Source organism: Urocitellus parryii, chromosome 12, assembly GCF_045843805.1.
Source record: "Urocitellus parryii isolate mUroPar1 chromosome 12, mUroPar1.hap1, whole genome shotgun sequence".
Lineage (NCBI taxonomy): Eukaryota > Metazoa > Chordata > Mammalia > Rodentia > Sciuridae > Urocitellus > Urocitellus parryii.
The window spans coordinates 74,917,701-75,206,058 of NC_135542.1; the positions used below are offsets into that span (position 1 = coordinate 74,917,701).

Sequence of the window (288,358 nt, forward strand, 5' to 3'; positions counted from 1 at the left end):
ATAAAGGTAAAAAAAAAAAAAAAAGAACGATTAAAAAAAATTATTCTTGTTGGGTGCAGTGTGGCACACCTGTAATCCCAGAGACTTGGGAGGCTGAGGTGGGAAGATTGCAAGTTCAAAGCCAGCCTCATCAACCTAGCAAGGCCCTAAGCAACTTAGCTAGACCCTGTTTCAAGATAAAAAATAGAAGGGCTGGGGATGTGACTCAATGGTTATGTGTCCCTAAGTTCAATCCCCAGCAACCCCCCACCTCCAAGTTATTCTTTATTTGACAAATTCAACACCCTTTCATGATAATAATATGCCCAACCTAATGAAAGGCATCTATAAAAAGCCCACAGATAACATCATATTTAATGGTGAAAGACTGAAAGTTCTCCCCCTAAGATTAGGAACAAGACAGGGATGTCTGCTTTCATCCCTTTAGCTCAACATTGTACTAGTGGTTCAAGTTCTAGGCAGAAAAAGAAATGAGGCATCTAGTTGGAAAGAAAGAAGTAAAATTATCTCTTTTAAAAGTGGCATAATCTTGTATGTAGAAAATTCAAAAGAATCTACAAAAACTCTTAAAGCTAATAAACAAGTTCATCTAGTGACTATGGGGGAAAACGGAAATGAAAGTTGTCATAGAAATACATGACAGGGGCTGGGGATGTGGCTGAAGTGGTAGTGTGCTCGCCTGGCATGCGTGCGGCCCGGGTTCGATCCTCAGCACCACATACAAAGATGTTGGGTCCGCTGAAAACTAAAAAATAAATATTAAAAAAAAAGGTGAATTAAAAAAAAAAGAAATACATGACAGGATAAAAAAATAAAATACACCAAGAATTGAGAACAAAAATCAAAATAAACAAAAAAACAAAAACTAACCCCCCCCCAGAATAAATAAAAAATAAACAAGTTTAGCAAGGTTGCAGCATACTAAATCAATATTCAAAAATATATTGTATTTCTGAACACTAGCAGCCCAAAATTGATGTTAAAAAAACAATTCCATACTCAATAGAATCAAAAGGAATCAAATACTTAGGAATGAACTTCACAAAGAAAGTGCAACCTTATGTTCCAAAAACATTGTTGAAAGCGATAAAAAAAAAAAGCATAAACAAATGGAAAAACATCTATGTTCATGGATTGGAAGAAATATTGCTAAAATGGCAAATTTATTTGCAGACTCTGTGTAATCCCTATAAAAATTCCAGCTGTCCTTATAAAAAATTGGAAATTAAAGCTGATCCTAAAATTCATATGAATATAAAAGGGACTCAAACAATCCCTTCTTTTTGTTTTTATTTTGTTTTTATTTTATGTGGTGCTGGGGATTGAACTCAAGACCTCACACATGCCCAATCTTGAGAAAGAACCAAACTTAAAGACTTTAAAAACTCATACTTCCTGACTTTAAGATTCATTATAGAGCCACACTGCTCAACACAGCAAGGTACTGGCAAAAGTCCATACATATAAATCAATACAATAGAATGAAAACACAAAAGTAATTTCTTAATTTATAGTTAGTTGATTTTTTGGGGTGGTTAGGGACCAGAGATTGAACTCAAGGGCACTTGACCACTGAGTCACATCCCCTGCCTGCTTAGTTGATTTTTTTTACAAGGTTTCCAAGATGTGGAAACAGTTGTTCAAACAAATAGTGTTGGGACAAGTAGATATCTATTCACAAGAGAATGAAATTGAACTTCTACCTCATACCATATTAAAAAATTAATTTATAATGAATCAGAGACCTAGCAGAGTGAAAAGTTCAAAACTTTTAGGAAAAAACAGATGTATGTTAATTGTGACCTTGGAATAGGCAATAGTTTCTTAGGCATGACACCAACAGCACAAGCAACCAAAGAAAAAGAAAATAAATTAGATGTCATCAAAATTAAGAACTTTTTGCTTCTTTTCAGTTCACCTTGTGGGCAGTCATTTGCATCAAGATGAAGTGAAGGCCAGTCACAGAGACCCCACAGGTATGATGGTTGCCATGCTCCTCTCTACGGTCTCTGGAATAAAAAAGTCCTCTTTGTGGAACAGAAAGAAATATGATTCCTCTAAACAGTGTATTGAAAATTAATTTTATTTATAAGTGAGAAGACTGAGAATGAGGATACTGATTCAGAAATCCCACAGCTTGTAATAAAAGAGGAAATGGCTCAACACCACTGTCTCCTGTGATGTGAAATCCACTGTGAAGGGAAACAGTGCAGTGAAAGGAAGTTCTTCATGTCAGGACAGATCTCATTGCATCATGTTTATTTATTTTTCTGGATATTTTTATAGCCCTTCATAGAAATATTAAAATAGAAAAAAATGATGAAGGTAAATATCTCCTTCCCAGCCAGAAACTCAAAGTGGATGATGAAAGCAAACTTGCTACTTTCTATGAGAAGTATATGATCACAGAAGTTGCTGCTGATGCTCTGGGTGAGAATGGAAGAGCTATGTGGTCCTATTCAGTGCAGGGAACAATAAACAAGGTTTCCCTAGGCAGGGTGTCCTCACCCATGGTTATATTGGCCTGCTACTGAAGAAAGGTTATTCCTGTTATAGACCAAGGAGAACTGGAGAGAGAAGGCTCAAATCTGTTTGGGTTTGCATGTGGATGCCAATTTGAGTGTTCTCAACTTGTTTATTTGTTTTAAAAAGGAGAATATTCCTGGGCTTAAGGAATATTCTGCCTTATTGTCTGGGATCCATTACAGCTAGCAGAATCCACAAATTTTCACTCTCCAAAGATGATGTCTGTCAATATGTTGTTAGAAAACCTTTAAACAGTCAGGCATGGTGGTATATGCACGCCTATAATCCCAGCAACTCAGGAGGCTGCGGCAGGAGGATCACAAGTTTGAGGCCAGCCTCAGCAACTTAGCAAGGCTACAAGCAACTTAGTGAGACCCTGTTTCAAAATAAAAAAGGGCTGGGGATGTTGCTCAGTGGTTAAGCACTCCTGAGTTCAAGCCCAGTACCAACCCACCAACCCCCTCCAAAACCAACCAACCAACCAACCAAACAAACAAACAAAAAAGCCCAGTACAGAAACAAAAATAAAAAACCTTAAATAAGAAAGAAACCCCAAACCAAAGCACTGAAGATCCCATATCTTGTTATTCCATGTCCTGCAACACAAACGCTGGCATGTTGCTCTGAAGAAACAGCTACTCAGAAAAATAAGGAAGAGGTTGCACAATATGCTAAACTTTTGGCCAAGAAAATGAAAAAAGCCAAAGAAAAATGCCAGGGATGGATTGTCAAGAGATGCAGGCTGTCCTCTTTTAGAACTGCTACTTCTGAGGCCAGTCAAAAATAGGAATTTTTAAGAGGAGCAAATAAATAAGAGCAGACCTCCTCCCCAAAAATAAATATACAAAAACTTCTGTCTTTCAAAGGCCATCATCAAGACAATGAAGAGAACCCATAGAATGGAAGGACATTTTGGCAAAACATATCTGATAAAGACAGTGTATCTAGAATATGACAACTCAGTAATAAAGACAATCCAATTAAAAAATAGCAAAAGGCCTTAATAGATGTGTTTTCCAAAGAAGATTTACAAATGACCAGTAAGCACATGAAAAGATGTTTGCCAGGCAGGTGGCACACACCTGTAATTCCAGTGGCTAGGTACACTGGGGCAGGAGGATTTCGAGTTCAAAGCCAGCCTCAGCAAAAAGAATGCGCTAAGCAAGTCAGTGACCCTGTTCCTAAATAAAATACAAAATAGGGCTGGGAATGTGCACCAGTGGTGAAGTGCCTCTGGGTTCACTCCCTAGTATTGAGAAAAAAAAAAAAAAAAAAAAAAAGATGTTTGAAGTCATTAGTCATCAGAAGAATGATAATTAAAACTACAAAGAGTTAACATTTCACACTCACTGAAATGATTATGATAACAATGATGTACAATAAGTTTTGGTGGGGATGTGGAGAAAATGGAACCCTCATATACTTTTGGTAGAAATATAAAATGATGTTGCTCTCCTGGAAATGGCATTTCCTCAAGAGGTTAAACAGGGAGGTGCTGTATGACTCAGCAATTTCATTCTGTGGCATATACCCTGAAGAAATGAAGACATATGTCCCCACAAAATTCATATATGAATGTTCACAGCAGCATAATAAAAAGTTATTGTATAGTAAGACATCAGTAACATGGTTGTTTATCATCAAGTATTTGTGTATGTAATGTAAAAACCATACTTTTGTATGAACTGCAACATGGGAAGTTTGTTTATACAGCATCATCACAAACACAGGAGTAATGCATTATGCTGCAAAGTTATGATGGCTACAATGTCGTTAGGAAATAGGAATTTTTCAGTTCCATTCAGGGCCAGCAGGCTGAATACCCAGGGATGGGTTAATACCATAGATGAAGTCTGAAGGTGGTCTGCTGTTGAATTCACTCTTGCTCAGGAGAGTTTAGACTTATGGTTGTATCCAGTCCTTAGCTGGTTAGATGACGCCCACCCACGTTATGAAGGGCAATCTACTTAAAACCTACTGATTTAAATCTTAATATTATCCAAAATACAGAAATATCCAGAATAATGTTTGTCCATATATGTGAACTCTGTGGCCTAGCCAAACTGACACAGAGTTAGTCATGACAGTAGCCTATTCTTTTTAATCTCTCATTTTTCCAAGTGATTGGACGACTTTAAGAAGTAGCATTGTTAATTTGCCTAAAAAGCAGTCCTAAGTACAGCTTGCTATTCACAGTGAAACTTCAATGGACAGTGTGTGCCTGACAAGCTAATCTGGCTATTAATAGAGTTAGTAATGGGCGTGATAAAAATAATTCCCAATAATTAAGTGACATAATACCTACCTCTAAAAGTTTTCCTTTTCATAAACTTTTTATATAACTAAAGATTTAAAAATGTTACTCATGTTGACATTTCTCCTTTTATTAACATTTATATGTTGTGAGTTCTTTGTAGCAGACGTGGTGAATTTTGCATTTTAAAAAGTGTTATGTTCCCATCTGGAAAAACAGACATTTAAACACAAGTTAAATTCTTTCTCTTTGCACAAAGACTGCTTAGTTATTTATGTGTAAAATTGTAAATCTGGTGGGGATTTACATAGATGTAAGGCAAGCACTCTGGACGAAGGCATACCAGGATGGCAACAGTGGGGACATGGTCCTAGAATGGTTGGAAAATGGTGGAGGAAGTCCTAAAGGGACTCTGTTTCCTCATTATTTTAAAAATTTTTTTACAGAGAATATATGCATGTATTACTTGTGTAATTAGCAGTTATACATAATATATCTGGTCTAATTTCCTTATTTTGCAGATTGCAGAGTGGTGGCTTAGAGAAGTTAAAAGGCTCATATTTTATATTTTAGTTAGTGGTAGAGAGGACGAGAAGCCAGGTGTCCTGTTGCTCAGTCTCATACCATTAGTACCCAGGCAGTAATGTATCAAAAAGATCAAAAAATGCTTCAAATATATATATATATATATATATTGGTCGGGCATGGTGGTGCATACTTGTAATCCCAGTGGCCTGGGAGGGAGGCTAAGGCAGGAGGATGGAGAGTTTAAAGCAAGCTTCAGAAAAAACAAGGCCCTAAGCAACTCAGTGACACCCTGTCTCTAAATAAAATATAAAATAAGGCTAGGGATGTGGCTCAGTGATTGAGTGCATATATATAGAGAGAGGGTGGGGTATAGGGTGGGGAGGGAGGATAGAAAACATTAACCAGCATGAAAGTTTTGTTTATTTTTATATATAGGAACTCATTTGGAAGATTTCAGTTGAATTTTCCAGACCAGCTGGGTCAGGGGATGGGGAAGACTGTGATGTCTTAGAGAAGGGACTTTGAACTGTGGGCCTGGAGATGGATCATGAAGGGAGAAAGAAGGCACAGCAGCCCGTTAACTAGGCCTGGAATAGAGGTAGTGGACAGATCAGGATCCCTCTGGAGTTGTCCAGTACAGTTCCTTGCAATGTGAGGGCAATAACACCTACAAGTTGTGTATACTGAGTCCCAAAAGTTGTCTTAGTAATTCACCTCTCTGAGCATGAAGATTAAACTATTTCTATAAACTATTTCTACTTAACTCTAAACCAGAACCTGAGTTTTCAGGGTCTTCTGCATGGTATTATTTGAAAATAAACATCTAGAAGTACTCAGTTTTAACAACCTACACATACACATGTATAAACTAGATTTTTAACAATGTATTTTTCTTTGTGCACAAAGTAAATACAACCTATGTTCAATTTGAATTACTTTCTGTTTTTTTTCAGGATATCATAATTGTTCCCAAATTTAAAACAACAATATTTTGATTGTTTTACTATCTGCCTGACACATCTCCCTGGTACTTTTTTTCCTACTTGCTGGGATACAGTTTCTTTGATGTCTTCTTCATAAAACAATAATTTTATATTAGCACTACAGAGATTTTGTAATCTTAGTACTGAAAGGGTAAAGTTTCTAAGCTGGAAAGCTTGAATGTAAAAGATTAGGTATTATTAAGTTCCTCTGTTACACCCAGAACTTGGAATTCCTGAGATAGTTAAAACAACGCCCTACTGGCCATTTAGCCTAGGGCCCTGTGCAGTTCCTCACAGGGCCTGAACCAATCAGTTTGAATGTGTAACCCGCTTACGAATGACCAATCACCCTCGCCCGCCAATGAATGTGCCAATCACGTCTCAGAGTTGTTGTTCAATTTCCCTGCGCCTCATGATGATTTGTTCTGATGTATGCAAAGCCCACCGCCCTCTCCAAAAAGTGTACTTAAGCCCCACCTGACTTCCGTTCTGGGCTCTGGGCTGCTCTCCCTTCTTGAGTAAGCACGGAGCCCCAGCGCGCTGGAATGGATCCCCAATAAATCCCCTTTTGCCAATTGCATGGAGTAAGTCTCTTGTGTGGTCTCTCCCTCCGACGCTCCGCGGGACCCCTCTTACAGTACCAATGTTTTCAATGTTTTCTCTTCCATGTGGTCCAAATTTGTTTTTTGTTTTTGGTACTGGGGATTGAACCCAGGGGCGCTTTACCTCTTAGTTACATCCTCAGTCTTTTTTTTTTTAATTCTGAGGCAGGATCTTGCTGAACTGCTGAGCCTGGCCTTGAACTCGTGGTCCTCCTGCCTTGAGCCTTTTGCGCTGGTAGGATTATAGGCCTGTGCCACCATGCCTGAACAAATTTGTTTTGATTTGATAAAAGCTTAAAAGTGTCTTTCAGTTTTACAGCATTTTACTATATTGTCATGCAAATTGTATAGGTTTGTCAAATTTGAGAAAACCTCTAATGCATTTCATATGTAGCTCATAAAATTTTAGAACATTTCAGATTTTCTTGAAATGATAATCTTAAATACACTTTGAGTTAATCACATATAGTTACAAGTTGTCCTCAATGCCCTCTGTGAATTTCATGTTATCCTAATTGGTATAAATTTGGGGGACTACATACATTTGACTTCTCAGTTGTTTTGTAGGACTACTATAATTTATGCTCTGTAAATACTGGAATTTTGATAAATTCTATTTCAAATTATCCCTATCAAAAAAGAAAAAGAGTATGATGTATTTATAATTGCCAATATTGCATTTTCAAGCATATCACTGGCAGGAGAAATTTTCCATTTTTGACTAAGTATCTGCTTAGGATTTTATAGATCTGTTGATGTTAACAGATGGGTGGGTCCCTGTTCTAAGTCAGCTCACTTGATTCCACTCACCCATTTGTGGTTAAATGGTGGGTTGACCGGTCACTGGATGATCTGGGATGGCCTACCCCACTGTCATGACTCTTGGTTGTTTGGCTATCAGCTGAGGCAACAGGGATGCTTAGGCCAAATGTCCTTCATCTTCCAGGAAGCTCTCTTGGGCTTCCTCATAGGGCAGTCACCAGTCCTGAGGCCTAATTCCCAAGCACTTTTCAAGTTTCTACTTATTCATCTATGGCTTCATTTAAGGCTTCACAAGAGCCCTAAAAATAAACTCTGCTCTACCCCTGCCTGAAGCTGCTTTCCCTGAATCCTTCCCTGATCCAACAGGTGCATTATAGTAATTAGGTGCAAGGTTATGACATTAAAGGATCTCTAATGATGGAGCTGGATTTTAAAACATAAGTCACTTTTCATTATTCCTTTTAAAGGTAAGAATACATAATTTGTACACATTTTTAATAGTAAAAGTCCTTTTTAATTAAAATAGGATGACTTTCTCCCAGTGATCAAGTTTTAAGCTTAATGTTCTGTATTCTTGTGGCTTTCATGTCTTTAAACTTGTTTTCCCATAGTTTGCAACCTAAATCTCCACCAAATTTTCTGGTACTGACAAACTTGTAGTGATTGAGTTATGGGTTGATGTTCATGGTCTTGTAGGCAAAACCCAAGTTCATAGGTAGGACTGAGAAGTAATCATTATCTTCTCAGAGAAAACACAGAGAGAACCTAAAGACTTACATGTTGTGTTGTCATGGTAACAGCGACCCATGTCTTCCCAGTAAGAGGATCTATTCCTGAGGTCAACACAAATGCTAGCCTGCAACCACGAGCCAGGGGTCAGCTTGTGAATGATATCTTTCATGGGGGCTAATTAATAAATCTGAGACAGAGACGATGGCAATGGCATCGTCTCTGTGAAGTTGACACATTATCTTCATTTCCCATTCTAGTTGGAGTTCTAGGAGCAGCACACCTGTCTTTCTTTGTTCAATTACATTTTATCTGTGAGCAGCAAAGATTTAATTCCCACAGCTGGCTCAGAATGCTTGACTGGAACAAGTCCCAGTGGGTTGTTATTTTCAAAAGAAATCCGTCTTGAGTTTACAGAGAACAGCCATTATTGGAGTGGTCAGCAAGTAAACAGTGACAGGAAAGAACAGTGAATCCAGGAGGATTAAAAAAGTCAAACAGATCATGGAAAACAACTCTCTACACAAACATGTTAGGAGGCTGGCCAGCCATCCAAAAACTCACATAATGTTCTAAGAGTCCTGTTGATAAATGTAGTTTCCACACCCCTCCACCTCTATCCACACAGGCACAATCTAGACAGAATGTTCTCTCATACTCTCCCAGATCCCAGAGCACAAACACCTTTAAAACCAAAACCAACTTCTATATTCTAGGTGAAAGGTGAACCGATGAGTAAGGTTCCCTTATTCCCCAAAATACAAGAATAATTTATATAATAATTTATATGCTAGCATCTTTCAGTGCCTGGAAAATATATATGTATCTTATAAGGTCCATATTTCCAAGGAATAAATGCAAATCTTGGTATTTGGTTTATCTCTTACTATTAATAATACAGATTTGATTTTTCTCTTGTGGGATTGTTGAAAGTACAAGTAACAATCATACCATTTAGGCAAGAAGTCTTATTACTCTCAACCATTTAACTGTATTACTTATTAGGAAAGGAATATTATAAGAGTTAGCAAAAACTGGTCCCCGTTTATGGTGGGCTTTGTCATACACTCAGTAACTTGTCTTGCACTGCCCTCTTCCTGCCATCCAGGTCCAGCCAGAGCAAGAAAGGACTATGGAGGCTGGTGCTTAGGGATTCCATCATTGAGAAAATTAAACATAGACTATAGTAGATAATCCTATTTATGTCAATTTTCTTAACTGTAATAATGAATTCAGAAGTTTCTTGAGAAAACTAGAAATGACCTGGAATAATGCAAAATATAGTTAAGAAAGTTCATGATATCATTGGACTAACCCCTTGCAGCATAGAACTAGTTCATATTAATCTTTACTTCCCAGTATTTAGCTCAATTACTAGAATGCAGAGCTCATAAACTACTCTATAAATAAACCTTGAGTAACAATTAACTAGTTAAATCAGTAGACTGATTTAACAATTTACATTTAATGTTGATGTTTTTGTTATTGAGTTTATTACTATTTTCCCAGAAATTCTACTAATGTTCTCAAAAAGCAACTCCTTTTCTGAGTGTTGGTGGTGCATGTCTGTAATTCCACCTACTGGGGAGGCTGAGGCAGGAGGATCTAAGTTCAATGCCAACTTGGGCAGTTGAACTTAGATCCTCCTGCCTCAAAATAAAATAAAAAGGGTTGGGAATCCAGTTCAGTCGTAGAACATCCTGGGTTTAATCCCCAGTACCACAGAGTGGTGGGGTAAATGGCAATACCCACAAGGGTCTAAGGAGTGTTATTATGTGTACTCTGGAAAATTTCAAAGCAACTCAAAGAAATATTTATTGAATAAAAAAAGAAGGCTCTGAATATTACCTTGGTACATTTGTAAAAGGACTATGCAGGAGGATGGGGGAAAGAATGTGTTATTTTGGTGTGGGAAACACGGGAAGAATGGTAAATCCTCATTTTCCATAGTAGTAGAAAGTCAATATTTAATTTCTAAAGTGGAAAAAATAAAATTGACAAATAAGGTTAGGGACGTAGCTCAGTGGTAGAGTGCTTGTCCAGAGTGCATGAAACCCTGGGTTCAATTACCAGCCCCCGCCCCCCATGTACACACACACAAAGCACGTTTCTTTTTTCTTTTTTCTTATATTATTTTTTAGTTGTAGTTGACACAATATCTTCATTTTATTTTATTTTATGTGGTGCTAAGGATTGAACCCAGGGCCTCTCATGTGCTAGGCGAGCATTCTACCACTGAGCCACAATCCCAGGCCCAAAGCACGTTTCTTAAAATTGCAGAATAACCATAATATATTTAGACCCATGGAGGTAAATAACAGAAGAGTTAAGAAAAGAGAAAAAAGGATTTTGTTTTATTTTTTAAAGGCCTCTGAGAGTCCTTATCTCTTTTCTCTTTCAGTTTAGTAGCAAATGTCACACATTTCATCCTATTATTTATTAATTTATTTTGGTGGTACTGGGGATTGAAACAAGGGTCTTGCACATACTAGGCAACGGCGCTGCCACTGAGCTTCATCACTAACTTTCTCTCTTGATTTTAAGTGGCCCTAATTAATACACTTCCAAGGCTAGATCTCATACCCTCTACTTCTAAGTCTCAGAGTCATTAGTGGGGGGAGTGTGGGTAAGACTAGGAAAGGGGAGAATTTTTACTAGTCCACGTTAGAAAGAATGAGTCCTGGACAAGGATACCACCTGTGGGACAGGAGAATGAGGGTGACTTTAAACGTTATCTAGATGTCACAACTGACAGAACCTTCAGTTCTCTCTAGTGAGGGAGTTGAGGGACCCAAATATAAAGCAGGGTTCCCAGAAGAGTTGCTGGATGGATGAAGGACAAAGAGCAGGTTTATGGATGAAGACATAGTCAGTTTAGTTTTGAAGATGTTGAACTTGCAGTGTCAAGTGACAATGGAACAGAGCTGTCCTACAGGTACTTGCAAGTGTGTGGAAGGCAAAAGAGGGAAGACCAGAAAAGGAGCCACATCCTACCATGAATAATAGACCCCATACCAGGAGAAGAAAAGGTTACTGCTTCACATGGGGCCGAGAAGGACCTGGTTTGGCACCCAGCTGATGCATAGGAGCATCTCTTTCTTCCCTGCCCCATTTGATAGTAAGTGAACAATGTAACTAACCTACTATGAGAAGGCCTTGATGATCAGGGGCTGCAATTCCTCAGAGGTGAATATCAGCACCCCCTCCGCACCCCCTACACCAATTAAAGCACTTCTACTAGCAGAGGAACTGGATAAGGTGAGGGGAATCTAAAATTGGTGGTAGTAGAGGTGAGAAATGGTGAGTCTCAGGGGTAGATTTGAGAACAGGTGCAGAGGCAAGGTCTGTAATTTAGTCACCCAGCATTCTTTCAAGGTCCTCCAAAGTGCCAAAAAGAAACCCACATCCCAGAGATGTGGGAGTGGACTACGGTAGATGCCATAATGCTTTGCTCGGATCCCTACTTCAGGGCTATATTAGTTAGCTTTTTTTGTTGCTGTAACCAAAAGACGGAACAAGAACAATTAGAGGAGGAAAAGTTTATTTGGGGGCTCACAGTTCAGAGGTCTCAGTTCATATGTGGCTGACTCCATTCCTCGGGGTTTGAGATGAGGCAGAACATTATGGCAGAACATGGAAGCAGAGAGAGCTAAATTCAACTCACAAAATATAAACCCCAAACACATGCCCCCAGAGACCAACCTCCTCCAGTCACATCCTACCTGCCTACAGTTACTGCCAAGTTAATCTCTATTAGGGGATTAATGTACTAATTAGACTCAGGTCTCATAACCCAATCATCTCACCTCTAAACTTTCTTCATTGTCTCACACACAAGCTTTTTGGAAGGCACCTCATATTGAAACCATAACAAGGGCCAAGACACTTATTTTTCAGTTGCCAGAAATACTGGCTACTGACAATTTACCTCTGAGATCTTTTAGAATTGTTCTCAAAGAGAGGTGCCTTGCTGAAGTTTATGTCCCCCAACTGCATCTAATGACTGGTCAAATGTGGGGTGCAAGAGCTTGGCCTACGCATCCCAATTCAGGACTGCTCTGAAGGGCCCTCTCCACTCTGAAGCTCCCATGCTATGGGCTGAAGATTCTATTTCAACTGCACAGCAGGTCAGCTCCTCCTGCAGCCCAGTCCTGCCACCATCACTGCTCCAGAGTTGTCCCCGGAAACCTCCAGCACACAAATCTCTGCCTCAGACTTAATGAGGAGCCTACCCTAGGGCTTTCAGGCGATGCAAATGAATTCAGTCCTTCCCTTCACAGATAAAGTCTGTAGATGAAATCTGTAGGTGATAAGATCAGAATATAAAGGTGTAAGTATATTATCTAGAGCTACACAGACAACCACTGGAACTAAAAATGATGATGGATACATATTGTCCCTGTGAAATGTGTTTGGACATTGATTAGGTGGGAGACTTTCTTTTCCTCCTCAGATTTTCTGAACTACCTGATTAACTAGGTGTAGCTTTTTTAGTGCTTTGACTAAATCTAATTTTTATATTAAAAAAGACTCTTGGAAACAATTAACTATGGAAAGGTAGTAGAGTTAGAAAAGCAGTCATGTTTTTTAATTTTTTAATTAAAATTTTAAAAAATTTAATAGATTTTTCTACAAGAATTTGAATGATGGTAACTATTGGCAGGTGATCAGTAGGTCATTGGGGTTGTGCTCTTGGGGACTGTATATTGTCTCTTGCTTCTCCTCTCTCTGCTTTTTGGCTGGCATGAGCGGAGACACTTCCCTCCACCACACTCTGCCACCATGATGTTCTGCCTCACCCCAGGCCCAAAGCAATTGAAGTGGCCAACCAAGGACAGAAATCTGAAGCCATGAGCCAAAATAAACCTTTCTTCCTCTAAGTTGTTGTTGTCAGGTAGTCTGGTCACAGTGATGGAAAGCTGACTAACACAGTAGTCAACAGATAAAAGTAATAATGTGGAGTAATAATAGTAATATAGTAATAGTAATACTACTCTCTGCTTCCATGCTGGACATGGTGCCACATGCCTGTAATAAAAGTAATAATCAGAGGATGTGACTTCAAATTCAGATGCTGTCTCTGGGTCTGGGTGTAGGTCATTTACTTTTTCAGAGTTTTAGTTTTCTGTCAAGTGGGAATAATAATGATTTTAAATAAAAATGACTTGGATTATGTAGGGTATAAATTTAAAAAAAAGAAAGTGAAAATGCTTGATAAAGGTATAAAGAGCTTTATGAAGCTGGGTGCCATGGCTGTGGCTAATGCCTGTAATTTCAGTTACTTGAAAAATTTGAGGATAGCCGGGGCAACTAAGCAGGACCCTGTCTGAAAATAAAAAGTTAAAAGAACTGGGATATAACATATTATATTATACTTACTATGTCTGTGGCTGGTTGTCTCTTTCCCCTAACTGGAATGTGAACCCCAGGAGAATAGTGGTTTTGATCTGTCTGTTCTTGTTCCAAGATTCTTAACAGTGCCTCACACATTGCAGGGAGTCAAGAAATATTTACTGAAGGAAATAAAATAATCTTGCTGGTACCACTGTTCCCAAATCCCATTCCACTCCTCAGAGGCCCCTGCTTTGAAAAACAAAAACAATAAAACACAAGTGTTTTATTTTGGAAAAATTAAAACTCTGTATAAAAGCAGAGAGAATGGCATTGTGTACCCCATGAAACCCACCATCCAGCTTCCACAGTTAACATGTTACCACAATTAACATGTTTTCTCTGCTTCCCTCTATTTCAGGGGGAGGATGAGTTAGTGCTATACTATTTTACAAGTCCCAGCATATTATTTTATCTAGAAATATTTTACGACATGTCTAACTACAAAAGATATTATAAAATCTAACCACTGTGTCATTATTAGATCTCAGAAAATTAACAGTTTAACATCATCTTATATCCAGTTCATAATAAAATTTTTCTGATTGTCAAAAATTTGTTCAAATAAAGGATCCTGAGTGATGTATCCATGTTGAATTTGATTGTTTTGTCTCCTAAATGTCATTTGTTCTCTCATTTTCTCCCATGCCATTGATTTGTTAGAGAAATGAGGTCAATTGTCCTACGAAATGTCCTATACTATGGATTTGACGGATCTCATTGTGTTCTTTAATTTGTTCTCCAGAGGCAACTTCTTTTAACAGTGTATACTTTTAGTTCTTTTTGTGATTACCTTGACATCTCCAAATGTGTTTCATCTTGATTTAGATATCAGATAGATGCAAATTTAGCTTGCATGTCCCGCCTCCCTCCTCCCAGTGAGATTTTGCCATAATTTTGCTCCTCCACTGGAGGATTATCTCTTTTTTTCTTTTCTTTCCCTTTCATTCCTTCCTTCTTTCTTTTCTTTTTGGCAGTGCTAAGGATGGAACCCATGGCGTTATACATGCTAGGCAAGAGCTGTACTGCTGAGGTATAGCTACAGCACAAGAGCATCTCTTGTTGAGGATATTTATTCTTGGGTGGTCTCCTCCATTGCCACCTCCTCTTCCTCCTTCTTATTTATTTATTTTTGGTACTAGGGATTGAACCCAGGGATGCTTAACCACTGAGCCACATTCCCAGCCCTTTTAATATTTTATTTAGAGACAGAGTCTTGCTAGATTGCTTAGGACCTTGCTAAGTTGTTGAGGCTGACTTTAAACTTGCTATCCTCCTGCTTTACCCTTCCAAGCTTCTGGAATAGGTATATGACACTGTGTCTGGCTACCTTCTTATTTTTAAAAATTGACAAAAATTATTTATGTTTATAGTGTACGAAATGATGTTTTGAAAAATGTATGCATTGTAGAAAGTCTAAAACAAGTTAATGAACATATATATTACTATACAATTATCTTTCTTTCTTTTTTCTTTTCTCTCTCTTCCTTCCCTCCCTCCCTTATTCCCTTCCTTTTTTTCTTCCTGTAGAGTACATACTTAGAATCTACTCTCTTAGTAATTTCCCCAGTATACGGTACATTTTTATTAACTATAATCACCATATTGTACAATTTTTTTTGGTGTGTGGAGGGGTACTGGGAGTTGAACCCAGGGCTTCTTGCATGCTCAAATACTCTGCCACTGAGCTGCATCTCTCATTTTAAAATGTTTATTTTGAAACAGGGTCTTACTAAATTGCCAGGCTGGTCTTGAATTTACAATCCTCCTTCCTCAGCCTCCCAAGAAACTGATATTACAGGCATGTGTCACCATGCTCAGCATGTACAATATATTTCTTGAATTTATTCCTGTGTCTAACTGAAATTTTATATTCTTTAATCAACATTCTTCCAATACCCACCTCCAGCCCCTGGTAATCACTATTGTAGCCTCTGCTTTTACAGGTTCAATTTTTTTTAGATTCTACTTATGGGAGAACATGCACTCTTGTCTCAACAAGAGATGCTCTTGTGCTATGTCTGGCTTATTTCACTTAACATAATGTTTTCCAGGTTTACCCATGTTGTCAAAATGATAAAATTTCATCCTTTTTAAAGGCTGAATAACATTTCATTGAATATATGTACCATCTTTTTTTTTAACTCATTTCTCCACAGATGGACACTTAAGTTAATTCCATATTCTAGCTATAATGAATAAAGCAGCAGTAAAAATGAGAATATAGATAGTTCTTTGACCTACTGATTTCATTTCCTTAGGACATGTGCCTGGTAGTGGGATTGCTAGATCATATAGTAGTTTGCAATGACAATTATTTTATTTTATGTTTTTTTGGGGGTAGGGGGTACTGGAGATTAAACCCAGAGGCACACTTACCACTGAGCCACATTCCCAGTCCTTTTTATTTTTTACTTTGAGATACGGTCTTGCTAAGTTGCTTAGGCCCTCCCTAAGTTGCTGATCTCCGACTTGTGATCTTCCTGTCTCAGCCTCTCAAGTCACACCTGGTGGCAATTATTTTATTTACATCTTTGCATTCTTGCTCATTTATTTTTCTTTTAGAAGCTTATAACTTAAGAATTGTAGGTAAAACATGTGAAGTTTCTCTTTCAACTTTATTTCTTAGAACAGTTTTAGCTTAATAGAAAAATTGAGTAGAAAGTACAGAGTTCTTGTATACACCCTTCTTCCAGCTAATAGTTTCCCCTATTATTAACATCTTGCATTAGCATGATATGTTTGTGGTTACAACAGATGATTGATACACTACTAACTAGTGTTTATGTTAAGGGTTATTCTTTGTATTATACAATTCTTTGAGTTTTGACTAATGTTAAGTGTCATATATTCACCATAAGTATCATGCAGAATACTTCCACTGTCCTAAAAATTCCCTGTGCTCCATCTATTCAACTCCCACAACATGTGTAATTTTTAAGGCTTTTGAGGCCTATAGCCAAATTAATTTACAAAATGTTCCAAATACCAGCAGGGTGTGGGAGTCTATATTTTAGCATATCATCAACACAGGGATTATCATTTTTATTTTTAATTTGAGGGAAATTGACATCTCATATGTATTAGAATAATATCAATAGGATATCAAATGACCAGACTTTACACAACAAGTAAATGACATTGATTACAATGACAGAGACTTTTTAGCAACTGGCATAAGCCAAAAAAAAAAAAAAGCCAGGGGGCGGGTGGTGGGATTTATTGCCTCCTGCATCTGGATGCTGACCTCAGGGTAATTTGATTCAAGAACTCAACTGACATCAGAGAATGTGCTGTATGTCCCTTATTTTTCTTCTATTGCAGACAGGCTGTTTTATTTTTACCCCCTAAGGAGGGAGATACGGTTGTAGATAACTCTAGGCCTGTATCATTTCAGCCAAGGAGGTCTAGAAAAAAAAGAAATCTTTGCTGTTGATTTAATCCTACATTCATCAGAGCTCATTTTAATACCACTCTAGAAACCCAAATTGTTTGTTTAAGAAAAAAAAAGTGAGTATATTGGCTCTTGCAATCACACAACTGACAAGTTTATGGGGGGCAGTCCTTCTTTCAGGAATAGCTAGGTCTAGGGGCACAAACAGTGCCATAAGTACTTTCTTTTATCTTTTGCGCTGCCCTCCTCTTGATTGGCTTCGCTCTCAGGCAAGCTTTCTCTGCCTGTTGGCAGATGGTTCCTGGCAGCTCCAGGCTTAAATGACTCAGCAGCAGTCAGTCTCATGAGTCTCAAAGGGAGTGTCTCAATTCTGACAGCTTCAGCAAAAGTTCTGAGGAAAACTTTGGTTGGCCTGTCTTCCTGTTTATCCCTGAAATACCCCTTGCACCAGAGGGATGAAATAATCTGATTAGTTTAGACTGGATTGTGTGTTACCCAGGCACAGAGGTGGGAATTAGCCTTACCAAAATCACAAGGACTAACAGGGAGAAAGACAGTAAAAAACGAAAAAGGAGAGTGGATATTGTGGCAACAGAAGGAATAGATAACTATTACAAATATCTATTCTTGTAATGCCAGTATCAGCCCTCCCACAACCACATGTTTGGAGTGTGGGAGAAAGATCTTTCCTAGCAAATTAAGAGAAGGAATAATGCATAGATAAAAAAAACAAAACAAAAAACAACAAATGTCTACTAAATCATTGTTTTAATTTGCATTCACTTATAAAAATTAATTCATATATTTCTTGTCCAATGTATTTGTTCTTTGATAAGTTACCTATCTATTTGGCATTAGGGCAGTTTTTTTTCTTTCTTTTTTCTTTTTTCTTTTTTTTTTTTTTTTTTGAGAGAGAGAGAGAGAGAGAGAGAGAGAGAGAGAGAGAGAATTTTAATATTTATTTTTTAGTTTTCGGCCCACACAACATCTTTGTTTGTATGTGGTGCTGAGGATGGAACGCAGGCCGCACCCACTCCAAGTGAGCGAGCTACCGCTTGAGCCACATCCCCAGCCCAGGGCAGTTCTTTTATTTAAATTATTCACAAAGTTCCTATGATCTTTATTATTTTCAATGATACATACAGGGAATATTTTTTCCAGTTTGTAAAGTCTTTTTTTGTCTTTTGTTTTTGGTACTGGGGATTTAACCCAGGGGAGCTTTACAGTTGAGCTACATCCCCAGGCTTTTTAATTTTTTTAATTTTGAGACAGGGTTGCTGAGATTGGCCTTAAACTTGCAAACTCAAACTCAAACTCAGCCTGTGAGTTTCTGGGCATACAGGTGAGCACCATCAAGCCCAGTCATCAATTGTTTCTTAACTTTTTAATGTATCTTTTTACACAATAATACAGTTTAAAATTGCACACAGATCCGTGCAATCTTTATGCTTTTATCATCCCATTATAACATGAAATAGTTTTATGTCTTTTTTACTCTGATTTAAATTCTGAGATCCAAATTCCTCATCTGTAAAATGGGCCATAACTTTTTCCCTATTTTTATTACATGTTTATGACTATCAAACAAGATCAATTTATTTCTAAGTATAGGAGTCAAGTTAGTGGGTAGGAAATATTAGAGTACTGCTCTGAGCACATGCTGTCAGAAACTATTTAATGGTGTTTCATAGAGAATACCATGAATGATCCACTTGCAGCTTGAAGTTACTCTTAATGCCAAATAGAGCAGAATAAACCCCTTCTCTCTTGCCCTAGCCAAGCAGGCTATGCAGCTGGCAAAGGAGATTCCTGAGGCTAACAGAACACAGAGGCCAGTCAGAGTCTGCCAGAGAGGACAAACCAAAGCCTGCCCCAGGTTGAACAAGAAAGCAGAAAGTCAGTATTTTTTTTTTTTTTTTTTTTTAGTGTAATATTGGTGGTAAAAACTTAACACTTTAACTTTGAAAAAAAAATGAAAATAAACAAATGAACTTGGAGCAGTTCCAGAGTTACAGATTAACAACTTCCTGTGTGTGGAATTAGAATTCTGACACAAGATGTATCCTCACACAATCTGGGTATGATACATGGATGAAGATCATTATCCTTGGAGAACAGAATCAAGATAGAATGAGAAAAGAAACAATTTCTTTGTTTAAATGGCCAAGGGATTCATAAATTCCTTCATGAAGAAAAACTGGAAATTGGCATAAGACCTCTCCACCCCCACTATGTACCATTGGTATGTTGTCACATATCTTTTGTGTGTGTGTGTGTGTGTGTGTGTGTGTGTGTGTGTGTGTGTTGTTGCTGGGGATTGTGCATACTAGACAAGCACTCTACCACTGAACTACACCCTCAGCCCTGCATACATCTATTTTTAAACACACACACATCCCACAAAAGAATGAGCTTGGCTATGTCCACAAGTCTTTTTGTCACTTTCACAAAGAACTTTTATAGGTTTTGTACAATTCAACTATCACCTTGCATCATTTTTTTTGACAAATTATCTAGTTTTTTTATGGAAAAAAAAATTGGGATGGGTATTCAGATATTTTTTGAATACTGTTTTGTTGAAAACTATTCAGAGTTGTTTTTTTTTTTTTAACTACTTAGTTATTTTGCAGGTATGGAAGTGATTTAACTTAGCCATGAAAGTGGAGAGAGGGACATTTTATAAATGGGATATAGTAGTGTGGGAGCTGGAATCTCCATTTTATACATTTTATCCTTTTTTCTTCTTTCCCAATAGTTTGGCATAGTTAAATTTATAATAATGCTTCTCCCACTCCTGGTTATATTTAATTGGCAAACTTGACACATTTCTCCTTGCCCATACCTGTATAACTTTGTATCTAAGTGTTGATTTCCTTCAAAAAACAGACTTTGCAGGCAACCCTATGGGGTTCCCTCTGGCCCTGTGGGAGCTCTGTCTCTTTTTTCCTCATTCTTCTGGGGATTGAACTCAGGGGCACTCAACACTGATCCACATCCCCAGACCTATTTTGTATTTTATTTAGAGACAGGGTCTCACTGAGTTGCTTAGTGCCTCACCCAGGCTGAGGCTGGCTTTGGACTTGAGATCCTCCCATCTCAGCCTCCCGTGCTGCTGGGATTACAGGCGTGCACCACCACACCCAGTTTATGCTCACCCTTTGGGAAAAAAAAAAAAAAAAGCAGACTTTGCATAAAAATAGTTCATTTAAGAGATACAGCTTACACTGCTAGGGAAATAGGGAAGTAATAAAGAGAAAAGAATTCATCCCCTAGAGAATGTACTTCTAAGCCAGCTACCACACTCAATTTCCATGGGACAACTCTGGGAAACAGTGCCAAACATACACCTCAAAATTGTCTTACCTTTGGGGCTAGGATGGGGCTAGGATGTAGCTTGGTGGCAGAGCACTTGTATACATGTACAGGCCCTAGGTTCAAACCCTAGCATCACAAAATAATAATAATAATAATAATAATTGTCCTATCTTGGTCTTTATATATCATCTTTTGGGAATCATTATTTGAAACACTGTTGGTCTTTGTGAGCTGAGGGAGTCTGGTTTTTCATAGTTCTGGGATAAAGAGCTCTAAAGCATAGAGCTTGAGGTTCAGATTTTGAGAAGTAGTCTAAGCTTGGAAGAAATAGAAGAACATTACTAGAAAAAAAAAAAACCCACAACTGAACAGATTGATTTTGATACCAATGCATAATTTTCAGTCCCAAATGAATAGTTGGTAATCTCACAATGCTTTTCTCATAAACTCGTACCTACCCTTTAAAAACTCCATGTCTGATGACTACAATGTCTATATTACACGTATGTCTATTTCTATTGTCTGTTTTTTGTGTTTTGATCCCACGCACACACACAAAAAATGATCACATCTAGCATGACTCATCTTACTTTTAATTCCAGAATAAAACATTTAAAGGATATCGATCCTCTATAAGGATTTAATTTTCTTGTCAACACAGTAGCATCATTCATCTTAATGCTATCAGGAATTGAGATCATTCTAGGCTTTTTTAGGCTTTGTGAGAGTTGATTTATCTCTAGTTTGCCCTCATTTCTAGATTGTTTTCAGGAATATCAATAGGAAGTGTAGGAGCATATCAATGTCTCTCTTCCTTGGTAGGTCATGGACTATAATTTTTTCCTACCCAATACCATGAAACTACCCAAAGTTTATCTTTTTAGTTTCTTAGAAGATGATACTGCTTGGTTTCTTGCTTTTTTACCATTGCACTTTTTAAGATTTTTTAAAATAAAAGCCTAACTTTTTTAAACATACAAATTCAAGAAAGATTACTGAATAAAACAGCAGATCAAAAGCAATGGCATATATATAATGGTACACACATACAGACACACACATACTACATTTACTAAATAGATCAATAGATATACCAACTCATCAAAGTTTAAAATAACAAAGCAAATATTTGTCCCTAAGCTGTTTCTATAATTTGTGACTATGAAATGGAAACTTCTCATCATATCTATCCATCAAAACTTATTTATGATAGGAAATTTGACACACTGTCATTGATATATATAATTTTGGAATGTAAAACATATATAAACCTATATTTTAGGTCCTTTTCTGTTTTTCCTACTTTATTATCTCTTTTCCCAACCCACCTAAGACTCTAGTAGTCAGTCTTCTCTAAGGTCAACTTAGTCAAAATAGGATGTAGAAATCTGGACAACTCTAAGTAGAGAAAAAAATCTCCAGTTAATAGTCTCAATTCTGTATTTACTCTTCCTTTTGACAACTACCTAATAATACCTTGAAAGGGTAAAGTTTCCATATATACCTTGAAAGGGTAAAGTTTCCATAAAGGGTATGTCCATATATCCTGCAGTGATATGACAAATGACAGATGAGGAGCGCTCATGAAAAATTAAAAATGGATCCAAATATCTTTAATTCACATGATTCAAATGGTTCAATTTAAATTGGGTAAACAGATAAAAATAAAGATGTCTTTAAAATTAAGCTTATAAGTTTTTCTAGGTGTTCAAAAAGGCCCTAATAAAATGTTGATGTCTATGAAATAATCTGCTTAGATTCAAAGGTTTGCAGGTATTGTTTCAAAATGTGAACAGAAGGAGGTTAACAGATAAAAAAAAAAGAGAGAAACTAGAAGGTTTTAGGTATGGACTTAATAGAGGGAAAGTGTGTTTCTGGATAAGAGTTTAAGTAATTAAGAGGGTTTAAGTGATAAAGGTCTGTGTACGTTGGTTATAAGTGTAAGTTTTTGAACAAGTAATCTTAAAGAAATTAAACAGCTGGTTAAACGAGTGCTGTTGTTTTAGAGAATTGTGCTATGTTATTTCTTTAAAAGCCCAAACTTGGTTAGCATAAAATCATCAATGCAATTGTGATGTTACTAATGTGTTCATATCTTCCAGGTATACAAGTCTGTAAGGTAGAAGCTTTACAAGCTGGTGTTCTAAAGTTGTATGGTAATTTTAGGCTCAAAGAGAAAAACATGCTGGAAATTTATTTATCATGTGTGTTCTGTAACTGGACTTGTTATCAGTGAGATATGTAAAGTTCTATGTTGCTTTCTACACTGAGACACAATTTAAATGTATTTTTAAGTTAATGAGAGCCTAATCTGGGTAAAGGTTTTATTGTAAAACACAAAAGTACTTTGCTACTTTCCTACAAGAGGTTAAAAGTTTTCAGCCTTTCTTTATGTTTTAGATGTGATATTATATTGTGTTAGCTAATATTCATGTAAGATTGAGCAACAATTTATGTAGACTTTATAAAATGATGTATAAAAAGCAAAGATCAGCTTCAGAACTATAGTATTTAAGACTTATGATGAGCCCCGCCTTACTTGAGATAAGGCTCTATGTCCCATCTCATGTGAAAGTGACTATGAAAGAAGTAGGCCAGATTTCAGTGCATTTAAGGTTGTGTCCAAAAGTTGGTTTTTGTCACGATTGCCAGGACCTCAAACAGGGGATTATAATGTATAACTCTGCCAGAATTCAAGGTAGCTATTACATAAACTAAATATGTTTTTATCCTAGTTAGTTTTGTTTTGTAGTTTGCTTTTAGATGGTCTAAAGATTGCCTGTTAATGTTTTAAAGAGGTACTGCTTTAAGAACTCACAACCTGGGTTAACTTAAGATAAGGAGTTATCACATACAGGATAGAGAGATAGGTACTAAAGCCCAGTACTTAGTATAAGGCTGTTGAAGTTTATTTGCTAGATGTTTAAGATTAAGTTTTAAAATTAAAGTTAAAGGGCCGAGAAAACCAATATTTGGCTCTTGCCCTCTGAGTCAGTCTGAATCAGGGATAGGGGACTTCTCCAAAAGGCTTTGCAACTCTAGGCCACATAACCTCCTGATTAGGGAGATTAATGAGACCAGTGGAGGACAGAAAGCCAATCAGTGCATTTGCTGTGAAGAGGAGGGTCATCAGAAAAGGGAGACATCCCTGATGCTTCTGAGAGAAGCCACGTGGTCAAGCAAGGCCTGGACCCATCCTTGCGCAAATGGCACTAGCAGAACTGAGAAGCTGCTGTGAAGTTCCCGAGGACTCCCAGGAGGCTCAGCTGACTGTTATCAATAGGTAGAAACAGAAGTCAGTTTGACTTGCTTCATCTTAAACACTTAGCAAAGACAGTCAAAGCCAAAGCACAGATGTTCCTGGACATCTTAAATGATAATAATAAATAGACTGGAGGCTACAAAAGAGATTCTTAGACAGAAATGCCTGATAACTGTCAAAGGGACTGTTAGAGTAGTTTTAGTCTAAGGCCTTTATTTCTAACCAACGCAGGTAGGCTTGATGTTTGCCAGTATGGTTATCCAGCCCTGAGTAGCAGAATTAAAGATTTCTTTATTAGACACAAAGGTCAGTAAAAGGATTTTGCAGGATCAGATGGCATTAAATTATTAGACTATATCTTAAGGGAAAAGACATCTGTAAACCTAAATGTTAGTTGTTGTGTTGACATCCCTGACATTTTTGACAATGTGACAAATTCCTTAAAGAATTACATGCTCAGAAGCCATGTCCTCAGCAACATTGTCGTGGAAACAGTATCTTAACTCCTAGTTCCTGGTACTGCCTGATAGAAAACATTGTTAGTCTTTGTCTTGGCCATTATACTCATTGGCATATTCCTGTGCTGTGGCATTTCTTGCTGCCTCGATCTGGTTCCAGTACTAATGAATTCTTGTTTTTCTTATAGACCACCTATCACTCGAATGGCCCTCCAGCCTATTACTTCTCAATTGGACTTTTAGCATGGACCACTCGATAGACCCGATATTTTTAAGGGGGACTCCAAACTGCTTGCCCCACACCGTCCCTTTTCAGCCTGAAGAAGCCAGAGAGATCCTCTTCGTCCCCCTTCCTCACAGCAGTAAGGAGTTCCCTAATTAGAGGGGGGAATGAAGCCAGATTCAAAGTTAGGTAGTCAGTGTAGTTAGATAAATCGGGGTCTAATACCGAGTGAAATCTAAAATGGAGGCCATGCTAAAAATGATTCCAGGAAACACAGGACAACTCGTGGTAATCGGAAGGCAGTATGCTCCACTGACAGAGATGAAAAATGAGACTCCCCAATAATTATGATTCATTACTTTTAAGATTAAAAGTAGTCAGAATAAAGGAGTGGGGAATGAAAGGGTAAAGTTTCTAAGCTGGAAAGCTTGAATATAAAAGATTAGGTATTATTAAGTTCCTCTGTTACACCCAGATTCCTGAGATAGTTAAGACAACACCCTACTGGCCATTTAGCCTAGGGCCCTGTGCAGTTCGTCACAGGGCCTGGACCAATCAGTTTGAATGTGTAACCCGCTTACGAATGACCAATCAACCCCCGCCCAATCTGTTCCCACCAATGAATGTGCCAATCACGTTTCAGAGTTGTTGTTCAATTTCCCCGCGCCTCATGATGATTTGTTCTGATGTATGCAAAGCCTCCCGCCCTCCCCAAAAAGTGTACTTAAGCTCTGTTTGAACCTCTGCTCGGGGCTCTGAGCTGCGCTCCCTTCTTGAGTGGGCACAGAGTCCCAGCGCACTGGAATGGATCCCCAATAAATCCCCTTTTGCCAATTGCATGGAGTAAGTCTCTTGTGTATGGTCTCTCCCTCTGACGCTCCGCTGGACCCGTCTTACAACCTAAGATGTTATAAAACAAAACAAAACAAAATATACACACTCAAAAGAGACAAGGAAAAGCATTTTGGCTGTCAATATTCATGTTAGTCCTAAAAGTTTCCCTTTCTCAACCAGTGTGTGCATTATAACTTTTAAGTTTCTGACTATAAATACATAAACATTTACTAAAGCACCCAGAAACCTTATGGTAATCACCATATAATTTCCAAAGTGAATATGTTAGGTGGAGGCAGAGAAGGAAGAAAAATCAAGAAAATATGACAACTTACACAAAAATGTGTCCATGAAATACTTTTAAAAAATGCATAATTAAATTAAATCTTAAATGATATTTTGCACCATGACCAACATTTCCTCATTGTTTTAGTGTTCATAAAAGGCATAATGTATACCTCTAGGAAAGGAAATTATCTTCTTTTTTTTTAATTTTTAACTTTTATTTTTTGGCAGACACAACATCTTTGTTTGTATGTGCGGCTGAGGATCGAACCTGGGCCGCACGCATGCCAGGCGAGCGCACTACCGCTTGAGCCACATCCCCAGCCCCGGAAATTATCTTCTTTATGTATAAATTTTTAACAGCACCAGTGCCAGGTTGAAATTTCCAAAAGGACACATAGTTCATGCTTTCAGGAATCAGGAAACTAAGTCTTTTGACTCATTTAATTCCTATCACATCCATTAATTTTAAGATTTTGATCTTGAACCCATGTGCTTTGCTAAAACTGCATCTTTTTCTTTATGTGGCAGTGAAAAGTAATTAGAGAAACTAAAGCTTTGATACAACTTGGGTGGGTTTAAATGCAAAGATCATGTTGTTAGTCCAAACAACTCTTCCAGGCATTTTAGGTAATCTTAATCTATATTTTAAAATCAACCACTAGATCAGATAATATTTAAAAAAAAATTTTATCCTGCTCTGGTCTGTAAACAAGAACTCATGACTATTAGAAAAACTATTTTTCCCACATCGCAGTACACAATAGTAACATTAATGAAGAACTACCACTGCAAGCTCATATCTTTAAAAAATGGATGCAACAAGCTTCTTGTTTGTTATTATTTTTTTTCCACATTTTTATTAGTGTCTTTTTTTTTTAAAGAGAGCGAGAGGAGAGAGAGAATTTTAATATTTATTTTTCAGTTTTTGGCGGACACAACATCGTTGATTTTGTATGTGGTGCTGAGGATCGAACCTGGGCCGCATGCATGCCAGGAGAGCGCGCTACCGCTTGAGCCACATCCCCAGCCCCAATTTATTAGTGTCTTATAGTTGTACATAATGATGGAATTTGTTGTTACATATTTATACTTCCACACAATATAAGAATATAATGTGGCCAATATCTTCTCTCTTATTCTGTTTTTTTTTTTTGTACCTGGGATTGAACTCAAGGGTACTTAAACACTGAGCCACATCCCTAGCCCTTCTTTATATTTTATTTAGAGACAGGGTATCACTGAGTTGCTTAGGGCCTCGCTAAGTTGTTGAGGGTGATTTGAACTCAGGATTCTCCTGCCTCAGTCTCTGGGATTATAGATTGTGCCACTGTGCCCTGCTTCTCTTATTTTTGAAGATGGATTTAAATCTAGAAATTTATTAAGCAGGTTGTAAGCTCATTAGCTATCTAATCCCAGTCTTCTAAATCAGTATACTTATCAAAATGACTTCATTACTGTCCCCTTTATATAATGAATTCCCTGAGTGATGTGCCTGAGCATTTGTATGATAGAAGAAGCTTTCTGGTCAGTCTTCTCTAAAAAGTCTGGGTCATAAGTACATCCTTGTATATGACTTATTATTTTGGGAGTGTTATAATCTAGACCCCTGAGTCTTTCATAGTTTCCTCAAGTCTTGTGCTGAGACTTCTTTGCTACATAATACTGATTTGTCAAAAGTTTTGGTAGCCTGGGTGATTTCACTGGATCCCCAAATTGTCATATAATTTGAGTCAAAGCAGTTAAATCATCACTTACTTTAAAAAATGGATATCAATCTGTATACGGGGTAAAAATGGGAGTTCATAACCCACTTGAATCAAATGTATGAAATATGATATGTCAAGAGCTATGTAATGGGGCTCAGTGGTAGAGCGATCGCCTCGCATTTGTGAGATCCTGGGTTAGATCCTCGGCACCACATAAACATAAATAAGTGAAATAAAGGTATTGTGTCCATCTACAACTAAAAAAAAAAAAAAGAAGAAGAAGAAGAGCTATGTAATGTTTTGAACAACTAATAATAATAATAAAATGGGTATCATCCACTAAACAAAGAAAGTAATGTGACATCTGTAGACCACAATCAATTACAGTATTCTGGATGCTTTATCGTACCTCTGGTGCTCTGAATCCTGGTATACCTGTCCTAGGCCAACCTGCTGACCCCTTGAAAGGCAAATACTGCAAATTTTATCCATTGGATAGCAATCACAGGTTAGGTTATCTGGGCAAGAACTGGTAGTTTTCTTTATCACACCACTATTCATAACTTTTTTGGGTAGTAATAGCCTTCTTTTTGTTGTTAACTTTCTCACTATTACATTCACAGTCTTTGCTTTATAAATTTTAATGCAGGTCTCTCATGTGAAGTAGAGTTATATATATTGAAATTTCTTTTTCCAAAAACAGAGTTCTGGACAGAAAGACTTTACAGATCCTTCCTTCCCATCCTTTCCTTGTTTAATCTGAATTTGTACATCTGTGTAGTTTTTTTGACAGACTTTTTTTTTTTTTGTGGGGAGGACTACTGATTCAATTTTCTGAGGTGCTGGGCCATTCTTTGAAATCCTATTTGCTGTGATTACATAAGATCTGTTTTGTGAACCATTCTCCCGCTGAGTTTTAGACTGGACAAATTTGAGAAGCTCTTTTTGTATCATGAATTCTTAGGGCTAAATCAAAGTCTATTAAAGCGTATTATTTCAAGCACTTATTATATAACAATTGCTGGACTTAACATCATGGTGAACAATACTAAACTGATGGATATATTTCAAAGCTTTGAACAGATTAAACATATATTCCCATCCTTCTTAAAAGAACGAGAATTCAAAATGTTCAAAAAGAACTCATGCTCCAGATATGGCACAGCAACAACTACATGATCATTTTTTCTAAAGCACTATTTAACTCCCATGATATTGTCTTCCCCCAGCCACAGTTAGACACTGCAGTTCAGCTTCAGTTCTTTTTTAAAATTCTAGTTTGTTATATATGATAGCAGAATGTATAACAGTTCATATTACACACACAGAGCACAATTTTTCATATTTCTGGTTGTATACAAAGTATGTTCATGCCTTTTGTGTTTTCATATATGTACTTAGGGTAATGATGCCCATCTCTTAACTTCAAATCTTATAGGATGACTTGTTGGAATTAAGTTTGTTTTAGAGCAATTTTCTCTTCAGATCCTACTGGTAACCGTGCTTTGGCCAAATAAGCAGAGCTGATAGTGTCTTCTCCACATCCTAGGCTGTGGTACAGCTTTATACAGCTTCTCAACATCTTTTTGAACAGTTTCAAATGAAACTGTTGGCCAGCTCCCATGCTTTGGGCCTGAGGTGAGGCAGAACATCCTGGTGGAAGTGCATGGCAGGGGTAATCTGCTTAGCTTATGGTAGTTTGAAGAAGAGAGAGCACAGTTGAAGATTTTGTAAACGTCCTAAAGGCAAAAGCCACATCAACTGTAGGGCTCACTTCTCAAGTCCTGGCTGTGTGTGTTTTCTAGTATTCCAAGTTTTTTCCCCCTTAACTGTAGGGGATACTTGGGGGCTCTCTATCATCATGTATGCTAGAAATTAGCAGGTTTTTTGGATTTTATTTTTTTCCTTGAAGGATCAGGCAAGATCCTTAGCTGAGACTAAAGGACAATTCAGGAGGCAAGAGAGTTGAGGTGACATAAGTAGTGAAATACAGAGGAAGCAAGAGAAGACTTCTGCTTCAGGTTAGCTAGTATCAAACCAACCACCAGCTGAGGACAACTAGCAAAATTGGGTAAGAAAAAAAATAAAATTCCAGATGTTTGAAGTCATTGGAAATGGACCAAAGTAGCCAGAACTTTGTGTGCTGAGACCTGAGAGAAGGGAAATGTCCAGCTCAGCTGCTGGACAGTTTATGTTAACTTTTTCCCCCTGGCTCAGGAAATGTTCTGACTTAAATCATAGAACAGTAGAGCCTGATCAGTCTTCACTGAGTGCCCACTGTATTCAGGACAGAAACCAGACTCTTTATAGTGGCCTACAAAGCTTGGCATGTAAAGGTTTCTCCTTGCCTGGATTGATAGCCACATTTATGCCATCTACCCTCATGTTGTGTGTGTGTGTGGAGGGGTACTCAGGATTGAATTCAAGGGTTTGAAGTCAGGGACATTTGACCACGGAGCCACATTCCCAGCGCTATTTATTTTAATTTTTTTTTTAATATTTATTTTTTAGTATTTGGCAGACACAACATCTTTGTCTGTATGTGGTGCTGAGGATCGAACCCGGGCCACACGCATGCCAGGCGAGCATGCTACCGCTTGAGCCACATCCCCAGCCCATCCCAGGGCTATTTAGAGACAGGGTCTCGCTGAGTTGCTTAGCACCTTGCCATTGTTGAGGCTGGCTTTGAACTTGTGATCCTCCTGTGTCAACCTCCAGAGCCACCAGGATTACAGGCGTGCACCACCACGCCTGGCACCTTCCCTCATTTTTATAATGCTTCAGTCACAGTGGCCTTCTTTCAACTCCTTCTACTTGAAAAACTCAGGCGTTCTCTATGTTATTCCCTCTGCCTGGGTCGAGTTTCCCACCTTTTCTCTTGTCTTATTTCTATCCATCTTTCAGAGACCACCTTCCCAGAGACTTTCTTGACAATATCTTCATGCCCTAATGCAGCCCTAGTTTTAAAACTGGACACCACCTTCTCCCTAGCAGCTACATACACATGTAGGTCACTCTGCAAATATTTATTGAGTGAATGAAAGAATACTCTCAGTTGGTGTGGCAGACTGGAAAGAACTTTTGGCCAGGTATGGTGGCACATGCCTGTAATTCCAGTCTCTTCGTAGGCTGAGGCAGGAGGTTTGGGAGTTCAAAGCCAGCCTCAGCAAATTAGCGAGGCTCAAGAAACTCAGGGAGACCCTGTTTCTAAATAAAATACAAAAAGAGCTGGGGATGTGGCTCAGTGGTTAAATGCCCCTCAGTTCAATCCTTGATACCAAAAAAAACAGAACAACAACAACAAAAACAGCTAAACAAACAAAAAACTTAGAATTTTATCACAAGAAATAAATAAATAAATAAATAAATAAATAAATAAATAAATAAATCAGGTTCTAGATAAGGTTCTGTGCCTGGGTGTCCAAGATCTTGGACAATCCTTCAAATGTCCTCAGACTATTTCTTTGTGCCTAAAATAGAGATAGTACCTGCTGTACAGTCTACAGTGTTTCTGTAAAAATCAAATGGTAGATGGTCTATTATAAGTGTCTTAACAATTATAAAATGCTTCTACAAGCCTAAGTTTGTGCACTATTCACTGACTGAAAAGGAAATTGTGCATAATCCAACAGCAAAATATGTTTTTAAATGCTGAATTATCAACACTGTGCTACATTCATCTTAATTACCAATGTTTTGCTTTTTTTTTTTTTTCCAGAAAAGTAAGGGAAAGGTAAGTAATTCTATATGACATCTTTCCATATTGCAAAAACTATTGTTCTGGTCAGGTCTTTAAGTCACAGCAGAAAAAAAAACTGACTAAAACAGTAGATAAGTGTACTTGGAGCATAATGCCTAGCATATGATCAGAGTTCAAACACTAATTACTGAATGAATTTCCCTAAGTTTGCTTTTCCTATAACATCCATATCTAATAGTCAGTCATGGTCAAGATTCTCTCATGTTTAAGTCTTCTATTGAGTAAGGAGCCCTCACAGCATTTAAACTTGGGGTTGGCGAGCATGAAGGTATTTTGAAGATGTGGCACTGAAATGAGAGACAATTTAGGAGGCACTAACATTCCTGAAAGAATAAACTATTCACACGACCTGCTTTGCCTTGGATAGTTGGTAGGTGGCAGCAACAGACCAGAAATTATGGTTCGTTTAAATCATCAGAGCACTGGAAGAGTGCTTTTCAAAGTAATTATTTCATTAATTTTTAACAAAATAAAACAGCATAACTGCAAGTAGATAATAAAAATAAATAAGCAAGATATAACTAATGTGCAGAATATAGATCACTTAAGCTTTTATCTTATAGACTTTCAACAACAACTTATTTTTCAAAAGCTCCAGGCTTAATTTCATTACCATTTTTAGTATTTCTCCTGTTTATAAGTATTGAAAATTTTAATGCTCCTTTATTGACAGGGGGTGTGTGTGAGTGGCATATTTGAACTTTTGTTCTGCCTTATTTTGATCTACTCCAATTGTGAACATTTTGCCCCCATGCATTGCATTGGTCAAGGTTTAGTTATTGTATATTCATTTAGATAGTTTAAACGGAAAAGGATTTAACATTGGGTATAAATGGCTTATGAAATTGTTGGCAGGACTAAGGAGAGAGATTCTGAGATCATTTACTCTCAACCTTAGCTTCATATCACAAGAATCTGGGCTGCTTTTTTGGGGGGGAGGGTCCCGGGGATTAAACCACTGAGCCACATCCCCAGCCCTATTTTGTATTTTATTTAGAGACAAGGTCTCTCTAAGTTGCTTTGCACCTTGCTATTGCTGAGGCTGACTTTGAACTAGCAATCCTCCTGTCTCAGCTTCCTGAGTCGCTGGGATTACAGGTGTGCGCCATCATGCCCGGCTGGGCTGCTTTTTAAGACATCAATTCTAGAATCCAGTGAAGGTATACTGAATCAAAACCTTTGGACACATGTATGAATATTATTGATAAGCTCCCCTCATGATTAGAATGTGCAGCCAGGGCTGAGAACCCTTTGAGCCTGAGGTTTCAGGATTGACTCTCAATGTAAATTGGGCCATCAAGGAAGATTCTGATATCTCTGTAATCAGAAAACATGTGCTTGATTTGGAAGCTGCTGCACCAGCTGCTGCTGCATTCAAAACTGCCTTGTGGCTGAGGATGTAGTTTAGTGGTAGAGTTCTTGCTTAGCATGTGCAAGGCCTAGAGTTTGATCCCAAGCAAAACACACACACACACACACACAAACATACACACACACACACACACACACACACACACAGAGAGAGAGAGAGAGAGAGAGAGAGAGAGAGAGAGAGAATAAATAAATAATAAAAGACTGCATTCCCTGAAATCATTGAAAACTGCAACCTTTTGGAAACTGTCATATCCAGAAAGTTGCCACTCCATAACTTGCTACTTGCTGTAATATCAGCTAGTAAAATAGAAGTCCTGCATCATGCCTCTTGGTGCTCTAGAAGCCACAGAAAAACTAGATTCTTCCACTACTACGCTTATCAGAACCACCATGCCCTCCCTCACTCATGCCCTCCCTCAACATCTATCATGTTAATTTTGCTGGTGGAAACTATCACATGTGGGATCTTAATTGTAAGAATAGAGGTTGTAGCTTTAAACTTTTCAGCCCTAGGGAAATGAATGGCAAACTAGAAAGAGATTGGAATGGATGTGTGCACCAATCCACTGCTATACCGAGGACTTCAAGAAGTAGGTGAGTTATCCTAGAGGATTTTTTCTTCTCTTTTCACATTTTTTTTAATTGGTGCACTATAGTTGTACATAATGATGGGATTTTGTTACATATTTATATATGCCATAACATAATCATATAATTTGGCCATTATCACTCCCAATACTTCTTCACTCCTCCCACCCCCTGGCCCTTTTCTCTAATAATCTTCCTTTGATTTTCATGAGATCCTTGTCCCCTGACCTTTCTTTTCCTTTTTCCTCTTTAGCTTCCACATGGATAAAACATTCAACCCCTGGCCTTCTGAATTTGGCTTCTTTCATTTAACATAATGGTCTCAAGTTCCAACCATTTCCTGAAAATGACATAATTTCATTTTTCTTTATGGCTGAATAAAATTCCATTGTGTATGTATACATTTCCTTTATCCTTCATTTGTTGATGGACACCTAGGCTGGTTCCTTAGTTTGGCTATTGTGAACTGCACTGCTATTAGCATGAGTATACATGTATCTCTGTAGTATGATAACTTTAATTCTTTAGGATAAATACCAATGAGTGGTATAGCTGGATCATATGGTGTTTTCATGCCTACTCTTTTGAGGAACCTACACTCTGATTTCCATAATAGTTGTGTAATTATGATCCCAACAGTGTAAAAAGCATTTATTATTTTTATATTCTTGACTGCTATTCTGACTGGTATGAGATGAAATCTCACTGTAGTTTTGATTTCCATTTCCTTAATTGCTAATGGTTTTGAATATTTTACCATATATTTGTTGGCCATTTGTATTTCTTCTTTTGAGAAGTGTCTGCTTAATTCATTTGCCCGTTTACTAATTGGGTTATTTGAGTTTTGGTGTAAAGTCTTTTGAGTTCTTTATATATTCTGAATATTAATCCTCTGTCAGATGAGTAGCTAGAAAAGATTTTCTCCCATTCTGTGGGTTCTCTCTTCACATTCTTAATTGTTTCCTTTGCTGTGCACTTTTTAAAAGTTTGATGTCATCCTATTTATTAACTCTTAGACATTATTTCCTAAGCTTTAGGGGTCCTACTGAGAAAGTTGTTGCATGTGCCTGTATGTTACGAGTATTGGCCCTATGTTTTCTTCTAGGAGCTGCATAGTTTCTGGTCTAATTCCTAGATCTTTGATCCAATTTGAGTTGATGCAAGGGTAAGGGAAAAATGTCTAGTTTCATTCTTCTACATATGCATAATCAGTTTTTCCAGTACCATTTATTAAAGGGGCTGTCTTTTCTCCTGTGTATGTTTTTGGCACCTTTGTAAAGGATCAGATGACTGTAAATGAGTAGGTTTGTCTCTGTTTATTCAAATCTGTACCATTGGTCTATGTCTGTTTTTATGCCAGTACCATGTAGTTTTTGTTATGATGGCCTTGTAGTAATTTTTTTTTCTCTGCAGTAATTTGAAGTCATGTATTATGATGCCTTCAACATTGTTCTTTTGGCTTAGGATTGCTTTGGCTATTGTGGGTCTCTATTCCTCCAAATGGATTTTAGGATTTTGGGGTTTTTTTTCTAGTTATGTGAAGAATGTCATTGGTATTTTGATGGAGATTACATTTGAATCTGTATATTGATTTTGGTAGTATGGCCACTTTAACAATATTAGTTCTGCCTATCCATGAACATGGGAGGTCTTCTTCAATGTTCTATAGTTTTCACTAGATTGGAGGACCCTCAATGTTACATTAGCCCAGACCTGAAGGTAAAGCTGATTTACATCTTGTAGGGAGTGTGTGTGTATTTCATGTGAGAAAGTATGTCCTTCTCCAGACAAAAGCTCCTTTCATAGGAACAGCAAATCTGAGACTGGCTGAAGTCCATGAATGGGGGTTATTAGAAAAAGAAGTGTTACCTACTTGTTTGTCATTTAAAGGTGTGGCCCTTCCCTGTCTTTGTGCTATATAGCTCAGAGTCTGGCTTTCCTGTTTGTTGCTACCTTGATATGTCCAAGCATTGTTATCTGTAGTTAGTCTTAACTTTACCCTTCCCATAATACCTACAGATGCATATTTCATGTTTTCTAAACCACCCAGTGCTAATCATAATCATATTTTCCACAGTTTCCTCACTTCCAGATATGTGCTTAAGTGTTTTATATTATTTCTTCTTCTGGAAATGTTTCTGTAACACATTCTCTTCATTAATGGAAATATTAGCAAATTTGATTATTTGCTTGTGTTTCTTTATGTCAGTTAAGATTTGCTTTTCTGCTTTGAAAGTCAACTATTTGACCTGTCTTTGCCTGAGCATGACTTAACAGTTGATTAAAAATTTAAATTATGTGTCCATAATTCTGAAACAGTGATTCTGATAATGAACTACAGTGAGAAATTATTTTGGAATGCTATTTTAAAAATAAGTAACTGGATATTAAAAAGTACTTTTTAAAAGCAAACTTTTAATTTTAGAAATTTTAGATTTATAAAATTGTGAAGATAGCACAGAGCTTCCATGTACCCCTCAGTCTTCCCAACTATTCACATATTATTATAATAAATGGTACATTTGTGCCACTATTAGTAATACATAGTACATTTTTCACTATTAATGAACCAATATTGATATCTTTTAAAACTAATTAATTTTATTAGTGCATGGTAAGTATAGTGGGATTCATTATATTGGATATGCAATATATGCTATATTTGGATATGCACAAAACTTGATGTCTAATTATTAACTAAAGTCCATACTTTATGTTCAGATTTCCTCAGTTTTTACCTTAAGTTCTTTTTCTATTCCCAAACATCATCTTCCTAGGCACCTTTTAGACGTTTCTCAGGATTTGTTTTGATGACTTTTACAGTTTTGAGGATTACCAGTCAGGTCTATTTTGTAGAATGAAAATGAATTTTTTATAATTTTAAAATTTATTTTCAAATTTTACAAAAATTTCAAATATATGCAAAATTACAGAATACTAAAATGAACCTATATACATGACCCAGCCTCAATAATCACCAATTTGCTAAGTTTATTCTAATAAACTGTCCTAATTCCTATTCTTGAGGATTTAAAAGCAAGTCCCAAATATTATATCATAGCACCTTCATGTATTTCAGTACACCTTTAAGAGATAAGGGCTTAAAAAATATGCACACAATGCCATTGTCACATGTAAAAAGTTAATGAGGATTCTATTAATATTTAATAGCATGGGTTTAAAAAAAAGTCCTTTTCTGTTAATATACTCAGATCAGGATCCAAACAAGGTTTATTTATTAAAGTCTGTTGATTTGAATAGGGGCTTTTTGTCTCACTTTTAGCCTAGAACAGACACTGAAAAAATGCCCTGTGTTATGCAAAAGGGGCATTTCAATGGGTTTTAATCTCTTAGACTAACACTCATCTTAGGTTGTAGAGGATTGCTTTGGGAAAAGTCACTGATAAGCTGTGGCATTTTCCTTTTACAGTGAAAGAGAAGTAGGGTGTTTTCTTTTCACCCCCAGCTCAGTAAGAAGGGGCTTTAAGTGAACCTCTGAGAGCTTGGCATTTACTCCTTGGAGCTAGAAGGGACTGGTAGTTGAGCCTTACCTAAGTAAAGTCAGGAAGAAAGGCTGGCACCTACCAAGCAGAGCAAAGAGAGGCAGTGCAATTCAGAGCACTCTATGACTTCTATTAATGGTACAGCAGAGATAGGAGTTCCAGCAATTAGATGTGTTTGGGGGGAGAGATCTGTTCTTATGGTCAGTTTAAAGTGGATCCGCCCAGATGGCCTTCTTGTTGGGGGTTAGTCTCAGCAGAAAGAATCTGGAGGTGTCATTTAATACAAAGCTGGGATGGAACAAGTACAGAGTAAAGGGATTCTCTATCAAGGGAACAGCAACCAGGAATTTCTAGTGGGGTAAAGACATATTTTCCTTCAAAAAAGGATTCTGCAAAAGAATTAGTCAACCTTCAATATTTGCCAATCCCAGAGAGCCCATATGATATACCCATTTCGTCTAATTCTCAGCTAACTAGGGGAAAACTGAGGCAAGGGAAGGATCAATCATGCCTTTTCCCTCACTTAGCCTAAGCAGTACTGGGCTGGGAGAGGGAAGAAGCTTTAATATTTCATGTCCTCTTGAGTTGTAAAAATTAAAGTGGATTGTGATAAAGAAAAATTGGTCCAAACTTGAGATACTTGGAAAGGAAACATGCCTTCCTGATAAAATGCTTAAGCAATTTTCTGATAAATTGTAATAAGATGTAAGCTATTTCTGAGAAATACTAAGTCAGCTAAACACATTAAGAGTTTGGTGGCTAATGATTTTGAATCCAGTTTAGTAATAATTATTTAACCACATCTTTAGCTTATGAAGTATTCCTTCTATAAGGGAATCATTGAATTAGCTTATTTAGGTCTTTTCCCTTGTGGAAGTTAACAATTTGTATCCTTTTGAGAACTGTTCTTTCCACATGATCACAAAAATATATCAGGAATAGAAATGTTGATGGATGAAGTAATTTTGGTTGTCTTTGAAATCAATTATATCCCAATTTCAACTTTCTGAGAAATCACTGCAGGAATCACTTTCAACTGACCCTTTGTGGTGATAAATTAGAAATTTACAGGTTGCACCTCCTCAATTTAAATGTCACTTGGACCCAGAGACTGTTGCCTGTCCTTCCTTACTTCACAGGTTCTAGTGCCTTGTCATTTTTTCTATCTACATTGTATATGTAGGATTTTCCTTTTATATGCATTCCTTAAATATTATCCTACAACATAAACAATTTGTCTTAAAATGTTCAAGGAAGAGACTTACATGATGTAAGGGTTTAATTTTGACCAATAGCAATAACAGAGCCGAGTTATGCCAAAATTGTTGCTATAGATAACTAGGATGAAATTTGGTAAGAACTTGCAGAGGTAACTGAGCAGGAGAGAGAAAGATCTGGGAATAGCAGGAGTATTCCATATAAAGTGGATCCAAGAGCAAAGGCTTTTTAAAATAAATCTCTCTTTTTGGATTGTAGAATAATTCAGTGTTTTGACTATGTTATATATAATCTAATATATATATTTGACAATGTTATATATATTATATATAATATATATTTGACAATGTTATATATAATCTAATCATGTATTATATCTGAAGAGCCTGTGTATATATGCATAGAAAGCCAACTAAGTGAGGGTTCCTGTACTTGGGAACTTGTGCTTGCTCCTGCGGATATATCACTTTCTGGTTAAAGCTTATGGTGGTGACTGTGGCCTCTAGGCTAGGATGAACGGTGCTCCTGGTGAAAGCAGGGGAGCTGAGACTGAGACATGGCCAGTACAGTGGTAGCAGTTGGACTGACCATTGCTGCTGCAGGATTTGCAGAGTGTTATTTTACAAGCCATGAAACATATGGAGCCTCAAGTAAAATACAAATTTCAGAGTCTACCAAAATCTGCCGTTAGTGGTAGCTATTATAGAGGGGGGTTTGAAATCAAAATGACAAAATAGGAAGCAACATTAATACTGTTTAAGCCATATAGTCAATAAAAGAAAATAAGAGATGCTTGACAAATTATGCTTTTAAATTGCCCAAAGGAAGATCTCCTTCTATAGTAGCCCAAAACAGTGAAGCTAAAGATTACTAGAAAGAAAGTCAAGCCAAAAAAAATGAAGTAAATGTATGATGAATTTTAAGCTCATATTAAAATTACCAGACCTTTTTTTTTTTTTTTTTTTTAATAAAATGCCTCTGAGCTCAAAAAAAAAGGCAGAGCCTGGGGACGTAGCTTAGTGGTTGAGACTTTGTCTATTGTTCATTCCCAGCACCATATAAATAAATAAATAAATGGCAAATAATCATACATGGTGTTGACAGTAGTATATCTAAATTGGTACAGCCCTTTGAAAAGTGATTTGGCAATACATGTCAAGAACAATACATGCCTATATTCTAAGTTAAAAGTATTCTAACTTCTAATATAAAAATATGGGAAGGAAGCTGTTGAGGGCCATAGCCGAATCGGGATGGCGCATGGCATTTTGCCAGAAGGAGTGGTTAAGAGATGATGCCAGCGAGCCATTAAGATGATGATAATTAAGTTATAATTGCTGTGACTGGATGATGCTGGATTGAAACAGGCTGTGTATTGAGTTGTATATGGACCCTGCAATAGGGTGGCTCTGGGAATAGGGGGCTCCTGCTGCCTCCGACTGCCCCCCCCTACTTTGGAGTTTCTGTTGAGTTCTCGTGGGGGGGGGTTCCCGTTGAGAGGTGGAGGGTGAGAGAGTTCCCGGGAAGCGTGTGTGGAATTCGGGTGAGAGTTCAGGAAATAAAGTAGTTGCTGTTTGAACCTACAAGGAACTTGTGGCGGCTCGGTTATTTTGTGCCCAGCAAGACTGCGGCATTAGCTACATGCAAGAATAGTTCCTTCACAATATTTTTTATAGTAGTGAAAAATGAAAAGTAGCCTGAATGTGTAATCACAGGACTAGTAGGTAAATTTATGATCATAACTCACTTAACATCCATTGGAAAGACTACAATATAGAAAAGAATAAAAACTGAATTCATGCTGTAACTACTAAAAAAACACACAAACACACACGTATACAGAGAGAATATACAAAAATGGTAACAGTTGTGCTAGGATGATTTTTTTCCTTTTATTTAAAATTTTTTCTGTTGTTTAAAAATTAGTTTAAATATTAGAAACATTTACTTAAAATTTCTAAAGTCTTACCATTTTTATTGGCAATCCATGCTGAAGTGGTACATAAAATTTCCATTTGCTAATGTTCTGCTGTTGGCAGACATAGTAAATTTTTTAGCTAAGCAAATGTCAATTGTTGCTATAGCACTTCTTAAGTTAAAAATAAAGCTACATAATAATTGGCAGGGGCAATCTTAGGTAAATGTGGAAAAAAAGTCAAGGACTGATTAAGAATAGGAAACCATCAACTTCCCCAGTCAGTGACTTGGAACACTTAGCATTAGTGGGGGGAAGAAACACTGAATAATTAGGATGAAATCTGGTAAGAACTTGCAAAGGCAACTGAACAAGATAGGGTAAGAGTCTAGAGTAGCAGGTGAATTCCAGATAAAGTAGATCCAAGAGAAAAGGTCATTTTTTTGTTTTGTTTAACCTCTCTGTTCAGATTGCAGAATAACTGTCTTGAATACATCACTTATAGGATTTTGGTAAGCACTTAATAAGGGCTTAGTTGAGGTGGAAGACCTTAGTTTTGATTCTGACAGCAGTGAAGGGTGAGAAGAATTAGTTAATACTTATATTGACTCCATACTCTGTATGAAATGAACAAGGAGATGAGAGGAAGAGATAATTGTGAGGTATCTTGCAAGGAAGACCTTCATTATATAAAATCAATCAGAAAGCACTCCAGAATAAATTTTAAAACATGATCTAACCACATTCTAACCAAGTTTTAGATAATTTTTGGTATTCTCTGACAGAATTGGCACATGACATTGAATCAGGTTGCAGTGAATTTTTTAACTATGAGGCCAGATGCAAAAAAAAATTATATATATATATATGCGCAAGGGTGTTGAAGCCAACAAATAAATTAAATATGCAAATTCTTACATGTTATAGGATTTGGAATCTAGAAGGCATATTATCAAAAACTGTATCTAGTTTCTTTGGAGTTGATGGGTTGTTACAAATTAGAGTTTATGGACTGGGAGTGGTGGCCCATACCTGTAGTTTCAGCACTCAGGAGGCTAAGGCAGGAGGATTACTTGAGCCCAGGAATCCAGAAGTTCAAGGCCACGTCTGGGCAAGGGATATACCATATCCAAAGGGGAGAGGGGGGGGAGGGGGAGGGAGAGAGACACACACAAACTTAGATCACCAGGAAATATATAAACTGCCTTAACTTTCTAGGTAATTGAGATATTGCTGAACAATAATCAAGACCTTAACCCCCCCCCCAAAAAAAAAAAAAACCAAAAACAAACAAACAAAAGAAAAAACCAACCTATATAACAGAACAATAAACAAGAGGACATTTTCAAAAGTTCAGACTTAAAAAAAAAAAAGGTTCTTGTTTCAGAAAATATCAGTCTACTTAGGATAAGGGATACAGGTCCAAAGCCTTTCTAACTCAGTGGAAGAGGTGAAAAGGTTACAGACCTCATCTTATGAGTTGGCTTGAAATTGCCAGATAGATTTGGCAGTCACCAGAACATTTCGTAATCAATTTATGTACCAAATACCCTTAACCATTGCCCCAGAAAGCCCTTAGTTTCAAAAGCAAATCTTGGTGGAAGAGAGTGAAGGGAGGTTGGAAAGGGAAAGACAACGGTCAAAGGATGCATTGCTTGTTACTGTGAATACTGTAGATCTATTGTCTAATATGGTGACTATGGTTAAGAATAACGTATACTTGAAAATTCAGATCTTAAAAGTTCTCTACGTAAAAAAGAGGTGATGACTGTTAATTATCTTGATCTAATCTGCTCACAAAGCATGCTCATATCAAAGCCTCACCTTATATATACACTTTTTGGTTAATAAAGTTGGGGGGAGTGAAGCAACCCCATTTTGAGCCCAGCACCCGGCTTTAATTCACGAACACTGAGCATCAAGTGCCATGGCGAATTAAATCCCAGGGAGCACACAGGGGCGCTCATTCTTGGGAGCGCGGGCTCCTCTGGGCGGGGGGGGGGCAAGAAGAGGCCACGGACGCCCCGCGTCCCCGTCTGCCCTCACTCCCGGGCTCGGCGGTCTCATTTACAGCGTTTGACGCGTGACCCCAGCGCGCTTGCGACTCGGGCCGGGGACAGGCGCGGAGGGCACCCAGCGGTCCCATGTGCTTCCTCCCTCTCGCGGCCGCCGCAGTCGCCGCGCCCCGAATCCCGCTCCGACTCCTCGGCAGAGGGCTCGCCGCCGCCATGTCTACCAGCGAGCCACTCAAATCCGTGGACTACGAGGTGTTCGGGAGAGTACAGGGTAGGGGCCCCCCTACAATGAGAGAATGAAAGGTGTTATGGGAGGAGGGGGAGAAAGCTGCGAGAAGCCCTTTCGATCTTAAGGACGCCCTTTCCCGCGGGGGCTGGAACTTCCGCTCGGCCATGACACAGCAGTAGCGGGTGGAAAGGAAGTGAAGCGCGCATGCGCCGGAGGGCTGGGGCGGGCACAGGGTGGGTTAAAGGAGCCCACAAAGGGGCGAGGGTGGAGCGAGGGACGACTGGGGACTAAGAAGGGGGCGACTGAGCGGGAGAAATGGGGAGGAAAGGAAGAGAATGACTTTGAATTAATGGTGTCTTTATTTGTCACTGAAACTAATTGGGCTTGACTTGAGTTTTAGAAAGGACACCTAAATGATATTTGAGGGCTCGCTTTATCAGGTTATTAGTACCCCTCCAAGCTGATAGTAGCTCTTCAGTTTATTATCTGATTTTTGTTTCATCATGAGTTTAATAGTTGCAAAGGATGTGATATCTGGCTTATTGTAAATGTTGATTTTTGTAAATTAAAACGTTAAATCACTCTGAAATTTACCCAATGGACGATAAATACTGTGGTGATTTACTATCCACCATCATTCATTTAAAATAAAGTTGTTTAACACTGGGACATGATACATTATTCCTTTTCTTTTTTTGAACTTGATTTCTATATCACTTCCCCCACAGAATTTTATCCCATTGTTATGCCTGAGAGTTTCTTATTGCTTATTACACTTTCTGCTTTGTGTATGTGTGCATATATACCCATAGTATGTACAAATGGAGTATTTTTCCTAATTTCCTTTGACAATAAGTCTCCAAAATATTAATTTTTCTTTTCTGGAGTGTGTTATTATTGCAATTATTATTGCAACATAATTGGTGAAAATAATATAAATATATTAAAAACATGATAACCTTTAGTTATTAAAAGTTAAATTGCATTAGAAATTTCTATTTTTCATTCTTTCTCTCTTTCTTTCTTTTGGTTCTGGGGATGGAATCCAGGGGAGCTTTACTATTGAGCTACATGCTACATTCTGAACTTTTTTTTTCCTCTGATAATATGTTTTTTGAAAAAAAATTATTTGTTCTTATTAGTTATACTTGACAGTAGAATGTATTTTGACTACATATATGGAGTATAACTTCTCATTCTCTGGCTTCTGAACCCTTTATTTTTTATTTTGAGACAAAGACAAATTTGCTAAGTAGCTTAGGGCCCTGCTAAATTGCTGAGGCTGGCCTGGAACTGGTGATCCTCCTGCCTTAGCATCCTGAATGCTGGGATTACAGATGTATGTCAAAAATTTATTTCTTAAAGAGAGAACTGGGGTGTTTATGGGACACCTGGGACAGCTGAAGAAGCAAAATTTTAAAAAGTATCCTCATGGGGACAAAAGCCTTGACGTTCAGATGTTTAAGGAAATGACTGCAGAAAGGGCAAATATATTTTGATTCTGGGGATTACAACATGCAAAAACAAAGATGAACAACAAGCAACTTCCTAACACAGCCCTGGATAACAAAGAGGTCACTGGTGGCTACGTTCCCACGCCACAGGACCTTCCTGAATGGAAACCATCCCTTGTTGCTGGCAAGCTGGCTGACTGATTTAAAAAAGCTGCCTTGCACAAATTTTTCTAATTCCCTTAATTTCTCCTTATTATGCCACTTATTCACTTTTTGTTTCCTTTTATTCACTAAATCATTTGAGATTGACAACTTTGCAGGTAGTGATAGCATGTGCTGCTATTGTAAGAGAATATATATATGCAGAGGTTTTTTTTTTTTTTTTTTTTTTTGTGTGTGTGTGTGTGGTGGGGGCGTCTGGGGATTGAATTCTGGGGCACACAACCACTAACCACATCCCTATCCCTATTTTTGTATTTTATTTAGAGACAGGGTCTCATTGAGTTGCTGAGGCTGGCTTTGAACTGATCTCCTGCCTCAGCCCTGGGATTACAAGCATGTGCTACCACACCCAGCTATGTGTTTTTATTAGTTTAACAGTGCACTGATGAAAAGGATGAGTTAGAGAAACATAAGTAATCTACTTGAAAATATTTGTATATATTAACTAATTCTAGTGTAGGACTGGTTCCAACAAGTAACAATCAAATTTTACTATTTCAATGTTTCGGCCTTCCTTGCTTCATCTTAATTATCGCTTTGTATAATACTCTTATTTGATATAAACTCTGATGTATTGTTTTTTTTTTTCTGTATTTTTCTTTTGAATTTTGTAGAACAGAAGTTTAAGACCACAAGTTGCAAGAAAGATCACATGATTCAAACACAAATAGATGGGGTTCCGAAAGATTTGTCTAACTGTGCTTGCACTTGAATGGCTTTAAACCTGTTTCTGCTTTAACAATAGAATTTTACTTGGGCAATATTTGCCCATTCTGGTATATCTTACATGACTTCAGAGCTTAACAGCTGCAGTTGAAGCTAGCATTCTTATTTGTTCTGCAGTGTTGAAGATCTTTCATTGTTGAAGATGTGAATGAAGTATGCATGTGCATTGACTGTTGAGTTCACATTTGTGCCATTTTTTGTAAATATAGTAGTTTTGCACAACCTTTCCAAAGGGGAGAAAAAAAAAGAAAGTCAGGTTTAGGATGATAACTCCTACAATTTTTAGTATGTTAAATGGAAGAGAGTACATGGACACTATTGTTTTCTCAAGGTAGAATATATGGTACAAATTCACAGCAACATATTTGCACCCATATATACCAACATTCTTTGACAGCTTAGGATGGGCCAAATTCTATATTCAGTATTTTACATGCATTTTCCATTTAATTTTCCTTCTTTTGATCTCAATCATTTCCTTGTCTAACAGAGAAATTGAGGCATAGAGAGGTAACTTTCCCAGGTAACACAGATTTAAGTTGTGGAGCTGGGATTTGAACCTTGACAGACTATACTAGAACCCAGGCTCTTCACGACTATTTCCTGTTGATTTTCCCCTCAATACCCTTTCCATCCTTACTGCCTTCTTCCTGATCTGTGCACTGAACACATGGATTGAAGCAGGACACGTGGATCTGATCATTTGTATCATTCCAGATGCCCCTCAGGATGTTTGGACTGTCATTTTGACTGTAGGGAAGTTTGACCTGGTCAGTAAGCACAGCACACCCAGAAACACTGCAGCCTCCCCTTTTCTCTTTCTCACTTGCTGGCATTCTCTGTCATTGTTTCCATATATAGTTCTTTGTTTCTTAAAATTGCTTACAATGTTTCTTGTGATTGCATAAGAAATAAACAAATATAAACCATTGGCCTTTTATTCAAGTCATGATTATGAAGAAGTGATTGTGTCTATAAATCATCAAAAATGAAATTTTTGTTTTAATAATATAAAACATAATGAAGGGCTGGGGCTGTAGCTTAGTGGCAGATTTCTTGCCTAGCATGTGTGAGGCACTGGGTTCAATCCTTAGCACCACATGAAAGTAAACTAAGGTATTCTGTCCATTTACAACAGTAAATAAATAAATAGATAAACCAACATAATAAATATAAACAATGAAAAGAACATTATAAAATTAACTTTTAGTTTAAAACCATAGGATAATAAAATCTTGGTGAAAATTGGTTTGATGGAAATAATGACTATGAAAGTGAATTCACAGCTGGGGATATAGCTCAGTTGGTAGAGTGCTTGCCTCCCATGCACAAGGCCCCAGGTTCAATCCCCAGCACCACAAAAAAAAAAAAAAAAAAAAAGAAAGTAAATTCACAGTGGAAGAAGATATACTTGGGAACATTTAATATGGACAAAATATGGTTGACAAATTGTCATTAAAATATTTACATGGAGGGCTGGAGTTGAAGCTCAGTGGTAGAGTGCTTGCTTAGCATGTGTGAGGCAATGGGTTCAATCCTCAACGCCACATTAAAAAAAAAATAATAATAATAACAGGAACATGTCCATCTACAACTAAAAATATATTTAAAAAATATTTACATGGAAAGCATTCCCAGTGAAAATAGATTCAATGACATGGAAATTCAATGAAATGGAAAATGATTGAACTTTTTTATATGGAAAAGTGACCACTGAGTTAAATTGGCTTACTGGAGTTCAACACAGAAAGTATTTCACAACTAAAACAATGTGTGTTGATATATTTCTATTTGGAATGTTTGAATTTAAAATACCCTTGGTGACAGAATATTCTAGAGTGCAAACACACTGCACTCTCCCTTTCAAATACACAGCCCCTTATTTTCAAATGTATTGAATTTCAATATGTAGTTTATAAGATGGCTGTTTAAAATTCAGGAAAACACATTTACACATTACAAATTACAAATAGTTAGCTTCTTAGGCTTATCCTCAAAGTCTGCATATGAATCCTTTTGACTATTGCTGCTTTCCATTGCTTCTTCCTTTACTTTTTTTAAAATAAACTTTTTGTTTAGAAAAATTGAGAAGATAGTATGGAGACAACATAACTGATATGAGGCAATATTGATACATCATTATTTTTTTGGTTTGGGGGGGGGACCAGGGGCGCTTAATCTCTGAGCCATATCCCCAGCCCTTTTTTGTATTTTATTTAGAGACAGGGTCTCCCTGAGTTGCTTAGGGCCTCACTAAATTGCTGAGGCTGGCTTTGAACTCAAGATCTACCTACCTCAGCCTCCAGAGTAACTGGGATTATAGCCATGTGCCACCACACCTAGCTTGATACATTATTTTTAAGGCAAGTCCATACTTGATTTGGATTTTCTTAATTTATGTAATGTCCTTTTTCTGTTCCAGGATCCCATCTAGGATACCCTGTTACATTTAATTGTCTCGCCTCCCTAGACTCTTCTAGGCTATGATATTTTCAGACTTGTCTTTTTTTTTAATTTCTGGGGATTGAACCCAGGGGAGCTTTATCTCTGAGCTACGGTCCCCAGTCTTTTTTTTTTTTTTTTTTTTTTAATACAAGTTCTCACTAAGTTGGTAAGGCTGGCCCTGAATTTGCAATCCTCCTGAGTTGCTGGGATTACAGTATATGCCACAAAGCCTAGCACTTAACCTTGTTTTTGATGACCTTAGCAGTTTAAAGAGTACTTTGAAGTCAAGTACTTTGTAGATTGCTCTCCAATTAGAATTGGTCTGATATTTTGACATGCTAAGACTTGGGTTTATGGGTTATTGGGAAGAAGACCATTATCATCACACCATGTCAAGGGTACATAACAACTTACAGCTGTTATGTTGACTTTGATCACCTGGCTGAGATAGCATTTGTCAGGTTTCTCCACTGTATAGCTATTTTCTCCCCTTCCTTTTCCATTCTCTACTTTCTCTTTCTTTTCCTTCCTTCCTTTTTTTCTTAGTACTAAAGATTCAGCCCAACCTTACTACTGAGTTATGTTCCCAGCTTTTTTATTTTTTGAGACAGGGTCTTGCTAAATTGCTGAGACTGGCCCTGAACTTGCAATTCTCCTGCCTCAGCCTCCTGAGTAGCTGGGATTATGACATACACCATGATGCCTGGCTCTATCCTACACTTTAAAAAAAATCTCATTTTTTTAAAATGTGAACATAAAGGGAATTTATTGTAAGACTGCAGAAAGTTATGTCTTATTTAACATTTATTGAAAGTATTAAGTACATACCTCTGGCTAATGGATAAAGGAGAGCAAAGGAGGTTTTTGTGTTTTTTTTGTTTTTTTTTTGTAAAATCTCCATATTCTTGAGAAGCTCTTCCCCAAGACCCCCACCAACTTCTGTTGCATTGGGAGCTTTGGGAACAGGGAACAGGGTTAGTGGAATAGGGGACTGAACCTATGTTCTTAGAGTATTTGTAGCTATGGCCTGGCTTATCATATTTCTCTGGATGTGTAGTTATATTCACATCTAGAATAATACAGTCTGAAAATTTGAAAGGGAAATTGATTTAACTGTCTACAGATACTTTGATGCTTTACCAGCTCTCAGGTCAATATTAATGACACTCCAAGAATAGCATTGTGGCAATCTGTTGGTTGACATGTGCCTTAGAAATTCAAGTTTGTTTTTGATACTATTAATTCAGTTTTAGAATGCAAGTAGCTTATTGAAGTCCTGATGTAAATAGAAATTTTATTAAAGATTGCTTAAAATACAAACTGCAATGAGTAAATGGATTCAGCACATAATTTGAATGTACATATTTTTCTTTATGTGCACAGGAAAATAGAAAAGCTGTTTTTTTAGAGGTTGAAAATTTAAGTACATTAAAGTAAAAAAACATAAGCCTGGTTGACTCCAATTCCCTCTTGGCTTCTTTGTTCCTACAGCATTTCATTAATAGTTCCATTGTACTTCTTCGTTTTACTTCTCTTCCACCCATTCTGTTTTCTGCTGCAGTTATTTGTGTACATGGCTATGTCTCTCACTAGACAATAAGGATACGATTTTGAAGGTCAAGCTTGTGGCTTGTTTTTATATCTCCTAGAGGGCTGTGCCTCTAGTGGAGACTTCAAAAGTGTCTTGAATTAAACTGAAGTGCTTGGGGACAGTTAGCTCTTAGAGAAAACAGTAGCATGATGGCTCTTTCAATTATTGCAAAGATGTCATCGTGTGTGGCTCTAGGGAACAGACCCTAGACCACGAGGAAAGGTCAAATGAGGCAGAATTTTATTACATATGAGGAAAGATTTTAAACAATTATGGATGTTTAAAAATCATTAAGGGCTGCTTTGTAGCAGCTAGATCACTTCCTGAATTCAAAATTGAGTCAGAGCCCAGGATGGAGGGGTACATTGCAATATGAAAATCTGATTTTACATAAAAGTCAGAGCCCAGGATGGAGGGGTACATTGCAATATGAAAATCTGATTTTACATGAAAGACTGCTGACATTTAAAATTCATCATATGGTTTCTTTAAATATCAATGCTTCTTTGTAGATTTAAAGTGTATTTGCTTTGCAAATATTCATGTCAGGTTTCCCACTGATCCGTCCTTCCACAAAGTGAGGAACAGTTGCTGCTGACTGAGTCTTGACTGAGCAACATACTGTGCTTGAGTCTTTTATGACTGAAAGGGCTAATATCTGTCCCAGTTTCCAGAGCTGTGTGTCATATCAGCTTCCCTTCTCTTTAGCAAGTGAGGTGGAAGCGGCGCGGGAGGCCCTGAAAACTCACAGAAGCATCTTTTTCAGCAGAGGCCTTGACCTAAGAGTGTCTGTTTCAGCTTGCTCTGATAAACTGCAGAAAATATGTCTCCATGTCCACCTTTTCTTTCTATGTAGATGTCTCTGGGTTGCACAGTATGCATCAAACTAGGGGTCAGGACTTTCAGAAAGATTCTGGAAAATTCCAAGCGTGCTCTGGTGCTTTGAATGGTTGATTCCCACATGATTTGCTGATTTGCAAAGTTAATGGTCTGGAGTCTTAAGACCCCTTAACACACATTCCTTGTAAGAATTTAAAATAAGGGGTGTTGTTTAAAGGGCCCAGTAAATAGCACCCATCTTCATTATGTGAGTTATTGACAGGGAAGACAAAAAGTAAAGCAGAGTTTGGAGGGTGTGGCCTATATCTACAGGTAAGTGAACTTTATAATAACCTGTACTGCAGAATTAAATACACCCAACTGGGCATAGGCAGGGCTACTCTAGGACAGAAAAGAGTATGATCCCTGTGGATATTTTGCTCCCAGCAGGAGGAAGAAGAGGAAGCATGCTTCTCCTGCTAAACTTACCCAATGGATGAGTCACTACATGTCCCTGGGAATGAATCAGGGGCAGGGAAGAAGGTGGGCCAGAAATGTCACACTAATCGATAATCCTCCTCCTGGAAGGAACTAATGCTAGGGAGCAAAAGGCTTTTTCTACAGAAATAAATCTTAAAGTGTGTGAAAATTCGGTTCTGTTTAAAGTACTTCAAGATGATCTGCGCTGTGGAGTTTTTTGTTTTATTTTGATTTGTTTTTTGGTGTGGAACAGTAGTAAAAATAAGGGAGATTTTGTGGTGAGCAAAATTGAATAATGATCCTGTTCTACAGATAGAGAGAGGAATGACTACATCACAATCCTGTTTTCTGCTGCGTGTATGTGATTTTAAAAAAATTGAAATATGGTTCATATAACACTAAATACAAAGCACGTTTTGATATATTCACAGTACTTCACAACTATTACCACTATCTATTTCCAGAGCAGATCTATCACCCCCAAAAGAATACCTCCTCCTCTTTTTTTTTTTGAGGTACTGGAGATTGAACCCAGGGGAATTCTGCCACTGAGCTACATCCCTAACCCTTTTTATTTTTTTAATTTTGAGACAGGGTCTTTCAAAGTTGCCCAGGCTCTGCCTTGAACTTGGATCCTCCTCCCTTGGTCACTCATCCCCACAGTACTTGGGATTAGTTGTGTACCCCTAGGCTTGTTCTCTCCAGTCTCTTGAATTCTCCATTTCCCACCCCTACTCACTTCTTCCTCCATCTTCTGACACTTACAGTCTTTTAGGAAGTTAGGGCCAGAGCCTTTCCCTCATGGTTTCAAGGTGGCTGCGATAACTCTAATCATTATATTCACATCACAGTCAGCAAAGAGAGGCAAATGAAATACCCCTGGCTGGGTCAGTCCCTGCAGAAGAGCTTTTCTGAAAGCCTCAACCAGTGACTTGGCTTACCTCTCACAAGGCCACCCCTGCCATAAGGATGACTAGGAAACAGAAGGTCACTTTCTGCCTCCAGGTAAAACAGAATTCTTTTAGGAAGAAGGGAAAATAATCTGTATGTGCCATAGGCATTTTTATATTAAGTAATGTTAAAAGATAGTTATTACATTTGGTATTATTTCTCAAATAGTGACCCAAAAGAACATATTACAGAAAGACTGTGATCTCCAGGGTTTCAACCTGAAAACATTAAATCTATAACCAAGGCAACCGAAATCTCTATTAAATACATGTTGAATCTTTCATATATGATTTATCTCAGTCTTTTTTTCCATCTGTCACTGCCTAAAATAATAACATTTTGTATTTCAGTCAGTATAGTTATGTGCATATTTGCAATGTTAATAATGAATTATTATGGGTTAGTTAAATATGTCACTTAAATCCTGCAGTTCTACCATTTTAAGATTTTTTTTTCTTTTTTTTTCTATAGGCGATTGTACTTGGGCACTTAACCACTGAGCCATATCCTCAGCCCTTTTTGTATTTTATTTAGAGACTGGCTTTGAAGTTAAGATCCTTCTGCCTCAGCCTCCTGAGCTACTGGGATTACAGGCGTGTGCCACCATACCCTGCCATTTTAAGATTTTTAAAGTAACTACATATGTGTGTATCCTTACCATTCATAGTTACAAACACTTTAAAATTTAAAACTTCAAAAACTTAAATCAAATTAGCATACACACATGAATTTATAACATGTAAAACAGTATAAGAGGATTGATGATGAAAACCACATCCTGCTCTAGTTTCCCACCCCAAATCCTAAAGGTTCTTTAAGACAACCAACTTAAGCATTTCTCTTTTTTTAGTTATCATGGTTATATCTGTTATATATATATATATATATATATATATATATATGCACTGTGTATAAGCCTAATGTTATGTACATGCCTAATGTCAACTGAGGCACTATCAAGTAACTTCTTGCTGTCTTTTATAGTTGTGTGTGCATATATGTATATATGTATATATATATATATATATATGTATATATGTATATATACATATATATATATATATATATATATATATAATAGTCAATCAATATGTATTATGACTTATGTAGAGTTCTACTTGTAAAATTGAGATTCTTTCCAGAACTAGTTTTATTTATTATTCAACAACTGTGAACTTAGCTTTTGTCTAGGTGCTAGGTGAACAAGACAGGAAAAATCCTGCCCTCATGGAACTTAATAGTTTATTGTGAAGACAGGAATTTGAAAATATATAAATAAATACATAATAATATCATATGGTAATCGATAGTATGCATGTGTGTATGTGTGTGCAGGAAACGGGAGCATTGCTGTTTTAGACAAATTAGTCAGGAAATATTTCTCTAAGGAAGTGACATTTGTGTGGAGAGGAGTAATGAGAAGGAACCAGTCATTAAGACCCAGACAAGGAGCATCTCAGGCAGAAGGAATAATTAGTGCAGAGGTCATGAGGGAGGAATGTGCTTGGCATGTGTAAGGAGTCCCCAGGAGCAGTCTGACTGGAATAAAGAGAGAGGGAGTGCTAGAGATAAAGGTAGAGGCATTAGGAAGGGGCCTAGTGACTCTGGTAATCCAATACATTTCATTTTGAATATCATGGGGAACCACTGGAGAATTTTAAGCAGGGGATGGAAGTTATTTGATTTTACATAAGAAAAGCCAACCACCTTGGCTGCTTTATGAAGAATACATTCTAGGAGGCAGAACTAGAAGCAGGGGGACTATTAAGGAGGTTCTTGCAGTAGATTAGTTGGATTATGTAAACTTTAGGTATAAAAACATTTATACCAATTCCTCTATAAAAGTGAGAGCAGAACTGAACTACTTTTCAATAAGTCTCCAGTAAAGTTTGGGGCCTAGAAATAATTTTGAAAATAAGGGAATGTATGGTTGTGAGTATTTAACTATGTGTGGTATCCAAATGTGCCAAAATTCCAACTTGGGGCCTTTACACAGCTCTTCCATTTGTAATGTTATTCTACTTTCATCATACCAATATTTGCTCAAGATTGAAGTCTCAACTCTTAAGATCCAATCTTTAACTTTTAAAACTTACGAAGATTGGATCATGTATCTGGTAAACTCTCACTTGCATCCAGGTTTATGCATTCTACAGAAATTTTAATTGCCTGTTTACTTTTCTTTTTATTATTAATTAATTTTTAAAAATTTATATATGACAGCAGAATACATTGCAATTCTTATTACACATATAAAGCACAATTTTTCATATCTCTGGTTGTATACAAAGTATATTCACACCAATTCGGGTCTTCATACATGTACTTTGGATAATAATGTCCATCACATTCCACCATAATTTCTAACCCCATGCTCCCTGTCTTTCCCTCCAACCCTTCTGCCCTATCTAGAGTTCATCTATTCCTCTCATGCTCCCCTACCCTACCCCACTATGAATCAGTCTCCTTATATCAGAGAAAACATTTGGCATTTGTTTTTTTGGGGAGATTGGCTAACTTCACTTACTATTATCTTCTCTAACTCCATCCATTTACCTGCAAAAACTACTGTAAGATTTCATCTCACTCCAGTCAGAATGGCAGCTATTATGAATACAAACAACAATAAGTGTTGGTGAGGATGCAGGGAAAAAGGTACACTCATACACTGCTGGTGGGACTGCAAATTCGTACAGCTGATATGGAAAACAATATGGAGATTTCTTGGAAAATTGGGACTGGAATCACCATTTGACTCAACTATCCCTCTCCTCCGTCTATACCCAAAGGACTTAAAAATAGCATACTACAGGGACACAGCCACATCAATGTTTATAGCAGCACAATTCACAATAGCTAAACTGTGGAACCAACCAAATGCCCTTCAATAGATGAATGGATAAAAAAAATGGGCATATATATACACAATGGAATCATACTCAGCCTGTTTACTTTTTTACCTCTCCTATTTGACTAGATTAAGTTCCTAGATGCAGGAACTATGTCTTATATACCCATCTTATTACTTGCATTTAGAATTTGACAATTAATATGATTTTTGTCAAGTGAATAATCAATGTCTAACTGTATGCTTATTAAATATATTTGAGTTGCCTGAATCCTAGCTTATGTCTGTGTAAAAAAAAATTCTGTCAATAGACTGATTTAGGTAATTTCCTTAATCTGACAATACATAATTTGTAGAATATCTGTGTTTGATACCTGTTATAAAAATTCTTACAACTCCTTCACAAAAAGCGAATGTCCTTTGTTTTTCTTTCACCAGTGAATAGATGGTGGAAGGGTGTTTGGGATTCATATGCTGAAAGGACGTTGCTCTTTGCTGTGTTGTGTGTTGTCATCTTCCCTCTCTGGGCAGCTCCAGTATTTCTAGCAATAGGTTGTAAGGATGGAAGGAGCAATCTAAGAGACAGGCTGCCTAGGCAGCTACAACTCCAGGTCCAAGTAGGGTGCTGGAGAGGGGGTTTTGCCTTTTCATCATCTATTGTTTCTTTCATGTAGTGTTGCTGACTTGTAAAACAGGTGAGGCAAAACTAGTATGCATGTACATGACTTATCATCAATACAACTTGGACCAGAGTCAGTAGGAGATTTATCCCATGTGCAGTACCCTATAAGATTTTGGTTTTCATTTTTGTGATGCTGTCCTTGTCCTGGAAAACAAACCCTTTCCAGATCTCTTCTATATCTCCTGAAAGTTGGGGCCACTTACTAGTTCTAAATTTCAGTGTGCATAAGAATCATTTGGAAATTATGTTAAAACCAGATTTCTGGATATTACCTACAAAGTTCTGTTTCTGTAGGTCTGAGAAGGAGTCCAAGATTTGATTTTCTATAACAACTCTCAGGTGTTGCTATTTGAATACACAGAGCTTTTACTGCTGAGGAATGGGGAGAGGAACATGATCCAAACTGTCAATCTACTTATTGGTCAGCATCTTACTGAGTTTCAGAACCCCTCACTCATATAGTGAAAATATTTCAGACTGTTGCCTGTAGAATTTCCCTCCTGTTGTGTCTTTCTTTTTTATATGGTCTGGGTTGACATGAAGTTTCTTGAATTTTCTGCTGATTCCTTTTATATCATCTATTAGCTAATGTCTTTCCTTCCATCTATACAGCAGATTGCCTTTCTGATTATCCTTTAGATCAATACTTCCCACTCATCCTTCCTCCAAGTTTTACATGTATCTTTAAAAATATTTTTATAGCCCTATAAAAATTCCATTTGTGATACTCTCCTGTCTTTATTGCTTGGCTGCTCTATTTTCTTCATATTCATTTGGCACTACAATATACGACCATCAGGAAAAGTTGTTATAAATCTGCTTACAAAACTATAAAAATATCTAAACTACTAGTCTTCTATATGCTCCTAACCAGGCTCAGTTGCTGTGTGTAGCAGCAATATCTTTTGGCCTCTTTGGAGACCAGCTTTTCTATCTCCTGTGACTACATAATGTTTTTTTTTTTCTTAATTTTTTTCAACCAAGGTATAATTTACATTCAGTGACACTCACCCTTTTTGCTGTACATTCAATGAGTTTTAACCGATGCATACAGTAATGTAACAAACACCATAGTTGAGATAAAGAACAGTTCCATCCCCCCAAAAGTTCCCTCATGCTTCCTTGTAGCACTGTCCCCCCATGCCTAGGTGTTGGCAACCACTAATTTGTTTTCTGTCTATAGTTTTGCCCGTTTCAGAATGTGGGATTACACATTATGTGTGAGTCTGGCTTCCTTTGCTTAGCACAATGCATTTGATTCAACATGTAATTCATAAAATTGTTGCTTGTATCCATAGGTCTTTCTTTTTGATTCCTGAGTAGTCCATTGTGTGGATCTTCCATAGTTGTTTATACGTTCTAAAAATATTTTTAATTGCTATGCTGTCTTCTATCCTCTAAATTTAAACTCCTTTTTTTTTTTTCAATTTGGAAAAAGATTTCCAAATTTCTCATGTGCTCTAGGTGGGAATAAAAACTAAATAGTACTCAACAAGCTCTGTATTTCTGCACCTGCCATATTCCTGATGCTTCTTAAACCCATTTTGACTAATTCTCAGGTAGGATCTCAACTGTGGGGCAAATCTATTCCTGAGAAGCCAGTTCTATGCATCCTTTTGGATTGAATGTCTTCCAAGTTGCAATTTGCAAGAATGACCTGAGCTCTGTTGTTTAGGATCATTGCTGCAATTCCCAGGAGAGATGTAAGAAGGACTTCCCTTTCTCCTACCAGGTCTCAAATTATAAACATACATCCTTGGTAATTTGGAACCAGCTTGCCTCTTGTTTTACCCCTGTATTAGGGCCCTGTTCTCCTTGTATGAATGTTTGGTTCCAAACAACCTAGTATAGGAAATCCCATAGCTTACTTGACTTGTGTCTAAGATGGCACTCACACAGTTTTGTAGGATGGATAATGTAAGTATAAGATACTATGGTAATTATCAATATGGAACAGCCCCATCTAACACAGTTTATATGGAGAAAACATAACCAGCACCAGCAACTTTACCTAACCTATATGATTTGAAATATGAACATAATGTAATCTACACTGTAAAGATTCTAAGGCTTATTTCCATTTTAGTTAATTTAATTAGTACTGAAGCTTCTGAAGCCCAGTCATGATCAGGAATATCATTTCTTGATATTGCTTCATTGGTTCTAGTTACTAACAGAAATAAAATGAAAATATAAATGTTTATTTAAACTTGAATTTAGTTATTGTATTTAAATAAAAAAATCCTAAAACCTAAGGATGGGTAAATTTTAAGCTAAGTATCCTCAACTGTCCTTATAATAAGCATTTTGTTCTATTTAGCATTTTACAACAGATTCAGAATGTAGTTCAGAATTTCATTATATTTTGGTCTTAAAGAGTGTTACTATATTATATTTCTCCAAAAACTTCCCTTTCTCTTTTTATTTAAAAAAATATATATACATATATACCTATATATCTATATACCTACACTATATATATATATCTGTATGTATATGTGTGTCTGTGTGTGTGTGTGTGTGTGTGTGTGTGTGTGTGTGTGTGTATATATATATATTTTTTTTTTTTTGGTATTGGGAATTGAACCTAGGGTGTTTTACTACTGAGCTACATCCCCAGCTCCTTTTATTTTCTATTTTAAGTCATGGTCTCACTAAGTTACTCAGGCTGTCCTGGAACTTGTGATCCTCCTGCCTCCCTAGTTGTTGAAATTACAAGCATTGGCCACTGTGTTTGGCTAAAGAGAATACTTTTGAACAATGCCCTTTGAATACATTCAGATATTGAATGTTTTATTTATCTTTTACTTACCCTCTAATAAATAGATGAACATTAAGTTAGGAAATATAGTTTTTTCTTAAAAGGTAGACATGCTGACATTTCTTTTTATCTTTCTTTTATACAGGTGTTTGCTTCAGAATGGTAAGTCAATACACTTTATTATTTTTTCACTTGCTTCCTGTTATTTTTAATCAGAGACAGTGCAATTTTCTGCATAGTGCTAGCCTACTCCTTATTTACTACTCTTGACAGCAAATGAAGATGTATATGAATTTCATTGAAATTACTGTTTTATTAAAGCTGTCCTTTAAAAATAGTCAGAAACATTACAGCCTTCTTATTTATTAGTTAATATTTTCTATGAATTTCAAAATTCTCTTGGTTGATTTGAATTAAACATTTTGATCAGATATATTGAGTACAAAGTAGGGGCTCTTTCACGTGTTCTGTTTAGAAAAATGCTCCAGGCAAGAGAGCATATCTAGCACTGCAAAATGAAAAATGCTAATGTTGAATATGAAAGCAGTTCCCAGATTTTCAGCAGTTATATTTCCTTTTCCCTTTTAAAATTTTTATTTGTTAAAATACTCTTTTCCTAAAAGTTAACTGTGGCTCGTATTTTCACCTACTGTTGCTGCTGGGAGTCACTTGATTAGGTCTCTGGTCCCCCACCCCTGAGAGTTAGTTTCAACACTTTCCTTAACAGTAAAGCCTCTCTCTCTCTCTATTTTTTTTTTATTTTTTTATTGGTTGTTCAAAACATTACAAAGCTCTTGACATATCATGTTTCATACATTAGATTCAAGTTGGTTATGAAACTCCCATTTTTACCCCAAATACAGATTGCAGAATCACATCTGTTACACGTCCACATTTTTACATAATGCCCTATTAGTAACTGTTGTATTCTGCTACCTTTCCTATCCCCTACTATCCCCCCTCCCCTCCCCTCCCATCTTCTCTCTCTACCCCATCTACTGTATTTCATTTCTCTCCTTATTTATTTTCCCGTTCCCCTCACAACCTCTTATGTGTAATTTTGTATAACAATGAGGGTCTCCCTCCATTACCATGCAATTTCCCTTTTCTCTCCCTTTCCCTCCCACCTAGTGTATCTGTTTAATGTTGATCTTTTCTTCTTGCTCTTCCTCCCTGCTCTGTTCTTAGTTGTCCTCCACAACTCAGATTGTCTCCATTTTCATAATTATCTTGAATTATATTCTGAGCCAATTCCTATATCCATCTGAGCAAAAATTGGTAGAAAATAGTAAAAAGTAAAATAAAAATAATTAAAAATTAATAAAATGATTTTGGTTTGTGTTGCTTCATCTCGCTGAGTCTGTGGAGTATAGATCGCCTAGCCTCCAAGCAGGTGAAGAGCATAGTTTTGAAAACTTCAGGTTGACTGGATCCACAAGAATTTTTAGAATAATGTGGTTAAAATAATTCAAAATCAAAATGTTTCTTTTTTTTCATTTTTAGTAGAATAACTGAATTTGAAACTGGGAAAAGAATTTAAAGAAACTATTAAGAATCACGGGGGCTGGGGGTGCTAGGGTTGTGGCTGAGTGGTAGAGCACTTCTCTAGCACGTGTGAGGCACTGGGTTCGATTCTCAGCATCGCATACAAATAAATAAAACTAAAGGTCCATTCACCACTATATATATATGAATCATAGGAAAGAGAAATTTATCTATAAACAATTATAACATTTCTGTGGTAAATCCAGAGCCATCAAAACCCATCAGAATCTTTTAATCTACGATAATTCTGCAGTCCAACTTGTGTAGGCTAGTGTTTTTGATAGTTTAATTTTCTTGTTAAAATTATTTTCCCTCATTTTTGTAGGAAATTTCGAAGTGTTTTAGTTTTTGTTCCTGCCCTTGAATGCTTAATGTTGATCATAACAGGATGTTTCTTGTCAGTGATTGAGAATCTTGGATTGATGACAATGCATCAGATTGACAATGCAATTTTAGTGTCCACAGGCCTTCGGGCAATGTGGCTGAATTTTATAGATCCCAAAACACATCACAGAAACTGGTTCTGAAATAATTTCCACTATTAGTTTCTATTTTTGCAATGTGTTGTTCTGAAACAGGAATTTAATAGAAGATACCATTCAAGTGAAAGTTCTTGCTATTAAATAGAGGTGTGACTGGTTCAGCTCTGCCAGTGTTGGCATAGACTATATTTTAGAATAAAAATATTATCAGGTTAACATTTTGAATATTGGAATAAAATATGTTATGAATTCAGACTTTTCATGATTGACTTCATCTCTTTTGTTTTCTCCTGAAACCAGTACACAGAAGGTGAAGCTAAGAAAATAGGAGTGGTTGGCTGGGTGAAGAATACCAGCAAAGGCACCGTGACAGGCCAAGTACAAGGTCCTGAAGACAAGGTCAATTCCATGTGAGTAATAAGACTAATAACATGTGTGTGAATTTCACTGGACAATAAGAATAGTACTGATGGGCCAGATTTAGTTTGTAGATTATAAACAAACTCAGATTTCTAGGTGGGCTAGCAAAGAAATCCAGAGGTAGGGTGAAATTTCTTGTTTAGGAATTTCCCTTGGGTAGGCCTCAGGAGAGGCAACTGCCTGACTCCCCATTCTGTATGAATTTGTCCTGGTGAGTCTCCCCTGTTGTCCAGGGCCCACATATTTCTCATTTGAAGTTTTGGGATAGAAGCATATAGCCTTGGAATGGTGGTTAACGTAATCTTCAAGGCAAAAAGATCACCATCTCCTTTTAATGTAAGTGCTTTATATATCTACTTGCAACTTTATTTTTACTGTCAATGAGAGTGTGTTCAGGTTACCATCATATGAATCCTTGCAGTCAATGGAGACAAGATTCAGTAATATGGGGAATAGTGTCCTGTGGACACAATGTCATTTTCAAAGGCTTTGTCTCTTCAGCTTCATCATTTCTAATGTTCTTTGTAATCTTTTTTTTTTTAAATAAAAAATAGCTATCATTTTTTTCAGCATTTACATATTGGGGTATATGCTAAGCACTTTATATAAATTATCTCATTTAATCTTTACAGCAGATCCTATGAGGTAGACAGTATTACCTACTTTATTTTATTTTATTGGTTATGAATTGTCTCTGTTTTCATTACTTAATATATTCAGATTTCAAAAGCATTACTTTTTGGCTTATTATACAATGAAGTAATATAAGGCAGAGAGTTATAAAGGCAGTGATAGTACTCTGCCCCTTTATGTAACACGTGCCAGTGGCTTTGTGAATAGTTTTAACAGTTTTCTGTTTCACTTCAAGTTATTTAAGTGTGCATTTATGGTTAAGGTTTTGCTCGTTATTATTGAAATGGTATACTTCATGCATATTTTCTGTAACTTTTATTTCATTTTATGGGACATTCTAATAATAAGTAAACATATAATTACTAACTCCTTACATTTTCTAATTTATTTATATATGGGTACATACTTAAATTTATGTGTAAAATCACATCCTGGCTTAAAAAGCCCAAAAATTCAATTACATAAAATTTGGGTTAAGAGTTAATGAACAGGGCTGCGGCTGTAGCTCGTTCATTGGTAGAGCGTCTGCCTAGCATAGGTGAGGCACTGGGTTTGATCCTCAGCATCACATAAAAATAAATAAGGATATTGTGTCCAACTACAACTAAAAAATAAATGTTTTTTAAAAAAAGAGTTAATGAGCAATAATATTTTTCAAGAGAATTACCAGAAAATGCACAAAAGATTGTGAGATTTACATTGTACAGAATGGATAAGTTCAATGGATGAGAAAATGTCAAATGGTTATGAAGTAGTTTAAGGATGGAGACCATGTGGAGGATATTTTATTTTTGATTTTTTTTTGTGTGTGTGTGTATGTGTGGCACTAGGGATTGAACCCATGTTTGCTTAACTACTGAGCCACATCCCCAGCCCTTTTTAATTTTTTATTTTGAGGTCGTCTCACAAGATGCTTAGGCCTTGCTAAGGTCCTGAGGCTGGCCTTGAATCCTTCTGACTCAGCCTTCTGAGTTGCTGGGATTACACGCACGTGCCACCATGCCTGGCGGGATGGAAGCCCATTCCAATCGTGTTGTATTCCTAATCCACATTATAGCAGACATTTGAGTAATTGGCATAACATGAATGAAATCATATCACATGTTCCCCTTTTCTCTTTTCAACTTCTGCATTCTTTACCCCCCTGTATAAGAAATGTGTGTTGGCAAGCTGGTATCCTTCTGTGTTTGTCTTCATGGTCACTTTCTCTCTCTCAGTCTCTCTCTGTCCCCCCCCACACACACACACATGTAGGCACACATATGTTTATAATAGGATCATAGTATATGCCCTTCTCTTGACGTCACTTTTTTCCCCCCTCCTTACTCGGAATTGAACCCAGGGGTGCTCTACCACTGAGCTACATCCTCAACCCTTTGTATTTTTTGAGACAGGGTCTTACTAAGTTACCTCTCTCTTTTATCACTCAAAGATATATCCAGAAAATCCTTCTGAGCCAAATTGTGTAACTCGAATTCATTCTTTTTAATGGCTGCTTAATTTACACAGTTAGGTAAACCATTATTTATTACCTATTGCTAGGAACCCTTTTTGTGTTTGTTTCTTGTTTTTTACAATGAGACCAATACTACAATCAACGTTTTATTATTGAATTTTAAAAAAACTTTTTAGTTGTTGATGGACCTGTATTTTATTCATTTATTCATATGCAATGCTGAGAATCAAACCCAATATCCCACACATGCTCCACCACTAAGCCACAACCCCAGCCCTATTGAATTTATTTTTATGGGATTGATTCCCAAGGGCATGATTTGTTGGTTGAAGTGTCTGTGTATTTTTAATGTAAAAAATTCATCAAAGTGCTTTTAGAGCAGCCGTAAACAGTTTATGTTATTTCCTCCTCATCTTGTTGGCAATGGGTATGATTGCTCTCTATTCTTTTTATCTGATTGGCTATTGGGTGATTGTTATTTCACTGTAATTTGCAATTCTCTAATTATTAGTTAGCTTGAGCATCTTCAAGGTTATTATTGAGATATGATTTATCTTCCCAGTCATTTTTGTTTATTTCTAGTTTTTAATTTGAATTAGTTTCTTCTTTGAGTATTTTTTTAAGTGTAGTTCCTTTCTTTCCTGGTTTTTACTTTTTTTTTTTTTAATTTAATCTTCATGGAATATTTTGTTGAGAATATTTTAAAGTGCAGGTTTTCTGGTTGCGAATTCCTTTGATTTTTGTTTATCATGGAAGGTTTTTATTTCATATTCAAATCTGAAGCTTAATTTTGCTGGATATAGGATTGTTGGTTGGCATCCATTTTCTTTCAGAGCTTGGTATATATTATTCCAGGAACTCCTACTTTTGAGGTTCTGGGTTGAGAAATCAGCTGAGACCCAAATTGATTTCCCCCTATACATCTGATTTTTTTTTTCTCTTGCAGCCTTTAAAATCTGTTTGCTAGGCATTTTTATTATAACGTGCCTTGATGTGGGTTTGTTGTAATTTTGCACATTTGGGGTCCTATAAGCCTCTTGTATTTAATTTTCCTTTTCATTCTTTAGCTTTGGAAAATTTTCTGGTATTATTAAATTGAAAAGATTGTGCATTCCTTTAGTTTGTATCTTCATGCCTTCATCTATCCTGATAAATCTTAAATTTGGTCTTTTTAGTTATCCCATAATTCTTGGAAGTACTTTTCATGGTTTCTTAACATCTTCTCTCCATGGTCAACTCTATTTGCAAGATTATATATTTTGTCTTCTTTGCCACTTCTTCCAAGTGAACTTGTATATTGGTGATGCTTTCTATTGAATTTTTAATTTTTATTATTTCCTTCATTTCAAGAATTTCTGTTTTTTTTTTCAAAATCTCTATCTTTTTATTGAGATCTCTTTATCTCCCTATCTCTTTATTTTGCTACCTGTATTTGCTCTCTTACATCATCCTTTACTTCACAGATCAATTTAATGATGTACATTCTAAACTCCTTCTCTGACATTTCTTCCACCGTGGTATTGATGGATTCTGTTATCAGAGTATCTTGGTTTGCTTGGGGTGATTTGTTCTCTTGCTTTTTCATGTTGTTTGTGTGTCTACCCATCTAACAGTAGAGTTTCTAAGGCAGTAGAGTTTCTTCTATTCTGTGGACTTATGGTGTCTGTGAAGGTTTCTAGTACCTCACTGTTTAGGGGGAGACAAGTAATAACAACAACCAATGCAAATAATTTACAGCATTAAACCAAATAGTTCCTACTATGATGTCTACAATGTTAATTATAATAATAAACAGAAATTATATGATCAGGTATAGCCTATAATAACAGCAAGTTTGCAAAAGGGTTTACATTTTCAAATGGTGGACAGAGAGAGAACAGAAGTGATATAGGGTGTGATGATTATGAAGGAGGAGGAGAGAAGACAGAAGTAAAAGGTTAAAAGAAGGGTGATGGAGAGAATAATAGGGATTGGCTGTTAGCAGAAGAGAAGAGAGAATCAAGGGAACCAGGTAGGAGAAAAAATATACATAAAGCAAAAATTTAAATTAAAAAATAAAAGAATATAAAACAAAACTAAAATATATTAATCAAACATTCTAGTTAAAAAAAAAAAACTAATCCAAGTAGAATAATTGGCTTCAAAAATGCTAGACATGAGGGGCTGGGGTTGTGGCTCAGCGGCAGGCACTTGCCGAGCATGTGTGAGGCACTGGGTTCGATCCCCAGCACCACATAAACAAACTAAATAAACAAAATAAAGGTATTGTGTCCATCAACAACTAAAAAAATATTTTTTAAAAATGCTAGACATGAGAAGAAAAAAAATAGGAAACTATATAAATGTCCATGTATTTAAAGGTCACAATTAAACAGTGAAAAAGAATAAAAAAAAATTTTTGATGAAAAGTTGAAGAATTCTTTCTGTTGTAGTTCAAAGTATTCTCAGCTTCTCAGAGGTTTTAGGAGTGTGATGCTCCACCCTCTGGATTGCTGGAGTGAGAGAGGTAATCTGGTAGGTGGAATTCCTGGAGGCAGGGTTTAGTCTTCTGCAGGCTCCAGGCTCTTTGCTGAATGCCAGTTGGTCTAGAGATTTTAAGTCAGTGCATCTGCAGCGCCCAGTACTTGCTGGTCCACGCTCAAAGACTGTACCCCAGGGATCTTCTCTGAGTTCAACTCATATGGTGGGGGAGCCAATTCTTAGTCTCCTATATCACCTGCAGACCCCACGTTTTCTGGTTCAGTCTCCAATTTCTCCCACCTCTGCCCTTCCAAGTTCCTGACCAGAAGCATTTCTCCCAACTGGTCCCGCAAGTAGTGGAATTGAAGGGGCAATTGAAGAGCTTAATTGATTTAAGCTCTGGTTGGTGGGTTTCCATGCCAGTTGTCCCTTGTGTTAACCTCTCTCCACATTTGATTTTCTTCTGGTAACTTAAACATACTCTATGTCGTGCAGCATGTGTTTACTGGGCCTGTATTTTGGACCAAATTTCTAGTTGGACATTTTTATGATGTCAAGAGAATTGACATTTTTATGCTATTATATCTTCCCATATAAGAATATGAATGTCTTTCCATTTGGTTAGATTTTAAAATTATCCTTTAATATGATTTTCTTCATATAAGTTTTGTACTTTTCTATATAAGTTTACTCCTTTGTATTTTACTGATAGCTTCATTATTGTATATGGAATATTTTTTCCTAATTCTGTTTCTAGGTATTTGTGCTTGAATATGGAAAGCCCAATGACTTTTTTGTGTATTTATTTTACATCATAGTGTTACTTTATCAACTATTATTATCAATTCTACTAGTTTTTAAAAATTATATTTCATTGTGTTTTCTAAATATATATAATTAGGCAATTTGTAAAAAATAATGTATTTTTTTTCTCAGTGTTTATTTCATTTGTAGTACTGGCATAACAATGTTGATTAATAATAGTAATAGCAGGCATCTTTGTCTGTTTTTTATTTTATTTGAAATAGTTTTACTGTTTCACCAAGTGGAAAGATGTTTGCTGTTGGTTTTTCATAAACACACTTTATCACATTGAATTTCACTTGTATTCCTGGAATTAAGCTCTGGTTGATTCCAGTGTGTTATTATTTTTTCTTAATTTTCAGTTGTAGATGGACACAATACCTTTGTTTTATTTATTTATGTGGTGCTGAGGACTGAACCCAGTGCCTCACACATATGAGGCAAGTGATGTACCACTAAACTACAATCCCAGCCCCCAGTGCATTATTTTTTTGAGTTATTACCTAATATTGCTTGGCCAATATTTTCTTTACAACTTGTGCATCTATATTTATAAATGAGACTATGGTTTTCTTTTTGGTACTCTATCAAGTTTTAATGTTAAAATTTTGGCTTCATAAAACATGTTAGGAAGTTTTCCATCTTTTCATTTATTCTGGGATAATTCAAATATTGTTGGAATAATTGTTCTTAGTTATATTAGCTGAAACAAATTATGAAATCATGTGGTCCTAATACCATCTCAATGTAGACCTTCAAACACATTTCTAACTTAGTCTGTGGTGATTAGTGTATTTGGGTTTTCCACTGGTGGTGCTTAGATTCTTTTATATTTTGCTAAGAAATTACCCAAATTTTTCTAGGTTTTCAAATTTGTTGCCATAGATTTTTTTATAATTTTTGCACTTATGTATTATTGAAATGCTAGATATTGAACCCAGGACCTTAGACATGACATACCTGGTGTTGTTTTATAGTTCACTTTTTTTTTCACTACTAGGGATTGAACCCAGGGGTGCTCTACTACTGTGCTATATCCCCCAGCCCTTTATATTTCTTATTTTGGACAGGTTCTTGTTGTTATTCAGGCTGGCCTGAACTTGAGATCCTCCTGCCTCAGCCTCTGAGTTTCTGGAATTTCGGGTGTGCATCACTGTACGGGGGAATTAACATTTTTTATTAGTAGAAGGAGTATGCTCTAAAGTAACAATAAAACTATTGTATAGTAAATACATATGAGTACCAGTCATTTATCATCAAGTATTATGTGCTGTACATAATTGTGTATATACTAGACTTTTATACAAGTGGCAGTACAGAAGATTTATTTACATCAGCATCACCACAAATATGTTATGCATTGGGCTACGAAGTTATTATGGCATGATGTCACTAGGTGATAGGACTCTCCAGGTCCATTGTAATCTTCTGGGACCACCGTCATATGTATGTTCTGTTGTTGATTGAACATCATTATGCAGCACATGACTGTAATGTTTGCTTTTATTTTGTTTAATCCTTTTCAGTTCAATTGCTCCCTGCCATTTCATCTTTCTTTTTTATACTTCCTACGAGTTTTATGTTATTCTCTGTATTTTTGTCCTTTTTGGATTGTTTTAACACAACGAGAACGTTTCTCTTTTTAATGGCAGAACTTGGTCTCTTCACCTAATATAATTGATTTGTGTGCCACATTAGTTTCTTTATGTTCATTGTACCAGTGGTTTGTAACAACTGACTTCATTATTCAGAAGCACTTTACAATTTTTATTTTTAGTTTGAATCAATACATTTATGTGTTCTTTGAAGTTTTTGTAGTGAACTAGAACACATAATAAATATGTGTGAGGTATGAACCCACAGGTTGATGAATTAGATTAAAGCAAAGTTCTTTCCCTTGCCGTAGCACCTTGGATCAACTAGGTCGTAGGCATGAGTCTACTTTTGGATTCTCTATCCTGTTTCACTGGTCTGTTTTTCTATCCTTGTATTAATACCACACAATATTAATTATTGTATTTTTATTATAAGTCTTGACAACTGGTAAACAAGTTATTCTAATTTATTCTTTTTCAAGATTGCCTTGGCTATTCTAGTACTTTGCATTGTAAGTTTTATGTATCTAGTTGTCAAGGTCCACAATCTGTTGGAATTTTGCTGGAATTGCATTGAGTATATAGATAAATTTGGGAAGAATTTATGTACCAAATGTAAGAAGCCTCTTCTTTATTTTGTTCTTCTTCAGTTCTTTAAATAGTATGATATAATTTTCTGCATAAAGGCCTCGCATATCTCCCTGCTTGTATCTGATAGTTTTCATGTATTATAAATACTATCTATTTAAGCATTTAATTTTTTCTTTATTGCTAATGTATAAAATACAATTGAATTTTTCATATTGCCTTATTTCCAGCAACTTTACTAAACTCACTTATTGCTGCTAATAATTTGTATATAGATTATTTTGAATTTTCTATGTAGCTGATCTTATGTATCATCTGAGAATAGGAGAACTTTATTTCTCCTTTTTCCAATCCTTTTACTTTTTATTTCTTTTTCTCATCATGCTGCTGGTTAGGTCTTCAAGTGCAATATTGAGTAAGAGGAGTAGTGATAATAGACATCTGTGCCTTATATTCCTGATCTCAAACTTTCAACAGTGATGTCAACAACTAAACTATTATATAGCATATTTTACTGTCAAATAGAAAATATTTACTACTAAATTGGTATTTACTACTTACAAGTAAGTAATAGTCTTATTTTAACTGTACTTTACTTTAAAAAACTGCCAGTTACAAAGAGCAGAACTGAGAGAGCAAGGACAGGGTATTTACAAAAGTATGCGTATAATTACGAATCTTGGAATCTAGATTGGACAAGAAAATAATAAACTGGAATAGAATTGATGGGCAGAGAAAAGTGTTTCTTTCATTGGGTTTTGGATGTTAGGAATTGTGACAACTTGGATAAACTCTTTCTAGTGTAGTCTAGAGTCAGTGGAGTCAATTTAGAAAGGATGGGGTAGAGTGGGGATGTGAAATTGTCTATGTCTCCTTCCCCACTTTTGTATACGTGAGTTCTTTAACTGATCCTTGTTTTTTCTGTGTTCATTAGTTCTATAACTGGATTTTTTAAAAATATTTTTTTTAGTTGTTGATGGACTTTATTGTCTTTATTTTTATGTGGTGCTGAAGATTGAACCCAGTGCCTCATGCATGCTAGGCACGCTACCACTGAGCCACAACCCAGCCCCTATAACTGGATTTTTTATGACTATTGCTAAGTGGAGATTCCTCCTGCTGTCTGAAAAAATTGAAATGTTATATATTTTTGTGTTGTCATGCTTTTCTCCTATTACAATTTTTTATTAAGAGATGTTTAGCATCTACACAAGTTGAGTGAACAGGACTGTGAAACCTCTGTGCTAGTTACCCAGTTTCAATAACAGTTAACTTTCTGATATTCTTGTTTCATATATCCCTCCAACTTTTCTTTTGTTTTTGTTATCTTTAGAGCATGTAAAGCAAATTTCCACCATCATTTAATGACCTGTAAATCCAGGTAACTGATATGGAATTACCAATATTTGACAATGAAACCTACAAAACCTGTAAAACAGCAATTTCATGCTGTTTCATCTAATATTTTACTATGTTTCTTAAACTGAAATTCTATGTACCTGTCTATATATATTTTAAGCCCCACAACAAATTTACCTTCAAGCATCAAAGTGCATCACATAACCTGTCAATCATGCGATTCCCGCTAGGCCTGTCTCCTCCCAGTCTGGGTCTAGATATGCCGCACAGCTGCCACTCTGGAGCTTCCCTTTGCCCTTTTTCTGTGGGGCAGGCGCCTGTTTCCTTAATCTTGTGTTTACATCTTTCTTGGTTTATTCTCTTATTTTTCAGAAACATGATTTTCCATAAGAGAAAGGAATTCTTTCAAGGAAAGTGCATGAAAGAAAATTTGCATCATTTACTTTCCTGCTTGACTGATTTGAGTCATAAAAAATTCTATGGTAAAAATAATCTGCTCAGAATTTTGGAGGCATAGTACCAAAAATTCTAGTGTTGATGTTAAAAGAGGTTTGATGTCACTCGAATGCAAAGGATTGTGTGTTACAACTGTTTATTCCTCTCAGAAAACTCATTAGATGCTCAGTTTATCCCTCTTTTTCTGCATTTTTTATAATCACCTGATTTTGTACATATTTTAATTTAACTTTAAATACTGGTGTCTTGGAGGAGGAGAGTGATGTATGTGTGTGTGTGTATGTGTACACACATATAGTAGTTTATATATTAGTATTTAATATATATTAACATATATTTAATATATATTAAAATATATTTTTAAACTTGACACATAATACTTGTACATATTTATGGGATAGAGTATGATATTTCAATACATATACAATGTATAATGGTCAGATCAGGATTGGTATATTCATGATGTAAACATTTCTTGTTCATCTGTAACGAGAACATCCAAAATCCTCTCTATTAGCTACTTTGAAATATACAGCTAATTGTTGTCACCATAGTTATTGTATTGTGTTATAGAACATTAGAAGTTTATTTCTCCTATCCATGTAATTCCTAGGCTCTGGTAACCACTATTCTTTTCTCTACTTTTGTGAGATCAACATTTTCACTTCCACATAAAAGTGAGATACTGTGGTGTTTTGTACCTGACTTATTTCACTTAACATACCATCTTCCACTTCCATCCATGTTGCAGTAGATGACAGAACTTCATTCTTTTTATGGCTAAATAGTATTCCATACTGTATATGTCCTACATTTTCTTGATCTATTCATTACCTGATGGACGTTTAGTTGTTCCATTTCTTGTCTATTGTGAGGAGTGCTGCAGTGATTATGGGGGTGCAGATGTCTCTTTGACATAATTGATTTTCTTTCCTTTGGATATACACCCGGTAGTAGACTTGCTGGATGATGTGGTAGTTCCAATGCTAGTTTTGTTTTGTTTTGTTTTTTGAGGAAACTCCATGCTGTTTTTCATAATGGTTGTCCTAATTGACATTCTTACCAAGAGGGTCTGAGACTTCCCCTTTCTCTGAGAGACTGTTCTTTGACCTCCACTTCCCCCGCTCTCGAGTCTCTTTTTCAGAACTTCTATGTGGACCTGATCCTCTGATTTTCAACATTTTTGTACCTTGTTTCTTAACATCATTCTCTGGGAAGTTGCCTTAACTTTGTCTTTCAACCTTTCTATTATTTTTGTTTATTTCTGTTACTGTATATTAGCCAGCTCCATTTCATAGCATATCATTCTTTTTTTTTTCAAATATCTTTGAGGATATTACTTGTGTTTTTCTTTTTGAAAATTTCTTCTGCTTTTTGCATTATTTATGTGTCCTCTAGGCTCATTTTCTTTTCTCTCTCCTCTCCTTGCATTTTTAAAAATGTTTTGCTTTTTTTAAAAAGTGTTTTCTTTTTTATGTCATATTGCAGACTTTCCTTAAATCATATTGTCAGTAATTTAGTCACAAATAAAAACAGACAGCCAGGAATAAATAGGAGTTGAAGGAAACCTTCCAACATGTAATTGTAGACTTGTGAACTTGAGGAACAGTAGGGAGCGGGTCTTTGTTGGGGTCCTCCAGATGTCAAATCTGAAGGTGCTATCCTCTGCAGTTCCTGGTATCTCCAAATCCCGAGTCTTCTGGGCTTCCATGGGGTGAGCTGATTTGCTTCTAATTATTTTTCCAGGCCTTTAGGCTGAAGCATTCTTTGTTTTACTGCTTTCCATCTGCTTTTCTTCATATAAATATTTGTCAAAATCTTGTTAAGTTTATAGTTTTGTATCAGGAATGTTTTCAGCTGCAAATTAACAGAAAGTTGGACTTAAAATGGTTAAAACAAATAAGAATTCATTTTTTTTTCAGTCAAGAAATCTGGAGGTACTTGGTTACTGGCCTTGGTTCAGTAGCTCAGTTATCTCAGGACCAACATCTTGGTGATTATCTTGGCCTTTCCTTTTTGGTCAAAAAGGGGAAAGTACAGCTGCATATAATACTCACAAATAAGTCAAGAAGAAGGACAGAAGGAAAGGGTAAGGTTTGTGCTGCATTCCCTAGCCCACCCCAAAACAGACATCTATTTGTGCTTCATTGCTTTGCGCAGCATCATATGGTTACTCCTTGCTCTGTGACAGGGAGACTGGGAAACTGGTTGGCATATTGATACACTGAACAAGATTGATGTTCTTCTGGCCAGGAAGAAGGGAAGGGAAAGGGTACCGAGTGCTCAATAAACAATGTCTGCTGTATCTTTCATATTTTGATGCTGTAATTTTCATGGGATTGCAGATAAAAGAAGATAAATGTGCCATTTTGTAATTGCACTGTGAAAATTAAATGAGAAAATGCATGTAAAGCACTTAGGATGGTACCTGGCATATAGTAAGCACTCAGTAACCATTCTCACCACTATAAGACACATGGTGCTCCACTTTGTGCTTGTTTAGTGGCTGTTGGACTATTTGGGTAGAAATGCCACAAGGCTCCTAGCTATGTCCTTGCAGAAAAATTGGGCTAGAGCAATAAATTTGGTTGCCATGATTATGTGGATAGATTTGAGGCCACACACGTGAATGGGATTATCCAGGGAGGGCCTGTGTAATGACAAGCAGGAAGAAGACACTGGAGAATGTAAATTAAGTTTAGCCAACATTGTGAGATGTGATGTCATTACAAATAAACATATTTAGGTTGTAAAGAATGAATTTATTTCTGTGGTACAACATACTATTTAAGGAATTGAGTTATCAGAAAATTGAACTACATAAGAGATATTACAGAAATAGTTATAAGATCAGGCAAAATGTGGCACATTTTAAAATATATATCCTTATTTTCTTCTAGTTATTAAAAAAAGAAAACCTTAAACAATGCCATGATGCTGAAGTACAGAAAGTAGAGTTAAAATGTCTTTAAAAATATGAATTTGGTTTGTTCCCAGATTTTAGAAATGTGGAATACCACAGGGACTGTTACTTAGAGACAGCCTGGCTGTGATTATAGCAGCCCCGTTCTGTCTTACTAACAAGCCAGAAGCGTCCAAGGACTCACTGCAGATGTGTGTGTGTTTGTTTTCCTCTTTTGTGTTTTATTTCCTCAGAAAGAATAACTGATAACTTTCTTTTGCAAATTGCACTATATGATTCCAATTGTAGAGGTGGGTTCTGTCAACATTTTTTGATGCATAGGAACTATTTGAAATCTATTGTTCTTTTAAACCTACTTTTTTGGGGGCAAGATTAAAAATGTTTTCTATTTCTTAGTAATCATTTTAAATTAATGTATAGAATTATGACGCTGGGCATAAGCCTTTAAATCCTCACATAATATATTTTTCTTAAAGACCGCATGGTAATTTTGCACAGCAAAAACCAATTGTATTTGGAGACAGTGAGCCAAATTCTAAAATTAAAATTACATCTTGATTGCTACAGATTTTTAAAACCATATGTCATGTATCTGTCTCCTGTACTTCAAAGGATTGTTAGGGACTGGAGTATGTATACAAGGAGATGATCAAATGGTTCCATGTCTGGAAAACCATTCATAATAGAAGGAATGCTTGAAAGCATGGGGGATATTTGGCTGGGGGAAAAAATACTTCAGGGAATCACTATAGTTTACATCAAGTATTTGAAGGGCTGATACATGAAAATGGATAGATGTTCTACAACCCAGAAGGCAGGGATTGTGGTTGTAGTAATGGGTGCATTTGCTTGTTTCTGCTAGCCCTGATAAAAGAATTTTTTTTTCTATAGACCATCTAATGTACTTAATGGTGGAATTTATCATTAACTCGAAGCAGTCTAGATCAGGGATTGGCAACACACAGCATGTTGGCCAGAGCTGGCCTACTGCTTGTTCTATAGATAAAGTTTTACTGAAGCACAGCCACTCCCATTTATTTATGTTTTACCTGTGGTTGCTTTTGTGGTTCAACAACCAAGTTGAGTTGTGGTAACAGAGACTAAATGGCCACAAAGCCTAAAGCATTTACTATCTGACCCTTCACAGAAATGTTTGCTGGCTTCTGTGTAGGTTTCTAACAAGTTAAGGGTGTTGTAAAAGTCTGACTCGTTGAATGGTGTGTTAGACTGGGTGACCTCCCAGGTCCAGTCCCCCTAAGATTCTGCGGTTCTATAGAGCTGACCGTGTGCAGTGTTCCCAGTTCAAGAGTTAGAATAGACCTGTTCACCGGTGGAGTTGTTTTTACCTTTTCCAGAGATATGTGGCATTTGTATAAAACATGAAATTTGAACCAGATTCTGCTTTGTGAAATGACATTGTTTTGAATGTTGTAGCTGTTATTGCAGTTGATTGGAATGAAGCAGTAGATTTATGAACAACTGGGGGGGAGTCAGATTCAAAATTATTTAATTTTTAAAACAGTACTAGGGATTGAACCCAAGACCTCACACATGCTAGGCAAGTGCTCTGCCACTGAGCTATATCCCCAGCCCTTTTTAAATTTTACTTTGAGACAGTCTCACTAAGTTGCTGAGGCTGGTGTTGAACTTGCAATCCTCCTTTCTCAGTTTCCCTAGCAGCTGGGCTCACAAGTGTGGGCCATTATGCCTGGTAGTTATTTAATATTTTTAAAATAGTTTTTCTCTGGAAGATCATTAATGGTATGAATTTCTGTGTAACGAGAATTACTACTTTTTCCTAGATTTTTCATCCAATAAACTCAAGCATTTTGCTAATATCTTTATGCATTATTCACCAAGATCCTTTTCACACAAATAGGTGGGGCTATTAAGAGGGTTCCATTGGATGTTATATGGTTTTATAGAAGACTTGGATATTTTTCAGGGAAAAAAATTCATTGAGTAGCTGTAATTTTGGAAAATATGTTGTGTAATCTATCTGATACACATTAATAGGATACTAGAAACTATCTTGGTAAGGTTGGAGTTCTAACACCACGTTTTAGACCTCAAATACCATCATTTATTTTTCCTTTGTAATAGTACAGATTTATATTAACAAGACTTAAATGTGTGAATTGTGCTTTAAAATTCACATTTTATATATGTGAATTTATTAAGGTAACCATATTTAATGAAAAAAATGCATAACAGGACTAATTACTTTTTACTTTTTGCAGTGCTGGGGATCAACCTAGGGCTTGACACATGCTAGGCAAGCACTGTACCACTGAGCTATATCCCCAGCACTAGCATTAATTTCTTTAAAAAAAATCAATAAGCTTTAGTTTTTAGGGCAGTTTTGGGTTTACAGAAAAATTGAGTGGCAAATACAGTGTTTTCCCATGTATCTCCTTAAATCCCTCAACACCCCAGATCCCCTATTATTAACAACTTGCCTTAGTGCAGCACATTTGTGAAAATTGATGAGCCAATATTAATATGTGATCATTGGTTAAAATCCATAGTTTACATTAAGGTTCATTCTTTTTTATTTTTTTGCTACTGGGGATTGAACCCAGGGACGTTTAATCACTGGGCCACATCCCCAGCCCTTTTTTGTATTTTATTTAGAGACAGGGTCTCACTGAATTGCTAAGCCTCGCCAGGTTGCTGAGGCTGGCTTTGAACTCGAAATCCTCCTGCTTCAGTCTCCTGAGCTGCTGGGATTACAGGTATGTGCCACTGCACCAGCTATCCTATTTTTTAAATACCTTAGTCCTATACATTTTTCCTTGTGTATAAACATACACGCGCGTACACACTCACACACACACACACACACACACACACACACACACACACATACATTAAGAATACACATAATCTGGGCTGGGACTGGGGCCCAGTGCTAGCGCACTTGCCTGGCATGTGTGAAGCACTGCATATAAATAAATAAAATAAATGTCTCTCAACAACTAAATTCTTTTTTTTAAATCTTAAAAAAATACATATAATACTATTGTAAAAAGGATCCAACTATCACTTGTAAACATGGGGTCATGCCGTACATATTGTTCTGCAACTTAAAAAAAATTAATTCCACAATATGGTATACTGTGGTTCTTTTTTCATGGCAGTAAATGTTCTTTTAAGTCACCACAGAATATTCTGCTTTATGGATAAATCATGGATTATTTATTATTCATCTGTTACTAGAATTCAGGTTTTTGCAGTTTTTTTTTGCTATTATGAATCTTGTTATAGAGAGTGTCCTTATACACAGATATATGCATATATTTTTCATTTATTTAGCCATTATTATTTAGTACCTATTATGTGTACCAGGCACTGTTCCAGAAAGTGAGATTCAGCAGTGACCAAGAGATAAGGTTAAGTTTCTTGTGGGGAGGCCTAGACTAGATGTTTTCAGATAAAGAAGTGCCAGGAAGGAAATGAATAGTGATGGTTTTCCTTCTTTTGGGGAGATGGTCAAGAAAGGGCTTTTCCATGGAGGTGACCTCTGAGGTGAGAGCTGCATAGTGAAAAGGAGGCTGCCCTAGCAGAGCCCTGGTGGAGCATTCTGGGCAGAGGGATCAAACAGCTGTGTGCATGGGCAGGTGGTGGGGCCCCATGCCCTGTGCAGGGAGTAAGGATGCAGTATGTATAGAGGACCTGAAAACAACAGGAAAATCAACAACAAAATGTTCTGCTTTTATTACTATATGCCGATAATTCTAGCCAATAAAATACTGCTTCCTAATGCCTTCTCTTACATGCCACTGACATTTAGTGTGTGTCTTTTTCCAAATTTTTGAAGTATTAATTCTTGGATATGGGTTAAAGGCTGTGTGCAATTTAGATTTAAACTTGGGATTAGAAATTGGGAATTAAAAAAAAATGAATACTGAATAAACTAAGGCCACATGACTGAGGAAATTTTGTCATGTATTCTTATAAATAAAATATTGCATTGATTTAGGTGTTTAAATGAATTAAACCAGTTATCAAAATTTAAAAAATAAATTAAATAACCCATAAACCTGTTTGAAAATAAATATGGATAATATTTTGATGCATCATGTAACTTTCTGCTTCTTTCTGGGAGATAAGGCTCAGATAACTAAAGGCTTGGTTTGATATTCTCCCAGAGTCATGTTGCGATTTTTAAAAAACCACTCCTGATTAGACCTTCATTGGTAACAGGTGCTTTTTGCTAGGCTCCTGAAGTCACACACTCCCTGTGATTTAAAAAGTTTCTCAAAATCAGGGACTTACAAAACTGAAAGTCATCAGACTTCTTTAATCCAGTAAGGGTCTGTGGGAAGAGGATCTCTTGTTTCATGTGAAGATGGCACACCTGGGTGGTGGTGGGTCTCAGCTTCAGAACTGGACCTCAGAAAGTCATGAATCGGCCCCTTTTTGGATCATGACTTACTAGGAAGCCATTCATTTTGTTATAATATTTTTTTTTATTTAGCAGATATTTGTGGCTTTTCCGTGATTCTCTTCCAGGTGTTGGGGTGGGATCTAGCTGTGGTCAAAAAAGGTCAACTTAGCATAGGCTGTGAATTACAAGGGTGGAATTTGGGGTGAAGCTGGGGGAGCACATTTGAAAAAATGCTCCTCTCACCTTGAAAGCAGGTCAGGCTAGGCTTCTTCTTCCAACTTTTTCTGCCTCTCTTCCTCTAACTGGGTTTTTGTGCTCCCTCTTCCTCCCTTAAGATTTTTGCAAAGCTTTTTCTCCTTTCCTGGAATGGATGCTTCATTCCGATCTCCCAGCCTTGTTGATTATTCCCCCTGCACCCTAGTGCAGCCTCTCCCTGCGAGTTCTGCTTCTTCACTTAGCACAGCAATTATGGAAGAATTACTTACCCACTATCCTCCAGCTCCACCCCAGGAGAATGTTTTCAATAGCTCCATAAGTAATAGGAAACCTGATAAACAGCTGGCTCCAACAGATGGGGGTTTATTCACTCAAACATAACACTAGAAGTCAGTGGTCTTGGAATTTATTCAGCTCATCATCAGCACCAGGACCTGTGTCTGTAGGAATCTGCCCTTCCCATGATGGCTGTAAGATGGCTGCTCTGGCTGGAAGCATCACACCCTCATTCAAGGCTGGAGGAAGGTGGTTCTGGGTCAGTTCCTTCTTATCTGGAACACACACTCTTTCCCAGAAGCCTACAGTATACATCCAGCTGGGGCATGTTTCCATGTGGGTGCCATGGGCCTTTCCCAGTTATGATTATTAGCATTTCTAACCACTGGTAAGGAAGGGAGAAGAGGGGAGTGGTATAAAGATGATGTTGGGTTCCCCATTCAACAATATCTACCACGCCTCTCAAGACTCAAAGCTCCTTAAAGGCAGGGATTGCCGTGTTCTTTCTTGAGTTCCCAATACCTCGCATAGTACCTGCCACACGGAATGAGTGGTGACAAGTATGTTAGAAAGAGAAGGTAGAGGTACAAGGACAGAATGTGAGATACAAGGGCACTGAGCTGTGACATTAGGGACAAGTGCCAGGAACATAGGTGGATAACATGAGCTACTGGAAATTGAGGCTGGAAAGGTAGATTGGTGTCACACTGTGAAAAGCCTCACATGCCATGTTAATTTGTGCTTTCTTATGTCAGTAATGAGGAGTCATTGAAAAGCTTCAGGCCAGAGAGTGATGCAGCGAGACCTGTGAGTTAGGATATTGACGCGTTGATAACTGGGCTCACAACAAGAGGAAGAGAGATTGGGTTCAGGAGACTGGTCAACCATATTATACTGTAGTTTGATAAAGGAGAATAAGAATGACTTGGGGGAATTTGGCAAATGTAAATTTGTAATCATCTAGAGTAATGATTCTCTAAATGTGACCCCAGATCAGTAGCATCAGCTTTACCTGGCTTTAACTTAGGAATTCTTAGGCTCCACTTGAACCTATTGACTCGGCAGTTTTGGGGGTAGGGTCTAGCAATTTGTCTTTTAACGAACCCTCCAGGTGACCAATATACACTAAAGCTTGAAGACCACTGAATTAGACCATGGATGCTTAACTATGGAAGAGAGCTTAGAGACAGACTTCCAATATAGCGTACCCAGTTTGCTTATTATGGATCCCTTGAGAGCTTTTACAAGGCCATTAACTTGCCACCGTCCTCTACTCCCACCCTCAACAGAGCAACCAAATCAGAATCTCTGGGACTGAGGCATCAGTTTGTAGTCAATGCTCCCAGGTGGTGCCTGTGTGCAGCCAGGTCTCAGAACTACTTGTCTTATCTAAGCTCCATTGATATGAAAACTCAAGGTTAGATGAGGAGTTGCTCAAGGTCATTACAGCAAGTTCAAGTAAGAACTGTGTCTCTTGAATCAATTTTAAGTTGTCTTTCTATGATGCTTTACACACTATCCCAACAATTTTATAATTTGCCTTAAGATAATCATTCACTGTGACAAATATAACTGCCAGATTTTTAGAAGAAAAATAGCTTATAGATAGCATCATAAAAAATTCATTTCTCCTTTATGTTAATAGGATTTGACCCTCTAGAAAGTTATCTTATTTTTGTAAAAATTGTGAAAATACATATTTTGAACATTAATGGAAAGAATATAGATGAGATGAATAAATGGTGCTTTGTGTGTTAAGTAATAAGAACTCTTTTTCAAACTCTAGGTGGAGCTCTTTGGTTTTTATACATATTGTTTTATTTAGAATTTTGAGAGTCTTTGTTTTTTAAAAAAGAGCTATTTGGAATTTTTTTTAAAACTTAAACATTTATAATAAATATTTCCAACATTCCTCAGCTCACTTTTTCTATTTGTTTCAGAGCCATATAGTTAAAAACATTTTCATTTCATTTCTGGGACAAATCCAAATCTAAGTCTCAAGAGAGTTGTTTTCCAATCACGTTAAATTTCTGTTGTTACCTCATAGTATGTAATGAACTGGACATGTTTCCCATGTTTGTTGTTTCTGATAAACCTCAATATTTAAATAGAATTCCTACAAGATGGGTCTCCCTTTATAAACGATGCCAGTAGAGAAAATCCCTGTGGATAATACAGCTGTTGCTATAGTAATTCCTTCAGCTATTTTTACCCTTCGTGTACAAAGGAGTTTTAACGGCTATCTTCTTGTCACATGAATGAAACATTTTCAGCCACTTCCTTTTCCCGACCCCTTTTACTAGTTCTCTCTTCTCTCTTTTATTGGGAGTACTCTGGAACAAAACTCCCAAAATATGAGGTATGTTATTTTTAGATGGTTCAAGCTAGTGATGTGTTTCCTGGACCAGCAGTATCACCACTGGCATCACCTGGAAGTTGATTAGAAATTAGGGTTCCTGTGCCCCACCCCAGATCTACTGAATCAGAACCCCTGGGGTTAGGGCCCAGCAATGTGTTCAACCACTGGCATAGGCTGTTTTGAAAGCATAAAAATATTCCTTCTGTGCAGTCAGTTGTGCCCTGCCCCCACCGGGCTCTGTGTTTTTCAGAAAACCCAGCAATTTTGTTAAAGGGCAAGATTCTCATTCAATAAGTTGGAGATGGAGCCCTGGTATCCTGTATTTTCTAACAAGTGGCCAAGAAGTATGGAGTTGGCTTGTCCATGGACCATGTTTTGCATAGTGAGAATAGTGACCAGCCAAATAGCACATGGTAAAACTTATACCCATGCCCACACAGAAGAGTTATCTACAATTTGTGAGCATATACTTTGATTTAGAATGCCTAAAGTCAGTGAGTTTTCCTTTTCAATCATAGTATAAAAACACAAGTTATGGAATATAATGCTTTCTAGTTTAAAGTGACAAATCTTATAAAATGCTGTAATAGATTATTGTTTGCCAGGATCTATGTCTGGGACTCTGTTATAATTAGCAGTGGGCAAACCTGAGGGATTGCATTTAAAAAAAATGAGAATCCGAATCATTCATAGCGTTATGAAGCTCGAGAGAAAATCCTGAAGTCTGTGAGGAGACTTCACACTGTTCAAACAAAGAGAAGTGGTTTGTAAATGTTTGGAATCATTCATTGTTTTTTCATTATTTATTGAGCACCTGCCACATGAAACATTGTTCTAGGCACTTTAGGAAACAATGATAACAAAAAAGGATAAAGTGCTTTATCTTGAGGAGAGTACAGTCTACTTTAGAAAATAAAACATATGCCAGTGAAAGGTAATTATCAATATAGGGAATATTAAAGAAGTGCGGTAGAACCTCACACTCAGACTAGCTAATGATACAGGAGGCTGAAAGTATGGAGTCTGGCTTGGGCTTCAGGAAGTGGGCAAAATTTGGATCTTCAGAAGAGAAGGAAGACAGGAACAGGAAGCATGTTCCAAGAAAGAGAAGATAGTTTGGGCTAAGGTATGGCTTCCATCCTGAACCACAGGAACTGCACACAAGAACTGGGTGTTGGAGGATACTTCATGCATACCCAGCAACTCAGAAAGCTGAGGCGGGAGGATCACAAGTTCAATGACTCCTAGGCATCTTAGTGAGACCCTGTCTAAAAATTAAAAAAATAAAAATAAAATGAAATGGGGTGGTAATGTAGCTCGGAGGTAAAGTGCCATGGGTTCAATCCCCAGTGGGGTGTGAGGGGAAAAGAAAAACAATCAACAACAACAATAACAAAAACCAGCTCAATTTCTTGTCTGGGGGAGATTATAAAAATGAACCAGAGCCAGATTAGTGAGGATTTAACTGCTAGGCTTATGAGTTTTGACTTAGTTCTTTGTGTACTTCAAAGTACTTAAATAGTACTTTGCACTGGGGGAAGGCTGACCCAATCATTATGATGATTCAGGAAGAATTGTTAATGAAATGCGCAAGATGAGGTGGAATAACAGAATGGAGGCAGACACGGTTGTTAAGCCACTGTATTGGATGTGAAGGGATGAATGAAGAAAATATGAGAGACAGGAAAAGGGACAATATAAATAGGTTAAAGAGACGTCAAGGAAAATTAGTTCAGGTTGGGGATGTGGTTCAATAGTAGAGCATGTACTTAGCATGTGTGAAGCCCCAGGTTTGATTCCTAGGAAAAATAAAAAAAAAAAAAAAGAAAAATTAATTAATATGAATGACAGCCATACGTATTTGGGATCATATGTCGGTCTTTTGAGGTACCTCTTGTAATCAGCCTAACTTTCCAGTTGTCTTAGAGACACTATATAGACTAGGTGGCCTAAGTATAATTGCTTTCTAATGATTTGAAGCTTTATATGTTATTTCACTTATATTTACCTTTTTGATTTTGTGTCTTCCTTTAGGGTCTGCCTTATTTTCTACAATCATGACTTTAGAGACAGGGTCTCACTGAGTTGCTTAGTGCCTTGCTTTTGCTGAGGTTGGCTTTGAACTCACAATCCTCCTGCGTCAGCCTCCCCAACTGCTGGGATTATAGGTGTGCGCCTCCATGCCTGGCATGAATATGTTTTGAATACTGACAGTCACAAATTCCAAAGACACCCTCACCATAAACGCACTTTAGAAACAATAAAAATTCTTTAGGGCTTTGAGCAGAAGGAAACTACATAAAAAGGCGATGCCAAGTGTCACCATGCCCCATCCATAGTAAGATGATTGCCTCAGGCTGGGCGGTAGCAGGAAAGCACTCTGAACTAGTCTTCCTGAGAGTCTCCCTCCCTACCCCTACCCCTAGGGAAAGCCAGTGCACCTTGGGCTGCATATGTAGGAATCTTCTGGAAAGAAATCCAAGTAAATCTTTATCAGCAATTACTGGTTATTTTGCAGATTCTCTCTATAAAAGTCCTTGGAGTTCACGAGGATACTGACTTAGAGCCATCCAGCATGACTGTTGTAGAAAACATAACACCTTACTACACCAAAACATACTCATGTGACAGTTTGAAGTTCCAATTTAGATAATCATCCAGGGATAGTAAAGCCTCACCCAGTGGTGTCTCCCTGGTATTGTTCTTACCTGAGTGCAGCCTTAATTATTGACATCTTGCTGTCTATCTGGTCAGTCAGCCAAGGAGACCAAAGTGTGGGTGTTCCACTTGGCCATGGTGGTGCCATGAAAAGTCTCTTCTACAGCATGAGCTGATACATTTATTTATTAAGCTGACAGATGCAGTTCGTAGGTTGGGAAGGCAGCAGCCCCCCTCAGTAAGGGACCCTACTTTTGTTTTTGGTTTTAATGCTTCAGACAATTCCATTTGATCCAACTATCACAAAAGCTAGATAGGAATCCTTAGCACCCTTCCTCATTACTGTATCTGTTGGCCTGTGACCTTTGGCCTCCGGCTCTCCCTGAACATAGAAGTACCCACATTTATCACCGCTGGCTTCCTCACCAATCCCTGCTGCATTTTGTTTGTCAAAACATTTTTGGGTGTTGATTTATTTATCTGACACATTCCTTATTCCTTCCAGCTCATCAACTAAGAAAATTGGCAAACGTCATTTCTATATCATTGTCAAATAATTCCAACACTGAACAGGACAGGACCCACTAGCATACCCTGGAAACTTCCTCCTCTTAAACACATATAGATAGGTTTATAAAGATGCAATGACACAAATCTTTTGGACAATACATTATTACAAATACATAGAAAAATGTGGGAATAGCATGATGAACATCTACATCTAGATTTCACAGTTGTAGTATTTTTCTACATTTATCTCACAAATATAGACACTGATATTTTTCTCTGTTTTGAATAAAACAGTTGTAAAAAACATTTGGAAAAAGGGTCTGTTGGAGGTATTTGAACATGGCTGAGTATTAAAGACCATAGGACTTAGTGTTAAGTTTGCTAGGTGTGATAGTAATTATTATATGGAAAAAATATCTCATTTTTTTACAGCTATCTACTAAAGTTTTTGGGTGAAATGGGATATCCATAATTTTATTTAAAATATTTCAGAGTGTCATAAAGATCAATCCAAAGTAAAGGAAGTTGGGTAGCACATATCTGAAGGGAGTCAGATGTAGTGGCCAAATGATCTTTTTGTCAGTCTATACTGATGCAATTTTTGAGTCTGGAATATTTTGAGAAGTCCTAAATAGCAAACTACCTGCTAAAAACTACTACATAATGTATAAAAGGGAAATCTTCATCCTGTTCTTGAGCTCCATGCCACCCAGAGCTTCCCTCCATCTCAGTTCCCTACCTCAAGTGTTATTATAATTTATAATGAAAAAGTTGTTTCTATATTTGGAGGTAGACTTCTGGAAAATGTTTTACTAAAACGTCTACTTTGCTTATTGGCTCCTTCAAAACATCTCCCAGATAAAATCACCCTGTCTGGCTGCAGGTGTAGCTCAGTGGTTGAGTTCTTGCCTAGCATGTGTAAGGCCCTGGATTTAGTTCCTAGCACTGCCCCCCCCCCGCCCCCCCAACACCACTGTTTCAAATCTGCTACATCAGAGTAGCCAATAAAGGAAAAGAGCACCATGAATGTTGAATTAGGAGCCATAAAAAGTAGCTAGACATCACCAAGGGAAGTGTTATTAATATAATTTTAGATACATTACTAAGATACTATTTAGACAGGTATAGTAGAGTGAATTATTGTTATATATCTGCTGAGTTATTTAAAAAAATACAAATGATGGTAAACCTTGAATTAAACCAAGAAACTCACTGAATTTAATAAAAAGGAAGAGCTGTGAAAATGAATATAAAGTATCTCTTGGGAAAATGTAAAATGGATGATAAAACACTAGTATTGTAGGGGATGTATTATATGGAGAGCAGACTCATTGTAGTGTGGCTGTGTCTATAACTGTTAGAAATAAAATTTAAAGTGCTGCCCTTTTCTAGATAGCTGAGGATGGGAAAAGCAAGATTGTCAGAGCATGCTTTCACTTAAGTGGCATATAAAAATGGGCAACCAAAATGAAGCACTACTGAGATGAATCAAAACTTTGGTTTTGGCACCAGTTTCCATTCCTTTAAACTCAAAATTTGTGAAGTTTTTCTGCCCAAAGAATGAATTAGAAATATTTCAGACACATTTTTCTACCTAAACTTTTTTTTTTTTTTTTAGAAAAAGGAAAAGGAAGTTTTATTGCTTTGCTAGCAAAGGAAAAATACAGGGAACTCCTGTCCCAGAGGCTATGATTCTCCTCATGAGCAGGAACAGGGGGGTGGCTTTTAAAGAGGTGACATATGTAGCAAAGGTTATATTCTACGTGTTTTCTCTTGGAGTTGTAATTCACTTGTTAATTTGGGAGATAGCCATTTCTGAGATCTTTTGGTACCATCCCCAAAGTCTGGATTACTTTGTTCCTATGGTGGGTGTGTACTCAGGGACAGATAAATATGCTTAACATGGGGAAGAAACATAATCCTATATTTCCTGAGATTAGGGACGGGAGAGATTCAGGAGGAGCAGGGAGATTCTACCCCAGGCAAACTCACCCATCTCTAAACTCTGGCAGTTGGCTTTCAACAAGTTTACCAACCATCTTGCGTGGAAGTGGTTTCTTGGAGAGCCAGGCCTGTCCAAGAAAGCTGAAGCAGGGGCTGCTCTTGAGTCCCATCTGGGTGCCAAATTTGTTGCCTTCTATCTAAACATTTAGATAGTACTTTTATATTTTTATAAATTATAATCATCCCATACCTCACCTCAACCCAAGAAAGTTATTTAGCAGAGGTTAATTTTTTTTTTGACAACTCCAGCTATGATTTTACCAGCCACTCATCTAGGACCAACGGACATGTGTAGTCCCATCTTTGTGCTAATAACGAGTGGCCACTGCATTCTTGAGCTCTTGTGTTCCCATGTGTTATTCTTGGTTAGATCTGTGTGGTTGTTATCTGTTTCTGTTACATTTGAAGCATACCCATGAGAGCCATGCCCCACCCCTCCTTGAATTCAACTTCTAAGCTATGAGCATTGCTGAAATAAATACACATATACTCACATTTACTTGGCTACCTCTTCAGAATACTTAATAAACAATCCTCAACCTGTAGGAATTTAAGATTAGCTCTGACCTACCAGTTCTATCCATGTTACTCTAGTCAGCATTTAAACAGCACACAGGAAAGGTCACAAAAATTTTTCAAATGTTTTTGCTAAAGAAAAATGTTGCCTTCTATTTCTATAAATTAATTTTATTTTTTATTAAAATAAAACATGGCTATGTTTAAAAAGTTAAATAGTGCTAAAAATATCAAGCAACAACAAAATATCAACCACCCCTCTCCATTTGTCTCATAACTGGTAGCTCTTAAATCACTGCCTTTTTAGGTATATTATTTTATTTTGGTACTAGGGATTGAACTCAGGGGTACTAGACCACTGAGCCACATCCCCAGCCTTATTTTGTATTTTATTTAGACACTGAGTTGCTTAGCACCTTGCTTTTGCTGAAGTTGGCTTTGAACTCATGATCCTCCTGCCTTAGCCTCGCAAGCTGCTGGGATTACAGGCATGCGCCACCACACCCAACAAAGTTTTTAGATATTTTCTAATGACTTCTTATCATATAGATGAAGATGTAAGTCTCCTATGTTACTTATACTACTCTTTCTTTTCCTCATTTCCCAGGTATGATTATAGATGACATTTGTATAAATTTTTTCGTACTGGGGATAGAACTCAGGGGCACTCTACCACTGAGCCCAGCCCTTTTTAGTTTTTGAGACACGGCCTGGCTAAGTTTCCAATGTTGGCCTGGAGCATGTGATCCTCCTGCCTAAGGTTCCAGAGTTGCTGGGATCATAGACAAGCACCACCTTGCTTGGCTCTCCTATTCCTTTAAAGCCTGAAAAGAGGTGTAGCTGCTGATTGTCCTAAAATGATGGGGAGGAAGAATCTGCCTCCATTAATTTCTACTTTTAGAATTTGGTAATACTTAATGATATTTAGTTGCTAATTCTAGGCAATAGGAAACTTTATGCCTGTTACAAAGGTGCTTATTAAAACAGTGTTTATCCTAGAATAAACACAATCTCTTTGGTGGTTGGAAGCATGTTCATATCTCCAGCTGGACTGTGAAGTCTTGGGGCAGGGATTGTGACATGGTTTCATTAAGAATAGGGAGAAGGAAAGGTTAGGATTTGGACAGGAAGGAGGATTTCTTTTTCCCCATTAACCTTTATTCCATCTCTATGTGATAACAATGATCTTATTGTATATTTTCAGAAATACTGACATATAGCTATAGTTTTGAGTCATTACTTTTATGTTTCTTAAAAGAAAAGTAATTGGTTCTCTATGTGTTCTGTTTGGTGTGTTTATTGAAGGTGACTGACTGCAAGACAGAAACGCTGTATTTGTTCTGAAAGGTGGTAAGAGTGGAATAGTTAGGAGATGACTTTGGATTCAGAAAAACCTGGGTTCGTATATTCTCTGCTATTTAGAGCTACATGATCATAAAATTTTTGCTTAATCAGAGTAAATTTGTGCTGGTAGGTTTGATAGAAACATTAAAGGAGGAAACAAACATGTAAAGCAACTAGCTCAATTCTCAGTTCGTAGAAGCCAAGCTAAATGCTTTACAAGAACAGAGCTTGCTTATGACTCTGTATCCACCAGCATGTAACCGTGCTTTGCTGTAATACCTAGTATAGGCACACTTACGCATTTTTCAAGTCTTTATCTGTCAATAGCAATTTACTTTTTAATCTTTAGTCATCCTATTTAAAACTGTAAAAAACTAATGGAGCCTCTAATCTGTGGATATTGATCTTTATTTATCTTAGTTTAAATTTTTTTTTGTAGTTGTAGATGGATAGAATGCCTTTATTTTATTTGTATATGGTGCTAAGGATCAAACCCAGTGCCTCCCACATGCTAGGCAAGCACTCTGCCACTGAGCTACAGCCCCAGCCCTAGATATTGATTTTTAGTAAACTTAAAAATAGATAATCACATTTACACAAAGAGTACTTTAAATAAGAGTTAATACTATACTGACAATGAGCTTGGGATTTATTGAGGGTGGAGACATCAGGGTGCTCAAAAATGCTTTCCATGTAAATCAGATTTTTTATCTTTTTTAAAGCAGCTATATATTTTTAACAAGTATAATTATACAAAAAGCTGCGAAGCATTTTTTTTTTTTTGGTACCAAGGATTGAACCCAGGGGCACTTAACCACTCCTTATATCCCCAGCCTTTTTGAATTTTTGTTTTAAGACAGGACGTCCTAAATTGTTTAGAGCCTCACTTAATTTTGCTGAGGCTGGCCTTGAACTTGAGATCCTCCTGCCTCAGCCTACCAAATTTCTGGGATCACAGGCTCATGCCCAAGGATCTGTTTTATACTCTTGGTCTCTTGACTTTATCATTTTAAGTTCTGGAAATTCTGGAATGGAGCATTTGCAGTCAAAGGTCAGGGGAGGGTCTATTCAATGCCCTGCAGACCCTTCTGCAAATTTCAGTCATTCTTCCTTGCCTGACACAGCCGCCTCCTTGCACAGCTGTGAGAAGCAGCCTCCTCCATCAGTCACAAAGGGAAAACACCAGGGTTCACCTTAGTCATTTACTGGAGCAGCTGGTTCTGTGAGAGGCTAGCCAGACGATTTGGAGACCTATGCACTTGAGACTCCTTGCACTTCCTCCAGTGTGTATGCCTAACAGGGGAAATGCCTTCTGAGTAGATGCCCTGAGTCCTGCCCCAGTGAGAGGCTCTAAGTGGAAGTCTCTACCACAGTTAGCCTCATATTACCTCTCTTTGTATATAACCTGTTGGTGGGGAATGGTGGGAGTACTTGAGGCTGAGCATGAGGCTTGTGGGTTGATTGCATATTCCAAAGGTTCACTCAGGCCCTTCACGTTTGGTCTGACAAGCCCCCAATACAAACCCTTTCAATCTCATGATCATGAAAGGGCTTTACGAATAATGAAGTATATGGGCTGGGTTTGCAGTCACACATTTCCTCTTAGTGCTGAATACATTGAATGAAATATGGAAATGTTATTTTAAAAAAAGTTAGCTGTTACTTATCTACTGAGAATTTTAATTCCTGATAACCAAATATTTACCTCCTTTATTAAGCAAATTTAGCCTACTAAAGAATAGTTATGTCCACAAATTTATTATTTATTTCTATTCTGCCACCTATCTGGGTGTCAAAAATCACAGGGTGGCATTGGTTGCTAAGTATCTTATTGACCTACTTAAGAGCAACATGGCATTTTCTCTGTTCATGAAGGTCAATTTTCACTAGCATTATAAACCAAATTAACTGAAAGGACTTAATTTCTTTTCAAATAAGTGCTTTTTCTTTTTTTTTCACCCTGTAAATTAGTGACTTTAAAAATTTTGAACTGGAAATTTTAATAATAGAGTAAGGAGATCTAAGCTGCTTTGGAAGTTGTACTTGTCAATTCTATTTTTGGTTTCTTAGGAAACGAGTTAAAAACAGCTTTTAAGTCCTTGCTACATTTCTAATTACATTTCTCTTCCTTCTTTTGAAAGGCTTGTTTTTCTTTAAAAAGGGGTGGGGTTCTTTGTCTCTAGTAATTGGAATATTGGTTTTAAAAATTCATGTTCCCTCCAACCATGGTCATTAAAAATCTATATATAAATGCTTGCAAAGGGCTAACACAAAAGTCAGTGCGTTAGGCAGAACTTTTAAAATTGAGGTTGTTTAGTGTGATCATGAGCTTTTTTGTTAACATATTAGCAACTAAATTCATGGCCTGGGTTGAATTTCCTTCTCCCCAAATCATCAACCACGCTGACAATTCTTTCACAGTGTAACCCCTGACAGGGAATGACAGAGACAAACTTGGCCTCACACCTGGAGGAGGGGCTGTGTTCAGTTGAGTAGAAGGAGAAGAGGAGGTAGGGAAATTAAACTTCAGCAATCTCTTGCTGCCTTGGCCCTACAGTGTGTATGTAGCTCATGGACCTTGAGTGTTACAAGGTATACATGTTACCTAACTGATTTCCATTCAGTTACATCTTTCCTCAGATGCTTTAGAGATGAAAAGTAGAAGGAAATAGGAATTTTTCAGATTAGTTGCTGCACTTTCTGGGGAGTGTGAACCAAGGGAAATATCTCAGTCCCTCAGCCTGTTTTTCCTTTTGATGCTTTTACATTGACCAAGTGGTTATTTATTTATTTATTTATTTAGGGTACCAGGGATTGAACTCAGGGGCACTTGACCACTAAGCCACATCCCCAGCCCCATTTTGTATTTTATTTTAGAGACAGGGTCTCACTGAGTTGCTTAGCGTTTCCCTTTTGCTGAGGCTGACTTTGAACTCACGATCCTCCTGTGTCAGCCTCGGGATTATTACAGGTGTGCACCACTGTGTCCGGCAGACCAAGTGGTAATGAATGACTCTTCAGTTGCTGTTTCCAAGTTCCAGAAAGATTCTTATTGTGCCTAGCAAACTGTAGGGGCATGGGAAAAGTGCTCCCCATGACTGTCTTTTTGTGCCACTAACACTCCAAGTGTAGGGTGTTCTGGGGGACTTTACCTGGAACATTCTTACCCATCTTCACATGACTGTCTCCTTCTTGTCCCATATCACTTCCCTAAGAGAGGACCTTGCTGGTGTTACTCCCTGTCACTTCACTTTTATTTTCACCATAGTAATTGTTGTCATTAAATATTTTTGTATTTATTTGTTTATTGTTTATTTCCTCCCAGAATCTAAGCTCTGTAAGAATTGGGCCTATACCCTGACTTGCTTAAGGTTGATCCCCATCATCAAGAGAAAGATTAAACCTTTTTCTTTAAGGGGCCAGATGGCAAATGGTTTAGGCTTCATGGGCCAAAGAGTTTCTGTTGCAACTACTCGACTCTGTCCTTGTCATCTCAGTGCAGCCACAGGCAGTATGTAAACCCATGAATCAAGCTGTGTTCCTTTCTTTGTGGATTCTAACATCTGAATTTCCTATAATCTTCAGGTCATGAATATTGTTCTTTTGATTTTTGTCTAACCATTTAAATATGTAAAAACTGCTCTTAGCTCACAGGGTATGCAAAAAGAGGTGGCAAGCTAGATTTGCTGACCCCTGAGGAAGAACATTGGCTAACACTTATTGCAATTATTATTATAATGAATGAATTGATCAAAAAGGGAAAGGAAGGAATTTTCACATGAAGAAATTAATACATTTAATCCTGAAAGTAGAGTGAGAGAATATTCCTCTAAATTAATCCTAAATAAATAGAATGTTCTGGAAAGATAAGAATCATATCCCCTCTTTTGATATTCTCTATCAAAGAGTATGTGTGGCAAATTGAGCCTAAGCTGAGTCAGATATGCATAACTTTTAGATTCTTTTGTGATAATAATAGCTGTCAATGGAATTTGTGGTGGCATGGTTAGCTGCTCTCTCACAAAGTAGCTACCAGATAATAATAAAAGCAGGATTCAGGCAAAATTCAGGCACAAAGACAGGGTATTCATTAATCAAACATTGATTATCAAGTGACCCAAAGCAATTCATTCAGAATTTCTGAAAATCCAGTGAGGTCCCAGTACTGTGTTCTTGTATGTGCTTTGAGTCATTGTTATAGTCTACTTGTGCTGCTGTAACAAAATATCTGAGACAGAGAAATTTATGAAGGATAGAAATTTGTTTTCTCACAGTTCTGCATGTTGGAAGGTCAAGATCCAGAGGCTGGCCTAGCAGATTCTGTTGTTTCATGAGGCTTGCTCTCTACTTCCAAGATGACTCCTTGTTGCTGTGTCTTCTGGAGGAGGGGAGCACTGTATCCTCACATATGAGAAAGTGGACGGGCAAGAGCAAGTTTCTTCTATAAGACTTAATCCCACTAATGGGGGAGAAGTCCTTATGGTCTAATTGCCTTTTAAAGGCCCCACCTCTTAATGCCATCACATTAGCTATTAGGTTTCAACACCTGAATTTTGGAGGAGATACATGATACATGCTATGAATTGAATGCATACAAAATACATTGAAAGCAGACATGACATTCTAGAGGCAGGATCCTGTAGTCAGAACTCCTGTGAAACCAAGAGCTGGCTATGGGAATAATTAGAGACTAAAATCTCTGATGTTGTATCTAATGGTGCTGCATAAGCATCATTGGATTCTCATGTAATGTTCATGCAAGGACTGGGGAGTGTTTAAATCATTTGAGCCAATCTACATATCTCAAAGACCTTTAATTCCACCAACAATAATTTGTTTTGAACATTTGTCATGCCAATTAAAAAGTCACTAATTGACCAATTAAAACCCACTTTTGACAAGGAAGTATGCTAATTAGCAATGAATTATTGATCTGGGTGGCAGAAGGATTTGTTGCTGCTCTTTTTGAATGTGGCTAAAAAAATATAACGTTAGCTGACCCCTCTGGTTGATGTTTCTTGATAGAAAGTTACCTGACAATCCCTGATCATACTGATTAAACTGAAGTATTAATGGACATCATAATAATGGCCCGTGATCTGACTTCATTTCTTATACTCTTCTCTGGACACCAACCTTTGGTCATTTACATCTACATTCCAGTGGGAATCACAAGGGAAGAGAATGATTTGTTCTAAGTCTACCAGGAATGTGAAGATTACCAAAAAAGAACAACTCTAATCCCTCCTTTTTAATATACATTTACTGATTATCAAATGCATGGGTAGAAGACACTGCCAGAAGTTCCCCAGTTTCCAGCTGTTTCCTCCTTTCTTTACTAATAGAAGCCCTGAATTTAAATTGTACACATGGCTCCTATGTCCTGAATATTTGTGTCCCTTCTAAATTCATGTGCTGAAGTCTAATCCCTAATGTGATGGTCTTCAGAGGTGGGGCCTGTGGGAAGTGATCAGGTCATGAGGACAAACCCATTATGGATTTAGTGCCCTTATGGTTCAGGAGGTACCTTTTACCATTCTGCCATGTAAGGACACAGAGAAGGCACCATTTAGGAGAAACAGGCTCCTACTAGACTCTGAATCAACTGACACCTTGATCTTAGAATTCCTAACCTCCAGAACTATGAGCAATACATTTCTGTTGTTTATAAACCACCAGTCTCAAATATTTTGTTATATTAGCCTCAATTGACTAAGACATCCCTCTAGCATAAAGACTATATTTTTTCAGTGTCTTTGAAATTTGCATGGCTACATAAATAATTCTGGCCAATGGAACATGAATGAGTGAATTAATGGGTATACTGTTTGGACTGTGCCCTTGAAAGCAAAGGGCATGCTCTCTACCATTGTTTTCCCTACTTCCTGCTGAAATTTGGATATGAAGACAAGATTTGCAACCGCCATCTTGAACCAATAGATGGAAGTTGTACATTGAGGGTGGCAGAAGAACCAGATGTAAAGGGCCAAGTCCCTAATAGTAGGTGAGCTATCACGCTGGGGGAAGACTGCTAGTTTGAACTTTTGCAGGACAGAGAAATAAACTCCAATTTATTTAAGCCATCATTTAAGTCTCTCTGTTACAACATCTTAATTGCTCCGTATCCTAATATAATATTTGTTCTACAACATTTGGAACAGAGAAGTATAAATAAAGAAACAAAAGCTGGAAAAGACTTTTCCACAATTCTGTCTCCCAGAGTCAACCATTGTTAACTGCCATCCTAGTGGATATTGTGGTGTGTCCCCCAGACACTCCTTCAGAATGACACGCTCAGTCCCCAGTGCCAGCAGTGTTGGCTGATAATGGCTCTATCTAGGCATTACTTTTGGTCTCATGGAGGAAGCCTGCATCCAATAACCCATTGTTGAGGGGGTACAAAGCCCCACCTCCTTGCTTCCATTGGTATGACTCTGAAAGGCCATCCCCTCTTGAATGGTATTTAAGGCCCAAGCTTGAATGGTATTTAAGGCCTCTGTTGCAACCACATTACACTTTACCCTCTCCCTCTGGCAATCCTGCTTCTCTCTCCACCCACCACACTGTTCCCAGGGGCATTCCATAACAAGTCTCCCATATTGAAATCTCTGGCTCTGAGATGAGTCATGAGACTTACCTATGTCCTATGTATATTAACAGATTATATTATAGTACATCACTGTGTTTTTCACTGAATGTTGTACTGGGTATTCTCCAGGTATCCCTCCAGATCCACACTCCACCCATCTCTACCCAGCTCGGTTGGGGTGGCTCACCTCTGTGAACTACATCAGTGAGTTTCCTGGTTGGATGCCACCTATAGAAGGGACTGACAGGAGATCATAGAAAGACTGAGGTGTTTGTTTCCCATCATGTTTGCCAGGCCGTGGGTTGAAAGAGGTATCTTTCTTCTAAGTCCACAGCTCCTGCCATGAGCCCGCTGTACAGCCAGGCGTGCTGTGTTTTGCTCAGGGAATTGTTTCCTCCCTCCCCTTTCAGGCCTAGGAGTGACTCCCCAGTGTGACTAGCCCTGGGATGCTTCACCGTCTCTCCTTGTTTTCCTTTATCCAATTGCCTGCACCTTTGCAAACAGTCACTCTTCTCAATCACCTTGTGTGAATGTGCCATCTATGTCCTGACAGAACCATGTGACAGATGAACTGAAAACATTTCCCTACTTCCCAAGAATTCTTTGAAAACATGATTTTCATTGGCCATATACAATTCTGTCATGTAGACTTAACCAGTATTTCTAGAGCTAATTCCCCATTATTGAAGTGTATATAAAATTTTACACTGATTTTTATCATAACATATCAAAACATTTATTATGCCATTAAAAACTACCAATAAACACATTTTTTAAATGACTGTTGTATTATGAGTAAACCATGTACCTTGAATTGTTTATTTAATAGCGACAAGAGATTTGCTCTATTTCATCGGATTTCTTTTGTGTAGTGTTTACAATGACTAAGGAAATATGTTTTCAAGAGAGTTGGATGGCTGCACTCGGGAGCTTCTGCAGAATAAAGCAAGGTTGTGCCCAAAGCCCACCACTTTAAGGTCTGAAGTTCTAGGCTCTTAAAACAACGGAACTAACTGGTATAAACACACTTTCACTTGAATCCAAGGTCTTTTTTATTTTCTGGGTGAGGCTGTGTTTGGATGCTGCATAACGTACTTGGTGACCCTTTCATATTTCTGTGTGCTTGTAATTCTAGGAAAAATACAAAGCATTTATTAGAGAGGATTTAAGAGAGAATATAGTTTGATCACCATGCAGCTTGTGTAAGAATAGCACCATAATCAAAAACACATGAGAATTGTAGGTTTTTGAGGAAAGAGAATTGAGAATGGAAATAGCTCCCTTTTTCAACGACCCTTGGTAAGGTCTTATATTTGTTTGGCTGCTGTAATAAAGTGCTATGGGCTGGGTGGCTGTAAACAACAGAAATGTAATTCTCACAATTCTGGAGGCTGGGAAGCCCAAAATCAAGGTGCTAGTAGTTGCATAGTCTGGTGAAACCTGCTTCTTCTCTTTTTATGGACAGCTGTCTTCTTGCTGTGTCTTCCCGTTAAAAGAGGAAATGAAGCTCTCCAGGGCTTATTTTCAAAGGGCACCGATCCCATTCACTAGTGCTCTACCATCTTTTCTTAACACCTCCAAATATCCCACCTACAAATACTTCACATTGGGGATTGGGTTTCAACATATGAATTTTGGGGGGACACAAACAGATAAGTACAGATCTCCTTTCTTAGATTAATCTCCTTCTAGTATTAGAGGAAGGACTTGAATCAATTTGTTCATCCATTCAATAACTATTTATTGAGAACTACCACGTTCAAAGCACCAGGATATGGCTATTAAAAATAACTGGAAAAATCACCTTCTCATAGCACTTATCTGTCAGAGGACTCACATAATTAATAAGTAAACAAACAAGATAATTATAAATTGTGTCAAGTCCTAGAAGGAAATAAATGGTATCATGAAAGACAGTATATGGGGCAGAGACTTCAGATGGCATGGTCAGGGATAAATATTCATTTTATTGGGGCTGGGTTGGTAACATGTTTGAGGGGTAGGAGATAACTAGTAGTTCAGCTTCATGACTTTGTGGAAGTTTCTTTTTTTCTTTGGTATTGGGATTGAACTGAGGGGCACTTGACCACTGAGGCACATCCCCAGCTCTTTTTTGTATTTTTATTTAGAGACAGGTTCTCACTGAGTTGCTTAGTGCCTCTCTGTTACTGAGGCTGGCTTTGAATTCGTGATCCTCCTGACTTAGCCTCCCAAGACACTGGGATTACAGGTGTGTGCCACCATACCCAGCCTTGTGCAAGTTTCTTAACCTTTCTGAATATAGTGACAGGTTGAAAATAATATAATAAAAACATTAAGAACATAATAATCTCTATTACTTACACTAGTTGTGGAATTCAGTCAGAGAAAACCCTAACATTTTAAGCATTATTTTATTGATAGGTTCTAAATAATATTAATTTCCTGTTAATCTCTTTTAAAATCATATATGATCTGAATTTGGTAAAACTCATTCTCCATTCACCTAATTTCAGGAAACTGTTCTGTCTGTACATCTTTGAATCAATTTAATTCATTAAGTATTTATTGAGCACTTACCATGTGCCTTTCTCTGGTGCTATAACAGTGAATAAAATAGATACTGTCTCTGCCTTGCCAGAGTTTCCTTATTGATCTTATTTAGCTGTGACACTCAAAGCCATTTTTTTTTTTTTTATATTTTATTTTTTAGTTCTCGGCAGACACAACATCTTTGTTGGTATGTGGTGCTGAGGATCGAACCCGGGCCGCACGCATGCCAGGCGAGCGCACTACCGCTGAGCCACATCTCCAGCCCCTCAAAGCCATTTTTTACCACTGTTCCTCCTAACGGCAGTATTGCCTTTTCACCCCACTGGAATGCACATTTTGTGTTGAACGTTTTTAAAATTGTGAAATAAAATCAACACGCAAAAAGCATTTAAAACATAGGTCATGAATCTTAAAATCTGATGGACCCTCTCTTATAAAACCTTAAGTGCTAATTTATGTGCTTCCCATAAACTTCTATAATTCCTCCCTAAAAGTAACAAGGGAAACAAACAAACAAAAAAATAGAAGTTAAAATTTCTGACCATTTGTTGCCAAGACAGTCTCATTTCTAGATTGTTTCAGACTGGAAGGAGCAGAGCAGGGTTTTTTGTTTGTTTGTACCAGGGATTGAACTCAGGGATGCTTAACCATTAAGCCACATCCCCAGTCCTTTTTATATTGTATTTTGAGACAGGGTCTCACTGAGTTGCTTAGGGCCTTGCTAGGTTGCTGAGGCTGGTTTTGAACTTTTAATCTTCCTGCCTCAGCCTCCTGAGCCGCTGGGATTACAGGATGTGCCAATATGCCTGGCAAAGCAGGGATTTAATCATGCAAAGATACAACTTGAAGTGACTAAATTTAGAACAGTTGGTTTAACAAGGTGTAAGTCACCCCTCCCCCTGGCTTACTGTTTTTTTGAGTGGTAGTGCCCATGTTGGTGTGGACTCAGCTTCTCCAAAACTTGCCTAGGGAGATCTGGCTACCTAGCTCTGGAAAGACCTCATGTGGAAAATAATAAGGAATATCAGTATTAAGCCAATATGAAGCCACAATATTTAATAATGCACTGCTAAAGGCAAATCCAACTCAGGCTAGGAATAAAATGAATATCTGCCATCACCACCACTGTTTGGAGAGTTCAAGACAGTACAATAAAAAAGCCAAGGAAGGAATAAACATTATAAAGTAGGAGAAAGGATTATCCCTCTTGGCATTTTATATCATTAGGAGTCCCCTAATTAGGAGTCCCCCCTCTACCCACACACAAAAAATCAACAGAAAAACAAGTAGGACTAATAGGAGTTCAACAAATAAGATAAATTTGCACAATTCAGTAGCTGCTTTGTGTTCCAATGAGATGGATTTGACTTTACTGGCCACTGTACCAACTCCCAGACACAGGAGTAGATATGATATGGTGTTCATCTGGTCATGGCCCCAGAGTCCCTGGGTGCCATGATGATCTGATGAGCATGTACTCTAGGCAGAATGAATAAGAAACACTAGGAGAATGAAGCCTGCTTCCTACAAGAGTTGCTGGACTGGGATATGATTGGATGGTCAACAGCCACCTTACACTGACATCTCTTGTTCTGTAGATCAGCCACGAATAAAGCCACATATAACCCCAGACCTGGTACATTCCTAACAACTATAGAGTCTGGTTGAGTTCATAAGTGGAGGCCCACTAACCTTATATTTAAATATTGACTTTTTTAAAAATTAACTTTTAAGTTAAGCTGATAGGCTATTAAATGAAATATGTCCTATATCCCTGCCTTGATAAATAACCCTTCCATGGCAACAAAGCTGAAAATGCAGAAAGCTGTGGTTTCTATGATTGTAAGTTAGTAACATATATGGTTTTGTAAAAATATTTTTTAGTTTCTTTAGGTGGACACAATATCTTTATTTTTATATGGTAGTGAGGATCGAACCCAGTGCCTCATGCATGCCAGGCAAGCGCGCTACCACTTGAGCCACATCCCCAACCCAATATATATGTTTTAGTCAGTGTTTTTGCTTCTGTGACTAAAAGACCTGAGAAAAACAATTTTGAAGGAGGAAAAGTTTATTTGAGGTGTCATGGTTTCAGAGGTCACAGTCCATAGACAGCTGGCTCCATTCTTTGGAGCTCAAGGTGAGGCAGGACATCATGGTGGAAGAGTGTGGTAGAGGGAAATGGCTCACATGGTGATCAGAAAACAGAGCTCCTTTCAACAAGGACAAAATATATATCCCAAAAGCATACTGTCAGGGACCCCCTCTTCCAGTGTAACCTACTTGCTTATAGTTACCACCCAGTTAATCCCTATCAGGAGATTAATTCACTGATTGGGTTAAGGCTCTCATACTCTAATCATTGCACCTCTAAACCTTCTTGCATTGTCTCACACATGATCTTTTGGGGGATAACACATATCTAAACCGTAACAATATAACATGATTAATTTTAATAACTATGCACGTTGGTGTGTTCTGATGACTTGTCAGCATTTTGGAATGAGTGGTATTATAAAATAATGTGTGAATCATAATTTATAAAATTTATTTTCCTTTAATTTTGGCAAAATGACTAATTTTATTATTTTAATCAATGTATTTACTTAATTTTGTTGTGTTCACAGTAATGACATAAAATATTAAAAAATGTAATTCTATTAAAATTGAATGCAATTTGAATACATTTTTATAAAAATATAAATAGCCGAAATTTGATAGAGAGATGTTTATCCTTGAAAATATTTGAAATAATCTATTACTATTCAAAGACATTACAAATTATGGTTAAGGAATAGCAAAAATCTAAATAAAATTATTTAAATAAACTTGAACATTTAAAATTTCATCCTTTGAAAATTTAATTTTGTAGTTTAGTCTTATTATAGTGAAATAATAAGTTTATATGAATAGTTTTATATGAAAAAAATATATATATAGTTTTATATGAACTGTTATATGAATATAAAACTGTTCTTAATTTTAATGCTAAATGATCCTCATTAAACCATGTAAAGATTTGTTATTACATTTTAAATTTGTAAATTTGTTATTACAAATTTACAAATTTAAAAGTAATGAGTTATTTCTTAGAACCACAAATTGGGAACCACGGAGAAACAAGATGGTAGATGCTCAACACTTCTAGAAAGATATCTCCTTATGCGAGGACCTACTGCATTCATTCTTAGTGGAAAGACTTGGTAAAGTGATTGATTTGACATTTCTTTCTCCAAAGCATTTCTACCACTTAGACCCTTCCGGTAGTTGGAAGCGAGGTCTGTCTCCAAGGTCACAGGAGTATAACATTTTCTTTTGGGAACACTGTGTAATTGGTTTTTGTCAATTCTACAAAAAGTAGGACATCAATAATTGGAAAAGAAAAGTTAACTGCACACTTTTATCAAGTTAAAGCTTTTGCTTGATCCTGTTTTTTTCAAATATGAGGCATGCTATTCCAATTGTGAATGTGCTTACCAACTTTTTCTTTCATCAGGAAGTCCAAATTATTATGATACTAAATGAGCAGACTGTGTATTATATCTATTGAGCAGCAAGTACCAGCATCTTCATAGACTGTTCTTAGCATTTAATTTTGTTCTTTTTTTCAATTTAGTTTATTGGGAAAATCTGCTAACTTTTCTTTTTCTGTTGCTTTGCAATTTGTAATTAATTTCCTTGTAAATGTAATGTTTGATAAGCCTAATTAGATATGAAAACTGTTTAGATTAGGAATGAATCATCTTCTTTTGTAAACCTTTGTAACTTATAAAAATGCTACCCAATAGATGATCTGCTGTGATTGTGATATTACTAAAAGTGTGTATATTCAGAGTTGGCATCAGTAGTGAAAACTTGTGAGCTGTTTTAGGCTGTTTTATTTTCTGATAATGAATATTCAAGTGGAAATAGAAATAGGGTGAGAACTATGTCAGGTGCCTTGGCTTGTTTTGGGGGCTACCTCCATCTAGGTCTGAATAGGGACTCCCCAAACAAAGAGGCTGAACTGCTTAACTCTTTTCTTTTTAGTATAAATTTTAGTGACAGTGTTTTAACTTCACAGAACATGGTGTGCATCTGCCTACAAGTTGGTTTTTCTCTTCTGTTAGCCTTATTAGCTCCTTTAACTAAAGATGCTGCTTTTGTAAGGGAGGCTGAGTGTTAGAGTCCTGTAGTACACAGTACAGCACCAGCCACAGACCAATTTAGTCAGGTTCAGACCAATCCACAGATCTCAGGTTCTTAGACTTCTTTGTTTGCCATAATTAACTGAGAGATTATATTTTATATATCTCCTTTGACATATAGTCATCTTTTATGACTGTGGTTTGTAAATGCAAGCAAGTGTTAGAAAAAGATTTAACTTAATGTCACAGAAAACCAAAGTAATTACTAACTGAACCCACCAAGGTTTGTTTTGCTCTTGAGACGTCTGGAGATAGGCAGTTCATGGATTGTATGGCAGTCTGTACTCACCCCTCCCAGACTCTGTTCTCCAGCTCACCTTACAGTTGCAATATGGCTGGTATGGCTTGCTATTTATCCTACCTTTAAGATTTTTCCTTTTTTCAAAATGAACCATGGAGATATGATTTATATGGCTCCATTCTGGCATTCAGTATGAACAGACATTCAGCCAAAACTGAATTTTCTTCTTCTGGTGTGATTTAAAAAAATTTTTTTAAAGGTTTAATGAATTACATTAAATAAATATTTATGAAGCTCCTATCATAATCAGGATATTGTTCTACACAGAGTTTCTCAACCTTGGTACTGTTGACATTTAAGGTTGGATAATATGTGTCATCAGGCTTATTCTGAGCAATGTAGGATGTTTATAAAGCAACATCTCTCTCTCTTTTTTTTCTTTTCTTTTCTCCTCCTCCTCCTCTTCCTCCTCCTCCTCCTCCTCCTCCTCCTCCTCCTCCTCCTCCTCCTCCTCTTCTTCTTCTTTTTCTTCTTCTTCTTACTGGGGATTGAACCCAGGGGTGCTTTGCCACTGAGCCACAACTCCAGCTGTTTTTTTTTTTTTAATTTTTTATTTTGAGATAGGGTCTTGCTAAATTGTTGAGGTTGCCCTCTAACTTGTAATCTTCCTGCTTTAGCCTGCTGAGTTGCTGGGATTACAGGTGTGTGTGTGCCACCACACCCAGTTTAGCAACATCTCTTACTTCCACCAGTGTGGTCACGAAAATTATCTCCACACATCGCCACATGTTTTCAGGGGAACAAAATTATTCCTAGTTGAGAGCCACTATGCTAGACCATAGCCTGATATTCATTGGAATTGTCTGTTGTTTTCTGGTAAAAGTATACCAACATAGTTTAACTGAGTGTCAACTGGACCTTGGGGTTATTAACAAAGTAGCATTGGTTGAATTTTTACAGTGTGCTGGACACCATAGTGAGAACTTACATCTGACAGATGAGGAAAGTGAGGCTTAGAGGTTTAGTCTTGGGAATGGGCAGTTTGGGTGGTGATCCCGGGAAGCAGAATGAGGGAGGAGAATGAAACAGGAAGGAAGAAAAGCCAATATAGTTGACATTGAACTAGGAGCTGGTTACCACAGAGGCCCCAGGGCTACTGTCTCTGAGGAACCATGAAAAATACATCTCAGTATGATTTCCCTCCCGCACTTGCTAGGTCAGGAAGAAGCTGGGGAACTTATCCATGGACTCCCAGTCCCCATTAGATACCCACAAGGGCATTGGCTTCCCCCTGCCATTTATTGATAAAAGTGGTGAGCCATATACACAGATTCAATTTTTGAAGAGCTTGTAGTCTTGGGAACCAATTAATTAATCAGGAGATAATAAATTATTATCTGATAGCAGTGACAGTTCTGAGAAGGTAAGGCAAAGGCTGTATGACAGAGGGGCTTAGGACACCCCCTGCTTTAGATGAGGTGGTCATGGAAGGCCTTCCTACATGGTTATCTGTGAGCTGAGACCCAAATGGAAAGAAGGAGCCAGCAGAACAAAGATCTGGGGTAAAATAATTCTAGGCAGAGGGTTTAGCTGAGCAAAGACCCTGGGTCAGGAACACATTTCTTTAGGAACCATTAGAAGGCCGGTAGAGTGGAGGGTTGTGAGAAAGAGGAGGTCCAGGTAGGGGTTTGGATGGCAAGGTTCAGGCCTGGGGCCAGAAGTTCACATTTTGTTCTGGGTTCTGTTGTCTGTTCATTGAAGGGTTTTAAGCAGGGTTCACAGGATCTACTGAGGATTTAAAAAGAGCACCGTGGCTGCCTTAGAGAAAGGAGGTGGGTTGGGGGACAGTTAGGAAGGAGCCTGTCCTACTGGTTCTGGCAGGGCCAGCGACATCATGTGTGGGGCTCAGTGCAGATGGAAATGGAGGACCTCTGTTCAAAAGGCAGGGGTTGGGGGAGAGTGCCATTAAAGATACTAAAATAGAAAGCTTTTCCTTTTCGTCCTTTCATCTTGTCACAATCTTCCTATCAACTTGTCATTGTTTGTTTTAATTTGCTGTCTAATGCCATTTTAAGAAAAGATAATTAAAGTTTAAAATTATCAGTGTGACTTTTCCAATTCATCTGTATAGTATACAATCCCAAATTTAAATGCAAATAGGAGAACATTTAGTTTTTTTAAGTACACTTTTCCTCCTGTCTTCAAGCTATCCTTCACCATGGTATGTCAAGAAGCTGTCTCTCCCCGGCCCCCACTCCTGACCCCCCATTACAACTGCCTGACATTTTTTGTGGTCCTTTGATCTGAAAACTCAATTTTTTCCCTTCACTTCAGAGTTTGCTGTTTGATCATTGCCTCTACTGTGTTCTCTTTCTGGAAATCCTGGTATTTGCATATCGAATCTGTCCTCCACACCTCTTATATTTTCACCAGTGCTTTATATTTCTTTGTAATTCTTGTTTTGTGATATGATAGTTTATTTCCTTCATCTCTCAGTTTACTTGTTTGGTTTACAATGCTAACCACTTATTTCACTTCCTCTGTTGAAACTTAAACTACAGGGCTGAGAATGTGGCTCAAGTGGTAGCGCGCTCCCCTAGCATGCGTGCGGCCCACGTTCGATCCTCAGCACCACATACAAACAAAGATGTTGTGTCTGCCAAAAACTAAAAAATAAATATTAAAAAAAATAAAAAAAAAAAAAGAAACTTAAGCTACAGATTTTGGTTTCTTTTAGGCACCTCTACCTTCCCCCACGAGTTTTTGTAGCTATTCTTTGTATGTATTCCCTTAAACATTTTTATTTTTGTTTGTTCTTTTGTCCCATTGTGTATATATGCCACATTTTTTTTATCCATCATCTATTGAAGGGCATCTAGGTTGGTTCCACAGTTTATTGTGAATTGTGCTGCTATAAACATTGTTGTGGCTGTAGTATGCTGTCTTTAAGTCCTTTGGGTATAGACCAAGGAGAGGGAGAGCTGGGTTAAACGGTGGTCCCGTTTCCAGTTTTCAAAGGAATCTCCATACTGCTTTCCATATTGGCTGCACCAGTTTGCAGTCCCACCAGCAACTTATGAGTGTGCCTTTTCCCTCCCAACACTTATTGTTGTTTGTCTTCATAATAGCTGCCATTCTGATTGGAGTGAGATGAAATCTTACAGTAGTTTTGATTTGCATTTCTCTAATTGCTAGTGATGATGAACTTTTTTTTATATATTTGTTGATTGATTGTGTATCATCTTCTGAGAAGTGTCTCTTCAGGTCCTGGGCCCATTTATTGATTGGGTTATTTGTTTTTTCAGTACTTAGCTTTTTGAGTTCTTTATATACCCTAGATATTAGTGCTCTATCTGATATGTGAGGGGTAAAAATTTGATCCCAGGATGTAAGGTCTCTGTTCACCTCACAGATTGTTTGTTTTGCTGAGAAGAAACTTTTTAGTTTGAGTCCATCCCATTTATTGATTCTTGGTTTTAATTCTTACTCTATAGGAGTCTTATTAAGGAAGTTGGGGTCTAATCCCACATGATGAAGATTAGGGCCTACTTTTTCTTTTATTAGATGCAGAGTCTCTGGTTTAATTCCTAGGTCCTTGATCCATTTTGAGTTAAGTTTTGTGCATGGTGAGAGATAAGGGTTTAATTTCATTTTGTTGCATATGGATTTCCAGTTTTCCCAGCACCATTTGTTGAAGATGCTCTTTTCTCCAGTGCATGTTTTTGGCAACTCTGTCTAATATAAGATAATTATAATTTTGTGGGTTAGTCTCTGTGTCCTCTCTTCTGTACCATTGGTCTACCAGTCTTTTTGGTGCCAATACCATGCTGTTTTTGTTACTATTTCCCTATAGTATAGTTTAAGGTCTGGTATAATGATGCCACCTGCTTCACTCTTCCTGCTAAGGATTGCTTTAGCTATTCTGGGTCTCTTCTTTTTATAGATGAATTTCATGATTGCTTTTTATATTTCTAGGAGGAATGTCATTGGGATTTTGATTAGAACTGCATTAAATCTGTATAGTGCTTTTGGTAGTATGGTCATTTTGGTAATATTAATTCTGTCTGTCCAAGAGCAAGGTAGATCTTTCCATCTTCTAAGGTTTTCTTTGATTTCTCTCTTTAGGGTTCTGTAGTTTTCATTGTATAGATCTTTCACCTCTTTCATTAAGTTGATTCCCAGGTATCTTTTTTTTTTTTTTGAAGTTATTGTGAATGGGGTAGTTTTCCTCATTTCCTTCTCAGAGGATTTGTCACTGATATACAGAAATGCCTTTGATTTGTGGGTGTTGATTTTATATCCTGCTACTTTGCTGAATTTATTTATTAGTTCTAGAAGTTTTCTGGTGGAGTTTTTTGGGTCTTCTAGGTATAGAATCATATCGTCAGCAATTAGTGCTAAATTAAGTTCTTCTTTTCCTATACATATCCCTTTAATTTCTGTCTAATTGCTCTGGCCAGTGTTTCAAGAATTATATTGAATAGAAATGGTGAAAGAGGGCATCCCTGTTTTGTTCCAGTTTTTAGAGGGAATGCCTTCAAATTTTCTCCATTTAGAATGATGTTGGCCTGAGGCTTATTGTTGGTGGCCTTTACAATGTTGAGATATATTCCTTTTGTCCCTAGTTTTTCTAATGTTTTGAACATAAAGGGGTGCTGTATTTTGTCAAATGCTTTTTCTGCATCTATTAGATGATCATATGATTCTTATCTTTAAGTCTATCTATTATGTGATGAATTACATTTATTGATTTCCATATGTTGAACCAACCTTGCATCCCTGGGATAAATCCCACTTGATCATCGTCCATGATCTTTTTGATATGTTTTTGTATTTGATTTGCCAGAATTTTATTGAGAATTTTTGCATCTATGTTCATTAGAGATATTGGTCTAAAGTTTTCTTTCTTTGATGTGTCTTTGCTTGGTTTTGGAATCAGGGTGATATTGGCCTCATAGAATGAGTTTGGAAGTGCCCCCTCTTTTTCTATTTCCTGAAATAAATTGGAGAGTATTGGAATTATTTCTTCTTTAAAGGTCTTATAGAACTCAGCCGTGTACCCATCCAGTTCTGGGCTTTTCTTGGTTGGTAGACTTTTGATGGCATCGTCTATTCCATCACTTGAAATTGATTTGTTTAAATTGTGTATATCATTCTGATTCAATTTGGGCAAATTATATGACTCTAGAAATTAGTCGATGCCATTGATTTTTTTTTCTATTTTATTGGAGTACAAGTTTTCAAAATAATTTCTAATTATATTCTGTGTTTCTGTAGTGTCTGTCATGATATTTCCTTTTTTATCACATATGTTAGTAATTTGAGTTTTCTCTCTCCTTTTCTTTGTTAGCATGGCTGAGGGTCTATCAATTTTATTTATTTTTTCCAAGAATCAACTTTTTGTTCTGTCAATTTTTTCAATTGTTTCTTTTGTTTCAATTTTATTGATTTCAGCTCTGATTTTAATTATTTCCTGTCTTCTACTGCTTTTGATGTAGATTTGTTCTTCTTTTTTCTAGGGCTTTGAGAGGTAATGTTAAGTCATTTATTTGTTGACTTTTTCTTCTTTTAAGGAATGAATTCCATGCAATGAACTTTCCTCTTAGAACTGCCTTCATAGTGTCCCAGAGATTTCAATGTGTTGTATCTATGTTTTCATTCACCTCTAAAATTTTTTAAATCTCCTCTTAGATGCAACCCATTGTTCATTCAGTAGCATATTATTTAGTTTCCAGGTGATGGAGTAGCTTTTATTTCTTATTTTATCATTGATTTCTAATTTCATTCCATTATGTTCTGATGGAATGCAGGGTAGTATCTCTACTTTTTTATATTGGCTAAGAGTTACTTTGTGGTATAATATATGATCTAATTTAGGGAAGAATCCATGTGCTGCTGAGAAGAAAGGTTTATTCTCTAGTTGAAGGATGAAATATTCTACATATGTCAGTTAAGTCTAAGTTATTGATTTTATTATTGAGTTCTATAGATTCTTTGTTCAGCTTTTGTTTGGAAGATCCATCTAGTGATGAAAGAGGTCTGTTAAAGTCACCCAAAATTATTGTGTTGTGATGTATTTGACTTTTGAACCTGGGTTGTTTGATGAACATAGATGCTCCATTGTTTGAGGCATATATATTTATAATTGTTAAGTCTTGTTGGTGTATGGTTCCCTTGAGTAGTATGTAGTGTCCTTCTTTATCCCTTTTGATTGACTTTAGCTTAAAGTCTACTTGATTTGATATGAGGATGGGAACCCGTATAGCAAATGATATTTCTATTACACTCAATTCAAATCTAATGAATTTCAAAAGGCACTTTGAAAACAAGCCGGTCACTGTAGTGCATTCCTGCAATCCTAGCAGCTTGGGAGACTGAGGCAGGAGGATCACAAGCTCGAAGTCAGCCTCAGTAACTTAGTGAAGCCCTAAGCAACTCAGTGAGACCCTGTCTCTTAATAAAATAAAATTTTTAAAAAAGGGCTGGGTATGTGGCTTAGTGGTTGACCACTGAGTTCAATCTCCAGTACCTCTCCACCCCCCCCCCCCCAAAAAAAAGAAAACAAATAATTTGTCCTCCATGCTTTGACAGACTTTAAGATTCAGTTTTCACAAGTGATAGCCTTTATTTATACCCAGGGACTAGTACCATTTTATAAACTCTACATGGCATTGGTGTCTCTTTTTGTTTCCCTGGAGCCCATGTGTCAACCAATTTCATTTTAGTTCCATCTAATCCTCTTTGTGGTGGTTTCAATTATTGTAGCACAAATAAAATTCACTTGCTCCAATAATTTAAAAATGCAGACTGAATGTTCCCCTGTAGGGGGTGCAATCTGTTTTAAACTCTTAGTATATGTAATGAAACCTATAAATCGTATAGGGAACATACATAGGTTCTATCCATATTGTTTCACACAGGTTCTTTAAGTGGTTTGAAAATTGGTAAAATTTGACAGCAGCCATTTTTTTTCTGAAGTTATAAAATTTTTACAGTGTTCGGATAAATGCAATAAGTTTAATTTTTGTTGTGAGCTTAGACATTGTATTAATCAGTTCTCTTTTAAAATATTTTTAAAATTTTATTTTTTTTCCATTTTTATTGGCACATTATAATTATACATGATAGTGGGTTTTATTATTACATATTTGTACATGCACACAACTTAACAAATATAATTTGTTCAATATCATTCTTAATCAGGATTCTCCAGGGAAGCAGAACCAATAGTAGCATGTGTGTGTATGCATGTGTATGAGTGTGTATACATACATATTTTATGCATACTCACTCACACATGTGTGTATGAATAGAGATTTTAAATTGTTTGTGTGATTGTGGGGATTGGCAAATTGAAAGTCAAAGAGCAGGTTGGCAACCTAGAATGTCAGATAAAATTTTATGTTACTTTCTTGAGTCTAAAGACAGAAAACTCAGGTGAAATTTCTGTGTTGCCATCCAGAGGCAGAATTCCTTCTTCTCTCAAAAGCTTCAGTCTTTGCCCCTATGGTCTTCGATTGATTGGCTGATTCCTTACTATTATGAAGACTATTTACTTTTCTTCATACCAACTGATTATATATGTTAATCACATCTAAAAAAATGCCTTTATAGAAATATCTAGACTACAGTAAGACCAAACAGTTGAGTGTCAAGTCTAACCAAATTGACATATAAAATTTATCATTACTTGCATATATTTTGTCAGTGTAGTCATGAATCAAATGAAAGCTAATGGTAGCTAGGTTTTGGTTAACTTGAACTCAGTGATTTCTACAACTCCTCAGTAATAAAGATGCCAAGTTATATCTGAGTACTCCAAAGTTGAGTGAATGGAACATAAACCATGAACCATAATTCTTATGGGTTGGATTTTTTTCATAACATTTTAAATTGATTTTTGGTAACGGTATTGTTCTAGTTTGTTCTTTGAAACTTAGCTTTCAGGTTCAATATTGGGCAATTTCAAATGCATACTTAGAATAGTGGCTGAAATGCAGGCAAGAGAGACTAATCAGCTGGCTCTTCTGTGTAGTTTCTGCAGTCTTAAAATTGTTACAACACAGAATGTTCCAGGACCTCACACAGATCCGTAAAGGGTATCTCTGGTTATGGTCCTCATGTGGTTTGTGCATGCCTCCAGCTCAAGGAAATGTTAAGCTTGCTTTTCCTCTGACCCACACAATCCAGTTGGGAATCTTCTAGATACTCACCCGTTAATTTTTTTTCTTTTGTCTCAAAAACTTGGTTCTCCTACAGTTCAATTAATCTTTTTAGTTGTTTTTCTTTCTATAATCCTAATGGGGTTTTCTCTTTCCCTTTCTCTTTCTTTTTCTCTCTGGTTTGTTCAGTTCTGATCCTGATGTTAATAACATATTATCATGCATTTCTTTTTTTCAGTTTACGACTTCAGCTATATATTTCTTTTCTAGGGTTATTATTGTATGCTGAAGCAAACTTCCTTCAAATGGTAAATGGAAGTTTATTATGTGTGTTTCTTTTCATCTTCGGGAATTTGATCTCTCCATGACTTTCCATTAACATGGCATCATGTGACCCCCATGGTTGGGCAGGAAATTAGTTTTTGTTCAGAATAGCAGGATACAACAGAAATGATTTTCTTAATTCCAATGACTCTTTGCTGCAGGAGCACAAATTGAAATAGTGGCTTAGTGATTGACTTAACTCATTAGACAGCCTGCTGATAAGAAATTGTGTTTAGACTTTGGAAGAAAGGGGAGTGTTTTTTTTTTTGTTGTTTTTTTTTTTTCAGGGCTCAGCATAGATCCCAGTTACAGAGAAAAGTAAGAAGGAAAATTCTTATTTACATGTAATATTGAGCAATATTCTATGTCTCAAATCAAATTTCATGGGATTAGTCATTTGTCAAATTATGTCCTCACACCCTATTCTGGAATTGTGTGTGTGTCTATGTGCAGTTTTGTTCACTGGGGTAATTCCTCATATATATATATATATATATATTTTAATTTTACTGTTTCTCTTTTATTAAAGAAAAGTAATGAGAAATGATAAAAATGCTTTTTTGCCCTTACCTTTTTTTTTTTTTTTTTTGGCATGCTCAGCTTTTTCAAACTGTTTATTTTTGCAGATGTATTTCATCAGTTCTTAAGAATGAAGCTTGGAATGTTTGCTGGCTTTTAGGTTAGTACCACCCAGAAACTGAAAAAAAAAAAAAGTGTTTTCTTAAAATATGATATTGGGAGGGGGAGGAAGTACGGAATGTTTTCATTTTTTTGAACTATTAGATTTAAAAAAAAACATTTGCCATGCATTTTTTAATATTTAAGTATTTTAAGCAAAGTAACACTGCTTTTTTTCAATGTGGTGCTTATTTCAATTTCATATTGGCCCTTTGACTCTTGTTTTGGGTTGGTATATCCATTGTTTTATAGTTAATGATTTTTATGGAAAGGGAACAAAAAATTCCTCATTTTATTTTCCCTAGAAAATTTGAATATACTATTCATACCATCCTAGAACTATTTGTTATCATTCAGAGTTTCCTCTAAAGGTTTAGCCTCCAAGGATATAGATTCTTAACAATAGATTGTGTACATTTCTTATAGAGTATTTTTATACAGTTAAAATAATATTAAGATATTGTTCCAATGCCTTTTCTTTGAACTGAACTAGAATAACATGAGTTGAGAAAATGACCTGGCAAGGTTCATTCCTTCGTTTGACAAACATTTATATTAAGCCTCCCAGTGGTGACAGGCATTGACGCCATTCTGTCTCTTCAGAAACAGTTTGGTTTGAGACAAAAATGAAAGCAAGTACATTTGAGTATAATGCTTCAAAAAGGATCCTTTTTCCTGATGATGTCCTTCCACTCTGGCCATCTCCACCCTGTACCTGCTACTTTGGTCTGTGAATCTGGCGAGTAAAGCAAGGACACAGAGAAACTTACTGTGAAATCAAGAAATACAGTTTAAGCCAACAGAGAACCATGGTTCTGTGCTCCATTTCTCTTAAATCCTTGATAAAACTAATGCAGGCAACATAGCAGGGCTTCCTGAGTTAGGGAATGTATCACATGCTCTTGAAGAAAAATAAAATTCCTATGGAATTCTAGTGTTGACTGAAGTTATTTTTATTTTAATTTACTTACACTGCTTATTATGTTACTTCATATGCACAAACATCAAACTACATATAATTTTATGATTAGATATGTTAATCTAAACAACATAAAACTAAAGCAAATTTTCAAATTAAATATAAATAAAACTACAAAGCCATCACAATTCAAATGAACAGCACTGTAATTCAGCTCAATCCACATTGATTTACTAGCATGGGTACTTGGCTAAAAGAGTTGTTGATTTGCAGGGGTTATAGTAGAAAGATGTCCATTCTAAGTCTTGTTCTTTGGATCATCTGTTTCTGTTTTTGAGTTTTGATAATATTTATCCAACAAATGCCCACTCGCATGTTATTCAAGACAATATTAATGCCTTTAAGTCTCTGATTGGAAGTTAGGTTAATTAGGCCTCATCTTTAACCAAATTCCACTGGAGTACTCCCGGAACAGCACATTAAAGAGGTATTCCACCGTAACTCTCTAAAGCATCACCACTTGAAGGGAAAGCCAGTCTAATCAACAGCTTTGTTAAACAGGTGTCATTAAACAAACACAGTTGCTGCTAGGATCAGGAATAGAAAATTCTTTTTTGTGTGCTTTTTTGCTTATTTCCAATACATTGTAGAACTCAGGTAGACAAAGATGACACTGGTTCTTCCACTTTCTGCTTATTTGGAATTTGGGGCTTTTAAATCATACACCTTTTCATGATGTCAATTGACATAAACTCAATGGTATATACAAACTTCTGCACAAAAATATCATGGGATCCATCCAAAGATGTAAACTGACTTTAAAGTTTTTATATTATCACAAAAATTAAAACAAAAGTAATTTTAAAAAAATATCATTAAGAATTTGAAGAGTTTTTGTTTTTTTTTGTTTTTTTGTTTTTTTGGTATGGGGGATTGAACTCAGGGGCACTCGACCACTGAGCCACATCCTCAGCCCTTTTTTGTATCTTATTTAGAGACAGGGTCTCACTGAGTTGCTTAGTGCCTTGGCATTGCTGAAGCTGGCTTTGAACTCATGACCCTCCTGTCTCAGCGTGCCGAGATGCTGGGATTACAGGCATTGTGCTACTGCGCAGGGCTTGAAAAGCTTTATAACTGATTTATAAACCTTAGTTTGAGAAATGCTGCCATAGACTAAAAACCCAACGTAGAAACCCAACAGTTTCCTGATGGTGAAAAAAAGACTCAGTCTCCAAATCCAAATTTCTGTCTCTCTAAATAATCTTGTAGATAGTTTTACAATTCTAAATTCTATTAAAGTATAAGAACTATAAAGATATTAGCTCTGCTATGAGCCTGACATATGAAATACATATAATTTTGATATGTCCTTGGCTTTAGGAGAGAAACTTTAATGCAGTGCTGTAAATTTTTGATTTATTGATCTGGTCTGCTCATCACTCTGATCTAACCTACTTAGCTTGGCTGAAAGAATAATTGGGAAGCTCAATTCAGATTTGGTGTCTTTTCTATCCTGGTTATGTTCAGTATTGTTAGTTTTATGTTTGAGTATATAATTTCTATTTTATTTTACTTTGAGAGTTATGTTGTTCAAAGTTTCATGTATTACTGATTACATGTTATTGGAACACAAAGAATAGCAATGGACTCACCAAAGTTTTCCTGATTGATCTGTGTTTTAAATACCTCGATGTATTGCATTACTGTCCCTGCTTTATTATGCAACTTTAAGATTCATTATTTCTATCCTAATTGACAATCAGTATAGGACACAATCAGTGCTTGAAAATTCACATAGAGCAAACCTATACTTTTCGTGATGTCTGGAACTCTGCTTTTTTTTTTTTTTTCTCTTCCCCCAGTTTATTCCTAGCAGAATAAATTATTAGGGGCAGAATTTCAATCAGATCAGGAGCATAACGTGTTTGCATTAGATCAGAGATGATTGCAATTTCCAGCTATTGCTTGCTGCAGTGTTTTGCACATAAAAGTGTTTATTGTAGCTAAATAAAAGAATAAACAGATGAAGAATGAATGAATGTAGGTTACTTATAGTATAATGGTATTAGTTTTTGTTTTGTTTTTTACAGAGGCAAATTTGGATTGTTTCCCATTTGAAGCTGGAGACTTTGTTCTATAGATCTCATTGCCTCAGGTTTTATTTACTTTTGGAGATGCAAAAAAAAAATCTTTTGGAAAATTTGTTTTTCCTTTGCCTAATGTACTAATGATGAGCGTGATCTTTGGATAACCAGTGTGCCTGTTACATTGCAGGAAACAGTCATCATAGATCCCATATCAAATTGTGTATGGATTTGTACTTTGTTTTGCTTTTCAATTTTAGTTGAGGTTTACCTGTCATCCTAGGACCTCAGACTTTCCTTTGTCCTGCACAACAGACTGAGATTTCCCTATACTTTACTGGGGCTGGAAGAACCATGAAATGATCATTTGTAGTGGTCTGTCTTGCAATCTTCCCTATCTGTTCCCCAGCTCTCAGCATCAAAATAGGGGTGATAGCACTAAAGAATAAAAGCAAATGACTTTATTTCTGAATTTTCACACGTAGCTTATTCCATGTGACCCAGGCAGCAAGGATGTGAAACAGAGGCGCTACTGTGAACTCCCCATTAGTCAATTCTGCGTTGGGTCAACAAATTTCTTTTTACAAAGTAGTTGTGTAATCTGCAGCTGCACAGTAGCCAAACACATTTTGGTAGGTTTATTTCATTTTGACAAAAAGAATATATTCCTGTACAAAATTATTCTAAAAGTTTATGCAGAGAAGAAAATTTCAATTGTCTATCATCATAAATAAAAAGAAAAATGCCCATTATAATACCATCTCTAGATCGCTGCTAATCATGTTTTGGCATATATTCATTCACACTTTTAATTGAACAATGTTATGTAAATATTTAAGTAGGAATATAATGTCTTAGAAAACTGGAAGCACCCCATAATAACTTAGGTATACATTTTATATGTGAAAATAACTATTTTAGTTATATATACCGTTGGGGTTCATTTTGACATAATTAGACAAGCATGGAATATAATTTGCTCTAACTCAGTCTCCAGTACTTCTCCTTTCCTTCCTCCTCCCTCTCTCTGTTCCCTGACATCTGCTGTGCTGATTTCTCACTTATAGGTTTTTTTTTTAATTAATGCCTTGCGAATATACATGAGGGTGAAATCTACTGTGGTGGATTCATATATGTCCATGGGAAACTTAGGTCTTATGCATTACACAGATCTTCCCTTTTCCTGTCCCTCATCCTTCCCTGTCATCCCCTTTCCCTACTCTACTGATCTCCCTTCTATTTTCATGGAATTTCCCTACATCCCTTTTCTTTTTCTTTCTCTTCTTCTCCCCTTATTTTGGTCTAGCTTCTTCATATCAGAGAATATATTCAATCTTTGACTTCCTGGGTCTGGCTTATTTCACTTAGCATGATGGTCTTCAGTTCCTTCCATTTACCAGCAAAAGCCCTAATTTCATTCTTCTTTATTGCTGAGTAATACTCCATTGTGTATATCTACAGTATTTTCTTTATCTATTTATCCATTGACGGGCACCTATAATGGTTCCAGGGCTTGGCTATTGTGAAATGTGCTGTTATACATCTTGATGTGGCTATATCCCTATAGTATGCTAATTTTAGATCTTTTGGATGTATACCAAAGACTAGGATATCTGGATCAGATGGTGATTCCATTCCTAATTTTTTGAGGAATTTCCATACTGCTTTACAGAGTTGATATATGCAGTCTTACCAACTATATATATATATATATATATATATATTTTGTATACATACATATACATACATACATACACATACACATATATATATACACACACACCTTTCCCCCACATCCTCATCAGCATTTATTATTATTTGTATTCTTGGTAATTGCCATTCTGACTGGAGTGAGATGAAATCTCAATGTAGTTTTTATTTGCATTTTCCAGATTTCTAGGGATGTTGAACATTTTTTCACTATTTATTGGCCGTTTGTATTTCTTCTTTTGAGAAATATCTGTTTAGTTCTTTTACCCATTTACTAATTGGGTTATTTGTTGTGTGTGTGTTAAGTTTTTTGAGTTCTTTGCATATTCTGGATATTGATCCCCTGAGGAGCAGGTGGCAGAGATCTTCTCCCATTCTCTAGGGTCCTCTTTGATACCATCCCACTTAGTCTCATTTTTATTTCTTGCATGTTAAGAGTTTTGTTAAGAAAGTTGGTGCCTGTGCCAATATGTTGGAGTGTTGAGCCTACATTTTCTTCTAGCAGTTACAGAGTTTGTGGTGTAATTCCTAGGTCTTTGATCCACTTTGAGTTGACTTCGGTGCATTGTGAGAGATAGAGATAAAATTTTATTCTTCTATATGTGGATATCCAGTTTCCCCAGCACCACTTGTTAAAAAGGCTGTCCTTTTTTCAGTATATGTTTTGGCACCTTTGTCGAATATCAGATGCCTGTATCTATGTGGATTTGTCTTTGTGTCTTCTATTCTATTGGTCTTCATGTCTGTTTTGGTGCCAATACTGTGCTGTTTTTGTTATTATAGCTCTGTAGCATAATTTGAGGTCTGGTATTGTGAAGTCTCCAGCATTGCTCTTTTTGCTCAGGATTGCTTTGCTATTCTGTGTCTCTTATTCTTCTAATGAATTTTAGAACTGTTTTTTTTTTTTCTAGGTTTTCTTTTCTTTCCTTTTTTTTTTTTTTTTTTGTACTGGGGATTGAACCTAGGGATGCTTAACACCTGACCCATATACCCAGCCCTTTTTAATAGTTTATTTAGAGACAAGGTCTTGCTTAGTTGCTTAGGGCCTTGCTAAGTTGCTGAAGCTGAATTTGAACTCTTGATCCTCCTGCCTCAGCCTCCTGAGCTTCTGGGATTACAGGCATGCACCACTGGGCTTGGCTTGTTTTTTTTCTAGTCCTGTGAAGAATGTCACTGGTATTTCAATGGGGATTGCATTAATGCTGTATAACACTTTTGGTGGTGTGGCCATTTGACATTGTTAATTCTGCCTATTCAAGAACATGGGAGGTCTTTCTATCTTCTAAAGTCTTCAGTTTCTTTCTTCAGTGTTTTAATAGTTTTTATTGTAGACATATTTCACCTTCTTTGTTAGATTGATTCCAAAGTATTTTTTTTTTTTTAGGTTATTGGGATTGGGATAGTTTTCCTGATCATTTTTAGCAAATTTGTTATTGGAGTATAAGAAAGTAATTGATTTATGTATTTTGATCTTGTATTCTGCTACTTCACTAAATTTGTTTATCAGCTCTAAAAGTCTTCTGGTAGCATTTTGGGTCTTTTAAATATAAGATCATGTCATCAGCAAACAGATAATTTGACTTCTTCTTTTCCTATTTACATCCCTTTTATTTCTTTCTCTTACTTGATGACTCTGGCTAGAGTTTCAAGTTTCAAGGATTATGTTGAATAGGAGTGGTGAGAGTGGACATCTTTGCCTTGTTCTTGTTTTTAGAGGAAACACTTTGTTTTTCTCCATTCAGTATGATGTTGGCCTTGGGTTTGTTTTATGTACTCTTTACAACGTTGAGGTAAGTTCCTTTTATCCCTGATTTCTTTAGTGTTTTAAACATGAATGGGTGCTGGCAAATGCTTTTTCTGCATCTATTGAGATAACCATGTGATTCTTGTCCTTAATTCTATGTGATGAATTCCATCTGTTGATTTGCATGTGTTAAACCAACCTTGCATTCCTAGGATGAAACCCACTTGATCATGCAGTATCTTCTTAATGTGTTTTTAATTCAATTTGCCAATATTTTATTAAGAAGTTTTGCATTTATTTTCGTCAAGGATATTGACCTGAAATTTTTTTCCTTGATATGGCTTTGTCTGATTTTGGTATCAGGGTGATACTGGCTTCACAGAGTGAATTTGGAAACGTTCTCTTTGTTTCTCTTTCTTGGAATAATTTGACAAGGATTGGCATTAGCTCTTCTTTAAAGGTCTGTTGGAATTCACCTGAGAATCTGTCTGGTCCTCACTTTTCTTTGTTAGAAAACATTTAATATCTTTTTCACTTTCATTACTTGATAATAATCTGTTTAAGTTTTCTATATCGTCATGGTTCAATTTGGATAGGTCATATGTCAATATTTTATAGATTTTCCAGTTTATTGGGGTATAAATTTTCAAAATAGTTTCTAATAATCTTCTGGATTTCAGTAGTATCTCCCGTAACATTTCCTTTTTCCTTTTTAATTTTTTATTTGGGTTTTCTCTCTTTCTTTGATTAGTTTGGCTAAGGGTTTATCAATCTTGTTTATCCTCTCAAAGAATGAACTCTTTGTTTTATTGATCCTTTGTATTGTTCTTTTATGCTAAAATTCATTAAGCTTAGCTCTGATTTTGATTATTTCTGTCTTTTATGGATTTTGGTGTTAGTTTGTTCTTTTTCTAGGGCCTAGTGGTATAATGTTGGATTATTTATTTGATATCTTTTCATTTTATGTAAGAACCCAGTACTATAAACTTTCCTGTTAGAACTCTGTCCTAGAGATTTTTATATGTTATATCACTATTCTTATTGGTTTCTAGGATTTTTAAAAAATTTTCTCCTGATTTCTTCTGCTATCCATTTATCATTCAAAAGAGTATTATTTAATCTCCAGGTGTTAGAGTGGTTTCTGTTTTTTATCTTGTCATTGATTTCTAATTTCATTCCATTATGATCTGCTGGTGTGTTGCATGTATAGACATATGTTCAGTGAATTCTTATTAAATAAATTACAATTCAACTTGCATTAATAATTTTGCATATTTTTCCTCAGTTGATAACTTTTGGAGAGCGCAGATCATGTGTATTGCTTTTGTTATCTTCTGTGTATAAGAATAGAACATGGAACAGTTGGTGATTAAAATTTTTATTCCGGGCCGGGCTTGTAGCTCTGTGGTAGAGCGCTTGCCTCCATGGTGGACCCCCTGTGTTCAATCCTCAGCACCACATACAAATAAATAAGTAAAATAGAGGTATTGTGTCCATCTACAATGAAAAAACAATTTTTAAAATTTCATAAAAATAATATTAAGATGTATCATTTAGGATAACATTTTGCTGTGTATAAAATGGAAATCCAATCCAGGTATCTTAACCAAACAGGAGGCTCTTTGTTTTTTTTCTTATTCCCATATCAAAACAAGTAGAAGGTAGGGGCTGGTACAGTGGTATAATGCTGTCATCAGTGTCCTAAGGTTTCTTTCTTTCCTGTGCTTAACATGTAATTTTTGTCCTTGAGATCATATACCACCATCAGGCACCACATTTACATTTCTGTCCCTCTTTATTACCAAAACAGTAGCTTTTCTGGAGGTCTCTACAGATAAACTTACGTTCATATCTCTATAAAGAAGTTTAGAAGATGACTATTTTTAACTGGGCGCTTTCCGTCCAAGCAAAATTGGGATTTTTTTTCCTTAGGAAAGAGAGAAATTGAATTTTGGATAGGCAACCTGGAATGTGTATCTCAGATATGGAATTTATACTTAAAGTCATTGGGGTCTGCAAGCAGATGATAAGACACATGAAAAGTTCAATGATTCAAGACAATTATGTGAGAAATTCCATATACAGAGACAGAAAATAAATGTTATCATATTAACACCCAAGCATAATCTTTTTTAATTAAAATAATTTCTCAATGCTGAAAAGCTTTATAAAAAAAATGATTGAAAACAGACATGTGTTCTTTTGGCTAAGTGTGTGTTTATTGTTTTTTTTCCCAACCTAAAATTTTAAATTTATTAAAAATGCTTAGACTTCAAGCACTTATGTTGACAATGTTTTATTTTCCTTTAAAAATCAATCTTGGTATATTTTGTAGTTCCTTTTAATTAAGTGAGGTGTATAAGAGCTTTCCCCAATATACTTATGAATTTTTTTCAATGACACATGTGTATTCAACTACAAGACTCATAAAATAATAATGATTTGTTGTTTTCTATTTTTAATAATGGCATCAATTATTTTTGATGGTTTGACAGCAGTTTGAATAAAGAGACAGACTGAAAACACATAAAACATGTTTGAAATTGTTTCCTATATAATTATAAATGAACTTCTGAAGCTTGACTTACTTCATTTCATAAGTGATTGGAACATTAGAAATTTTCATTTCAGAGTATCAGAATTAGTACTTCATCTCCCTAACATCTCCTCCTTAATTACCATAAGATTTTTCTTTACAGAGACTCATTTTTATGAATTTAATTCCCTGTTAAAATATAAGAGATTCATATAGTTTACTGTAATTACTGCCAACTAGTTAAAATTTGAGTATCCATTTTTAGATACTTTTTGGATTATTGTTCAGCCCCATTCCACTGAGAGCTACTATTCATGAACGAAATGTTCCCGGATGTAACCTGAAGTCTGAAATATGCTTGCATTGTTTGGCTTGGGTTTTGTACACTGGTACTTTGTAATGAGAAGAGCTTCTGCTGGGCAGCTGCTGTCCCATCAGTTTGGGTCCCAGAATGAACACAGGTGGAGCAAACCTGATCCCAGCCTGCAACCTGACCAAGAGCCCCTCATTCAGTCCAGCCTAGATCAGCCAAACCACAGTCAACATACAGACCAGTGAACATGAGATTAAATGTTTGTTATGGAAGTCACTGGATTTGGGAAGCTTTGTTGTCATTATTATTATGACTGCATTAGTCAGCTATTGTCTGAACCACATCCCCAGCCCTATTTTCTATTATTTAGAGACAAGGTTTCACTGAGTTGCTTAGTGCCTCATTTTTGCTGAGGCTGGCTTTGAACTCGATCCTCCTGCTGCAGCCTCCCGAACGGCTGGGATTACAGGGTTTGGGCTAGCATGCCTGGCACAGTCATTATGATTCTCAAAAACACATGCATATATATTCTTTAAGAAAAAGCATAGTTTATATGGCTAAACTATCAGCATTCTATTAAGTTAATTGAAAAGTAATAGCACATAATAGTAACTGAGAAGTGTCTCTTGGCTAATTGCCATTGCAAATTTCATTGAGTAAAATGCCTGAAATGAGGAATATGTTTTTTTAAGTATTTAAAAAAATCTATCTGTAAGTGCAAGTAATCACAAAATAAAACAACATAGGAGCCATGGCTGATATTTTTTAAAAACCTGGTCACACATGTGCTTGGCATTTGACAGATATTTATTAAGTACTTTTTATATACCAGGTGTTGCAAGGTAGGTATTATCCCATTATTGTTGAATGAAGAAACCGAGGCTCAGAAAAGTTAAGTGACTAGCTCAAGCCTCACTGCTAGGAAAGAGCAGGGTTAGGATTTGACCCCAAATATGTCTGACTTCAAAGATCATGCCATTGGGCTGGGGAGTGGCTCAAGCGGTAGCGCGCTCGCCTGGCATGCGTGCGGCCCGGGTTCGATCCTCAGCACCACATACCAACAAAGATGTTGTGTCCGCCGAGAACTAAAAAATAAATATTAAAAATTCTCTCTCTCCTCTCTCCCTCTCTCTTTAAAAAAAAAAAAAAGATCATGCCATTGTTATAATTGTTATCTTCATGCTTGGAAGGGTGGAACTAGGAGAAAAGTAGAACTTAAAAACTGATTTATCCTAACATTTGTTGTGCTATCTCTAATCATTTGCTGTGTAACCTAGATGTCATCAGGAATTTCCTCCACATTTAGAAAAAAAATGCATATATTTAGTTTGGACTCCAATCCATTATTACTATTATTATTATTATTTTGGATTTGTTTTTGGTACAAGAGATTGAGCCGGGGGGCAATTAACCACTGAGCCACATCCCCAGCCCTTTTTAAATTTTATTTAGAGACGGTCTCCCTGAGTTGCTTAGGGCCCATTAAGTTGCTGAGGCTGACTTTGAACTCACAAAAAACTCATAAAGTGTTTGGTGGAGGTGTGCCCAATAGAAACCAGAAAAGGTGGAGCTTTATACTTGTACTGACATAGCAATTCAAGGTGACCTTGATTGGAAGAGGATAAGTCCTGGGAGTTGGTACTCACAATCCTGCCTCAGCCTCCTGAGCCACTGGGATTACAGGTGTGTACCACTGCACCTGGCCTCCCAATCCATTTTTTTAGCCCACGACAGCCTGAAGCTCTTTCCACAATTTCTACCAACTTCCAGGCCTTATCCTCTTCCAATCAAGGTCACCTTGAATTGCTATGTCAGTACAAGTGTAAAGCTCCACCTTTTCTGGTTTCTATCGGACACACCTCCACCAAACGCTTTATGAATTTTTTTCAGGTTTTGTTTACAAACACAAGATAAGGACTGGAGAAGTAGCTAAGTGGTGAAGCACTTGCCTAGGGTGCATGAGGCCCTGAGTTCAGTCCCCAGCATGGCAAAACAAAACAAAACACCCCCCAAAATCGTCCACCAATCTCCTCTTTCACATTTGCACCCTGACTGCAATAACCTGCCTTCCCTCAAATTCTTCTCCCTCTATTTGGCAGAGTAGCTTTCTCCTTCGTTTGAATGTTTGATAGCCCAAACACAGACTTTGGGAGTAATATCTCTGCCCACAGCTGGAGCATCAGTCCTTACCCATCTTTATCTCATTAAAAGCAAAAATAGTGAGATTCTTTTGGGAAACAGTACAAGTTGGAATTAGTCCCATCAGTCTGACAGCCCCCATTTAGCTCAATTTTGATTTTTTTTTAATTTTGATTTTTTCAAATTGAATTTCATTGACTTCTCAACATTGACTATTTTGTTCAGCTAACCTTAAATGGTGAGAACTGAAAGTATCTAATATAAGAAAAAGCTACTCTTTTCTTCTTAAATTAGAAATTAGACACTTGACTTTACATAAGAAAAAGCCTATCTTTAGAATTTACTTGCTTCCCACCTCTTTCCAAAAATGTGACTTACAAAAATTACAGAGTAAATCTGGATGCAAGCTTTTTCTGTAGTTTTTTCTAGACCACTTTTCCTGTTAGCTCTTCAGAGTGAATTTCAGCAGTTTTGAGAACTTTGTTTATCAGCCTAGAATTTAGATACTGGTATCAATTTAAAGCACTGGATTCTGCAATGCTATGTTAGAAATGGTTGAAGAAGTACTCTTTGCTTTTAGATAAGCCCAAATCCAGTCTTGTCTTGCATGGTTTGCCACCAAAAATTTTAATTCCTGTTAGAATTGTTTTATTGTGAAAAAGTCAAATATCAATTGACCAAAGGAATTTCAATTGTCTCTCCTTTCTAATATAATTTTAATTAGTTTTTCTTTAATTTAAGGAAGCAATTTTCCTAGTAATTTGGCAGGCATTAGTTTCCTACCAAAGATACTGCCTTGATGTTTTTTCGAGAATCCATGTTTTCTTCTATTTCATGATTATAGCAGCACTGTTTTATAAAAATTTAACAAATATTATTTATTAAGCAAATCATTGCATTGGGGTAGAGGCAAACATACTAGCAATAATAAAAGAGAGAGTGAAAAATCAGGTAGATCCTGAATATGAGATACATTTGGAAGTGGAGTGTTTCAAGATTCCACACCGGAGCATGTCCAGACCCAATGCTAAGATTGTACAGAAAGCATTTTATCTTTGTGTGAAACTTGGTCACATTCTTTAACCATACTGAACCTCTCATTCCTTATCTGTTAATGAGTAGTATGTCTGCCTTACCTCTTTAAGAGGTGTTGTAAGGACCAGATGAAAACAGAATATGAGAAGGTACTTTGTCCTGCACAGTACCTACAGACATTAGTAATTGGGGGCAAAAGGAGGCAGGATGGAGGAGAGGAGGGTTGCTCTCACGTTCATTCCTACAGTGTGGCTGGAAGTGGGTAGTCCTCACATCCTACCTGGTTTAACAATGGCTGGGCAGGGGCTATCAACCTATTGTGGGGCAATGATAGGGCCCTTAAACTGGCCCTAGTGAATGCCAATTCCAGTCATGTCAGGTGATATTGGAGTGTCTGAATGTGCTGAGCACCATGTTAGGTCTAGAGATACACACAGGCAACATACAGAACTTGCCTCCAGACAGTTCTCAGGGTGGCGATGGACAGCAGGGCTGGCGGTGCACTCCTGTGCCTCATCAACAGGAGTGAGCTGGCATTTGACAGGACAGGCTGGGCAGGGTGTGGTTGGAGCAGAAAAGAAGCTAGTCTTGTGTATTTTTCCATCATTAAATAGAGTGACTTAAAAATAATCCACTATAGTCTTAGCTACTTAAGACACATAGAAAAGAAAAATAATGAGTGTTTTAAAATGTTCATTAACAAAATTCTGTAATAACACTTTTAAAAAACAAAATAAATAGACGAGGAATGACAGGATCAGCATCATCTTCTTTATAGTTTTGTTATGTAAAGAAAAATTATTTATATGATATTTTTAGGTTTTAAGGACATTATTGTCACAATGAGGTTCTAGTCTATTGCTTGTTTGTGGTCTAGTGGTATGATATTAACTTTGGGGTATTATTTTAAAACTTCATCTTTTTCTTTAAAAGTTAACTTGCTTGTGATCTTTGATAGATCATAAAGGAAATCAGTGGATAATATATTCTTCATACTAATGAGAGAATTGACAAAACCTTTAAAAATATATATTTATTTATTTTAGTTGTGGATGGACACGATACCTTTACTTTATTTATTTTTATGTGGTGCTGAGGATCGAACCCAGGGTCTCGCACATGCTAGGTGAGCATTCTACCCTTGAGCCACAACCCCATCCCGACAAAACTTTTTTATTTTTTTTAAATTTTGAGACAGGGTCTCACTAAGTTGCTCAGGCTGACTTTGAACTTGTGATCCTCCTGCCTCAGCCTCCCAAATCCCAGGGATTACAGAGGTGCATCACCATGGCCGGCTCCTTGATTGACAAAATTACTCCCAATTGGTGGTAGTCATTGTTGGCTCTGGAATGCCTTAAGGATTTTTTCCCACTTACTTCTTTCTTACACAAATAATAAAATACACTTTCACTTGCCAAGTATACAACGACAGGGAGGGAATGAGGGGAGACATTTGAAAAGGTGTCAAGTAATGTAAGCTGCTAACATAGGATTAAGAACTCATTGCAGAAAATCAGGGGTGGTGGGCTAATCCAGTGGCAGTTCAGATCTCCTGCAACATCTAACTAATACTGTCATGGAGTTGCTACTTTGGTACCTACTTTAAGTTAAATATTTAGAGAAAACGTGGACAAGTTTGTGAGAAAAAGAAGTCTTGTGTAAACATCCTGGGCTTAATTGTTTGTCTTTTCTACAGAGATCCTGGAGTAACACCTGTGTGGCCCAAGTCCTCATCATGTTACTATAAATTCACAGGATGGACTGAATGCTTTGTAAGGTGGTAGCCAGCCCCACATTTAAGATTAAACACACACACACACACACACACACACACACACACACACACACCTGAGTTGTAAACACTCATTCTCCTGGACTCATCTTTCAAACATGTTGAGTACTGGGAATTTTTGTGTGTACTGTGAAGTCAGTTTCCTCAGACAAAAAAATCTGTTGTTATCCCTGACCTTAAGCAAGCCTGAAAGGGCAGAGTCAGGAAGGACAAAGAATTTACAGTACAGAACTTTCCATAATGTGTTGATGTCAGGAAAAGAGTTGAGCCGTTTCTGATAAGAAAAGAAGTGTTAATTTTAAACAGCTGTGACAGTACTCTCTGTGATTTACTCCTGCGAAGTAACAGCAGGGTAATTGATAGGCTGTGGGTCACAAGATGAGTTTGAGTAATCAATCCCTGAGTGAAACCAAAGAGAGGAGAAGCAAATACTGGAAGAAGTGACAGAGGTCGGCCCTGGGAATGGAACACAGAGTCTTTTATGATTTGGTGTTCCTGCACCAGGGTTAGATCTGGCAGGGGCTGCTGCCTTCCTTCAAGCCCTCACCTGCCACTCCCTTACAGTGAATCAACACTTACTAGGAATTGTGAGAGCACAGGATCAAAATTACTTCTAAATTTGAGTTTGAGAAATGTTATTGAAAATCATATCACATTCCCAGAACCCCACCTAACTCATAGTAGGCCCATCCCTTTTGAAGCTTAAAGAAACATGATGACTTTTCCTAACCTGATTTAGAATTTTTGTCGATGCATTGGGCTGGTATAATGAAAAACTGCCCAAATCTGTGGAATTGGGTGAGAATTTGTTGTTTGTTTGAAGGTGAATATATTCTAAAGATCCATCTGCAAATAAAAATGTGAGTTGAATTTGGAAGTAGACTGCTTCAGTGTTCCAAGTTGGACCATCAGTGTTAGGATGTTCACAGTTTCAAAACTAGCCTTAATAACTGTGTGTTTAAAATATCTTTTCTCAAGAATGAATAACAAGTGTTTGTTTTTCCAAAGGCAGTTTAGCTAAGCATTAGGTGTTTAGGAACCAGATTCTTGCTCAACTGAATTTGGAGTAAATCACTTTCTCTATTTCTCCTTTTTTTCCCACTCAGGAAGTGCACATTAGTTCTGGCCCTGTTGATTCTGAAAGTGTCACATGTGAAATTCTCTTTGTTAATAAAGCCTTAAAATATCAGAAATAAGTAGTGATATTTTAAGGCTTTATCAATCCAAGGTATTGTTATATGTATGAATAGTGGTACAAATATTGTATAAGAACAGAATCATGTAAATGAATGCTATTATCATTATTTATTCTTATTTAATGAACTTATTTTATAACTATTTCATTAAGTATTTTGTACTATGCCATGAGATGCAAATGTCCATACATGTCTTTCTTCAGATTCTACTTCTTGGGTCACAGTTTAACAATCCAGAGTCAAGCCAGGCACGGTGGTGCATGCCTGTAATCCCAGCAACTTGGGAGGCTGAGACAGGAGGACTGCGAGTTCAAAGCCAGTCTCAGCAATTTAGCGAGGCCCTAAGCAACTCCGTGAGTCCCTGTCTCTAAATAAAATATTAAAAAGGACTGGGGATGTGGCTCAGTGGTTAAGTGCCCCAGGGTTCAATTCTCAAGGGGCACTTAAAAAATAAAATAAAATAAAATAAAAAATCCAGAGTTGAAGATCTAAGTGACCTTGTAGGAATGGACCAAGCCAGTTCTCAAAGCTCCTTCTCTATTTTGGCTTGATTTTGCATAACTTTCAAATCATCTGCTCTGAAAGCTAAACCCCAGCTGTTCTTCTAGATAAGCCATGATGACAGAGTAGTTATAAAAGTAGCATCTCATAAATAGAGAGAAGTATGAACAGGTTCAGGCTGAATGAATGATAGTCCTCTTTCTGTTTAAAAGGAAAAGAAAATAGCTGCAAGCAAAGAATTTTCAATCCTCTTATTACTTTCTTTGTTTGGGAAAGCGATCACATTTACTGTAAATTCATTAGGAAAAAAGAATTGACATCCAAGGATAAAAGCAGATCAGAAAAGAATAGACATATGGGATCAGGTGGTCTTCAGCATTGTGCATAGGTCTAATGATAGTAATGTAACCTATAATTCTATAGATGGGTAATTGGGAACTATAAAAATAGCAACAGCTAACATTTATTGAGTTCTCATTATCTGTTAGATATAGTAGTATGTTTTACCTACGTATTATTCACATGTGAGCAGTGAATGTCTTTGTCCTCATTTTGGAGATGAAGAAATCAAGGTATATGAGAAACTTATCTGAGTTCTTATATAGCTATGCTAGCTCTCAGACAGGGAAACTGATTGTAACAATCACTCTCAACCAGTATGCTGTACTTCCTCCCATTAACCTGAAAAGGAGATTCTTAATTTGCAAATAGGTTAACAACAGAGATGGTATGGCAGTGGTGTAGAGCTGGTGGAATTTAACCCTGAGTTAAAGTTCTAAATTGTTTGGGAAGTGGTCCAAATACCAAAGTAATTTTAAAAAAAAGAAGGAAGGAAGAGAAGAAAGATCTGTCTAGTCCATTTCAACAGGCATTGAGTAGTCAATATTGTGGGAGTCTCCCATGAAGTCTTAGGGGCCCCTAACAAGGCAATAGAGACTTCATAGTTAAAAACCCAGTCAGTGGAAGTTGAGGTATAAGGCAAGGAAACCTGTCATAGTGGACTGGGATAAAATCAAAGCTAACTCAGACGACCATTAATTCAGGGCAGGGGCAGGAAGATCTTTACAAGGGATTTCTTATGTTATCTTCCCTGCTGAGGGCTGAAGTTGCGAGTCATATGCATAGCTGAAAGTCAGAGTTAATTTAATAGATTCTGCTCAGACAGAGAAACAAGGGCACCGAGCCAGGTAGGCCATTACAGATTGGCCCAACTGGGTTAGAGTTCCAGGCAAGAGGCTAATTTTACTAATTTTACTAACATTATTTCTCTACTGTGACAGCTCCTGCTTCTGTGGGACATGGCATCATGTAGCACTGACATTAGATAGCCAAAAATTGGAATAGGGAGATGAATTTCATACCATAGTTACAAAATTTAATAGCACCCTTTCATGTATATTTTATGGTCCAATCTAAGTTGTTATTCTCTTTAAAAATAATATGCTATACAATAATTAATTACAGAATTCTATAAGCAATTTGGGAGAATATTAGGAAGAATAATTAAATATGAATTGTTACATAATTATTCATATCATTTATTTTGTCATGACTTTGGTAAAATGCATATGATTTGGGGAGCTCTTATTTTGTATTTTAAAATAAACATTCAAGATAGCAGCACTCCAGAAGAGTCATTTAAGTAATTTTATTTTGCTAGTCCCATCTTTTATTCTGTGGAAAAAAAAAACAACAATTGTGTCTTCTTTCATGCAGTGTTTATCCAATTGCCTCCATATTTTATAACAGCTTCAAAGACAGTATAATTATTCGTTCATGGTTTCCTGGATCTAATTGTTAAAAGTCTCCCAAACTTTGCTTTAAGAAACCAGTTTAATCTGGTGAGATGGTGCACACCTGCATTCCCAGCTACTCAGGAGGCTGAGGCAGGAAGATCCTAAGTTCAAGGCCAACCTGAGCTACTTAGTGAGATCCTGTATCAAAATAGAAAATATAAAGGGCTGGGGATGTAACAGTGGTAGAGCAATTGCCTAGCATATGCAAGCCTCTGGGTTTAACCCCCAGTATCTTTAAAAAAGAAAGAAAGAAAAGAACCTAGTTTAGTGTTATTTGTGCTAATAAACTATTTTCCAGATAACTGACATCAGGCAGGGTTGTTTCTATCAAAAATATTTTTGTTGTTTAATCTGTGCATTAGTCATGTGCTTCCACTCTTTGCCATTATGAAATGGGTCTAAAATGTGCAAAAGGAAAAAAAATGCTAAGATATAGAATGCATCTAAGAAATTCAGCATCTTTCTGTTACATAAATTATCTAAATTGATACAGTTCGTGTGCATCTTTGAATCTCTTCTCTGGTTTAGAAGCAGAGAATGCACATGGGTTTAGCTCCCAACCTCTGATAAAAGCAGGCATCCCCATTTAATGAGCTAAAACTTCAGCTAAATCAGTTCACCTTTCCGAATTTGCTTTCAGAGTTTGTCAGTTGGAAATAATACCTTATGAAGAAACAAATGTATGTAAAGTTGCAAACGCAGGTTTTCAATGGGAGCCGTTATTGCTCATTGGCATCTAAAATGTAAGACTATTTCACTCCAGAGAGCTGCATCATTTTAAATGATAAGAGAATGCTTTTGATGTAGCAGTCTGTTTCCTGTCTCCCCAGCACTCCACCTCAGCCTGCTGCTGCTCCATTAGCTGTTGCTATCTGCAGTTAGTGCTGAGAGCCTGGGGTGCTTCCAGTTGTAGGAAGTGATTTATGTACATTATTTCATTTAAAAACAGGAGTCCTTTCAGGAAATTATAGGGTTTTTTTTTTTCTTTTTTGCTTTCCACCATGACTTTAAACTATTTACCTTTTCTTTTAGACCATATAGTCTTTTGACTTCTGTATCTCACTCAATTCACTGCTTTGTACTAATTACAACTATGTTAATTATGTGACTTTGGGAAGCAAAGACTTATTCTGTCTCAAAATATAAAGGGATTTTTTAAAACAATCACTGAATAATTCCTCATTAGGCTCTCTTTTTATTTCTACTCCTCCTCTGTGGTTCCCCTTTTGTATTGTAAATGACAGCAACAGTTTGAGAAATGACATCCTCACTACACTCACTCTATGTAACAGTGGAGAGTTTCTGTTCTTCTAGATAAAATCTTTTGGCTGGACCTTTGATGGGATGGGCTTTTATGTCTTGTGCTGCCTCTGACAAGCTTACTGTGACCAGGGGGCTGAAATGCATTGACTGGCTTATCCCTGATTTTCCTTGAATCAATCACTGAGCAAGAGGAACTGGCTTAGTTCAGACCTACACCTGAGGTTGTGGTCAGTGTCACCTGAATGACCCTAGTCACAAAGAAGCAGGAAGTGAAATAGGTGCAGGAAAGGCTTTCTTCTTCCCAGTCTCAAAAGGAAAGCATACACCTTTTCACTTTTATTTATGAAATTTTGCTGTCAGGCTTAAAAATATAGACATTATTTGTCAGTTTCAGGAAACCATCTTCACATTTAGCTAAGAGTTCCTTTTTTTTTTTTTTAAATAGTGGATGCAAGTTGATTTTATCAAAATTTTTTCCTAATTCTGTTGAGATGATTCTTTATTTTTAATGTAATAAATCACACCGATTCTTAAAACAACTTTAAGCATAAAGTCATACAATAAATTGCACATATTTTAAGTATACAGTTTGATAGCTTTTGGTATATGCACAGACCTTAACCCTCATTGCAATCAAAATAATAGCCTGTTTATCACTGCTCTCCAAAGATTTGCTCAGCTCTCCAGTCTCTTCCCTCCCACCCCCTCTACACCAACCCCCAGGCAATGCTTTACTTCCTGTCACTACCTATTAGTTGTATTACTGGTTGAAGTTTTGAATGGTAAATTAAACAACCCAATTTAATCATTATGTATTAGCTCTCTTTTTTGCATATTTCTGTGTTCATCTAACATTACATGTCTATGTATATAAGTGAGATTGGGCTGTGATTTTTCTTTCTACTGATGTCCTTGTCCTGCTTTGGTACCAAGGTTATGCTGGCCTTATACAATGAGCTGGTGGGGTGTCCTATTCTCTTTTCCATTCTGTGAGATAGGTGTGATTTTTTTTCCCTTTAAAAATTTGGTTTGAATTAACTACTGCACCTAGAATTTTCTTTGTGGAAACTTTTAAATTATTGATTCAATTCTCAAACAGATAGGGGACTGTTCACATTTTATTTCCTGTGCTGTCAGTTTTTATAAAATGTATGCTTTCTTGAATTTTTTGTAGAAGTATGATCCAGTAATGTGCATAATATTAAACATAAAGCTTGATATTTTTCAAATGTACAACTTATTAACATAAAGTTGTTCATAATATTGTCTTTTCTTTTTTTAATACTAATTTTAGTTGTAGTTGGACACAATACCTTTATTTTATTGATTTACATGTGGTGCTGAGGATCAAACCCAGTGCTAGCTAGGTGAGAGCTCTATCATTGAGACACAACCCCAGCCCCTGTTCATAATATTTTCTTATAATTATTGCTTATTATTGTTTTAATGTCTATGAGCTCTATAGTGATGTTCCCTCTTTTATTCCTGATATGGGTTATTTAATCTTATTTTCTGTATTTCTTCCTTTTTCTTTTTCTGGTGGTACTGAGATACATTCTTAGCCTTTTTTATTTTTTTCCCTAGCCCTTTTTGTTTTTGTAGATCTCACTATGTTGCTTAGGGACTTACTAAATTGCTGAGGCTGGCCTCTTTCCTCCATGTCTTAAGTTACTAGGATTACAGGTGTGTACCACTGAGCCCATCTCTTCCTTAGAAGATGGAAAAATATACCCTGTTCATGGATAGGCAGAACTAACATCATCAAAATGGCGATATTACCAAAAGCTCTCTATAGGTTTAATGCAATGCCAATCAAAATCCCAACGGCATTTCTTGTAGAAATAGAGAAAGCAATCATGAAATTCATATGGAAAAATAAAAGACCCAGAATAGCAAAAGCAATTCTAAGCAGGAAGTGTGAATCAGGTGGTATAGCGATACCAGATTTCAAACTATATTACAGAGCAATAGTAACAAAAACAGCATGGTACTGGTACCAAAACAGGCGGGTGGACCAATGGTACAGAATAGAGGACACAGTAACCAATCCACAAAACTACAACTATCTTATATTTGATAAAGGAGCTAAAAGCATGCAATGGAGGAAGGACGGCATCTTCAACAAATGGTGTTGGGAAAACTGGAAATCCGTATGCAACAAAATGAAACTGAATCCCCTCCTCTCACCATGCACAAAAGTTAACTCAAAGTGGATCAAGGAGCTTGATATCAAATCAGAGACTCTGCGTCTGATAGAAGAAAAAGTTGGCTCCGATCTACATATTGTGGGGTCGGGCTCCAAATTCCTTAATAGGACACCCATAGCACAAGAGTTAATAACAAGAATAATTAAATGGGACTTACTTAAACTGAAAAGTTTTTTCTCAGCAAGAGAAACAATAAGAGAGGTAACAAATTTTTACTCCTCACACTTCAGATAGAGCCCTAATATCCAGAGTATACAAAGAACTCAAAAAATTAGACAATAAGACAACAAATAATCCAATCAACAAATGGGCCAAGGACCTGAACAGACACTTCTCAGAGGAGGACATACAATTAATCAACAAGTACATGAAAAAATGCTCACCATCTCTAGCAGTCAGAGAAATGCAAATCAAAACCACCCTAAGATACCATCTCACTCCAGTAAGATTGGCAGCCATTATGAAGTCAAACAACCACAAGTGCTGGCGAGGATGTGGGGAAAAGGGTACACTTGTACATTGATGGTGGGACTGCAAACTGGTGCGGCCAATTTGGAAAGCAGTATGGAGATTCCTGGGAAAGCTGGGAATGGAACCACCATTTGACCCAGCTATTGCCCTTCTCAGACTATTCCCTAAAGACCTTAAAAGAGCATACTATAGGGATACTGCCACATCGATGTTCATAGCAGCACAATTCACAATTGCTAGACTGTGGAACCAACCCAGATGCCCTTCAATAGATGAATGGATAAAAAAAAGTGGCATTTATACACCATGGAGTATTACGCAGCACTAAAAAATGACAAATCATAGAATTTGCAGGGAAATGGATGGCACTAGAGCAGATTATGCTTAGTGAAGCTAGCCAATCCGTAAAAAACAAATACCAAATGTCTTCTTTGATATAATGAGAGCAACTAAGAACAGAGCAGGGAGTAAGAGCAGGAAGAAAAGATTAACATTAAACAGAGACATGAGGTGGGAGGGAAAGGGAGAGAAAAGGGAAATTGCATGGAAATGGAGGGAGACCCTCATTGTTATACAAAATTACATATAAGAGGTTGTGAGGGGAATGGGAAAATAAACAAGGAGAGAAATGAATTACAGTAGATGGGGTAGAGAGAGAAGATGGGAGGGGAGGGGAGGGGGGATAGTAGGGGATAGGAAAGGTAGCAGAATACAACAGTTACTAATAGGGCACTATGTGAAATTGTGGATGTGTAACCGACGTGATTCTGCAATCTGTATTTGGGGTAAAAATGGGAGTTCATAACCCACTTGAATCTAATGTATGAAATATGATATGTCAAGAGCTTTGTAATGTTTTGAACAACCAATAAAAAAAAGAAAAAAAATAAACTTGTCATTTCAAAGAGCCAACATTTGTCTTTGTTACTTTTCTCTATTGCATGTGTATTTTCTATTTTACTTTCTTTCTTTTGTTTAAGTTGTTCTCTTTTTAACTTTTTGTTTAACTCAATGCTTTACTTTATCATATTTTTTTATTAACATTTATTGTAGATATTAATGGGGTTCATTGTGATATTTCAACACATGTATACTGCAGGCAATGTTCAAATCAGGGAAATGAACATTCTCTCTCCTTACCATTTCTTTATATTTAGAGTTTCCAGCTCCTTTCTTCTTAGCCTTCATAAAATATATATAATAGGATATTATGATTTATGGTCATTCCTCTATGCTGCAGAACACCAGAACTTACTCCTTCTCTCTGTTTTGGTATGCATGATACATTCTCCTTTACCCACCCTCTCCTCACCTTCCCAACCTCTGGTACTCACCATTCTATATTCAGGTGGACTAAATTTTTAGTTTCCACATATAGGACAGAAAATGCAGTATTTACCTTTCTGTGTCTGGCTTATTTCACTTAATATATTGTCCTCCAGTTCCATCCAAATGGATGCAAATGACAGAATTTCATTCTTCCTGGCTGAATAATATTTCATTTTGTATATACCACATTTTCTTTATCCATTCAACACCTTTTATCTGTTTTTCTTTTCTGATATATATATATATATATATATATATATATATATATATATATATATATACCATACATACCATACATCATTTTCCTCTTATGATGAGTTTAAGATATCTAATTAATTTTTATTAATACTTAGTTGAAAATCTGTTTAAATTTCCATTGTGACTTTTTTATTTGACCCAGAAGTTATTACTTAAAAGTATATTTCTTAATTTACAGGAATTACAAGTTTTCTAGTTATATTTTTGTCACTGATCTCTAGTACCTTTGCAGTCAAATAATTAATTTTGTAAGAACTCAAATTTTTGGAATTTGTGGCAATTTACTTTCACATATAGTTGATTTTTTGAAAACATAATGATCCATGCATATTTGAAAGCAATGTATACATTATGCAGTTTGGGGATAGTGCTGTATGTGTGACTATTAGGTCCAACGTGTAAATTGTATTGTCCAAATCCTATGTTATCTTTACAAATTATTTGGTCTGATGTACCTGAGAAAGGTATGTTCACATTTCTTACTATGATTTTTTCCCCTATATTGTTTTGTCAATACTGTTTAATGTGTAATTGTGGGTGACATTATTAGGTAAATAACATGTACAATTATTATTTGATACTATACACCTTAGACTTTGATAAATTTTGAAATATGCCTCTTTTTAGTAATGATCTTTTTCCTTACAGTTCCCTTTGTCTGATATAAATTGAGCTTTTAAGCTATTGTTACATATTTGAATCTTATGTATACTTAACGTCTACTAACATATTATTATAGCCTTTGCTATATTCTGTTAAAATTCATTTAAATTCATCCACATTGACCTTTTCATTTTTCTATTTTCCTTCCTGCATCTGGGAGCTGAATATACTCTTTAATAGTCTCTTTAGAGTAGATGGTTAATGAAAAATTCTCTACACAAAAAACATCTTTTCTTCATCCATCATTGAAGAGTAATTCCATCAGCAAAGAATTTTAGGTTCACACTTATATCTTCAGCACTTTGAAGATACTTCATTTTCTTCTGATTTCTCTTAATTCTTTGGAGAAATCAGCTGTCAGTCTAATATTTGCCCCTTTGAAGTTGATCAGCCCCCCACCAGGTTTCCTTTAGTATTTTCTCTTTAACTTGGATTTTCAGAATTTTTTTTCTGAAAGGTGTGCTTTTCTCTTTCTTGCTTTAGGTGCAGAGATCTACTTGAACCTGTAGCTTTTGCCAGTTTTTAGAAAGCTTCAGCCATTATCTTCTTAAACATTGCCTCTTTCTCCTCCTCTCTTCTCACCATCCTCTGGCTTTCTGGACAGACATGGATGGACTCCTGGAGCCTGCCTGACCCCATTCCCTGCCACACTTTGTCTTGCTACTCAGTTGTCTCTAAATACTTTGCTGTTTTTCTAACAAGTCAGGCATGCTTCTGCCTCCAGGTTTTGGAAAATCCTGCTTCCCTAGCCTGGAAGGCTGCTTTCAAGGTATGTCCAGACTTACTCTCTTACATGCTCAGCCCAAACGTGTCCTTATCACAGAGGCTGTCCTTGGTCACTTTTTCAAAAGCATCACCTAGACCCCTCCCCTCCACATCATTCTCTCACTCTTTACCTGGTTTCATGCTTCTTCACAGCCCTTGTTACAATTTGGACACATTATATATTTCATGTTTATTTGCTTATTCTTTATTTCTCTCCATGAGAATATAAACTCCATGAGAGAAGAGACTTTTCTATTTTTATTTTTTCTCACAACTGCATCTCAACCTCTAATATAGGGCCTGGAGCTGAGTAGTCACTCAGTAAGTATATGTGGGAGGATGAATAAATAAAAGACTATTGGGCTGGGGATGTGGCTCAAGCGGTAGTGCGCTCGCCTGGCATGCATGCGGCCCAGGTTCGATCCTCAGCACCACATACCAACAAAGATGTTGTGTCCGCCGAGAACTAAAAAATTAATATTAAAAAATTCTCTCTCTCTCTCTCTCTCTCCTCTCTCACTCTCTCTCTCTAAAAAAAAAAATATTTTAAAAATAAATAAATAAATAAAAGACTATTAAATAATAAATATAGGAAGATAGAGATCTCTATTGATGAAGAACCAAACAAGGAGAAGTAAACTAAGCAAGATTTTTAATTCTTATTATCTATATTTTTTCTGTATGTAAAATTATTATTGATCATATTTCTAGCCATCAGAATTAACCAGAATAGCAAAATTAAACCTTAGTATGTTTGGAAATATTGCTTTGATTAGCTTAACTGGCATCCCATTTAGCTTAGGCTTGTGCTTCACAAGTTTTTAAGGACATTTTAGTTTTTTTAATTAAACCTACCAGCTGGGCATGGTGGTGCACACCTGTAATCCCAGTGGCTCAGGAGGCTGAGGCAGGAAACTCACAGGGTTGAAGCCAGTCTCAGCAACTTAGTGAGACTGTAAACAACCTAGTGAGGCCCTGTCTCAAAATAAAAAATAAAAGGGCTGGGGATGTGTCTCAGTGGTTAAGCTCCTTTGGGTTCAATCCCTGGTACCAAAGTAAAACAAAACAAAGCGAAACAAACAAACAAACAAACAACAACAACAAAAATTAAAAAAAAAATAACCTCTACCAAATTAATGTATTATTTTCCAGCAAATTAATGAATAAATAGACTCAAGAATCTGTCAGTGTTTTCTATAATGTGAAATTGTTGTGATTTCACATAAAATTTATTAAATTATTTTGGCAAAATATTTTGAGTGCTTTGAAGTCCAAAGGCTAAAACTGGCCAGCACCTGGTACTATCTGACCTATTTCATTTGTGGCTTGTTGTGCTATCTGCTGTGTAGATATTTAGGGATTCATAGGACTGCATCATTTTTATGGGCAAGAAAACCTAACTCTGATCTTCTAAATGTTTCTTGTAAGTTTATTTCCCTATATAAATCATAAATCCACCTATAATGCCTAGACCTAGACGCAATACGCAGTCATCCTGCCTACTCAGAGGGAATCTATGGTGTGGATCAAAGCTGTTTGACTGAAGAGTCTTGACTGCTAATAAGGTCTTTACCTCACTGCGGTCCACAGTATTTTGCCAGATTGCCTGAGGTCAGCATGCCTTCCTGGTGTTCATGGGCTGTGCTGCTTTTCCAGGAATGTCTCAAAGGGATCCTGCTTGAAAGAAAAGGTGCCACACTGTGATATTTTGCTGCTTATAAAGAGAACAAGAATGGCCTCTGTCTTGTTCTTTCAGCCAGCTTCAAATAAACCTATCCTGTTTAAAAACAGAAATGGAACTGATGAAGTCATCAACCCAGAGTCTCCCCGCACCGCCCATGTACATTTCAGTCAGAAGGAATCTGAAGATATAAAGAAATGCTTCCTCAAAAGGTCAAGGAGGAAAAAATACCCACCACCCCATGGCTCCTCCCATTCTCTACCCGTGAAATAGGATTGTTAGTATCCAATATGAGCTCGAGTGTCTGATTCTGCGCCCTATGTCCTTGTTAGAAACACTGAGCTCAGAATGACTAAAACCCTCCAGGGGGGTGTCAGAGCCACCAAGGTTATAAAGGGCACAGCATTATCACAGCTGAACTAAAATTTAATATGATTTTTACTTTACCACCCATGGAGACCTAAGCAGGCGGTATGACAGACAAACTCTAAATAGCCAAACATGGTGTTTTTATGGCGGAATAGAAAAGAAACTGATAAATGTTTCTGAAATGTCATGCATTTACATGTGAATTTATTCATTTCTTTATTTTAAAAATTATTTTCTTATGAGAAATTGTTATTTAAAAACAATCCCTGAATTTAAAGTATTTACGACAAAAAGTTGTACATACACTCACCAGTTAAAAATTAACTGGTCATCCCCAGAAGGAATGGTGAATCAAGTGGTTCAGAGACTTAGAACTCTGTCATCAGGGGTGGGAATTCCTTCTCAGAGCAAAGTTAGAGGTGTTCCTCCCTATGTGACCTGGTAGGTGTTGGAGAAGGATCTGGGGCTACCATATTGGAGGTGAGAGTAGGAATGCAAATGCCCATAGGGTCAGTGGCTTGGGAGGGAGGGAGCCACCATGATCTTAGTGTTGCATTTTTAGAAACTAATTTTAGGTCACAAACACCAAAGAAGAGAATGAGGAATACATGAATACATTCTCGTGGCAAGCAGAGAATCTAATAAGAAAATTGGCTTTTCCCAAAAAGTAGCACTTCAGACTTTTTTCACTTGGCAAACTCTCTCTTCTTCTCCATTCTAAAGATGTTCCTTTTCCTAACAACTTGGAAAGGTCTCTTCAGACCTCCTGACCACACTTAGAGACATCTGTACTCTCTCCATCCTCCATCTAGTTTTCCCATTTGCATTGGTCCTCAGAACACATCCCTTGCCTCATCATACTTAAGACAAGTTAAAACTTCTAAAATGAGGCTTCTAGTACAAAGGGTGCCATTTAGATGAGCAGTTCTGTGGTGAGATGAGCAACCCTCCCGCAGAGAGGATGAGGAAAATAGCAACTTCAGAGTCAGAAACTTGCGGCTAGACAAGGGTTTCTTTTGCCTAAGAGTAGGACCTTGACTACCTTTCCTAGTTTACTGGCTTAAGCTTTAAAATAAGATCCCTTTCACCTTTGACATGTGATCTATGTAGGACTTTATTTTACTTTAGCAATTTTAGGAAGATCTTTAGGCTGAGGGGATGAATCTCTGTTTTCATTCAGGCATAGAGGTTTTGTACCATTTAATTTTTCTTGTCAAAGTCTTCACTTTTAATTTGAAAGTCTTTATTTGTGGGGGTTTTTCCTTCTTCTTCTCCTTCCTCCTTTGGCTAGCTAGAGTGCAGGTGCCAATCAGATGGTCCAAAGAGAGTAAGGCATGCTAAAGTAGAGCCACCCTGCCCCTCTCAAAAGCTTATGAATAACAAGTCATGAAAAATGTTTTTAATGAAGTCCATTATAAGTTGAATTAATATCTAATTCAGGCATAACTTGGGAAACTGGAATATATGCCAGCTGACCCTTATCCAAATTTCCATGGAAATAGCAATCTTACAACACAGTATGTTCTTGGACTCTTCCAAAATTATCAGTCGCTTTAAGTGAGATTGACCTTCAAAAGGAAACCTTTTACTAACAAAATGTATTGAAGTATGTACTCAGGTGCTCAGGAAATAGGCTTAAGATGAAAACCATTTACTCAAAAAGATTCAAAGTCGGGCATGTTGAAATGTGCCTATGATCCCAGCTACTCAGGAAGCTGAGGCAGAAGAATCATGAGTTTGAGGCCAGCATTTATAATAAGACCCTGGTATGGAGGGGAAAAAAAAAAAAAGGTTCAAGACATAATGCCTTTGGGCTTTTCTGTAAGACTTCTTTGAAACTTTTGATTTTTTTGTTGTTTCCATTTGAAGTCAAACAGTGGAAGGGTTTGCAGAAAAAAAAAAAAAGTTTTGTTTTTTCCTGCAAGAGGTAAAGATTCATCTATGTTAGGAGAAGTGAAATAGTCTTATTCTTTGAATGATCAAATAAAGTTCTAGTTCAAGGGATAAGCCATATTTCAATAAGACCAGATTTATTCATCAAATGTATTGCTGTTAAGAGTATGAAAACATTTCAGATGAAATAATAGCATATGGGAGAAATTAGCCATGTATTTATAAAAATGCCTAATAAAAGTGCAGACACCATGACTATATGGCGTGCTTGGCGAAAGTAAGGGCAGGTTTGCTGTATTCATAACAGTTGAGCTAATCTGTTCAAACCCATGCATACCCCTGCAGAAATGACTCTAGCAGCTAGGCATCAACCTGCAGCAGCTACAGTTTTACTTTCTACACAACATCAAACAAGACAGAAATAACCAGGCTTCATAAATAGAATATCCTTTTAGAACTCAGTAATCCTAAAGTGACTTGCCCATCACTGATGTCTGTCCTGTGAGATCAAAGGTTTGTCTTACTCATTTGGTCCTCTTTGTGGTTGCTGGTTTTCTTTGTTAATATGGAAAATGAGAATTTATTTGACAGGATGAACATATCCTATGTCTTAGGTCAAATGTGCATATTTAATCTGAAGTTAGCACCTTGTGAAGTCCCTGGATCATTAATCTGCATCCCTTTGGTATTCATGCTTTCTCACCATTTTAAGAATTTGCTTAATATGAATTTATGTATTAAAGTGATTAAAGTGCTCTGTAGTAGAGAGATTAACCCCTTGTCTATAATATGACTATATTTTCCCCCAGTTAGTCATTTTTATCTTTTTAATGGATTTTTTGCTTTGTAGATTTAAAATTTTTTTTCACATCATTTTATTTATTAAACTTTTTCTTTCCAGATTTTAAATAGAAAGGCTTCCCCATGCTAAGATAATAAGAAGATAGCTTCCCTTGTTTTCTTCTAGTATTTTTATTATTTCATGTTTAATTTAAAGCCTTGCTCATTTGGGTTTTTCTGGTGTAAGGCATAAAGCATGAATACAATTACTTTTTAAAATGTCTCTCCAGTTTTTTCGAGACAATTTTTGGAGTTGTCCATCATTTCCTAACTGACTTGAGATAACATGTTTATCATATACAATTTCTATATGCCTTGGGTTCTATGTCTAGACTCCCTGTTCTGTTCCATTGATTCATGTGTCTGTTCTTATGTCAGGACAATGCTTTTAATTATTATAACTTTATATTACTTTAATAAGTGCCAGAAATAGTCTCACATTCTTCTTATTAATTTGTGTTGGTTTTCTTGAAATTCTTTTTTTTCTGATATGTACTTTAAATTTTACTTGTCTAATTTTTCTCCCTCCCTCTATTTTTTACCTTTTTATAATTATAATAAATTTGTAAATTAGGTTAGAAGTAACTGACATGATTCAGTTTTGAGGTTGAGTCTTCCTATCTAAGAACTTAATATATCTTTCCTTTTGTACAAGTCTGAGTGTTTGAGGAATACTTAAAACTTTATTCATAAATCTGATACATTTATAAGTTGTTTTCTTAGATATTTCATCTTTACTCTTGCTATTCTATACAGTCTTTCCCTGTTTTAGCTTCTAACTCACTGTGTTTGTATGTCTGACATCTATGTAGTAATTCTATATCCTGCTACCCCCTTACTAAATTTTCATGTAGTACCTTTTCAATTGAATATCTTAGATTTTCCAAATCAGCCACAAAGTGTAAATGTTTTATTTCCTTCCCTAAATTTTTATACCGCTAAATAGGTTTTTATACTTCTTGATTGTATTGTATAATATCCAGTATAGTTAAGTAATGGTGGCAATAAGTGAGCATCCTTTGTTACTGATTTGGTGGATATTTTCTGGTAAGGTCCCAGTAAACATAATGTTCAGAAAAGCCCCAGTATATCTGTGACCTCCCTACCATGCTATAATCAAAGCTCTAAAATATTAATGAAGAAACTAGGACCCTCTAGTTCACTTTCGTCCCATCATAATTAATAAATTCCAAACACAGGGAGATTGCAATTACTGCCCAAATTCCCAAAATTAAATTAGAAGACAAACTGGAACATTGTCTCACACCAACTTTTTTTTGGGTATATGAGACTAACATTGAAAATTTCTTTATGACTATTTTTCTCTTCTATTTTTCTGTCTTCTTGAGCTTTTCCCATTTTATCCTTCTCTTTCCATCACATTTCCGGGCCCTCACATGTGCTGCTTGGCAGTGCATGCTTCCTCTAGCCTGCCATTGCTGAGGAGCCAAGTTTATCAAAGATTTCTAGACAGTGACATAATCTCTCCCCCACCCAAGAAGACCTCTTTGCTGTTCGCTCTTCCTGGGTAAAGTGCATTGTCTTCTAAATGTTGCTGGTTCATCTGGCTTTAAAGTAGAAGGCTCAACTGAGCCACTGAACACTTCAAAATATGCTCCAGCTTTGATGGTTTCTTTTGCAAGATGATTTTAATCAACAGAACATGTGTCATTAATGCCATTGTATTTTTCATTCATTTGTGAGTGGTATCCAGATCGTGAAAGAAGTTAATTATGTTATAATATTTAAATTAAAAACACAAATGATTACATATTACTTTCATTCTGCATTCATCCTGTGTTGTAAGATTCATTAATATCAAAATTAGTAAATGTTTTATATGCTAAGAAAAATTGTATACAGATGGGGAAAATATAAGCCAAATATTATTTTGATTAATAATTTTCTACTATAAAACAAAAGATAACATATCTGTCCATATGTAATTATCAGACTCTGGAATCAGAGAGACTTAGGTTTGAATTTGGACTTTGCAAGTGTTTGCCTAAATGACTGTTTTGTAACAAGTAACATAATATCAACTGAGTCTTTTTTTAAGTTTTTTTAAATTTATATATGACAGTGGAATGCATTGCAATTCTTATTACACATATAGAGCACAATTTTTCGTATCTCTGGTTGTATACAAAGTATATTCACACCAATTCGTGTCTTCATACATGTACTTTGGATAATAATGATCATTACGATTCCACCACCATTTCTAACCCCATGCTTCCTTCCTTCCCCTCCCACCCCTCTGCCCAATTTCGAGTCGTCTATTCCTCCCATGCTCCTGCTCTCTATCCCGCTATGAATCAGCCTCCTTATATCAAAGAAAACATTCTATTAAAGCCTATTACTAAGAGCTCTACTAAAGCCTGTTGTTTTCCTTTAACTTATAGTTAATTTAGAGATCTAAGAGTAAATGTGGCATCTTGGCTTAATTTGGGTCTGCGATTGCAAAATAACTCGTTTATCCACATAGCCTCCTTTCTGAGAGGTAGAACTAACATTTGCAAGGATTTGATAGAAATCTCTGTTCTAGTTCTTTTTTAGGAATTATTTGGGAAAGTATGTCAATTAACATTTACCTAAATCCTCAAGGCTAAAAGTATGTTCTTAATTTTTTTATTAGGTTTTCATTAGCCAATTAATGATTATTGACTATATGATAAGTGGAATATAAAATGTTTATTGACCATATAATAAGTGGGATATAAAAGACTAATATATCTCTTTTGCACTTTTAGAGCTAAGAGACTTGGGCAACTTTTAGTTATACACTTAGTTTGAGAGTAAATGTTTTGTGCTGGTCACAATACTGCACCCGAGGGGTACTTAAATAAAATGATAGCTCCCTACCTACTCAGAAGAAGCTTATAGTCTAGTTTGGTGTCTAGAATGGAACTTAAGCCATCTTGACACCCCTAATCCTCAGGTGGAGGAAATGTCTCTTTTATGTGTGGTCCTACTGCATTCTATGTGAGTGCTTATTTTAGCATTTCTCACATCAGTTATGCCTGGGAGGCTGTTGGTGGTCTGAAGATAGGAATCAAGTCTTAAGAAGGTAACTAAAACAACATCTTGGTCCTGAAAGTACTTGAAATTGAATGAAATTGAAATGACAAAAATACAAACTACTAGCATATGTAAATAATTGAGTTTTGCTATAAATTTACTTGGAACAAATGCTACAAAGCATATACTAAAAGAGGTTGGTGGTTTTGGAGAAAGTTATTTAGAGGAGATGGACTTCAAGTAGAATTTAGAAGGAATGGTAGGATTTCCATAGGTAAGGAAGAGGGCAAGAGAATTCAGGGTGAAGGAATGTCATGAGCAAAGGCACAGAGGCAGAAGAGTATGTGTGAATGTACTCTGGTGAGAATGTTAGGCAGGGCTTGGTTGTAGCTGCTGGCATTGCTGCCTTGATAAGGACATTTGAACAGAAGATACCTGATCACTTTGATAGTAGTGCAAATGATGGGAAAAGAGAAGAAATTCAGGAAGGGCAGTCTGGAGATTTCCAGTAATGTAGATAAAAGATATTAAGGTAAAAGTAGATATGGAAAGAAAGGGAGCGATTCTGGAAATACTGTTTAAATGGACATGTCAGGAAACATGTGGAGTAAGGGTCAGAGATTCTAATTTAAGAATCCTTATCTCAGAGGCGATGGCAGAAGCTCTGGCTGTGGCAATGCCAATTGGGAACAATACAGAGAAAGAAAGCCAGAGGAGGCAATCGAAACATGTAAAAAAAACCTTATATTTAAAATTTTTTTTAGTTGTGAATGGACCTTTATTTTTATTTATTTGTATGTGGTACTGAGAATTGAACCCAGTGCCTCACACATGCTAGGCAAGTGATCTACCACTGAGCCACATCCCCAACCCCCAAAAAACTTATATTTAAAGGTAGGTAAAAGTTCAGATTTAGAAAAAATTGTGTTTCAGACCTTTTATTGAAAAGATGACTAAAACTGTGTCCTTGGGATTAAGTAGTTTGTTCAAGTGAAAATTTTGTCATTGGGAATTAGGTGAAAAAGCCATCCATATGGATGCCATTTAAAATTAAAATATGTGACATGAATTGGTAGAAGGAATTATAAAAAAAAAAGAAAGAAAAGGAAAGAAAAGTCAAGAAAACAAAACAAAAAAACAACAAAAATACTCTATTGCATTTTCAACACTGAATTACCCTTATTATCTCCCAGGCAACTTGCTATATACAAAACTGGGAAATATTTTGTTCAAATAAGCCAAACCAAATGATTTCATTGCAGTTCTACACAAGATTTTTTTTAATAGGTGAAGGAGGCTACTAGGGTGTGAACCCAGAGGCACCCCATTTAATCATATCCCCAGCCCTTTTTATTTTTTATTTTGGGACAAGGTCTCACTAAGTTGCTTAAGTCCTCACTAAGTTGCTGAGGCTGGTCTTGAACTTGTGATCCTCTTTCCTCAGTCTCCCAAATTGCTGGTATTACAGGTATGCACCATCATCCCTGGGTTATACAGATTTGTTGCTATTAATGCTATAGTCTTCTCTGAATGTGTCAAAGATGCAGTTTGAAATGTTTTTAACTCTTATCAAGTAAAATATTTGTACCTCAAAGAGGGAAGCCTGAAAACAGCAAACATAAACTTTAAAATAGAGACCATCTTAAAAAATAAGTATATGTTAGAGCCAGTCTTTAGGGTGGCATTATCTTTGCTAAACAAGAGAACTAAGTAATATGTGGATTTTATTATTTATTTCATTGGAAGAACTGAGCTTTGAAAATGAAGCATCACAAGCCATTATTAGTGAACTGTTTACAACTAAATGAGCAAAGCACTGTAAATACTAAAAATTGATGATCCATGCCTAGAAAATTGAGCATTTTCATTCTTAGGAAATGGAATTTGGCCATTTGAATGTGGCACAGCAAATGATCCTATTAGCATTTTCATCCGTGGATTCTTGGCCTACCCAAAGAGATCTGAAACACAATTTTAAGTAGACTATTTTCTAGCACAGAGGTTCAACAAAAATAATTGGGTTCTTTTGGTTTTCTTTTGACCTTTTTTTTTTTTTGCTTACTTTGCTTATTAAAGTATAATATACATACAGAAAAGTGTTTACCAAATGTATAACTCAATGAAGTTTCACAAATTGAAATATATTCGCCCATATATCCAGCACCTCAATAAAGACACAAAACATTACCAGCCCTTTAGAATCCACTATCCCCATATATTACCTTCCAGTCAATAGTTACTTACACCCCAAAGTAAACATTGGGAGACAGGTCTCCATGTGTCTCCCATGTTTTTGCCAATCTTGTAAACAGAGGCACTGACTGACAGTGTTCAGAATATCTTTTCAAAGATATCTGTGAACAGCTTAGAAGATAGTGTCTTCCTCAGAGCAAAAAGCAGCCTTGCTTATAAGCTCAAAAAGTAGATTGTCTCTCTTACAAAGGAAAAAGTGACAGGTTTATTTACTATTCAGAATAATAAAGATAATGTCTGTCTTGAAAACAAACATTCATGTTCCCTAAACTCAGGATTCCTTTCCTATTATATAATTCTGTATGTGCACCAGTATCACCTGGCTTTCTTCGTGTTCCCTCATGGGAATTAGAGCTCAGGAAGTTGGTGTAAATACTGATACAATACTGAGTTACAAGGTCTTTTCATCTGATCTAGCATCCATTAACTAAGAAGCTTAACTTGTTGGCTTACGTGTAGGGTAGTTTGAGACCCTTCATTGTTCTTGGTAGTAGTCACTATTCTGACTTCTACTACCATGTTGGTTTTATCTGTTCCTAAACTTCATATATAAATGGAATTATGTAGCATGTACTTTCATGTTTATCTTCTGAGATCCAACATCATATTTGTTAGATTTATTAATATTATTTCATTTAAGCATGATTATTTCTCATATCCTTCCATTGTGTGAATATTTAAAAACTTATTTTGCTAGCATGCACAAAGCCCTGAGTTTGATCCTTTATCCTGAAAAAAAAAAAAGCAAGGAAAAAATTTTTTTTCTACTATTTATGAACATTGGGGCAATTCCCAGTGTCTGGTATTACAATTGTGCTAATTCTGCTAATAAAAACTTTTATCCATGTCTTTGGGTGAATATATGTATTCATTTCTGTTGAGTATTTTCCCAGAGCTAGATTAGAGGGTGTGCATAGATATTGCCAAACAATTTTCTAAAGTATTTGCACTAGACTACTCTCTCCCTAACAGAAAATGAGTCTTCTGGCTTCTCTGTGTACTTTGTATCCAGCTTATTTTCTATCCTTTTTTTTTTTTCTTAAGAGTAGAATGTTTTTATTTTATTATCAAGCATATAAAGAAAGGCAAATATGGCAATATTACAAGCATTTATGCTGTTTAGGAAAGAGACACATCAATTACTGTGCTGTTATCAGGACAAAAAATCAAATAAGACACTCAATTAGAGCCACAAACTTTTTGTAGGTTATTTTTCCACAAAGACAATAATTTCCAGTTTTCTGGTTCTGACAAGACCAAGTTATTCAAATTAAATTTTGGGGGGATACAGTTTCAACAGAAACCAAAACAAGATGAAAATTGTTATGAATATTCACATAATTCCTTATATTGTACGGAAAAGATATTCTTCCAACTATTCCTAATTACAAGCAAAATAAATTGGTATAGCTCAACCTTCCCAATAAGCAGAATAGAGAAACAGGAGTTTACTAAGCATAGTAAAATTAAGGGGCACAGTATTAATCTTCTACATAATTTAAGGCCACAGAAAAACACCCAAAGACAATTGTGTTTCTTTAAAGAATGCCTCTCTTGCTAACATATTTAACACTCCAATCACCTTCAGTTTTTCTATCCCAATCCTGAGAGAAATATTTCTCCTCCCATTACCACTAACAGAGTAAATACCTCTTCCTCACAGGCTCTCATTCAAACTAGTCTTATTTTTAGTCCCAGTTTTCCCCTGGCTAATTAATTTCTGCTTTACCTCTGACCTTTTTGTTCAGTTTTCTCTGCTTAGAACACCCACTAGTCTCTTTAGCCTTACAAACCTCTCTGAACTTGAAATCACCTTTTATTCTCTCTAGATCTGTATCTTTTTTAACCTTCTAAGCATTACTGAATCTGGGAAGAAAGCAGAGTAGGCAGTAGGGCCTCTGGCAGTCGATTTTACAGGACAACCTCTCAGCCTCTGGAAATGACAGAGCTAAGTTACACTATAAAGCCTACTTTTGCCAGTGTTTTTGAACCACCACTTTTTCAAAAAAGAGACATGAGAAAAAGAGGTTAAAGATAAGTGTGTATGTACCCTGGCACATCTGGCACCTAATCATTTTCAGACTAAGGAAGAGGGACAAATAAAGATAACCTAAATTTGTATGAATTCACTGGTTGGAGCTGAGAAAATCTGGAACTCGACCAAGACACCATTAACTGCCTTTGACATGAAAATAGGGGGTTCTAAATTGTCACCCCAGCCACTTGTCTAACAGTAGGGTTTCTGGATGATGAAGGTGGTTGGTGGTAGTCGTAAAGAATTGGAAAGATCTTTTGGAAAAGGAACGGAAAAGTCTTTTGTATTCTGGCAGAAAAATCTTGGCCCATCACCAGTTCTAGAAATTCTTGTTTACCAGAAACCAGAAAGCAGAGCTGAGAACAATCTGGAATTTATTTATTCAGTAGCCCAAAGGGGTAAGGATAGCCAGCAGCAGGCAGCAATAGGTGATCAGAGAAACAGGAAGAACAGTGAAGTCACATAAATCACACAGACCACTGTTTTTCTCACTGGACTTAATGCCCAGTAATTGTCCACAGGCCATGAGCCTATGCTGCCAAATCCAGAGAAGAGTGCATAGAGTAGGCGCCTACACATAGCTAGAAATCCAGATGGTAATATAGAGAACAGAAACCCTGCAAACAAGTAGAGTCCAAACAGTGCAATCTATAGCATCATCTGCTTGGTTAAAAAAGGTGTGAACCATATATGGCCAGACATCATGTGATGTTAATGCAAAATAGCATGAAGAACATGTGCAAATTCAGCAGCACAGCTAAGAAGTTGTCAATCTTGAGGCTGAGAGAAAACAAAGTTTTCTGTGGCTGTGGCTCAGTGGTAGAACCCTTGCCTAAAAAAACTAAACAAACAAAATGAAGGTATTGTGTCCATCTACAGCTAAAAAACATTTAAAAAATGGTATAGAAAGGTCAGCATACACATACACACATATACAAAAGTAAAAGGCACATCAATAATCATAGGTCTAGCAGGAGGTGGTGGTACAGGATCTTGTGGGGAGTAATCCCAAGTGCAAAGATTCCAGATTAGAACCCAAAGGACCTGGGTATCTCTACTGGCTTCCTTGTCTGGTGACTTCTGATTCTCTATGCAACAGGTAGTATTCTAGGGAATCTGGCCAGAAGTTCTCTTTGATCATCTCAAAAGTTCTGTCGAACTCTGGATGACTGTGGTCTGAAAACCAGGTGAAGAAGTTGATGAGGACATCTGGGTTCCCAACCTATGGTTCATGGCCCTTGAGCCATATGATCAGAGCACAATGAGAGACACTTGGCCAGAGGATTCGACCTCATACTCTTTGATTATCAGTTTGTTTCTGAAGAAGGGATTTCTTTGAAAGAACTTGAACTTGCAACTTGTCCTATGGTGTGTGAGCTCCTTCACCTCCAGATTGGTCATATTGGTTAACATCTCTTCATCTTGGGTCCTAATACCTGGATACAGCTGCGGTGGTTCTGAAGAGTGGTGTTCTGAATGATGTAGTTTCTCATCTCCAGGTCTTATTGACGCATCCACCCAAGCTTGAGCTCCAGCTGTTGGAAGGCTTAGTTAGCTTGAGCATTGGCAGTGTCCAGTTCCAGCCCGATGGCCTCCAGAGGGTTCATATTGGGCTCCACATTCAGGAGACGGGACCCTGCCTCCTCTTTCACCTCTTTTATTCCTCCATTTTCCTCCTGCATTTGCGTTTCTTGACTTGCAGTTTTCTCAATCTGCTTCTCATACCCTGTTACTAAGAGAGCACACTTTTTAGTCTTCACGTCTTTGGACCTGGCCATCATTTCAGAGGCTGCCCTCTCTGTGCCATAAGTTTCTAGGGCCTTCTTCCCACTTGGGCTAAGTGTCTCTTAACCATGAAAGTTAGGCTTCCATCAGTTGCAACAGAGGTCGAGGCTGTTTCCAGGCTCTCGGTGGGTGACCGTGCCACTTCCTGCCCCATTGTGGTGACTCCATGACCATGACCCCCATAGATTAGGATCTAAGGAGTATTGCCACTGCCTGCAGTGTCCCAGATGCGCCCTCCCTCCAGTTTGGAAGTCCCAGTGGTGTGAATATGTTGGCCTCCAATCTGCTGTCACCCATCTCTGCCACTACTAGGTGTCTCACTGTCCTCATAGGGTCCCTGACACTGATGTGGGTGAAGCCCACATCGGGAGTGGCACAGCTGTGGACTTGGAGGAGTGGGGTCTTCTTGATCCCATCCACGGTGCTCATGTTGATAGCAGCCAGACCCCAGGCCAGTAAGGGTTCCTTCCAGATGAAGCATTCCTGAAACCCACCAACCCACTGACAGTTGCACGGCCCACCGCTCAGTCTCAGGACACCCACTCCATAGTCTTGCAACTGTGTCTCTTAAGTCTCTCGAGAGTCGCCTCCAGGACCATCTGTGTTTATTTTAGCCTTTCTATGGGTAATGGTGTCACTTGGTTTTAATTTGCATTTACCTGATGTTTGTTGAATTGAAAACGTTTCTTATGTTTTCTGGTTGGTTGGATAACTTCTTTTGGGCAATGCCTGTGTCTTCTCCCCATATTTCTATTGGATATTCTGTTTCACATTATTTCTAAGAATCCTTCGTATAGGTTTGATAGCCCCTTTTCAGCCATGTGTATTGCAGATATTCCCATTTTGTGGGTTGTTTTTTTCACTATCTTAATGGTACTTTTTGAAGAGTAAACATTTTTAACCCTAATATGTTCCAATTTATCATTTCCCTCTTTAAGTTAGTACTTTCTTTGCCCTATTTAAGAATTCTAACCTCTCCAAGATCTTTCACATGTCTGCCATCCATCTGGAACTGATCTTTGTAAATGGTGTGATAAGGATCATAATTTTCCCCCATAGGAATATGTAATTGACTTAGCACTGTTTATTGAAAAGACAATGCTTTACATATGCATAGGTTTTTAAATCTGTCCATCAGATGTGGTATATACCATTAGCCAGAATCAGCGATATGCCTTTGCCTGACTCCAAGGTGGGGTGGCGGGCAGGGATGTTAATAATTCTCCCCTGAGCCTGTAAGAAGAAGGAAACTGGAAATTTTGGTGAGCACTGTAAAAGACCAACAGAGTTTGGCTGAAGAGAGAAAGGTAATGGTAATTGGAGAAATTTATGAAACAATCAAAGATTGATAATAGAAGGAACAAGAGAAAACAAATAAGCAAGTTTTGGAATGAAAACTACAGTCACAGTAGTGCTTTAAAGAAATTTAAGAAAACATGCCATTGTGTTTTCAAACTTACATGAAATATATGACTTCATAGACATTTATAACTCACGAACACTGACTGAAGTGCAATAGAAAAACTGAATAGACCTAGAGACTGTAAATAAATTGAATCAGAAGTGTGGGGGGAAAGTCTACAGAAATAGCATGAGGTTAAAATGATTCTGAAAAAAAAATGATAAGATGTGACTTAAAAAATATATATATATACCCCAAAGCCACACCCCAATTCCCACCTCCTCCAACCAAACCCTACCATTTCAATTACCACTCAATTAATCCCTTTGGAGATTAAAAAAAAAAAAAAGATTCTGAGAAATATTACCAACCCTTCAAGGAGCACATAAAGTCTTTTTAAATTTTAAACTGCTCTACCAATATTTATTGTGTATCTACTGTGTGCCTGGCACTCCTAGCCCCTTCATATATGTCAATGAACAGAACAAAGAATTTTTCCCTTTTAAGAGTTTACATTTTAGCAGGGAGAAATATAATAAACAAAAATAGCAGGTAAGCAATATAACATGTTAGAAAATTTAAATATTACAGAAAAAACACAATAGAATAAGGAAATTGAGAGTTCTTGGAATAGGGAGTGAAGGGCAGATTGTAGTATTTAATTAGATGGTCAGAGGAAGTCTCATTAAAAAGATGAGATTTTTAGCAGAAAGCCAAGAAGTTGAGGAAGTGAGCTAAGTGGAAGTCTGGAGAAAAGCATTCAGGAAGAAAGAAGAGCTAAGCAGAGACCCTAAGATAGGAACATGCCTAGGGTGATCCAGGAACAAGGCAGCCACTGTGCTGGGGTGAGTAAATGATGAAGGCTAACATCAAGGAGGGGGGTGGATACTGTTGCAAGAAATGTGGGTTTATTCTTAGTGAAATGGTAAACCACTGCAGGACTTTGAGCAGAGAACTCAAAACCTGACTTATGTTTTGCATGGATCACTCTCGTTCCTGAGTGAAAATTAGTGTGGAAGCAGAGGTAGATTTAAGGACACCTGTGAGAAGGCTATCATAGTAATACAGGTAAAAGATGTTCCTCAGACTGCGTGATGGCAATGGAGGTGAATGGTCTGTATAGTATGATGATACAGTCAGAATGGTTTCATGATGAATTGAATTGGGGTCTACGAGAAGGAGAGAAATCAAAGATGATTCTCAAGATTTTCGACCTGAGCAACTGGTAGGATGGGGTTGCTAAAAACAGAGATGTGGAAGGTGGTGATGGAACAGATCTTTGCAGGAAAATCCCTTGCTTTTGGACATATTAAATTTGAGGAGTTGTTAGGCAACAGAACTGAATACCGAGTGGACATTATGAGTTGGAGCTCAGGAGAGGTATAGGATGGGGATAATCAGCATACATGCTGTTTGAAGCCAGGGGGATGGAGGAGGTTACCAAGGATGTGAGTGTGGATAAACAGAGGCCTGTATCCTCTTAATTTACAAGGTCAGGAAGAAGAAACACCAGCAAAAGAGACTGAAGAGAATCCCTGAAGGTGGGAGGAAAGCCCAGAGTGTGCTGTGAGCTGGAATCTAAATGTGGAAAGGAAGGTGTTTAACTGTGTCATGTAGTGCTGATAGGTCAGAGAGGATGAAGTCTGAGACTTGACCATCAGATTTTACAACAAAAGAATTGCTGATGACTGATGGAGAGCACTTGCAGTGGCATGGTAGGAGTTGGAACATCAGTTTTGTTTTAAAATGGAATCTCGCCATGTTGCCTACATTGGTCTCAAACTTGTGAACCCAAGTGGTCCTCCTACCTCAACCTCCCAAGTAGCTTAGACTCCTGATTTGTGGAATGGGTTTTAAAGGGAATGGAAGGAAAGAAATTTGAGACTGTAGATATCCATAATTCTTGCAAGGAATTTGCTCCAAACAAAAACAAAGAAATGGAGTGATGACAAGAACTCTCTTAGTGCAGTGTTCAGGTTAACAGCTCAACTCTAATGGATTTAAAAGAAAATGAAAGAAGGAGAACGTATACATAATTCTTTTAAGAGATTTTGCTTCAAAGAAATGGGACGATAGCTGGTGGGGAAACTTGAGTCAAAGAAAAAATTTTTTAAATGAAAGACAAAGAAGTATGTGTATATGCTGATGTGAGTACTCTAGTAGGGAGTAAAAAGTAATGTTGTAGGAGATACAAAGCAGGATTATTGGAGGGATATTCTTGAATAGATAAGAGGAGACAAAATCTAGGGCCTAAGTGGAGGAGGAGGAGTCATCGTTAGATAGAAACATGGCATGTTTACTTCTGGAATCAGCAGGAAGGCAAAGTGTGAGGGTGTGTATGCTAGTAGGTGGGTGGGAGTGATAGTGAGATCTGTGAAATTCTCTTCTGATGGCTTCAGTGTTCTCAGTAAAGGAGAAAGCAAGACTGTCAGTGAGCATGAGGATAGAGCAAGAAGCAGTAGAAGGCTGAGGAGAGAGAAGAAAGTATGAAATTCTAGAGATTACAAGAATGGCTGGACTGAGGTATGACCATCAGACCACATTAAGGTCATGAATTTGAAATTAGGCCCATCAGTTTGGTTGTGAATTTCCTTTTAGCCACATTCCACTTTTAGTGTGAGGAGAACAGAAATGTGTTTAGTCAGAGCAAAGCAAGAAGGGCAAGAGCATAATTACAATCATTGATCTTAGAATTTAATACAGGATGAAGGTCATTAAAAGGTAGTCTGGTCAATGGATTGGAAGACCCAGGTATTGAAGAGTTGTTGAGATCAAATATCAGGGAGAGTAGGCTGTAAGGATGAAAGAGGTAGTGACCTAAGAGAAGACTGCAGGGGGTTAATCAGAATCCTACTCCTCCATCGATATTGAGCTCCAATGAGGAAAATTGAGGACAAGGTCATTACAGACAGAGGAGGAGGTCAATGCACCAAGAGGCCTGGGTGGGAAGAATCTGTTGTGTATATTGAAATCACTGAAAGAGAAGAGAGAAGTAAGAATGAGCCAGGAGCTAAAACCTGTGATAAATGGGGGGATGATAGGGGTGAAGCTACAAGGCAACTGTTGATCTAATTCATTGGTAGAGATTTGAACCGGGTCTGTATTCCAGAGTCAAGGTTGAGTGCCAAGACCCTTGGATAAAATCAGAATAGTGGGAAGGCAGACACTTGGAGAATTTCTTATTTCTTAACATTACAGATCCTGTGATATAATATTTTCTCTTCATCAAAGTGCCTAGAAGAAGGCTACACACATATAAGGTTATTAAAAGTAGGGAACCTTTATGCCTTTAAAATTGGAAAGTGAGTAGTGATAATATTCTTTGAGTGTGAAATCATTTGGAAAGTGTTTCCATTCTGCACGTGTCCTAGGGTATGGACTAGAAACTGTTGAAAAGAGTAAGATACAGTTTCAACACTGGGGACTGAAACATCCTGATTCTGTTATTTTTTTAAGGGAAGAATAAAGAAAACTAATAGAAAATCTCTGAAATACGTGGCCCACTAGAGAAGAAAAATGAGCAAGGGTGGGGGAAGGAAGGCTTCTTGGGAAGAGTGTGGTTTAGCTACGCATCTGCACATCATGAAATACTGAAATGTTTAAAATCTCTGGGAAACAGAAAAAGCGTGACTTTTTGAAAAGATAAACTCTCTGTAAGATGAATGAAGAGAGTCTGTGAATTGTATAGTCTTGTTTTCTTTCGACTCCTCAAATATTGTTAATCAGTTCTTGTTTTGAAAGGGATCTTTCACACTTGACTTAACTTCTTTAAACAAACTTGTTTGTACAGAATTATTGTTCTTTGGGCTAGGCCACCCAGTTTAGAAAGCCGAGGACCTCAAAACAATATGGCCCTTTCTTAAGACTCAAAAGAATGTTGGTAGACAAGAGTGGCAGAAGTACACTTGGTTAATTTCCTCTGTTTCCCATAGAATATCCATTAAACTGTGTAAAGGGAATGGTCAAAAAGAGGTTTGGAGTGATTAACCAAGTAGCTTTGTCCATTGCCTCTTAGAAAGACCATATAAATAAAGATAAGAGGGAAGAAAATATTTGAGTTGCTAGGATGTGGGTAATGATTTACCCTAGGAAAGTTAGTAATTATGATTTAATAATTTTCTACTTATTAGTACTCATAGACAATAAATATAAGTAACTGTGCTTGGTGAAACTGTAAGAAGCTACAGGTCGGTGTAAAGTCCTGGCTTGACAGACTGGTTCCAGGGTCATAGAGCCTAATGGCAGTGTAACCCAAATCAGCCAGGGGTAGGCAGAACATTATCCCTATAATATATGACTTATGACTGGACCTGTGTCCTGGCTAGTGGGAGGGTCCCCACATGGGATGCAATAGAGTAGCAGAATGACACAGCCACTGTTGTGTGTTTATGTTACACAGTGCAAACGCCTGTATTTATACCAGCTTTTAAAATACAAAAAGAAAAGTAAGTATAAATTTAGATGATGAGTTGTTTTAAAGAAGATATATGATCCTGGTTCAGATAGGGGGCAGAGAAGCTATAAAAGACACTTTTGGAACACTGGAGGAAATTTGAATATGGACTGTATATTATATTTCTTATAGAATTATATGAATACTAAGGGGGAGAAAAAGACGGTGAGGGAGAGATTGAAAAGGATGGAAGAAAGGAAATAAATATCATAAATGTTAATTGGTGATATATAAATGTGTGTGTGTGTGTGTATAAATAGACACACACGTATAGACACACACATATATATTTAATCTTACTATTTCCTGTTCCTATGTATGTATGAAAATTTGTATAATCAAAACTGGGATTGAAAGAAAAGCATGTTCTTCTTTTGACAATGGTTGGATGAGGCAGATGAAAAGGAATAGCAAGGAGAAGGGGAAGAATACAATGACCTGCTGTGTCTTCCGGCAAATGCTTAACCTACTTGAGCCTAAGTTTTCATCTGTTTTACATCACATATCATTACACAAAGGGTAATGTGAGAATTGAATCAATAAAATGTATCATAGGGATAATGTTAGCTGGATATATTTTTTTCCTTGGATGGATGCCTCTCAGGAAAACAGAAAGGATGAAGTAGTGGCTTACCAACTCAAAGTGTGGTCCATGGACTACCATCACTGGCCTGCCTCTCAGGCCTCACCCAACACTTCCTGAATTACCTGTCCTTGAAAGCTAAAGAAGCAGAGGTGGAGAGAAGAATCAATGAAGTAGGGAGCATCCTCCTTCCTTCTAGCCCTAGAGGACTATGTGAACAGATGAATTCAGAGGTGAGACATGTGTCTTCTGACCTCTGTTCTCCGAGTCAGAGTCCATAGAAGGAACCCAAAAAGGATTGAAAGAAAGCCAAGAACACAGACTTTTGCCCCATTTCTCACAGGAGAGGCACACCATGAACTATGCTTCCATACATCAGAGGTGGCAGAGCAGTGAGAGAGCAACGGTGCGGTCTGATAAATGAAGAGAGAACTCGAGTTGGTGCTCTGAACTGACCTCGATTCTCACAGAGATCGAGGAACATAGAAGTCCCAACCATAACTGAGTGACTGGCTAGGAAGCTGATTAGAGAAGGAGATCCTAGAGTTATAAAGCATTTCCAGGCTGTTAATGAATGAGAGTCATAACCAGAACTTGGGAATTTCCCTGAGGGGGCAAGAATCAGTGGGGAAGAACCTCCTCCTCTTTTAGCCTCAAGGCCAGCAAGGTACCCAGGATCTAAACAAAGAGCCTTGGCATGGAGCCCCAAGAAGCCAAGAACCATACAGGTCTTTACTTTCCCACAGTCACAAGACTACAAAACTATTCTCTTTCCATGCAATCAGACACCATCATGGAGAGGAGCAGGAGAACATGGGGAGGAGAACTAAAATTCTGACCAAGAATAGATCCTTAAAGAGATGGTTTACTGAATCAGAATGAATTTTTTTTTATGAAAGGTAAATCACTTTATTTATGCTTTGCAGAATATAGTTCTTTTTTCAACTACTGTTTTTTTATTCTAATTTGTTATATATGACAGTAGAACACATTTCAATTCATATTACACATATAGAGCACAAATTTTCATGTCTTTGGTTGTACACAAAGTAGAATCACACCATTCGTGTCTTCATACGTGTACTTAGGGTAATGATGTCCATCTCATTCCACCATCTTTCCTACCCTTCATCCCACCTCCCTTCCCCTTCATCCCCTTTGCCCTATCTAAAGTTCTTCCATTCCTCCAATGCTCCCCCCACCCCATCCCCATTATGGATCATCATCCTCATGTCAGAGAAAATATTTGGCATTTGTGTTTTGGGGATTGACTTACATAATATTCTACAACTCCATCCAGTTACCTGCAAATGCCATGATTTTATTCTCTTTTAATGATGAGTAATATTCCACTGCATAAATATACCATAGTTTCTTTATCCATTCATCTACTGAAGGGCATCTAGGTTGGTTCCACAATTTTGCTATTGTGAATTGTGCTGCTATAAACATTGATGTGGCTGCGTCCCTGTAGTATGCTGTTTTTAAGTCCTTTGGGTATAAACCAAGGAGTGGGCTGGCTGGGTCAAATAGTGGTTCCATTGCAAGTTTTCTAAGGAATCTCCTTACTGCTTTCCATATTTGCTGCACCAACTTGCAGTCCCACCAGCAATATATGAGTGTGCCTTTTCCCCCACATCCTCACCAACACATATTGTTGTTTTTATTCTTAATAGCTACCATTCTGACTGGTGTGAGATGAAATCTTAGAGTAGTTTTGATTTGCATTTCTCTGATTGCTAGAGGTGTTGAACATTTTTTCATATATTTGTTGATTGATTGTATATCATCTTCTGCAAAGTGTCTGTTCAGTTCCTTGGCCAATTTGTTGATTGGATTACTTGTTTTTTTGCCATTAAGATTTTTAAATTCTTTATATATCCTGGAGATTAGTGCTTTATCTGTTGTGCGTGTGATAAAAATTTGCTCCCACAGAATGATTTTTTTTTGCAAAAGGCAATGTAAAAAAACACAGACACAAAACTTGTAGAAAATACAAGGAGAGAAACTCAATAGTTAAAGGTGACTTTATATCTTTTAGTGCATGATAGAATATAAAAAATAAAGTAAGAATACTGAACACCTAAAAGATGTTAATAAGGTTGATCTTTATATGTACCAATGAACTATAGGAATTTGTAGTGATTAAGACTGGTGAGTTCAGAGCCAGACTGTAGGGTCCAAATTCCAAATTAAATGATCTTGGACCATTAAATGATCTTACTTATTTGCTTGTTTTATTATCTGTAAAATAGGCATAATAATAGTGCCCATAAATGGAACTAATTTTACCAGGAGGTACCATTAATAATAGTACCACACAGAATTGTTGTAAAACACAGAATTATTGTAAAGAACAAAGTTTTTACATGTAGAAAGAATTTTTATGTATAAAATATTTAAGGAATGTCAACACTCATCATTTGTGCTATGTGAGACTTGACATCCTGAAAATAGAGAATACCTCTACTTATGTGCCCATTGGACATTTGCAAAAATTGAGGCTACATAAAAATCCTCAATATACTGAAAAAATTAGAAACAATTTGGGCAATGTGTTCTGACAATGGTTGTATAACAGCAGATATAAATAAAGAACTCTCTTAAATCAACCCTGGATCAAAAAGGAAATTAAAGGGGTTGGGGATATGGCTCAGTGGTACAGCTCTTGCCTAACATTCACAAGGCCCTGGGTTCAATCCTGGGTTCAAAAAAAAAGAAAAAAGAAAAAAGATACAAGTAAACAAGATGTGCCAATACACTCTAGTCATTTACCACAACCATGTAAGGTTTATTCTAACAATTTCACATTTGGGCATATGACATCCTCACCACTACCCCTATGAACTAAGTACTATCATTAGTCCTGTTTAACAGAAAAAGGAAAAAAAAAATAACCCTGCAGAAGTATTAAGTAATGTGCCCATGAACAAATAGTAAATGACAAAGCCAAGAAGTGAATCCAGGCAATCTGACCCTAATGTTCTTTTTTTGAACTCCACAGGATGTTCTCTGAGCCTTTCTCAGTTTAAGTTTTTTTTTTTCCATCCATAAAATAGAGTTAATATTCTTTTATCTTTGTTGGATGCAACAAATAAGAGATGGAACTGCATAGAGGGAGACCTTGATGCTGTCTTTATCTCTGTATTGTTGACTTGTTATAATGAACATGGATTATTCATGCATTTTTTTTAAGCAAGAAAAGGGTGTGGTTTGTTTTAAGTTGCAGAAGAGTGCTTGCCACCTAGGCTCCTAATAGAGTCATGATTACTGTGTCTGAAAGCTAAGTCAGAATTTCCATTTGACTTAATAGAAATTCGTGAGCTCCCAAAGCCTGGGTATGAAGAAGAGAAATAAGGGCGATAGCTGGAGGAGAATTTGATAAGAAGCTTTTACTTTCAAATGAGAAAACTTTGTACATCTAAAGGTGTGGGAACCAGAAGGGAGAGGGAACTGGTGCAGTAGTGAGTTGGGAATTATGACTAATGGAGCAAGGTGTCGAGGAATTGAGGGTTGGGAGGGAGGTACCTCCCTGGATGAATTAAGTTTGGGGGGAAGGTCATTAGTGACTAATTACTGGTAGATGAGCCCCATTTTATAAGCTGTACGTACACTGGGCCTCCCTGAGGTAACAAAAATATCAAGATCATTTTGGAAAATAGGAAAGGGATGAAAGGAACTCTATGGCTTTATTTATCTACCTGTTTCTGGGGATGTGAGCATGAGTTTTCTGAAGAGGAGCCAACAGTTTGTTTTTCCGTTTGTGGGCTACAGTGGTAAAAGGATTGTAGGCAAAAGAACATCTTTTTCAAGCAGCTTCCCCTGGTGTAGGTCAGAGGGGTAACAAGAGGAGTTATTTCTGCAGCTGGGAAAAAGGTTCTGAGCTGTCTTCCTGGAATCGGCTCTCATTTCAGAGTCTAAAATAGGTTTGAAATACTGTGCTATTTGGGAATTGGGGCCTGTTCATTCTAAGCACATCTGTCAGTAGCTGTTAAAATTCAAATAAATTCAAATAAAGTCCAAGAAATGCTCATATTACACTTATTGATTTCAAGTTTAAAAAACATATATTCATGAAACCTGTACCCCATTGCTGTCACTGCCTAGGACTCAGTATGGAAAACCTTGATTTTCTGCCAGCCATGATTACTTTGAAACCGAGCCACAGTTTTGAATTCCTTTAAAAATGCTCCTTTCTCCTTACCTGAACTTTTCAACTGAGACTTATTTTCATTTTCAAAAGTTTAAATATGAACTATACTAAATACTCAGATATTTGGGGTTTTATTATTCTACTACCTTTAGTAGTTAAGATGAGGTTATTGGACTGTTAAAAATCATAAATCCAGGATTGAATAAATGTGTTTTCCTCTTCATCTTCATTCCAATATTAGTAAATAAAAATTTTCATTAGGTGCTGTGATTAGGAAACTTGGTTGGTTTGTTTATTTATTCCATAAAGGATCTTTGATATCTTTAGAAAGTCTAACACAAAATAGCAAAATAAGGGAATTTACCCCTTTTTTAATTAAGGAGGAAAGCAGTGACAATGACATCTCAAAAAAGGACTCCATAAACCAAGGTGTGGCAATAATTGCGCATTCTTGGTATGATTGCCTTCTCCAACATCTTTGGGAACCATAAACGCTCTGTAAGGTCCTGGCATGGTGAAAGATCTCAACTCTAAGAAACCTAATAATGTACCAGTTGACTCTAATATTACTGATATCTTTTAACTTGTTGCTTTCATATATGTGTTGAAGAAAATAGGCATTCAAGTCTGTAACGTTCAGCAACTAGTATAGCTGTCCATTAGTCAACTATTCTATGTCAACAGTGATTTTCATTTTTGTCTTTTTCTGTGTGCACAATAAGTGAAATTATTTTGTTGGACTCTCCTCCACCATTAAATAGTTTCTTCCAGTTTTCATAATTATAATTTAATGACTATCTAATAGTCTGTCGAATTGATATGACTCAGACTGGAAAGTTTGTCTCCAGTTTGTTACTATTATAAATATCTTTCCAAGAACTTATTTATACATGTATTTTACTTGAATTTCTTCTTATGTGCATAGTATATTTATATCCTTTGATCATTTATCTCTTGAGGTTTTAATACTTTTGGATATTTGAGTAAATTCTGTATTTGCTATATATATTATCTTATTAAAGGTGGTTCCCAGTTGTGTTTCTCTTTTGTAATTTAGTTTTTTATATTATAATAATTTTTCTTGATGTTTTTGAGCTATTTGTTTTTTTTTCCTTTGTGATTTACATTGTTACCATTAGCTATGTAAAAGTATCCGTCCCTGTAAAGACTGCACAAATATTTGATTTTTTTCCTCCTAACTTTGCTAAGAATTAAAGGAAATATTTTAACTCGTTAATCCTCTAGGGTTTTCTTCTGGTATATAATATAAGTGTTGGTCTGAAACATTTCTTTTTTTGTCTTGTATTTAGATGTTAACCAGTCAATTCTGTTAATTATCAAGGTACAATAGGCAATTATTAAGTAATTATTATTTTTCCTAATTTTATGATATAGTATACATTAAATTTCTTTCTGTATGTCCCACACTGCTTTTATACATACACACACACACATACACACAAATGCACACACTTTTTTTTGTGTGGTGCTAGAGATTGAACCCAAGACCTTATATATACTATACATCTGCAGCCCTGCTTTAATCATTTTATTGTTGTTAATTTATTAATTTAATTACTCTACTTTATGTCTTAGGATATCCTAGGGACTAGATTAGCATTATAACTCCTGGGCTCTTTGTTAGTAAGGACTTTTAATTTTACCTAGTGAAAACTGTTTTTCTGTATAATAATATAGAATATATGCCAGTTTGTTCATCTTATTTTATATATTCCAATATAGTTTTTTATATATGGCACATATAGTTTTTTATAATTTTCTTTATAAATGTATGCACACACATCCCACCCTTCCTTTTTGTTCTATTCTAAATGAAATTTCTTCCTTTTTATTGCTTTATTTAATTGCTGGTTACCTTCATGAAGAAAGTTCCTAATTATGTTAAATTAATTATAAACTCATTTTAAGTTCATTATAAATTTTGATAAACTCATATAGGCTAATGAATTTAAACAGATTTCTAGATATAATACTTTCTGAAAATTAACAGTCTTTTATTTCGTCTTTTCAATTTACCATTCTATTGGCACAAAGTGAATGCTCAGTAAATGGCAGTTGCTATTTAGAAAGAGCATTAGGTTGTAGAGTCAGGAGACTTGCATCTCACTTTAAGTTCCTCAACTGAGAAAGCCTTCCCTTGCTTTATGAGTCTGGTACCATGCTGGACTCTTCATATAAGCCATCTGCTCAAGGTTTTGGATGAGCCTACAAAGTATACAGCTATACCTTGTTCTATTGTACTTGCAGGTATTGTTTTTTTTTTTTTTTTTTTTTACAAATTGAAGGCTGCTTGAAGCAACCCTTTATCAAGCAAGTCTATCAGCATGAACTCATTTCATAGTTCTGTACCACATTTTGGTAATTCTCACAATAGTCTAATTTTTTTTTTATTATTTTTATATCTGTTATAGTGATCTGTGATCAGTGATTTTTTTTTTGTACCAGGTCTTGAACTCAGGGGCATTCAACCACTGAGCCATATCTCCAGCCCTATTTTGTATTTTATTAGAGACAGGGTCTCACTGAGTTCCTTAGCGCCTCACTGTTACTGAGGCTGGCTTTGAACTTGTAATCCTCCTGCTTCAGCCTCCCAAGCCGCTAGGATTACAGGCATGAACCACAGCACCAGGCAGATCAGTGATCTTTGATGTTACCATTTTACTATAATTATTAAATATCAGATTTGAGGAAATCAAAGCTTAACAAATACAGGCCACCTGTGTTAGGCCTGAAGGATCAGTTAAGAAACAGAATACTAAAATGTCTAACTAGGTTGGCCTGTGAATGAAAGGCTGTGGATCTGTGGGTCTGTGGCTCTGGGCTTCCAGGACCTATTAGGCTTATTACTCTCTAAGGAGCTGCATTAACCTTAAACTTTGGTGGAGGGTCTACTAAGAACTAGGGAAATCAGCTCAAATATATTCTCCTTTTGTGTCTGTTTCTCACTTGCTGCTTCTGGTCGTAGTGAATCCAAGGGAAACAGTCCTTAAGGTGGTCTCTGTTCTCATTTCATTGCCTTCTAACAAGGATCAGTTCTTTGAAGTCTCAACAGATTTAAGTATTTTTGTCCAAGGTCATATAAGTAGTGGAGGAAGTGGCTTGCTCAGCAACCAGTGGTCTTTCCATTCTACTAGTGATGTCTATGGTAGCAACGTGACTTGGCCAGGTCATGTCACCTCTGTATTTGTCAGCTTGTCATCACTGACCAAAACACCTGACAAGAATAACTTGGAGTAAGAAAAGTTTATTTTGGGCTCCTAGTTTCAGAGGTCCCAGTTCACAGTTAGCTACCTCTAAGGCAGATATATGATGATCAAAAGGCATGCAGAGGAAAACTTCTCAGCTCATGGTAGATGGGAAGCCAAAAGAGAGGAGAGGAGTCAGGGACAAGATATAGTCCCCAAGGGTATGTACCCAGTGACCTACTTCCTCTACCTGTCTGCAGCTACCACCCAATAATCCATTTAAATTACTAAAACCATTGAATGGATTAATCCACTGATATGGTTATGATTCTTATAATCTAATCTTTTCCTCTCTGAGCATTTCTATATTGCCTAACTAGTGGGGAACATTCTAGGTACAAACCATAAAAACCTAAGTTGTAATTTCCTCATCAGGATATAATAAACAAGATGGTCCAATTTTGACAGGCTGATTCTGTTGTTAAATATGCATTATAAACATCTTTTCTTGAAGATTGTAAGTTCTCACAGACAGAGGCTATACTTTCCACATCCTCAAGTTGCTCATAATGCTCTGCATTTAACAAATGCTCAATAAATATTTGTTACAGAATGAATCAACCCATCCAAGAAAATGCTAATCTTTCTGCTCTTCTCACAGCAAGATTTTCTTTTTTTAATGTCAAAAAATTGAAAGCTACTTTTAATTTTAATTTTTTTTCACTTAGCATTTTTTCTTTTTTTATTAATTTATGACAGCAGAATGCATTACAATTCATATTACACATATAGAGTACAAATTTCTCATATCTCTGGTTGTATAAAAGTATATTATTGTTAGTTTTTTGACTGTATTGCAAAGAGAACTTAAATACAACTGTAGACTTACATAAATAAAAACTCCAATCACACTTTGACTTGAAAATAAGCAATCATGTATCATTATGATTCACTAATTTGAGGAGTGCATATGTATGTTTATGTGTGTGTGTGAAAGTGTGAACAAGATTGAAGATATCCATGATATTGAGTTATAGAGCCTGTTTATAAAAATACCTTTGATTTTTTTTTTTTTTTACAGGGAGATTTTTAATGCTAGGACACAAGCTCCTGTGTGGTCTCCTAAAATCTTATCATTTCACTTTTCAACTGTAGAATCTTTTTTTTAAAAATGCATTTGTCATGAGTCTTTCACAAGAAGATTCTTAGCACAGAGTCAGCTTGTATTCATTCCTCTGAAAACAAAGAATTGGGGTCAGGAAAGCAGGATTCTTGGAAGGACCAATGTGGACCCTGATGGGGAGATTCTTCTCTAACAATGCTGTTTGGGTTATTTTTTATTTTTTATTTTTTATTTTTTTTTATTGTTGGTCGTTCAAAACATTACATAGTTTTTAATACATCATATTTCACAATTTGATTCAAGTGAGTTATGAACTCCCAATTATACCCCATATACAGATTGCTGAATCACATCAGTTACCCTTCCATTGATTGACAAATTGCCTTTCTAGTGTCTGATGTATTCTGCTGTCTGTCCTATTCTCTACTATCCCCCCTCCCCTCCCCTCCCCTCCCCTCCCCTTTTCTCTCTCTACCCCTTCTACTGTAAATCATTTCTTAGATTTGTATTATCTTGTCTTACCCCTCCTTTCCTCTTATATGTCCTTATGTATAACCCTGAGGATCGCCTTCCATTTCCATGCGATTTCCCTGGGTTATTTTTGACTTTGTTCTGCTGTTGGAGCAACAATATGACAAAACTGTGTCTATTTAAATTTAATGAATTAGAGCCTGCTCAAACCTTTTTTTTTTTTTTTTTAGTTTAGTCAAACCCAATTTTTAATAAATGAACAACTATGGTGTAACATCTCTGTTTGGGCATGCAATAGGGAACTTATGTTCTGATGTTCTTAGCTTTAATTTAAACATACAATGTTTGAAATGCACTCTTAGAAAACCCAGTTCAATACTAGTGCATTATTTAATAGAGTGTTGTTTTTATGCCAAAAGAAATCCAAATGACAATATACAGCCCCTAGGAGGCATAGAATTTTGTAATTACTGTTTTAAAATTTTTAAGTCTCATCAGAGTCGTTAGCTAACATTTCTAAACCTTGATGCCTGAATAATTCTGAGCAGATATCTGACCTCTGTTTCATCCCCAGCCAAAGCCAGGTGGGAGGGAAGATCTATACAACCAAGAGTTATAGCAGTTATTTTTGGAATTAAAAGCAGGAATTTGCAGCATGCACAAGTGTCTGGTTTTGTCTCTTGAGCTTCACAAAGACTAGCATCATATTGAGACTATTATATATTGTTCTTTGAAACTAAAATAAAAATCTGGAGAAATTAAATATTTCTTATTGAAAATCACTTAGCCTTAGGATACCAACATTTTTTACTGAGTTTCTATATAAATGGATGCATGGTCAGGCAGCAATAGGGAATCAAGCTATTTCTTATGAGCTATGGTATATGCAGGAAGAAAAGCATTACATAAGCCAGGAACAGCTTCTCCAACACAGACACAAAAGAGAATGATGTAATCGCAACTGCAGGTTTGTGCTTCCACATTAATGGTGCTTTAAATATCATTTAGCCAAACTGAAATATTCAATTCAACCTGAAGAGTTACAAAGAAATGACTTTCAAAAATTTGTTTACCACATTCTAATAAGGTTAAGCACTCTTGCCAAGAACAGGAAAACATCATGTTAATTAAATTTGAGTAATAACATTCATAATGTGGATCATTTTCAATGCTATCTAAAATAACTGCCGAAGAAGGTACAGGGCTCAGCTATATTAAAAAAATGCTATGGCAACCTGAACTGAGATGGTCCTGAATCCTGTAGACCACATTTTAAGTTTCCTAATATTATTTTAAGGTTTTGTATAAGGAAGGATGATATGAAAGAAGAAAAAAGAACCTCCTTACCTAAATTATCTTGGTCTTTTTTTAGTTTTTTTTTTTTTTTTTTTTTTGTGTGTGTGTGTGTGTGTGTGGTACTGGGGTTGAACCCAGGGCCTTGTGCATGTGAGGTAAGCACTCTACCAACTGAGCTATATCACCAGCCCCCTAAATTACCTTAGTCTTAATCAATTATCTAAAAATTTCATTTTCACCTTTGAGTGAATGATTCAGCTCTATATGGTAATTATAACGAGGCTGTTCTTCTGTATGTACTCATGTTGGGTTTTATGTAAACCTAAACTTGTATGAATTTGGTTATATTCTCTAAAAGAGCAGACTAATGTTGAACCTAAATCCAAATATATTTACCAGTAAAAACTCACTGTTTGGCTTCCATATCTGTCCTGTCTCTCACTATCTATGAGGATTGGCTGTTGGACTGTTTTACAGAGGTTAAACATCTCATATATATGTTTAAAACAGTTTTTAGTTTTGAAAGGAGAATATGATGCTTGGTTATTTCTAGCTTCTAGAGTTAGGTCAGGAGAGAAAATACTTTTAAAATCTTTTTTCTAAAATCATGGAATAATTTAGAAATGAAGAAATCTGTGCTGTTTCAGCACCCCCAGGGATGTACTTCCTGAGAATCACAGGAAAGAAACACAGCTATCAGTGTGTGTATGGGTTTTGTAACTAATAGTCCCTTTTCTAAGGAATACTAAGCACAGACAAATGATTAAGCAGATTCATAGAATCTAACATATTAAGTGAAATCCATTCAGGCAAATTTGGAATATTAGCAAATATTATTTTATAATGAACATCCAAGCCTTGCTTGATTTGCCCAATAGAGTATTTGATAAAGGCAAATAAGTTCCATTTTAGCACAATATCTTATTGGTTAATAGTCAAACAATAAAATGCAACAGTAAGCATATCCTTAACTATATGTATTATAGTAGTTCACAAAGAAATTGCTATGGGTTTAGGTTACATTTATACATCTTTTCTGGGAAAAAAAATGAAGTTGAAACTTCAATAGTGTATAATTCTCTTTTCTATCCTCATTTGGAGAAATTCCTTTAAAAAAGACATAATCCCAGCTGCTCAGGAGGCTGAGGCAGGAGGATTGCGAGTTCAAAGCCAGTCTTAGCAAAAGCAAGGCACTAAGCAACTCAATGAGACTCTGTCTCTAAATAAAATACAAAATAGGGCTGGGGAGGTGACTCAGTGGTCGAATGCCCCTGAGTTCAATCCCCAGTATCCCCAGCCCCCCGTACTCTCTATCTTTAATCTCCCCCCCCCCTCTAACTTATCCTCTATGGGTACTTTGAATTTTCACTCAAAAACACAATTGTGTTCACGTCCTTGCTCATTGAAGTAAGGACAGAATGAGTGTGTGGGTGAACACCTCTCTCCTGTACTCACATAATACTTCATACATTTCTTCATCATTGTATTGGTCATGCTGAATTATAATCATTTGCTTTTCCCACTAGACTATGAGCTCATAGGAGATAGGCACCCTGTCCTGTCTTTGTAGCCTAGATGCCTAGCACAGAGTACAGAATAGTTATTTAGTAAGTATTCGTTAAATAGTTTGTATTTGCCACCTCATCTTCTGTGGCTATGTTAGGATAAACTTCAAGTCTCCTGAAAGAAGATGCAAGTTGTGGTTTGTAATTTTTGATTATTCCTAAGAACCTACCTCACTCCACTGAGTCTCAACACTAAGAGGTGTCTGGAGCCAAACACTGATAGCCAAACACAAATTTCAATTTCACTGTACTTGCTAAGAGTTGTCCCAAGCCTCAGGGGGTATCTGAACTTGTCTTCCTGGAAAATAGATAAGAGCCTGATGTAAGCCAGAGGTAATAAGGATGGAGAAGAAGAAAGAGAAATGAAAATATATTAAAATCAAGAGGACATCATGACTGATTGTTCAGGGCTGAGAGTCAATGACTGCCCAAATTCTCTCATTTCAGAATGCAGGAGAAGAGCACTTGGGTAAGGGAGGTGAGGGTGAGCAGGAGGTGAGGAAGTGACTGGAGATAGTTATGGTACATTTAGTGAGAAATCTCAGTAGAATATTCAGATATATGTATCTGGAACTTTTAGGCTAAATTTGGGTTTAAATGAAATCATTCAGAGAATAAATAGAGATTAAGAGAAAGCAGATTAAGCTTAGAGATCATCAAAAGGATTGAGCAAAATAAAAGGAACTCTCACTAAAAAGGATTGCCCTGAGACAAAGAATCCAGTTACAATTAAGCTTGTCATGGTGGCTCAGAAGTAAAGACTCAACTTCCTTTTCCTTCAGTGGAATATATTCTCATGCTTTGGATGCTAGATAACTTCTTATCTGTTTAATTAAGTCCATCAAAGTAAGTACCATGTATAAAATAATTCAATGGTGCCATGTGCAGTTGCATTGTCATGGATATTATGGGGGAGACAGACTTCTGAATGAACAGGCTGAGAGGTGGACATGGCTAGCCTGCATGATGCCCAGAACAGGCAAGGATGGGCTCATGTTGGGGGCCAGGCAAAACTGAGTTGGGTAAGACTCCCCATCTTCATGGAACTAGAATAGCAAACACATTTTGTGACAGGAATCATCAGAGCTAGTATAATGAAACCCTTGTGCTTAATTTTTTAATGATGTGTAAGTTAATTCTAGACTGAGGTATTATGAAGTAAAATTTAAAAGTCAAAATCAAAACCTTATTATTGAAGATGAGAGTGCTGCAACTCCTGGTGAGAGAACCAGGGAGGAGATTTTGATTGTAGGACTGTTTTCTAAGGAGTTAAATATAGATTGTAGCAACATAAAACCTATATGATTATGGAAAATGTTTTACCAAGTCCCACTTTTTTCCCATTACACGAATTCAATTAAATCTGCTCGAACAAGAAAGAATTATAAAAAATAGTAATTATACCCTACCAGCTAATTATTTTCCTCTTTAGGATGAATGAGTGATAACAGAGGCAAGCAACACAATTAGCAAACTTCCTTACTGTTTGTTTTCATTCACATGTTTATTTATTTGTCCTATGTCCTTCCACAAAGCAGCTGCAGTGATATTATTATTCATTTTTAGTGGTTTTATTCATAATTTATTACCCAGGAGACCCCAGTTCTCTTGGAAACAAAATGTATGTTAACTTGTGGATTTTTGCCTTAAAAAATTTGAGGCTTAACTATCAAATTAAACTCTCTTATGAAAGACCAACCACAGAAAAATGGAAGTTTCTCCAAATCCTTCAAAAAATGCAATCCTAAATCCCAAGACACTCTTTTGTGTCTATTGGGGTTAGTGATTGGGGACTTTAAATAAAGTAAAAAGAACAGTAAATGACCAATAATTTCTATCCTCAAGGATGATGGGAAACCAAAAAAACAGTTTTAACATTTTCAGACAATTCCCAGCCTCTCGAAGGTTTCCTTTGTGTCCTCACCCTGCTCCACCCTTTATTTGGCTTTGCCGTGAGCTCTTAGGGTTAAATTTCAAGATCCTGGAGTAAGTACATTTCTGCCTGTTTTGATCTTTGTTCAGGTCACATGTTTTCCCCCCAACTATTCCTGTGAATGTTTATGAAAAAGCACTAAATAAATACTTGCTTATTAACTGAACAAAAACATTTGACCTGCTTTTAAGTGACTAACCCACTACAATGAGCCACTCGCTCCTCTTGAAATCACCTGAAGTACATATTCAGTGAATAAGAACACCAGTCTGGTGTTTTGATCACTTAGAAAGTTTGTTTTTTAAAAAAATGTTAAAGTAGAGCAGTGTGACTTATAATTTAATGATTATTCTCTGGATGGGTACATGTGGTGTGACTATGCGTATGTTTGCATATGCACCCGAAAGGTATGAAAGGATGCACCCCAGGGAGTGGCAGCATCTGAGTGGAGATGGGAAGGTCCCCTTTCCCGTTTTCTGCTTCCTATACTTATATCCTATTTGAATTTTTACAATGATCAGGCATTGCTATTTTAATTAATAATTTATGAACTGCAAAAGTGATTATTTCTAACATTCCAAATTTAAGATAACATGGTGAAATAATGGCACCACCATTGACTCAAAATTTTTAAAAAATATTTTTCACAGTAATATTTTCAATGTATTGACACATTTGGGGCTCTTCTACTAAATGAATGATTAAAAACAAAAAAAGTAAAATTTCTCCAAATTATTATTACATAAAATGATTACTACATTAGTTTTGTGTATGTTGGCTTGGGGTTCTGATTATAGACTTCCAGTTTAGTTCTATGACTGTGACTAGGATTATAACCTTTTAATATTGTTACTGATGATCTATACAAATCAGTCAGTCAATCAACTAGTAATTCATTGAACCCCTTGCCCTTGTCAGCCCCGAGGCTGGGCACTGAGGTTAGAGGTGGGTAAATGTAAGTCTCTCTCTCAGTAACATGAGCTAACATTTATTCCGTGCTTTCCATGCCTCTAGCACTGTGTTTAATTATTTATATATTAACATATATTAACATATATTAACTCCTTTTACCTTCAAACATTTCTGTAATGTGGAAACATTATTAACCTCGTTTTACAAATGAAGACACTGAGACACATAGATTACATAACACCTAGGGCTGCACACTTAGGAACTAGGGTGGCAGCCATTTGAATTCCAGAAGTCTAGCTCTGACTCAATAGTCCATCTCCTTAAACCATGACCTCAGAGTACCTTCCAGATCATAAAGTAGGTATAATCTAGTAGGAGGAGTTTTACAAGTACATATTTAATCATATTTTAACAATTGGAACAACTTGCATTTCCAATGATGGGAAATTAAGTATCAAAGATAAGGTCTACTCATATAATGCAAGCCCTGAGAGGCATTTAAAATGATATAGATGTTGTTCTGTTAACATAAAAACAAATAATCTTCATATTATATGTGGAAGATATTGTAACAGTATTTATAATATGATTTGAACATTTAAAAAATAACTTTATAATTAAAGGTCAAAGCTGGACTTATAGAAAGCATCCATATACTTGTGGGTCAAAGGCGGCTACATGAGTGATTCAGGTCAGAATATTGGGAAGCAGTTCACTGATCATTGCACTTTCTCCGACTGAGCTTGGTAGGACTTCACCCATCTCCTCAACAGAGCCCCAGGTAGCCACCACCAATCAGTCCCAGGTGATTCTTGAGATGAACTCTCTTGGTTTTTTGAGTATTCACTACCCTCCATCTATTCACCTCATATTTTTAGTCTCTCTTATATCTAATGAATCTGATTTTCTTGTCCAAACTCCATGTGTCTCTGTGTCCCTTTTTTCTGTATACTGTTTGACACTGCTTCCTCTGGAGGGAACCAATGCTATTTCCTCACATGGTGGAAGGGGCAGAAGAGATGGAAGGAACAGACTCACCCTACTTGTACACTGGATCCTGATTTGCTACTGCTATTATTGCTGTCTTCCATATCATCACCTTTTCCTTTTTTATTAGCTCATTCCCCTAAGCATACAAATATGCTCAATATCTATAATTGTTTTTATAAGGTTTTCTATAGACCCACATTCTCCTCTAGCTATTGCTCTCACAACACACCTCTTTGGTAGAGCTGTCTATATCGACTCTTTCTGCTTCCTCACCCTCCTATTTTGCCCTCTGCAGCTCTTTTATCAAGTGAGAATCCCATCCATGAAGGTTCTGTTTAATCGTCTCCTAAAAGTCCCACCTCTTAATACTGTCACTGTGTGAGCTTTTTCATTGCTGTGACCAAAACACCTGGCAAAAAGTTTACTTGGGGCTCATGGTTTCGGAGGTCTCAGTCCATACCACTCCATTGCTCTGGGCCCAAGTAGAGGCAGCGCGTTGTGGAGGAAGGGCCAGGGGAGGAAAGCTGCTCAATTCCTGGTGGGGTCAAGAAGCAAAGAGAGAGAGGGAGGGGAAAGTGTGACAGGAAGATGCACTCTTCCAGGGCATGTCCCCAGTGACCCACCTGCCCATAGTTACCACCCAATCAATTCATTCAAAATAGGATGGCTGATTAGGTCACAGCTCTTATAATCCAGTCTTTTTACCTCTGAATATCCCAGCTGTATAGCCTCGTTAATTGTCTGAGGTAATTAAAATGAAAAGCAGTGGGTGGTGCCACTTTTAAAAAGGTGATCCATATTTACCGTTTCTGCTATGCTTCCTAGGAAGAAAGTACTATCATTATATAATCTCTATGCCTGATTTCACTTGGACTAGAGAAAGAGCAATCTGATGTAATTCCATTTCATTAGTGCATTTCCTCAATAGGAAAATTCTTGTATAAATGGTTGAGATATAAATGTACATACACACACACCAAACACAGTGCCCATTATAAATAAATACATGGCCATGCATGGTGGCGCATACCTGTAATCCCAGCAACTCCAGAGGCTGAGGCAGGAGGATCGCAAGTTCAAAGCCAGCCTCAGCAACTTAGAGAGGCCCTCAGCAATTTAGGGAGATCCTATCTTGCCAGGTTTCTGTTTTCGAGACTAAAAGGCTCAGGGGTTACTGGGCTGTGCAAAATAACCACACAAGAGACACAAATACCTTTTTCTTTGGGGTAGCTGTGGCGGCTCCTCTGACCTTAAGGGTCCGCAGGAAGAGAGAGAGAGCAAGAGCTCAATAAAAGGGGAGAAGCTATTCAAATGAGGCAAGGAGTCAGGTCTCAGGGGGCTGAGTGTATCTTCATGATGTCCACTATCAGCAGGTTGACTGACACCTGGGTAGGCCACACCCAAGGGCACAGTAAGAGGAGGGGACACACACTAGGCACTTCCATGGAAGATTGTATCCTAAACAGGGCAAGGGGTTATATTACAGAGGAACAGGTGAGCATAGCTTCACCCATGGGGCTGTAGCAAGACACACCCATGCACGAGACACGGACCCTTAAACCCAAGAAGAGTGGGGAAAGCTCTGCCACATTTCTGTCGCTGAGCACCTCAGCACCCAGCCGGGGAGTGTGACTTGACTCAGTCACTTGCAAGGTTGGTCTCCCACACTGTCTCAAAATGAGAAAGAAAAAAAAAAAGGCCTGGGGATATTGCTCCGTGGTTAAGTACCCCTGGGTTTAGGTGACTGTCTCAAAATGAAAAAAAAAAAAAAAAAAAGCCTGGGGATTTGGCTCAGTGGTTAAGCACCCCTGGGCTTAGTCCTCGATACCCCAAATAATAATAATAAATTTTAAAAAATTAAATGAATACATGGTATTCTGTGTTGTACACTGATTTCCTGTGATTTGATGGGCATGGCTTTGTTCCCCAAACTTTGTCATTTTTGAGACTGCTTTTAAGGTCACTTCCCTAGAGAATTTTGATGACTCTGCCACCAATGTATTGATGCCTCATAAGATTCTACCAGAAGCTGCTAACTAGCTTCTTTCCACCTTCCTTCCTTTCTCCCCCGCCCCATAGAAGCTTAACATCTGGATATAGTGTATAGTTAGAAGAGGCTCCCAAATATGGCATGATTCTCAGGTCCAAATAGCCCTTTCTAGACCTGACACATGGAATACCATTTTTCCACAGCAGGACCCACCTTCTAGCTTTAGCTTTGTGGTCATAACTTCTGAGACCCCAGACTTTGAATTCTGTTTAATGCAAAGATGTCACCCTGGTGCATTGGGGTTTATAATGCCTCATCTCAAAGTCATTGGGAAGCTAAATTATGATAATCATCTACTATGTAAGTAATTAAAAAGAAAGAGATGGAATATAGTTAAAATTACATTTTGATTCTGGTTACTAAGTTTTCTTTGATCATTTTATTAATGATATCAGAGAAATTGAGCACACCTTATAATACAATATTAAAATTAGTAGAATTTTCCCTTGTGGGGTATCATTACACGTCTCTCAGCCTCTTCCGTTAAATCCTTTTTATCTTCTCTCTTTCCACTTCTAGACCTTCCTTCCTCCACTTTGCTACCTCCCTCTAGATGGGCAACTTGGTTATATGATGATGTCCTTTTATTTGAGATTCACCAAGCTGTTAACAGACTGAAATTGGTGAGCATTTAACTTATCAGTGCTGAAAAATATTGAGAGCATTATAATATAGAAGCCCCAGTCACAGGTGAGCACTTGGGAATGGAAGCCGGACCATGGAATTATTCTATCATGAGCCTCCAGTGAGCTGAGTCACAGACGTGGGATTAAAGTTAAAACACTCTTCTATGGGAAAATGATGATTTAAAAAGAATAATGTGTGTGTGTGTGTGTGTGTGTGTGTGTGTGTGTTTAATCCTGGAAGTTACAAAAGATAAGCCATTTTCCTATCTATGAGACATATAAAAAACAGTTTCACTATTTTGATTTTTTTTTTTGTTAAATATCTAAAGGCATTTTGAAAACTCCCATTTTTCAGGGTGAACAACATACAACACAATACACTCTGTCATAGATGTTCCCTTTGAAACACAGTCTTCTTTTCATTAAAATTTAAATTTTTATTTTGATTTGCCATGTACCAAATCTCCTGTTCTTCCAGGGATTCTTGTGTCATTGGCTGCCTCTCCATTCTGCCTTTGAACTGTTCTTTTGATTCCAAGTGACTGTCAGGGAGATGCTTCTTGAATTTCTCTTTAGAACTGTGCATGCAACTCTCTGAGAGGAGGCCTGAGGGCTGGTGGGTACTTGCAGCTTGGGTCCCACCCCTCAGCTAGTTGCTGCAGCTCCAGACTACCCTTGCCTGCTATGAACTCTTGATCCAGGAATTCCTGGATGACAGTGGCTTGGGACTGCTGTCTTGTTGATATGTGTTTTTATGACCATAGAACATTGCATGCCTTGCTTTAACAGAAAAGGTCTCTAGTAAAGTTGGTTGTAAAGTAAAACTCCATAAATAAATACCCTCCCAGCCATAGTATTAGCAAGGGGAAAAGAACTTCACAGTTCTTTTATATGTGTACACCCCACTTTGTTCCCTGCAGCATTTGAAGTGATTTGTAAGAATATGCAAACCTCTAACGAGAAGAGTACACATTTAAGAGTGAAAAGGGATGAAAACAAGGGTGGGGACATAAGACAGAGCCAGGAACAAGCTTTAAAAAAATGCTTAAAAAAAAAAAAAAGGACTTCTGCTCTGGGTGGGTCCCATTTTGGCTCTACACTATCTAATAGTGCTCCATCATCTAGTGGCATCTCCCCCAAAACTCCATTTGCTTATGAATATTTTTGAGGGAGGTAGAAAGGTCAGGATGGGGGGGGAATAGGGGCGTCTAGTCAACTCATTTTTCATTTGGCTTCACGTAGGAGTAAATTTTAACTTATCTGGAATAGAGAACACCCTGGACTCTGTGTCCTTCGCATAATCTTCCCCAAATATTGTACTTTGGAGACAAGACACTTGTAAATATTGGAAGTCATTGAATTCAAAACCGAGGCTGGCTTGACCGGCCAAGAACAGAACCTTCAAGATGTATGAAGCTGCTCTGTGTCTCTCTTTCCAGAGTCTGACAGCTCAGAAGAATTATCTATTCTTGCTTTCTCCATTTCTTGGCTTCCCCCTCACTCCTGAAACTATTCTAATCAGGTTTCCACCCCCACCAGCTCGCTAAAGCTAATCTTGCTAAAGCTAATCTTGCTAAGGTCCTCAAAGAACTTTTCACTTCACATTTTACTTGGATTCCAGCAACATTTGGAAATGGACTCCTCTCTCCCTCTTAAGGGCCCTCTGTGCTCTTAATTTTCCAAACACCACACTTTAAAGGTGATCTGCCTCTTCTCCAATAAATCCTCTTACATACTTCTCTGCCTCTACTTCTTCTTCACTTGACCCTTCCCTTCTAAAGCTGAGAACTCCAGGTCCAAGAAAATTGGACCACCAAAATCATAGACCAAAATTGTACAGCAGCAAAAATCATAGACCAGCAAAGAATCTTTCTAATGCTTCTGAATCCCATAGCATAGAATTTCACACAGGTCTCCTTAACTGAGTAATAGCAGCAGAAGACATGGGTTACTGACTTGGTCAACTTCTGTTCCAAACTCCTGCCATCTTTTACTTCAGACCCAGGAAAATCAGGAGCTATGATTCCTGACTGTCTTGCAGCCAGAATTTCAAATGTGATTTAAGCTTCATCAGTGAGAGGTAGTCATGTGAAATTTGAAATTGAACCCGAGTTAGGTGAAAAGAGAGGCAGTGGTGCTGAAGCAATCTAGTTAGTGATTGGAGATCTTAGTGGACATTCCAAGGCTCTGGAGCCAACAAGTTTGGTGGTGGCTTCCTGTTGCCTGCAGTTCTCTATAGTAGTATGTTCCTAGGTGCAGTGATTTTAGTGACAGCCTCCTGGTTCCTGGAAGTTGCCCTAATAAGCCCATCAGGAAAAAAAAATTACCCAAGGCTTGGAGTTGGATCATAGAGTTTGGGGGTATCTTTTAGGGAAGTTCCAGGTATTGTTTCTTAGAATTTTCAGGAATTTTCTCATTCTATAGGAATATGTGCCCTTGATTGATTTCTTGTTATCTGGGATACTTTACAACTTTGTATCATAGAAATTCTTTTGCAGCAAACTATAGAAATGCAAATAATTCTTATCCATAACAAACATTAATTTTTTTTCTGATAGATATACAATGAATTTTTGTTCTGAAGAAACAATAACCCCAAACATTATTTTTTTTAATTTTCCTAAAGCTACACTGTCTAATAAAGGAATTGCTAGCCACATGTAGTTATTGAGTACTTGTAGCAAAAGTCTGAACTGATATGTATTGTAAGTATAAAATACATATTGGATTTCAAAGACTCAATATGAAAAAGTATGTAAAATAATTTTGTTGTTGATTGTATCTTGAAATAACATTGTGGATATATTGGATTAAGTAAAATATGTTTAAAAGTTAATTTTACCTATTGTTTTTACTTTTTAAATGTAAGTCCTAGAAAGTTTTAAATTATGCATGAGACTTGCATTATAGCTCTCCTGAATAATGCTACCCTATAAAATTTTAACCAGTTTTACATCTATTAGCAAGTTTATTCCAACATTCCTAATTATATCTAAGTATATATACATACAGAGATCTGTATACACATATGCACAAATGTATGCACACAAGTGTGGTGTGTGTGTGTGTGTGTGTCTAAATTCTCCTTTGAACTAGACTTAACATCTTACAGGGATCAGAGATATAGCTCAGTAGTAGAACACTTGCATAGCAAGCACAAGGCCCTGGGTTTGATCCCCAGCATCACAATAAATAAATAAACAAATAGATAGATTTTAAAACCTCAGGTTTCCTTATTAATTAAATTATTGAATAATATCTTTGATACATGTCATTTTATATTTGCATAAGAATGGCCATTTTAACATTTTATACTTTTAGCAAAGTTGTTCAAACAGGCCCAATCTAAGTCTGTTCTTCTAACCTTCCTAGGGATATTTAAGGACTTAATTTCCTTTATTAAATTCCATTCTAAAATAGCTAAGGTGATTTTCACTACCTGCACCCTGGCTGATACAATAACTAAAATTGTAGCTAAAAAGTGTTTACTCCTTTCTAGATGTTGTGTTAATCACAACTCTTTGAGATAGGCAATATACACTCCGTTTTACAGACAGGCACTGAGAATTTAAAAAACTTGCTCAATATGACCAAATAAAAAGTGGTAGCTGAATTCATAATCAAGCATAATGATTCCAGAATTCTACTACTAATAAGTTGTACCAACATTCCTGATTATATCTAAGTGTGTATATATATATATATATATATATATACACACACACACACACACACAGGTATGTATACACATGCACACATATTTACAGACATGTATGTATATATACACACACATTCTACAAGCACCTATTTTCTTTCCACTAAATAAAAGAGAAATGGGAGCATATATCTCATTTTATGGACCTGGAAGCTGTGGTGTGTCAAGGGAACTAGAGGTTATAGTCATGAACCCCCTTGTTCTACCTTCTTTGCTCCCAGGCCGTTCCATTCAAACTGATTCTCAGAATCTTAGAGCCTGGGTAATTCTTCCAGGCTCTCACCCAACTGAGGAGCTTGAATGGCGTCTCATTTCCCACGGCCAAGAAGCACCTCTGCCTAGACCAAGAGGGCTTGCCAATGGAATTGCACCGGAAGTGTGTGACTCTGAGGGTCAGAGTTTTATGTTTGGCAAAGGCAGAGAACAATTACAAATTTAATAATGGTGATTAAGGGCCCATTGTGTGACAGATTGCATTAGGTCACAAGCAATAGTCTGACTATAATGGCAATTATCAAGAAATACAAGTGACAATAAATTTTGGAGAGGATGTTGGGGAAAAGGTACACTCATACATTGCTGGTGGGATTGCAAGTTGGTGCAAACACTCTGGAAAACAGTGGAGATTCATCAGAAAACTTGGAATGAAACCACCACTTAACCCAGCTATCCCACTCCTCAGTATATACCCAAAGAATTTAAAATCCTCAGACTATAGTGACGTGGTCACATCAATGTTTATAACAGCTAATTTCACAATAGCTAAGCTATGGAACCATTCTAAGTGCCTTTCAACAGATGAATGGATAAAGAAAATGTAGTATATATACACAATGGACTATTACTCAGCCATAAAGAAGAATGAAATTGTGGTATTTGCTGGTAAACTGGAGACTATCATGCTAAGTGAGATAAGCCAATCCCCCAAAAACCCAAAGGTTGAATGTTCTCTCTGATATGCAGATGCTAACACACAATAAGGGTGATGAGGGAGGGAGCAACAGAAGTTCATTGTCTTAGAGAAAGGGGGAGGAAAAGAAAGGAAGGGGAATGGGAATAGGAAAGACAGTAGAATGAATTGAACATAACTTTCCTATGTTCATATATTAATACACAAGCAGTGTAACTCCACATCATGTTCGACCATAAGAATGGGATCCTATTTAGAATGTTATACTCCATGTATGTAATTTCCTCAGATTCATCTAACTCTGTCTCATCTTCATGCTGTGAGCAGCCCCTGTTAGTTTATCATCTTGCCAGAAACCATGAGTGGCAATGAGTGGAGACTTTGAGAACAGCCTCTTAATAACTATGACCTTGTAAATATGTCAAAATACATTCTACTGTCACATATATCTAAAAAGAACACATTATTTTTAAAAAGAAATGGTCTGACCACTTCCTATGACCTACAAATTTTCCCTTTAATCCTTTCAATAGCTCAGTGGGATCAGCAATAATACCCTCTTTTTAAAGATGAGGAATCTGGTCTCAGGTTAATTATGGATGTCCTGGAGTTCCCGGATAATCACTGATCCCTTCACTCATCATGGGCTACTGTCTGACAAATATTTTAGACATTGTATCAAAATACCATTGAAACACTTGTTTTGATAAAAGTCTCCCGTATTATTTTTCCATATGTAACTGAATAAAGAAACTTGTTTAAGAAAGGAAAATAGCACAATGTTACATACTGTCTTTCCATTATTAATGCAAGTTTAAAAGCTGGTAATGGACAGGCAACTCAATATTTTCCAACATGCACCACATTGGCTTTTAATTCATTAGCTGTCTTATCCTCTGTCTGCTTTCTTACTATGGTCTAGGTTTTATACTGGTGCTACAGAGAGATCTGAAAGGATTATGATGCCCCACTTTAGTCCCAGGAAATAGAACTGCTATGAATTATTGATAGTGTTGGCTTTCTAGTGCTTTAGTTTCACCTCTTTGTTTCAGACAAGGATATTGGTTAAATGGATTTTTTTTATATCACCCCAGGAGCTTTACTACATTCTTCAGGAAATATTGACTTGAATTATAGAAAAGACAGTCCTATGTTGATTTCTATTTCTATATTTGATAAATTCCCCATACATTCGACTCTCCCACATCCTTGTTCAATGGTAGGTTAATAGGACAGTTTTCAATCTGAGCTTCTCAGGGCCCATGGGACTCCTCAAAGGTGCTCGGATTGTAGCTGAAAGAGAAAGAAATCTGTGCTAGAAGGGGTGTCTGCATGCACGCACACATACACACACACATGCACATACACACAAATATTCCCTGGCTTCAGAGAATATCACTTACCCCACTATAAACATTAAGCTTTTGTGCAAGATTGTGTTGTAAGGGGGGAAAAAAAGATATTCTTTTTAGAAAGCTTGAAAATCCTGGATTAATATAATACATGCAATAGTAAGTATTTGTACATATTTGAGAAAATTAGAAAAAAAAAAGTCCAAGAATTTTTACCCAATATATCTGAGCATGTCCAACAGTGTGCTGGATTTGACAGAAGATGGTGGCATGTCATGTGACAGGCGTGCAGGATGGACTTGGTCCTCCTGTGCTGTTATAACAATCACTCTAAACACTGAGTGAAGCCAGTTGCCAAGTTTATTTATATCATGAGTAAAATCAAAACCACAAGACATACACTAAAACTGGGGTTAGGGGCTGGCAAAAATATATGGACCAATTCCATGAATCAGCTTAGTTCACATGTTTATATTCGGTTCATTCATCAAATCCATAGTTCTCCAGCATCCTCTGAGAGAATGAATATGCATATTACTTCTGTTATTTCATAGGGGACTACCATAAGTAAAATATTTTATTATTTTCTGGAATAAGAGCAACTATTTTTCTTTGAATTTTATTGTTTAATTTCTTTTTATTGGTGCATTATAATTATACACAGTACTGGGATTCAGTGTTATATATTTGTACACACACATAATATAATTTGGTCAGTTTCATTCCCCAGTACCTCCCATTGCCCTTCTCTACTCCCTCCCTGACCCCCTTTCCTCAACTCTACAGTATTCCCTTCTAATTTCATGAGATCATCCCTTTTTTCCCCTTTTCTCTCTTTATCTTCCACAGATGAGAGAAAACATATGATCCTCAAGTTTCTGAATTGGCCTATTCACTCAACACACTACTCTCATGTTCCGTTTATTTTCCTGCAAATGACCTAATTTTATTCTTCTTTCTGGCTGAATAAATCTCCATTGTGTATCTATATCACATTTTCTTTATCCATTCATCTGCTGAGAGACATAATTTGGCTATTGTGAATTATGCTGTTATAAACATGGTTAGGCAGGTATCACTATAGTATGCGGACTTAAATTCTTTTGGAAAAGTATTGGGACTCATAGTTGGGTCATACGGTGATTCCATTCCTTGTCATTTGAGGAACTTCCATACTAATTTCCATCGTGGTTATGCTAATTTATAACCCCACCAACAGTGTGTAAGTTTTCCCCCACCCCATGTACATGTCTTCTCCAGCATTTATTAATATTTGTATTCTTGATGACTGCCATTGTAACTGGAGTGAATTAAAATCTCAGTGTGGTTTTGATATGCATTTCCTTAATTTTTAAAGATGTTGAACTTTTTTATAATTCTTCTTGTAATTCTTCTTTTGAGATGTGTCTATTGAGATCATTTGCCCATGTATTGGTTGGGTTATTTGGGTTTTGGGCATTAAGTTTTTTAAAGCTCTTTATATATTCTGGATATTAATCTTTTGTTGGAAGAGTAGCTGGAAAAGATTTTCTCCCATTCATTGGGTTCTCTTTTCATGTCCTTAATTGTTTCCTTTGCTGTGCAGAAGCTTTACAATTTTTTTTTAATTTTTTAGTTATCAATGGACGTTTGTTTTGTTTATTTATATGTGGTGCTGAGAATTGAACCCAGTGCCTCACACATGGTAGGCAAGCACTCTACCACAGAGCCACATTCCCAGCCCCATCTTTAAAAATTTGACGTCATCCATTTATTAACTCTTGGCATTATTTTCAGAGCTTTAGGGGTCCTACTGAGAAAGTATATTGATTGCTCCTTTGTATTGGAGAGTTGACCCTGTTTTCTTTTAGCACTTGCAAAGTTTTCTGGTCTAATAAGAGTGATTTTTTTTTTAACTTGCAGAGAGTGTTTTAAAAGTAAGAGCTTTGTTTTGTGTCAGATAAAATCAAGGAAAGCAGTATGAAGATTCCTTGGAAAACTGGGAATGGAACCACCATTTGACCCAGCTATTCCTCTTCTCGGACTATACCCAAAGGACCTAAAAACAGCATACTACAGGGACACAGCCACATCAATGTTTATAGCAGCACAATTCACAATAGCTAAACTGTGGAGCCAACCTAGATGTCCTTCAGTGGATGAGTGGATGAATTGATGAAAAAAATGTGGCATTATACACAATGGAATATTACTCAGCAATAAAAAAGAGTAAGATCATGGCATTTGCGTGGAAATTGATGGCATTAGAGAAGATTATGCTAAGTGAAGTTAGCCAATCCCAAAAAAACAAATGCTGAATGTCTTCTCTGATATAAGGGGGGGTGACTCAAAATGGGGTTGGGAGGGACAGCAAGGGAGGAAGATTACCTCTAAATAGGGAATAGTGGTGGGAGAGAAAGGGAGGAAGAAGGGGAATAGCATGGAAGGTGAAAGGAGACCCTCATCATTCTACAGATACATGTATGAAGATGTGGAAAAAATGACACTGATAAATTTTTTTTAAAAATCTGGAAAAAAAAAAAAAAAAACAAGCCAGGCATGGTGGTGCCTGTCAGTAATCCCAGCTGAGGGGATTGCAAGTTCAAGACCAGCCTTGGCATTTTAGCAAAACTCTGTAACAAAATAAAAAATGAAAAACATGAGGGTTGAGGATGTAGCTTAATGGTAGAGCATCGCTGGATTCAATCCTAGTACAAGAAGAAGAAGAAGAAGAAGGAGAAGGAGAAGGAGAAGGAGAAGGAGAAGGAGAAGGAGAAGGAGAAGAAGAAGAAGAAATTGAACTCTCTGTATGTACTGAGATACTCACATGATTTTTCTCTTAATTCCAATAATTAATTAAGTAATTTAGTGAAAAAAAAAAAGATAAACAACCATGCTCAGGATTCCTTTTCGTATGTGGATGATGTGGGGCCCTAGAAATGCCCTTCCACCCATGCATGGAAACTGTAGACCTGAAGAAGTCACACAGGTGACAGAGGATCATTCATTCAGCACGTATTTGTTGACTAGCCCCTCTCACTAGGCATTGCGTTAGATATTAGGGATCTAATAGTGAGGGTTTTTCTGGGGGGTGGGGTGGGAGTGGAGGTGATGCTGGCATCAAATCCAGGGCTCTCACACACTAGGCAAGTGCTCTTCCCCTGATGGAAGTAAAAGACTCTGGCCCTGCCTTCCTAGAATTTGCATCCTAATGTGGGGGAGGTGCATAATGAACACAGAAGCAATTACATAAACAGCAATTTACAGAATGTGATAATTGCTATGATGCTATAACCATGTGGAGGTAGGGCCCTTTGAACATAGAGGCAGTCAAGAAGGGCCCCTGGGAGGGCAGCAACCTCAGTGCATTTTAGAAGGCCACAGCTGGCCTCTCTGCTGCCTGCCAAGACCACACATGTGTGGCACTTACTGTATTTGATGGCTAAATATGTCCCATCTGCCCCAAAGAATTAGAATTTGTAGAAACCCTGAGGAGACCAATAGTTGGTGACTGCTTAAATAGGTACAAAAAAAAAAAAAAAACTACACAGTTAATTTATTAAATAAATTGATTTCTCCTTAGGCATTTAACATTAATCAGCAAGCATTGTTTTTTTTTTAATTTGTAATGCAAAGATAGCCCAAAGGATACTTAAAAGTAAAATGTGCAAGATTGTCGTCCTTGCCCATTCCATACAAAATTCTTTTTCCAACTGTGTATAATCCTCATTAGACCTATAAGAAATGCATCCATCATGAAATACTTTCTTATATTGTTACTTTATAATTGTTAAAAGACAACATGATTTTGGTAAAGTAATAAAATAGACTTTGCAAAATTTAGTTTCATTTTTAAAATGTCTATGCAAGAGCTTACATAAAGGGAGAGATACATGGCTACCAAGTAACACGACTTCTGTCAACAGACTTTTCTAATTTAAACTTTTATTCTTTGGATTTTACTAGCTAAACCTTCTTTGAAAAAAAAAAAGAGTTGATCAGTGGATTATGTGTCTTAAATAGAATTACCTGCAAGATATATGATCACAAACAGATTCAGATTAATAGCAGAAATGTGAGACTTCAGCCTCTTTCAAGCACCTATAATTCATCCATCCATCCAACCATCCATTCAATATTTATCAACTCTACTAAACTAATAGGTCAAATACGCAGGAGCCAGAGCGGCACATCATGCTTGTGCTTGCCTTATGGCTGGGGTGAGCCCTCTCCATGTTCCTTCTCTCTATGGAATTATTGTAGCAATTCCCTGCTAGACAGGTAAGTTGGAAAACATGGCTAAACAGCCTAGTAACATAAAGGAGCAATTTGAAATTATTCAGTTGATGTGATAAAAGTGACTAACAGAATTAACTCAGGAAAAATACATGGGATGGTTCCTAGGTGAAATTATAAGAACCCCCAAGAAAACTATTGTACTACTGATGAAGTTCAGTGAGACAATTGATTATAACAATATAATTACTTTACTTGTATAGTAGTTTTAAAACATAATGACTAAGAAAAGACTTGTTCAAAACAGCAAGAAAAAGAGAACATAACTAAGCAAAATTTTGTCAAGAAATGTACAGGACCTGAATTATGAAAGACCACAAAATTTTAGAAATGAACTTAAAGATGTAAAAAACATAGAGAAAATTTTTGTTGTTGATGACAAGATTAAATGTTATTAGTATGTCAGTTCTCTCTGAATTACTTTTAGATTTAAAAGAGGACGTGAAGGGATTGGATAAAACTGTGCTAAGATCTAGTAGACTATATGAGATAAACAAGGACTTTTAAAAACTGAAGAATAATGAGGTAGAAACGTAGGAACTGATGGAAATTTAAAATTTATTTAAAGCCCTAATAATTAAATAGCTTGGTACTGGCTCAAAGATCAACCAAAGATCAATGGAGCCAAGTAGAATGTCTAGAAAAAGGTCGAGGCATATACACAAATTTAGAATATGAAAAGAGCTGCATTTGAAAAATCTAGGAAAATATAAGTTATTAAGTGAAGATGCTAGGCCAGACATCTCACCATTCAGGATTAAGGCATCTTTTTAATACAACGCAATCCCATAATTCCAGATGGACTAAAGATATTATGATAAAATCAAGATGTAATATTTTGAACATGTGCATTTACCTCTGCCTCCCTCAAAACTCTACTTACCAATTAAAAAGATTTTTAAGAGGCTTGAACACTTAACAAGGACAAAGAATGGGAGAGAAAGTTACAGCAACAAAACTCTGGGAACTAGAAAGCAGCTGAGCAGGAGGTAGTGCAGACCAGAGTTGTAAGCCTGTAGTGAGGAAGGCTAAGAAATAGCCCAGGTAACATAGAGGAAACCCTCTAAGGCTCAGGACATTGAGCACAAAGTTGGGGCTAAAAGAGGGCTGATTCCAAATCTATTTAATAGCAGCAAAGCAACCCAGGCAGAAATCAGAGTTTCATTCTCCAGAGTGGGTTTTATGGGCATATCTGAGAAAGACGTACTGCTGAAAACAGGAAGTCAGTGAAAAGGAGTCACTGAATATTAAGATCTTATATTAGTCAGCATTGTAATGAAATACCTGAGATAATCAATTTATAAAGAGAATTTATTAACGTAATTCATGGTTTTGGATGTTTTACTCTATGATTGATTCACCCAGTTATTTTGGGGCCTGTTGGGAGGCAGCACATTATGGCAGGAGTATGTATTGGATCATTCATTTCATAGTTAGGAAGCAAAAGAGAGGAAGTGACAGGAGTCTCAGAATACTTTCAAGGGCACACTCTCAATGGCCTAAAGACATCACACTAGGCCCCGCCTCCTAAAAGTTCTACTTCCTCCCATAGTGCCACCCCCGGGCCAAGCTTTAGATGCATGGACCTTTGGGGACAATTAAGATCCAAACTATAGCAGGCCTTAACATTTCCAGATTCCCAGAAAATACATTGCCAGATTTTTATCCTTCAGGCAGGAAATCTGATGTGAATTCCCTCAAGAATCTGACCAGTCAAAGAAAAAATGTTAAGATACCAAACTCAGAGGCTTCCCAGTGAAATGGGTTATTCAGCTCACCCTTGTAAGCCTAGAACCACAACTCAGAAGAAAGCCAAGATAAAGGTCCATTGCAGAATGGGGATGGGGGGAGTCTCATATTCCATCATTCAGTCCAGGAAACATCTAACTGAATTGTTAAATCTACTCTCAGAGGGATTGTCCTTATTGAGAAACCTCTGGCCCAGGCATTGGCCCCTGGCTCCCCTGGTTTTGACCAGCCTTGCAGAACTGAGGTCTAAGGAGACACAAGTCTAACATAAAAGGGCCCTCATTGCTCTTTAGTGTTGCTTTCCTTTCAGTTAACATTTGTTAACTCCCATAGCAATTATTACATCTTTTTCACTTATTTAAACCCTGAACTCTACCTCCACCTCCCTTATTCTCAGTAAATTACCTTGCCTCCTACATTACTGAGAAAATGAATGCTATCTCATATAGATGTTTGTTCATATACAAATTGCCCTTCAAATTTTTCTACCCATTGTCTTCTCTTCTAGATAGAGGAGACTTTTCCTCTTTGTTGTCTAAATATAATGAGTGTAACTATCTCTTGATCCTGTTTCATCCAACTTGTCCTGGACCTTGTCCCACCAATTGTCACTCCCTTGTCTGGCATGCTTAATTCACTCCCTTTGCCCACACATGAGAGTATGTGTAGTGAATACCATGGGCCACTCAGATTCCCCTTCAGGACTGAAAGACTCATTCACCCAGATGCCCTCAGCCAGCAGCCCTCACCAGCAATGGCAGCAACAGAAGACAGTCATCTTGCTGTTGGTCACACCTCCTTCTCTGGGCAGCACTCCTCTAATGAGTGGTTCATTTAGGAGATAAAGATCCAGCCCTTGAATCTTTATTTGGGACAATTCTAAAGCCTCAGAGCTTCTCACAAATTGACCAAGGTCTTCATTGAGACTGTATCACTGCCTGGTGACTCCCTCAGCCCAATCCTGTCTCCTTTCCTTACCTCTTGCAAATTGTTAAACTCTACAGCCTTTCCTAATTATCTTCCTCTATGCTAATCTCTATCTCAGAGTCTGCATCCCAGGGTCCTTTCCAGTGTGTCTGTGTAATAGGGGCATTTAATAGTTTGTTAGGTGGTACCAAGCTGGGCTTTAAAAAACTGCACAAATTTGTATTTCCATCAACAATGAGAAGTGCCTCTTTTCCTATACCTCGCTCTGGTAGATACCATCGTACTTTTAAATCTTTACCATTTCAAAGTAACAGATAGTGTCTCATTTTTGCTTTATATGTATTTTTTAAATTGAGAAAGAGTGAGAATATTTTCAAACATATATTGGCTATTTATATTTCTTTCCCTTTCATCTGCCAATGTTCTTTGCCCATTTTATATTGTATAACCATCTTGTAAATTGATTTGTATGTGTGTGTATATCAATTTTTAATTACTCTTTGTATAATAAGAAAATGGTAATACGTTTTCCAGTTTGCTGCTGATTTTGGCTTTGTGGGTTTCTTTTGGTCATTCAACAATTTTGTTTGTCATTAGTTAATGGCATTGATATTTTCCCTATGCCTCTTTGTTTCTGTCATGCATAAATTGGCATTCCTTGTTCTAGGGCTTGCAAAATTCACTAATATTTTCTTCAGAACTTAGTTCAAATTCCATTGCTATCACAAAGATGTATTTTAATGCCTTTGACTAATGCCAAACCCTCTAATTCTTCTCTTCCTTTATATAAAGCACATTGCACAACATATTCTTCCTTACATTCTAGTTATTTTTATTTTCTAAACCCATCTATTAGACTGAAACTTATTGAGGGAAGGAATTCCACTTTAAATATTCATGTAAGCCCTTCAGTACCTGGAATGGCCCTTGCATAAAGTGATACATAAATGTTTAGTTAATTGATTAACTGGTACGGATTGATTATGTGGTTCTCTTTCCCAATCAGTTCTCATTAATAAGACATACATTTGTGGGATTTTTTTTCCCAACTAGTTATTTTCTTTTACTAGATAAACTTAGTTCCTCTATCTCCAGACCTGAGCCATTCTTGTCAAGGGCTGACTGTAAGAGCAGCACATGAAGAGTGAGGTCTCAGGTTATGAGACAGGTAACCAGAATATTCCCAGATGAGTAGGCAAGTCCAGGAAGGTGGTCCCTAGTAGCAGGAGTGGAAAGTGTGGAGCCATGATACTAAGTGGCCATCCTCCCCACAATGAAAATGGAACTAAACCTCCCAGTGCCACAACTATTCTGTTCCTAAGTGTAACGCAGATTCCTCCTTGGCCATACAGTTAGCCAGTGAAGAAGTTCTTGGTGTTGAGGACCAGATACAGGTAGATAGTTAAGTCTCTCATTAATTCAGTACACTGAGTTACCAGCTCAGATGGATTAGTCATTGAAGTTCTCAGTCCTAGTCTTGGATTTGCTGGCTCCAATTCCTCTCTTTTCATTCTCTCTTGAGCCTATTTAAATATGGCTTTCATTCCACCAAAACTGCTTTTATCAAGGTCACCAGTGAGCTCCACTTTGCTAAATGTAATGGTTGATTCTGAGTTCTCATCTCATTTATCTGCCAGCAGCATTGGCCTGATTGATTTCTCTTTGCTCCCTGGGGGCTCCATTTGGCTCCCAGGATACTGCACTCCCCCAGTTCTTCTCAGACCTCACTGAATGATGTTCCTCCTCCTGTGCTGGTTTTTCCTCAGTTTCTTGCCTTCTTAACATTAGAGGACCCAAAGTGTGGTCATGGGACCTCTTCTCTTTTCTATCTGTATTCATTTTCTTGATGATCCTAGCCATTCTCTTGGTTTCTAATACAAATCTCTTTGCTGACAAATTCTAAATTTCCTCTAACCAGATTCACAGATCCAACTGCCGACTCAATATTTCATTTGGATTTTTAATAGACATCTCAAGCTTAATGTCCCCAAACTGGATTTCTGATCTTATCCCAGAGTCTGCTCCTCTCACAGTCTCTCCACTTCAGTAAATGACAACTCTATCCAACTAGTTACTCAAACCAAAAACTCTAGTGTCATCCTTCACGCCTCTCCCTTTCCCACACCCACATCCAATCTGTCAGCAAATCTACTCACTATACCTTCAAAGTACATTCAAAATCTGACCACTTCTTACCACCACTGCTCACCCTAAGCGATTATTTCTTATGTTCTTTCTTTCCTCCTCGTTCACCTGAGCGATAGATTGTGACTTTTGTGGAATAGAAGAAATAACACACATAAAGCACTTAACATAGTGCTGAGCAAACAGTTAGTGCTCATTAAATGTTAGCTCTCCTTATTATTTCTGCCTTTTGTTTTCTGCAAGCTTTCAAGATTTGACTAGTAAAATTGAAGCCATAAGCTCTTTTTCATAACAACTGAATGTTATTGTTCAACAAATGAAATTTCCATTTTTAAGTTTTCGACTAAATGAGTTAAAGAATGAAATGTGTTACTGTGTTGATGGTTCCCAAAGAGAAGAAAAGTCAAAATTAACTTCACTCTAGAACAATCACAAATAAGAGCCAAAAAAGGATCAAAGAAGCACAATGACAATTTTTATCATTTGAATTCTTCTCTAGCCTGATTAAGAGTAATTTTCAACAGATCAGAAAGCTTTGGCCCAGAATATATTTCTAATCCAAGGTCATAAGAGATTATTGCATAGAAGGCTACAGCACTGGCTTCACAGTCTGAAATAATTTGGGGGATAGGAGGAAACTCACAGAATGTTTCTACAACAGCAGCTAGCCTAATAGCCATCACTTTGATAAAACAAACAGCCTCCTTTTATTAACCCAAAGTACCCACTAAATCTATCATCCCAAGTCATTATTAATAGGTAAAAGGATTCTGGAAAATCCACAACAGTATTGCCTGAGGTGTTAGCAATATATGATAGGTATGAATTATATATAAAACATCTCAGGTGAGTACTCAAACGCATAAATTAAACACATGGATACACTAATAAATTAGGATTAATCCATTGCTCTGAAAAAGCAAAAAAATGTTTTCAGAAGATTTAGCTTGTTCTTTAATGCAGTCACTTTACTAAGATACACAGGAAATACAGTATTTGAAAATAGGTAAGAAAAATAATCTAATTTAATTTTAATGATTTTGGAAAATCATATTTATTATTTATTTGTTCAGTAATTGTCTCAACATACATACACATACATATGCATACATATACATACACACATACACACACAGAGACACACACATACGTACATGTACATGTATATATACGTATAATGCTAGGTAATGGTGAATTGCTTTATTACTTAACCTCTTTGTAAAAATATTTTGATCTTTTTGTGTATAAGAGCTAGATAATAGTGACTTTAGAGTGTTTTAAGAGAGGGAAAATAATTTTAATATGAAATAATCAGGAATTAATCTTGATAATACATTATTAGCTTTTCTTCATCTATGTTTAATTATATATTATGCTCTGTGGTATTCTTAGAATAATAAACAAAATGTAAACAAATTTATATATTACATTATATGCAAAAGTTACTTAGTAAGTGTGAACTCCCATTAATACCTAATGTGGGATCATTTTAATTGATCCACATATATTTTATATGCTAATTACTCTTGTTTTTGTTTTTGTTTTTTTTTTGTAGGAAGTCCTGGCTGAGCAAAATTGGGAGTCCTAGTTCTCGCATTGACCGCACGGAATTTTCTAATGAGAAAGCCATCTCTAAACTTGAATACTCTAATTTTAGTATTCGCTACTAATGGAAGAGAAATAAAATTGTAATGCTTACTTTGCACAAGATACCATATATTCTTAAGTCCATATTCTAGAACAATAGTACCAGAGTCAGATATAAAAACAGGAACTTTCTGTTCTGAAAGCTGTACAACTGTAGGTAACTAAAAATGTCTGACGCTGAAATAATTTTGCTCAAGAATGTTTTTAGCATTCAAAAATATAATATTCTAGTTATAAAATACTTAATATGAACACTCAATTCAAGCTTGTCTCATGGAATTTTTAATTTCAGTGAACATTAGCATACATGTTATTTAGCTAGACTTAAGAGTTAACCATCTAAAATTATTTTTAGGTATTATTGCCTGAGAAAATTCCAATGCCTTCTAAATATAATTTATTAAAGCTGAGCAATCTGTTATTGGAGCCTTTAAAAGAACCACTGGTTAAAATAAATGTATGTGATGATCAATATAAGATCTATCAATAAAGAATTAATTTTTAAAATTCTGATTAAACATAAACATGTTTCAGTACTTAAGTGGGAGCTACTTATTGTCTTCTTTGAACTACATTTTTCTGTATCCTGAAGAATCAGCCTTGGTGATGGCACCAGTAAGCGCTCACAATTGCAGCATAGTAAGTAGCAAGATTCTTATCTACTGCCCTCAGTGGATATCCTAGTAACCAGAAAATGAACTGAAATTCTGAACAAATCATACAATATTATCCCCTAAAGTTGGGCTATCATTTGGGGGGTCTTCAAATGTAAGTGATTATTAACAACAGAGTATTTTAACAGGGAAGTTTATTTCTGTATCATAGAATTATAATATTGAAAAAGGAAGACCTATCATGGAAAACACTAAGGAAAATTCAAATGTTGTAGGTGTGTAGCAGTGCATATTCTTCAATGATTTCCAATTTTTTAATAACAATGGAATCTTTCATTAAAATAAAAATTGGTGTGGAATTGAATATATAAAAGAAGAAATAGCATAACTGGTGTAATTGAAATGGGGATGAGGGAGCAAACCCTTGGGCCCTGCACATTGGTCTCCCCCTCCTTCTCTCTTTTCTATTTCCCTTGGGAGTGCAGGTTGTAAATTATCATTTTATCTATGAAACAAACGTCCACTACTATACTCTTAAGTCATGGAGAAAAAAATTCAGGCCTCTCCCCTGTACCTGCTGCAAGGTAAGAATTAAGAGGTGAACAGTGGGCTGGATTTGTTCACTGCAAACTCCATGGAAAATAATAAAACAGACACCAAATACATATAAGACAATACAACATAGGGAATGGCATTCCAAATATACTTAAATGGACAGAGAACATTGCTGTTGTTCAGTACATGTGTTAAACATAATGCAGGAGACTCTATTGAGATATTTATCTGAATTTTGCTTTCCTTCTACTTGCTCACTCCAGGTTCCAGAAAGGTAAACAAGTCTTTGTGTTCCCTTACTTCAGAGGTTTTGGTGTCAAATGCTCCTGAAGACAATTTTTCTTCCAAGGTTTTATTTCAAAGAGTGACTTTTGTTGTGTGTTGAGAAGAAAGATAAACATTGGGCCTCTAAGCAAGTAAAAGAGAAGCAGAAATGGTGAGAGCCAAGGGCACAAGGAAATTGTTCAGGACTTTAGAAAAAGAGCAAAGGCTGTACCTTTTCCAACCCATGGAGAACTGCACCTTTCTTTCTTGCAACACCTCTAGGGGTGGCTAAGCTGAGAAGGGAGCAGCTGTGGCACCCAGAGAAGCAGGATCCCAGGCTTAGGGACTATCAGTCCTACCAAGGTTCTGTCACCAAAAGTGCCGGAAAGCATTCTACAAACACCACAGTGGCTACAAGGGACCACAGTAATAGTTCCTTGGATAGTAGTTGGCATATAGTGGATATCAGATAGGTCCTTCCCGAATGTTTTCTCTGTATAAGACTCTCTGTGTGGTCTTTCTGAGAGGGTCCAAAGCACCAGAGAGAACTAAGATTTCTCTTTTTTTTTTATTGGTTGTTCAAAACATTACAAAGCTCTTGACATATCATATTTCATACATTAGATTCAAGTGGGTTATGAACTCCCATTTTTACCCCAAATACAGATTGCAGAATCACATCGGTTACACATCCACATTTTTACATAATGCCATATTAGTAACTGTTGTATTCTGATACCTTTCCTATCCTCTACTATCCCCCCTCCCCTCCCCTCCCATCTTCTCTCTCTACCCCATCTACTGTAATTCATTTCTCTCCTTGTTTATTTTCCCATTCCCCTCAAAACCTCTTATATGTAATTTTGTATAACAATGAGGGTCTCCTTCCATTTCCATGCAATTTCCCCTTCTCTCCCTTTCCCTCCCACCTCATGTCTCTGTTTAATGTTAATCTTTTCCTCCAGCTCTTCCTCCCTGTTCTGTTCTTAGTTGCTCTCATTATATCAAAGAAGACATTTGGCATTTGTTTTTTCACTTCCCAATTCCAAGTCAGAGGGGGCTTGAAGGCTCGGTTTGATTTTGGGAAAATGAAACAGACATTTTTTCACACTGAAGTTTGGATACAGTCTTATTGTCTACATATAAAAAGGCTAAATGATTTTTTAAAAGAAATATGATCTCAGAATTAACACTGATATATTCACTTTCTATTGTCCTGATGGCCTTTTGTAATTTCCTTCTCAACTTTCTTTATAGAAAAATCATGCTTTTTGGAACGCTCTTCTAACTACACAAAATGAATCACACTAACCAAGACTATTTAATAATTAATAGATCATTCTATTGCTGGGTGGAAAATATTGTTTAAGATGATTGAAAAATAGGTGTTGTGAAAGGTAGAAAGCAAGAGAAGTAAATATAAAGCAATATAAAAATGTGTTAGGCCAGATGCAGTGGCCCACACCTGTAATCTCAGCTGAGGCAGGAGGATCCTGAGTTGAAAGTCAGCCTCAGCAACTGTGAGGCACTAAGCAACTCTGTGAGACCCTGTCTCTAAATTAAAAAAAAAAAAAATGTGTTAGGTAGACCAGATAACATAGCTTAATAGTAAACTTGGTATTTCAAATTTCATATTGAATTTACATAAGAAATTTTTAATTTACATATTATATTATATATAATTGAAAGGATAAAAGAAATTGAAGTTAAAATGTAAAGGACCAGGTATTGTTAAGTTTCTATGCTACACTCAAAGCCTGAAATTCCTGTAGCTGTTAGGACAATTCCCGGGACTGCCCATTAGATAGTCCCCCCTGACCACTTAGTTGTTTAATAACCTGGACCCTGTGCAGCTAGGCACCTCAGGGCCCAAACCAATCAGTTTGAATGTACCCCCCTGCTTGGGACTGACCTATCACTCCCGCCCGACCTGTTCCCGCCAATGAATGTACTAATCATGTTTGAGAGTTGTTGTTTGATTTTCCCTCGCCTCATGATGATTTGCTCTGATGTATGCAAAGCCCCCGCCCTCCCCAAAAAGTGTACTTAAGCACTGCTTAACCCCTGCTCGGGGCTCGGGGCTGCTCTCCCTTCTTGAGTGAGCATGGAGCCCCAGCATGCTGGATCTGCAATAAACCCCCTTTTGCTCTTCCATGAGTCGGTCTCTTGGTGGTCTCTTCCTCCGACGTTTGCGGACCCTTACATAATAAAATGTCTTGATAGGCTTATTTTTGTCAGAATTTTTTTTTAAAAAACAAGAAAAAAATTAAGCAAAAGATTGATACCAGCTGGGGATATAGCTCAGTTGGTAGAGTGCCTGCCTCACATGCACAACGCCTGGGTTCAATCCCCAGCACCACAAGGAGAGAGAAAAAAAAAGATTGATACCCAATTCAGTAACTATCAATGAGGGGTCTCAACATTCCACATACCAGTACACATCACCCCTCAAGAAACTACCAGAATCCCAAGGGGCATGATTTGTAAATGTATATTATTTTTTTCATATTTGTATAAAAGTGCCTATCTTTTTTAAAAAGCTAGCTCAAGAAGTGAAGCTCAGTAGAATCTTCTTGGCTAGAGAGTATGTGCAAAAGACAGATTCTTACCCAGCTGGGCACACAGAAGGGACAGAGGTGTGGGAAAGATATGGGATTTTTCTTTGGGGAAGGGTACAGACTTCTAAGCCAGAGAAGAAGCAATCCAAGTTTCATCTGAGACTGGAAATCTCTAAGTACAGGGGAACACCCTATGACTAGAAGAATTCACAGTAGATCTTTGTGTTGCCAAAGGGCAGATAAGACCCAAAGGAAGGGATGAACAGATGGCTGGTGAATGTGGGCAACAATATCCATTAGTTTAACTTTGCTGGAAGTGGTTCACCATTTTTATGACTTAAAAAAAGTTTTTGAAACGGGATCTCAGTATAGTTGCTCAGATTGATCTCAAACTCCTGGACTCAAGTGAACCTCTTGCCTCACCTCCCAATAGCTAGGACCACAGGTGTGTACCACTGCACCTGGCAATGATTAAATATTTTTTCAATTTTGTCTAGTGAAGGAATTTTTCAGAAACATGTATCTTTAAACTCATAGAAAAACAATTCACTTCTAAAAACTAGCTTGTTTTTGGAGATATATTGGCCACAAATATATTTTATATACTCTATATACTCTACATACTCTATAGTCTCTGTTAATATAGATATCAGAGAATGTTCTCTCTCTAGTAACTAATTTCAGGAACTAAAAGCAAGTAGCATGGTATAGAAGACTGCTTGAAGACTCTGGAGACTCACACTCTGGGTCAGCCCACCACTGATTAGCAATGTGCAAAATCAAGAAGTTAGACTAATAAGGAAGGACTTCTTACAAGGTTCCAGTGAGCCAGAGGACTTCAGGGGTTGATGCCAGGAGAGTTACAGAAGGCCAAAGAGAGAGACAGGCAGTTTGATCTTGGCCCAGGTCTGTGATCTTCACTCCAATCATCTGTAAGACATCTTTTAAGAATTCTAGGGCTGGGACATAGCTCAGTGGTAAAGCATTTGCCTAGAATGCATGAGGCCCAGGGTTCTACCCCAGCACTGAAAAAAGAAAAATTCTGCCTCAAAGAAACAAAATCAAAAATAACAACAGGGCTGGGGGTGTGGCTCAGCGCCTAGCACGTGCAAGGCAGTGGGTTCAATCCTCAGCACCACATAAAAATAAATAAATAAAATATAAGTATTGTGTCCAACTACAACTAAAAAAAAATAAGTTAAAAAAACAACAAAGACACCAAGTTTAATATATGGGGTGTTCTTTTCTAAATTTCCAAAAATGATAAACTTAAATATATTCTCCATTCTCATGATTACTTCTTTCAAGCCAGCATGGCAAGTATACTAACCTCAATTCATTTCCATCAAAAATATATAGTGAGAATTACTATTGGAAATAAGTTCTTATTCTTCATGGTGGCCTCCGTAAAGGTGCATGGTGGCTAACATATTTCTGAAACTGATGTTCTGTTGTCCTTTGTTTCTATTTTTATCTTACCCAGATAAAAAATATAAAGGAGAAAATGTAAATATATAATTAGTGATTCATTAACATATACTTTATAAGCAATTTTGGAGATTTTAAACTAATGTTTAAAATCATGTGTAAGGGCTGGGGTTGTGGCTCAGTGGTAGAGCACTCACCTAGCACATGTGAAACCCTGGGTTCCATCCTTAGCACCACATAAAAATAAATAAATAAATAAAGATATTGTGTCCAACTACACCTAAAAATATTTTTTTTAAAATTAAAAAAATAGGGGCTGGGGATGTGGCTCAAGTGGTAGCGTGCTCACCTGGCATGTGTGAGGCACTGGGTTCCATCCTCAGCACCACATAAAAATAAATAAGTGAAATAAAGGTATTGTGTTCAACTACAACTAAAAAGTAAATACTTTTTTAAAAAAATTTTAAAAATAAGATCATGTTTAAGAGATAATTTTCCTTTCCTTTTTTTCTTTATTTAAAAAATATTTTTAGTTGTTAATGGACCTTTATTTTATTTATTTATATGGTTCATGGTTTTGTATAAAACTGAAGTCTGATAAAAAAATTAATTTAGAATTTAAAAGACTAGGTAATGTATTTTTTCTTTTTAAGTTTAGGCTCTCAGTTAACACACTAATATAAGTGTGGACCAAATGTAGAGGAAATAAAATAGAAGAGCTAAATTAAACTGATAAAACTCCAGTGTTTATTTTACACTAATATCAAAAGACATTCATATTTATTTTGAAATGCCAATTACAATTATCTTATTATCAGGTTTTTTCCTTTTAGACTATTGGGTTTTTCTAAAGAAAATGGGTTATTTTTTCCCTTACTAGAAAACCTGACTTATGATTTCTCCTCTCTTGGAAATATCAACGTACATTCTTTGTTGAATGCTCAAGCTACTTCTTTCTTTTGATACTAGGGATTGAACTCAACCACTGAGCCACATCCCCAGCCCTATTTTGTATTTTATTTAGAGACAGGGACTCACTGAGTTGTTTAGCATCTCACTTTTGCTGAGGCTGGCTTTGAACTCAAGATCCTCCTGCCTCAGCACCCCCAACCCAGCTGCTGGGATTACAGGCATCTGCCACCAAGCCCAGCCAAGATACTTCTTTATCCTCAAACTACATTTTTCTTTCCTTTTCCAATTGCTGCTGGGCAAGTAGCAGCTGATAAAATCCTCTAATATGGCTTCTCTCCCTCTTTCTCTCTCTCATTTTTTACAAATATTAGAAGACATATAGAGAAATAGAAGATGCAAGAGATTGTTTTGGAAATTGAGTTTCTATTTAAAAACAATTCTAAAAATCAAGGATCATAGTATTTGGCATTTACAAATGTCAAAGCAGAATTTCCACCAAATTTAGTGCAGATTAATCTGGATTAAGAACATGCTTGCAAGACCCACCCAGGAAATTGGCATAAAGTGAGCAGACACCGTGTACTATTATTTTTGAGATGTAGTATCTACACCAATCAGGAAAAAAAGGAATGAGAATCTTTCTGCGCTCAGAGACAATTTTCTGAGGGAACAAAAGAAGAATCAACCTTTCTCTCTCTTCCCTGATCCCAGCTACCACTCTTTCTCCATTGACTAGGATAACTCCCAAGTCACCACACACAAGGAAGAGGTCACAGGCAGTGGCCTAGTGGGTAGTCCCTGTACTTAAAGCTTGGGAGCAGAGGCAAGGAAAGAGCCTCAGTGGCAGAGCATAGTAGAAATCGTGTTGAGGGAGGCCAGCAGCAATAGCGAGACTATAAACACGAGCAAGGCAGTGATTGTTACAAAACAAGGTCAGTGGTCACATCCAAGTGAGAGGAAATGACCTGCGGTCCAAGACAGGCACAATGAAGGTCTCCTTACCAGCTGGTGATCTTATGTTTGTTTATGAGCAGTAGCTTCTTAATTGTTCACTTTACAATTATTTAAGCTCTACAAGAAAAGTTACATATTTTTATATATATTTCAGGCTCTTCCACTCACCTATACCCTCAACCCCTCTACCTCTTTATTTTGTTGTTGTTGTTGTTGTTTTGTACAACATTTACACATTTATTCGAATTGACTGTGTACACAGATGAACAAAATGACTAATAGGTTATTTAGAGGGCAGAAGATAGGGGAAAATTATTCAAAAAAGGAAAATTTTGTACATGAATCTCTCAATATTTATATACTATTCATCTGATATTGATACAAATGAAAATTAAAATATAGGTATATTGGGTGAATGGGAGATTGGAAACATATATTAGTGAAGAAATAAAAGTGGTAGGAGTGAAGTATATGAAGGAGAAAGAAAGAATATAAAATTCTTATCCTCCAGTTCCTCTCCCTCTTGAGTACAGATGGAAGGAATATCAAAGAGGAAGAAGAGTATCAAAGAATTTTGTGGACATAGCTTTTAGTCCACACAGCATTACTTAGATAAGAAATTCAGTCTTAGACATATATGTTGGAGAAAAAATAGTGAAATTAAACTATGTCTAGATCAGTAAGTTAAAAACAATAAAGCCTAAAAAAAGTGAAATGAGTGAAATAAAGAAGATAATCAAAACATTCAACAACAATGAAAACTTGGTTTTTTAAAAGATTACCAATATAGCAAATCTTCAGCAAAATTGACCAAGATACAGTAAAAGTATAAAAAAAATAGAAATTAAAAAAAAAAAACAGGACCAAATACACTGTTAAGAACCTTATATTGGGCTGGGGATATGGCTCAAGTGGTAGCGCGCTCGCCTGGCATGTGCGGGGCTCTGGGTTCAATCCTCAGCACCACATACAAATAAAATAAAGATGTTGTGTCCACCGAAAACTAAAAAATAAATGTTAAAAAAATTTTAAAAAGAACCTTATATTTCGCTGGGGATATAACTCACCTTGTAGGCACAAAGTCCTGGGTTCAATCCCCAGCTCCACCAAAAAACAAAAAACAGAAACTTATATTTTAAAAAAAATGTAATGCTCCTAGAAATTTTATGACAAAACACTGGCTTAGGGTAGATCAGCCATTCTCAGGCTTTAGACTTGAGAGAAATATACTTGTCTGTTGGCAAATACCAGTATTTAAACAAACATTCCTTTTTTAAAAAAATGAATATACAGGAAACAAAAACAAGCCTTACAATTCACAGAAAGCACTGCAGCTCAAGGTAAAGTGTGCATTATACTTTAGAACCAAGGAAGTACATACTTCTAAAAATTATTTTTTATAGGAAGAAAATAAACTTTCAGGAAACATCTGCTGATGTCCTCAATAACATACAATGAAAATTGACCTTTGTGGAAGGGAAGCAGGAGGCTTGGCAGAGAACCTGTGCAGATTAAACTACAGCATATAGATTAAGAAAAACTAGCTGAGAGGTAAAGATTACATCTGAAGAGCAGGAAAACACACACACACACACACTTAAAATATATTTAGTGCAGATTGATCTGAATTAAGAACATGCCTGCAATGCCTAACTAGAAAATTGGCATACTGTGTACTACTATTTTTGAAATGTGGTATCTATATGAACAAACTGTGGGAAACCCAAAAGGAAACAGAATTACAATCCGTTCTGGAATTAGTAACCAGAAAATTGCATTACTGACATAGAACTGTGGCTGCCAAACCCAGCTGTTTATCAGTATTACCTGAGGGATTTTTTAAAAAAATATATTTTTAGTTACCAATGGATTTTTCACTTTATTTGTTTATTGATATGTGGTGCTGAGGATCAAACCCAGGGCCTCACCCATGCCAGGCAAGTGCTCTATCGCTGAGCCACAACCTCAGTCCCCCATGAGGGATGTTTTAAATAGACTCCTCATTAGACCCCACCCAAGATCTAATGAATCAGGATCTACCATGGTTTTTGTTTTTAAGCTGCACATTCAAAAAATTTCCAGGGAGGTTTGACAATCAGGAGGCGTAGGAAACACTGATGTAGAGAATACACTTGAAAGTTTCTCTTCGATGAGAGTTGAAGAGAGAACAAGGAAATGAAAATGAGAGAAAATGGTTCATAGGAAGAAAAGAGAGCATGTGTATAATCCACCAGTACATCAGTAACAGTGATTCATGGGGAAAAGTCAGGATGATTGAAACGGAAGGGAAAATCAGTTACAATAGAAAATTTGAGTGGAAACAGATAGCTATAAAGTAGATGGTATAAATTATACAGCATAGAGGTCTACAAGCAAAACTGACTGGACAGAGGCCCATACAGAAAGCTTTCTAATAAAGAAATTGTTAAATCATAACACCCTGAAGAACCCAATTGATCCCAGCAACTATTTTGTGTCCCCACCTTCTGGACCGCCACTTCAGGGTTCTCCTCACTTCTCATTCCTCTTCCTGACTCTCACCATAACTCTCTTTCCACTTTCCATCAGAACTTCCACAGCTCCTACCTTGCCTCTACCCACCCACCTGCATCTGTGCCCAAATGCTTGCTCTAGCTTCCTGCCTATTACCAAAGCTGAACTATTTCTGATCCCAGTAAAGGCAATGCCCGGATCCCCCACCCTCAAGGACTCCACTCCCACCCTTCTCCCGCATCACTCCTCTACCATCAATTTTAGTTTCTTTTGAATGAATCTTTCCTTTCAGTCTACAAACATAAGATTATTTCTCCCCCACTTAGCCTCACCAGCCTTGGATTCATCTCTCTCCCTTTTACACACAAATTTTCGAAGCAGCCATCTATATTTGCTGTGCCCTCCATGCTTCTTGAACCTGTCTGCATCATGCCATCGCCCCCAGCCCCAGTCTACAGCATTCCTCTTACTATGGCTAGACTTTCTCCTGCATTTCTGTCTCCCCTGTTGTCTCTATTTCAAAGGTTCAGAATTTGCTGAAAAATAAAGGGGCGGGGGGCCTGGGGTTGTGGCTCAGTGGTAGAGCACTTGCTTAGCACATGTGAGGCACTGGGTTAGATCCTCAGCACCACATAAAAAAATAAATGAATAAAATAAAAAGAGTAGAAATATTTTTAAAATAAATAAGTGGGGGGCAGTTATGGAGGAGAGCAAGGGGAAGGAGCCAGAGGATAAACAGACAGGAAGCAGATGAAACAAGACTGAATATGAGTACACAGCTGTTAAAGGGAGTACATCAAGGTACAGTAGGCTATTCCCTATTCTTTTATATTTTTCATAGTAAGTTTTGGGGGCACAGTGGCACACACCTGTAATCCTAGCTAATCTGGAAGTTCAGGCAAGAAGATCACAAGTTCAAAAGCAGCCTGGCAATTTAAGGAGACCCTGTCTCAAAATAAATATATATTTTTTAAAGGCTGGGGATGTCACTCAGAGACAGAATGCTCCTGGGATCAATCCCTAATGTCACACAGAATAAAGGGGGAAAAAAAAGTAAAATATACGTGCTTGAATCCAACCACTTCTACTGCTAAGGTGTCAGCCCTGACCCCAGATACTCCCATCATTATAGAGCTTCCTGCCAGGACTCTCCGCCTCTGCCTTTGCCCTTCTTCAGTCTGTTCTTTACACTGCATTGAGTGACACTGTTAAAAAAAAAAAAAAAAAGGATTAAATCATGCCATGCCTCCGTTTAAAACCTCCTCATTACCATCTTTTCTCAGTAAATGCCAAAACCATGGCAAAGGCTGATGAGGCCTCTCTTTCCTCTTAAATCTCTCTCCCTGTTTCTGTCCCCCTGTTCAAGCTGCTCCAGTCACATGGAACCCCTCCTTTACCTCGAATATCCCAGGCAAGCGCTGCCCCGCCTTTCCACTTTTCTACTTTCTCTCACCTGAGTGCTCTTCTCCTGGATATCCACAGGTATCTCCACTTTCATCTGACCTTGGGATGCATGTCACTTTATCAATGAGCCCTACCCTGATGACTTTAAATTGTCACACACTCACTCACTCCTCAACCCCCCTATCTATTTCTTTTACTTTCTCTCTGGTATTTACCACCATCTAAACTAATGGTCACCTACATTTTATTTATTTATTTTATTGCTTTTCACCCCAATACAAGTTGCAGTGGAGCACGAATTTATGTGTGTCCCCTGATGTCTGTGACACTCAAAACCGTGCATGGCCACAGTGCTCAGCAGTATGTGTGTTGAATTAAATATAAGAAAAGAAACACCATATTCCTCCACGGGCCTGAGCTAAGATGACAGAAGTCAGTTCATATATTCATGATAATAAATAAAAAATGGCTAAAATTCCTCTATAATTCTTCACACAAGCCAAGCATGTAAAGATTACAAGAGACATAAAATAAATAAAGTGACAAAAAGAAAACAAAAACTTCCAGTATATCATTGATAACAAAACCCCTGACTTAACTTGGTAAGTTCCATGGTAAACAATGGAACGTAGAACAAAATATATGGAACCATTGTTTTCAGAAACTGGGTAACAGCCAGTACAGGACTATGATCCCTGAGGGAAAGGGAAGCTAAAGAGCCCTTGGTTGCCCTAGTTTTCTACCTAGAGGCAATTTCCAGACTGTAGGAGCAGAAAGAGAACTGGTGGTTCCCGGAGGTCCCCCTAAAGGGAAGAGACAGAGATTGGAGTTTAGGGAGGTTAAAGCAGCTGGCAATTGCAGGACAGAGTTACGGAAAGAAACAAAGTACATAGAAAAAAAAATTTTCAGATGTGGGCACAGAGGTTCCCTCCAGTTTTTCCTGATTACTAAGCCATGCATATGTAGAGCGAAATGTCACAAAGTTGTGCAAAGAATGCCCAGGGAATTGTAAAAAGAAAATCTTTTTTTTTTTTTTTTTTTTTTTTTTAGAGAGAGAGAGAGAGAGAGAGAAATAGAGAGAGAGAGAGAGAGAGAGAGAGAGAGAGAGAGAGAGAGAGAGAGAGAATCTTAATATTTATATTTTAGTTTTCGGCAGACACAACATCTTTGTTTGTATGTGGTGCTGAGGATCGAAACCGGGCCGCACCCATGCCAGGCGAGCGCGCTACAGCTTGAGCCACATCCCCAGCCCAAAACAGAAGTCTTAACAGGGCTAAAAGAGGTTCAAGCCAGAGCAGACAGTTCTCACTGATTATTCTAGGTCCACACTAGGAAAGCTTAAAAATAGCACTCAGAGGGATCAACCCGATCAGCAAGTAACTTATTTGCTGGCCAAAACTAAGTACAGCAATCCTTAAAGAAAAAAGAATTTAAATTCTAAAACCTTAAACTTTTAGAACATTGAGTATTAAAATCTGGGGGGGGGGGTAGAAAAAATGTGTCAACTTAGAATTCTAGATCCAGTGAGATTCAAAAATGAAGGCAAGAAGGAAGAAAAAAAACCCAGCTTTTTTAAAAAAAAAACAAATCTGAAAAAAATTTATCACCGACGGATCTGAACTACAAGAAATACCAACTTCTTCCAGCAGAAGGAAAATGATACCAGATGAAAATTCAGATCTATATAAAGGAATAAAGAATGCTAGAAGTGGTAAATATGGGAGTAAATTAATAAGAGATTTTTCTCATTAAAGAAAAAATTTAAAGACTGTGCACTACTCACAACAAAAATTACAGCAATATGAACTGCTGGGTCTATATATAGAAACAATGGGTATGACAGTAATATGTAAAAACAGGAGGGAGAAACATCTTCTGTGAAGGTTTAGCATTTTGCATCAAGTAGTATAAAATAATTTGAAGATAGATTTTGACAAGTTAAATTTGCACACTGTAAATTTATCAATCTCTTTAAAAAAATTTTTAGTTGTAGATGGACACTATCCCTTTATTTATTTATTTATTTTTATGCATTGCCAAGGATCCAACCCAAGTGCTCTACCACTGAGTTACAATCCCAGCCTAAATTTAACAATCTTTTAAAAAGTTTTCAAACCTTAAAGAATAAAAGGCAGAATTCTCTGTCCTATATCTTGATTGAGTGGAAAATTACAGAAGTGGTATGTATATCTGTCAAAATTCATTAAATTATAATCATAAAATAGGTGCATTTTATTGTATACAAATTAGACCTCAGTAATGCTGAATTTTTTACAATGTGGACAGGCAGGATTTTAAAAAGACCCAATAAAACTTTTTTTTTTTTTATATTTGTTTTAGTTGTAGATGGACACAATAACCGTTATTTTTTTTTTTTTATTTTTATGTTGTGCTGAGGATCGAACCCAGTGCCTCACACGTGCTAGGCAAGCGCTCTACCACTGAGCCACAACCCCAGCCCGCAATAAAACTTTTAAAAACAAAGAAACATAATTGCTTAAGTTACAAATATACACCTTTTATTAAAGATTAGATATGGCTGATAGGGCTGAAGAGAACATTAATGAGCTGCAAGTAAGTTTGAGAAAATTGCTGAAATATGGAAAATTGCTGAAAATTGAAAAAATTGCTGGAATATTGAAAGACATTGAAAATATGAAAGACAGTAGAAACACAGTAGATAGAATGCAAAATCTTTAAAATGTCACCACATTCCCAGGAAAAAAAGAGTTGAAGAAAGAAAGCAGTAGTAATCATGGTGATAGTTAACAGATAATTTTGCAAAATTGACCGGAAAAAAAAAAACAAACACCAAACTTTACACAGAATGCATAGCATACTCCATGAAGAATAACAGTTTAAAAATTCACACATAAACATGGTGTAAAGTTATCATAAAGCTTAAATAGCAAAGAGAAGATATTTAAAAGCAGCCAGAGAGAAAAGATAGAAATCCAAACAGCTATTAGTTTTATAGCTGATTGCTCAACAGCAACAATGGAAGCCCCAAAAAAGTACAATTATGTCAAGACCTAACAAAGAGTAACTATCAACTAGATCTTTTTAAAATGCTAAAGAAGAAAGAATGAAGACATTTTCAGAAAACTGAATTTAATATACATATATGTGTACATATATAAACACAATTAAGTTTCATATGGATTTATACATATGAAATACGTATACCTCTAACAGCTCTATCAATAGAACTTTCTGTGATGATAAAAATGTTTTATATTTAGGCTAACACTATCATTAGTTACATGTGGCTATTAAAATAGCCATTAAACTAAATTTTTAGTTTAATTTAATTTTAATTCATTTAAATTTAAATAGTTACATGTGGTTGGTAGACAGCACATTGGCCAAAACTGTTATAGATTGATGGAAGCAAAATAGAGAAAAATTCATTGAAATTGAGCAGTGGTCTAGCTGATAAAATTTTGCTTTATTTATAACAATATTTACCAAATTTTCTACAATAAGCCTGCATTCCTTTTATAAAGTCAAAATTATTGATAAAATATATATTTCCTAATATCTAATTTGAAAGAAGTAGTTTATTTCATAGAAAATATTTTTGAATTAAACTCTTGTAATATAGGAAACTGAAATAAGACAATACTTCAAAGTACTTGAAAAAAGTTTTACAATGGAAACCTTATTTTAATTTAAGTAAATCAGTTTTATTTTTCATGTAATAAAATCAGTAGTTTATTCCAAAAATAAACAGTAAAGATGCTGTTCTAATATTATGAATAATTCAGAAAAATTCTGTTAGTTACATTTTAAGTCTTTATAAAACATATTTCCACTAAGGCAAATCTAAATAGTACTATCTTCATGTATTCTGTTATTAAGTATTTTTGGTCAGTGAATCTAAAAATGGAATAAAACTCAAATAATGGAAAAAAGTAGTTTCTCTATACCAATACTTCATACTGCAATGGATTTAGGTAGGATTATTTGTAAGAAATGTAAGAAAAGACATTCCATCTCAGAGATATAATGAATTACTCTGAAAAGGTAACAATAAGTTAAATGTTGAAACTTTCACTCATTTGTCTATTGTATATTATAATTTTAAAAGGAAAAGAACTTTATATTTGTGGTTGCAGACAATTTTACAAATATTTTAATAAAGTAAAAAATAAAATAATCTAATGGACATAAATTGAAATAAAAAAAAGATTAACATCATATTTTTAGAAAACTGGGAGGATATATTATAAATTCTTCCAATTTGTCTATGACCTCCTTATCATCCCTCCCCCATATCAAATTGCTTGAATTAGCAACAGTAAGAATTCTCTTAATGGGCCCCATTAGTGCTTACAATATGTAGTGTGAATAATACATTTGAGACATCAGCATTCTGGTATCTAGGCTGTAGCTTAACTCTGATTTTAGAAAGAATGGCAACCCCATTCATTTTATTGTTTCAACAGCTTTTTGAAAACAGAGTAGGGGAAAAATTAGCTATTTTCAAATGTCAGCAAACCTGGGTAACTCTAAATGTTTAGAGCTGTCAGTACCCGTCGCATCACAGAGGTTTAATTCAGCAGTATGGGAATTCATGGGCATCATTGCCAGTCAACAGTTCAGACTTTACTAATACAAATTGAATTCTACTTAGTGCATCCGTTAGTACTAAAATATCACTACTAATTAACCATGTGCAAAGACAAATCTTGGGTATATTAGATACTCTTCATATGATTAAATTAGCAAGTTTTGGTTTAAGATATAACAGAATAGATCATTTTAATGCTAATCATGTTTTTTCAAATCATAATGTACATTATTTTTAAAGTGGAGAACTTAGATGCTCTCTATCCCTAAGTAGTCCACAATTTGACAAGAAAGTAAGACATTATTAACATGTCTAAAGTGAAATTTTAAGGTAATAAACAAATGATGTTATGGTAGTATGAACTGTGTAGTATAAATCCTAAAATTAAAGCCCAGTATTATGTGTTACCTTGACATCTGGGCTTCAAATGGCTTAAATACAAATTCTCCTCCCCTCCAACTCTGCTGCCATGATAAATGTCCCCTAACCAAAGAGACCTCCTTTTTGAGGGACTTAGATGTGCTTCCTCCTTATCACTGAGTAGCAGGTTTCAGTTCCCTGCCAACCTGCAGAATCATTCAAACAAGCTAGTCACATCCTCTGATGGAAACCAGGGTTCAAACCATCTTGATACTACAAAGCCTGTTTTCCACAGCCTCTGGCTGTTCATTCGTTGTCAAGGGTAACCCTCATGTGGCCTTGTGTGTAGTATGCTCATCCCCTCTGCTATGAATATGTGACTAATAAAGTGCTGCCAATTTCTTCTTCACAGTATTGAAAGTCATGTGTTTGGCCAGCCCCATAAACTAGGGCAGGAATCTCTCCCTCATAGATGGAGTGAATGTAGCCTGTTCTAATCAGGGCATCTCTTATTATTATAAGAGTTCCAGTTTTAGAATAAGAAGGGAAAAAAAACTTTTATAGTTTTGTAAAGTAGGTTGGTCTGGATAAAGAATGGTATTAGGGACTGGTTGTGCATGTGGCTTTGGTCTTATTTCAGGGGTTCTCTGCTGAAAGAACATATTGAAAAGAGATGATGGCAAATAGCAAACAAAGCTCTGTTTCCTTAGCCAGAGAAAGATCCAGTTCAACAATAGAAAACTCAAAGTGAAAGCCAGATCACAGAAACTGAATTAGGATAGGAGGCCAAAGTGAATCTTCTTATTTTCTATACTTTCTCTCTTGAATTCTGTACCCTCTCTTCAAGTAGCTACATACCTGTGAATGAGTGGTCCATTAGCTCTCCCATGCTGCATGCAGGTAGACAGAATTGAGATGGTGAGGCCAGCTGAGACAGGCCCTGCCTACTTTGTCCAATCTCTAAAGAAAGGAAGTTCAAGGAAGGCAAGGTTGTACAGCATCCCTAAGCACTGACTGCTATTAAAGCCCAAAGTCTATCAGAGTCCAATTCTGACAAGCTGATTATCAAGATTTTTCTCCAGTGTAATGGAAGTGGGTGGTGACAGGGATGCCACAAAGGGAGTAAAAATTTCCTTCTAACCCATGAGCTAAGGCAAGGATAAGTTCCTTTCCCCAAATCGGATGGAAAGTATTCCAGATAAGTTTAACTAGATCAACAAACAGAGTAAAGTAGAGACAAGGATGGTCCGTGGGAAAAGAATGCACTGTTTGGAGGAAAGGATCCAAACTGGGGACCTGTTGGCTTTTCTGAGAGTTCAAAGTCCAAAGAAAAATGAGGACTGAACAAGAAAAGTTGCAGTTTGAAAAAAAAATGATGAACCCTTTTGCCTAACTCTAAGGTCTCCAGCTATACTGGTGAGACTGTCTCTGGTACCTTTAACTTCCAGAGGAAAAATTCCAGGGAGCAGGGAGATACCAGTGGGTTGGTAGAAGAACAGAAGTTCGACTGCATAAAACTTACTAGATGTTTTTGCCATTCATTTGGGAAGTAGCCACTGAGAATCTGCCAGGTGCAACAGAGCAGAGAGAAGTAATCTCAGCTTGCAAAACAGTTATATTCTGATGATAATGCTGGGGGAGAACAAGTGAATGAGCACTTACTATATGCCAAGCACCATAATGTAAACCATCTTATTTGATCATTACAAAAGCTGAGGAAGTCAAATAGTACAGTTTTCACCATTTTCCAGATAAGGAAATATGGGAAAGACATTGTTTAAGGTCATGTGGCTAAGAAATGGCTCCCGTTCCTGTTCCTGGCTTATAACTACGATGCTATAGTCCTTCAAATACTGAATGAGAAGCAAAGAGGATATTAAAAATAGGAAGCAAAAATTTGGTGCAATTTATATTCAAGTCAGAAAAAATATTGTAATGAATCTAGGTAACAACACGTAAGAACTTTCATAGAGAAGATAAAAATAAAAAGTTTAAAGAGAGTAGAAACCATAAGAAGTAACATAAGTCTCGAATTACCAAATATTAATAGAATTATAGAAAGAAAATGTCTGTTTTATAATTCCATGAAGTATGTCCAAGAAAAATTATATGTCTTCTATATATTTTAAGTAACCTCAAGTATTCATTAGGAAAACAACATACTTAGAATCATTCTATTTCCCTATTATTGAGGCTTTGGGTTGTCATCCAAAATAATCAAACCACAACCAAATTGGAGCAAAAGTCTAAAATTAGTTACTTGGTCCTAACTTCTGTACTACTCAGGCCCATGCTTAGAGAAATAAGATTTTGGAGTAGATCATGTTGTGCATGGGTGGGCTTCTCAAACTAATATTCTTACAGAGATGAAATCTGCTTTAAAGTGAGAATTAACAGCAGGGTCAACAAACAAACAATCTAAAATATAAACAAAAAACAAGTAAGAGTTTTGCAGGGGTGGCTGCCACCAAATTGCATACAGATGGAAACTACATTTTATAAAAAGGGAGTGGCCTTCTCTTATGAAGTGAATCCCAAGAGGGTGAGGTTGGGACACTAGAACAGTCCAGCAATTGGATTTAATAAATACGATGCTTTGCACTTATTAAGCAAGGGCAGTTTAACGAAGCACTTTTTCACATGACTGCTTCTCTAACCTTGCTGAGAGAGGGTAGGTGTTGGCATCCCAGTGTGCAGACAGACTTGCTATGGGTCTCCAGAATGGTAAGCAAAAAAGCCAGCATCAAATCTGCAGTTCCAATGCAGAAATCCTTTGTTCTTTGCAGTAGCCTAGGCAACAGTGACCTGCTAGGCTTCCCTGTGGTCCCCTGTGAGGTTGACTAGCCATGACACAGATGAATCAAGGATAGAGATACCTCCCATATCTATGCTCTCTATAGCAAAAAAAACTGTAGAAATGCCACATTTCTTTTGGATGCTGCTTTACTTCTCTTAAATATTAAAAAAAATCCTGTAATATTTCTTTTCCTGAATCTTACACCCCATTATTAAAGCCTCAGAGTTTGGCAGAGAACACAATGAAAAGGGAAGCTTAAATCAGGTAAGTAGTTTGCTTCCAGGCTTACTGTAAGAGGATTAAAAACATGGCTAAGTTTCCAAACTCTGGAAAAGCTTATAAATGCTGCAGTAATTAACTATAACTCGAAACACATAATACCATTATAATTACATAAGGGAAAAAGTATAGGTTAAAAGAATAGTTTAAAAGTGATGGCTCGTAAAAGCATTCTTTACCATACTGTTTTGAAGACAGTGACTTCAGATTAGGAGGTATTTGAGGTAAACTAAACTCCCTCACTAATTAAAAGTGTTGTAATACTTTTCTATTAAAAACCTCAACTGTGATTTCTTTTTAGGCATATTCAAGTTTTTAGGTCAAAAACCCTCATTATTCTTCAAATGTAATCTTAACATCTCTGGGTTCTTCATTTGTGCTACAGAAGGAAAGTTGTTTTTTTTTTTTTTTTTTTTTTTTAATTTATCACAGGTCTACCCATACATATCACAGTTCCAAATCATGGCACCACTTAAGTCATGAGTTGGAGTCATGGGGGTTGGTGATGATGTGCTTATTCTTAGAAAGTTATTGTTTCTGCTTTATCAATCATGGAACCTAACATCATGCATTTGCCAGAATGCATAAGGTATGGTGACATTTTAAAGGCAGATGGGGCACATTCTCTCCCTTTGCACCCACTCCATCACTAAATAATAATAATATTCTCCTCCCCTATTGTGACCTTCCTGTATCAAAGTCTTACACTCACCATGGACTCCTGTCAAGGGATCTGATTTTACTCTTTCTAGATATTTCCACCCAATCTCCTGTTTCTAATCTTTCCAACTATTCTACATTAGGAAACCCCCATTTGGAAGTTTATATTCAGTTTTTATCACCATGGTTTAAAATAAGAGAGAAATTAAGTGTAGAGGCCATGAGGGATAGAAAAAGAGAAGTAGTTCCAAAATCAAATCCTAGCAGAATCACTTTCAAGGCATTTGACCTTAGACAATGGGTAAGGGGAAGGAAAAGAGTGGTAGAAAACACTTACTGGGTACCTACTGTGCGCCAGGTGATTGTGCATACCATTGAACACAACTAACCACCTTATAGGTTTTTTTATTCCTATTCTTCAGGGGCTTTATTTTTCATTTACTTTTAAAGATTAACAAGCAATATATTCAAAATTTAAAACTTTAAATAACTTGCCCAGAGTCACAGCACTAGGATTTAAACACAGGTCTAATCCCAAAATTCAATATGTATTAATTCTCCCTTAGGGGAAGCACAGAGGATGGCAATTTGTATCATCAAAAGGATCAAAGTAGATTTTATGGGCAGAAGTTGAAGAACTTAAATTGTTTAGCTTAAAAGGGTGTTTTAATTACCATTTTTAAAATGTGGCATTTCTCTAAGGAGTGTGTTGAACAGTTTTAAAATTGGTGTCCATTAAAGAAAACACTACTGAAAATATTAGAAGTAGTATATATTTTGTAGGATATAAGGAAAGATTTTTCTGGGTTAGTCTTACAGAACTTTTATTTGGAAGATACTTTTCTAGGTACTCGAATCTCAAAATCAATGAATTAAAATATCACAGCCCTATTCGTATAGATCAGAATATGAAAGTTGCTCAGAATGTGTTGCTTAATAATTAGATAATAAAGTATGGCAATGGCTTGCACAGAGATGATCACATTTCTGGAATTCTTCAGACAGAACAAAAAAATATATGTTGAAAAGGAAACTAGGAGACAGAAAACCTTTAAAACTAGACAGCTCAGTTAGTGATTTCTGACCTTTTGAGGATGGTAACATTCCAACAATACTTTATTTTGCAACGTTCTTCCTCAAGAGGCTGTATGCCCATAGTTGTTCATTCAACCAGTCTTTCCACTATAACGTAAAATGGCCCTTCTTGTTCTGCCCAGCTGAGACTAGCTTTTCATTCATCCTTTGGTTATACAGCTTCTATACAGGCAACGGTAGTTGAGATTATTTTAAAATGAACTTTGAATTGTGAAATCATAAAATATAGGTGCTTCTCTCAATAAGGTAAATTTTGGAACTAGTAATTTCTAACAATGATTTTGCACAAATCTATGGTATACTAGAATTCTTTTAGTTATTTCTAGAAATTTCTAGAAAATTTTAAAGATTTTTGTTTATATATCTGTATGAATTAATATAAACACAGGATTATTTATTTACATCAAAGGTGGTCTATGGGCTTTTTTTTTTTCATTTTGTTTTTTGCCATGCTAGGGTCTTGAATTCAGGGATGCTAGGCACACATGCTAGGCAAGCATTTTGCTGCCAAATTTTGAGCTACATTCTCAGTCTCCAACCTATCCTTAAATTTAGAGATTTTTATCTTTCTGGAGATGCAACAACTCATTCTTGTTTTTTTATTTTTTATTATGTGTCTCTCTTTAACATATGATAAAAAATAATTAGCTTTGAACTTAGACATGAGAAAAACTCAGCGACCCTCTCACATCTGTGACTTGTTTGAACCCATCCTTTCTCAAAGATAGGCAAAACTAACACTAACATTTCTTATTCCATGGCCCTCGATTAATGTTTATTTTGGTTTATTAATGTCTTACAGTCTAAGATAATGAAACAAAGGCAATATAATGTGTGCACTCAATGAAACTTCCACCTTACCAATTATAAAAATTGGAAGAATACTAACAGCTAGCTTTTAATAGTGCTACCATGTGCTGGGATAAGTTCACTGAATGAATTTTCTCATTTAATCCTTGCAACACATGTGTATGAGGCAAATAAATGATCTGTTTTTTTAAAAATAGAATTTGGGCTAGCTTTTGTTTATGCCATATGTTTGCAATCCTTTCCTGTATCCCAACAACATCACTTAAAAAAAGACTCAGAGGAAACTGAATCTCCCTGAACCCCAGCTTTCCTACAAGGATATACAACTGTACTGTTCTTTTGATATTTTCCTGTGGTCCAAAACATATTGATAATTTTCTGAATCTATAACATTTTGCATGAGCACTTTCCATTCTCTTGTGGTCCCTCACAGAAGGTATGCTGGCTAGCTCAAACAGCACTGGTATTTTTTAACTTGAACAATGTTAGTAAACTAACTACTTTGTTGGTAAACATTCAGACTACTTATCACAAATGAGAAAGTCACATCTTTTACTGATTTTTTTCAGTTTTTTTTTTTTTACAAGTGAGAATCTACATCATGGAGAATTTTTAAGTATGTATTTTAGGTCAGATAATTATTAGTAAAATACTACTAAAGTAGTCCAGTGCTTTTCTATATAAATAGTCAATAATTATTGTAAAATCCATACAATTATGCCATCGCCCTACAGAGAATACAACAAGAATAAATGGTGTATCATTATAATAGAATATTATCATCAGCACTGAAATTTAACACTTGTGACTATCAGCTATATAATATGTTCATTTCTGTTTTGTTCACATTTTTTTTGTGTGTGTGTGATTCTCTTGTATTCCTAACTAGATTGTGACTTCCTTGTGGCACAATTTGTTTTAAAGTTTCTCATGGTCTTTAATAAATCCTAGGAATATGCAAACTGCATAACAGTTTCCGATAGTGACATAAATGTTTTTATTTTAGACTAATACTTTCAAAATAGAGGCAAACAACTCATTCCACATGGGTTCAGGTGAATTTGTCAATTTGAGAGTCAGAAAGTTGAGAAAATGTTTTCATTTCTTTTTAACAAGTAGTAGAGACTGTCCCTGAAGATAAGTGATTTGAATAATCAAATCAAAGAGATTGGTGAAGGCTAAAATAGAAATTAGAAGGAATGATAAGGATGTCAACTAAACCTCAAGGACATGTAACAGCATAGGCAGGTTGAATTGCTCAAATAAAAAATAGTGAAAGCTAATCGCGACCAAGCAAATACTAAGCATCACACACTGCTCTTAGTACTCTGCCTGTATCAAATTATACTTCATAACAACCCTAGTGTTTTCACATTTTGTGAATGAAGACATTGAGGCTCTGTGAGGTTAAGCCACTTCCCTCTTAAACTAACTGGTTTAAGTGGTGGAGCCACTATTCAAAGTCCCATTACTTCCAGGTATCCAGTGTCTACAATCGTTAAGATAAAACCAGAGCAGTAGATGTTAGGTCACTGAGTGTCAAATCTATTCATACATTCGTCCTGCCAGGACTTTAGCTCATATGTGTACAATGGGTATTAGGCCCAATCTCCACTCTCCTACACCTCTCCAAGGAAAACTCAAATATACAAATTGACTCTGGGTTACAAAACGTATGCACTTGCACACAGCCGGAAACGCAGAAGAATTCGACTCAGTGAGGACTTTTCCTTTCCATTTCCTTCCTTATGCAGGAAAATGCGTAACAGTTATCATGGTTGATGCCAAAGACGTTTGGCTCTGGTTAGTGGAAAGTGGAAGGCAATGGTGAAATGAGGTAAGAAATTCCAGGGTCAGACATGGACGCAGTAATTGTGGGCTTCTCCCAGGAGCTTGCTCTTTTTGGATAAGTGCTACACGAACAAGTCCCAACCAGCTGGCTGCCTAAGCCTACAATCCCCTGCGCCTGATTCTGAAGGCCGCTCAGCCTTGGACAGATGCACACACCACAGGGAGCCTCATTTGCAGGAGATGAGTGTTCCCTTGTTCTATTTTAACCATTGCCACAGGGTCCGGAAAGATTTTGCTTGAAATTGGTGGTAAACAGTGACAGCCAAGCTTTCTCCTTGACCGGAGAAAGCGAATCACGACTTGCACAGTATTTAATGGCTCACGAGTAAACACGTTTTCTTCCCGCCTGCCCGCACTTCTGGAGCCAGTTCTGGCAGCTGCGGACACCGGGGCAACGTCCTGCTGGGCTCTGGAGGGAGGACGATGAGCAGACCAGAGCAGCATTTCCCTCGGCGGGGGAAGCTCCGGAAACCGACCCTCGCTGATCCCTCCCACCCAGGACCTAGTCACGGTGATAAACACCAGTCCTGGCCCTACCGGCGGAAGGGCAAGTTCAAGCGCAGGGTGTCCACCCTGCAGCGGGTTGGTGGGGCGGACGCCTAAACACCCGGCCAGGCTCGGCGCAGCTCAGCCGCGGCCCACAGAGCTGAGCCGACCGCGATCACTGCGCCTGCGCGTCCGGGTCCAGCTCTCACGCCCCTTTCCGCGGCCGTGTTGCCAGGCCGCCGTCGCTTAGCAACGCAACGCAAGAGTCACAGTTGCCTCGCTCTCGGGCCTCATTCCTAGCAAGGCTACGTCCCCGTTCTGCTGATAGAGGCTCCTCGTTGCCACGTGCCAGGCTGTAGGAGCCCATGGAAGGAAAGGAGGAAAAGCTGCAGTAAGTGCAGGGTTTGGATTTTTATTTCTCCTTCCGATAATTATTTTCCTCCTTAAGAGGGAGAGTTAGATGAAACCCGAGGGGTGGTCCCCAGCACTGTCCATGCCAAACCTCATCCAGTTCCCTTCCTAAATGCGGTTTCTAGGGGCTGAATGCTTACCATAACAATTTTTAAAATGCACCGTTGACTGCTCACAGTATTGTGTGTCAGCAACTTCACATGCATTGCCTGGCCTAAAACTCTTGAAGGCATCTTGAAATCATCCACTCCTTTTCACTTCCCACATTTAACTTATTAGCAAATTCTGTAGGCTTTACCCTTGCAAAGTATCCAGACTCTACACTGTTAATCATTTCCACTATCATCCCCACCCTGTCCCAAGCCCCAGCTTCTCACTCTTGGAGACTGCAATAGCTTTGGTTCCTTTCCCCTCTGCAGCAACTCAACATAGCAGTCAGAATTGTCTTTTTACAAGGTAGGTTAGATCACCATCCTCCATTGTGCATAGCACAGCAAAAGCCAAGGCTTCTACTTGAGGCCTACACAATTTGCCTCTCTCTCCTTACTTGACCTTGTCTACTGCTTACCTCCCTCTGGCAGGACCCTGCTCTAGTATACAGGCCTTCTTGCTGTTTTCTCCAGAGAATCTCAACGTGATTCCCAGACCATCTTAGCATCACCTGAGAACTTGTAGAAATGCAGAATCTTAGGGGATCCCCCATCTGAACACACTGAATCTGAAACTTTGGGTGTGGGACCCAATAATCTGGGCTTTAACAAGCCCTCCCACGTACGGAATGTTTTGTGATCCACTGAATCAAGGTAGCACAGCTAGTTAAGAGTGATGTGGAATCAGTGGAACCAAAGCCTGCATTTTTGTTGGTGGAAGAGTGGTTTTCAAACTTAAACATATATGAGTCAGCTAGACAGCTGGTTAAAACAGGTTCCTGGGAACCAGCCCCAGAGATGATGATTTAGTATTGAAATGATGCCTTTAAAGTTGTAGTTCTAACGAAGTCACATTGATGCCAATGAGGCTTACTCCAGCAATCACACTTCAGGAAGCACCGTGCTAAGGATGGGGACATTCCTGCTGCAAGGCTTTGCAGTTACAGTTCACTGGTTTGGAATGCTCTTCCCTCAAATATGCACTTAGCTCCCCCCCCCCCCCCCCCCCCCCGTTTCTTTTTTCAATTGCCACCTTCACAAAGCAGCCTCCACCCTACCTAAAAATGCAGCCTACCTCCCACATGCATGCACTCCTTTTCCCTGCTTTATTGTTGTCCTCACCACTTAACACCATATAAAAGACTGTGCATTTGTTATTTTATATATCATCTGCCTTCCCCTGCTAGAATGTAAGCTCTATGAGGGCAGTGATTTTTCTGTTTTCACTGCTGTATCCTCCATACCTCAAACAGCACGTGGCACATAGTGACTATTTATTGGAAGAATGAATTATTCAGGGTTATTCTCACATCTGTCATAATAGATATTGTTCTTATCAGACCAATGAGGAAAATGAAGTTCAGATATTAAATGGCAGAGTTGTGATTCCAATCCAGATCTGACTAATTGCAGAGCCCATTAGGGTTTTTATCTGTTTTCCTTCTATAAGAAATTACTGAAGAGTCATATTTCACATTTCTTTTTTTTAAATATTTTTGTTGTTGATATACACGGTGCTGAGAATTGAACCCAGTGCCTCACACATGTGAGGCAAAGGCTCTACCACTGAGCCACAAGCCCAGTCCCACATTTCTTTTTTTTTTTTTTTTTATTATTGGTCTTTCAAAATATTACATAGTTCTTAATACATCATATTACACGGTTTGGTTCAAGTGGGTTATGAACTCCCAATTTTACCCCGTATACAGATTGCTGAATCACATCAGTTACCCTTCCATTGATTGACATATTGCCTTTCTAGTGTCTGATGTATTCTGCTGTCTGTCCTATTTTCTATTATCCCCCCTCCCCTCCCCTCCCCTCCCCTTTTCTCTCTCTACCCCTTCTAATGTAAATCATTTCTTCCATTTGTATTATCTTGTCTTACCCCTCCTTTCCTCTTATATGTCATTTTGTATAACCCTGGGGATTGCCTTCCATTTCCATGCGATTCCCCTTCTCACTCCCTTTCCCTCCCACCTCTCATCCCTGTTTAATGTAAATCTTCTTCTCAAGCTCTTCGTCCCTACCCTGTCCTTGTTGACTCCCCTTATATCAAAGGAGTCATTTGGTATTTGTTTTTTAAAGATTGACTAGCTTCACTTAGCATAATCTGCTCTAATGCCATCCATTTCCCTCCAAATTCTATGATTTTGTCATTTTTTAATGCAGAGTAATACTCCATAGTGTATAAATGCCACATTTTTTTTTTTATCCATTCATCTATTGAAGGGCATCTAGGCTGATTCCACAGTCTTGCTATCGTGAATTGAGCTGCTATGAACATCGATGTAGCAGTGTCCCTGTAGCATGCTCTTATTAGGTCTTTATCTATAGTTATTTACACAAGTGCTTAACTGAAGGAGTGCATAAGTGTGTAAATAAATAGCTATTGTCCTTTGAAGACCTGGTTCTAGTACTAATGTATTGCTGGGTTACAACCATGAGAAGCAGATGGGGAAAGACTGATGCCAGGATTCTACAATGATAAATTAATTAACCTCAAAGTCACAATCTTGAAATAAATACTTATGTTTCCGGAAAGATAGTAGAAAAGGCTTAGAAGTTATTTACACTTTACCAATAATCAGTTTTTTCAAATCAGTCACAAGGATTGAATGTTATTTGTGTAGTGGAGGGACTGCAGAGGATACACAGCTAAAACAAACCCAGAGTGTGGAAAAAATCCCATCAGAGTCACCAGAAATATGTCAATATAAATGACACTTTATTCATCTGCAGGGAACAGAACCCCTTGCCCGGATATTGGGTAAATAATAAGTGAAACAATCCCTACCTCATGGAACTTATTGACTATGACTAGTAGGGTATTTCTGGTGTTTACGAAAAGCAAGTAAACAAAAAACTAGGTACATGCATTATAAACTGTGGTAAGTGTCATGAAATAAAAGGACAAATCACTAAAATAGTGAATATAGAGAGTCAGGAGGGGAAAATAGATACAAAGCTTCTGAGAAAATGACTTGTAGACTGAGATCTAAATGATCACCAGCAAGCTATGCAGGGAGCTGGGGAAGAGAAGTGCAGGCTGAGAGCACAACATGTGCAAAGGTCCTGAGGAGAAAAGAAAAGGAGAAGCTGCAGAGGTGAGGCAGAGAGGCTTGAATGAGAGTGAAGAGATTAGCAAGTCACACATGAGCTCCAATCAAGAGGCAGCATCTTGTTTTAAATGCAATGGAGAGCTACTTGAGGATTTTAATTGAAAAATGACATGATAGAAGAGATGGGCCTGGCTTTGGTTTGAAGTCAGGTAGGGGTTATATTTTATGGTCTGAGTATCAGGCTAAACAGAATTTCTTATAAATTTGGAATCTTCCTAATTCAGCTTTTGTGGGGTCAGAGCTTTGATTTTAAAAGCCTCGTGTGTGAAAATTATTCAGATTACCATATTCTTTATTTTTCAATTATGTGAAATTTTAATAGACTTTCATAATATCTGTTTTTCCTTATTTAAAAGGAAAATGTTCTATGAACTTTAAATATCTCTTTAATGTTTTTCATTTCAGTAATTCTACTTTTTGTAGCAGTGTAATCATTAGAAGCATAAAATGATAAGACTTAATTATTTTGCCTATGCAGTATTTTTTTTTCTTAAAAAGATAAATATAGCTGATCATTGGGTAGCTTTTTTTTTTTGTGGTATTGGGATTGAACCCAGGGCCTTGTGCATGTGAGGCAAGTACTCTACCAACTGAGCTATATTCCCAGCCTGCTTTTATAAATTTTCTAGGTGAGTTTTTAAAATTAAGTGGTTATCTTTGTCTAGATGGCTGAATTTATGAGGTAAAGTGTGTAGGGGGGGGGCATCTCCTGGTAATAAAATTTGGAAAAAAAATATGTTCAGATTAGTATATAATTTAGCCACAGGTATAAATATTGCAAACAAGACTTATAAGCATAATCAAATTACTACTTTTTACTGCAAGCCAATTAGAGTCTGTATACTACACTGGTCATAATGAATAATCATTATTGACACATAGTTCCTTTATCTCATATATTTAGAATGAGAAGATGCCACCCTAAATTTTAATAGCACAAGCTGTCAAAAACTATTAATAAAACTTAAATTGTCTTGACTAATACCTGAAATATATTTGAATCTTATTTAATTATGACTGCTTGCTTATTGGGTAAATTATTTACTATTTAATTATGTCTTTCAGACAGCATAAAATAGAAGATGATGGTATAGTATATGTAACTGAGAAAGAAGAAGAAATCAAACATGAAAAAAAACCTGGGAAAAGCATACAACGTTCAAAACCATGTGTGAGGAGAGGACGTGTAGATTATGCCAAATTCATTATCACAAATGCAAGAACATTCTATGAACCAATTCCCTACATAGATTCCAAAAACAAGACAGAGGACCAGGTTGGACAGATGTTTGTTACATACAAATATAGATTTAGATTTGGAAACTGTTTTGCAGGACAGTTTGGTCACATACTTATTTAAAGGATGTGACACATCTCAGAGTACTACTGTTTATAATCCAATAGTTAAAAGAAGTAACTCAGACCTATTCTGGTAGAGAACTTTGGCATACAAGAAATTGTCTACCAGGAAGGAATCCAAATAATCATTTTTCTAGATTGCATCTAATTTTTCTAGATTGTAGCCACTAAATAATGATTGGAGGCTTATTTCTGCTATAATGTTATATTTTTATGTATATTCTAATATGAAAATTTCCCATGATAATCAGCTAAAATAATAGCTACAACTTATTGAAAGCATATAAAGTGCTAGGAATTAGCAAAGTTTTTGTATAAATTATATCTTTTAATCCCTGAATTTAATTTCTATGACATATTATTGGAAATATTTTAAAGGCAATAATAATACTCCAGTGAGGTTAATTAACATGTCAGTTAGAGAGTAAGCAAATAATCACACTCCTGTTTCTGACCCAGGATTGTTAGCTTAGCCAAACCCCTTTTATTTGCTGTACCATGCTAAATACATTCAGTTTCTTTTTTTAAAAGTCAGATTTGGGGCTGGGGACAGAGCTCAGTGGCAGAGTGCTTGCCTAGCACATGTGCGGACCTGGGTTCAATCATCAGCACCACATAAAAATAACCAAATAAAATAAAGACATGCTGTCTATCTACAACTACAAAACTTTTTTTTTCAAAAAGTCAGATTTATTTAAGTTTGATTTATTATATTTGCTTCCTTATTGTGGCTGTTAAAAATTACCATAAACTTAAACACTGGCTTAACCTAAGTCTATTCTTGTCTAGTTCTGGAATTCAGAAGTCGAAAATCTGTCTCACTGGCCATTGGTAGGGTGGGTTCCTTCTAGAGGCCCTTAGGGAGAATCTGTTTCTTTGCCTTTCCCAGCTTCCAGAGGCTGCCCACATTCCTGGGCTTTTGGCACCTTCCTCTTCAAAGCCAGCATCATAGCATTTCAAATTGTGCACTGACTGACTCTCCTGCCTCCTTCTTGTAGAACCCTATGATTGCATAAATCTCATAGTAATTACATATATATACCCAAATGACCCAAGCTAATCTCCCATCTCAGGATCCAGAATCACATCTGCAAGGTCCCTTTGTTATTTAAATTAATTCAGAGAGTAAGACATGAACATCTTTGAAGGTGGGGGGGGAGCATTTGCGCAGTAGATTCACCTTTCTTAAATGTACAAGTCTGTGAGTTTTGGTGACGGTGTGGTCATTTACCTGACCACAGTCAAGCTATGGAACAGTGTCATCATTCCCAGAAGTTCTCCCTTGTTCTTTTGTAGTTATCCTTTTCCTCTGCTTCAGCCCATGGAACCACTGATTTGTTTTCTGAGGTCTTGCCTTTTCTAAAAAGTCATACAAATGGAATTAGACAGTTTAGAATTTTCCGAATCCTTTTCTTGCAGTTGGGATTTCTCTAGATTGTTGCATATACCATTTGTTCATTCCTTTTTGTTGCTACTGTACCCTTGTCATGTGACTTTGGGCAAATATTACTTTTTCAAAGCTTCAGTTTTATTATATATAAAATAGAGTTAGTAGTCATTGTCTCTCATAGAGTTTTTTGAGAATTAAAATAGATATTTTTGTCAGATCCTATTCGAGGCACTTGGGATATAGCAGTCAATAAAATAAATAGAGGGCAGCTCCTTGCTTACATTCTGGTGGGAAAATAAGCACAATACACTGTATTAGGATACTAGATGGTAGTAAGAGTTAGCATGGAAGAGGAGGTAAGAAGGGAGAACTGCAACTTTAAATAGGTGGTCAGAGAAAGCCTCACCAAGAAGGTGACTTTTGAGTGAAGATCTGAAAGGGACTGGGGAAGGACCACATAGTAACCTGGCAGGAGAGGATTCGTGATGCACAAAGGGAACACAGAATAAGCATTAGCTCTTGGCAGTAGTAGAATCCTAATCTACTGCTCTTGTACAGTTGTGGGGACTGAGACGCCCACCACTCCCCATGGAGAACAGGATTCTATGATGCGAGGCCTAATACAATACTGGGCTCAGGAAGTGATCAACAGATGGTATGCAAAAGATGCCACTGCAGAGGCAATCATAATTTCCAGCATGACATTTGAAGAAGGAAATGTGTACTATCCAAATGGTTTCAGACCATTTCAGCAATTTCAGCTTGCCCTATTCCACTTTTCTCATCTCTGCTAGTGTGCATTAGGTGGAGTTGAGATTTTACTTGATGTTTAATGGAAATCGCCATTCTGAATGGAGTGAGATGGTATCCTAGATTAGTTTTCATTTGGATTTCTCTAATTGCTAGTGATGATGAACATTTTTTCATATATTTGTTGACTGATTGTATATCCTCTTCTGAGAAGTATATGTTCAGGTCCTTGGCCCATTTGTTGATTGGGTTATTTGGTTTTTTTAGCGCTTAGCTTTTTGAGTTCTTTATATACCCTAGAGATTAGTGCTCTATCTGATGCGTGAGGGGTAAAAATTTGCTCCCAAGATGTAGGCTCTCTATTCATCTCACAGACTGTTTCTTTTGCTGAGAAAAATCTTTTTAATTTGAGTCTATCCCATTTATTGATTCTTGGTTTTAATTCTTGGGCTATAGGAGTCTTATTAAGGAAGTTGAGGCCTAATCCCACATGATGAAGATTAGGGCCTACTTTTTCTTCTATTAGATGCAGAGTTTCTGGTTTAATTCCTAGATCCTTGATCCACTTTGAGTTGAGTATTGTGCATACTGAGAGATAGGGGTTTATTTTCATTTTGTTGCATATGAATTTCCAGTTTTCTCAGCACCATTTGTTAAAGAGGCTATTTTGTGAGCTCTCCACATCTATGATATCAACACTTCTGGTCATAAAACTATAACCCTGCTACTGTATGCAAAATGTGAGATCTCAGGGAAAGAATTCTCATGGTCAAATATGCTTTAATATCATGTTGTAAACTGATGCAAGGATTGTTTGAGGTACTTGATTTTATAAACTTGCTCTTGTGGGTGCTCTTATATTCTTTATTTGGGATTTAAAAGAAATCCGTTATTAAATTGTTAGACCAGACCTACACTGGGGAAATAAATCTGGTACAGAAATCCAAGTGAGTGTAGTTCTCATATTTCTTAATGAGTAACTTTCCTGAGCTCTATTCAGGGTTGAATCTAAGAGAAACTGTTAACTCCACCCATCCCTACATTGGGGACATTAAAGAAAAGCTAGATCAAGAATAGAAATGTGTGAGACATTCAGAGATGGTGAAAGGACGTTTGAAATGAAGTAAGAGCACAGGTAAGAGAGGCTAATAGGAGATATGAATAAAGGGTTATAGAGAAAGATAAGAGATGCATCACAAAGTGTGGTTTGGGTGATCAGTGAAGGAAAACTTTGTTTCAAAAACAAAACTAAAATTGAACTTTTTAATGTATTCATTTCCATGTACCCAAGAAGCAATAAATAATGCTGTTTCACATGTATGTAAACTTTGTTCTTTTATTTAAGATGACAGGTTTCTTTTTAAGAATTAGCTTGGTTAATATATATATATATATATATACATATATATGGTATAGCTGGCTTTAGGAAATAAAATGAAGTTGTCTAAATATATTTACTGGCATCTGTTTTATACATTTTGCTAAGATAATATCTTTAGAACTCAACACTAGATTGGTTGGTTTTATTTGTTTATAAGATTTTTAAATGAAATTATCCTTTATACATTTCTAACTAAAGACATAAAATTGGTGGCACTGGAAAAAGCAAAATGAAGTATTTTAGCCCAGTTATCTTGGTTTTCTAAATATTGATATTATTTAAAAGAAATTGTAGTAAGTTGATATTTTCAAAAGTGCATTTTTCAGAGCACTAACCCTTGCCTACATGCTTGAAAAAATAAATTTCCAAAATCGAATATGTTTTGCAAAACATGTCCTTTTATTTACCATTCTTAGAGCTTCACAGTTTACATTGGTATATAAAGGTTCTGAGAAATTCTGTGATAAACTTGTTTAACTTTGCTTATCTGACTAGTTCTCAAATTTATTTAACTATGGGAGCCTCTTTTTGCATAACGTCTACTAATATGCCCGGGACCTAGTGTTTCACAGAACACAGGTAAGTAACTGTTATAGGAGACATTATAAATTACTTTAAAAGAGACATTTTTAGCATTCCTGATATCTATAGCAAAACAATTTTAGTTTTACTATATTTAGGAATCCCCAAAGAGGATTTTATGTATCACAGATGACTGCTGTCACCACAACCGTCTTGGCCAAGCTACTCCTGACTGCCCAGCTTACTACCTCTTGCTTTCTCTTAACTCATTTCTCCAGGATTCTCCGCTTGTTTTTACCACTTCTCTTCTGAGGATTCTCCCATAATTTCCCAAAGAATGGAAAATAAAATAGTGTTTACTAAGACATTTCTGATAACTTGGGGATAACAGGTGTATTACATAGATTCCCTCACACTGGCTTCTCAATGTAACAGTGCAGTGGACATTAGACTTTCCAGGATTGAGGGGTTAGAAGGAGTTCTACCCAGGAATCTCCAGGCATGTCCTAACCAGGGAACCCTAGTGACTATCAGTCCTAACCTAGGAAAGGGGATAGGCATTAAAATGTGGGTACAGACCTGAGTGCACACTTCTTTTTCTCTCTGGGTCCAAAGTTTTGATCTGGGAACAACTGTCTCTTTAGGCAAAGCCCCCTCTTATAATCTGCAAATGTAATCTGTCCCCCAAAGCCTACCCATCACACTAGATGACTTCCCAATTTTGTCTTAAATATTTCCATATCTACCCCTCTCAAATCCAATGTTAGTGATGAGCCACAGAACAGTAAATATTTTATTAGTCTTTCTCTTCAGTGAGAGGTGAAGACAAAAGCAAGCTCCATCTATTTCTTTGATCTCATAAACTCTTATGCATAAGTGCTTGGACCAAAAAGGCGTGTGCCCATGCATGGGAGTCATGTTCTCACTCTTAAGGGACAAACCATACTTTCCAAGCATAGGGAAGACTCTCCAGAAATAGGAAAGCTAATATCCTTTGAATTGTAATATTTCATTCAGTTGAAGTGAAGATGCATGTAGTTTTAACACTCATCAAAACTCTTTTACCAATTACAGCATCTTAAAGTCATCTATCAAATTTTAGGAAAAATTATTCATTATTTCCTTTATATCTGTGAAACTAAAGGACAATTGTAATAATATTCTCAATTCAACAAATTTTGCTTGAAAGGTTTACTGGTTCTCTGCTTTAAGAATAGTTTTGTAGACTGAGGCTGTGACTCAGTAGCAGAGCACTTGTCTAGCATGGGTGAGGCACTGGGTTCAATCTTCAGCACTGCATACAAAAATAAATAAAGGCATGCTGTCCATCTACAATTACAAAATTTTTTTTAAAAAGGAATAGTTTTTGTATTATATTCATTTGAGAAAAAAATTGGAGTCCACCAAGCATCTTCCCAGTATCCCTTTCCCAGTAACTTGGATATTAGTAAAACAAATTTCTGATCAATAAATGTAGATATACTATACTACAAAGTGTATGCCTTATAACCTTTCATAGAACTTTCTTAGAATACTGACTGCTATGGTTTGAAAGTTTGTGCCTTACAAAACATATGTAGAAATGTAATTGCCATTGTAACAGTATTAAGAGGTGAGACTGTTAAGAGGTGATTAGACCATTCACCTTCATGACTGGGATTAATTCTGTAATAAAAGGACAAGGTCAACTCCCCTTTGCCTTCCTTTTACTCTTACATCTCCCAACTACATGAGCATTCTAGAGGCCAACTCAGAATTAGAATTGTCAAATCTGCCCACACTATGGCTCCTTGATATCAGACTTATGAGCCTACAGAACTGTGAGCCAATAAAATTATATTCATTAAAGCTGCACAAAACAGATTAAGACACTTAAAGTCACTTTTAAAATAATGTAATTAAGTCTATGCTTATTTGGTTTAGCATTCTACAGGAGATTTGATGTAGCAATGGAGCACAGAAATTAGGGTTATATCCAGATAGGTGGGGGATTGAATTGTGCTGCCTGCTGGTGATGTGCCTTGGGAAAGTTACTTAATCTGCTAGTTTTCTCATTGTAAAGTGGATGTATCTACCTTGTAGAATTGTGGTAAGATAAGGCCTATAAATATTATACCTTGAAACATATTAAGCACTGTCATAATTATGAATTGGAGTGGAGGAGAAAGAGCTACAAGAATCAGGCACTCTGACAACAGTAAGATGTGACTATTTTTAGCCAGATAGTGAGAAGACACCATCTGTTTAGTAATCTGCTCTAGAATTTTCTTAGGATCCATATTAATTTGTCTCAGTTTTAAAAATCCACCTTTTGGCCCATTCTGAAAATACATGAGGCATTAGCCAATGTTTCCTGTTCTCCCAAATTCCCTAGTTCCTAAAATTTCTATGATCTCTGGAGAAATCACCTATTTGCAATTACCTGTTCTTCCATTACTCCTAGTTACCATTTGTCATTGGCCTAAAAACTGGCACTGAATAAAGTAACAACTATACAGTTCTTAGTTCCCTCTTTGGTATGTGTTCATCCTGTCATTTTCAGTCTTAAGGTAGTTTTCATTAATAAAGGACCTGAAGTTGAGTTGTTCTGACTTCTTAGCTTTAAATAGTGTACTCCTTTCCAAATTGTTAGCATTTCTTTGATTTCTTGCTCTAAAAAGTAAAAAAAAAAAACAAACTTATTTTTGGTGCCTTTAGCATATTTCATGAATTTCTTCTATTTCTAAGCTGCTGAAGTCTTCTAACAAGTTGACTCCATTACATTTTATTTTAAGTTTGATATTGTATCTCTTACATGTGCCTGTCTTTTTAGAAACTAATCTCATTTGAGAGATGACTCTCTTTGAACCCACGTAGGTTTCTTTAGATGCCTGTTCTTTTTGAATCAATGTAGCCTCAATTGTATTGTCTGAATTTTATTAATAGAATCACATATTCATTTCACTTAATTCACATTTTAAAAGTCTTTGATTATGGAATCATCGCTGTTTTTTTAGGCAGAACTATTTTCTAGTCAAGGGTTCTACCACTCAGCTACATCCCCAGCCCAGGCAGATCTATCCTTCTTAGCCCAAGGAATATTCCCTAATAATGCCTAGAAACTCAGTTGTCACAGTTCCTTTTCCCCAAGGTTTTCTTTCTACCCCACAAACAGTTTTAAAAGTTTGGTCAGAATTAACCTGAGTAACAGTTTCCCTCACTGCTTTCCCAACTTCTAAGAGTTGTGTATGTATTAATGAAATGGTGTGTGTGTACTAAGGAAAAATCTATCACTTTCCCCAGTACTTAGGTAGGTTTTAATACCCAAAATTCAGTATTATTGGAAACATTCAAACTGAGTTATTAGTGAATTATAAATCGATGTGAATTGTAGTCAGCACTATGAAATGAATAGAAGAGAAATAACATTATAGAAAAATGGCTGAGTACCCTGAAAACTAATATAAATAAATATTTTATGAATTTTTTTTCAGTTTTATGTATGTGTAGTATTGTGTGTCCTTGCATGATATAAAATTTATGTCATGGTGTGGATCATGGACTAAAAACTTTGAAAACTGCCATTTTTAGATGATGACACCTTATTTGTTTTATCATGATTAAAAAGTATAGAATATTGGGCTGGAGATGTTGGCTTAAGCGGTAACTCGCTGGCCTGGCATGCGCGGGGCACTGGGTTCGATCCTCAACACCACATAAAAATAAAATAAAGATGTTGTGTCCACTGAAAACTGAAAAATAAATATTAAAAAATTATCTCTCTCTCTAAAAAAAGTATAGAATATAATTTTTAGATTAAACCATGTTTAAGAGCTGGGAATGTAACTCAGTGGTATAGCTCTAGCATATAAAAGAGGGCCTTTGTTCAATCCCAAAATAAAATAAATTAAATCAATCAAACAATCAATCATGTTTTTTTTTTTTTTTTTTTTTTTTTTTTTTTTTTTTTATTTTATTTTTTTTTATTGGTCGTTCATAACACTACATGGTTCTTAATACATCATATTACACGGTTTGATTCAAGTGGATTATGAACTCCCGCTTTTACCCCATATACAGATTGCTGTATCACACCAGTTTCCCTTCCATTAATTGACATATTGCCTTTCTAGTGTCTGATGTATTCTGCTGTCTGTCCTATTCTCTACTGTCCCCCCTCCCCTCCCCTCCCCTCCCCTCCCCTCCCCTTTTCTCTCTCTACCCCTTCTACTGTACATCCTTTCTTCCATTTGTATTATCTTGTCTTACCCCTCCTTTCCTCTTATATGACATTTTGTATAACCCTGAGGATCGCCTTCCATTTCCATGCAATTTCCCTTCTCACTCCCTTTCCCTCCCACCTCTTATCCCTGTTTAATGTAAATCTTCTTCTCAAGCTCTTCGTCCCTACCCTGTCCTTGTTTACTCCCCTTATATCAAAGGAGTCATTTGGTATTTGTTTTTTAAAGATTGACTAGCTTCACTTAGCATAATCTGCTCTAATGCCATCCATTTCCCTCCAAACTCTATGATTTTGTCATTTTTTAATGCAGAATAATACTCCATAGTATATAAATGCCACATTTTTTTTATCCATTCATCTATTGAAGGGCATCTAGGCTGGTTCCACAGTCTTGCTATCGTGAATTGAGCTGCTATGAACATCGATGTAGCAGTGTCCCTGTAGCATGCTCTTGTTAGGGCTTTAGGGAATAGACCGAGAAGGGGAATAGCTGGGTCGAATGGCGGTTCCATTCCCAGCTTTCCGAGAAATCTCCATACTGCTTTCCAAATTGGCTGCACCAATTTGCAGTCCCACCAGCAATGAACAAGAGTGCCCTTTTCCCCGCATCCTCTCCAGCACTTACTGTTGTTTGACTTCCTAATGGCTGCCAGTCTTACTGGAGTGAGATGGTATCTTAGGGTAGTTTTGATTTGCATTTCTCTGACTGCTAGTGATGGTGAGCATTTTTTCATGTACTTGTTGATTGATTGTATGTCCTCCTCTGAGAAGTGTCTGTTCAGGTCCTTGGCCCATTTATTGATTGGGTTATTTGTTATCTTATTGTCTAATTTTTTGAGTTCTTTGTATATTCTGGTAATTAGGGCTCTATCTGAAGTGTGTGGAGTAAAGATTTGTTCCCAGGATGTAGGCTCCCTGTTTATCTCTCTTATTGTTTCTTTTGCTGAGAAAAAACTTTTTAGTTTGAGTAAGTCCCATTTGTTGATTCTGTTTGTTAACTCTAGCGCTATGGGTGTCCTATTGAGGAATTTGGAGCCCGATCCCACAGCGTGCAGATCATAACCAACTTTTTCTTCTATCAGATGCCATGTCTCTGGTTTAATATCAAGCTCCTTGATCCATTTTGAGTTAACTTTTGTGCATGGCGAGAGATAGGGATTCAGATTCATTTTGGTGCAAATGCATTTCCAGTTTTCCCAGCACCATTTGTTGAAGATGCTATCCTTCCTCCATTGCATGCTTTTAGCCCCTTTATCAAAAATAAGATAGTTGTAGTTTTGTGGATTGGTTACTGTGTCCTCTATTCTGTACCATTGGTCCACCCGCCTGTTTTGGTACCAGTACCATGCTGTTTTAGTTACTATTGCTCTGTAGTATAGTTTGAAGTCTGGTATCGCTATACCGCCTGATTCACACTTCCTGCTTAGTATTGTTTTTGCTATTCTGGGTCTTTTATTATTCCATATGAATTTCCTGATTCTTTTATCGATTTCTACAAGATATGCTGTTGGGATTTTGATTGGCATTGCATTGAACTTATATAGGACTTTTGGTAATATCGCCATTTTGATGATGTTGGTTCTGCCTATCCATGAGCAGGGTATATTTTTCCATCTTCTAAGGTCTTCTTCTATGTCTTTCTTTAGGGTTCTGTAATTTTCATTGTATAAATCTTTTACCTCTTTTGTTAGGCTGATTCCCAAGTATTTTATTTTTTGGGGGGATATTGTGAATGGAGTAGTTGTCCTCATTTCCGTTTCAGAGGATTTGTCGCTGATATACAGGAATGCCTTTGATTTATGCGTGTTGATCTTATATCCTGCCACTTTGCTGAATTCATTTATTAGCTCTAATAGCTTCTTTGTAGACCCTTTTGGGTCTGCTAGGTATAGAATCATATCATCTGCAAATAGTGATAATTTAAGTTCTTCTTTTCCTATTTTTATGCCTTTAATTTCTTTCGTCTGCCTAATTGCTCTGGCCAGTGTCTCGAGGACTATGTTGAACAGAAGTGGTGAGAGAGGGCATCCCTGTCTTGTACCAGATCTTAGAGGGAATGCCTTCAATTTTTCTCCATTCAGAATGATGCTGGCCTGTGGCTTATCATAGATTGCTTTTACAATGTTGAGGTATGATCCAGTTATCCCTAATTTTTCCAGAGTTTTGAACATAAAGGGATGCTGTACTTTGTCGAATGCTTTTTCTGCATCTATCGAGATGATCATATGGTTCTTAATTTTAAGTCTATTGATGTGGTGGATAACATTTATTGATTTCCGTATATTGAACCAACCTTGCATACCAGGGATGAATCCTACTTGATCATGGTGTATAATTTTTTTGATATGTATTTGAATCCGATTCGCCAGAATTTTATTGAGGATTTTTGCATCAAGGTTCATTAGAGATATTGGTCTGTAGTTTTCTTTCTTTGAAGTATCTTTGTCTGGTTTCGGAATCAGGGTGATGTTGGCCTCGTAGAATGAATTTGGAAGTTCTCCCTCTTTTTCTATTTCCTGAAATAGCTTGAAAAGTATTGGTGTTAGTTCCTCTTTAAAGGTTTTGTAAAACTCTGCTGTATACCCATCCGGTCCTGGGCTTTTCTTAGTTGGTAGTCTTTTGATGGTTTCTTCTATTTCCTCTATTGTTATTGGTCTGTTTAGGTTGTCTATATCCTCCTGGCTCAGTCTGGGCAGATCATAAGACTCAAGGAATTTATCTATGCCTTCACTATCTTCTATTTTATTGGAGTATAAGGATTCAAAGTAATTTCTGATTATCTTCTGTATTTCTGAAGTGTCTGTTGTGATATTGCCTTTTTCATCCCGTATGCTAGTAATTTGGGTTCTCTCTCTTCTTCTCTTCGTTAGTATGGCTAAGGGTCTGTCAATTTTATTTATTTTTTCAAAGAACCAGCTTTTAGTTTTGTCAATTTTTTCAATAGTTTCTTTTGTTTCAATTTCATTAATTTCAGCTCTGATTTTAATTATTTCTTGCCTTCTACTTCTTTTGCTGTTGTTTTGCTCTTCTTTTTCTAGGATTTTGAGATGAAGTATGAGATCATTTATTTGTTGGTTTTTTCTTTTTTTGAGGAATGAACTCCAAGCAATGAATTTTCCTCTTAGAACTGCTTTCAATGTGTCCCATAGATTCCGATATGTTGTGTCTGTGTTTTCATTTAACTCTAGGAATTTTTTAATTTCCTCCTTGATGTCTTCTAAAACCCATTGATCACTCAGCAACCTGTTGTTCATTCTCCAGGTGATGCTTGATTTTTCCTTTCTTCTTTTATCATTGATTTTCAGTTTCATTCCATTATGATCAGATAAGATGCATGGTATTATCTCTACCCCTTTGTATTGTCTAAGAGTTGCCCTGTGACATAGTATATGGTCTATTTTTGAGAAGGTTCCATGTGCTGCTGAGAAAAAAGTGTAGCTACTTGAAGTTGGGTGGTATAGTCTATATATGTCAATTAAGTCTAGGTTGTTAATTATGTTATTGAGTTCTATAGTTTCCTTATTTAACTTTTGTTTGGAAGATCTGTCCAGTGGTGAGAGAGGTGTGTTGAAGTCTCCCATGATTATTGTATGGTGGTCTATTAGACTCTTGAACTTGAGAAGAGTTTGCTTGATGAACACGGCTGCACCATTATTTGGGGCATATATATTTATGATTGTTATGTCTTGTTGGTGTATGGTTCCCTTGAGCAGTATGAAGTGTCCTTCTTTATCCCTTTTGATTGTCTTTGGCTTGAAATCTATTTTATTAGATATGAGTATGGACACTCCTGCTTGTTTCCGCGGTCCATATGAGTGATATGCTTTTTCCCAACCTTTCACCTTCAGTCTATGTATATCTTTTCCTATCAAATGCGTCTCCTGTAGACAGCATATTGTTGGGTCTTGTTTTGTGATCCATTCTACTAGCCTGTGTCTCTTAATTGGTGAGTTTAAGCCATTAACATTTAGGGTTATTATTGAGATGTGGTTTGTTCTTCTATCCATAATTGTTTATTGATGTTACTAAACCTGATTTGTTATCCTCTTTGACTACTTTCCCCCCTTTACTGTCCTACCTCCCATTGTTGGTTATCAATGTTAGTTTCCATTTCCTCTTCCTGTAATGTTTTGCCAAGGATTTTTTGAAGAGATGGTTTTCTAGCTGCGAATTCTTTTAACTTTTGTTTATCGTGGAAGGTTTTAATTTCATCTTCTAACCTGAAGCTTAATTTCGCCGGATACATGATTCTTGGTTGGAGCCCATTGTCTTTCAGTGTTTGAAATATGTTATTCCAGGATCTTCTAGCTTTCAGAGTCTGTGTTGAGAGATCAGCTGTTATCCTGATTGGTTTACCCCTAAATGTAATCTGCTTTCTTTCTCTTGCAGCTTTTAAAATTCTCTCCTTATTCTGTATGTTGGACATCTTCATTATAATGTGTCTAGGTGTGGATCTCTTATGATTTTGCACATTCGGCGTCCTGTAGGCTTCTAGGATTTGGGATTCTGTCTCAATCTTCAATTCTGGGAAGTTTTCTCGTATTATTTCACTGAATAGACTGTTTATTCCTTTGGCATGGAGCTCTGTGCCTTCCTGTATCCCAATGACTCTTAAATTTGGTCTTTTGATATTGTCCCATAATTCTTGGATGTTCTGCTCATGGTTTCTTAGCAGACTTGCTGAGCTGTCTATGTTCTTTTCCAGCTGAAATACTTTGTCTTCATTGTCTGATGTTCTCTCTTCTAAGTGATCTACTCTGCTGGTAGTATTCTCAATTGAGTTTTTAAGTTGGTTTATTGTTTCCTGCATTTCTAGAATTTCTATTTGTTTGTTTTTTATTACTTCTATCTCCCTGTGAAATTGATCTTTTACTTCCTGGATTTGTTTGTCAATGTGATCTTTCATTGTCTGATTTTGCTGTCTCATGTCTTCCTTGAGACTCCAGATCATCTGAAGCATATATATCCTGAACTCTTTATCTGATATTCCATCTGTTGCAGCTATTACCTCTTCTAAAGTTGAGTTGACCTGCATTGCTTGTGGTCCTTTCTTTCCTTGTCTTTTCATACTGCTCGCGTTTCTTTCTGCTTGGTGCAACTGTTGTGTTTTTGAAATTTACCCCCTATTTATTTATGTTGCTCTTGTATAGTTGGAAAGTCTCCCTTGCAGGGTGGGTAGTGGCTGTGCTCCTCCTCTAATTATGGTGGTCTATCTATCACGCTGATCGGTCACAGGTCTGCCCCCCCTGCGGGCACAGGAGGCGGCTTTGCTCTGCCCCCACTCCAATTGTGGTAACGTAACTACCACGCCCTGGGGTCGTAGGTCCTGATCTGGATGTGGGTGGCGGCTCTGCTGGGTCCCCACTCCAATTGGTGTGACGAGTCTACCACGCTGGCATACTTCTAGGCCGGTGGGTCACAGTTCTGCACAGCCCCCACTCCCAATGGGAGTACCTGACTACCTCTCCAACGGGTCGCTGGGCCCCCTCCGGACCCGGGCGGCGACCCTGCTCCGCCCCCACTCCAACCAGTGTGACGCAACTGCCTCGGTGTTACGTGTCCACCACTCTGGCAAGCTACCTGGCCTGTCTTGCCAGTGGGCCGCAGGTCTGCCTGCACGCTCTGCACAGCCCCTACTCCAAATGAGGTTACTTGGCTACCGCTTCGCGGGGCCGCTGGTCCTATTCTAGGCGTGGGCGGCTACTCTCTTCAGACCCAGCTGCGTTTGGGGTGTCATGCTACCACGCCGGCGGGTCACTTGGCCTGCTCTGGGTGCAGGTGGAAGCTCCACTCTGCCCCCACAGCACCCAACAGGACCCTGACTGAGAAGCAGACACCGCTGGTTCCCTAGCCTTGGGTCAAAGCAGCTTCGGTAGCCAGAACCCGCCTCTCCTATCTCAATACACTCTCCGCTGGGAGCTGGCTCCAGCGAGCGACCCCCACGGGTTCCCTAGCCCCGGGCCAAAACTGTTCCGGGAGTCAGAACCCAGTCGCCCCTAGCTCAGCGCACGCTCCACTTGGAGCTGGCCTCCACCGGCAGTCTCCGCAGTTTCCTCAGACCTGGGCCAGGTTAGCCCCGGGAACCAGAATCCAGCTGCTCAGTGCCCGGTACACGCCTTGCCAGGCATGAGCCTCTAGGAGTATTCTCCACAAGATCCCCAGTCCCGAGCCTGAGCTAGAAATCTGTCTGCTAGACGCAGGCAACTACCAGCCTGAAATCACCTGTTCCGTCCTGGATGAGCTGAGATCAATAGAACATGGGGATGATTACATCATCTCTCCGAAATGGCGGCTGCTGTCCTCCTCTGTGGTCCGACCGGTGTCTGGAACCCAACTGGACCGCTTCTCTCCTCTGTCTGAAAGCTGGAACTCAGCACTAAGCGCTGCCAAAGTCCTAGCGCCAAACCGCTAGAGGCAGTTCACAGACTCAGGCCTGCGGAGCCTGGTCTGGCCGCCTCCAAGCCGGCTGGGGGTGGGGTGGGGTGGTAGGAATGTGGATCCTATTGCTGGACCGCCGGAGGCCGTTCACAGACTCAAGCCTGTGGGGCCCAGTCTGGCCGCCGCCCCTGGCCAGCCGGCGGGGTTGTGTCCCTGGTCCGCTTTGCTCCGAACTGGCTGGGGGTGGGGTGGGGTGTTAGGAGTGTGGATCCTAGCACCAAGCCGCTAGAGTCAGTTCACAGACTCAGGCCTGCGGGGCCCAGTAGGTTCCTATGTTCACTGCAGTTCAGCGGCGGCCGGCGGGATTGTGTCCCTGATCTGCGTTGCACCGAGCCGGCTGGGGGTGGGGTGGTAGGAATGTGGATCCTATCGCTGGACCGCCAGAGGCCGTTCACAGACTCAAGCCTGCAGGGCCCAGTCTGGCCGCCACCCGTGGCCAGCCCGCGGGGTTGTGTCCCTGGTCCGCTTTGCTCCGAACTGGCTGGGGGTGGGGTGGGGTGTTAGGAGTGTGGATCCTAGCACCAAGCCGCTAGAGTCAGTTCACAGATTCAGGCCTGCGGGGCCCAGTAGGTTCCTATGTTCGCTGCAGTTCAGCGGCGGCCGGCGGGATTGTGTCCCTGATCTGCGATGCACCGAGCCGGCTGGGGGTGGGGTGGTAGGAATGTGGATCCTATCGCTGGACCGCCAGAGGCCGTTCACAGACTCAAGCCTGCGGGGCCCAGTCTGGCCGCCGCCCGTGGCCGGCCGGCGGGGTTGTGTCCCTGGTCCGCTTTGCTCCGAACTGGCTGGGGGTGGGGTGGGGTGTTAGGAGTGTGGATCCTAGCACCAAGCCGCTAGAGTCAGTTCACAGATTCAGGCCTGCGGGGCCCAGTAGGTTCCTATGTTCGCTGCAGTTCAGCGGCGGCCGGCGGGATTGTGTCCCTGATCTGAGATGCACCGAGCCGGCTGGGGGTGGGGTGGTAGGAATGTGGATCCTATCGCTGGACCGCCAGAGGCCGTTCACAGACTCAAGCCTGCGGGGCCCAGTCTGGCCGCCGCCCGTGGCCAGCCCGCGGGGTTGTGTCCCTGGTCCGCTTTGCTCCGAACTGGCTGGGGGTGGGGTGGGGTGTTAGGAGTGTGGATCCTAGCACCAAGCCGCTAGAGTCAGTTCACAGATTCAGGCCTGCGGGGCCCAGTAGGTTCCTATGTTCGCTGCAGTTCAGCGGCGGCCGGCGGGATTGTGTCCCTGATCTGCGATGCACCGAGCCGGCTGGGGGTGGGGTGGTAGGAATGTGGATCCTATCGCTGGACCGCCAGAGGCCGTTCACAGACTCAAGCCTGCGGGGCCCAGTCTGGCCGCCGCCCGTGGCCAGCCCTCGGGGTTGTGTCCCTGGTCCGCTTTGCTCCGAACTGGCTGGGGGTGGGGTGGGGTGTTAGGAGTGTGGATCCTAGCACCAAGCCGCTAGAGTCAGTTCACAGATTCAGGCCTGCGGGGCCCAGTAGGTTCCTATGTTCGCTGCAGTTCAGCGGCGGCCGGCGGGATTGTGTCCCTGATCTGAGATGCACCGAGCCGGCTGGGGGTGGGGTGGTAGGAATGTGGATCCTATCGCTGGACCGCCAGAGGCCGTTCACAGACTCAAGCCTGCGGGGCCCAGTCTGGCCGCCGCCCGTGGCCGGCCGGCGGGGTTGTGTCCCTGGTCCGCTTTGCTCCGAACTGGCTGGGGGTGGGGTGGGGTGTTAGGAGTGTGGATCCTAGCACCAAGCCGCTAGAGTCAGTTCACAGATTCAGGCCTGCGGGGCCCAGTAGGTTCCTATGTTCGCTGCAGTTCAGCGGCGGCCGGCGGGATTGTGTCCCTGATCTGCGATGCACCGAGCCGGCTGGGGGTGGGGTGGTAGGAATGTGGATCCTATCGCTGGACCGCCAGAGGCCGTTCACAGACTCAAGCCTGCGGGGCCCAGTCTGGCCGCCGCCCGTGGCCAGCCCTCGGGGTTGTGTCCCTGGTCCGCTTTGCTCCGAACTGGCTGGGGGTGGGGTGGGGTGTTAGGAGTGTGGATCCTAGCACCAAGCCGCTAGAGTCAGTTCACAGATTCAGGCCTGCGGGGCCCAGTAGGTTCCTATGTTCGCTGCAGTTCAGCGGCGGCCGGCGGGATTGTGTCCCTGATCTGAGATGCACCGAGCCGGCTGGGGGTGGGGTGGTAGGAATGTGGATCCTATCGCTGGACCGCCAGAGGCCGTTCACAGACTCAAGCCTGCGGGGCCCAGTCTGGCCGCCGCCCGTGGCCGGCCGGCGGGGTTGTGTCCCTGGTCCGCTTTGCTCCGAACTGGCTGGGGGTGGGGTGGGGTGTTAGGAGTGTGGATCCTAGCACCAAGCCGCTAGAGTCAGTTCACAGATTCAGGCCTGCGGGGCCCAGTAGGTTCCTATGTTCGCTGCAGTTCAGCGGCGGCCGGCGGGATTGTGTCCCTGATCTGCGATGCACCGAGCCGGCTGGGGGTGGGGTGGTAGGAATGTGGATCCTATCGCTGGACCGCCAGAGGCCGTTCACAGACTCAAGCCTGCGGGGCCCAGTCTGGCCGCCGCCCGTGGCCAGCCCGCGGGGTTGTGTCCCTGGTCCGCTTTGCTCCAAACTGGCTGGGGGTGGGGTGGGGTGTTAGGAGTGTGGATCCTAGCACCAAGCCGCTAGAGTCAGTTCACAGACTCAGGCCTGCGGGGCCCAGTAGGTTCCTATGTTCGCTGCAGTTCAGCGGCGGCCGGCGGGATTGTGTCCCTGATCTGCCTTGCACCGAGCCGGCTGGGGGTGGGGTGGTAGGAATGTGGATCCTATCGCTGGACCGCCAGAGGCCGTTCACAGACTCAAGCCTGCGGGGCCCAGTCTGGCCGCCGCCCGTGGCCGGCCGGCGGGGTTGTGTCCCTGGTCCGCTTTGCTCCGAACTGGCTGGGGGTGGGGTGGGGTGTTAGGAGTGTGGATCCTAGCACCAAGCCGCTAGAGTCAGTTCACAGATTCAGGCCTGCGGGGCCCAGTAGGTTCCTATGTTCGCTGCAGTTCAGCGGCGGCCGGCGGGATTGTGTCCCTGATCCGCGTTGCGGAGATTCACTCACCTGGGACCAACTGACCCCTCCCACAGACTTACTAGTTATCGGCAGGTCTCCTTTCAGTGGAAAATTGTTAGAAGTTCCTCAGCATGTCCCATGCAAGTGTATTTATGTGTCTCTCTGATCCCGTTACTGCGGAGGTATAGAAAATGCTGCCTGCTCGCCAGCCGCCATGTTGGATCCCCTCAATCATGTTTTTATGTGTGTGTGTACGTATTATATTAAAATTATGTGCAAAACAGATAAAATTATTTTGTTGATTTTTTAGCACTTCATCTGTTAATAAAAGGTAGTTTCAGTATTGAGCAGCTGTATTTTAACTAAAAATATGATGATTTATTTTTAGCTGTCTTTTAAGAAATAGTGTCCCTGTGAAAAGATATTCCTGGATTTTATAACTCGTTTTTAGTACTAGAATAGACAATAACTTGTTGAATTACTGAACATCCATAAACATCAAATAACACATGAAAATGTCCTATGGTATTCAATTTTGTGTTTCCAATTTTTTTCTATAAAGAGTGACTGGTGGTCATATAGTAAAGCACTGGAACATGTCTTCCAACCACCCTATGATACTAAGAGCACCCAGAGGAGTGACTTCCAAAAACCAACATGTCCATTGATTTTGCCTGTCAAACACAGCAAGATGCAAAAGGCTTCTTCTGGAATAGGTAAGGTTAGCAGTGGTAAAACCTCTTTCTTGCTATCAAATTAAGATATATTGGAGGTGCTGACACCTCCTGAGAAAATTACTTCTCTTTAACAGTTAAAAATATACACACAGCAATGGGCAGCCCTTGACAAACTTGTTATCCTTCCCTAGTGGATAGCTCAACTCCAAGTATGTTTAATATAACATAATGACAATTGTACACATCATTAATAACACCAGCCTCAAGTCATAAACTTAGATGCATTCCTCTCATTGCTGCCACCAAATTTTAAAAATCCTTACTATTAAAATAATAGATAGCTGGGCATGGTGGTACACACCTGTAATCCCAGTGGCTCCTGAGGCTGAGGAAGGAGAATCACAAGTTCAAAGCCAGACTCAGCAATGGTGAGGTGCTAAGCAACTTAGTGAAACCCTGTCTCTAAATAAAATACAAATAGGGCTGGGGATGTGGCTCAGTGGTTGAGTACCTCTCCACCCAATAGTAGATAACACTAAATAGCAGTATTTCTCAAAGTGTACTCTGAGGAACACTAGTTTTGTATAATGTGTGTAGATAACTGATCAAATAAACAGGGGGAGTGGTTACATATGTTTTGCAAAAGTTAAGTTACACAAAATTTTTTAACCTGTAGCACTCTCAACACCCTTATTCCAAGATAAGCATGATGAATTTCCAAGCAGGAGAGTAAAGAATGCTGTTTTCCCCACTTTCTGTTCATTTCACTTTTTTTTTTTACATTATCTTTCATGTCTGGTGACCCACAAAACATAATTTAGGAAATACTGTTATGTAGATTATTAGAACATTTTCATATCTAAAATCAACTTGGCCTGACGATGTCATTATAATAAACTAAGTCACATTTTATGAAAGTCATTATCTGTTTGTTAGTCCATTCCTAGTCATCTCTACCTCTGAAGTAGGTTTTACTAAGTCTTAAACAAGTCCAGAATGAAGCCAAGATTAAAATGCATTTATTGAATATCTACTCTGGTCCTCACCCCCTACAAAAGTTCAAAACTAAACTTTAAATAAGGTACTGTAACACACAGGACAGTAATCAATGAAAACTTGCTTTTACAGATCAAGAGTACCTCACTTCTGACTGCTATGATTTGGTCAGTCTAATCAAGATACACAGGGCAACTAGACTGAAGATCAGGACATTTAAAAATGATCCTATCCAGCATGATTTCTACCTCAAGGGAAATTGTTAACAAAGAGGGTTAACTAATTAAATACTCTGTATCAATGACTTTGGAAAGATAAAGTTTCTAATTCAGGATAGTAGACTGAGCACAAACATAAATTTGCACAAACGTATAAATAACACCCAACCAATAAACTGATAAAGGTAAAGGGAATGGAAGGAAAAGCTTTCTGGAATGTGGGAAAGAATGGAAGCCTATTGATGGATAAAAAAGAGAAAAGAAGTAATACCAGAAAGGAAATTCAGTGAAGAAGAATCAATCCATTTGACTGGACCCCGATGGGTTCAGTTAGCAGACACTGGGGAAGACAAGAACAAAGAGGGGATGGAAGTCAGGGTTGCTCAAAAGTCTGTCTCAATTAGCAGCTTCAGTCATGAGCTCTCCACCTGTCTTTACATTAAGACTATTAGAGCTGGGCGTGATGGTGCACATCTGTAATCCCAGCCACTCAGGAGGCTGAGGCAGGAGGATCACAAGTTCAAAGCCAACTTAGGCAATTTAGGGAGACCCTATATCAAAATAAAAAACTAAAAGGGTTACGGATGTAGCTCAGTGTCCCTGGGTACTAAAAATAAAAGTATTAGAACTCAATATTTTAGCCAGATTCCAACTACTAGAACAGTTATTTTAGAAAATCAGAAACTTAGAAAATATGGGAGAATAAAAGCAAAATGGAGGATCAGTTTGGGAGGTCCAACTTTTCTAGAGCTCCAAAAAAGAGGAGTAAAAACAAAAACAAGGTAATCATGAAAACATAATGTGACATTTATTGATTATGTGTGATTTGCCAGGCACTTTATAAAGCTTTCTAAATATAAACTTTAATTCTTACTTTAATTTTTACACAAATCCTTTGTAACATAATAGTGTAGAAATACTCTTACTATTCTCATATTTCAGATAAGAACGGGTAGGGAGACAAACTTATTTCTACCCTCTTAGGAGTTTTTGGCTGGGTCTGAGAATTAAATTGACTCAAAGATCAACAGAAGAAAAACAGAAATTTAGTTAAAGCAAGCTTTATGTAGCACAAGTGCCTTCATAAGGAAATGAAGATCCAAAGATACAGTTAGAGATATAATCTGAATTGGACAAAGCTGTACACTGAAAATGTAAAAAAGCAAAGGCACTTGGATTGGGTAGTTAACTGGGTAGAGAACTGAGTCACTGTTGGAGAAGGGTTAGTTTAACTAGGTTTACTGGTACAGATTTCCCTCAGGCTCATTTCCTGGGCTTGATGATAAGAATGATACTTTCCTTGTGGCAGAGATAGAACATCTTTTACAGGAATTTCATCTTCAGCTTTTAAGAAAAAGAAGGAAGATCAGAATCTTTTTGTCTGCTTGTTTGTTTGTTTTGGTTTTGGTTTATTTATTTGCACCCACTATTTTTCAAGTGTCTTTAACTCAATATGGTCAAGATACCAGCATATTTGGGGTGGTATGCTTTGAACTCCTTCAAAAGAAAGCACGAAGTTTATGCAACACCTAGGAGAAAACATAGGGTTAGCACTACAGCATATAAGTACAGGCAACAACTTTCTTAATAGAACCTCTAAAGCTCAGGAAATAATGTCAAGAGCTAATAAATGGAATGGCATTAGGCTTCTGAACAGCAAAGGAAACAATTAGGAATGTGAAGAGAGAACTTACAGAATGGGAGAAACTCTTTGCTAGCTACTCTTCTGACAGAGGACAAATACCTGGAATAGACAAAGAACTCAAAAAACTTCATGCGGAAAAAAAATAAAATAAAATAACCCAGTTAATGAGCACATGAATTAAACAGACACTTCTCAAAAGAAGAAATACAAATGGCTGACAAATATATGAAAAAATGTTTAACAATATTAGCAATTAGGGAAATGTAAATCAAAACTACACTGAGGGGTTGGGGCTGTGGCTCAGTGGTAGAACGATTGCCTAGCATGTGTGAGGCTCTGGGTTTGAACCTCAGCACCATATAAATAAATAAAATAAAGGTGTCATGTCCATCAACAACTAAAAAATATATATTTAAAAAAATTTTAATTAAAGAGAAAAAAAACTACACTGAGAGTTCATCTCATACCAGTCAGAATAGCAGTCATCAAGAATACAAATAATAAATGATGGAGAGGATGTGGAGAAAAAGGAACACCTTTTGGTGGGATTGTAAATCACTGCAACCACTATGGAATCAGCATTGAGTTTCCTCAAAAGGCTAGGCATGGAACCATCATATGACCCAGCTATTCTACTCCTTGGTATTTATCCTAAAGAATTAAAGTCATCAGTGATACATGCATACCCTTGTTTATAGCAGCACAATTCACAATAGCCAAACTATGGAACCAGCCTAGGTGTCCATCAACAGCAGATGAATGGATAGAGAAAATGTGGTATATATACACAATGGAGTTCTATTCAGTCATAAAAAAAATAAATTATGACATTTTCGGAAAATGGGTGGAGCTAAAGACCATTATGTTAAATGAAATAAGTCAATCTCAGAAGGTTAAGGGATATATGTTATGGGGCAAATGTCATAAAAATCAAAGGGAGATCAATAGAGGAAAGGGTCCAAGAGGGGGAATTGATATTGGCCAAATTTTATGGACATATTATGTGCAGTGCAAATATGTAACAACAAATCCCATCTGTATGTACAATTATAATGTACCAAATAAATGTGGGGAAAATTAAGTTTAGGCATGGCTATAACATTAATAGTAGGCATATAAATTAGGTCACAAAAGTGTTATGATTTTTCAATGACAACATCAACTGTCTTAAGAGCCACGTACTAATTATTTTGTGGGGAGATACTGGGGATTGAACTCAGGGGCACTCAACCAATGAGCCACATCCCCAACCCTATTTTGTATTTTATTTAGAGACAGGGTCTCACTGAGTTGCTTAGTGCCTTGCAGTTGCTGAGGCTGGCTTTGAACTTGCAATCTTCCTGCCTCAGCCTCCTGAGCCGCCAGGATTACAGGTGTGTACCACTGCCTGGCATACATACTAATTTTTGAAAGCAAAATCTAGAATTGAGAAAGGCTTTATGTTTAAGCAAAAGTATTCTTTATTGCACCAATATATACATATATTCAAGGAAAAGTTTCTGGATATATGTGTGTGTGTGTGTGTGTGTGTGTGTGTTGTTAGCTGATTTGTTGGATAAAGGAATAAACACATTGTTCAAAATAATTTTTGAGGAATTAAACAACTTCATTTGCATTTTGGGTGTAATTTTAAGAAAATAAATTAGCTAAATACAAATCACATTAAAAAAAGAAAGCACAAATTTTAAATAATTTGCTCAAAGCTACACAGTGAATGATTGTTATTTAACCCCCAATAGCCTGATCTCTCAATATCTGTACTCATAACTCTGCATAGCCTTTAAAGTATTAAGAAAGTTTCCTTGTATCAAAGGGTTTCTCTGTATTGAAAGGGTCCACTGAGTGTTTCCAGTTGTGAAGGGGAAAAAGTATACACTCCTAGACATCATTATGAAATGGTAAAACAATCATGAAGAGAAGATTCTAAAAGTTTCCATAAAGAGAAAGAAAAATGTCCCCACCTAAGGAATAAGAATCAATTAAAAAAAAAGCACTGATGCAAGAGAACAATAGAGTTAACGTCTTTAAAGTTCTCAGGGGAAATAATTTTTAACCTAGAGAGGAGGATTTACTTGGCACAGACACTCCAACCACTTTCTTCAAGTGGCACTGGGCATTAAACCCACTGAGAAGGAAATGAGAAGGAAATGCTAGGGCACACTATTTGACCCTTAAGTGAGCAAAATTCATATAGTTACATAATATTATGAATGCTATTTAGTAGTTCTCAACTTTTAGGATCAATGTATACACACAGTATGGGAAGTTTAAATGTGATTACATAACAGAATTTGTGTTAACAGCCTTAATAAGAAAAGTAAATAAACAGTTGATAGAAGATGGGAAGTAGGGGGCTGAGGGTGTAGCTCAGTCATGGAGAGCTTGCCTACCATGCATGGGGCCCTGGGTTCCATCTCCAGCCCTGAGAAAAATAAAGACGGGAAATAGAATAGGGGGGTTAATATTATTTAACATAGAATCAAGGGATACTACACAATATGGATGAAACAAAGAGGAGAAATTTATAAGTTGTTTTAAAAAATATTTATTTTTTAGGTGTAGATGGACACAACACAATGCCTTTATTTGCCTTGCACAGGTGGGAACCTGGGTCCCACCTGTGCAAGGCAAGCGCTCTACCGATGAGCCACAATCCCAGCCCAAGAGGAGAAATTTAAAAGTCAAGGGCTGGGAGTATATCAGTGGTAGAGTGCTTGTGTATCATGCACGAGGTCCTGAGTTCAGTCCCCAGCACTGGCAGTGGGGCAGTGTTAGGAGAGGGAGGCTCTTTAAAGGCCAAAGGAACCAGGTTAAGAACCTTAGCCTCTTCACTGAGCTCAAGCTCATATTGTCAACCACCTACTTAAAAATCTCCTCTTGGATATAGAATCATATTTTTAAGTATGATAAGGCTAGGACAGAAGGTTTCATTTCCCCCATCCAAACCAATGTCCCCAGTAGTATTCCCATGTTCAAGGAGTGCCATCTCCATTCCCCCAGGTGCTCATGTTTTGATAATCTAGAAGTCATTCTAAAACTTTCCCTTTCCTTCCTCTATGTTCAATCTATTAGTGAATCTTGATATTTTGAGCTCCAAATGCATCCAAATCTATTCATTTCCATCGTCTTCGTAATGAATGTAGTGCAGCCATTACAACCTCCTGCCTTTCTTCCTCTGCTATGATGTGTTTTCGGCATCATCAACAGAAGGATATTTTTAAAACACCAATGAAACCCCCCTCTTACTTTAGGTTCTTCGGTTACTTCTCATTGTTCATAGAACAAATTTCAAATTCTTTACAGTAACCTACATGGCCCTAGTCAATCTGCCAAATCTGCCTTCTCTTCTATTGCATATAATACGGTGATTTAGAAATACAACTCAGACCAAGGAGGTAGGAAAACTCTGAAAGTCAGGCTTGTTCCAAACCAATTTATGTTTGCTTACTTGTTATTGCATTTCTGTAATTTAATTACATGTCCTTGTAAATTAAAACTGAGCATGATAATAAAGCAGTTGTTTCTATAAAACATTCAAAGTTGAGTGCTTTGGAAAGACTTGAGAAATAGTCAGTCATTAACTTAGAGAATGATGATTAGGTATGGGCAAGACAGCCTTAAAAAAAAAGAGGAGCTGGAATGAATTTTTTAAGCCTTGAAGCATTGTATACTCATTTTGCTTCAAATGTGTATTTACATTTCATTCTGTGCTAAAGAAACAGAAAATGGAAAGGGTGTATTAGAGATGTAGTTTGTACAAGGAACAAAATGAAATTCCAATCAGTGCATACATAAAGAGAAATGACTTGGTGCTCCAGTAAGAATTTGAGCAATGAGCTGATAAGAATTAAAGGTATAAGTATGGTATATGATTCTTTGCTTTAACTGACTTATTTTGGTTAAACAACTAGTCCTCTTCATATAAGGAGGAATCACTTCTAATCTGGTTGAAGGGATGTGGAAGAGTGGTTAAAAATGAGACTGGACAGATGCATTTTGTTCTAGGTTGGTCAGGAAGGTCCAGTCATTTCATAAGGGATCCTTTAAATTAGGGTTTGTGGATCTGTTCTGTTGGGCTAAACAACTTTTCCAGAGAGAAATCCTCCAAACCCCTGCTTAAGGTGGAAGACAGATTATCCAAGAATCCCTCAAACAATCCTGTTTGCAACTTCAGTACCAATGCCCCATGCTCTGTGCTTCAGAACCTCCAAGTTCCTGAGCTTTACTACAATACTGTGGCATGAGCTGGCATGATTTTTACCCCATTTTCATCCCCATATGCACTAATTTCCAGTTTTCTGAGGTCCAATCAAGCCAATTGCCATTTATCCATCAGTTTTCCAGTTTCAAAATTTGTTAACATCTTAGTTCCCATTTAGTTCTTTCTTTTTTCCCCTTAAGGACATAGGCCCTCTTAATTTCTTTATTGTTGTTTTTTGGGAGTTAGGGAAGAAATGGCAGGTAATGCACAGGTTGATCGCCACATTTAATTGGAAATCAGTCCTGTGACTGTCACTGCTATTTAGTATTGCTTCAGTACTTCGAATCGTCTGACCCTGGGCCCCTTATTAAAATTCATCATTTTGTTTAGTCAATTTATGAAATGAGAATAATACTTCCTACTTTGAAGGACTGTTATGAGAACTAAATGAAATAACATGACAAGTGCCTACCACAGTTCTTATATGTACTTAGGCAATAAATGGTAGCTATTTCTATTATTAATCACTGCTAAGTTAGGTGTTAAGTTGAAATTTAGTTTTGGGAAGCTGGCATTGAACCTCTCTTTCTCTCCTTCCCTCCCTCCCTCCAGACCTCTCTACCTTCCTCTTTCTCCTCAGTTATTGGTATTTCCCATTACTATGTTCATTATTATATCCTTGGGCCAAGTATAATGTCCAAACTCAATAATATTTATTGAATAATTGAATGATAATTACATACTACCCAGAAAAAAATGTTTAAAGTCAATGTAATTTAAACTAACATGAAAAACAACATAGGCCTGTAATTAATTCCTATTTTAGGTGGTGTGTGGATACCAGATAAAAAGGATTTTTTAAAAAGAAAAATATTTTAATGTAACATTTTAAAATATGTATAAAACTAGTCTGAATGTGCCAGATTTTTATATATGCGTTCAAACAGAAAAAAAAATGTGTTAATGCCAATTAAAAGTCATTTCATAGTCATTCCGTTCCGTCAGCCCACTTAATTACGCCTGGTCTTTGGTATTTCAGCAATTTTATCTTGTGCTGACAATAAAAGTGCCCTTTATGTCTTGTACCACCACACAATTTCCTGGCTGCCATCCATGGTTAGTTAACAAATGGCTATGCTTCATCATATCTGAGTCCAGTAAGAATAAGTCTTCACATTTGATTTTATATAATAAAACTTTATAAATTGGAAAGGCTGATCTAATTAGCGAAGGGGTTGTATTTCATATTTAAATGAAACTCAGGCTGTTTATCGGACTACTTGATATTTTAATGTTCTTTTGCATTGCAAATCTAGATGTAGTGGTCAAATTAATTTTATAAAGTTGGTGTTAGTCTAAGTTGTTTCTTTTGCACCAAGGTATAGTATAGGACTGACTTCTTGATATAGTTATGTTTGTGGATTTTTTAAGTGCTTTTGAAGATCTATAGTATTTTTACATTAACAATCTTTTTTTATACAGATCAAAATAAATACTATTTTTTAATATTTATTTTTTTTAGTTACAGCTGGACACAATACCTTTATTCCATTCATTTATTTTTATGTGGTGCTGAGGATTGAACCCAGGGCCCCGTGCATGGTAGGGGAGCGCTCTACCGCTAAGCCACAATCCCAGCCCCTCAAAATAAATACTATTGAGTAGAATTTCTAAGAGAAAATATTACTGGCAATGTTTCTTAAGTAGACACAAACAGAGGTTAAGAAAATTTCTCAAAGTAAAACTGCTAAGTTCTCTCCTATATAAGGAGCAAATTGTGGGTTTGAATGAATCTTGGCTTTGTTGATAAAACTTGAAAGGCTAGATACCAACTTGTTTAGAAAATTCTTATTTTAATTAGATCAAGTTTCCGAGAAACTGTGGATTTCCAACATCCTTATGTTTGTAGCTTTCGTCTAATAACATGTCCTTTAAGTAATCACGGGGTGCCTTTGAATTATTAAGTAGAGAAACCACTAAGAACCTGAATATCTTCTCTCAGGTTGTCCCACTTAGATATTCTCCACTATTTCAAGTTTTTTTAAATGTTTTTTTAGTTGTAGATGAGCATAACACCTTTATTTATTTTTATATGCTGCTGAGGATTGAACCCAGTGCCTCTTACATGCGAGTCAGGAGCTCTACCACTGAGCTACAACCCAAGCCCCCACTATTATTAGCTTTTTTAAAGAAAGCCTCATGTATTTGCATAAATGAACATAGTTTTTATGTCTAAAAGGTGTAACGTCTGGGTGAGGAATTCCCCTCTATCATAGCTCAGAGTACTTTCCTCTCCCTTTTGTTCCTCCATAAAGAAATGAATACTTTCATGTTATTATTTTTGAGATTCTAGGAAGTTCTTCATCTCCATTTAAAAGATGATTTATTTTATTGGCTTTCTTAGGAACTATTTCTCTTTCAATTATCTGTATAACAAGCTACCTCAAATTTAGTTGTTTAAAACAACAATCATCTGATTTGTTCAGTGTTCTTCACTCTTTGCTGGGTTCAGCTGGGCAGTTCTGGTCTTGGGGAGGGTCATTTGTGTGGCTGTGTTCAGCTGACAGGTATCTAGGACTGGGTTCAGCTAGGGAACTGGGTTGCCTGGGTCTTCTCCCTGTGGTTTCTCCTACAGAGTGGCTGGATTTCTTAACCTGGCAGCTCAGGGCTTCTAAGAAAACAAAAAGCAGAAGTTGCAAGGTTTTCTTAAGGGTTTTTGCCTGGAACTGACACAGTGATACTGCTGCCTCATTATTTTGACTAAAGCTAAGCACAAGGCCAGTCCATTGATAATATTATTCATTGATAATATGCTCTGCGTTTTTATGGGTATAATGCTATTTTTTTCTGTTCTGTACTCCTTGTCTTTTTCAGAAAATAAAAGCTTTTGTTATTTTCCTTCATATATCTTAGACACTCTCCTTGGTTTATTTCTTACTTAGTCTTATTTGAGTACTTCTTCTAGAAGTTCTTCCAAGTAGATTTTTTTTAATAAGAAAATCTGATTTCGTAGCCTCCCAATATTTTTTTTTATTTTGGCTTTATAGTTAAATGATAATTTGGTTAGATATTAAAATTCTAGTTTCCTTTTATTTTTATTTATTATTCATTTTGGTACTGAGGATTGAACTCAGGGGCCCTCAACCACATCCCCAGCCCTATTTTTTATTTTATTTAGAGACAGAATCTCATTAAGTTGCTTAGCGCCTTGCCATTGCTGAGGCTGGCTTTGAACTGGTGATCCTCCTGTCGTAGCCTCCTGAGCCACTGGGATTACAAGCAGGCACCACCGCATCCAGCCTGCTAATTTCCTTTTAATTAAAATTCTAATTTAAAATTTAATTTAACATTATAATTTTTCTTTTAATATTTTCAAAATATTACCCAGTTATCTTGGGTCCACTGTTGCTATTGAGATATTTAACACTAATCTGCTTCCTACTCCTTTGGAGATAATCTATGTCTTCTCTATGAAAGTATTTATAATTTTTTCTTTGTCTCAGATGACCTTAAATTTCTGTATAAAGTGTCTTAGACGTGAGGTTTTCCTTATGCACCCTGTAGGACAGGGTGGAGCAAGTGAGAGGCCTACGGTGCAAACTTTAAAGAGCCACGCGCTCCCCAGGTCATGCAGGTACCTCCTTAAATCTGGCATCCCTCGTACTTCCGTTGCCTTTTTAGTATTCTGTGAGCTCTTATAATCTGAGATCTGTGCTCTTCCTTTAAATTGTTAGATATTTAGCCTCATTATTTGTTTGGATATTTCCTTCTATTTCTTTTAAATCTGGTGTTGGTATTTCCACCTTCCGTGTCTCTTGAATTTTGTTTTTTCTTTCTTCTTTCCTCCTATATTCTGGGATAGCTTCTCAATCTAATTTTCTAGTTCAAGAATCTCATGGTTTATTGCGTCTTTTTTGTTGTTGTTGTTTGTTCCATTTCAATTGTTTCTGTTTTCTTTTTTTTTAACAGTTGATTTTCTTCACCTACATATGACATGTGCATTACAATTCTTATTACACATATAAAGCACAATTTTTCATATCTCTGGTTGTACACAAAGTATATTGACACCAATTCGTGTCTTCATACATGTATTTTGGATAATAATGATCATCACATTCCACCATCATTTCTAACCCTATGCCCCCTCCTTTCCCCTCTCACCCCTCTGCCCTATCTGGAGTTCGTCTATTCCTCCCATGCTCCCTCTCCCTATCCCACTATGAATCAGCCTCCTTATGTCAAAGAAAACATTAAGCATTTGTTTTTTGGTGATTGGCTAACTTCACTTAGAATTGTCTCCTCCAACTCCATCCATTTACCTGCAAATGCCATGATTTTATTCTCTTTTATTGCTGAGTAATATTCCATTGTGTATAAATGCCACATTTTTTTATCCTTTCATCTATTAAAGGGCCTCTAGGTTGGTTCTACAGTTTAGCAATTGTGAATTGTGCTGTTATAAACATTGATGTGGCTGTGTCCCTGTAGTATGCTGTTTTTAAGTCCTTTGGGTGTAGACTGAGGAGAGGGATAGCTGGGTCAAATGATGGTTCCATACCCAATTTTCCAAGAAATCTCCATACTGCTTTCCATATTGGCTGCACCAATTTGCAGTCCCACCAGCAATGTATGAGTGTACCTTTTTTCCCACATCCTCACCAACACTTATTGTTGTTTGTCTTCATAATAGCTTCATTCTGACTGGAGTGAGATGAAATAGTAGAGTAGTTTTGATTTGCATTTCTCTAATTGCTAGTGATGATGAACATTTTTTCATATATTTGTTGATTGATTGTATATCATCGTCTGAGAAGTGTATTTTCAGGTTCTTGGCCCATTTATTGATTGGGTTATTTGTTTTTTTGGTGTTTAACTTTTTAAGTTCTTTATATACCCAGAGATTAGAGCTCTATCTGATGTGTATCACACGAGGGGTAAAGATTTGCTCCCAAGATATAGGTTCCCTATTCACCTCACAGATTGTTTGTTTTGCTGAGAAGAAACTTTTTAGTTTGAGTCCATCCCATTTATTGAGTCTTGATTTTAATTATTGTGCCAAAGGAGTCTTAATAAGGAAGTTGGGGCCTAATCCTACATGATAGAGATTGGGGTCTACTTTTTCTTCTATTAGACACAGTGTCTCTGGTTTTATTCCTATGTCCTTGGCCCATTTTGAGTTGAGTTTTATGCATAGTGAGAGATAGAGATTTAATTTCATTTTGTTGCATGTGGATTTCCAATTTTACCAGCACCATTTGTTGAAGAGGCTATCTCTTCTCCAATGCATGTTTTTGGCACCTTTGTCTAATATAAGACAATTGTAATTTTGTGGATTAGTCTCTGTGTCCTCTATTCTGTACCATTGGTCTACAAGTCTGTTTTGGTGTCAATACCATGCTGTTTTCTTTACTATTGTTCTGCAGTATATTTTAAGGTCTGGTATAGTGATGCCACCTGCTTCACTCTTCCTGCTAAGGATTGCTTTAGCTATTCTGGGTCTCTTATTTTTCCAGATGAATTTTGTGACTGCTTTTTCTATTTCTATGAGGAATGTCATTGGGATTTTGATCAGAATTGCATTAAATCTGTATAGTGCTTTTGGTAGTATGGTCATTTTGATAATATTAATTCTGCCTATCCAAGAGCAAGGTAGATCTCTCCATCTTCTAAAGTCTTCTTTGGCTTCTTTCTTTAGAGTTCTGTAATTTTCATTATGTAGACCTTTCACCTCTTTCATTAAGTTGATTCCCAAGTATTTTTTTTCTTTGAAGCTATTGTAAATGGGATAGTTTTCCTCGTTTCCCTTTTTGAGGATTCTGTTATACAGAAATTCCTTTGATTTATGGGTGTTGACTTTATATCCTGCTACTTTGCTGAATTCATTTACTAGTTCTAGAAGTTTTCTGGTGGAACTTTTTGGGTCCTCTAGGTATAGAATATCATCAGCAAATACTGCCATTTTGAGTTTTTCTTTTCCTATGTGTATCCATCCCTTTAATTCCTTTTGTCTAATAGTTCTGGCCAATATTTCAAGAACTATGTTAAATAGAAGTGGTGAAAGAGGGCATCTCTGTCTTGTTCCAGTTTTTAGATGGAATGCCTTCAATTTTTCTCCATTTAGAATGATGTTGGCCTGAGGCTTAGCATAGATAGCCTTTATGATGTTGAAATTTGTTCCTGTTATCCCTCGTTTTTCTAGTGTTTCGAATATAAAGGGTACTGTATTTTGTCAAATGCTTTTTCTGCTTCTATTGAGATGATCATATGATTCTCATCTTTAAGTCTATCTATTATGTGATGAATTACATTTATTGATTTCCATATGTTGAACCAACCTTGAATCCCTGGGATGAATCCCACTTGATTGTGGTGCACGATCTTTTCGATATGTTTTCATATTTGATTTGCCAGAATTTTATTGAGAATTTTTGCATATATGTTCATTAGAGATATTGGTCTGAAGTTTTTTCTTTTTTGACGTGTCTTTGCCTGGTTTTGGAATCAGGGTGATGTTAGCCTCATAGAATGAGTTTGGAAATGCGCCCTCTCTATTTCCTGAAATAGATTGTAGAGTATTGGTATTAGTTCTTCGTTAAAGGTCTTGTAGAACTCGACTGTGTATCCATCCGGTCCTGGGCCTTTTTTTGATTGGTAGACTTCTGATGCCATCTTCTATTTTGTCACTTGAAATTGATCTGTTTAAATTGTATATATCATCCTGATTCAATTTGGGCAAATTATATGACTCTAGAAATTTGTTGATGTCTTCAATATTTTCTATTTTATTGAAGTACAAGTTTTCAAAATAATTTATAATTATCTTCTGTGTTTCTCTGGTGTCTGTTGTGATATTTCCTATTTCATCACATATGTTAGTGATTTAAGTTTTCTCTCTCCTTCTCCTTGTTACCATGGCTAAGGGTCTGTCAATTTTATTTATTTTTTTAAAGAACCAACTTTTTGTTCTGACAATTTTTAAAAAAATATTTTTTAGAGTTGATGGACCTTTATTTTTTTATTCATTTATTTATATGCGGTGCTGAGAATTGAACCCAGTGCCTCACACATGTGAGGCAAGCACTACCACTGAGCCACAACCCCAGCCCCTGTTCTGTCAATTTTTTCAATTGTTTTAATTTCATTGATTCCAGCTCTGATTTTAATTATTTCCTGTCTTCTACTGCTTTTGGTGCTGATTTGTTCTTCTTTTCTAGGGCATTGAGAAATAATGTTAAGTCATTTATTTGTTGACTTTTTCTTCTTTTAAGGAATGAACTCCATGCCATGATCTTTCGTCTTAGAATTGCTTTCATAGTGTCCCAAAGATTTCAATATGTTGTATCTGTGTTTTCATTCACCTCTAAAAATTTTTTAATCTTTTCCTTGATGTCTTCTGCAACCCATTGCTCATTCAGTAGCATATTATTTAGTCTCCAGGTGTTGGAGTAGCTTTTATTTCTTATTTTATTATTGATTTCTAATTCCATTCCATTATGATCTGATAGAATGCAGGGTGGTATCTTTACTTTTTATATTTGCTAACAGTTGCTTTGTGGCATAGTATATGGTCTATTTTAGATAAGGATCCATGTGCTACTGAGAATAAAGTGTATTCTCTCATTGAAAGATGAAATGTTCTACATATGTCAGTTAAGTCTTAGTTATTGATTGTATTATTGAGTTCTATAGTTTCTTTGTTAAGCTTTCGTTTGGAAAGTCTATCTAGTGATGAAAGAGATGTGTTAAAGTCACCCCAAATTATTGTGTTGTGGTCTATCTGACTCTTGAACTTGAGCAGAGTTTGTTTGATGAGTGAAGAGGCTCCTTTCTGGGGGCATATATATTTATAATTGTTAAGTCTTGTTGGTGTATGGTTCCCTTGAGCAGTATATAGTGTCCTTCTTTATCCTTTTTGATTGACTTTAGTTTGAAGTTTACTTTATTTGATAAGAGGGTGGAAACCTTTGCTTGCTTCCACAGTCCATGTGAGTGGTATGATTTTTCCTAACCCTTCACCTTCAGTCTGTGGATGTCTTTTCCTATTAGATGAGTCTCTTGGAGGCAGCATATTGTTGGGTCTTTTTTTTTTTTAATCCAATCTGCTAGACTATGTCTTTTGATTGGTGAGTTTAGGTCATTAACATTCAGGGTTATTATTGAGACATGATTTGTATTCCCAGCCATTTTTGTTTATTTTTGGTATTTAATGTGACTTGGTTTCTCCTCTGATTAGATTTTACTTTAGTGTAATACCTTCCTCTGCTGATTTTCACCATTGATTTGCATTTCCTCTTCTTGGAATATTTTGCTGAGGATATTCTGTAGAGCAGGCTTTCTAGTTGTAAATTCTTTTAACTTTTGTTTATCATAGAAGGTTTTTGTTTCATCATCAAATCTAAAGCTTAGTTTTTCTGGATATAAGATTCTTGGTTGATATCCATTTTCTTTCAGAGCTTGGTATATGTTTTTCCACTATCTCCTGGCTTTGAGGATCTGGGTTGAAAAATATGCTGATACAAGTTGGTCTCCCCCTATATGTGATCTGATTCCTCTCTCTTGCGGCTTTTAAAATTCTATCCTTATTCTGTATGCTAGGCATTTTCATTATAATGTGCCTTGGTATAGATCTGTTGTAATTTTGTACATTTGTTGTCCTGTAATCTTCTTGTATTTGGTTTTCCAATTCATTCTTCATGCTTGGGAAATTTTCTGATATTATCTCATTAAAGAAATTGTGCATTCCTTTGGTTTGAAACTCTGTGCCTTTCTCTACCCCCAATAACTCCTAAATTTGGTCTTTTGATGCTGTCCCATAATTCTTGTATGTTCTGTTCATGGTTTCTTACTATCTTCATTGTGTGATCTGCTTTATTTTCCAGATTATATACTTTGTCTTCATTTTTGGATGTTCTTTCTTCCAAGTGATCTACTCTGTTGGTTATGCTTTCTATTGAGTTTTTAATTTGATTTATTGTATCCTTCATCTCAAGGATTTCTGACTGTGTTTTTTTTCAGAGTCTCTATCTCTCTCTTGAAGTATCTTTTGCTACCTGTGATTGCTCTCTTATCTCTTTGTTGGAGTGATCAATTTTTGCCTGTATTTGCTTATTTAGATAATACTTTAATTCATAGATCATTTTAATTATGAACCTCCTGAACTCCTTCTTTGGTACTTCATCAACTTCATGGATTCTGTTATTTTAGTGTCCTGGTTTGTTTGGGGCACTTTCCTCCCTTGTTTTTTCATGTTGTCTATGTGTCTTCCTTTCTTACAATGTGGATCTGAGATATTACAGTTCTTCCCTATATTCTTGTAGTACCCATGCAGATTGTCTGTACCCCACCTTGATATTGGGCTTCCAGACCCTGCTGGTGTCCCTCAGTATATGCTACTGCATCTAAGGTTAGTGGTGGCAATAGCAGAGGTAATAGTTAAGGTGCCCAAGATGTAAGCAATGTCTTACAGAGATGGGGCTGTAAGAGTGGGCCTCACACTCCCTTTGGGATGCCTGCTCTGAGATGCAGCTGCTTGTAGACCCTGTCTGTGGTCAAAAAGTTAGGGGCTACTGTGTGGGGTGGGGAGGGCTATGTCGATGACTGCAGTGTCTCAAGAAGGAAGTGGGTTAGGCTTAAGCTCCCAGCTGAGAGGGGGTTGAACGTGGACCTACCCTGGACATGGTTACTGCCCAAGTTGGTGTGGACAGATGTGGGTGGGGCCTGACTCCAGCAGTAGTCTTCTGGTCCGAAGAGGTGGACCTGTGCCAGAAGGTGGGCTCTGGCAGGTGTGGGTGGACCTGGGCCACAGGGTTTGACCTCCCTAGGTAGTCTGCTGGTCAGAAGAGGCGGTCCTGTGCCAGAGGCGAGGCTCTGGCAGGTGTCTGCCCCGATGGTGGAGGTGTCTCTATTTTCATTTCTAACATTTTGCATGATTTTTTAATGATCTTTACTCTTGCCTCACATTACTGACAACTTCTATGTATATTAGAAGTTATCTGTTAAGCTTCTTTTAATTATTGATGTATTGCTTCTAATAATTCTGCTTCCCATGGTATATGTTAAATTTTTCTTTCTGTTCCAGGGTATGTAATTTATCTTAGATCATGCTCCCCAAAGGCCTTGTGTGGACAAATGGTTAAGACCAGGCTCTGGTTTGCATACCTCCCAGTGAATTTAAGGAAAGGAAATGAGACCTAGGCTGTAGAGCTTCAGACATTACAAAATCAGATTTGGCCACCACCAATTGCCGTCACTCTGCTAGGCCAGTCCTAAAGTCAGGAATCCACTCCTGCTACCTCTAAACTCTTTGAAAGAGGCATCACTGAGGGAAGGCACTCTCTTGGTGTTTCACATCCACCAATGCTGACAATTGCTGGAGGAAAAGTTGAGCAGAGAAGCCCAAGGGGACAGCATGCACCCATTGCCACCAGTTTCTTATCCTGGGGGGACTGCTGTGCTGGCTGATGTTACTGTGTTGACACAGGATGGCTGATCAGTGAATGCCAGTTTCTGTGGCTCTGGGGCAAGTCCTGATCTTCCCAAGGCAATGTGAGGCAAGGCCTGGAGCAAATTTAAAAGGTCTCTCTCAACCTTTTCTCTCTTGACTGCATTTGAACCTTTCTATCCTCTGGCTGCTGCTCACCACACCAGTTCACTAAAGCCTTCATACCCATCTACTGAAGCCTTTGGGTTTCTCACAGCTGTTTTGTCTGTTTTGTTTTGGTTTTGTCTTTTTTTTTTTTTTTTTTTTGATAGGTCATTGGATTCATTTCTTTCCCTTCTGGGTTTTCCCCAGAATAGAAAAGACCTGGGCCCTTGCTGAGACCCTCCATAATTTGACCCCAACATCCTAGAGACTTTATAAATGTTGTCCTTCATCCTTACAATTCTGAAAACAAATTTCATTATCCCCATTTTAGAGAAGAGGAAATTGAATCTCAATAAAGTTAAGTGATTTTTCCAAAGTCACATGGGTAGGAAATGTAGTGGTGCCAGAATTTGAAAATATATCAATCTTCTATCAAAACCAAAATGGTTCAATTAAACCCCAAAATGGTTTAATCCATTAACCTTATATAATTAATGCTTAAATTTAGAATTGCCTTATTTTATTCAAGAAGTTATCAAACTAGGCCCCAGAAAACATTAATGTTCTGTAAGCTGAAACTTGTTATTCATTCAAAAAAATGGTAGTCCTTTCTCAATTTGCAGAAAAACAATATGAATTATGGATAGGATTTTCTCAGTGTTGTAGTTATTAAATTTTTAGCACCTGCTGTTCTTTGTGTGCTAGCAAGTTCTAAAAGAAAGGTAATGACTAGGTTAAAAAAAAACAAAAACCAAGTAAAACAAACAAACAAAACAAAAAATTAGTTTTGAGCAGCTGATTACAATTAGAAATCAAGAAAATGTTATCAGTTAACTTTTGTTTTCCTGCTAACTGGGGAAAGATTGCCATTCATATCATGTAATGTATTTATACATTTGATGTATAAATATTTGAATACTCATCATTCATGCTAGTAAAATTAACTTATGTCTATATTTGAATATCAAATTGAATTTATGAATGGTTAATAAATGTGAATTTACTAATATAATATTCTTTCATATGTAAAGATGTGATTAAAAATAGATTTTACTTTATTTTTCATAGTTATATATGCATAAAGTACAGAATTCAAAGAATACAAAGGAATATACAGTGAAAAGTGAATCTACCTCTCTCCACTTCTGTCCTTCAGTAACCCAAGTCTTTCTTCTACAGTAGTCTTTGATATCAGTTTCTTATGTATCATTCCACAGATATGCTAATATATGTAAACTCTTAGAAACGCTTCCTCACAGCCTATTCTCTTTTGACAGAATATGACCTTTCCTATCCTCCAGCCCAAACTGCTGCTCATACTTCATACTAGTTCAAATTTTTTAAAAGATTAATTTTTTCCTTGACAGAATTACTACATTAAACTTTTGTGATTGTCAGCAGCCATTGGAAGTTGCTCTGATTCTTTAAATAACTTTGCCTGCTAAAAATAAAACTAAAGTGAGTTTTAAAAGTATTTAAAATATTAAACATATGTGAAGTAGAGACCCACAAAATGAATATATACTCATCACCTTGATTTAAAGATACTTAAAAGTGATTTCTAAAGTGTCTTATTGCTCTTGCAAATATTCAGAATCTCTGTCATTGGGTGAAATAAAAAGGATTGTGTATTCAGCTACAAGTGCAGCAGCCCCAGGGTCTTCCAGTGCATTCCATGAAGATAACTGGGAGGAACTTGAGTATGGAATTCCTTGTGTGTCACCTTAGCCACTTGGTCCCGAATACAGATTCAGCATAAATTTCTCATACTCTTTCTAATAGTAAAAAATAATTTGACAAATAAGTTAGACTTAAGTTTTCTCTAAAACTTATTGCTTTCTGTGTAAAAGAGCATATCTAACAGATTTTTTAGGCCAATAGTTTCTTAAATATAACTGTATTAGTGTTAATATTAGATATAAAAATTAATAATTTCACATGTGGGGCAAATTTGGTTGTTTTGCTTTGGTCCTTTTCATGGAAAAATTATGGTGAATCCATTATATTTATTGTGTAGATATGGGTAAGTAACCTTGCATACTTAGAGAATATATCATTCTGTGGGCATTTTTATAAAGCTTGGAAACTATGAATACTGATTATAATTCTATAGACAAATCTAATTTTTATTTTGACTTCCCAAAAAACTCTATTCTTTTTCTTAGTTCCACTTGCCTCTCCAGATGCATCAGCAGAACTTCAAAACAAATTTACAGAATACATGTCTTTTATACACCAATATGATTCCAGGAAAACTCCCAATGAGCCCATCCGGGGAAAGGTAAGACTTTATTTAGAATCAGTTATTTAATACGTCAACAGGTGTGATGGCCAGCGTCTCATTGGGGGGTTCTTCTTCTTGCCGAGGAGAATGTAAGCCACCCTAAAACTTAAAAGTCTCTAATACTTAATGAATAACAAAACACAAATATTCAGAAATATATTTACAATAGTGAAGCCCCTGATTGATCTAGTCCACATGGGTTCTGGAGCTAGACAGACAAAAGATGGCTCCAGTGGTTTATTTAAGGGGGTACATTAAAGGAAATGATAAGGTTTCAAGGGTGGAGTTTTGCCTTGAGATGTCTTGCAGTCAGCAGGTTGATTGACATCTTGGCACGTCACACCCATCTCAGATGCCGTGGGAGCCATGGCAGAGTGGAACAGAAATTCACACTGTCCCTGAGCAATTGACCAGAGAAAATGTCCACTGGTCATTCCCAGACACCAGATGTTTCCATTCACTAGGCTTTCATGGGCGGTGACCCACATGCAACCCATGGACAGCTCATGACAATACATTAGAGCAGAATAGATTTATGGTAGAATATCAAGCCTTTGGAAGTCATAATCATCTTTCTAAAAGGTTATTTAAACAAACTAACCTAGTTGTTAGTAGGATAGAATCCCAACCACATGCATAGTAAAAAGCAAGGAATGATGTCATAATTTGGACTCAGAGTTTGGGAATTTAGTTTATTTAAATAATTAAAATTATTTGCTTAAGATAATATCAAGCAGTTAATAAACAATTTTTGATATTCTTAATGTGCATGTGTGGCAGGGGGATGCAAATCAGGTTATAAATCCAGATAGAAATGTAATAGTGAGTATTTGGATTTTTTTCAACTACAGATGTTTGCTTTTATATTTCATTATAAGAAAACCTTTTGTTGGAACTAATAGACACTTGGGACATGATCATAAATTCTTAGATCTATGAACTGTTTCTGTTGTATCCATAGTAACCTATACAACAAAAAATAATATTTGATATGAATAGCCTTAAACAATCCAAATGACAGAAAAGTTGAGAAATGGGAGATAATGAAATATTTCTTCTTTGACTTTCTACTGTTTTTTTTTTTCCTTCCTGCTTATTTTCTGGCACACCCTATTTTGTAATTTATTTACAAGTTTAGCCAATAAATATTATGGTGATGTCTTTAGTTTTGGATGAAGGAGACAGCCAATGAAGAAGCAGAGAAGTAAGTGCCTGCCTCACCAGGACTTGACCTAACCGACAAACTCAGCTGCGTCTTCCGGTAATTTGTGTTCCCCTGTTAATGTCAACTTTGTTTTCCTTTCCAGAGACTTGGAACTTTTGTGCAGAGAGAGATAAAACCAGGGAGTAGGCCAATAGTTCCTAAGGGAACAGAGGTATTACTGAATGCTCCAGGGCTGTGTTCATCAGAACAGCCCCAAAAAACAGAGAAAGGAAATCCAGCGGGAAGCAGAATGATCTCACCAGGTCTCTGCCAACAAAATTCCCAAGAGCTGTTAGAGACTTAAAAATCACTTATCAGAAACAGACGTCGGACAGGCAGCCAAGGCATGCCCCAGAAGCCCTGAGAGGAGAGAAGACTGCAGGCGTCTTTCACACAACTATAGGACATTCTCTTCTCTCCAGGCCAAAGCCTTTAAAGCCCCCAATAAAAAATCAGGATAAGTTGCCTTCTTTAGATAAAAACATAATCACTGGAGAAATTTCATAATTATCATGCAGGCCCTGGTGCCTCAGAACATATAGTTTACATAAATAGGAAAAACAAAAAATAAAAAAAGACAAAATACCTCCAAATATTAAGAGTGAACTCCATAAGCGACAGATTATGAGACATTATTTCTATCACATTATTTATAAACAAAAAAAACTTTGTTTTGTACAAAATTAATGTTATTAAATAATATAAAATTGTTAAAGGAGAGGCCCTATGAGACATTCATTAGTTATAGTTCTAGAATCAAAACAAACTGGGGTTGGATATTGGTTCCACTTCATAGGAGCTGTGTAACCTAGAATAAATTACTTAACCTCTCTAGACTTCGGTTTTCTCATCTGTAACATGAAGAAAATAGCAATTTCATAAAATTGTTGAGCATGAGATAGGAATGTACATTGATCAAAACGTGGTCCGGTAATTACATTATTACTATTACTAAATTAAAATTTCAACTTAAGGATAATGTAAATTATAAATTTAAATTTTCCTATAAATTTAAGTTTTCCTCCTTTTTCTAAAACTTAGAACTCCTATGTGTTTCACAATTAAGAGTGCGAAAAATCTAAAAACATTTCTGCCAGTACAAGATATACATACACACCTTGCCTTTCTTTATAGATTACATGGGTACTTAGGATATAAAATATTTCCTAAATTGTTTTCTATTTTACATAGATCATTTCTAACACTAATTCAACCTTTAATTTTTGGCTGAGTTTGGAAAGGATGAACTCTACCAGCTATTCTAATTTTGTGCATTTGATGTGCCATAGTGTATCTACTATATGTTGTGTTACATACGAGTAGAAGTGGGTGAACTTCTACTATAAAGAGTAGAACTTCTGCTATAAAGAGTATTTCCTCGGGGCTGGGGATGTGGCTCAAGCGGTAGCGCGCTCGCCTGGCATGCGTGCGGCCCGGGTTCGATCCTCCAGCACCACATACAAACAAAGATGTTGTGTCCGCCAATAACTAATAAATAAATATTAAAAAAAAAGAGTATTTCCGGATTTCCATTGGATGTATCAGCTACTCACTATTATCTGCAGTACTGAAAAGACTAGCTTTTTCTTTATCCCTTTATCCTCTTTCCACTAAAGAAATTGTAGTAAGACTGCAAAAGAATGAGTGCCATCAGGATGTATAAGTGTGTTGGGGACCCCTGGATCTTACAACATGGCAAACTAAGACTAATGGTGAATCCCTTCTATTGCAAACACCTTGAAATCCTGAATAAAAGGTTTGGATAACAAACAAATATATAGCCAAACTCATACAACAGTAAAACTTTCATATTTCAAAAGAGTGAATTTGCTCATTTCTGTGTAAATATATATCCTAAAGCTCTTTCCTTGTCAATGCATGCATACTACTTTCTTATTTTAATAGATTTCCAACCTTCGTGGTACAGATGTACCGCTATATAACTGCAATAATAAGAATGAAAGCTTTGATGTGGGAAGAAGGGAAGGGGAAGGTAAGCAGTCTGGGGAAAGGTCTTAAGGGCTAGTAATTTAAATTTTTTTTAATATTTGTTTTTTAGTTGTAGGTGGACACAATAACCTTTATTTTATTTTTATGTGGTGCCAAGGATTGAACCCAGTGCCTCATGCGTGCTAGGTGAGCTCTCTACCACTGAGCCACAACCCCAGCCCAGGACTTAAATTTTAATCCACATTTGAACAGGGAGAGAACCTTATGGTTTCCAAGGTAGAGAGAGAGAGTTGAAGCATGTGTGAAGCGAGACTCTCAAACAACTGACCTGTCAATACAAGGCAGGCTCCATTCCACAAGACAGCAAGAAAGTTTACCTCTACCTGAAGCTATAGGTAGTGAGAAAGTAAAACCCTGTTTGTGCCACATTCCAGTTTGCAATATGAATTTACATGTAGGATTTCTTAGAGTACACAAAATTAACATAAAAATTCTGCTAGTGCTATCTCTGAGGTACCCGACAAAAGCAAATACAAATCCCCTTAGAGAGATATTTCTGTGATTCTCAGGAAAAAAAAATCTCCAGTAAAAATAAGGTCACAATCAAAAATAACAAATCATACAAAGAAGAAAAGCAAACAGAGCAAGAGTCTTCAGTGCACAGAATGATTCAAACTTCAGAACTGGAGATAAGAAAATCAAAGCACTTTGGAATAGAAGATCCATCCTCCCCATCCACCCTGCTACCCCAACACTCTTCACCTCTTCTTATCCACTGACTCTTAGCTTCAGCTGTCAGACCTCCCCTCCCAGGAGGCATCTCTGCCTATATGTTGGGCTTTTGTTTTCTTCAGTTTGATTGCCCCAACATTTGTTCTCTTGTAATATATTTCAGAATTTACTTAAAATCTACTCTTTTTGGTCATAAGTTTCCTGGTTTTCTAATTTTATTAAAATGGATTTTATTATCTGTATCTACATGCATTTTTATGAGATTTAGGGGGCACCAAGCAGCAGATGTGTATGTTCAATCACATGAGTCAATCTTTAATTCTCTATTAAGTAAATTATATGCAAACTTAATTAAGTTTAACCATTAGTAAATATCACAGTCTTTGCAGTAGACCTCCAGGTTGACTAATTCTTATCATTGAGGACTGACACAGTCTTTCTGTCCTAGAGAATGCATTAGCAATAGGTGGAGGAACTGGAGTCAAACAGCCCTATCAGTGAGCTACTATCATAGCCTTGGTTGGTTCTCAAACTTTTCAAATATGAGGACATCTTTTCTAATACTTTTTTTAAAATATTTTTTTTTAATTGTAGATGGACACAATCCCTTTATTTTGTTTACTTTTATGTGGTGCAGGGGATCGAACCCAGTGCCTCACACATCCTAGGCAAGTGCTCTACCACTGAGCCACAATCCCATCCCAATACTTTTTTTTATTATTATTAATTGTGCCAGGGATTGAACCCAGGAGCACTTAACCTCTGAGCCACATCCCTATTCCTTTTAAAAATATGTTTTCTTATTTTAATACAGGGCCTCACTAAGTTGCTTAGGGCCTTGCTAAGTTGATGAGGCTGGCTGTGAACTCACAATCCTCTTGCCTCAGCCTCCCAAGCTGCTGGGAGTACGCAGGGAGAATATCTTTTCTTTTTTTGCTCTTTTTTTTGTTAATTTTTTTAAATTTATATATGACAGTGGAAAGCATTACAATTCATATTACACATATAGAGCACGTTTTTTCTTATCTCTGGTTGTATACAAAATATATTCACACCAATTCATGTCTTCATATATGTACTTTGGATAATGATGACCATCACATTCCACCATAATTTCTAACCCCATGCCCCCTCATTCCCCTCTCACCCCTCTGCCCTATCTAGAGTTCTTCTATTCTACCCAAGCCCCCCTCCCTACCACACTATGAATCAGTCTCCTTAAATCAGAGAAAACATTCAGCATTTATTTTTGGGGATTGGCTAACTTCACTTAACATTATCTCCTCCAACTCCATCCATTTACCTGCAAATGCCATGATTTTATTCTCTTTTATTGCTGAGTAATATTCCATTGTGTATAAATGCCACTTTTTTTTTATCCATCTATTGAAAGGCGTCTAGGTTGGTTCCACAGTTTAACTATTGTGAATTGTGCTGATATAAACATTGATGTGGCTGTGTCCCTGTAGTATGCTGTTTTTAAGTCCTTTGAGTATAGACCGAGGAGAGGGATAGCTGGGTCAAGTAGTGGTTCCATTTCCAGTTTCCAAGGAATCTTCAAAATCCTTTTCATATCAACAACCTAGGAATAAAACCAGAGACCCTGCATCTAATAGAAGAAAAAGTAGGCCCCAATCTCTATCATGTGGGATTAGGCCCCAACTTCCTTAATAAGACTCCTATAGTGCAAGAATTAAAATCAAGTAACAATAAACAGGATGGATTTAAACTAAAAAGTTTCTTCTCAGCAAAAGAAACAATCTGTGAGGTGAATAGAGAACCTACATCTTGGGAGAAAATTTTTACCCCTCGTGTGATACACATCAGATAGAGCACTAATCTCTAGGGTATATAAAGAACTCAAAAAGCTAAACACCAAAAAAAGGAATAACCCAATCAATAAATAGGCCAAGGACCTGAACAGATACTTCTCAGAAGATGATGTACAATCAACAAATACATGAAAAAATGTTCAGCATCGCTGGCAATTAGAGAAATGCAAATCAAAACTACTCTAAGATTTCATCTCACTCCAATCAGAATGGCAGCTATTATGAAGACAACAATAAGTGTTGGTGAGAATGTGGGGGGGGAAAGGTACACTCATACACTGTTGGTGGGACTGCAAATTGGTGCAGCAAAGAACATCTTTTCTATATTAAAAAATGTTTCTGGCTCCTCACAAAATAGTAATTGAATTTTCAATATCCATAGTTTGAGAAAATGCATAATAACAAAATGCAGTGATTACTGCCATGTTCAATTCTCTGTATTTTTTTTAACTGTGAAGAGTGTTTCTGTCCAAAATGAATTCCATAATCTATATTAAAGTCATAATTGCCTGTCAATACAAATAATGCTCTTAATTTCATAAGAATATTCGAATGTCTCTGTGTAATTCCTCATCAAGTATTTTCATAAAATGGTAGCTTTTACAAGGATATAGGATTTTCTCTGAATTATTAAAAAAAGTCCATATAATTTAATATTTTAAAACACCTTAGTGAATATATTAATGCTTTTCAACCCTAAGAGTGCTATTAAAAATAACAAAAATTGTGTAATATGGTTAATAACAAAAACTTGTGTAATATGGTTTAAGTGTTATGTTCAAACTTATTAACTCATTTGATCCTTAAAATAAATCCTATAAAGCAGGGGAAATAATAGCATTCCAATTTTACAGCTAATAATAAGCTCAGAGAGCATAAATGATTTCTCCAGCTGTATAGTTAACAGAGCTAGGACCAGAACCAGAGTTTCTCAGTGCCCAGTCTAGTTCATTAACTCACAGATGTCAACCCACAGGAAAATGCTGGCCCATTACAAATGAAAATACAAGGTCAATGCAAGAAGTATCAAAACAAATAATTTCAATATTTTTATTGAGAGACTAATTTTACTGCTTTTGGGGATTTAAAATGTTCTATTGGACTTATTATCACTATGATGGACTAAATGAATGTGGGGAAAACCCATCATTCCTAACAGATAAACAAATACTGTATAAAATATAACAAAAACATTAAAATGTATACAGCTAAATACTAAAACAAATTAAATCACTCAGGTCAGAAGTGAAAAACATGGAAAAAAAAAAAACAGTGATCAGAAATCGAGTCTAGGCACCTGGCATGGTGACACACACCTGTAATCCCAGCGACTCTGGAGGCTGGGATAGGAGGATCTTGAGTTCAAAGCCAGCCTCAGCAAGGGCGAGGGGCTAAGCAACTCAGTGAGACCCTATCTCTAAATAAAATACAAAATTGGGCTGGGGGTGTGACTCATTGGTCAAGTGCCCCGGAGTTCAATCCCTGGTACCAAAAAAAAAAAAAAAAAAAAAGGCAAGGTAGGGGCTGGAGTTATGGGGTAGACAGCTCTACTGGTACGTATGAGGCACTGGCTTCAATCTCCAGTACCACATAAAAATAAACAAAATAAATGTATTGTGTCCATCTATAACTAAAAAACAAAAACAAAACATGTTTTTAAAAGCGAGCTGAACAGGGAACTGAAGAATCAGAATAGAAGATTAATTTAGGAGCTGTGACCTTCATGCCTAAACTGGAATGGGTGGAGGCCGAATGTGCTGTGGAGTTGGAACCGATCATAGAGCCAGGATCCTAGAGGAGCTTTGCTGCCATGAAGAGGATCCTAGACTATCTCCTCCCATGACCTTGGGAATCAGTGGATGGGGCTGACTGATTACCACCCAGCGACCTCTCTACCAAACTGAGCCGTGTGTAGGGGTGGAGTCCAAAAGTGCTTTCATGAGTAGTACAGGTACTATGCTTTGGTTCTGAAGTGTCCCCCAGAGGTTCATGTCTTAAGGGCTTGGTCACCAGCCTGTGGTGCTATTAGAAAGAGGTGGGACCCTTAGGAGGTAGGGCCTTGTAAAAGAAGTTAGGCCGTTGGGGTACACCCTTGAGAGGAATATTAGGATCCTGATCCTTTCTTCTCCTTTTTTTGCTGCCTGGCTGCCATGAGGTGAGCAGACTCTGCCACCATGCACTCCCTGCCATGATGGTCACAGGCCCAAAGAACAGAGCCAAATGACCATGAATAAAATCCCTGAAACTGTGAAACAACATAAATCTTCCTTTAAGTGGATTTTTTTTTCTGGTATTTTGTCATAGTAACAGAAAGTTGACTAACACAGTAAGGAACTCAAGCAAATATGAAGCTGTCCCATAGTGACACTGTATAATCCTGCACGCATGAGACACCAAGATGATAGGATTAAAACAAAAACAGGACAAAAACATAAGAGGCAAGGAAAAAACTATCCAGGGAAGGGAGTTAGCAAAATTCAGACCTCAGGAACTACAGAAAAGAACACAAATAGACTGAAAAGTAAGAATACCTAATAACTCATGACATAAAAGAATAAAAACTGGGGTCTGGGGTATAGTTCAGTGGAGGAGCACTTGCCAAGTATGTGTGAGGCACTGGGTTCAATTTTCAGCACCACATATAAATAAATTGATTCAACAAAGGTCCATCAACAACTAAAAAAAAATTTTAAAAGAATAAAAACTATACAGAGAAACCAGAACAACATAAAGAAATAGACATAGGGGAGTACATAAAGATAAAAATATACCATTTTTTAAAAAAAAAAAAGTTCTGTAGACTAACCACAAATTAAGAATTCAGTAAGTTGGAGATAGGAATGAAGAAATCTCACAGAATACAACAGATAAAATATTAAAAAGAAGATGCACATAGCTCATGATGGCCACAGGTACTTTTCTAGCATGCACAAAGCTCTGAATTCTATCTCCAGTACTACCACCAAAAAGAGACAGAGAGAAAGAAGGAGAAGAGGTGTGGGAGGGGAATGGAGGAGGAAGGGGGTTAGCAATGATGGTGAAATGTGATGGACATCATTATCCAAAGTACACGTGTGAAGACATGAATTGGTGGAACCTGCAAGCCACGGGCGGGCGGGTCAGGCCCAGCAACCAGCCAAGTGACAGCAGCTACACCCGCCTGCGGGGAACGCGGACCGGACCCACTAGGACAGGTCCGGCGGACGGCTGAGGGCTAGGCCCGTCCCCTCCCCCAGTGTCTGCAGGTAGGCGGGACTGTGAACACCAGCAGAGCGGGCCCAAAGCCTGCTGAGGGGGGGAACCGGCCCCTCCCCCAGTGCCTGAAAGCTAGGGGAACCTGCAACCCATCGGGAGGTTAGGCCCAGCAACCTACGGAGTGACACAGGTGCCCCTGGCGCCTGCTGGGTAGGTGGACCTTTGACCGACCAGCAAAGCAGACCTAGGGCCTGCCAGCATGGTAGACGGATCACACTAATTGGAGGAGGATCACAGCCACTACCTGCCCTGCAAGGGTGATTTTTCAACTATACAAGAGCAATATAAATAAATAGAGGGAAAATATCAAAGACACAACAATTTCACCAAGCAGAAAGAAACGCCAGCAGTATGAAAAGACAAGGAAAGAAAGGACCACAGGCAATGCAGGTCAACTCAACTTTAGAAGAGGTAATAGCTGCAACAGATGGAATGTCAGATAGAGAGCTCAGGACATACATGCTTCAGATGATCTGGAGTCTCAAGGAAGACATGAGACAGCAAAATCAGACAATGAAAGATCACATTGACAAACAAATCCAGGAAGTAAAAGATCAATTTCACAGGGAGATAGAGGTAATAAAAAACAAACAAATAGAAATACTAGAAATGCAGGAAACAATAAACCAACTTAAAAACTCAATTGAGAATACTACCAGCAGAGTGGATCACTTAGAAGATAGAACATCAGACAATGAAGACAGAGTATTTCAACTTGAAAAGAACATAGATAGCTCAGCAAGTCTACTAAGAAACCATGAGCAGAACATTCAAGAGCTATGGGATAATATCAAAAGACCAAACTTAAGAGTCATTGGGATACAGGAAGGCACAGAGCTCCAAACCAAAGGATTAAGCAATCTATTCAGTGAAATAATACAAGAAAACTTCCCAGACTTGAAGAATGAGACAGAATCCCAAATCCTAGAAGCCTACAGGATGCCGATTGTGCAAAATCATAAGAGATCCACACCTAGACACATTATAATGAAGATGTCCAACATACAGAATAAGGAGAGAATTTTAAAAGCTACAAGGGAAAGGAAGCAGATTACATTTAGGGGTAAACCAATCAGGATAACAGCTGATCTCTCAACACAGACTCTAAAAGCTAGAAGATCCTGGAATAACATATTTCAAACGCTAAAAGAAAATGGATTCCAACCAAGAATCGGGTATCCCGCGAAATTAAGCTTCAGGATGGAAGATGAAATTAAAACATTCCACGACAAACAAAAGTTAAAAGAATTTGCAGCTAGAAAACCATCTCTTCAAAAAATCCTTGGCAAAACACTACAGGAAGAGGAAATGGAAAACAACAATGAAAACAATGGGAGGTAGGACAGTAAAGGGGGGAAAATAATCAAAGAGGAAAACAAATCAGGTTTAATAGCATTAATAAACAAACTATGGCTGGAAGAACAAACCATATCTCAATAATAACCCTAAATGTTAATGGCTTAAACTCACCAATTAAGAGACACAGGCTAGTTGAATGGATCAGAAAACAAGACCCAACAATATGCTGCCTGCAGGAGACGCATTTGATAGGAAAAGATATACATAGACTGAAGGTGAAAGGTTGGGAAAAATCATATCACTCATATGGACTGCGGAAACAAGCAGGAGTGTCCATACTCATATCAAATAAAATAGATTTCAAGCCAAAGTTAATCAAAAGGGATAAAGAGGGACACTACATACTGCTCAAGGGAACCATACACCAACAAGACATAACAATCATAAATATATATGCCCCAAACAACGGGGCTGCTATGTTCATCAAGCAAACTCTTCTCAAGTTCAAGAATCTAATAGACCACCATACAATAATCATGGGAGACTTTAACACACCTCTCTCACCACTGGACAGATCTTCCAAACAAAAGCTGAATAAGGAAACTATAGAACTCAATAATACAATTAACAACCTAGACTTAATTGACACATATAGAATATACCACCCAACATCAAGCAGCTACACTTTTTTCTCAGCAGCACATGGATCCTTCTCAAAAATAGATCATATATTATGTCACAGGGAAACTCTTAGTCAATATAAAGGTGTAGAGATAATACCATGCATCTTATCTGATCACAATGGAATGAAACTGAAAATCAACGATAAAAGAAGGAAGGAAAAATCATGCATCACTTGGAGAATGAACAATAGGTTACTGAATGATCAATGGGTTTTAGAAGACATCAAGAAGGAAATTAAAAAATTCTTAGAGTTAAATGAAAACACAGACACAACATATCGGAATCTATGGGACACATTGAAAGCAGTTCTAAGAGGAAAATTCATTGCTTGGAGTGCATTCCTTAAAAAAAGAAAAAACCAACAAATAAATGATCTCATACTTCATCTCAAAATCCTAGAAAAAGAAGAGCAAAACAATAGCAAAAGAAGTAGAAGGCAAGAAATAGTTAAAATCAGAGCTGAAATTAATGAAATCGAAAAAAAAGAAACAATTGAAAAAATTGACAAAACTAAAAGTTGGTTCTTTGAAAAAATAAATAAAATTGACAGACCCTTAGCCATGCTAACGAAGAGAAGAAGAGAGAGAACTCAAATTACCAGCATATGGGATGAAAGAGGCAATATCACAACAGACACTTCAGAAATACAGAAGATAATCAGAAATTATTTTGAATCCTTATACTCCAATAAAATAGAGGATAGTGAAGGCATCGATAAATTTCTTAAGTCATATAATCTGCCCAGATTGAGTCAGGAGGATATAGATAACCTAAACAGACCAATAACAATTGAGGAAATAGAAGAAACCATCAAAAGATTACCATCTAAGAAAAGCCCAGGACCGGACGGGTATACAGCAGAGTTTTATAAAACCTTTAAAGAGGAACTAACACCAATACTTTTCAAGCTATTTCAGGAAATAGAAAAAGAGGGAGAACTACCAAATTCATTCTACGAGGCTAACATCACCCTGATTCCGAAACCAGACAAAGACACTTCAAAGAAAGAAAACTACAGACCAATATCTCTAATGAACCTAGATGCAAAAATCCTCAATAAAATTCTGGCGAATCGGATACAAAAACATATCAAAAAAATTGTGCACCATGATCAAGTAGGATTCATCCCTGGTATGCAAGGTTGGTTCAATATACGGAAATCAATAAATGTTATTCACCACATCAATAGACTTAAAAATAAGAACCATATGATGATCTCGATAGATGCGGAAAAAGCATTCGACAAAGTACAGCATCCCTTTATGTTCAAAACTCTTGAAAAACTAGGGATAACAGGAACATACCTCAACATTGTAAAAGCAATTTATGCTAAGCCTCAGGCTAGCATCATTCTGAATGGAGAAAAATTGAAGGCATTCCCTCTAAGATCTGGAACAAGACAGGGATGCCCTCTTTCACCACTTCTGTTCAACATAGTTCTCGAAACACTGGCCAGAGCAATTAGACAGACGAAAGAAATTAAAGGCATAAAAATAGGAAAAGAAGAACTTAAATTATCACTATTTGCAGATGACATGATTCTATACCTAGCAGACCCAAAAGGGTCTACAAAGAAACTATTAGAGATAATAAATGAATTCAGCAAAGTGGCAGGTTATAAAATCAACACGCATAAATCAAAGGCATTCCTGTATATCAGCGACAAATCCTCTGAAATGGAAATGAGGACAACCACGCCGTTCACAATATCCTCAAAAAGAATAAAATACTTGGGAATCAACCTAACAAAAGAGGTGAAAGACTTATACAATGAAAACTACAGAACCCTAAAAAGAGAAATTGAAGAAGACCTTAGAAGATGGAAAAACATACCCTGTTCATGGATAGGCAGAACTAACATCATCAAAATGGCGATATTACCAAAAGTTCTCTATAGGTTTAATGCAATGCCAATCAAAATCCCAACGGCATTTCTTGTAGAAATGGAGAAAGCAATCATGAAATTCATATGGAAGAATAAAAGACCCAGAATAGCAAAAACAATACTAAGCAGGAAGTGTGAATCAGGTGGTATAGCGATTCCAGATCTCAAACTATACTACAGAGCAATAGTAACAAAAACAGCATGGTACTGGTACCAAAACAGGCGGGTGGACCAATGGTACAGAATAGAGGACACAGAAACCAACCCACAAAACTACAACTTCCTTATATTTGATAAAGGGGCTAAAAGCATGCAATGGAGGAAGGATAGCATCTTCAACAAATGGTGCTGGGAAAACTGGAAATCCATATGCAACAAAATGAATCTGAATCCCTATCTCTCGCCATGCACAAAAGTTAACTCAAAATGGATCAAGGAGCTTGATATCAAATCAGAGACACGGCATCTGATAGAAGAAAAAGTTGGCTACGACCTACATGCTGTGGGGTCGGGCTCCAAATTCCTCAATAGGACACCCATAGCACAAGAGTTAACATTTAGAATCAACAAATGGGACTTACTTAAACTAAAAAGTTTTTTCTCAGCAAAAGAAACAATAAGAGAGGTAAATAGGGAGCCTACATCATGGGAACAAATCTTTACTCCTCACACTTCAGATAGAGCCCTAATATCCAGAATATATAAAGAACTCAGAAAATTAGACAATAAGATAACAAATAACCCAATCAACAAATGGGCCAAGGACTTGAATAGACACTTCTCAGAGGAGGACATACAGTCAATCAATAAGTACATGAAAAAATGCTCACCATCTCTAGCAGTCAGAGAAATGCAAATCAAAACCACCCTAAGATACCATCTCACTCCAGTAAGATTGGCAGCCATTATGAAGTCGAACAACAATAAGTGCTGGCGAGGTTGTGGGGAAAAGGGTACACTTGTACATTGTTGGTGGGACTGCAAATTGGTGCAGCCAATTTGGAAAGCAGTATGGAGATTTCTTGGAAAGCTGGGAATGGAACCACCATTTGACCCAGCCATTCCCCTTCTCGGTCTATTCCCTAAAGACCTAAAAAGACTATGCTACAGGGACACTGCTACATCGATGTTCATAGCAGCACAATTCACAATAGCAAGACTGTGGAATCAACCTAGATGCCCTTCAATAGACGAATGGATAAAAAAAATGTGGCATTTATACACAATGTAGTATTACTCTGCAGTAAAAAATGACAAAATCATAGAATTTGGTGGGAAATGGATGGCATTAGAGCAGATTATGCTAAGTGAAGCTAGGCAAGCCCTAAAAAACAAATGCCAAATGTCTCCTTTGATATAAGGGGAGTAACTAAGAACAGACTAGGGAAGAAGAGCATGAGAAGAAGACCAACATTAAACAAGGATGAGAGGTGGGAGGGAAAGGGAGAGAGAAGGGAAATTGCATGGAAATGGAAGGAGACCCTCAGGGTTATACAAAATTACATACAAGAGGAAGTGAGGGGAAAGGGAAAAACAGTACAAGGGGGAGGAATGAATTACAGTAGTGGGGGTAGAGAGAGAAGAGGGGAGGGGAGGGGAGGGGAGGGGGGATAGTAGAGGATAGGAAAGGCAGCAGAATACAACAGACATGAGTTTATCAATATGTAAAGCAATGAAGTGTAACTGATGTGATTCTGCAAGCTGTATACGGGGTAAAATGGGAGTTCATAACCCGCTTGAATCAAAATGTGAAATATGATATATCAAGAACTATGTAATGTTTTGAACAACCAACATTAAAAAAAAAAGAAACAAAACACACACAAAAAAAGACATGAATTGGTGTGAACATACTTTATATACAGAGATATGAAAAATTGTGTTCTATGTGTGTAATAAGAATTGTGATGCATTCTGCTGTCATGTATTTAAAAAATAAAAGCAATTAAAAAAAGAAGGAGGAGAAGAAAGAATAGAATGGTACTAAAGTTCCAGAAGGACATAATAGGGGAACTTGAGAAATAGAAATTTGAAAATAAATAGTTGTGACAGATCTACTACTTATTCCCCAGTAGCCAGTCTCCCCTTCTTCCTTATTAATAGAATGACCTATCTTTAGCTGGAAATTTGTCTAACCAGAATAAAGACAACATTTCCTAGCTTCCCTTGAAGCTGGGTTGACCATATTATGGTCCTGGGATACAACCAGAACAACATGCGCAATGTCCAGAAATGTCCTTCAAGGGAAGGAGGTGGACCCTTCTCTCTAGTTTTTCCTTCCTGGTAGCTGAAATGCAGATGTGATGATTTAAGGTTTTAACTAGCTTCCTAAAAATAAATAGAAGTTTCCTTGAGCCCCTGACATCATCATCGCACACCACTGAATGACATAATTTGTGTAAAAAAAAAAAATTCTATCTCATACAAACCACTCTGATTTAGCTTTTTTAAAAGTCACTTACAGTCGAAACTAATCCTAAATTATACAATAACTGAGAATTTTCTAGGATCAAAGAAAGATATGAGTCTTCATGTCTTTCAGGAGTAATCTGAATATTGAACTAAAAAAATAAAATAAAATTAGATCCTCACATAGACACACAGAGTAAAACCACTGAGCATCAAATGTAAAGAGAAACGCCTTTACGACAAATCAGAAATAAAAGAGGTTCTTATTTATAAAGGAAAGATAATCACGATAGCACTCTTTATCCACAAAAATAGATGCAAGAAGACAATGGAGTGATATCAAACGTAATGAAGATAATAATGGCCAACACTGAATTTCCTGACAAACTAAACTATAATTCAAGAATGGAAGCAAATATGAACATTTCAAACATGCACAGATTAATTATAATATTAATCATTTATATATAATACAATTATATACAAGGCACTATTTTACATACTTTATATATTTTAACTCATAATCCCCATGACAACCCTCTGATGTAGATACTACAATATTACCATCTTAGAGATAATAAAACCAAGATACAGGGAGGTTAAGTATTTAAATATTTGTCCAAGGTCACACAACTCGCATGTGGCCAAATTGGGACTCAGGCCCAGGCATTTGGCTCCAGAGTCCATGGTTATTCACTCCGTTACTCTATCTCCATGACTAACAGAGTTAGCTACCCACAAATCTTCATTGAAATAACTACTAAAAGATGTCATTTAAAAGATTGATGTCAAATCTAGACAGAAAAAGTAGGATATAAACAGAAAAACAAGGCAAATAAATCAGTAATTGATTAACCTGAGTGTTAACTGAAAAATTGTTCTTTTGTGAAATGTTTTAGATAATGTTCTAGGAGATTTTTTTCCCCTCACAGTGTCTTTATTTGGCGAAAGAAAATATTTGACAACTCTATGTCAGTTCCTTCAAAAACTATGCTAATTTATCTAGTCTGTGAAATCCTAAAGTCTGGAAATTATTGATCCTATCTACTGTGCAAAAAGGTTTTTTAAAAAAGCAGATTTGCAAGATCTATTGCTAATGTGTCATACCAAAAATCTATGCTTATTGGTAATAGGATATTTTGTTGGGTAATTGTGTTCGTGACAGGCTACATGAAACCATTAGAATTGCTGTGCTGGGGCATTGCCCCCACAGAGGGCATGCCATAAATCAAGATATAAGAGAAGAGAAAAAAACACCAGCTTTCCACCACAGAAATTCATTGCCAACTTATTAAGATTCACAGATGGAATGCTTTTGGTTGATGAATTATATAAGATGATCTGCAATATTTCAACATGAAGACAGAGCCCCCAGTGCTGGTATGTACCCACCAGTGTCAAAGATAGATTTTGTGACAGAAAAAAACATGTTGCTTTTTACTTGTATTAATTTCTTTATAATAAAAATTTCCTCCAATTACTCTGTCTTCTATTTTTTTAAGTTCTGTAGATTTAAAAGCTTAAAATTGTCATTCCTGGTGTCTACCAGGGGAGAGGGGTTGGTTCTAGAACTCCCACAGACAACAAAATCTACAGATGCTCAAGTCCCTCATATACAATGGCAGAGTATTTGCATATAACCTATGCAAATTACCTCTAGGTTGCTTATAATACCTAATACAAGGTAAGTGCTATGTAAATAGCCATTATACTGAATTATTTAGGGAATAATGAGAAGAAAATAAAGTCTCTTCCTTATAGATGCAATTTTTTTCAAACATTTTTGATCCATGGTTGGATGACTTCATGGATGCAGACCCATGGACACAGAGGCTGTATTTTACTGTGAAGTAATCTTCTAGGTCACATAATTTCCTCATTGTTGAGTCAACTTTACACTAGAAGGAGACACTCCAAAAATAGTCCCCAACATTCCTAGCTCTGTGTTTCACAATCATAAGCAAAAGAATCTTACAACCTAACATAGTTTTCACGGCTAGAAAATTAATTGTAGCAATAACAGAAACTGATTTCCAGATTTAGTTCTTCTATTAAAATAATTTATTTTTTGTGGGGGGGTTGTTTACCTACTTTTTGTTTTCTTTATGATAGTAGTAGCAGAGCAGCTTACATATTTAGCTGTGGTGGGAACAGGGGTTAGTGAGAAAATAATTTTTAAAAGTCAAACTTTACAGTTGAAATTCCCTTGAAAGTCCCTTATATAGCCCATGATGTCCAGTATGCGGTTTCATGTCTAGTAATTCTGAAGTATCACTAAGCGGGAAGGACAATAGGAAAATCCCTATTAGATGTCGGTCTGCCTGCCTAGTTTCCTCCATTTTGTTTTATTAGGCTTCTGTAACTCCAGTACATGTTTGTGCAGTAAAAGAGGCTGGTCTTTGCCCTTCGCTCCTGTGAAGTAAATTCTAAAATCTTGGAATTCCCTGCCTGGTAAGAGTGTCTTATTTACCAGAGGCCTTGGGCCATGCCAGAAAGTCTATTCTACACATATGATGTTTATAGTGGGGGTCTTGGGCCACGTGGTGTTAGCTTGGCTTCAGGAGGGGCTGGGGACTAAAATCATCACATAGGTAATCAGCCATGTCTATAGAACAAAGATAACAGTTAAAACTCTGGATGTCAAGGCTCAGGTCCCTGATTGGCAACACTCCATGCATATTGTCATATATTCTTTCTGAGAGAAGTTAGCGCTGTCCATGATTCTACTGGGAGAGACAACTGGAAGCTCATGCTTGAAACTCCTGTGGGCCCAGCCCATGTCTTCCTTCTTTGCTGTTTTAATCTTATCCTTTAACTATAATAAACTTTAATAGTGACTGTAAGAGATTTGGTGATTCTGGAGTCCTAGCAAATTATCAAATCCGAGGCTGGGGATGTAGCTTAGTGGTAGAGTATTTGCCAAGCATGCACAAAGCCCTGGGTTCTATTCCCCCTACTGTAAAAAAAAAAAAAATCAAATGTAAAAGTGATCATGGGGGCCTCAAGTTTGAATTGTACACAATCAAGTTTGTGTACATTGTGTACACAAAGCACACCTCGCCACAAGAAACTTCAACCATCGCATCACGTCACAGAACAATATTCCTCTTATAATAAGCACTTATACTCTCAGTTTACCGCTCTCCCCCCCCCAAAAAAAAACCATGCATAGGCAAAACATTTCAGCAATTTATGTGGAGTGTGTGTGGTGTGAATGTGTGTCTGACATAAAATGATTATGGACTTGGAGACGTTTTGACTCCCATCATCTAACAGTCATCCCCTCTAGGGAAATTTTAAAAATCCCAAGAATCACAGGGAAGACAGCTTGGACCCAACACAACCAAATGCTGGCGAATCTGTAACACCAAGGCAGGGCTTGGAGCAGGTCATGTTGTCTTTATAAACATCAGTTTTCCAGTTCATGAAGCAACAACAATTACAGCATCTCTGCCCAAGTCGCAGATGGTATTATGGACCAAGAAAAGACACAACAGTTGATTTGAACGTGCTTTAAAATTAGTAAATTGACAGATGTAGGGTTTCCTTATCTCATTTTTGAAGTCATGATCCTAGGAAGATTATTTAATAGACAAATGAAAATGATTGTTTAAATAACTAGGACAATTCTTTGGTTACAGAGAAGCGCTGTTACAAAGGGAGGAAAAGAAGACGACTGAGTGCCTTTGTTTCCTAACACATGTGACATTTGTCTTCCCAGGTCACGGGGTAGTTTGTACGTCTTGCTCACATGTCTCCTCACACCAGTCACACCAAAGCTGCTGGAGTTATTAAAATAATTCAGTGAACGTATAAAGGGTGTCCTCACTACACAATGCCAGGCAGAAGGTTTCTTCAGCTTGCTTCCAACACTATTGCCAGCGATTTCACCCAAAACAGAAACGTGTAGTAATTCTATACCACTTAGTCCTAGATTATATTTCAGGGTCACCAATTTTTTTTTTTAAGTCACAATCATATTTTCAGAGAAGAAAGAGAAAATGAAATTCCCTGCCACCTCCACAAGAAGTATTGTGGAAACTGCAAAATGTTGATTACAAAAAGGATTTAGCAAATGACTTTGAAGTTGTATGACAACTGTTCTTTTAGTGCTTTTCAACAAACCCATGCAAAGAAGACGCGTGCACCTGGAAATAGCCCTGTGGCTGCGTGGTTGATAGGAATGAATGTGTTTGGTTTTGCCATACAGTATCCCATCACTCAGAATCTGCACTAGGCAGGAAGCCAGGGAACCAGTAGGAGTCACATAAATATGCGAGTAGTTCTGCCTGATGACTTTGGCCTAGTCTGACTCTGGTCAGTTTAACTGTGGGGAAAGGTGAAACAGCCCCACTGGTTTTCAGAGGAAAATTCCCTTGTGACGTGGGTGCAGGGGAAACAGGGATGGAGGTATAGGCTGTGACACTCCAAAGCTGGGACATAGTTCCTGACGTTCTCAGGAACTTCCTGGAAGTCTTGAGAGGTGAGACACAGTCCTGGAGGGACAGTTGGGCTGGTTAGCTTTGGCTGTACCCAGGGCTGACTGCCAAGTGAACTGTTTTTATTGTTAGCAAATGTCGCCCCACCCAAGGCAGGATTTTCAAAGATTCCTTAGATGAATGGGAACTTCTGGTTGCTCCTTGTTTTCTGAGTGTGTTATGACAGGCATTTGATCTGTCCCTCTTTTGTAATTCAGGAAAAATTCCTCAGAGCCTAGAGGGTGACCTTTAACAGAAAGCAGCGGACATTGTTATTCCTTTCCGGACTATTGCAGGGTCTGAAGATGAATATTCTCACAGATGTGTCCATGTTTTAAACTGTTAAAGGAGTCAAAGGAAATGTGTCACTGTTTTGAGTATTTCCTTGTTTGATTTTTGAGCCCCCCAGATAGAAAAAAAAAAAATGCAGCAGGGTGAGATAGGGAGGAGCTATGGCTCAGCCGAATAGGGGCGTCCAGGAAATGAGAGGGGCCCTAGGGGTCATGGGAAAGGCAGGCCCATCCTTATTCAGCATTCTCCCACAGCTGTCTTGGGCAGGCACCTCTGGACCTGGCATCTGAACTGGTGCTGGTCCCAAAGGAATGTCTGTGTCCAGTCCTGAGATCGGCTTGGCCTTGCTTGCTTCCCACCCCACTCCCATTCCAGAGCAAAGGCAGCAGCCTAAAGATCTCAGACAGGGAGGTTGGATGCCCATGGGTGTCACACCTGCTGTCACAGTTGTCGGCATCTTGCTTCTAGTAAATTTCAGACATGCCGGTGGTGGGCGAAGGCAGAGGCAGGTGCCACTGCGTCTCCCAGGAGGACGGCATCAGTGCTAGAAACACAGTGGCTTTGCCAGGAAGCTAATTCCACAGTGTGGGTGGGCCCAGGAGTGGTCCCGAGCATGCTCCTGTTTGGGGAGCAGCTGTGCAGCCGTGGGAAGAACTGAGTCTCTGGAAGCAGGAAAGCAGGTTTGAGAGTTGCAGCTCTGTCACTTCCCAGCTGTGTGACTTTTCAAAATGTTACCTGACCTCTCAGGGTCATTGCTCTTTATCTGTTAAATGACGATAATGTGAAAAGTTACATCAGATGGTCCTAGTGAGGAAGAAATGAGATAATGCATGTGCATGTGTTTTGTAAACAGTAATAGCTAAGACTTGGAGTGTGAATGTGTGCCTGGTGCTGTACTAGGAAATTTATGTCTTTTTTTATTATTATGTGACAGGGTTCACTAAGTGGCCCAGGTGAGCTTCAAATGTACTATCCTACTGCCTCAACCTCCCAAATAGCTGGGATTAAGATTCTAGTTAAAGTATGCAAAAGAAACTGTCAGGTGCCACCACGCCCAGCTTCTTTTACATATCTTTACTAGAATCCTCACCAACACTTACAAGTAGCTAATAATTATTATACCCAGTAAAATGGAATAACAGGTAAGTGGAGCACAAAGAGATTAAGAAACTTGTCTATGATCAAACGCAAATATACCGCGCGATGCTGGTGTTTAACTCCAGCCCACCTTCCCAATCACTACCACCAATATCTAACGTGGGAAATTTCAATGTCAATATTCATCTTGGAGGCTTCCTTCCTCCTTAGCTTAATATTCATTTGGTTTCTGAGATCCATGGAACCCTATTAAAGTCTCCCATCTGTCCTCTTGTGTTTAATCTCATCCTTCTGATGGCAGTTTTAACACATGGTCTCAAACTTTTGGGCTCTTATATTGAGAGATGAAATCTGTGTCCTCCTCTTCTTGAAGCAGCAAGACCCCTGTGACTGCTTAGAATAATAGGGTAAGGCAGAAGTGATGACAGGAGTCTTTGAAGGCCTGGTCCTCAAAGGCCATTGTTTTCTGTTTTGGCGCATGGTCTTCCTGCCCAGGTAAAAAGTCTGATCGCCCCATGGCCTGCCAAGTGGCAGGGCTGGCTGAGTTCAGCCTGCCGGTCTTGCCCACCAAGGAGCCAGGTACGTGAGTGACCAAGTCATCTTACCTTGGAAGTGGCTCCTGCAGCTACAGCTGCTCCAGTTCCCCACTTTCTGGGTCACCCCCAGTCTTTCCAGTTAAGGCCTTGAGTGACAGCAGAGGCATGCCATACTCACTGCATAATAAAGTGGTTGTCTTTGCCACTGTGTTTGGGGTCATTTATGGTACTACAATAGGTAACTGGTATCCTTAAGATGTCCCGAGTCAGAGTCACCTCTGCCTCCCATGTCCCTGCTCCTCTAGTTCTGCCTTTCAGTTAATAGCATCTTAGGTCACCAAATGAATCAGAAACTTTCAGACTCTGACCAATCAGTAACCACTGAGTTCTATTCCGACTGCTTCTTCTTTTCCATATCCACTGCCCAGCCTTACCATGTTCAGGACCTCATGGCTCCCATGCCCCACGGGCAATGGACTCCTAAATGATCTCTCTACCTTTACCCTCTCATATGTTGACCATTCTCTGCACCGCTGCTGCAATTGGTCTTTCCAGAGATACCTCAGTCTGCTCAGTGTGAGCCTTGTTTAAAGTTCTGTAATGGTTCTTCATTGCTGCTAGGACTTCCCCAGCTTTTACAGTTGGGTTGTCTCTCTGCAGCCAGCCATGATCCCAGCCCATTTCCCTGTGCTCACATCAGAGCTACCCACTCTTCCCAGAATGTGCCAGGTTCCCTTTTGCCTGGGCTGCCTATGCCCTCATGCCTCTCCCAAGTCTCTAGCATTTTATTCTGCTTCCAGGGCCTAACTGGGATACCACCATCTGTGCAGCCCCCCTCCAATAACCCCAGGCAGAAATAACGTTCCTTCACATACATCTTTCTGTCTCCTAGTTTGCATGTCATTTCTGAGGTGCTTGTTTGTCTCTATACTCTGTTAGTCCAGGGTTTGCCGTATGGCCTATAAATGCCTCTAGGGTCCCAGGTTTTATTGACCTCATTCAGAGGGTGATTGCCACACTAATAAAAATTGTCTTCTTTAAAATTCAGTTCCCAACAGGTCCTATCTCTCAAAATTTCTTGGTGGTTCCTCCTTCAATGAAGACAGAACTCTTAGGCATGACTTCAGTGACATACTCAAATGGTTTGGGGCCAAGAGAAACCTGAGATCAGAGAAGCCCCTCAGTAAGTCAGGTGAGCTAGCGCCTTGCTCAGCTCCGTGCTGCTCTTGACCTCTCTTTTCCTGTCTGTATCCATTGACTGTCCAGCATAGCACCATCTTCAATTGATTAATTCTTCACATATCTATCTTCCTAGTAGGTTATGTTTCTTAGACAAAGTCTATTCTTCCATTCCTCTATCTTGTCATTGAGTGTCTGCATCAAGTCTCAGGAACATATCCATGAGATCATATTTATTTCTGGGTGTTAGAATAGCAAATTTGCTTGTCTATTACCCATTGCTCAGGCAATGGCAAATAGACACCTGAGATCAGCACCGTTGTTTCTTGCCTCCTTTCCAGTGACCTTGACCTGGATCTCACTGTGCAATAGGCTTTCCTGCAATGCTCCTTTCTCTCTCATATCCCATACTCTCCATAGTAACAGATTTTCCAGTTAGCAGAGTATTTCTTCTTGTTCAACCCTGTAATTCATATAGATGGAATCCTAAAATGCTGAACATGGAAGACTTTTTTCCCCCCTCTTATTCCTTTATGAGCTACTTCAAGCAACTATATAGCCAAAAGTACTGGGAGTCCTTTTGCAAACAAGGTATTTTGAGTCATTAAATTTGAGTGATCTGATTTTTAAAATTTTTTTTTTGAATTATTAAGATATCCACAGTTCCTTTAGTCATTGTTAATATTTTAAAGTAACAATAAAAACTATGGGGGAAAAGAGCATAAGAATTTTAATATCTCAAGTGAAGGTAAAATGATGCTATGAACCAATAAAAGTATCCTTAGTTTCTCAGGGATTAATGAATTCTGTCCAAAACATCTGGATAGTTTTGTTCCCACTTAATGAATTTCATTATCAACTAATTGCTTGGTCTCTTTAGATGAATATTATATGCATAATTTAAAATTCATGATGGAAAGAAAAACCTGGGTGGGATAAACCTGAGCTTGAATGTAATGGTCACTCCAAACATTTGACAAACTTGTAATTCTCTCTTTTTTTTTTTTTTTCATTTTCTCCTTGGTAAAATAAAGACAGAATAAACCAATGCTAAACATTGCCTGTAGAGCCAGTAATGAAATATATATGTCAAGACACGTTTCCCGTCTTCCTGCCGGCTCCCTCGCTGCATCCCCTGCCTGCTCCAGTGTGTGCAGAAGGCTCAGCACAGCTTTCTACAGTTTTCTTCCCTGATCTGCAAAAAGTATTTATTCATCTTGTTGGAGAAATGCTTCTTGTTTTGCTTCCACACATAAGAGAATATCTAATGAATTATTAAATAAATGCTGCTTTCTTTTTATGACATTCATCAAAATTTTAAAGCTTATTTTTTTCCTTAAGGCTTTATATTCATCTTACCAGTATTTGAAAATATCCAAAACAAGATCCAAACCCAGAAACTGCGAAGAAAATAGACCAGCAGGTTTATCTATGAAAAAATGTAAAATGTTGATATGATATAAAATGTAAATTAAATAAGGACAAAAGATAAATGGAAGAGTGAGAAAATATAACACATAACAAAGTATGAATATTCCTCATATATAGATATAAAAAGTTTTACGTTAACTCATACAACCATGTATGTATGTCAAAATAATTCCACTGTCATGTATAACTAAAAAGAATAAATTAAAAGTTTTTTTTTAAAAAAACAATAAAAGTGAAATCAGTAAGAGAAAGTCAATCAAATTAGCAGATAGTTAGCAAACAGGCTATGCACAGGAAAAATACAGATTAAATACTGTCAAATAATTGCAAAGTAAGAACAAGATACAAGTTTTCAGCTATGAGATGGGCCAAAATTAAAAAGATTGTGCATTCACCATGTTGATAAAAATGAGGGGGAAAGTAGATATTTTAATGTTGTAGGAGTATGCACAAGTAAAATATTTTAGAAGGGCAATTTGACAAGTTATTAAAATTGTAAGTGCACATACCATTTACTGTACAACTTTACCCCTTACTATCTTTCCTACAGAAATAACTGTACAAGTAGACTAAATATATTTATAAGGAAATTCATTTTTTTTATAGTATTTTAATTGGAAATAATTGAAAAGAAACTTTGGGGCTGGGGATATAGCTCAGCTGGTAGAGTACTTCCTCACATGCACAAGGCCCTGGGTTGGATTCCCAGCACCACACAGACACACACACACACACACACACACATGCACAAAACAACAACAACAACAACAAAATACGTCACTGTTCATCAATAGAGAACTCTTTAAATACATTATGGCACATCTGCACAATGTAATTTTCTACCATGCAATAAAACATGGGCCAGATCTTCTCCTCTTCAATATTTTTCAGTGACATGAATTGATTTAAAATTTTATTATTATTATTATTATTATTATTAATTTTATAACTTAGTATTGAACCCAGAGGGACTTAGCCACATCCCTAGTCCTTTCTATTTCAAGACAGGTTCTTGCTAAGTTACCTAGGACCTCACTAAGTTGCTGAGACTGACTTTGAACTTTCAATCCTCCTGCCTCAGCCTCCTGAGTTGCTGGAAATATAGACATGCAACATCACACCCAGCATTGATTTAAAATTTTTAAAAGAGGTAAAGAAAAAATAACATCCAAAGAAATTTTAACTATATTTCTGTCATGAGTATCCACCCATCAAATTTTCAGGATCCTAAAAGTTCATGTTTACCTTAAAATCTCAACTTCACTTTATAGTCTCTTCTCTTGCTATGAGTTTCCTTTTTGATCCTCTTCCCAATGTCTCGGTCTTACTAGTTTCCAGACACCTACTCCCACGGATAAATCTGACTCTGTGGGGATCATTGGCCAAGGTAAAGCATTATACACTCACTGGGGCAATGGGCTGGCAGTGCCCAGAAACAGGAATAACAGAGAGTGAAAGAAAGCCAGTGAGGTACCAGCCCCACCACCTGCTGTGAGTGTCATGTTCATACACCTCCCCAGCCAGGGCTGCCACTGCTTGGCCATTTGCACTGAGACCCAGGAAGCAGAAGTGTTCTGGAAAAAGCCACAGACCAGGGCTTTCATTGGTTGGGCACTAGAAGCACAATAAATTCAGCCTGGCTTTCCTTTGGGGCAATGGCTTCCAGGATCCTGGGGAAGCTCATGCCTGCCAGAATTGGGCGAATGGCCCAGAATCCCTGTGTTGTAAGGAGTCTTTAGTGCTCAGTCACAGTTTGACCCTTTCAGTCTTCCTGACTTCTGCTCTCTCGGCCAAGACCCTAGTGATGGGACGGCATTTTGGGGCTTACTGAAGATATTCTTTAGGACTGTTTATTTCCTTGTGAAGGAAACACTCATCTGCAGACTGCCTGTAGTATGCATGTGTTTTAACAACTGGTTCCCTGGAGGAACACCCTGGGTTCATAGTATTTGCCAATAGTGTAGCTACAATTCTCATGGCTGATTTCAACAAAATCAACAGAACATCTCTGAATATCTGCTTTGAAGAGATGCACACAGTGTATAGTACCATTTTATAGTATTTCTACCTCAAGAGCAGAGGTAATAATAAAGTGTAGTAATAATGGTTAGGCAGTGACAGATTATGAATAATTATGACCTTTGTTTTTTAACACTGCTTAATCATAAGTTATGTAATTTAATTTCTACTAATAGCTAGGTTTAACAACTGACTCAGAATATTCCTGAAAGTTTAACAACTGGCTTTTACATGACAAACAGCCTGGCTGCAGCACACCCCTGAGATGGCTACATTGCAAGATGCTACGGATATTAGTTTTCCTGGGAAAACTACATTCATTATTTCCGTAATGCAAACCCAGCTTTCCCTATGTTTTGGCAGTACCTACGAAGTTTGCATGGTAACAGCAGCTATCTGCACTCATACCTCTTTGAACTTATATACTGTAAGGTTTAAAACTCTCTTATCTAGAAGAGAAGGGTGAGGAGGGAAATAATAGGGCTGAGTGTTTCCTATATGTTAGGTACATGTGTTTATGACACCTCCTATGATTTTCACAAAACCATTAAAGAGTTTGGATATTAAGCAGCTGGACAATGTGTATTATACCAAAAAAGTCATGGATGTTGGTGTTAAATAGACCAGTGACTGCTCCGTGTCACTGTACAAGTATAGTTTAACAATTAACTTGGCCCTTTACTTAGTAATTTAATAATAGTTATTACTTATGGAATTGTTATAAAAAAGGAAAAAACGATAAAGCAGGTAGAGAATGTACTTAAACATGGAGCTAGTATCAGGTTTAAGGATTGGCAGATGTACATTACCGGTTCTTAATACCTGTTAGTACCTTTTCTCTTTAACAAGTGTCCCATAGATCCCCAGTTAATCAATAGAAACTATTTGGAGAAACCAACAAAGCCAGCAGCATTTGGGACCTAGGAGGCTAGACCTGGCTCTCCCTTTCTTTTTACTTGATTTGAGAATTGGGCTGAGGGAAACATTATCATTCTGGTGCCTGGCAAAGTCTGTAGCTTAACCCGCTCAATTAGAGTTGCCATTGTGAGGCAGAACTCTCCTGGCTTAGTGGTGACAACACTGCTCAGGGTTACCAAGGGCAGATAACCAGTGCTGGTCATTCTGGGGGGTTATCCCAGCGCCACACAGCTTTGCAGCCTACAAAAGGGCAGGGTGCTGGGCCTGCACCTAAGCAAGTTCCAAAAGAGTTTGAAACAACATTTTTAAACAGAAAAACTATGGCAAGCTATTTTAATTTCTTCCCTAATTAATTGATCAAGCCATATGCTTTATACACGTTACTGGAGTTTTTTCTAGACTATCAAAATTGTGTTCTAAAATAGATTTGGGGAAATATGCAGGTGAAATTAACCAAAGGATTGTCTGATAAAGAAGTACGGGAATGCTCCACTTTCCTAGGAAACAGAGCATGTTATAATTAGCAAAGTACAGAGGCACCCAGTCTGAACAGCAACAATAATAGCTAAAGGATATACAACAATCCACAAAATGATTATAAAAAGAAGCATTCAATGAAAGGAAAAAACTGGAATGTCCTGCCCTTGGCTCTAAGTATTCAAAACTCAAACTCCCTTCTCAAGTGCCAGCCTAATTCTCAAAGGCTCCAATAAGCCTTTTTGGACCCGTATCTCTGGGTCCCCATAGTTGCAGAACTTATGTCTAGTACTAAGTTTGTACTTCCATCACATTCTGATCTGTTGTCCTTGGTTGAGATTTAAGGTGTCATATTTCAACCTCTTCTGTTTTTTGAGGGCAGTGAGCATGTCCTGTAAGCCTCACGGAGCAGGCACCCAATTCATGAACAAAGGAAGCAGTGAAGCAACAAATGAGCAAACAACTATGGAGATGGGCCACACAGCTTCTGGGGCCCTCTGCTCCATCACCTGGTCTTATACAAGGAAACTACCCCGATTCAACTTACAAACAAGGCTTTTGCCATCAGTGTGGTTTATTGACTTGGGCCACCGTGACTGACATCTCTGGAAGGTGACCTGGCTGCCATGCCTCCTCAGCCACATGGAAAATAAAGTAGCCAAAAAGGATGTCTGTTACCTATTGTAGATTTTATTCTTTGACTTCTGTTTTTTTTCTCTAGTTTCTCATTCTTTTAGGACAATGTTTCTTCACATCCAGTTGCTGGGTCATCTCAATAGATCCCTGTGACCCTAGTTAGACGACAGATTCCTGAGTCCCCTTTGTAGACTTTTAGGGCAGATTCCTGGGGGTAAAGCAAGTCTGCAGCTTCCAGGTGATTCTTATTTATTCCAAGGTTGAAAACTCTCTTATTTAAAAGAGAAGAGTGAGAAGGAAAATAATAGGGCTGAGTGTTTCCTATATGCTAGGTACATGTGTTTATAACACCTCCTAGGATTTTCACAAAACCATTAAAGGTAGCTTTTATTATTCTCTTTCAGTGATGAATCTCAGACACTGGAGTGTTTGTGTAACAAACTGCCAAGGGCTCCACAACGAATTATTATTACAAAGCCTGGATTCCAAAGCAAGTGCATCTGACCCCACAGCCTCCATTCTTCCCATGACATCACACCACCCACCCTACTCCCACCCAGTGTCTACCCATTTGCATGCATTCAAGGACCCAGGTTTCAGCTGATAATTTTCTCTATTGACCTCAAGTGAACTCTGAGATGCTCTGCCACTGCTCATTTGGCACAACAGTTAAAAATTCAAAAGCTCCTGGGAATTCCTAGTCCATTCATGGATAGACTGTGTGCTTATTCCTTCTCTCCCAACTGTCTCAGGTGTGGGCTGGGGCTGTGTATCCTTCACACCCATCACCAACACATACACATCCATGCACCCACACACACCACACACACTACATGCATGCACACATGTGTGCATGGATATATACATACCTGTGCCTCACCATGTACATACACGTGCCACCATGGGAACGTGGGCACAGAATACATAACTGGTTCTCCTCTTTCTCTGGTAGATATTTTCAAATCAGTGTTTCTGTGGCAATGTCTTTTTTAGCCTCCTGTTTCCTTGACTACAGATTGAGAATGATGCAAAGCCTCTGGGTGCCTTTTAGTAGGGCTGTCTCCTCTGGGTTCTGTGTCTGAATGACTGTATTCCTGGTCTTGAGTCAAAGCCTATTGTATTAATTCTATCATTCATCTCTTTGCAATGGAATTTCAGAATGTGTTTGCATGAAATACCTCCCTGCCCAAGAAGCGAGGATCATATTCCCCTCCTCTTTGCATCCATTGAGCTCCTTCTCTGCTTCCAAGGGCTGGTGTTACCCCTTCTCTCTCTGCCCAAACCCTCCTTTGCTACCTCTGTCCTAAGCCCATGTGACATTTGCAACCTGTCTTAGTTCATGCTGGTTCTAATACAAGGTTCTAATCCAATTCCTAACTAGCTGCCTAAATGATCTGGAGCAAGCTGTTAACACTCTCTGGGCCTGTTTCCTCACTCACCCCACAAGGGCTCATGGACCTCACTTACTGAGGCTTACTTCATACCAATTGCTCTAAGTATTTTACAGATTTTTGCAAATAAACTGCCACTAAAGGAGACACTGTTGTTCCTATTTTCCAGATGAGAAAACATGAGACTGAGAAGACTAAGTGAATTGCCCAGTGGTACACAGTGAAGAGCTATGAGAGAATTAGAACCTGCTTGGTCTAATGTCTAACCCCATGCTTTCAATTACATGCAATGCTGTTCTTCAAAGACCTCTCCAACCCTGAAATTGGTGACTTTAGATAACCTATCCTATCTTTCGCTTCCCCCAGCTTACAAACCATCTGTCCTCTGAGTCTTTGAATGACTTTTCTGTGATCTTCCTATCTCAGAATTCCACCTGATTTGTGGACCATTAGATATATTCCTGTGATTTTCAGTGGGTGTTCCCTCCAGATTAAACCCTAAGGAAAGAAGCCAGGGCCGGTCGTGGCTGGTCCTAGGCTGTAGAATGCAGGAAGAGAAGGACAGAGAAGCAGCTGCCATCTATGTAGCACAGGCTCTATATCAAGGACTGTGGTTTTCAGGTATCTCATCTACTTCCTAAAACATAATCACAGTAAGTTTTAGTGGTTATTTTTATAAGTGGAGGAAGCTGAGGCCAAGAGGGGGTAAAAACCGTACTCCAAAAAATAGCTGAACGGAATTTACTAGTCTGATTGCAAAGCACAAATTTTCTACTGTTAAAATTGGAACTGTGACTGTGGCTGTGGTCAGTGGTAGAGAGCTTGCCAGCATGTGTGAGGCACAGGATTCAATTCTCAGCATCACATATAAATAAAATAAGGGTCCATTGACAATAAAAAAAAATTTAAACCTGTGAAAGACTACTGTTATGATTTAAATATGAAGTATCTCCCAAAAGCTCATGTGTGAGACAATGCCAGGAATTTCATAAATGAAATTATTGGGTTACAAGAGCCTTAATCCATCAGTGCATTAATACCCTGATAAGGATCAACTGGGAAGTAACTGTAGGCAGGTAGGTTACAGCCAGAGGAGGTGGGTCACTGGGATGTGCCGTTGGGGTTTATATTTTGTTCCTGGTGAGCCAGAACTCTCCCCACTTCCTAGTGGCCACATCCTGAGCAGTTTTCCTCTTCCACACCCTTTCGCCATGATGTTCTGCCCACCTCTGGCCCAGAACAACAGAGTCAGCTACCTGTGGACTAAGTCCTCTGAAATGGTGAACACCAAAGAAACTTTTCATTCTCTAAAATTGTTCTTTTCAGGTCTTTTGGTCACAGCAGTGAAAGAGCGGACTAAAAACACAAAAAGCATAATTTTCTTTCTCTTTTAGCTATTCCTCTAAATACCATTTAGGTATTCAATTAAATTTAGGTATTCAATTCAACACATTGTTGTTGGTTTGGTTTTGGGTTTGTTTGTTGGTACCAGGAATTGAACCCAAAGGTGCTTAACCACTGAGACATATCCCCTGCCCACTTTTTGTTTTTTATTTTCACACAGGGTCTTGCTAAATTGTTTAGAGCCTCACCAAGTTGCTAAGGCTGACTTCAAACCTGTCATCCTTCTGCCTCAGCCTTTCAAGCTGCTGGGACTATAGGCATGGGCCATCACTCCTGGCTCAACACAATTTTTATATTGCAATATTATTATCAATGTCCAGATATTGGACAAGAATTAATATTCACTAGAAATTGAGAAGAGTAAAACTGTGCTAGTACAGTAAGACATTTACTTATAAAAATCATTAATAATGTCACCATTATAGAACACGCCCAGGAAAGCAATCTAAACAATGAAGAAATAATTATAAAACATTAAAACTAATTAAAAGACTCCAAGCTGGGCATTCATTTAATTGGACTGTGCCGCTCCTTTACAGCAGTAGAATGTAGACAGAGGTGATATTCATCACTTCCAGACTGTAGTGATTTAAGTTGCTGGGATTAGAGGCGTGTGCCACCATGCCCGCCTACAAAACATTCCATGCAGGATTTCACACAAACTCTTTTTTCCTATTCATGAACTTTGAATTGAGTGATTCTGAAACTCTAGAAGGCCACAGTGGAAGGATACAGGATCCCTTGGTCACTAGGAGTATCAATATCCTAGAAAACTATCCCTATCATTAACTTGGGGCTTGCTTGTTATAGTAGCTAGTGCTACTTATTCTCTGCAATAGATCTTCCTTTTTACTTCTCTTTACTATGTATGATTTATTTCCAGAACTGTCCTTTTAATCTGAAAGTTGCTTTTTTTAAAAAAAAATGAACATCAAATTAGTAATTAGAAGATATTTGACAGGATATGCCTTATCATGTCTCAATTAATGCTTTCGATACATTACTATTCTCATTCTTCGATGAAGAATCTGGGCTGGAGGTTAAGTGACTTCCTCATAGCACACAGAGGCAAAACTGACAAATATTTTTATTCCCAGACTTGAGCTGTTAGTCACTCAGCTATGCTCCCCCCGGATATCCCACACAGTGCC

The 288,358-nt window shown here is 37.4% G+C and overlaps 3 protein-coding genes, 1 long non-coding RNA gene and 2 pseudogenes across 7 annotated transcripts; 3 read left to right on the forward strand and 3 right to left on the reverse strand.

Annotated features, from left to right (window-relative positions):
• Window positions 1-11,941: 11,941 nt before the first annotated feature.
• On the reverse strand, window positions 11,942-41,519 carry LOC144249886 (uncharacterized). 2 transcript variants are annotated; one of them, XR_013342337.1, is made up of 4 exons: window positions 41,438-41,519; window positions 40,646-40,720; window positions 13,764-13,964; window positions 11,942-12,684 (listed from the first exon to the last, which is right to left on the reverse strand). It is a non-coding gene; the product is annotated as an uncharacterized LOC144249886 (long non-coding RNA). The 2 variants fall into 2 exon arrangements; XR_013342336.1 differs by lacking the exons at window positions 11,942-12,684; window positions 13,764-13,964 and adding an exon at window positions 24,843-25,327.
• On the reverse strand, window positions 26,849-28,879 carry LOC113190565 (cell division cycle 7-related protein kinase-like; annotated as a pseudogene).
• LOC113190566 (mitochondrial import inner membrane translocase subunit TIM14 pseudogene) lies at window positions 38,255-38,611 on the forward strand (annotated as a pseudogene).
• Window positions 41,520-41,630: 111 nt separating the features above from the next.
• Acyp2 (acylphosphatase 2) lies at window positions 41,631-189,165 on the forward strand. 3 transcript variants are annotated; one of them, XM_026399916.2, is made up of 6 exons: window positions 41,631-41,899; window positions 56,982-56,998; window positions 59,164-59,273; window positions 108,492-108,544; window positions 171,798-171,901; window positions 188,533-188,687. In XM_026399916.2, exons 1-6 carry the CDS (start codon window positions 41,758-41,760, stop codon window positions 188,563-188,565), a joined length of 459 nt encoding a protein of 152 aa, XP_026255701.1. In that variant the 5' UTR covers window positions 41,631-41,757; the 3' UTR covers window positions 188,566-188,687. The 3 variants fall into 3 exon arrangements, with proteins under 3 accessions (XP_026255701.1, XP_026255703.1, XP_026255702.1); XM_026399918.2 differs by lacking the exon at window positions 171,798-171,901; XM_026399917.2 differs by lacking the exons at window positions 108,492-108,544; window positions 171,798-171,901 and having other exon boundaries at window positions 188,533-189,165.
• Window positions 146,316-147,134, reverse strand: Tspyl6 (TSPY like 6). Its single transcript, XM_026399910.2, is given in 4 exon segments — window positions 146,316-146,446; window positions 146,449-146,628; window positions 146,631-146,807; window positions 146,810-147,134. Coding segments are annotated over 4 exon segments (813 nt in total).
• Window positions 189,166-213,082: 23,917 nt separating the features above from the next.
• Cimip6 (ciliary microtubule inner protein 6) lies at window positions 213,083-257,668 on the forward strand. The gene is made up of 5 exons (XM_026399932.1): window positions 213,083-213,108; window positions 217,465-217,675; window positions 236,053-236,206; window positions 255,981-256,096; window positions 257,407-257,668. The coding sequence occupies exons 1-5, from the start codon at window positions 213,083-213,085 to the stop codon at window positions 257,605-257,607; spliced, it is 708 nt and encodes a 235-aa protein (XP_026255717.1). The 3' UTR covers window positions 257,608-257,668.
• Window positions 257,669-288,358: the final 30,690 nt, after the last annotated feature.

What these genes read in the sequence shown, in the direction of transcription:
- Cimip6 (XM_026399932.1), top strand. Translation starts at nt 213,083, where the DNA reads ATGGAAGGAAAGGAGGAAAAGCTGCA. An exon ending in AAAGGCTTCTTCTGGAATAG is followed by an intron (nt 236,207 to 255,980) that starts GTAAGGTTAGCA and finishes TCTTTTTCTTAG; the next exon opens with TTCCACTTGCCTCTCCAGAT. An exon ending in ATGAGCCCATCCGGGGAAAG is followed by an intron (nt 256,097 to 257,406) that starts GTAAGACTTTAT and finishes TTTCCTTTCCAG; the next exon opens with AGACTTGGAACTTTTGTGCA.
- Acyp2 (XM_026399916.2), top strand. Translation starts at nt 41,758, where the DNA reads ATGTGCTTCCTCCCTCTCGCGGCCGCCGCAGTCGCCGCGCCCCGAATC. An exon ending in GAATGTTTGCTGGCTTTTAG is followed by an intron (nt 108,545 to 171,797) that starts GTTAGTACCACC and finishes TTCCACTTCTAG; the next exon opens with ACCTTCCTTCCTCCACTTTG. An exon ending in CTGTTAACAGACTGAAATTG is followed by an intron (nt 171,902 to 188,532) that starts GTGAGCATTTAA and finishes TTTTTTTTGTAG; the next exon opens with GAAGTCCTGGCTGAGCAAAA.